The sequence below is a fragment of the Rhinoraja longicauda genome, chromosome 7, assembly GCF_053455715.1.
Source record: "Rhinoraja longicauda isolate Sanriku21f chromosome 7, sRhiLon1.1, whole genome shotgun sequence".
In the NCBI taxonomy this organism is placed as follows: domain Eukaryota; kingdom Metazoa; phylum Chordata; class Chondrichthyes; order Rajiformes; family Arhynchobatidae; genus Rhinoraja; species Rhinoraja longicauda.
The window spans coordinates 13,536,242-13,824,599 of NC_135959.1; the positions used below are offsets into that span (position 1 = coordinate 13,536,242).

A 288,358-nucleotide genomic window follows, 5' to 3' on the forward strand; every position below is an offset into this window, starting at 1 on the left:
TGCTGGCTCGAAGGGCCAAATGGCCTACTCCTGCACCTATTTTCTATGTTTCTATTTTTCTAGGTGTGAATTGTAAAGCCAGAGGTTTGTGGGTGGAAAGGGAGTGGGGGGGGGGGGGGGGGGCGGGGGGAATAGGAGCAAAAGGAAGAGGAAATAGGGATGGACTGTGTGGTAGCATGTTGGAGAACATGGATGGGTGATGTTTCATGTCGGGACCCTTCTTCAGACCTTCAAGAGGATTAAGTTTAGGTTTATTATTATCACGTGTACTGAGTGAAAGGTTTTGCTTTGCATGCTATCCAAACAGATCAGATATACGGTACATAAACTTAATCAAGTCAGACTTGAGTACAATAGATAGACCAAAGGGGAAGATACAGAGTGCAGAATATAGTTCTCAGCATTGTGCTGCATCAGTTCCATAGACTGTCCCATTTGCCCGCATTAGGCTTGTATCCCTCCACTCTGTTCCTAGCCAAGTCCTTGCAGAAACACCTTTTAAACATTGGCATGCTGTCTGCCTCTGCCACGTCCTCTGGTAGCCTGTTCCTAATAATCAGCACTGTCTGTCTGACGTACATGTTAGATCTCCTTTAAGCCTCTCTTGTCTCACCTTAAACCTGTGTCCTTTAGTTTCCTGTCTACCCTGCCCTGGGGAAAAAATGGAATGTGGGAGGAAACCAGAGCACACAGAGAATACCCATACGGTCACAGGTAGAAGATACAAACTCCGTACAGACAAGCACCCATAGTCAGGATCGAACCCGGGTCTCTGGCACTGTAAGGCAGCAACTCTACCGCTGCGCGACAATAGACAATAGGTGCAGGAGGAGGCCATTCAGAGCTACCCCAGCTCTATGACTCAATCAAGTACATTCTTCCTTTGTTGATGGTCAGCCTTTATTAAACTATATAGCATGCTATTTAATTTATCACGTAAGTACTCTGTACCGGTTATACATACACAAATTAACAATCAACTCAGAGAGGGAAATGTGTACTGAGACTTAAGGAAGCACTCACATTAATCTGCAAATTAATCAAATATGTTATTTGGTATTGAGCCGGGCTAACATTATTCAAATGGTTAAACATATTTGCAGCAATGGGGCTCTCTGCAAACCTTAACCTATCTTCGTTTTGATATCAGGTAGCATCTGAGGGAGCAAACTGAAAAGATACAGAATATCCAAGTCGCTTGTGTTTCATGTTTTTTCCATAGGGTGTCTACTGCAATGGTGCTAGAAAACTGAACTATCTTCCCATCTGAAGCAAAAAAAGCAGTCAAGATGCTGGAATGACATTAAGATGGCACATTTTGATATGAACTATGTTTTACTTCAGTATTAAATCGGTGCAAACAAAAAAATGCCTGACGACATATTTCAATTGATACAAAAATTGACAGCAGGTTGTAAGACCTATTTTAATGTTATGTTTACCACAAGATGTATAATTAAAAAAATTTAAAACTAAAATCACATCTTAAACCACAAAAAAATACCAACAGTCTTTGGATAATAAATAAATTAAAAATATTTAATTTCACAAATATATATAAAGGGTGAGAGAAAGCCTTTTGGTCTACCATTGCTAAAGTTGTGGTTAAATAATTGTTTGGTGAACCGTTTGTCGAGATAGTTGTTCCTTCAGCTACCTCCTTGAATATCTTCAATGCACTGGGCACCTTTCTTGGAAGATCAGTCCCATTGCTGAGGCAGTAATTAAGAGGCTTTTTCAGCCATATTTTGTTGACTTATTTACTGTGATATTGCTAAAAGGTATATTTCAACAAAGAGAGGTAGCAACTATGTTACAATTGTACAAGATGTTGGCGAGGCTGCATTTGGAGCATTGTATGCAGGTTTGGTCCCCCTGCTATAGGAAGGATGACATTAAGCTGTAAAGAGTGTAGAGAAGATTTACAAGGGTATAAGAAGATAACTGTAGATGCTGGTACAAATCAAAGGTATTTATTCACAAAATGCTGGAGTAACTCAGCAGGTCAGGCAGCATCTCGGGAGAGAAGGAATTGGTGACGTTTCGGGTCGAGATCCTTCTTCAGACTGATGTCAGGGGGGCGGGACAAAGGAAGGATATAGGTGGAGACAGGAAGATAGAGGGAGATCTGGGAAGGGGGGGGGGGGGACGGGAGGGACAGAGGAACTATCTAAAGTTGGAGAAGTCGATGTTCATACCGCTGGGCTGCAAACTGCCCAGGTGAAATACGAGGGGCTGTTCCTCCAATTTCCGGTGGGCCTCACTATGGCACTGGAGGAGGCCCATGACAGAAAGGTCAGACTGGGAATGGGAGGGGGAGTTGAAGTGCTCGGCCACCGGGAGATCAGTTTGGTTAATGCGGACCGAGCGCAGGTGTTCAGCGAAGCGATCGCCGAGCCTGCGCTTGGTTTCACCGATGTAAATAAGTTGACATCTAGAGCAGCTGATGCAATAGATGAGGTACACACAGGTGTTGCCAGGACTCGAGGACCCGAGTTATAGGGAAATGTTGGGTGGTCTTGGGCTTTAATCCTTGGAGTGCTGAAGGCTAAGGGGTGACTTTATAAAGTGCATAAAATTCCATATGAGAGGAATAAATAGGATGAATCCGCAGTCTTCACCCAGGGTAAGGGAATCAAGAATCAGAAGACATAGATGTAAGGTGAGAGGGGCAAGGTTTAATAGGAACCTGAGAGGCAACTTTTTCACTCATATTTAACGAGCTGCCACAGGTGATATTATAGTAGTATTTAAAAGACCGTTGGACAGATAATAGACAATAGGTTCAGGAGGCGGCCGTTCGGCCTTCAAGCCAGCACCACCATTCAATGTGATCATGGCTGATCATTCTCAATCAGTACCCCGTTCCTGCCTTCTCCCCATACCCCCTGACTCCGCTATCCTTAAGAGCTTTATCTAGCTCTCTCTTGAATGCATTCAGAGGATTGGCCTCCACTGCCTTCTGAGGCAGAGAATTCCACAGATTCACAACTCTTTGACTGAAAAAGTTTTTCCTCATCTCAGTTCTAAATAGCCTACCCCTTATTCTTAAACTGTGGCCCCTTGTTCTGGACTCCCCCAACATTGGGAACATGTTTCCTGCCTCTAACGTGCCACACCCCTTAATAATCATACGTTTCGATAAGATCTCCTCTCATCCTTCTAAATTCCAGTGTATACAAGCCTAGTCGCTCCAGTCTTTCAACATATGCTGCTCCCACCCTATGGAACTCACTACCCCAAACCGTTAGAGACTCCTCCACACTCACCACATTCAAAACATCGCTGAAGTCTCACCTGTTCAGTAATGCCTTCAACCACTGAAGGTCACCTCACCTTCTGTCTCCTTTCTCTGTTCGTTTATTTATTTACTTATTTATCTATTTATTCATTTCCCTATGTTCTCTAAATCTCTGTAAAGCGTCTTTGAGTATATGAAAAGCGCTATATAAATAAAATACATTATTATTATTATTATTATTATATGACAGTCCCATCATTCCGGGAATTAACCTAGTAAACCTACGCTGCACGCCCTCAATAGCAAGAATATCCTTCCTCAAATTTGGAGACCAAAACTGCACACAGTACTCCAGGTGCGGATATATGGATAGGGAAAATATAGAGGTATATGGGCCAAACTCAGGCAAATGGACAAGCTTGGAGGGGGCATCTTGGTCACCATGGACAATATGGACCAAAGGGCATGTTTCCATGATGTATGTCTTCACAACTGACTCCAATAAATCCACATCGCCGTGACTTTGTTTAATTATGGATAGAAACATAGAAACATAGAAAATAGGTGCAGGAGTAGGCCATTTGGCCCTTCGAGCCTGCACCGCCATTCAATATGATCATGGCTGATCATCCAACTCAGTATCCCGTACCAGCCTTCTCTCCATGCAGGCAGAAAGCAAAGAGTGGGGATAAATGGGTCCCTTTCGGAATGGCAGGCAGTGACCAGTGGGGTACCGCAAGGTTCGGTGCTGGGGGATGTTCAACGAGATCTGGGTGTCCTAGTGCATCAGTCACTGAAAGGAAGCATGCAGGTACAGCAGGCAGTGAAGAAAGCCAATGGAATGTTGGCCTTCATAACAAGAGGAGTTGAGTATAGGAGCAAAGAGGTCCTTCTACAGTTGTACCGGGCCCTGGTGAGACCGCACCTGGAGTACTGTGTGCAGTTTTGGTCTCCAAATTTGAGGAAGGATATTCTTGCTATTGAGGGCGTGCAGCGTAGGTTCACTAGGTTAATTCCCGGAATGGCGGGACTGTCGTATGTTGAAAGGCTGGAGCAATTAGGCTTGTATACACTGGAATTTACAAGGATGAGGGGGGATCTTATTGAAACATATAAGATAATTAGGGGATTGGACACATTAGAGGCAGGAAACATGTTCCCAATGTTGGGGGAGTCCAGAACAAGGGGCCACAGTTTAAGAATAAGGGGTAGGCCATTTAGAACGGAGATGAGGAAGAACTTTTTCAGTCAGAGAGTAGTGAAGGTGTGGAATTCTCTGCCTCAGAAGGCAGTGGAGGCCAGTTCGTTGGATGCTTTCAAGAGAGAGCTGGATAGAGCTCTTAAGGATAGCGGAGTGAGGGGGTATGGGGAGAAGGCAGGAACGGGGTACTGATTGAGAGTGATCAGCCATGATCGCATTGAATGGCGGTGCTGGCTCGAAGGGCTGAATGGCCTACTCCTGCACCTATTGTCTATTGTCCATACCCCCTGATCCCTTCAGCCACAAGGGCCACATCTAACTCCCTCTTAAATATAGCCAATGAACTGGCCTCAACTACCTTCTGTGGCAGAGAATTCCACAGATTCACCACTCTCTGTGTGAAAAAAAAACTTTCTCACCTCGGTATTAAATTCTAACTGAGATTTTTAGTACTAACTATCTCTAACTAGTCCCGTACAAAAATAATTTATTTTCTCAACAATAAATCCTAGTATCAAAATGGTAAGAAAAGAAGCAAAAGAAGCCGTTGTGACCGTCACCATCATGGTTCCCCCATTTCTGTGTCAGTGGCACTGTCAAAGCCATCGGATAGATATCCGCTGCCAAAGTTCTTCACTCTGTCTTCCACCTTTGTGAGCCTTTGCTTCAGTCTGAGCTGCGTGGATTTGTACTCGGCCATCAGTCTGGCGAACTTGGTCTGCAAGCCGTCCAGAGACGACTCCATTCTCTCCACTTTCTCTTCCAGGTCCTTTGGGTCCTCTCCCTCTTTCGCTGCCTCCATATCTAACAAGTTGTCCTTCATCAGAATCTGACGCCCCTTCTCCTCCAGAATCTTTTTGGCGTCTGGGTATTCAGTCAGGGCTTCCATCAGGTCAACTTTGGAGAGGCAGAAGAGGTCGGAGTAGCCGATACTCCGGATGTTGGCCGTCCGCCTGTTGCCGGCTTTGCTGCCCTTTATGTTCAGGATGCTGATCTCCCCAAAGTAGCTGCCGTCGCTGAGGACCACAAACTGCGTCACTCCGTCATCGGCCACTACTGCCAGCTTGCCCTCTTTGATGATGTACATTTCCCTGCCGATGTCCCCCTTGCGGCAGATGTAATCCCCAGGGCTGTACACCTGAGGCTGCAGCTTTAGCACCAACTCAATTAAGAGGCCGGCTTCGCAATCAGCAAAGATCCGGACTTTCTTTAGTGTGTCCAAGTGGACGTTGATGGCGATCTCAGCCTTTAGTTTGTCGGGTAGGTTCTTGAGGACTTCCTTCTCGTTTATGCTCTTCTTGTTGATCCACAGGTAGTCAAACCATTTGATGATCCTGGCCTCCAGATCTTTGCTGACTTTGCGGAACTGCATGTACTGTTTAATGGCGTCAACTTTGGATTGGAACTCAGCCCTGGAGGCGTTCATGTTTGAGATCATGGAGCCCACATTGCCAACAATGGTAGCGAAGATAAGGACTCCCACCAAGAAGTCAATGACCACAAACAGAAACTCCTCGTCCCTTATCGGAGGAGGGGTTTCGCCGATGGTGGTCAAGGTCAGGGTGGACCAGTAAAGGCAATAGATGTATTTTCTGCTGAGACGTCCATATTCAGGATGGGATATGTTTGGATAGACCCAAGTGTCAGTACCAAACCCAATTGATTTGGAGATTGCGTAATAAATGCAGCCATTCCAGTGGATAATGATGAGGATGTACAGAACAAGATTCCCAATTCGAAACACGTTGGGGTAGTTTGTTCTGGTTTCGGTACGATCAAAGAATTCAAACATCCGGCTAAAGCGGAGGAGACGATTAAATCGTACCTCCGGGTACTTAAATCCCAAGCTAAAGTATGCTAAGTCTGTCGGTAGAAGGGAGAGCACATCCAATTTAAACTGAGGCATCTTTGTGTAATTATCCCTCAATTTCTTTCCATCTTTGACCAGCAATCCTTGTTCGAGAAAACCTAAGTGACGAAATACAGTATAATGTTACTGAGCTGTACCCGAATTCAAAGAGTTAACCTAAATTAATAGGTGCAACAAACACATTTTCCGATGTTCTGAAAATTTCAATTTATATTTGGTCTTGAATCTCTATAAAGTTTAGTTCAGTTTAGAGATACAGTGCGGAAACAGGCTCTTCGGCCCACCAAGTCTGTGCCAACCAGCGATTCTCCCACAGGTATGTAGGTTAATTGGCTGAGTAAATGTAAAAAAAAATTTTTTTTTAAATAAAAAAATTAAAAAAAATTGTCCCTAGTGGGTGTAGGATAGTGTTAATGTGTACGGGGATCACTGGGCGGCACGGACTTGGTGGGTCGAGAAGGCCTGTTTCCGGCTGTATATATATGATATGATGATATGATACACACTAGGGACAATTTACATTCATACCAAGCCAATTAACCTACAAACCTGTACGTCTTTGGAGTGTGGGAGGAAATCGAAAATCTCGGAGAAAACCCACGAGGTCACGGGAAGAACTTACAAACTCCGTACAGACAGCACCCGTAGTCAGGATCGAACCCGGGTCTCTGGTGCTGAAAGCGCTGTAAGGCAGCAACTCTACCGCTGCGCCAACCTGCCGCCCACAGAGCCATGCAATGTTTTTTTTGTATTTCTTGTATATATTCTATAAAGTTTATTTTTGAAATATATAAACAAAAGGTAGGCCCTCCTTCTATTGGGCCCTAGGGCATGCACAGCACTAGTCTCCCACTCAATCTTCATACAGATCTAACATTTACCCTGCCATGGAGAGGGAGAAGATATTTAGGGTAGACACAAAATGCTGGAGTAACTCAGCGGGACAGGCAACATCTCTGGAGAGAAGGAATGGGCGACATTTCAAGTCAAGTCCCCATAAGGTATTTAGCACTGGAAGAAATAGTCACTTAACCAGATGACTAGGTAAAGGCTAAGAGTAGAATGGACAGAGGACACAAGTCATGGATTCGTAGAGCACAGAAACAGGGCCTTCAGCCCATCGAGTCATGCACATCGAGTCATGCATGCAGGTGCAGCAGGCAGTGAAGAAAGCGAATGGTATGTTAGCATTCATAGCAAGAGGATTTGAGTATAGGAGCAGGGAGGTTCTGCTGCAGTTGTACAGGGCCTTGGTGAGACCGCACCTGGAGTATTGTGTACAGTTGGTCTCCTAATCTGAGGAAAGGCATTCTAGCCTTACAGGGAGTACAGAGAAGGTTCACCAGATTGATCCCTGGGATGGCAGGACTTTCATATGAAGAAAGACTGGATAGACTAGGCTTGTACTCGCTGGAATTTAGAAGACTGAGGGGGGATCTTATTGAAACATATAAAATTCTTAAGGGGTTGGAGAGGCTAGATGCAGGAAGATTGTTCCCGATGTTGGGGAAGTCCAGAACCAGGGGTCACAGCTTAAGGATAAGGGGGAAGTCTTTTAGGACCGAGATGAGAAAACATTTCTTCACACAGAGAGTGGTGAGTCTGTGGAATTCTCTGCCACAGAAGGTAGTTGAGGCCAGTTCATTGGCTATATTTAAGAGGGAGTTAGATGTGGCCCTTGTGGCTAAAGGGATCAGGGGGTATGGAGAGAAGGCAGGTACAGGTTACTGAGCTGGATGATCAGCCATGATCATATTGAATGGCGGTGCAGGCTCGAAGGGCCGAATGGCCTATTCCTGCACCTATTTTCTATGTTTCTATGTTTCTGCACCATCAAACATTCACACTAATCCCGCACAAACACCACTTTATTTTCCCCATGTTCTTATCATCTCCCCAAAGATTCTACTATCCTCATAGACAGGAGGGAATTTACGATCAGCATAAACAGGATAGATCGTCAAGAGGGTGGAAATGTTAGATACCAGAGGCATAGATTTAAGGTGAGGGAGAAAGGTTTACAGGAGATTTGCAAGCAACTTTGTTATACTGAGTGGTCAATGCCTAGAACAAGCTACCAAGGGAAATGGTGAAAGTAGATATATTTGAAAGTCATTTAAATAGGCGCATGAACTGGCAGGGGGTGGAGGGACATAGGACATTTTCAGATAGATGGGATTAATTTAAATTGGCATTATGGTCTGCACAGTTGCAATGGGCTTAAAGGCCTGTTCCTGTGCTGTACTGTGCAATAGGTATACACAAAATGCTAGAGTAACTCAGCGGGACAGGCAGCATCTCTGAAGAGAAGGAATGGGTGACATTTCGGGTTGAGACCCTTCTTCATACTGTAGAAGGATCTCAACCGTAAACGTCACCCATTCCTTCTCTCCAGAGATGCTGCCTGTCCCGCTAAGTTACTCCAGCATTTTGTGTCCATCTTCAGTGTCAACCAGCATCTGCAGTTCCTTCCTACACATTTTTTCTATGTTCTATGTAATTCACCTCTCAACATACACATCTTAAGGATGAAGAAGAAAATGAGTGTGCCTGCAGAACACAGATATCACCAGTGATTAGGTTTGAACCATGGTTGCTTCAGCTGCAAGGCAGTGTTTCTATCAGTTGCATGGTGTGTTGGCCAAAAGCTACAAACTAGCCTTCTATCTTCAACAGAACCATTGCATCGGGAGAAGATGGAGATCATCTTTTCTCAGACAGGAGCGGTTTAATTAAACAAAAATAGGTGTCTTTACCTGTTCGAACCCTCACCAATGAATCCATAATGTAGATTGCATCTGATACATAATCCAGCGCCAACCAAAGAGCAAGATGTTCCGTCTGAAGTTCTTCAAAACACGATCTAGAATACAGGACGTAAAGTTCAAAATGGCAATGAAGACTCGTTATTTATGCTCTAATCGTGACTGTAATGCACAATAGTAAGGTATCAGCCAGAACCAGGATGTTTTATATTATGGATACAATGTTAATATAGAGAACAAGAAAGCAACTGCTAAAGCAAAACCCTGAGACAAGACATTAAAGACTCAAGGGCTTCAGCTATAGGGAGAGGTTAAGTAGGCCAGGACTCTATTCCTTGGAGCGCAGGAGGATGAGTGGTGATCTTATAGAGGTCTACAAAATCATGAGAGGAATAGATCGGGTAGAGGAACGCTTGCCCAGAGTAGGGGAATCAAGAACCAGAGGACATAGGTTCAAAGTGAGGGGGGGGGGGAAAGTTTAATAGGAACCTGAGGGGTAACTTTTTCAAACAGAGGGTGGTGGGTGTTTGGAATGAGCTTCTGGAGGAGGTAGTTGAGTCAGGTAGTATCCCAACGTTTAAGAACCATTTGGACAAGTACATGGATAGGACAGGTTTAAGGGCCTGTCCCAGTATGGCGGTTTTTAAGGCGACTGCCAGCGACTCTCAAAGTCGTAGCAGATCGCCGTAAAACGTAGAATTTTTTAACCCTCTGACAATGTCTACGGCTCGCCCTACGACAATGCCTACGACAAGCTACGACCACCTACCACCTAGGCGACGGCAAGCTGCCGACAACCGGCGACCCAGTCGTCGCGACCTAGGACGTCCACCTACGACAGGGACTACGACAACCGACGTCAAGCTGACCTCCACCCTCGACAAGCTACGACCCTGTCAGGTCACAACTGTTACAGGTCACCATCTCTGCACTTGCTACAACTCCGAACTAGGCAGCGTACCATGGCAGAATGACATGATCTGAAGACCAGCTGCAAACAGCCCACTCTTAGGGCCACCCACACCCTCCCAAAGGAGTTTCTTTTTTGATGCAGTGCATAGGTTGTGTTGGTTTCGTTTCAATGATCGAAAGAAATGATAAGAGTTCGCCTTTCAATGCAGTGAGATGCTTGTGTTTGTTTTAAATGATAAGAGTTTGCCTTTCAATGCATTGCAATGCTTGTGTCTGTGTTTGTTTCAATGATAGAAGTAAATGATAAGAGTTTGCCTTTCATTGCATTGCAATGGTTGTGTTTGTTTTGTTTCATTGATAGAAATTATAAGAGTTTGCCTTTCAATGCAGTGAATTGCTTGTGTTTGTTTTGTTTCATTGATAGAAACGATAAGAGTTCGCCTTTCAATGCAGTGAATTGCTTGTGTTTGCTTCATTGATCTAAATAAATGAAAAGAGTTCGCTTTTAAATGCAGTGCAATGCCTGTGTCTGTGTTTATTTCATTGGTCAAAATAAATGAAACTAAGATATTTGAAAGAGATGCCACGAGAAAGTGCTTAGAAATGCAATAACTTCAGACATCAATTTTTTGTCAAAATGTCCAAAATCAACTTTATTCAAACAAGCTAAATTCCTATAAAAGGTGGATAACTACATGCAAAAATCCATGGAAAAATATAAACTTCAAACAATTGCAAAAACTACCAAAAAAGAGATTTTTAACATTAAACAGATTCGTCTATGTAATAATTTTTAATGTGGCCGGTTATACAACGCAACTTGTCTTCTCCTGATCCCGGTACCTGTCGCTGGTTGACGTAGGTAGTCGCTAATGAAATTCATCTGTCGTCAGAACCGCCGACAACCTACCTCACCTGGAGACGACCTGCGACAGCGCCCACGACAAGCTACGATCGTTGGCGTCAAGCCAGCTGTCGCCGAAGATTTTCGTACTGAGAGAAATTTCCGCGATGACCTGAACTGCTACGACTCATTGAAGACAATTCATGACCACGCCCGCGACTCCCCGCGACACACCGGCAATCGTGCGGCGACAGCCTAGTCGCCGGCAGTCGCCTTAAAAATCACCAAACTGGGACAGGCCCTTTAGTGGGATACTAGATCAAGTGGACCCGTTGGGCCCAAACCTTTTCTGCAGCACCCTCTCCTCCTCCCCTCCCCTCTCCCCCCCCCCTTCCTCTCCCCGTCCCCTCCCCCCTCCTCCCCCCCTCCCCCTCCTTCCCCTTCCCTTCCCCCCTCCTCTCCCCTCCCCTCCCCCCTCCCCCCCACTCCATCCCTTTCAACCCCCTTATGCTCCCTACTCCCCCCCTCCCTCCCCCCCATACCTCCCTCCCTCCTCCCTCCATAGGATATAGATTTAAACTTTAAAATGTGAATAACTTTAAAAATATAACACCGATTTCAATGAAACTTCTTCGATTAGCACCAAAGGGACGACGGTGAGTAAGGTGGGCCTAAAACTGTTGCACTATCATGTACCGTTTTGGCTGTAGTTCAGGAACAAACAAACAAGAGTTTTAGTATATAGATGGGCCAAACGCAGGCAGCTGGGTCTAGTGTAGATTAGACATGTTGGTCGGTGTGGGCAAGTTGGGCCGAAGGGCCTGTTTGCACACTCTATGACTCTATGAACATACAGGTGCTTTTAATCCAAGTATCCAAATTCTATTAGGGTTAGTGCACATTTCATTTAGTCCCAGGTCTTTGACCCACTTTCACTATAGAGTGGCGGTCAGGAAGGTTCCTTCGGCTGCTGCTAAGGTGATTAAGAGTTTGCCTAGGTTCAGAAGAAAATAATGCAGATGTTGGAAATCTGAAATGTAAATAGAAAATGCTGGAAATACATGGCAGGTTGGCAGTGAATGGGATGCAATGGACAGATTTAGCATTTCAGGCCGCTGAGAACGAAGGGGGACCTGGTGGGGGGGGGGGGGGGGGGGGGGAGGGGGGGGGGGGGGGGGGGGGGGGTGCTGTGGCCATGTACGGCGGCAGGCAGTAGGTAGGACTGTTGGGTGAACCTTTGTAACTTTGTCGGTGCCAAAACGTGGCGACTCTTGTGTACTGCCTAGATGAGGTTTCCTACATGATTTTACGGGGTTGTATGCAAAATAAAGCATTTCACTGTACCTAGGTGCATGTGACAATAAAGTATCATTGAATTCATCAGAACTGTTCCTGAAACATTAACTCTACAAGTGCTCCTCAACTTCTGGTGGGGATCCGTTCCGAGAAACCCATCGGAAACCAAAAGTATTGTAAGTCGAAATGCATTGTAATACACGCGATCACGTGGCCGAACTATCGCAAGTTGAAACATCGTAAGCCGGGGAGCATCTGTATTTTTCTCTCTCTGCTAATGGTGGCTATTCTTGGCAGTTCCCAGTTGACGTGAATACAAAGAACAATGGAAAGTCCATTAAAATAATTTATAAGAGGAGAAGAAAATTTATTGTTTATAATCAGAATTTGAAGTCAAGAGACGAGTTCCCCAAGAGCCGCACTTAACAAAACTTTGTATGGTGCTGTATATTTGTTCCTGATTAATATACATAAAGTGCTGAGTAACTCAGTGGGTCAGGGGCAGTATCTCTGGAGAACATAGATAATCTGAAGATAGGCGGCACGTTGCAGTACGGTAGAGTTGCTGCCTTACAGCGCTTAAAGCGACAGAGAACCGGGTTTGTTCCCGACTACGGCTGCTGTCTGTATGGAGTTTGTTCGTTCTCCCCGTGACCACATGAGTTTTCTCCAAGATCTTTTTCCCACACTCCAAAGCTGTACCGGTTTGCAGGTTAATTGGCTTGGCATAAATGTAAATTGTCCCTTGTGTGTGTGTGTAGGATAGTGTTAGTGTGCAGGGATTGCTGGTCGGCATAGACTCGTTGGGCCAAAGGGCCTGTTTTCGCACTGTATCTCTAAATTAAATTAAACTGAACCAAAAAAATAGGGTCCCTACCAGAAACATCCTCTATCCATGTTTTCCAGAGATACTGCCTGGCCCACTGAGTTACTAAAGCACTTTGTGTCTTTTTTTTAATAATGTCCTATGATGTTTTTCAGGCAGCAGTGTCTTGGGAATTCCCATCTGTGGAACTGATGCACTAGAATTCTGAGACTCTAATCTGCACCTTTCCCTTTGCTCTATCTATTGTACTCGAGTTTGACTTGAATGTATTTATGTATGGTATACAGGTACTTGATCTGTTTGGGTAGCATGCAAAACAAAGCTTTGTACTGTAGTTTGTACTTTGCACTGTAGCTCGGTACATAGACAATAATAAACTTAAACCTAAACCTTAACCTCAACATAATGAAGGCGGACACAAAATGGTGGAGTAACTCAACGGGTCAGGCAGCATCTCGGGAGAGAAGGAATGGGTGACGTTTCGGGTCAAGACCCTTCTTCAGACTGAATGTGTTATTATGTTGAGGAGACCCTCCTCCTCAACATAATGATCCAAATTTTATAACCCGTGACAGGTGGACCCTGCTTGCCATTAGCCCAAAAGAAAGCTGGGCAGAGATTGCAGGTCCTGCGTGTAGGAAAATAACTGCAGATGCTGGTTCAAATCGAAGGTAGACACAAAATGCTGGAGTAACTCAGCGGGTCAGGCAGCATCTCAGGAGAGAAGGAATGGGTGACGTTTCGGGTCGAGACCCTTCTTCAGACTGATGTCAGGGGAGGGGGCGTGACAAAGATAGGATGTAGTAGGAGACAGGAAGACAGTGGGAGAACTGGGAAGGGAGGGACAGAGGAACTATCTGAAGTTCGAGAAGTCAATGTTCATACCGCTGGGGTGTAAGCTGCCCAAGCGAAATATGAGATGCTGTTCCTCCAATTTGCACTGGGCCTCACTATAACAATGGAGGTCATGAGCCACCGGGAGATCGGGTTGGTTAAAACAGACTGAGCGAAGGTGTTGAGCGAAACGATCGCCGAGCCTGCGTTTGGTCTCGCCGATGTAGAGTGGTTGACATCTGGAACAGCAGATACAATAGATGAGGTTGGAGGGGGTGCAGGTGGACTAGGTTGGAAGAGGTGCTTACTAGGGCACATTCTCTCTTTTCCCAAAGATATGCTCCGGTTTCAAATAAAGGGAATCTCCTGTATATGGAGATGTCAGCAATTTAGCTGAATATCTATTTGCACTAAATAACCCACACTGAAAATAAATCAGGAAGTAAAATACTTACATTTCAACTGGTGTTTTCACCATTTTATGATAGCAAGCTAAAGACTGAAATGTACACCGATGAAAGATAAAAATTCACAAACAAGTCAAGTCAAGTCTACTTTATTTGTCACATACACATACAAGATGTGCAGTGAAATGAAAGTGGCAATGCCTGCGGATTGTGCTAAAACTACAAACAGAATAGAATTTTTTTTTTAAAGACACAACACAAAAAATAAATGAATACAGTAAATTAGTCCCTGGTGATATAAGAGTTAACAGTCCTGATGGCCTGTGGGAAGAAACTCCGTCTCATCCTCTCTGTTTTCACAGCGTGACAGCGGAGGTTTTTGCCTGACCGTAGCAGCTGGAACAGTCCGTTGCTGGGGTGGTAGGGGTCCCTCATAATGTTGCTGGCTCTGGATCTGCACCTCCTGATGTATAGGTCCTGCAGGGGGGTGAGTGTAGTTCCCATGGTGCGTTCAGCCGAACGCACTACTCTCCGCAGAGCCTTCCTATCCTGGGCAGAGCTGTTCCCAAACCAGATTGAGATGTTGCCGGACAAGATGCTTTCTACAGCCCCAGAGAAGAAGCACTGAAGGATCCTCAAAGAGGCTCTGAATTTCCTCAGCTGTCTGAGGTGGTAAAGGTGCTGCCTTGCCTTACTCACCAGTGCGGCAATGTGTGTTGTCCATGTCAGATCCTCTGTGATGTGGACTCCCAGGTATTTAAAGCTGCTCACCCTGTCCACAGTAATCCCATTTATCTCCAGTGGCATGTATGTCCTCGGATGTTGAGCCCTTCTAAAGTCCACAATCAGCTCCTTAGTTTTTGTGACATTCAAGAGGAGGCTGCTGTCCTGACACCAGAGTGCCAGATCAGCCACCTCCTCCCGGTAGGCTTTCTCATCTTTATCGGAGATCAGGCCCACCACCACAGTGTCATCAGCAAACTTGATGATGGAGTTTGAGCTGAACCTGGCCACACAGTCATGTGTGTACAGGGAGTACAGTAGGGGGCTAAGGACGCAACCCTGGGGGGCTCCTGTGTTCAGGGTGAGGGGGTTAGATGTATGTCTCCCCATCTTGACCACTTGCAGCCTGGCGGTGAGAAAGTCCAAGACCCAGGCACACAGGTTTCAGCATGTCTGGTGGGAACTATTGTATTGAAAGCTGAACTAAAATCAATGAACAGCATCCTCACATAGCCCCCCTTCTGGCTGTCAAGATGAGAGAGAGCGGTGTGCAGAACCGGTGTGCAAACATGAAGTGCATTTTAAAATAATTATGCTGAGAAAATTAAACTCCACACATGTTAAATTAGTTTTTCAGGGACGACAGCAATTACATCTTGGTACGCCATTAAAAACTTGTGGAGTTTTCTTCAACAACATTTCTTATGGATTTTAGAAGAATGGTGTGCAAGTAATTGAAATTATTATCAATCAGTATTTGCAAATTCTTCGGGAAAGAACCTTGTGGAAAATCAAAGGATCACTGACAGGTCTACAACAACATATAAGACATTTGGACAGGTATGTGGATATTTGGAAAGGCTTTGAGGGATCTAGGCCAAATGCTGCAAATAGCACTAGCATAGATGGGGCACCTTGGTCAACATGGACGAGTTGGACCAAAGGGCTCCTTCTGTGCTGCATGACTTTATGACTGGATTTTTGCAAATTCCAGAAGTTCGTGCCAAGTCTCCTCCTAGAAGCACTATTAGTCTCCTTGTTATTCCCATTATAAATACCACTCCATCATATATTGGCTTGGTGAGAGGGAAGAGATTTAGAGTGACTTCAGAGCAGCTTTTTCACTCCGAGGGTAGTCCACGTCTGGAACGAGCTTCCACAGGAAGCTATAGAATAGGACATGATTACAACTTCCATATGAACATTACATATGGATAACATAGAAACATAGAAAATAGGTGCAGGAGTAGGCCATTCGGCCCTTCGAGCCTGCACCGCCATTCAATATGATCATGGCTGATCATCCAACTCAGTATCCCGTACCTGCCTTCTCTCCATACCCCCTGATCACTTTAGCCACAAGGGCCACATCTAACTTCCTCTTAAATATAGCCAATGAACTGGCCTCAACTACCTTCTGTGGCAGAGAATTCCACAGATTCACCACTCTGTGTGAAATAAATCTTTCTCATCTCGGTCCTAAAAGACTTCCCCCTTATCCTTAAACTGTGACCCCTTGTTCTGGACTTCCCCAACATCGGGAACAATCTTCCTGCATCTAGCCTGTCCAACCCCTTAAGAATTTTGTAAGTTTCTATAAGATCCCCCCTCAATCTTCTAAATTCCAGCAAGTACAAGCCGAGTCTATCCAGTCTTTCTTCATATGAAAGTCCTGCCATCCCAGGAATCAATCTGGTGAACCTTCTCTGTACTCCCTCTATGGCAAGAATGTCAAGGAAGGGTTTACCTGGATCGGGGGTGCTACTTCCAACATGTGGACTGAATTTTTTGTCTTTGGACTGTTTTGTTTTGCAAATGGTGCCAAAATATGGTGACTGCACATTTGTGGTTGTGCATAAGTATTTCACTGTGCTGTGCAGACGTGACAATAAAGAACCATTGAACCATTGAGAGAGAAATGGGCTAAATCGGACCAGCCCAGAATGACACCTTGGTCGGCATGGAGAAGTTGGGCCGAAGGGCCCGTTTCCATGCAGTGCAGCTCTATGACTCTCTAGGACTCAATTGTAAGATGAATAAATACACAACCAACAATTATTACTTACTGGTTAATTTTAAACTTACCTGCACACAAGCATGCACCAGTTGTACATTACAGGCATTGTAATAACGGCTAGCCAGCGATAGTAATGGTTTTCTGCAGGATCAATAATGAACACATCTTTCTTCCTGGGAATGCAAACAGAGTTTGTTACAAAAGGTACTTCCAGTGAAAAGGCTGAAGTGAAGAGATTCTACACAATAATAAGATTTTTGTCATTTCCGTAGCATTACACAGTTCCTCTGTCTATTTTTTAAATTTCCAAAATTTCACAAAGGTGAGAAATATTAATGAGCTGTATGTACCTAATATTCTTCATTTTTATATTCAATGCCAAAATTGGGAGAAAGATATTTTCTGGTATAAAGATAAAATTAAACTGACAATAAACTATTTGCTTGATTAATTACAATACTCTGTTTATTTCATATCAACTCAATTGGCTATGGTCTATGAGCACAGAAATTATTAGTCACCACCATTTCAAACAGCTGTCTCCTGATAATTCATCAACTCTAAACTTTATGCACCATAACCCATTCAAAACTGGAAGAACTAGAAGAAACAGCTTTAAACCAAAGAATGTCAAACAATTTAACAGTAGATGAACTGACTGTATACTAATATGTGCATACCACCTGCAAATGTAAAAGCCTCTATTAAAAAAATGTCATCCCACTAAACAAACAATGAATCACCAACGGTAAACAGTAAATTAGAAAAGTTGAAGTATGTTACCATGTCTGCGATAAATAGACCAAACCAATCCAGGCCCAATTGGAAACCAGGTAAAAAATTGCATTCACAATTCTGATCAATATGAAGCGCATTTAATATTTCAAAATATTTATTTTTTAAGTATTCATTCACGAACAGAGATCTCCACTGAGCCTGGCACAGTAACTCCCATCCAAGTCCCTCCCAACAATGTACATTCCGTTCATTCATTGCCAACAGTCCTGTATAGCTCTCAGACTGTTATTTGTACAGTGAGTGATAAGCCCCTGAAGAGTTTATTTAAGAAATATTTGGTGTGCTACATTACAACCCTCAACAGAGAACACCTCACTGAAACCAGTAGTGTCTGTTTCAGCTCAGGATTACACCAAGAAACCCCAACAAGACTGTTGTGTCACCCTCACATTTGTTCTTTACACGGCGTTCATTTTCAGGCTGGCCTAAAATGCCAAAGAAAATAAATGGTTCGGAGCCTGAGGTCTGTTGTCTCGAGAAGGAAAACAGACCAAGAGGAAAATATCAGTGGCGTGAGGAGATCTCAGTGCAGGGACTCACCAGGCGAGGAAAGAAGGAATGGTTGTAGCAAAATCAATGGTAAAGAAGGCAGTCATTGCCTGCTTCTCTGATGCAGGAGTAGGCCATTCGGCCAAAGTGATCATGGCTGATCATCCACAATCAGTACCCCGTTCCTGCCTTCTCCCCATATCCCTTGATTCCGCTAGCACCAAGAGCTCCATCTAACACTCTTTGGAATGCATCCAGTGAATTGGCCTCCACTGCCTCCCGAGGCAGAGAATTCCACAAATTCACAACTCTCTGGGTAGAAAAGTTTTTCCTCATCTCAGTTCTAAATGGCCGACACCTTATTCTTAAACTGTGGCCCCTGGTTCTGGATTCCCCCAACATCGGGATCATTTTCCTGCATCTAGAGTGTCCAATCCCTTAATCCCTTAATAATTTTATATGTTTCTATAAGATCCCCTCTCATCTTTCTAAATTCCAGTGAATACAAGCCCAGTCGCTCCATTCTTTCATATCATATCATATCATATCATATATATACAACCGGAAACAGGCCTTTTCGGCCCACCAAGTCCGTGCCGCCCAGTGATCCCCGCACATTAACACTATCCTACACCCACTAGGGACAATTTTTACATTTACCCAGCCAATTAACCTACATACCTGTACGTCTTTGAAGATCTCGGAGAAAACCCACGCAGGTCACGGGGAGAATGTACAAACTCCTTACAGTGCAGCACCCGTAGTCAGGATCGAACCTGAGTCTCCGGCGCTGCATTCGCTGTAAAGCAGCAACTCTACCGCTGCGCTACCGTGCTTCCACCACCTGCTGGGTCAGAGGATGCCAGCCTTCCTTAGTGGGGAGATTTAGACTTTAGACTCTTGAGATACAGCGTGGAAATAGCCCCCTTTGGTCGACCAGCGATCACCCCATACACTAGCACTATCCTACACGCACCAGGGACAATTTACAATTTTGCCAAGCCAATTAACCTACAAACCAGTACGTCTTCAGAGTGTGGGAGGAAACCAGCGCACCCAGTGAAAATCCACGCAGGTCACGGGGAGAACGTACAAACTCCATACAGATAGCACCCGTGGTCAGGATTGAACCCGGGTCTCTGGCGCTGTAAGGTACAACTCTACCACTGCATCACAGTGATACTCAAAGTCTTGAAAGGCAAAGAATGCACAAGAATGGAGAATAATACCTGAAATTATATATTCTTTTTCCGCACGTATCCTAACAACAAAATGGCGGCTGCCTCAGCAGTGGTTTCTGGAACTGAATTCCAGAGTCATCCATTGCCTAAAGTCACATTACAGTTGTGAAGATAGATACTTCTTCAATGTATTGGGACGTGCACAAGCAGCACTATGCAGCAGTAAGGCGTTTCAGTCTTGCCCATTGTGTTAGATAGCGTTTATGTCACCCAACTACATCTTCGTGGCCATTGACAAATTGCCCAATGGTAAGCAAAGTCAAAGGATCAAAAGGAATCTTCTGATATTTTAATTGGCCACAGTAATCATTTTTTTAATTACACTGCTTGCAGGCATTTGGACAGAGATAGTGAAAAGTTGGCTCTGGAGTAATATTTCCTATCAGATAGCCTGCGGAGATCATTTTAAATGGTTAAGTATTTCATGGTGCTTTTTGGTTAATGATCGTGCTGATAAGAAAACCTGAAATTGCACCTAATTGTATGGCCACTTGTAAAATCAGAGACTTACATTTGCATTATCACAGACCTTATCAATGATAGGACTGAGAGATTGCATATGGAAACATAGGGCGGGGATTGCAAGGAAATATTATCTTCTACTCACAGAGTGCAGATGTAACTCACTACGTTGATTCTTTCTGGATTCCTACAGTGCATTTGCCACAAACAGCATTCTACAAAAGTCAAGCTTATTGTTGCACGGAACTAGTCTACAACAAAATAATACGTAACATAAAAACAGCTGCAGGACAGTCTTTTTATTCCATTCTATTTTATTTTGGACGACACATGTAAATTATTTTGATTTATTCCATTGATTTCTAACAAGAAATCAGAAAGATCCAAAAGTTTATTTTAATTTTGGATGGTTTTGCTTTCTGCTCTTCCTTGTATTTTCTTGTGGTGACTTCTATCTTGCAATGCACGCTCCCCAATGGAGAAATTTTCTAGCTGGTTAAACCCCCTCAATCTTGTCAGGAGGATATTCTTTCAGTCGATGGTTGTATGGTAAATGGCAAATTATTTACACGACACCATTAATCTTCAATACCGCCTGTTAAGATGTTAATTAAGATGATTGACGGGTCCTTGCACTAGAAATTAACTATTGTATAGTTTGACAGGGATTTCAGTACCTCATCCTTGTTCATTGCTTACTGCATTGTCAATTACGCCAAGCTTTCTGTCTCTTCGGCTTCTGGATGAATAGAGGTTCAACCAAAACCAGTTCATTTACGTTTAAGATAAATACAAAATGCTAGACTCAAAGTGCTAGATAAAGGATGGGTGCACTTCGGGTTGGGACCCTTCTTCAGACTTCTTCAGCAGTCTGAAGAAGGGTCCCGACCAAAAACGCCACCCATCCTTTTTCTCCAGAGATGCTGCCTGACCCATTGAGTTACCCCAGCACTTTGTGTTTATCTTCTGTATAAACCAGCATTGGCAGTTCCTTTCTACTCATTTACATTTAAACTCAGTTAGCTTCCACTCAGAATGGTGTAATAAATGATATCTTTATATTGTAGTTTGATTTTCAAAATATCCGCATCAACACCATCAAATATATAACAACTTATTTGATTAACACATAAATATGAACCAGCTGATGAAATAATCGATTCATCTTATGTCCTGCAGTTTCAATACTAGAGGGCACAATCTAGCTTTGCCAATGCACATTTGGAATCCAAATGTATCATTTGACAGGAGCATTTTAATTCATTGCTTCACTACATTTACATTACTCGGGACCTTGGCATATTCATTGTGCATTTGCCAAGGTCGGCTCTACTGCGACAAGCTATTGCATATCATTAGGAGAGCTTGGAGCCCCCTAATGGGAGGAGAATGAAATGGAGTTTGGCTGCTCACCCTTCATCCTTGTTGTTGCTGTTGTTTACATTGCCAAGGAGCAAACGCTGTCACATTGCAAAGTACAATTGTCTCACAAAGCATGAACATGGCCTTGACACCCATAAAATGCCACTGATGCTGTAACAGATATTTCATTTAAATAGCCGAAGTTCACTTTCCACTCTTTAGCTCGGAACGGGGGGGGGGGGTATGAGCAGATTTGAAATCAAAGGAATGCACAGGGGTAGAAAGTCATTGACACCGATAGTGACATTTAATCTAAAAAAACCTCCACAAAAGCAACAGAGGGAATATTAAAAATGATAGCAGCTATCTTTGAAATAATCACTGTCTGATAACAATACACATTCCCTGAAATCTAATCTCACTTTGGTAACACTTTGAATAAAAATCCAGATTTAAAAAAAAGCTGAATAGCAATATTAGATACGGGAGTACAAAGCTATGTTTTCTATATTTTACAACACTTAACAGTTTAAAATAGAAAATTATACGTCCATTAAAAATTATACGTCCATTAAAAGACACAAGTATGCCAACAAAGCATGCCAACATTAGATAATTGTACAAAAGATATCATTGCAAACAAGACAACTCGGACAACTGAAACCATCCTATCAACAACTAGAGAGAGATCCTGAGCTCCCATCTAGCTCATTGGAGAACCTCAGACGATCTCTAATCGGACTTTACTTGACTTTATCTTGCACTAAACGTTATTCCCTTTATCCTGTATCTGTACACTGTGGACAGCTCGATTGTAATCATGTATTGTCTTTCCACTGAGTGGTTAGCATGCAACAAAAAGCTTTTCACTGTACCTCGGTACACGTGATAATAAACTAAACCAAACTAAACTTAGCTAGACGGATAAGCACAGGAATAATCCAATCAGTTCTTTATTCAGTAATTCAGTTATGATACCTGTATCGTGACTCCAACTTCCTATCTTAAACCTGTAGAATTTTCAAAGTGCCCTTGCATTAGCTTTGAGGGACAGAGCTCTATAACCCACCTACGTTTCACGTGATGAAGAACCTCCTGATATTACTCACAGGCAGCCTGACGCAATTTATAAAGTTGAAATCTTCTTACCGACAAGTCGATCAGACATCATTTTTTTCTCTATGTGCAAACTCCTTTAATCTCAAGCACCACCATTAGATCACCACAAACCATCTGAAAAGCAAGCCTATTGTGTGTACCCTACCCTCCTACCATAGCACCAGCAATGCTTTGGTCAATGTGCACTGAGTATCCCCCAGGAAAATTAGTCTGACCAAGCCTGTGGAAGAATATTCTTGCTATTGAGGGCGTGCAGTGTAGGTTTACTAGGTTAATTCCCGGAATGGCGGGACTGTCGTATGTTGAAAGACTGGAGCGATTAGGCTTGTATACACTGGAATTTAGAAGGATGAGAGGGGATCTTACTGAAACATATAAGATTATTAAGGGTTTGGACACGTTAGGGGCAGGAAACATGTTCCCAATATTGGGGGAGTCCAGAACCAGGGGCCACAGTTTAAGAATAAGGGGTAGGCCATTTAGAACAGAGATGAGGAAAAACGTTTTCAGTCAGAGAGTTGTAAATCTGTGGAATTCTCTGCCTCAGAAGGCAGTGGAGGTCAGTTCTCTGAATGCTTTCAAGAGAGAGTTAGATAGAGCTCTTAAGGATAGCGGAGTCAGGGGGTATGGGGAGAAGGCAGGAACGGGGTACTGATTGAGAATAATCAGCCATGATCACATTGAATGGTGGTGCTGGCTCGAAGGGGCGAATGGCCTACTCCTGCACCTATTGTCTATTGTCTAATGTGGCATCTGAGGGATAAATGTGTTCACACAGAGAATAATTGATACCGGGCACACTCTGCCAGAGGAGGTAGTGGAATCAGATATATTTGAAGAGGCTTTTATTCACAAAATGCTGGAGTAACTCAGCAGGTCAGGCAGCATCTCGGGAGAGAAGGAATGGGTGACGTTTCAGGTCGAGACCCCTCTTCATACTTGAAGAGGCATTTGGACAGACACTTAAATGAGCAAGGCATAGAAGGATATGGTCCTTGACATTAGCAATAGCACGACACAAGCCATGCCAACTAAACTTCCAACCAAGAACTGTCTTGGTCGAGTTAGAGACTTCGGGCTTTTATTTTGTTTTGCACTACATTAGGTTTTTTGAAATTTACCTATTGAGTACTGTGTTTACATACCTGTGTTGCTACTTCTACAGGTGTACTGTGGAAAGCATGTTGACTGGTTGCATCATGGCCTGGTTCGGCAACTTGAACGCCCAGGAGCGAAGGAGACTGCAAATAGTTGTGACCACTGCCCAGTCCATCACCGGTTCTGACCCCCCCCCACCATCGAAAGGATTTACCAGAGTCGCTGCCTCAAAAAGGCAGCCAGCATCATCAGAGACCCACACCACCCTGGCCACCCACTCATTTCACCCCTGCTGTCAGGAAAAAGGTACAGGAGCCTGAAAACTGTAACGTCCAGGTTCACGAACAGCTTCTTCCCTACGGCCATTAGCTTATTAAAAAATACAACCTCAAATAAGTTCTGAACTACATAGTTATTATTGCACTATTATTGTTTGTTTTTATGTGTGTGTGTGTGTGTGTGTGTGTGTGTGTGTGTGTGTGTGTGTGTGTGTGTGTGTGTGTGTGTGTGTATATACACACACTGAACTTTTTTTCTCAATTATTATATTGCTTACAGTGTACTATGTTTACATATTCTGCTGTGCTGCTGCAAGTAAGAATTTCATTGTTCTATCTGGGTCACATGACAATAAAACACTCTTCACTCTTGACTAATGAAAGCAAGAATTTTGTTGCTCTGTTTTGGCACCTATTAGAACGAAACACTGTGACCCTTGAGATTCCTCGGGCAGTCTGTGCCTGAAGCTTGTGCATCTCAGAGTCATCAGCAGGAGATGCTCAAGTCCTTTCGGAGGAAGGCAGGAGTAGGGGTGTTACTTCCCAAAAAGAATCTCAGTCTCTTTCACTCAATCCCTTATTATTTTTTCTCTTTCTTTACTTTGGAGATGATCCCAGTTTCCACTGGAAGCATGAAGCAGCCGATTCAAGCCTGGATACCGTCAGACCTCCAGAAGGTGCGCAGGGATTGCGGTCCAAGACATCACGTCTGAACCTCATAAACGTGCACCCGATCCAAACGCAATTCTCCCTCAGTGCGACATAAATAAATGTTTTTCATTCACCTGCTAAATAGACCTTCTGATGCAAAAGCAATCTTGCTCCAAAAATCACTGTGACTTGGCGATTTAGCAATGCTTTTCTTTTGGGGAGAGCGGCCAAGGACTGAGCCACATTAATCAAGAGCTAGTGAGGATCGGTTAACAACTCTACTGGGAATGCAAGAGGCATTGGGAACGATGAGTGCTGATGTGACGAAACAGAAGGTTACTCACTTAGATAGAGCTCTTAAGGATAGCGGAGTCAGGGGTATGGGGAGAAGGCAGGAATGGGGTACTGATCGAGAATGATCAGCCATGATCACATTGAATGGCGGTGCTGGCTCAAAGGGCCGAATGGCCTCCTCCTGCACCTATTGTCTATTGTCTATTATCTTCCTGGTTGCAATTGAAGTTTGCCAGAATCCTGGAATTGCAGCATCAGGGGGTATGGGGAGAGGGCAGGAACGGGGTACTGATTGTGGATGATCAGCCATGATCACATTGAATGGCGGTGCTGGCTCAAAGGGCCAAATGGCCTACTCCTGCATCTATTGGCTATTGTCTATTGTCTATTGTTTTAGAATATTAGGGACACAAGTAAAATGCACCCAGTGAAAATTGTGGCTAAAATGGTGACTATTCGGAGTTTAGGGTAGGTGGTTGTTGATTTTGCACGACTATACTGGAGGCAAACAGCAAGAAAAGTACACACCTACTTTCTAAATCATTATGGTACCAGAGTGCGGCGATTCTTAGCCTGCTGGTCACGGAGAAAGATCTACTATCATCCAATACAATTTCCCCGCTCTTTTAAACCTCTTTTACCTATTGTTCGAGTTTCTCGAGGTATTTATGTACAGTATTATGTGATCTGATTGCACAGAATGCAAAACAAAGCTTTTCACTGTACACATGACAATAATAAACCTAAACCTAGTTTGAATTATGGGCATGAAGTAATTTGTCTATGCAAATTGAGCGACAGGTAGGAAAATTTAGGAAAAGATCAATTGAATCAGAGCATCGAGTATAGAAGTTGGGATGTAATGTTAAAATTGTACAGGGCATTGATGAGGCCGAATCTGGAGTATGGTGTGCAGTTCTGGTTGCCAAATTATAGGAAGGATGTCGACAAAACGGAGAGGGTACAGAGGAGATTTACTAGAATGTTGCCTGGGTTTCAGCACTTAGGCTACAGAGAGAGGTTGAACAGGTTGGGTCTTTATTCTTTGGAGCGTAGAAGGTTGAGGGGGGACTTGATAGAGGTTTTTAAAATTTTGAGAGGGACGGACAGAGTTGACGTGGGTAGGCTTTTCCCTTTGAGAGTGGGGAAGATTCCAACAAGGGGACATAGTTTCAGAATTGAGGGACAAAGGTTTAGGGGTAACATGAGGGGGAACTTCTTTACTCAGAGGGTGGTGGCTGTATGGAATGGGCTTCCGGTGGAAGTGGTGGAGGCTGGCTCGATTTTATTATTTAAGAGTAAATTGGATAGGTATATGGATAGGAGGGGATTAGAGGGTTATGGTCTGAGTGCAGGTAGATGAGACTAGGTCAGGGAAAATGGTCGGCGTGGACTGGTAGGGCCGGACAGGCCTGTTGCCATGCTGTAGTTGTTATATGGTTATATGGTTATATGAATCAACCAATGTATTTCCTTTTGTTAAAGAGATTTCAAATCCGCCTGCAGGAATCTAACAACTTCTGTCTAGAAATGTAACCATTTTTTATTTTAATTCTTATGTATACCATGGAGGATGAGGGGTGATCTTATAAAGGTGTACAAAATCATGAGGGGAATAGATCGGGTAGACGTACAGTGTTTCTTGCCCAGAGTAGGGGAATTGAGAACCTGAGGACTTGCATTTAAGGTGAGGGGGGAAGGATTTAATGGGAATATAAGGGGTAACTATTTCACACAAAGGGTGGGTGGGCGTATGGAGTAAGCTGCACCGCACGAGATGCAACACCTGCCCCTTTACCTCCCCCCCTCAACTCCATCCAAGGAACCAAACAGTCTTTCCAGGTGAGACAAAGGTTCACCTGCACCTCCTCCAACCTCATCTATTGCATCCGCTGCTCTAGAGGTCAACTTCTTTACATCGGCGAAACCAAGCGCAGGCTCGGCGATCGCTTCGCTCAACACCTGCGCTCGGTCCGCATTGACCAAACTGATCTCCCGGTGGCCGAGCACTTCAATTCCCCCTCCCATTCCCAGTCTGACCTTTCTGTCATGGGCCTCCTCCAGTGCCATAGTGAGGCCCACCGGAAATTGGAGGAACAGCACCTCATATTTCACCTGGGCAGCTTGCAGCCCAGTGGTATGAACATTGACTTCTCCAACTTTAGGTAGTTCCTCTGTCCCTCTCTTCCCCTCCTCCTTCCCAGATCTCCCTCTATCTTCCTGTCTCCACCTATATCCATCCTTTGTGCCGCCCCCCTGACATCAGTCTGAAGAAGGGTCTCAACCCGAAACGTCACCCATTCCTTCTCTCCCGAGATGCTGACTGACCTGCTGAGTTACTCCAGCATTTTGTGAATAAATACCTTCGATTTGTACCAGCATCTGCAGTTATTTTCTTAAGCTGCTGGAAGAGGTAGTTGAGGCTGGGACTATTGCAACGTTTAAGAAACATTTAGACAGGCACATGGATAGGACAGGTTTAGATGGATAGGGGCCAAACACAGGCAGGTGGGACTAGTGTTGATGGAACATGTTGGTCGGTGTGGGCAAATTGGGCCGAAGGGCCTGTTTGCAGGCTATATAACACTGTGACTCTAACACTGTGACTTCATTAGTCTTCCCTGCTAGCTTTTTCTATTTATTTATTTGCTTTCTTTCATGCACCATAATTCTAATCTAACCCTCTGATAAGCCCCTTTGCCAGGTTGTAAAATTGTGGGGTTGTAAACTTGTCCTGGTCGACCCATCTCCTTTGTACGCCTTTGGCAAAACAAAGCACCACTCAAGAGGAAGGAGGTCTTTATGTTTTATTGATTTATGGGTGTGCAGATTAGGAATTATGCTCAGTTATTAAGAAAAAATAGTTTTGTAGCTCCTAGGTTCCATATTCCTTGATTCTAATCGTGTGATCTGTGCCAAAAATAAGTGTCAGTAGGGTTACGAGATGAATACCAGTACATGTGGATGACAAGTTGCTTTCCACATCGATAGCAAGGCTCGAAGGGCCGAATGGCCTACTCCTGCACCTACTTTCTATGTTTCTATGTACAAATGCAATGAGCCTTTGGCTCCGAATGACAAAATAGCTCTCCATTTTGATCTTACTGCTTGGAATCATAAGTGGCAATTGAGCCCGCTTTTCCCACTGGCACTTCGTGGTTTCAGTCAACTAACCCGACTGTGAAAAAAAAAATCACCCGTTTCAGCATTCAACGCCCAAGATTTTAATCTAATGTTTATTTCTCAAAAACAAGGGCTGGCATCGAGGGATAGGATAAATAACACAAAAAGAGACATGAAAAAATGCAACCAGAATGAAATAAGTAGAAAATGTTGGAATGACTCCAGAAGCTGTAAAGGAACCATCAATAAACATGGATGGCAAATGACTTATGTCCACCTCAGGTTAAACATTCCATATTGGTGCCAACATGAACCCATGTAAATGTGTTGCTAATACATTGGCATCAAAATCCATCAGCCAGCTCTCTCTAGAGATAGTCAATGCTTGAATACAATTAAGGTCATCTATGGGAATCAGATGGACTTTGAAATTCTGATTTAGTTTGAAAGCGACATGAGGTTTTTGGGGAACAACTCAAGTCATCTTAGCTCCCGTGCAGTGGACTGCAGTGGACTGTAAAAAGATTTACGAGGACGTTGCCGGGACTAGAGGGTGTGAGCTATAGGGAGAGGTTGAGTAGGCTGGGTCTCTATTCCATGGAGCGCAGGAGGATGAGGGGAGATCTTATAGAGGTGTACAAAACCATGAGAGGAATAGATCGAGTAGATGCACAGAGTCTTTTACCCCAGAGTAAGGGAATCGAGGACCCAGAGGACATAGGTTCAAGGTGAAGGGGAAATGATTTAATAGGAATCCGAGGGGTAACGTTTTCACACAGAGGGTGGTGGGTGTATAGAACAAGCTGGCAGAGGAGGTAGTTGAGGCTGGGACTATCCCATCGTTTAAGAAACAGTTGGACAGGTATATGGATAGGACAGGTTTGGAGGGTTATGGACCAAGCGCAGGCAAGTGGGACTAGGGTAGCAAGGACATTGTTGACCGGTGTGGGCAAGTTGGGCTGAAGGGCCTGTTTCCACACTGTATCACTATGATTGCAACTTACTTTTTGCTCCTGCCTTGGTGCTCTGGGTTGCCCGCACCTGACTGCGTGTTGCTCTCCCGGCTTGATACGTCCTTGATATCTGGTCCCCGAAAGCGCTCTAAGAAAGAATCTGGCCTCTGTTCTTCGTTGTGGATTTGCTGAGTCGCCCAGTTCCTCAATACGACGATTAAATTACTTAACCTGGAAAAAGAGGTTGTATAGAGCAAGCTGCCAGAGGAGGTAGTTGAGGCAGGGACGATCCCACATTTAAGAAGCAGTTAGACGTTGACAGGTTTGGAGGGATATGGTCCAAACGCTGGCAGGTGGGACTAGTGTAGCTGGGACATGTTGGCTGGTGTGGGCAAGTTGGGCCGAAGGGCCTTTTTCCACACTGTATCACTCTATGACTCCAAGAGGTTGCAAGTGCATTCTTGGTCATCAGTGGACACCACCCAACTCTGCACTATCCCTGCACTTCAACGCATTCCCTCATACCAAATGCGATCTGGATTTTACTTTGATCAATACGATCTTACGAAGTAGGAGCAGAAGCAAGCAATATGGCTCCTTGAACTTGCTCTGTCATTTAATAAGCACATGACCGAGCTGACTGCAACCTAAACTTGTGCGAACTGCGATCCTAATTTTACTCATATCACTTATAATATTAGATTCTTGATTGGTACGGGTATCGGATGTTATGGGGAGAAGACAGGAGAATGGGGTTAGGAGGACGGGATAGACTTGATTGGCCGAATGGCCTTATTCTACTATCACATGACCTTATGATCTTATGATCTAACCTTTCTGGTGAATCTGTGGAATTCATTGTCACAGATGGCAGTGGAGGACTAGTCATTGGGTATTTTCAAAGTGATAGGTTCTCGATTTGTAAGGGCATCAAGGAATATGCGGAGAACGGGGGTGAGAAAGAAAAATAGATCAGCCATGATCAAATGGCAGAGCAGGCTTGATGGGCTGAGTGAATGGATTCTGCTCCTCTGCCTAATGATCTTAAGACCCCTTATAGAACTTTTCAAGATTACCTCCATCTGCCTTAAAACTATTCAAAGAAGATGCTTCCACTGCTCTTTGCGATTTTTTTTTCTCACTCAGATGGAAAATAGCACCTCATCCTTTATATCCACATTCCCATATTTTTAAACAGTGACTCTTAGTTCCAGATTCTCACACCAGTGGAAACATTCTCCCCCCATCCACATTCACAGGAGTCCCCAGGATCTTATGTTTCATTCAAGTCCCCTCTCACTCTTTGGTTACTTCAATAGAGGATAAGAGATTAAATGCCAAGGACAAAATAGAGAGTCTAGGACTAGAGGTCATAGCCTCAGAATTAAAGGACATTCTTTTAGGAAGGGGATGAGGAGGAATTTCTTTCGTCAGAGGGTTGTGAGTCTGTGGAATTCGTTGCCACAGAAGGCTGTGGAGGCCGTCAGTGGATATATTTAAGGCAGAGATAGATAGGGTCTTGACCCAAAACGTCCCCATTCCTTCTCTCCAGAGATGCTGCCTGTCCCGCTGAGTTACTCCAGCTTTTTGTGTCTATCTTCGGTTTAAACCAGCATCTGCAGTTCCTTCCTACATGGATAGATTCGTGATTAGTACAGGTGTCAGAGGTTAGTGGGAGAAGGCAGGAGAATGGGCATAGGAAGGAGAGATAGATCAGCCATGATTGAATGGCGGAGTGGACTTGATCGGCTGCATGGCCTAATTCTGCTCCTCTCTTATCATCTCAAGATAGAGAACATTGGACGTTAGGTATTTCATTCAGATGCTCTTCCTAATTGTTCATGGCAAGATCTGTCAACTGCACTCAAAATACCAAATACTTTTAGATGACTACGACTACGATACTTATTTTGGTGAACCCGCAGAGACGTGTGTAGAGATATTAACAATACCTGGCCAAGGCTCCTCTGCCAGTGAAGGAACTCCGTCGGGATTCTTGCTGACCTTTAGGTTCCGCAGAGATCACTCTTTGAAGCTCAGAAGATGAGTCCTCACACAGTGAGTGAGTCCTTACCAAAAAACAATGAGAAAGAAATAAAGGTCATGGAAGGTCTTCAAAATTGACATACCGATGCCAGATTTTATTAAAGGCCACATCACCATACTTCAAGTAAATCTTTTTTTTTTTAAATTGTATAGTGTCATTGAAACTTACCGAATAGTGAAAGGGCCTGGATAGAGTGGATGTGGAGAGGATGTTTCCACTAGCGGGGGAGTCTAGGACTGGAGGTCACAACCTCAGAATTAAAGGACATTCCTTCAGGAAGGAGATGGGGAGGAATTTCTTTCATCCGAGGGTGGCGAATCTGTGGAATTCTTTGCCACAGAAGGCTGTGGAGGCCAGATCAATGGATGTTTTTAAGGCAAAGACACAGAAAGTAGATGCAGGAGTAGGCCATACGGCCCTTCGAGCCAGCACCGCCATTCAATATGATCATGTGATTGATAGATTCTTGATTAGTACGGGTGTCACGGGTTGTGGGGAGATGGCAGGAGAATGGGGTCAGGAGGGAGGGATAGATCAGCCATGATTGAATGGCGGAGTAGACTTGATGGGCCGAATGGCCTAATTCCGCTCCTATCACTAATGAACTTAAGGCTAGATGAAAGATGAAATGCTCTAGAGAAATGTTGGGCACATTCAGAGCAATATAAAAGGCTGTGGACAGAGAGAATCAGAGTGTGAATGAGGTGGAAAATTATGACCTTATGACATTATAAGCATCGTGACGGGTTAAAACAGTTAGTGAAGTGAAAACAGGTCAATGGCAGCCTCACATACTTTTGACAGGAACTGTCACTTCATGAAAAAAATAGGATGGAATAACATTTCCCTCTTATTGACTTACATTTTACGTGTAAGAGGATAACTGGAGATGCTGGTACAAATCGAAGGTATTTATTCACAAAATGCTGGAGTAACTCAGCTGGTCGGGCAGCGTCTCAGGAGAGAAGGAATGGGTGACGTTTCGGGTCGAGACCCTTCTTCAGACTCGACCCGAAACGTCACCCATTCCTTCTCTCCTGAGATGCTGCCTGACCTGCTGAGTTACTCCAGCATTTTGTGAATAAACACCTTCGATTTACATTTGACGGTACATATTGAGAAAGATTATGCAAATATAGAAGTGGGTTAGATAACACCTTGGAATTTATGTTCTATGGAAAGTGGGAAAGATTTGGAAAAGTTTTACAAGGAAAATTCACAATGGAAGAATACACTGTGGTTATTTTTTTCTGTTTTATGGAAGGAAAAATTGAGTGGGTTGCAGGTACTTTCATTACTAGGATTGGATACATTGATCTAGTAAAAATGTTCGCTGTGACAGAGCTCAAATAGCAAAGAACTTAAGCTGCAAACACAGCAAGTCAAACAGTTGTTTTTACACCCACATATTGATATATTAATGGAGTGAGATAACAGTTAGAGCTGCTGAAAGTGATGGCACAAATGGAGCCATGTTAGAGAGATGCAGTGCGGAAACAGGCCCTTCAGCCCACCTAGTCCACGCCGACCAATCAATTGTATACTAGTTCTATCTGACACACTAGGGAGAATTCACAGAAGCCGATTAACCTACAAACCTGCACGTCTTTGGGGTGTGGGACGAAACCAGAGAACCCTGGGGAAACCCACGCGGTCACCATGTCAGACGGCAATAAACACAGGCACCAGAATCTATGCTTCCATAGATTTTCAAGAAACACGCAGCGGTAGAGTTGCTGCTTCACAGCGCCGGAGAATCGGGTTTGATCCTCACTGCGCGGAGTTTGTACCTTCTCCCCGTGACCGGTGTGGGTTTTCTCTGGGATTTCCGGTTTCCTCCCACACTCCAAAGACGTGCGGGTTTCTAGGTTGATTGGCTTGGTATAAATGTGAAATTGTCCCTAGTGTGTGTAGGGCAGTGTTAATGTGTGGGGGTCGCTGGTCAGCATGGACTCGGTGGGCTGAAGGGCCGGTTTCCTCGCTGCATTGCTAAACTAAACTAAAGTAAACTAAAGTAAACTACAGCTGGGCAGAATAGGAATTCAGAGTTGACTGTGTGTTTGAGGGAACTTTCCCACTCTGAACCCTGGTTGAAATCCAAGATGAAATTATCACAATAATGGCAGATTAAATTCAGTCAGAGTCAGTACAAGTGCACAGAGTTCCATTTATAGTCACATGATAGTAGAAAACATCATGTGTCTTTCCTAGAAGAGCTGAAAATAGCTACCGTATGTTTCCTAAACCAACTGTAAACATTCCTATGGCTTCCGAAGTTACTTTCATTCCATGTTTAGGAATATGGCAATAATTTACGTAGGAAAGAAAACTGCAGATGCTGGTTTACACCGAAGCTAGACACAAAATGCTGGAGTAACTCAGCGGGTCAGGCAGCATCTCTGCAGAAAAGGAATAGGTGGCGTTTCAGGTCGAAACCCTTTCTCAGACTGGAGTCACTGGAGAGGGAACCGAGAGATATGAAAAGGTACATAGACCAATTAATGAAAGATATGCAAAAAGACGGATCAAAGCCAGCAACGATGATCAAGGAAAGGTGGAGCCCACAATGGTCCATTGTTGGATGTGGCGACGGTGATAACGAGTTGTACAGGCAGTGAAACTCAGCAGGACGTACTGTTCTGATTAAAGAAATTTCAAACAAATGTTACTGAATGTTGTCCCAGGTCATGATATTGACTAAATACTGGTTATTGATTGTCAAGAGAAGGGAATCACCTTGACAGGATAAAGAGAGTGAAGTCAGGATAAACTGTGAGCAAGTGTTTTCCTACGAACCGTGACAGGAATAAACTGAACAACAAAGATCCAAAGGGAACCAAAGGGGCAGCACAGTGGTGCAGCAGTAGAGTTGCTGCCTTACAGCACCAGAGACCCGGATACGATCCTGACTACGGGTACTGTCTGTATGGAGTTTGCACGTTCTCCGTGTGATCGCATGGGTTTTCTCCGGGTGCTCCGGTTTCCTCCCACACTCTAAAGACGTACAGGTTGGTAGGTTTAGATTTAGAATTTTTATAGATTTAGAGATACAGCGCAGAAACAGGCCCTTCAGCCCACCGGGTCCGTGCCGCCCAGCGATCCCCGCACATTAACACTATCCTACACTCACTAGGGACAATTTTTACATTTACCCAGCCAATTAACCTACAAACCTGTACGTCTTTGGAGTGTGGGAGGAAACCCGAAGATCTCGGAGAAACCCCACGCAGGTCACGGGGAGGACGTACAAACTCCGTACAGTACAACACCCGTAGTCAGGATCGAACCTGAGTCTCCGGCGCTGCATTCGCTGTAAGGCAGCAACTCTACCGCTGCGCCACCATGCCGCAGGTTAATTGGCTTCGGTAAATATTGTGAACTGTCCCCAGTGTATAGGATAGTGCTGGTGTTTGGGATGGTTGCTGGTTGGTGCAGACGCAGGTGGCTAAAGGGCCTGTTTCAGCGCTGCATCTCTGAAGTTTAACGTTTCAAGGATTCCCATACCTGCTGCTGCCATTTTCTATCCTTTCCAGATCTTCGTCATTATTTCTGACTGAAAGTCGTTGAAGAGGTGGATATGACTGTTGGGTGCTGACTGTAGCCATGTCTTATGGATCCTATTGCACAGGTTCAATCTGTACCTGGTAAAGAGAAGATAAATTAATTACAAAAAAAACCTTAATGTAAGCAATTTCAAGTTTTCATTAGGCATCAAATGGACCCTCTGCCTAGAGGGCAGTGGAATCAGAGAGCAGCAATGATTTTGGAGGTATTTGTTCACAAAATGCCGGAGTAACTCAGCAGGTCAGGCAACATCTCAGGAGAGAAGGAATGGGTGACGTTTCGGGTCAAGACCCTTCTTCAGACTGATGTCAGGGGGGCGGGACAAAGGAAGGATATAGGTGGAGACAGAAAGACAGTGCTCTGGGAAGGGGGAGGGGAAGAGAGGGACAGAGGAACTATCTAAAGTTGGAGAAGTCGACGTTCATACCAATGGACTGCAAACTGCCCAGGCGAAATATGAGGTGCTGTTCCTCCAATTTCCGGTGGGCCTCACTATGGCACTGGAGGAGCCCCATGACAGAAAGGTCAAACTGGGAGTGGGAGGGGGAGTTGAAGTGCTCAGCCACCGGGAGATCAGGTTGGTTAAGGCGGACTGAGCGCTGAACAGGGTAGGAACTGAGGGACTATGGACTAAAGCAGGAGCAGGGGACTATTTCCCAGCAGGAATTGACATGTTCCCAATGAACCAAAAGGCCTTCTTCAGTGTCCAAATGTCTTTAAAGTTTCGTCAAAATAATATCTAATAACATAAAAGCATAAAACTTAACATATCATTTCAATATCTCTGGTGAAAGGAGCTATCCATATTTTTTTGACATTTAGTTTTTAAGTCACAAAATTGGATTTGTAATCAGCATAGGTTTCAAGTGACACATTTAGTATAAGTCACATGTAATGGTCCAACAGAAACATGAAAAGTATATTGAGGCATTTCTTCCAATTGTTCATCAACATTGACTCCTGTGAGCTTTTCTTACTTGAAGCTAAGCAAACGGATCTGGCGCTATTTGCCCATCTTTCACTTGGCCTTTTGTTCTTTCGCTCTCGATAAAGCTCAATGTCCCAATGGTCATCTTGCAGTGGTGGCACGGTGGTGCAGCGGTACAGTTGCTGCCTTACAGCGCCAGAGACCCGGGTTCCAATGAGCCAGGGGACCAATGAGCACAAGCGCAGCGTAGTCCATACTTACAAACATGCAATAATGGACTCTACAAATGTCCCCGAGCATGCAGGGAGTTGATGAGAAAGTGGAGTAACATAGAACTTGTTTGCCCTTCTGCCCTCAGAAAAGTGCTACAGGTCCATCAAAAAGCACACAAGACTAATAAATAGTTTCTACCCTAAGGCCATCACCAGACTGAACACTGCACTGAAAGCACACTCCTCCCATAGACAATATTCACACTGTACAATACCTACCTCGGTGCAATACTGATATATTCATTTATAATATTTATTTTATAATACTATTCTGAGCAATATCTTATATTCTGACAAGGTGGAATATCTTATATTCTGATATGGGTGCATATGTAGGCATAATGTGTATGCGTGTGTGAATCTGTGTGTGTGTGTGTTGTGAGTGTATGAATAAATAAAAATTCTCACTCTTTTACTGTTATTTTATTGTTATTTTTTATCTTGTACATTTGAGCTCCACTCAGGCAGTGCGCCTGAATTTTGTTGTATGCACCACTACAATGACAATAAAGAATTCTATGTTCGATGTTCTAACTAGTGTGAACAGGTGATCGATGGTCAGTGTGGACTCGGAAGGCTGAAAGGCCTGTTTCCATGCTGTATCTCTAAACTTTAAAAACAATACATTGGCAACTTCTCTTCAATTTAGCCACTAATAAATTGTCCTCAATTGTTAAATGGGAGCTTTGTTGCTGAAGAACAATTTAAACTAAACTAAACTAAAATGCTGAATGGATAGCAAATTGGCTTCATGGATGGAAGCAGAGGGTGATGGTGGAAGGTTGCTTCTCGGACTGGAGTGTCTTTCAGAGGCAGAAAAAATGATTCCAGTCTATTCATATTTCTATTAATGTCAATCTCTGATGCATTCTACAAAGATAGTGTAGTTGTTGCTTAATATACAGATAATTACCTTTACACCTTATTAATCTGGAAAGATTCAGAACTTAATTTATGAGTGGAATTAATGATACAAATAACATTCCTCCACTTGGTGGCTTTCAATGAAAACATCCTCATGACCCATAAATTCTACCAGGCTGTCATGGGGTGTGTTAATCCATCAATGTATGTAGTAGCATGGCAATGACTATTTTGGATCCACCACTTTAAAATGTACTAGACCAAGTGGACCTGTTGGGCCCAAATCTCTCCTGCATTGATACAGCACCCTCTCCTCCCCATCCCCTCTCCCCATCCCTCCCCCTCACTCCTCCCCTCTCCCTCCCCCTCTCCCCTCTGCCCCTCCTCCCCCACTCCATCCCCCTCAACCCCCCTTATCCTCCCTCCTCCCCCTCCCTCCCCCCCCTCCCTCCACCCCCCTCCCTCCCCCCTCCCTCTCTAGGATATAAATTTAAACTTTAAAATGTGAATAACTTTAAAAATATAACACCGATTTCAATGAAACGTCTTCCATTAGCACCAAAGGGATGGCGGTGAGTAAGGTGGGCCTAAAATTGTCGCGTTATCGTGTACCGTTTTGGCTATAGTTCAGGAACAAACAAACAAACAAATGAGAGTTTTAGTATACAGATGAGTGCCTGAGTTAGAGATTAGGGGCCAGGGGTCAGAACATCAAGGGCGTTGGAATAAGTGGGTCTCAACCCGAAATGTCACCTAGTCCCAAAGATACTAGAGGAACAAGATAGACCACTCCGTTGAAATCGCCTATACTGAAATGTAGTACGCAAAGGAGCGTAACGTTTGCCATTTTAGTAGGTAATTTAATAGCCAATTTTGTTCGCTATGCCTCTTGCAGTGTAATCAGTGTTTTGGGGGAACAGTATGTGTGATGATACCATTAAAATGCAGTATATATCTCATCTATTAATTCACAGATTTTTGTTATTTTTCTTTTAAAATGTTTCTGCAAGTTTCTGCCTACTAAAATGGCGCCATGACGTACTACGGTTTTTAGCGTCGAGTGGTCTATCTTGTTCCTCTAGTATCTTTGCCCAGTCCTTCTCTCCAGAGATGCTGCCTGTCCCGCTGAGTTACTCCCGCACCAGGTGTCTATCTTTGGAATAAGTGGACTGGGTTGGCTTGAGGAGTAGAACTTCAGAGGATGATCACATTGGATCATGCGAGCAGTTGAATCCTAGATTGGATCCCTTACATGCAAGTTAATATCAAGATGAAAAGGAACTTACCTGAGTCATGTTCTCAATGATGGGTGATTAAAAGCTGGTTGCTTTGACTGTGCTCAGTAGCAGACACACCTGAGAATCAGGTAACCTTAGTGATCGTTGCTCTGGGAATGACTTCATAAGGCGTGCACCTAAAGCAGGAAAAATATATCATTAGTGTAAGCATGATTTGCAAATGGAATAGGCTGGTCAAATTTCTAGTGTACTGCAATTCAACCCAGAAATTATCATAACTGGGTTCCACTCATGAAAAAAATAGTTATAAGGTCATAAGGAACAGGCCATTCGGCCCATCATGTCTACTCCACCATTCAATCATGGCTAATCTATCTCCTAACCCCATTTTCCTGCCTTCTCCCTATAACCCCTGACACCTGTACTAATCAAGAATCTATCTATGCAGGAAGGAACTGCAGATGCTGGTTTAAACCGAAGATAGACACAAAAAGCTGGAGTAACTCAGCGGGACAGGCAGCATCTCTGGAGAGAAGGAATGGGGGCGTTTCGGATTGAGACCCGATCTATCTCTGCCTTAAATATACCCACTGACGGCCTCCACATGATTCCCATAGAGGAATCATAAGCTCCTGAATCTCTGAAATGCTCTTGGTCAGCGAGAAATGGATGATAATTAAAAAAATATATATATATTTAAAATTGAGGTCGATTTATGGACAATCGGGGAAATCAAAGGTTGAAGGAATCAAGCAGGAATGTCCTTATTGATGGTAGGGCTGGTACAAAGGGCAATTTCCTTATGATTCTTGATCGATTTTTCCTTAATTTCCAGAATCTGGCCATTGCTTGGCCGGCCAGTAATAATTGTCCATCCAAAGGTGGTGTTGAGCTGTTTTCCTGAACTGCTGCAGTCTCTCTAACGAAGATATTCACAGAGGTCTTTGGGAAAGAGTTCCAGGATTTGGACAGAGAAGTACGAGCAATTTGTTTCCACGGCAGGAGTAGTGAGCACCTGGTATGCAGTCTTTGTCCTCTCTGGTGTGGCGCAGGTTGCATGTTTGGGAGGCACTGTTGGAATGGACCTGGGTGAGTGACTGCAGTGTATTTTGTGGATGGTATATGCTGCAATCATTGTGCATAGAGTTTAGGGTGCTTGAAGGGTGCTAATCAAGCAGTCCTGATAGTTCAAAGGAAAGATACAGTTCAATAAGACCTTGTTAACTGTCATCAGATGTGCATATTTAGTTTACTTTGGGGAAACAGCAGCGCAGAAACAGGTCCGTCGGCTCACCGAGTCCACGCCAACCTGCGATCACCCCGTACAATAGCACTAACCTACACACAAGGGACAATTTGCAATTTGTACCGAAGCCAATCAACCTACAACCTGGACGTCTTTGGAGTGTGGGAGGAAACCGGAGCACCCAGAGAAACCCCATGCAGGGAGAACGTATAAACTCCGTACGAACAGCACCCATGGTCAGGATCAAATTGTGTCTCTGGTGGTGTAAGGCAGCAACTCTACTGCTGTGCCACGTTCCAACTTGTAAAGCATGCCACGTTCCAACTTGTAAAGTTGTAAAGTTGAGGAGCACTTACATTGCGATGAATTGTATTTTTAGTGGCACTCTCTTACATACGTAGAACTGGTAGGCTTTGTTTTAACAATGATTGCTGGTGTGTTTGCCTGGTACTTGGAAAATGTCAAACATTTCTTGCAGAGAGCTCGCAGTAACTTGGACACGAATACCTGCAACTTAGAACCTTGGATGGGTGTGCGGTTGGATCGACTAAAGATAGATTATCATTCGCAATGTCGCTTTGGTAAAGAAGATATATAGGATATTGATATGTTAATATTCATTCGAATGAATCAGTCTGAAGAAGAGTCCTAACCCAAAATACCACCTGGTTTAGTTTAGTTTATTATTGTCACTGTGCCAAGGTACAGTGAAAAGCTATTGTTTGTATGAAAGAAGACAATACATGAACACAATCAAGTCATTAACAGTGCACAGATAAAGGATAAAGGGTACAGCATTTAGTAAAATATATAACATTGAGGTCCAATAAAGTCAGATCTCCATTGAGGGAGATGGGAGGTCAGGACCACACTCTAGCTGATGAGAGGACCGTTCAGATGCCTGATAAATCATGTTCTCCAGAGATGCTGCCTGATTTGCGAAGGTACTCCAGCAGTTTGTGCCTTTTTCTTAAACCAGCATCTGCAGTTCCTCGTGTCTTCTTCTTAATATTCATTGGTGTTACTTTAATGAATGAACTAATCTTGTTCAAGTTTCCTGTCGTCCCCTGTCTCCATCAGTGGTGTGGATGTGCAGTTTACCAAAGAGTGCAAATACCTTGGAGTGTACCTGGACAGTAAATTGGACTGGTCCAGGAATGCTGAGGCCCTGTACAAGAAGGGACAGAGCTGGCTGTACTTTTTGAGAAGGCTCCGCTCCTTCAACGTCTGCAGCAAGATCTACCAATCGGTCGTAGCCAGTGCCATCTTCTTCGCTGTCGTGTGCTGGGGCAGCAGGGAGAAGGCCACAGATGCCAACAGGATTAACAAACTCATCAGGAAGGCTGGCTCCGTCCTGGGGGTGGTCTTGGAGGGGAGGATGCTCCTCAAACTGTGGAGCATCTTGGATAATACAGTTACCCCCACCATGACACAATAGTCAACCTGAGGAGTACATTCAGCAACAGACTGGCTCCACCAAGATGCAGTGCAGAACATCACAGGAGATCCTATGGCCATCCATAGGTACAACCCTTCCCCCTTCTGTCATGGGGTAGACTGTCTCCCCCTCTCCCACCCCCCTCCCCATCCCAAATCTTTGCACATCCCTAATCCTTTCCACTCGTCACTTTAATTTAATGTTTCATGTATCTTGTGTTTTATGATTGTTGGCAGATCAATTTCCCTCCTGGGATAAATAAATTTCTATCGTATCGTATCGTATCGTTTCAAGAAATCTTGAGTTCAGCCTTGTAAAAGGACTATTTTCACAGCCCTGTTTTTTTAAGGGGGCTGTTTGTACTCGGTCAGGAATAAATCCACTTGGTTCTTTCCAATGAGTTCAAAACATGTTTAAAATATTATTTCACTCATAATTATTTCACCCAGCATTTATTTTCTTTCAACCCTCAATGTGAGTGCCTTTTAGGGTAACGTTTGAATGAAGGGTCAATCAATTACTATGATGCAGAAGACTAGGCCAAGTAAGGATTATATCCCTTAAATTGTCTAGATTTTGTGACCATTTTAAATGAATTCAATGTTTGGAGATTTTTAAATGTCACTAATTTTTTTTGTAATTCAAAACAGTTTAAAAGCATATAATTTTTTTTAAAAACTAAATATTCATTTTTTAAAGTAATGGATTTTTTTTTGTTAGATTCAATTTATAAATTGTCAACATTGTTTATACTGACCTTTTCTTATCATTTAGTTAAATGTAAATTCCTCAGATGGTATTTGACCTTCAGATTATCAGTGGAGGCTTTTGTGTTATTGCTGCAGTAACAGCCAGCCAAAAGGCTATCTTGTAACTAATAGTTCAATCATTCCTCAATCCGTTCAATTTGCTCCCTCTTACATGGTTGAAGTTTTGTACGCATACATTTTCCATATCGAGAAACATTTAAGCATTATCAAAATTGCTGTAATTCGAACCAAAATACCAAAACATTAAAAAGTGAAATTGACTAAAATGCATCAAAACACAAATGAATAAATAAAAGTAACTTTTTTTTTAAAATCCTGTAAATTCATCCATTCTTATGTGAATAGGGAGCAGTAATTCAGAATACCTCATCATTTGTAGTACTGGTGTTTGATTTTTCATATAATTTGAATAGAGTATTATTTGTTTGAATCGAAATTCAATTAACAAGTGTTTTGGGTAATACTTGGGTGAATCACAGAAAAGCACTTCAATTGCAAATAGGAACCAAAGCAATTACCTTCTGCTGTGATGTTGTTTTGCTTGAAGCACCAAGTCTTTCCACAAATACAAATCAAGAAAACTAGGTAAATCTGACCAACAATCTCAAGGAAATGAGCGGCTCCGATGACAATCTGAATATCAGCGTTGTTTGTGTCTTTCACTGATGAACATGGATTAAGCACCATAGCACTTCATCAAGGCTCCCTGTTAATTGAACCAACACTGCAAGATTTACAGCTCTCTTGTGAGCAATTTATTGTTGATTATGTGTGCCACAGGTATTTTTGTTGCCAAGTCTGATTGTTTGACTTACATGGCATGAACAATAGCGATTGCTTATGATGTTTGATGATTCAAAAAGCAATTTTCAATAATATGTGATAATCTAATGGAGACACATGAAACTGCAGATGATGGTTTACAAAAAAGACATAAAGTGCAGGACCAGATTTAGTTTACTGTCACGTGTACCGAGGTACAGTGAGAAGCTTTTTGTTGCGTGCTAACCAGTCAGCAGAAACACAATAGATGATTACAATCGATCCGTTTACAGTGTACAAGTGCCACAAACTTGATAGACAATAGACAATAGACAATAGTTGCAGGAGGAGACCATTCGGCCCTTCGAGCCAGCACCGCCATTCAATGTGATCATGGCTGATCATTCTCAATCAGTACCCCGTTCCTGCCTTCTCCCCATACCCCCTGACTCCGCTATCTTTAAGAGCTCTATCCAGCTCTCTCTTGAATGCATTCAGAGAATTGGCATCCACTGCCTTCTGAGGCAGAGAATTCCACAGATTCACAACTCTCTGACTGAAAAAGTTTTTCCTCATCTCAGTTCTAAATGGCCTACTCCTTATTCTTAAACTGTGGCCCCTTGTTCTGGACTCCCCCAACATTAGGAACATGTTTCCTGCCTCTAACGTGTCCAACCCCTTAATGATCTGAAACGTTTCGATAAGAAACATGCAGGAAGGAATTGCAGATGCTGGTTTACACTGTAGATAGTCACAAAAAACTGGAGTAACTCAGCAGGACAGGCAGCATCTCTGGAGAGAAGGAATACCCGAAACGTCACCAATTTGCCTGTCTGCCTGTCCCGCTGAGTTACTCCAGCTTTTTGTGTCCACAAACCGGACGATTGCTGGGCCTGTTTCCGCTGTGTATCTCGATACTTAATGTGTACTAAAAAGTACCAAAATCTCTAAACCATTTCCATCCACGATAAAGCAGAGCTCTCGCCATGGTTACAACATCCAGTAACCATGGCGATACAAATAGATGAATGGAGGCTATAATTCCTAGCCTGATCTACTATGCGAATATATTACAACCAAATATATTGACCTTGATTACAACTGCACACTGATATCAGCTTGGGAGAACAGGTAATCGGATGGCGTGTCCCCAAAAGTCGAACCCCTTGCCGCCAAGCCCTCGGCAGCGAGGGAACTCGTTTAATTTCTGATACATAAAAATGATTTCATACATAAAAATGTATGTGTGTGTGTGTGTGTGTGTGTGTGTGTGTGTGTATGTGTGTGTGTGTGTGTGTGTGTGTGTGTGTGTGTGTGTGTGTGTGTGTGTGTGTGTGTGTGTGTGTGTGTGTTTATGTCTGTGTAGGAAGGAACTGCAGATGCTGGTTAAAACCGAAGATAGACACAAAAATCTGGAGTAACTCAGCGGGACAGACACCTTCTCTGGAGAGAAGGAATGGGTGGCGTTTTGGGTCGAGACCCTTCTTCGCCCATTCCTTCCCTCCAGAGATGCTGCCTGTCCCGCTGAGTTACTCCAATAAATGTGAGGTTATCCACTTTGGTGGCAAGAACAGGAAAGCAGACTATTACCTGAATGGTGGCCGATTAGGAGAAGGGGAGATGCAACGAGACCTGGGTGTCGTGGTACACCAGTCATTGAAAGTAGGCATGCAGGTGCAGCAGGCAGTGAAGAAAGCGAATGGTATGTTGGCATTCATAGCGAGGGGATTTGAGTATAGGAGCAGGGAGGTTCTGCTGCAGTTGTACAGGGCATTGGTGAGACCACACCTGGAGTATTGCGTACAGTTTTGGTCTCCTAATCTGAGGAAAGACATTCTTGCCATAGAGGGAGTACAGCGAAGGTTCACCAGATTGATTCCTGGGATGGCAGGACTTTCATATGAAGAAAGACTGGATAGACTTGGCTTGTACTCGCTGGAATTTAGAAGATTGAGGGGGGATCTTATAGAAACTTATAAAATTCTTAAGGGGTTGGACAGGCAAGATGCAGGAAGATTGTTCCCGATGTTGGGGAAGTCCAGAACAAGGGGTCACAGTTTAAGGATAAGGGGGAAGTCTTTTAGGACCAAAATGAGAATGTTTTTTTTCACACAGAGTGGTGAATCTGTGGAATTCTCTGTCACAGAAGGTAGTTGAGGCCAATTCATTGGCTATATTTAAGAGGGAGTTAGATGTGGCCCTTGTGGCTAAAGGGATCAGGGGGTATGGAGAGAAGGCAGGTACGGGATACTGAGTTGGATGATCAGCCATGATCATATTGAATGGTGGTGCAGGCTCGAAGGGCCGAATGGCCTACTCCTGCACCTATTTTCTATGTTTTCTATGTTTCCAGCTTTTTATGTCTATCTTCGGTTTAAACCAGCGTCTGCAGTTCCTTCCCTACACATCTCTCAGGATTAGGTTTGTGCAGTTACACGTGCCTTGGGGATTAGGGAAAGTCGCCTCAAATCCACCGCTATCCAGTTAAGGGATCAATTCAATTCAATTCAATACAATTCAATTCAAAGCAAGGATGATCAGCGAATCTCCGAAGCCCCGCAAAAACTTGGAGGTTTGATGTTTCTACCACAGATGCTTTTACCACAGCCTTGAACACAAAATGTAGGAGAATTTAGGTATAGTTTAGTTTAGAGATTTAGCGCGGAAACAGGCCCTTCGGCCCACCGACCAGCGATCCACGTACACTAACACTATCCAACACACACTGGGGACAATTTGCATTTATACCAAGCCAATTAACCTACCAACCTGTACGTCTTTGGAATGTGGAAGGAAACCGGAGATCCCGGAGAAAACCCACGCGGGTCACAAACTCCGTACAGACAGCGCCCGCAGTCAGGATCGAACCCGCGTCTCTGGCTTTGTAAGGCAGCAACTCTACCGCTGCGCCACCAATATTGCCAGTCTAGCACTGATGCAGAGAGCTGCAATGTTGGAGGTGAATGCAAGGCCAACCCCTCTCTTCCCTCGGCCAAGGCGGTAGCGTCCCTGGCCAACATCTAACCGCTGATGGGATCTTGCCGGGTGCGAATCGCCGTGACTCCTCCTCCCTGCACAACTTCTTTTTCATTTCATAGAAACATGGAAAAATAGGTGCAGGAGGAGGCCGTTCAGCCCTTCGAGCCAGCACCACCATTCAATATGATCATGGCTGATCATCTAAAATCATCTTGCTTTTTCCCCATATTCCTTGATTCCCTTAGCCCCTAAGAGCTAAATCTAACAACTCTCTCTTGAAAAGATATATCATTAAAAAACATAGAGGCAGGTCTCGATCATTCAGCCTGTCAAGCCTGCCTTGGCATTCAATAAAACTATGTCTAATATTAGCTTGGAAAGGGTACCAAAATGATACTGTCTAATAAAGTTATAACAAAATATACTTCAAGAGAGAGCTGGATAGAGCTCTTAAGGATAGCGGAGTCAGGGGGTATGGGGAGAAGGCAGGAACGGGGTACTGATTGAGAATGATCAGCCATGATCACATTGAATGGCGGTGCTGGCTCGAAGGGCCGAATGGCCTACTCCTGCACCTATTATCTATTTTCTATTATCTATACTATGGATTGGAATTTCACTCCTTTAACCATTAAACATTAAAATGGTGCTCTTATTAAGATAATTGAAAGATTTTAGATTTTTTTAAAGTACATACAGTATTTCAGCAGCTGATTCCAGCCAGAATGAAGGATATAAACTTTGGTATAAGAAAATAACTGCAGATGCTGGTACAAATCGAAGGTATTTATTCACAAAATGCTGGAGTAACTCAGCAGGTCAGGCAGCATCTCAGGAGAGAAGGAATGGGTGACGTTTCGGGTCGAGACCCTTCTTCAGACTGAAGGATATAAACTTTGGTAATTTTCAAAATATACTTTATTCGAGAAATAAATAAATACAATCCATGATCCTTACAAAACTCCACCCGACGTTCTCGGCGGCTTTATTCCGACTCTATATTCAGTATATTCAATACTGCTTACACGATTTTACCCGCCCACCTTGGCCACTCAAGTGGAATCCCTTCGGGGGACGCCCTGGAATGGGAATGTCGACTGAAGAAACATAGAAACATAGAAAATAGGTGCAGGAGTAGGCCATTCGGCCCTTCGAGCCTGCACCGCCATTCAATATGATCATGGCTGATCATCCAACTCGGTATCCCGTACCTGCCTTCTCTCCATACCCCCTGATCCCTTTAGCCACAAGGGCCACATCTAACTCCCTTTTAAATATAGACAATGAACTGGCCTCAACTACCTTCTGTGGCAGAGAATTCCACAGATTCACCACTCTCTGTGTGAAAACAAAACGTTCTCATCTCGGTCCTAAAAGACTTCCCCCTTATCCTTAAACTGCGACCCCTGGTTCTGGACTTCCCCAACATCGGGAACAATCTTCCTGCATCCAGCCTGTCCAACCCCTTAAGAATTTTGTAAGTTTCTATAAGATCCCCCCTCAATCTTCTAAATTCCAGCGAGTACAAGCCGTCTGTACTTATATACAATGCAAGTCTTCCTCGACAAAGCCCTTCTCACCCAGGTTGAGCCCCCCGCCTCCAGTTGTCGCAAATAAACACATTTGATGAACATGTTCAGAGTTGGAAACTTTTTTCTCCTGCCTCAAACCCCTTGACATTTTTACCTTGGCCCCACTTACCTTGGCCAAGCCTTTAGTCCTGGTGCCCAGCGCTCCTTTCCCCCCACACTCTCAGTCTGCAGAAGGGTCTCGACACGAAAAAGGTCGCCTATTCCTTTTACTCCAGAGATGCTGCCTGAGCCGCTGAGTTACTCCAGGTTTTTGTGTCTAGTCCCCGTTTTACCAGCCTGTTGTTGTTGTGATTCTCGCAGTCTGCTCTGTTGTTGTTGTTGTTGCGATTCTCACTCTGTTCCCGGGAGAACCTTTTCTCTGACCGACCGCCTTGTGTCCAAGTGCAAATGCAAATGCAAATGCAATCCCCCAGTTCGTGGTGAAAGGCGCATTGTCCCTTACTTTGCTCTCAGTATCAATCACACACCTTCATGAGCCGTTACTTTCTGAGCGGTGTAAGACAGGGTCGGCGAGGGGTTTGGATGAGCCGGAGCATGTCCGAAACTCAGGGAGGTGGCCGGAGTGAAGGCATAATCCGCCAGCCCATCTCGTCTCTAGACCGCCACACACACACACACACACACACACACACACACATTGATCATTCCCACTGCAACACCCAGAGCGTCACGTAGATTACCTGTTCAATATGCATTAGCATTGGGGGCCAGCGTGAGATCAGAGGAGGACACACAGGACCAGTGCTGGGATGTGCAGCGCCACTTGATGCTTCATTAACCCGGGGCAGATTACATTCCTCGTCTCGTTGCAAAATCCCTGCTGCCCCTTTGACACCGTCCCAATCTCGTCTCTTCCACTATCCCTTTGTCCCATGTCCCCGGTGCTAAACCTCCCTGACGGTTTAGGTTCATTCGTTGTCACGCGTGGCGAGGTACAGTGAGATGTTTTGTCTTGCATGCCAAACAATCAAATCAAGTAATACTGTTTTATTCACAAAATGCTGGAGTAACTCAGCAGGTCAGGCAGCATCTCGGGAGAGAAGGAATGGGTGACGTTTCGGGTCGAGACCCTTCTTCAGACTGAATACTGTGCTCTACATAAAAACAAGCGAAATTAAAGTACGACAAGGAGAGCAAAGTGAAAGATGCAAAGTGCAGATTACAATTCTCGGTATTCTAGCTCAACAGTTGCAGCGACAACGTCGGATGTTTAGGTTTAGTCCTCATATTGACAGGTTTTGTTCAGTTTAGTTTAAGGATACAGCACAGAAACAGGCCCTTCGGCCCACTGGGTCTGCACAGACCAGCGATCCCCGCACACTACACACAATAGACAATAGACAATAGGTGCAGGAGGAGGCCATTCGGCCCTTCGAGCCAGCACCGCCATACAATGTGATCATGGCTGATCATTCTCAATCAGTACCCCGTTCCTGCCTTCTCCCCATACCCCCTCTCCTTAAGAGCTCTATCCAGCTCTCTCTTGAATGCGTTCAGAGAATTGGCCTCCACTGCCTTCTGAGGCAGAGAATTCCACAGATTCACAACTCTCTGACTGAAAAAGTTTTTCCTCATCTCAGTTCTTAATGGTCTACCCCTTATTCTTAAACTGTGGCCCCTTGTTCTGGACTCCCCCAACATTGGGAACATGTTTCCTGCCTCTAACGTGTCCAACCCCTTAATAATCTTAATAATCTTATACGTTTCGATAAGATCTCCTCTCATCCTTCTAAATTCCAGTGTATACAAGCCCAGACTTTCAACATATGACAGTCCCGCCATTCCGGGAATTAACCTAGTAAACCTACGCTGCACGCCCTCAATAGGGCCCTGTACAACTGCAGAAGGACCTCTTTGCTCCTATACTCAACACACTAGGAACAATTTATATATATACCATGCCAATTAACCTACAAACCAGTGCGTCTTTGGAGTGTACTTTGAGTAAACTCAAGTACAATAGAAAATAGAGGGGAAGATACGGAGTGCTGCAAAATAGAGCCCTCAGCATTGAGATGGTATCACAAAACCGCTGGAGTAACTCAGTGGGTCAGGCAGCATCTCTGGAGAGATGGAATGGGTGACGTTTCGGGTCGAGACCTTTCTTCAGACTGAGATGCATTGAGATGCATCAGTTCAATAGACAAAGTCTAATTACCACAAGGGGGTAGAGGTGAATTGGACTGTACCCAGGCTTATGGAAGGACCATTCTTATGTCAAGCTTGAAAGGGTTCAGAAACGATTTATGAGGATGCCAGGACTAGAGGGTGTGAGCTATAGGGAGAGGTTGAGTAGGCTGGGTCTCTTCCATGGAGTGTAGGAGGAGGAGGGGAGATCTTATAGAGGTATATAAAATCATGAGAGGAATAGATCAGGTGGATGCACAGAGTCTTTTACCCAGAGTACGGGAATCGAGGAGCAGAGGATAGAGGTTCAAGGTGAAGGGGAAAAGATTCAATAGGAATCCGAGGGGTAACCTTTTCACACAGAGGGTGGTGGGTGTATGGAACAAGCTTCCAGAAGAGGTAGTTGAGGCTGGGACTATCCCATTGTTTAAGAAACAGCTGGACAGGTACATGGATAGGACAGGTTTGGAGGGTTACAGACCAAGCGCAGACAAGTGGGACTAGGATAGCTGGGACATTGTTGGCTGAAGAGCCTGTTTCTACACTGTATCACCCTATGACTCTATGACACTGCATTCTCTGAGCCTGGATGTTTACTTTGGAACTTCTTATCTTGAGCTGCATCATTCACTTCCTTTGCAGAAGTTGAGAGTTGCAAGACATGTAACAGAGGAACCAAGTTGCCATTCAGATTGGAGCAGTTTGCTGAAACTAATTTTGGCGAGGGAATCACAGCCCCATTGGATCCTTTCTCTGTTGCACTACTTTGTTTGCCTATTCACTCAATTTGTAAGTTTATGCCTCGCCCTAACCTTGTCACGAACCTAACGTTATTTAACCTTATGCCTCGCTGAGGATCTTCTACATCATTCAACTGTTTTACTTCCATTCATCTGAGTTAAGGCAAAAATAAATGTTCATAAATCATAGGAGCAGAATTAGGCCATTCGGCCCATCAGGTCTGCTCCACCATTCAATCATGGCTGATCTATCTGTCCCTCCTAACCGCATTCTCCTGCCTTCTCCCCGGCACCTGACTCCCCATAATCCCTGACACTATCGAGCCCATTGAATCTACCATTCAGTCATGGCTGATCTTTCTTTCCATCTCAACCCCATTAAGGGCATAAGGTCATAAGGAATACGAGTAGAATTAGGTCATTCGGCCCATCAGGTCTGCTCCGCCATTCAATCATGGCTGATCTATCTCTCCTTCCTAACCCCATTCTCCTGCCTTCTCCCCATAACCTCTGACACCTGTACTAATCAAGAATCTATCAATCTCTGCTTTAAAAATATCCACTGACGTCCTCCACAGCCTTCCGTGGCAAAGAATTCCACAGATTCACCACCCTCTGATTGAAGAAAATTTCTCCTCATCTCCTTCCTAAAAGAACGTCCTTCTGAGACTATGACCTCTAGTCCTCTAGATGGAAACATCTTCTCCACATCCACTCTATCCAAGCCTTTCACCATTCTATATGTTTCAATGAGGGTCCCCCCTATTCTCTGCCACAGAAGGTAGTTGAGGCCAGTTCATTGGCTATATTTAAGAGGGAGTTAGATGTGGCCCTTGTGGCTAAAGGGATCAGGGGGTATGGAGAGAAGGCAGGTACGGGATACTGAGTTGGTTGATCAGCCATGATCATATTGAATGGCGGTGCAGGCTCGAAGGGCCGAATGGCCTACTCCTGCACCTATTTTCTATGTTTCTATGTTTCTTCTAAACTCCAGCGAGTACTGACGCAATGTCGACAAACGCTCATCATAAGGTAATCTACTAATTTCTGGGATCATTCTTGTAAACCTCCTCTGGACATTCTGCAGAGCCAGCATATTCTTCCTCAGAAATGGTGCCCAAAATTGCTCATGATATTCCAAAAATCGGCCTTCCCAGCACCTTTTATAGAGCCTCAACATTTTACTTCTTCTCTACAGTTTTCCCAGAACTATAATATTCCCATAAGAATATTTGCATATTCTATGGTGCAGGTGCAAGTAAGAATTTCATTGTTGTATCTGGGACATGAAACTCTCTTGGCTCTCTTGATTCTTGACTCTGTTGTAAACTATCTATTGTTATTGCTCATCCATTGTTATTCCCTTCCATTGATTCGAAGACTCCAAAAAGACTTACCAAAATCAGCCTTTGCTTTTGTAGTCACATATTGAACTACTATGTAATTTCACCATTTTCTGATTTTTATTGTTAAGATTCTGTTGCTGATGAAGCAATACTTATAAACACATTTTCGATTCAATGGTTATCAACCTGCTTTTGACTTTAGACTTGAGATACAGGGTGGAAACAGGCCCTTCGGCTCACCGAGTTCATGCCGACCAGTGATCACCCATATACTAGTTCTATCCTGCACATTAGCGACAATTTACAGAGGCCAATTAACCTACAAACCTCTACGTCTCTGGATTGTGGGAGAAAACAAGAGCACCCAGCGAGAACCCATGCAGTCACAGAGATAATGTACATGCTCCATACAGACAGCACCCGTAGTTAGGATCGAACCTGGGTCTCCACAATAGTCCCACCAGCCTGCATTTGGTCCATACCCCTCTAAACCTATCCTATACATGCGCCTGTCCAAATGATTTTTAAACATTGAAATAGTACCTGCCTCAACTACCTCTTCCGGCAGCTCGTTCCATATACCTATCACCCTTTTGTGTAGAAAAATTGGCCCTCAGGTTCCTATTAAATTTTTTCCCCTTCACAATGAGCTGTATCCCACCCTAGCTATAGATAAGCCCCAGAAGAAGGGTATGGACTGAAAACGTCACCTATTCCTTCTATCCAGAGATGCTGCCTGAGTTACTCCAGGATTTTGTGTCGAACCCTAGAAGATACATACAGTAGATGGGGATGATTAAGTTCAGCAATGACACAGTCACCCACAGAAGGGCCTCTTGATAACTAAATTCCCAAAGAAAACCATTTGCTTGGTGAATTTGATAGTGTTTCCCATCACCAACATGCCATCATTATGTTGGAATAAAAAGAAAGAACGTCAATAGACCAGCCCCTGAATTGTATCCCACGTCTAGGGAATGTCCAGTAACTTGTCATTGTATGAACCAAACAATCAGCGAGGCTGTCATTGAGAAGAAGGTTTCCTTCAGACTGAAATTTCAAATGATCAGTTTGGTTTCAAAGACGTCACTGTATTTCAGAAGATCTTCGAAAATGGTCTTGCACGTGTTGATTTACTTCAGTGAAGAAAGACAAAAATATCTTTACTTATTGAAATGTCTATACATATTTTGCAAGTACATGATTAATGGAAACGTGGTGGAACAATTTTCAGATTAATTTATATTTGATGACTTCTGCGCCTTTGGATTTTGAACATATAAAATAGAACAATATAGCACAGAAACAAGTCCTTTGGCCCACACTGTCTGTGCCAAACATGATGCCAAGTCAAAGTTATCCCTTCTGTCCGTCCTTTTCACGGTACCTCAGTACACGTGACAATAAACTAAACTGGAACTGAAACTAAACCGACACTTAAACTGTTTATGATTCATAACCCTCCATGCTTTGCATATCCACATGCCTATCTAAAGCCTCTTAAATGCCCCTATCATACCTGGCTCCACTACCATCCCTGGCTGCACATTCCAGCCACCCACCTCCCTCTGTGTAAAGAAATGGCCCACACATCTCACTTAAACATTGCCCCTCTCGCCTTAAAGCTGTACCTTCTAGTCTTTGGCATTCGTGCCCTTGGACAAAGATTGTGATATGCTATCTACGCCTCTTATAATTTTATATATTTCTATCAGGTTTCCTCTCAGTCTCCAATGATTGAGAAAACAATCCAGGTTTATCCAATTTCTCCTTATAGCTAATACCCTCGAAACCTGGCAACATTCTGGTAATCCTCGTCTGCATCCTCTCCAAAGTCTCCAGTTTATCAGTTTAGTTTATTGTCACGTGTACCGAGGTACAGTGAAAAGCTTTTCATGCGTGCTAACCAGTCAGCGGAAAGACAACACATGATTGCAATCGAGCCATTTACAGGGTAAAGATACATGATAAGGGAATAACGTTTAGTGCAAGGTAAAGCCAGTAAAGTTTGATCAGAGATAGTCCTGTGGTCAATGAGGTAGATAGTCCACATCTTTCCTCAAACCAGAACTGCACATAGTACACCAAAAATGTAGCCTAACCAAAGTCCTATTAAGCTGCAACATGAATTCTTTACTCTTATACTCAATGCCCTGACCTATGAAGGCAAACATATGATATGCCTTCTTTACCACTCTATCCATTTGCGTTGCCACTTTCAGGAAGCAATGGACTTGGACCCCAAAATCCTTCTGCACTCAATGCTGTATGGGTCTTGCCATTAATTACACTCTTTTCCCTTGCATTTAACCTCCCAAATTGCAAAACCTCATAGTTTTGCTAAAAACCTACAGACATTACAGAATACTGTAGTTCTTGGACATCTATATACTAAAACTCTCGTTTGTTATCTTGTTTGTGACTGAACATCAGCCAAAACGGTACACGATAGCGCAACAATTTTAGGCCCACCGTACTCACCATTGTCACTTTAGTGATAATGCAAGTAGTTTTATTGAAATCGGTGTTATATTTTTAAAGTTATTCACATTTTAAAGTTTAAAAGGAGGGGAGGAGGAGGGGGGAGGGAGGGAGGGGGAAGGGGGGAGTGGGGGAGAAGGGAGGGGGGGTTGAGGAGAGAGGGGAGGGGGAGAGGACAGGATGCTGCACACGATAGAGAGACAATTTTTGACCCACCTTACTCACCGTCATCCCTTTGGTGTTAATGGAAGGTTTCATTGAAATCGGTGTTATATTTTTTAAGTTATTCACATTTCAAACTTTAATATCTCCTAGGGAGGAGGGGGGAAGGGAGGGAGGGAGGAGGGAGAATAAGGGGAGTTGAGGGGGATGGAGTTGGGGGGAGGGGAAGGGGGGAGGGGAAGGGGAGGGGAAGGGGGGAGGGGGAAGGGAGGAGGGGAAGAGGGGAGGGGGAGAGGGGAGGGGGAGAGGGGAGGGGGGGTGAAGAGGGAGGGATGGGCGGGGAGGAGGGAGGTGGGGAGGGAGAGAGGGAGGGGGAGGGAAGGGAGGAGGAGGGAGGGAGGGAGGAGGAGGGGGGAGGGGGGGAATTGGGGAGGAGAAGGTGCTGCGCCAATACAGGGGAAGTTTGGGCCCAACGGGTCCACTTGGTCTAGTTTAAAATAAAAAGGAAATGATGGATATATTCAGCAGGTCAGTTCTCACTTGTGACGAGAATAACTGGAGGTTACTGTTTGTAGACAACAAGCTTTCATCAGAACACTTCATCAGTTTTGAAGAGAGGTCAAAAGTTTTTGACCGAATATATTAAATCTAATTATTTCTCCACCGTGGCAGCTTGAGTAGCTGAATATTCCATAATTTTGTTTATTGTCATTGCTTCTGGAATAGATGCTTGTCCTTAGCTTTGCCGTTCCAGGCATGTCTATGGCAGCACAGACATCTAACCTATCACAAATTCCAACGTGCAGTCTTTCTAAATTTTATATCTGTGAAAATGGATAGTTGGTTAAACACAGGAAGAAAAATGCCTGCAAAACCCTTCGGATGTGCAATGTTAAAATCAAAAACTTGATCCTGCATAACATAGCTTAATTAAGACATCGAGAATGTATTTAAAACCATTTAAACAATCACCTAGAATAATTTGCACCAGTATTGCATTTTCCCCCTGCTTTGACATGTATATATAGTAATATATAAATATTATATATCTCTGATATATGGTGCAAAAAAATCACTGTATCTAGGTACATGTGACAATAGAAACATAGAAAGCAAAGAAAAAATAGATGCAGGAGTAGGCCATTTGGCCCTTTGAGCCAGCACCGCCATTCAGTAAGATCATGGCTGATCATCGAAAATCAGTACCCTGTTCCTGCTTTTTCCCCATAATCCCTTGATTCCTTTAGCCCTAAGAGCTATATCTAACTCTCTCTTGAAAACATTCAGTGAATTGGCCTTCACTGCCTTCTTTGGCAGCGAATTCCACAGATTCATTCACAACTCCCTGGGTGAAAAAGTTTTTCCTCATCTCAATCCAAAATGGCCTCCCCCTTATTCTTATATGACATGAATTATATCATTGAATCATATATTATAGATCATGAATATATACTTTGGATATGAATATGTAATAGTGACAGTACCTGTTCAATGTTTCCAATAAATATATAAGATGATAACCAAAATGTCTTAAAAAGTTTCCATGCCCCAAATTTGTTGTTTTGGAATTTTGGTGGTAAGTGCCAGAAGCCTGAGGCCTCCTGTAGTACATTACATATTATTTTGCAGCTTTGTAATGTGAATTCTGCTGTTTAGAAATATCTTACACCATCACTTTCCGTTCAAGTGACAGAATGCCATTAAAATAATATATATTTTAATATACGCAGCATTTGAAAAAGCATGGATGGAAATCACAACGAAGAATTGACTCAGTTATTAAGCCTATAATTCAATTCAAACGTAAGGTCCCTCTGGCTTAAATGGGACAGTTTATTTTCATCTATCCATTCATGTCATTTTTCTTTAGAAGAAACATGATGGACGTTAAGCCATTCTTCATTTATATTTTGCATTAAAATTGTTGAAAATAAATGTTGCAATTTAGTTATTTTCTTCCAGCAGCAAAATGGATAATAATCATGTTGGGTTGTTTCAAATGGCAGTGTGCTGCAGAAATGGACTGCTTTGTGCTCTGTCTAAATGTAGGCCACTTCAACGATCTTAAAAGTTCATGTAAATAATAAGGAGCTGAAATCCCTCTTTGCGCACGGTGAATTTGTTAAAGCACCAACTATTCTTTTGCTTATTCTATTCTTATTCAGTGCACAGTGTTTTCAAAAGTGTGAATTATGCAAAAATAGATATTGCTCACATGCACAGATACCTGTGAGCTCATCAGAATGCTTCTGTTGAGATCCCTGTACAATATCCAACTAGCGACTGGAACAGTGATGACTGTGGCACACCTCTGGTCACAGGTCATAGAGTCACAGAGTGATGCAATGCGGAAACAGGCCCTTCGGCCTAACTTGCCCACAACGGCCAACATGTCCCAGCTACACTAGTAGCTCCAAACTTGTCCTATCCATGTACCTGTCTAACTCTTTCTGAAATGTTGGGATAGTCCCTGCCTCACCTACCTCCTCTGGCAGCATGTTCAATATACCCACCACCTTTTGTGTGAAAAAGTTACCCCTCAGATTCCTTTTAAATCTTTTCCCCTTCACCTTAAACCAATGTGCTCTGGTCCTTGATTCACCTACTCTGGGCAAGAGACGCTGTGCATCTACCCGATCTATTCCCTCGTGATTTTATAAACCCTTATAAGATCACCTCTCATCCTCCTGCGTTCCAAGGAATAGAGGCCCAGCTTACTCAACCTCTCCCTTTTGCTCAGACCCTCTAGTCCTGGCAACATCCTCGTAAATCTTCTCTGTACCCTTTCCAGCTTGACAACATCTTTCCTATAACATGTTGCCCAGAGTTGAACACAATATTCTAAATGCAGCCTCACCTTTAGTCTAGGACTAGTCATAGCCTCAGAATTAAAGGACGTTCTTTTAGGAAGAAGATGAGGAGGAATTTCATTAGTCAGAGGGTGTAAATCTGTGGAATTCTTTGCCACAGAAGGCTGTGGAGGCCAAGTCAGTGGATATTTTTAAGGCAGAGATAGATAGATTCTTGATTAGTATGGGTGTCAGAGATTATGGGGAGAAGGCAGGAGAATGGGGTTAGGAGGGAGAGATAGATCAGCCATGATTGAATGGCGGAGTAGACTTGCTGGGCCCAATGGCCTAATTCTGATCCTATCACTTGTGATCTTTTGATCTTATAACCAACGTCTTATACAACTGCAACATGACCTCCGAACTCAATACTCTGATGAAGCCCAATGAGCCAAAAGCTTTTTTGACCACTCGATCTACCTGCAAGTCCACCTTCAAGGAACCATGCACCTGCACTCCTAGACCCCTCTGCTCTACAATACTTCCCAGAGCCCTACCATTCTCTGTGTAGGTCCTGCCCATGTTAGTCTTTCCAAAATGCAGCACCTCATTTTGAAATTTTTGAAAAACAACCCTCTACTACCACCCTCTGTCCTTCCGCCAAACCAATATTGCACCTGGTTTGCTATCTCACCCAGATTCCCATGCAATCTATCCTTCCAGACCAGTCCAGCATGTGGGAGGCCTTGCTAAAGTCCAGGTAGACAACATCTACAGCCATCCTCCTGTCAATCCCCTTGGTCACAAATGGCTTTGAATGCAACAATGAGCATGAGAGAATGCAAATGACAACTGAATCTCCATCAAAGGTCCTGAAAGCTTTGGAGTCCATGGTAACATTACTAGTTAGTCAAAGGGATCAAAGAGGGTGGAAGGAAATTATAGAGATATTTTAACTCGGTGCTAAGACAGAGGGGATAAAATCAATTGATCTCAAGAAAAGATGCAAAACTAAGCAATAAATATTGTTGGAATTATTATATATCAATTACAGAATATACGTCAGACCGGTGAAAACAGTGAATGCTGAAAATAGCCAGCAGGTCAGACAGTATCTGTGGACAGAGGAACAGTTATTATTTCGGGTTGATGACCTTTCATCAGAATGAGAGCCAGACCAGCAAACCAATTTCATTAGTTCTGAATAGATGAGGAAAATCAAACATATTGGACATGTCAAATGGGCAATAACAGTTAGGAAAAGGTTGAGCATTAAAAAAATCCAACTTTATCTGACTGAAGTAAAAATAGCCAGTATCTGCGTGTCGGACTGCCTTTTGGCAATAATGTAACGGAGAAATGGTTGTGTCCAAATCAGTGAAAAAGTTCCATATATTCTGAATATCTCTTATCCTCAGCAGGCAATCCGTTCCAATTGCGGAGAAAAAGATTTGCATCTTCCAACGTAACATATTTAACTTCAAAATGTGAAGTGAATTTGTAATTCCAAGTTCTTTATTTGTCCTTTCAAAAATCTATGCATGTTCTGAAACCTGTTATTAGTTTTGTTTAGTAATGATTTTAATTGACAATTTGTTTCCTTCAATATAACATAGATGGAAGCCATTCTACTTATCAAACTTGTTCTGCTAATTAATCAGATCACGAGTTATTTGTATTTTAAATCCAACTACCTTCAATGATTTTGTAATACTTAGTATTACAGGCATCCCTGTGTGGTACCTCAGCTGCACGGAGGCAGAAAGGAAAGCTCTACAGCGGGTAGTCCATAGAGCTCACAGGGCCATCGGAACACAGCTACCAGACTTGGAGGGCATCTACAACACACGATGCCTCAGAAAAGCCACCAGCATCCACAAAGACTCTTCACACCCCTGCAACAGTCTGTTCGAACTCCTTCCATCGGGCAGACGATACAAGGCCTTCTACGCCCGCACCTCCAGACTCAGGAACAGCTTCATCCCCAGGGCCATAGCTGCTATGAACCGGTCCTGCTGAACCGGATGGCCACAACGCATAGATCAACTTGCACTTTACCCTGTCTAAAACTGTTACAATTGTTTCGTTTCGTTGGGTTGCTGTTGTCTAAATTATGGGAGGCGTCGTATGGGAGGCGCATTCCCAATCTCGTTGTACCCCTGGGTACAATGACAATAAAGATATATTGTATTGTATTGTATTGTATTGTATCTTTGGCAATGAAAACCCAAAATTGTAGTTGTGAAATTTTTAATTGACCTCTAGCCTAAACAGGTTTTGGGGAGGAGTGGGTGTGGGACGGAGAGAGGATTCCAAATATGTAGGAAGGAACTGCAGATGCTAGTTTAAACCGAACATAGACACAAAATGCTGGAGTAACTCAGTAGGACAGGCAACATCTCTGGAGAGAAGGAATCAGTGACGTTTTGGGTCGAGACCCTTCTTCAGTCTGAAGTCTGAAGAAGGGTCTCGACCCGAAACATCGCCCATTCCTTCTCTCCAAAGATGCTGCCTGTCCCGCCGAGTTACTCCACCAATTTGTGTCTATCTTCCTTTCCAAATATGTAATTGACTTTGTGAAAAATAATGCTTTTTTTAAAATATCTAATCGGCCTGCCTCTAAACTTAAGATTATGTCTTTTACACAGAACAACACTGAAGAGAATAGTTTGCCACTATCTACCCTGGCAACTGCTTCAGTCAATTTAAGCTGCCAAGTAGGTCACTCCTTAATCTTCTCTACTCTAGGCATTACAAGATTTGGCCTCACACAAATGGAACTGAAACTATACAAGGATAGAAATCCAACCTCATTTGCTTGTACTAAGTGTGCAATGTACTGGCTGTGTCATGCACACCATTTAGAAATTAGATCCATTGACTTTAAAGCACAGATTTTACCACATTACTATGAAGCTTGTGCATGAAATATTCCTGATAATATCATATCCACCAACGGTCCACCCCACAACTTGGCCAACTGTCTACACTCTCCAATGACAGAAGTGGGATTTTACATAACTTCCTCTAAATAGAGAAACATCCCATATGCTTCTGAGGGGTAAATATTAATAAAGAATTGACACTGAAGCATATAAAGCAATTAGGCCAGTCTTAGGTTATGAACACCCATCTTAGGGCGGCACTGTGGCGCAGGGGTAGAGTTGCTGCCTTACAGCGAATGCAACGCCAGAGACCCGGGTTCGATCTCGACTACGGGTGCTGTCTGTACAGAGTTGGTACGTTCTCCCCGTGATCTGTGTGGGTTTTCTTCAAGATTTTTGGTTACCTCCCACACTTCAAAGACGTACAGGTTTGTAGGTTAATTGGCTTGGTAAATGTAAAAAATATCCCCAGTGGGTATAGGATAATGTTAATGTGTAGGAATCGCTGGTCAGCGTGGACCCGGCGGGCCGAAAGGGCCTGTTTCCGCGCTGTATCTCTAAACTAAACTTATGAACACCTGTACGTATGATCAAGCTACTATAATAAAATTAAATTCAAAACTCCATTGTATGCATCAACATTCATTCCTACAAAAGGCAGAACTAGTTTCCTTCCTTCCTTCCTCTCTCTCTCTCTCTCTCTCTCTCTCTCTCTCTCTCTCTCTCTCTCTCTCTCTCTCTCTCTCTCTCTCTCTCTCTCTCTCTCTCTCTCTCTCTCTCTCTCTCTCTCTCTCTCTCTCTCTCTCTCCTCTCTCTCTCTCTCTCTCTCTCTCTCTCTCTCTCTCTCTCTCTCTCTCTCTCTCTCTCTCTCTCTCTCTCTCTCTCTCTCTGTCACTCTCAATCACTACACTTCTCCAGTTTTAGTTATTGTGCGTTTTTTTATCAGTCTTGATTGAAATGCACTTGAATGTGTTGAGGTTGGTTTGTGTGATGGCCTGGGCTGTGTCCACAATTCACTGCAATTTTCCTGGGGTCTTGGATGGACCCGTTCCCAAACCATGCCATGATGCGTCCCGATAAAATGCTTTCTACGGCGCCTCTGTAGAAGTTGGTGAGAGTTGTTGGGGGACATGCTGAACTTCCTACGCCTTCTAAAGGAAGCCCTGGCATTGGCGTGCTTTCTTGGCCAATGCTTCAACTATGGGTACAATCAGCAAACGCATGGTCAGAATGAAACACAAGTACTGTACGGCTGCAATGGAGACGCAACAAGCAACGGATGTTACCATAGCCACAGGACGCAACAAATGATCAGCTGAACGGCACGTACAGTAAAATATGGCACAAGCACAGGGAGTACTGCAGTATTATCTACCGTACTGATTCTCTTTTGAAAGGATTCTCTCACGTATATTACAATTACGATATAAAAGGCTCAGTTAACTCCATGTTTGTCACCGGATCTCCATGCAAACCCACGCAGGTCAGAAAGTACTAACACGTGCCTAATTCATAACTGATACTGGTCGTCCCCTCCACTTTTTCTACTTTTTTAAAAACCAAAAATAAATGTAATCAATTATTTACAAACATTATAAGCACAATACAAAGCAATACAAACAAACCCACGGTGGCGTAGCGGTAGAGTAGATGCCTTAAAGCTCTCGCAGTGCTGGAGACCGGGGTTCGATCCCGACTACGGACGCTGTCTGTACGGAGTTTGTACATTCTCCCCCTGGGTTTTCTCCAAGATCCTCGGTTTCCTCCCACACTCTAAAGACGTACAGGTTTGTAGGTTAATTGGCTTGGTGTATGTGTACATCGTCCCTAGTGTGTGCAGGATAGTGTTAATGTGTGGGGATCGCTGGTGTAAACAAAGTAAAACAAATATTCCGAAATGCTGATTATTAAATAACTGTTTTACAATCCTTGTTAAGGATACATTCCACCCCCCTCGTGCCCAGCGGTCCTGGAGATACCCCTGTGTGCCTGTGGACAGCGGAGTCAGGGGGTATGGGGAGAAGGCAGGAACGGGGGACTGATTGAGAATGATCAGCCATGATCAGATTGAATGGCGGTGCTGGCTCGAAGGGCCGAATGGCCTACTCCTGCACCTATTATCTATGTTTCTATGTTTCTATACCAGAGAGTAATCATATCTATTTTAATGGAACAATGAAACAGGAGATGGCATCAAAGACCAAATATATGATTAGAAACACAAGGGTTCAAGTCATTAAAGAGTTTGAGAGCACATTTAGAAAACAAAATGTTCTATAGTAAGATGAAGATTTTTTTTTTAAACTGCTGATAATGGAAATCTGACGTAAAAGCAGAAAATGCTGTGTCTCTAAACTCTAAATCGGATTGATAGTCAGAACCTTTAGGCATTTTCTTCCGGAATTACCACAAACAAATAACCGTAGATTTAAGGTGAGAGGAAAAGGGGTTGCAAAGGGGATTTGAACAGTAATTTTTTGCACAGAAAGAGGATAGAAACTGGAACTTGCTGCCAGAAGAGATGGAGCAATCACATGCATTCACCAAGATATTTTGGAGATATTTATTAGACAGGATCCTGAATAGGCAAAATGTAGAAGGATATGGCCCTAACGCGGGCAAATAGACTCGTGTAGATTGGCAAAAGGGTGGGCATGGACATGGTGGGCCAAATGGCCTGCTTCTGTGTTTACAATGCTATGATTATATGAACAGAGATTACTATTGCTAGGTCGAAATTTAACCAAGGTTCGGCCCTGGTTTCTAAAGCAGTTTTAAAACTCACTGTAGAAAGGGTCTGGTGTTGAGACCAGGCCTTGTAATTAGGCCAAGCACCCACAAAGTGTCAGTGCAGGACATATATGTATGAGTGATATGTACTGATACATGTAGTTGGTAACAAGCTTTGTGCCAATTCACGAGTGGTTGAAAGCTGCAGTAATTGATTTCCATGAGCCAGATCAGCATGCCATCTCTGTTCCTTCCTTTAAAGATGTTGCCAGGACTCGAGGGTCTGAGTTACAGGGAGAGGTTGAGCAGGCTAGGACTCTATTCCTTGGAGCGCAGGAGGGTGAGGGGCGATCTTATAGAGGTGCATAAAATCATGAGAGGGATAGATCGGGTAGACGCACAGAGGCTCTTGCCCAGACTAGGTGAATCGAAAACCAAAGGACATAGGTTTAATGTGAGAGGGAAAAGAATTAAGAAGAACCCGAGGGGCAATTTCTTTACTCAGAGGGTAGTTGGTATATGGAACGAGGTGCCAGAGGGGGAAGTTGAGGCAGGTGCTCTAGCAACATTTAAGAAATATTGTGACAGGTACATGGATAGGACAGGTTTAGAGGAACATGGGCCAAACACAGGCAGGTGGGACTAGTGTAGATGGGACATGTTGGCAGGTTGTGGCCAAGTCGGGTCGAAGGGCCTGTTTCCAAGCTGTAAGACTCTATGACTCTTTGTCTGAGAAGTGGTGTGTTGACACATTCAGAAATGAATTGAACGAACATGATCCAAAAAAAAGTTCAAATAATAACTGAAAAAAAGGAAAAATAAATCAGCACAGTGATCCATGTGGAGGGTCCAAACAGAATACAGTAAACCCTGGCACTAATGAGTTTATGGAAAGCAATAATTTCAAAGAATCCAGCAAGACAGAATGTAAGCCATTATAATGAAATTGCAATCCAGTAATCAGACATCATGCTTTTAAAACCTCTGGTGAATTATCTTTATCTCAACACAAAAAGACAACCCGACATTTAAGTCCCTCAGAACTTTTCAGATAATCACAGTGCTTGAAATCCGTCATTGCACTCTGCATTGCATTGCAAAGTGGTTGAAGTAAATTGGCAATGGAGGTAATTAAGTATTCTAGTGGCGTCTGGATCAGAGAATCATTGTGTCCCATGAGTTGTGGCAGCTGGTAAGAGACTACACTACTCATTACATCAGGCACCTCATTAAAGTTTGATTTGACTGATCGTATCTTGCTCTGTTATAATGGTGAAAGCAATCACAGTGAAAGTGCAATCAAGTAATCAGGCAATTGACTTAGAATCATGTACCTAACTCGTAGTATAAGAAAATAACTGCAGATGCTGGTGCAAATCGAAGGTATTTATTCACAAAATGCTGGAGTAACTCAGCAAGTCAGGCAGCATCTCGGGAGAGAAGGAATGGGTGAAGTTTCGGGTCGAGACCCTCAGTCTGAAGAAGGGTCTCGACCCGAAACGTCACCCATTCCTTCTCTCCCGAGATGCTGCCTGACCTGCTGAGTTACTCCAGCATTTTGTGAATGAACATGTACCTAACTCTCTCTTCAAAGGCCAAAGATTTGTGCATTTTGCAAAGACAGATAGAAATATTCAGAGATTTTTTAAAAATCCCATTTACGTAAGAAATAGTTAGGGCGTCGGAGTTAAGGGTAGAGTTAGGACGGCACGGTGGCGCAGCGGTACAGTTGCTGCCTTACGGCGCCAGAGACCCAGGTTCGATCCCAACTTCAGGTGCTGTCTGTACGGAGTTTGTCCCCGTTCTCCACGTGAGCTGTATGGGTTTTCTCCGAGATCTTTGGTTTCTTCCCACACTCCAAAAACGTACAGGTTTGTATCTTAATTCACTTGGCATAAATGTAAATTGTCCCCAGCGTGTGTAAGATAGTGTTCGTGCGTGGGGTGGGGGGTCGGTGAGCCGAATGGCCTTTTCCGAGCTGTATCTCCAAACTAAAATTGTTAAATATGGGAAAGTGTAAATGTGGATGGAACAGTGAGTCCCAGAAGATAGAAAATGGGAGCACAGGAATAAAACAGGCTAACAGGAAAGGGTTCCGTGGACGTGAGGTGGTTCCAATTATCCATCGGCGAGTGTGTGCTTTCCCCCTGTGGGTACCTACTCCCCTCCTATAGACAATAGACAATAGGTGCAGGAGGAGGCCCTTCGAGCCAGCACCGCCATTCAATGTGATCATGGCTGATCATTCTCAATCAGTACCCCGTTCCTGCCTTCTCCCCATACCCCCTGTCTCCGCTATCCTTAAGAGCTCCATCTAGCTCTCTCTTGAATGCATTCAGAGAACTGGCCTCCACTGCCTTCTGAGGCAGAGAATTCCACAGATTCACAACTCTCTGACTGAAAGAGTTTTTTCTCATCTCCGTTCTAAATGGCCTACCCCTTATTCTTAAACTGTTGCCCCTGGTTCTGGACTCCCCCAACATTGGGAACATGTTTCCTACCTCGAAGGTGTCCAACCCCTTAATAATCTTATACGTTTCGATAAGATCCCCTCTCATCCTTCTAAATTCCAGTGTATACAAGCCTAGTCGCTCCAGTCTTTCAACATATGACAGTCCCGCCATTCCGGGAATTAACCTAGTAAACCTACGCTGCACGTCCTCAATAGCAAGAATATCCTTCCTCAAATTTGGAGACCAAAACTACACACAGTACTCTAGGTGCAGTCTCACTAGGGCCCTGTACAACTGCAGAAGGACCTCTTTGCTCCTATACTCAACTCCTCTTGTTATGAAGGCCAACATTCCATTGGCTTTCTCCACTGCCTGCTCTACCTGCATGCTTCCTTTCAGTGACTGATCCACTAGGACACCCAGATCTCGTTGTACGTCCCCTTTTCCTAACTTCCCTCCTCTCCTTTCAGTGTGATTCTGTGTATGACTGAACTGAATATTGGGTTGCATGCAATCAACATGGAACATTGAACAGTATAGCACAAGAACGGGTTCTTTGGTGCACAATAACTAGTCCATTATTTATAGTTAAAACTATTAATTAATTCATTCCTAGACCTTCCCACGACCGGAAACGGACTCTCTACACCCACTCTATCTGGGCCTCTCTTTATTAGGTACGATTCAATGAGATTCTCCCTCATCCTTCTAAACCTCAGTGAGTACAGGCCCAGGGACATCAGATGCTCCTCATACGTGAACTCAATCATCCCCGGCATCATTTTCATAATTGAAAGCAGTGCTCCAGTAATGGTCTAACCAATGTTTTACGCAGGTTCAACAAATCCTCCTTGTTTTTGTACCATATTCTTCAGTTTGTGATGTTGAGCATTCCATATCTATTTTAAATTGATTTGTTCACATGAGCCTCATAGTTCCAACGACCTGGTTTTAATCCTGATTTCTGGACTGTCTGTGGAAAGTTTAATGGAATATTGACACTTGTTTCAATGGGAATGAAGTATAAAGTAAGGAAGTCTTATTGTATCTGTACATACATGTCTCGAGAAGCATGGTGGTGCAGGGGTAGAGTTGCTGCCTTAGGGTTAGATCCTGACCACAGGTGCTCTCCGTGTGGAGTTTGTACATCGTCCCCATGATCTGCGTGGGTTTTCTCCGAGATCTTCTGTTTCCCCCCACATTCCAAAGACTTGCAGGTTTGTAGGTTAATGGGCTTGGTATAAATATAAAATTGTCCCTAGGGTGTAGGATAGTGTTAATGTGCGGGGTTCGCTGGTCAGTGTGGACTCGGTGGGCCGAAGGGCCTGTAATCTGCGTCAAAGATACTGGGGGAGCAAGATGAGCCACTCCGTTGAAATCGCCTATACTGAAGTGTAGTATGCAAAGGAGCGTAACGTTTGCCATTTTAGTAAGCAAAACCCACCGTTCGTAATGCCTCTCGCAATGTAATCAGTGTTTTGGGGGAACAGTATGTGTGATGATACCATAATAATGCAGAATATATCTCATCTATCAATTCACAGATTTTTGTTATTTTTCTTTTTAAATGTTTCTGCAAGTTTCTGCCTACTAAAACGGCGTCATGATATACTGCGGTTTTTAGTGTCGAGTGGTCTATCTTGCTCTGCTCTATTATCTTTGATCTGCGCTGTATCTCTAAACTAAACTAAACAATGTCTGAAGAAGGGTCTTGACCCAAAATGTCACTCATGCCTTCTCTCCAGAGATGCTGCCTGCCCCGTGGAGTTACTCCAGCATTTTGTGTCTATCTTCGGTGTAAACCAGCATCTGCAGTTCCTTCCTACACTAAACAGTGTGAACAGTTTGGTCTGTCCGTGTGGAATTCCCACATTCTCTCTGTTATAATGTGGTTTCTTCTGGATGTTGCTACATGCAAAAATATGCATGTTGGTAAGTTAAGAAGGATGTAGAGTCTGGGGTGAGGGAGAAGTTGTTGGCAATGTGGGGAGAATAAAATGTGCCAGGGTAAGATTAGTGAGGGAAAAATAGGTGTTTAATGTTTCGTATGGATTCAGTGGGTCAAAAGATCCTCTTTCCATCTATCTCTCTGTGACTCCAATTGCTCTTCAACTCGGAAGGCGGTTCAAAGTTAATAATCTTTTAGATATTAAGGAAATTAACGCTAATAGGGTAGTGCGGTGTTGAAGTTAAAGATCAGCCATTATCTTATTGACAAAGGGCTAAGTGATTTACTCCTGTTCGTACTCCTCGTGTTCTTACATTAAGTCAACCGTATAAGTTTGCGTTATATTTACCCAGATAATTAGATGTATTACAGTGCCACTGTCTTGACATTGCTACCAGGTGACTGGCTTTCCATCTCAAGCCCACCAACGGTCGAGAGGTGCACGAATCCTCGGCTGACAGATTCCATTTTGCCTTCAGAACAAAATCTCCACTGCTAATGCGCCCAATCACTTACAGCGAGGATTAAAGTAAGTCCGCACATCCACAGTGCCTGTCACATCTTCGTGCTACACACGCCTTGCGGCAGGTTGGGTAACTCGTCCCAGAGCTCATTGTTAGATCGGGACAGGGGAGGATTGTGACTGGGAAAGTGATATTCGGAAAAACAATCACATCTAAAAAGGTAGAAACAAAGAAATGCAGATGCTGGTTTATACCAAAGAAAGACACAAAGTGCCGGAGTATCTCAGCGGGTCAGGCAGCATCTCTGGAGAAAAAGGACAGGTGACATTTCGGATCAGGACCCTTAGTCTGGAAAAGGGTCCCGACCCGGAATGTCAGCCATTCTTTTTCTCCAGAGGTACTGCCTGACCCACTGAGTTACTCCAGCACTTTGTGCCTATTATAGTTACAAAAGGTATTGATATTCAATTGGTTAATCTCTGGAGATGTCATATACCTCTGAACAAGATGTGACAAGGTATAGCTTGGTGGTGTTTTCAATCTGCAAATGGCAACTCAGAACAAACTGTCTGAGTTACTCCAGCTTTTTGTGTCTATCTTCGGTTTAAACCAGCATCTGCAGTTCCTTCCTACACAAAATGTCCCTCCTAGTTTGATCAATCCCTTTCTCATCACATAAATAGGCAAACCCTCATACCGATATGTTCTTGTCTCTTCAACTCTGACCTCAACTTAGGCATAAAACACACATGGTGAATACCAATAGACGATGTACAGTTCTGCATGCAGAGCTTCCAAATACTGCCCGCAACAGGAACTTACTTTACAAACTGCTGGCTTTTGCATCTGATGTGGGCTTCAGAAGCTTATCAAGCAAACCTTGCTAATTTTTGATTGAGCAATAATTAAGGAATGTAACTTTGCCCATCTGAGATAATTTTGCTCCTCTTTCACACTAGTCTATGTGTTGTGCATGGGTTCCAAAATGAACCCATTTGCAAAATCCGCCGTGAGGTTCCACATCAAAATGGCTTGTGAGAAATGCTGGCAGGATGGAACCTCACAAACCAAGGCCCATCTGTTAACTTGCACCAATTTGCTACCAATAATGGAAGTAAATCAGAAGGCAGTGGAGGCCAATTCTCTGAATGCATTCAAGAGAGAGCTCTTAAGGATAGCGGAGTCAGGGGGTATGGGGAGAAGGCAGGAACGGGGTACTGATTGAGAATGATCAGCCATGATCACATTGAATGGGGGTGCTGGCTCGAAGGGCCGAATGGCCTCCTCCTGCACCTATTGTCTATTGTCTATTGTCTAAAGTTTTGACCACAGCCGCAGTAGTGCTTCTATATATGTGCAAGGATCCATTCTGAGTCGATCAGGATTCTATTCTATAGCCTATTTTATTCTATAGTCCATCAGGTTCTATAATATTTAAAAGGCATTTGGGCAGGTACATGGATACGAAAGGTTTAGCTGGATATGGGCCCAACAAGGCCAGTTGGGACTAGTGTAGATGGGGCTAGATGGGGCATCTTGGTCAGCATGGGCAGGTTGGGACAAAGGGACTGTTTTGTGCTGTATGACTCTCTGACATAACTACGATACGATACGATAGAACTCTATTTATCCCAATTGATCAAACTCTAGAATTGACATCAGGGGACGAGGGATCTATCTCTTGGTGCTATTGTGAATGATTCTACTGTAGGCTGACCTTGTGTGTCAAATTTGTAATTTGCATATTAAATGCAATCTTTACATTTGTGCTTTGGCTCAACAAGCTTGCATATGCACAAAGGCAAATTAAATTCTCACATACAGGTCCTCCCCAGGTTAAGGCAGGTTCCATTCTTATGCATTTTACCTAACCTGAACTCTTTGCAAGTCAAAACTACGAGTGGAAACTAAGTCCCATAAGGCAGAACATAGAACATAGAACGTAGAATGTAGAACGTAGAACGTAGAACATAGAACGTAGAACATAGAACATGGAACATGGAACATGGAACATGGACCATGGACCATGGACCATGGACCATGGACCATGGACATGGAACATGGACCATGGACCATGGACCATGGACCATGGAACATGGAACATGGAACATAGAACATGTAACACAGAACACGGAACAGCACAGGTATAGGCCCTTCGGTCCATAATGTCTATGCCAAACATGATGCCAAGAGGATCAACTATTATCTCTCTGCACATAATCCATATCCCTCCATTCCCTGCACATCCATATCCAGGACTGCAGAAGATGCCTGCAGCCCCGCAGTAGTCAGCAAATCCATCCCGCCGGTCTCCCAAAGGCTGTGTTTGTAAGTAGGGTGTGTACATAAATCAGGTATTTGTAAGCTGGGGAAGGATCTGTACAAGGAGCAACACAATCCTAAATTCTTGATCAAAATGCTTCTGAATGGGTAGCGATTTTTGCAATTTGCTGAGTTGAGGCACAAACAGAGAATCAACAAAAGCACAAGAGGAAATCTATAGGAACGAGAGGCTGAAACTCCACCTAATTAGCATTAGCCCTTGGGGACCAGGCTTAACAATTGTCAGTAATTGATCCCAGTGCATCAACAATCACGCATATTCCAAGGACATGTTCTTGCCGATTGATAATTTGCCCATATCTCGGATTCTTCATCAACCGGAGCACAATTTAATTCCTGTATTATTAAGAGAAAAAACACTTCACTCCATGAATTTCTGTTGATATCAAACTATAAATCTTGTGTGAGGGAGTGAGGCAAGGGAGTGGGAGACTCATTCCAAGGAATATTTCTCAACTTGGGCCAAAATCTACTCTGAATTCAAATGTCACTTTGGTATCTTAAAGAGCATCTATGATGCACTCAAAGCTGATAAATTGTTGTTTAATAAATATCTATTTTAATACTGACTTCGGTGTTAATTGAATTTCGACCTTCCTTCGGTGACATAGATTTGACCTGACCAACTTTGAGATGAGACAATGTATGGTGCAAATGAATAAAATAACACAAGAGGAAACAAAAGGCTATGCTTGGTTAAGAGAGACACCAACAAATATTATTCTGATTATTAACCTGCATTTTCAGTTAAACTTACTGTCAGCTTTAATTTGGCGTTAATTATGAATCTTGCCAGAATTGCCTCTTTTAATCAAAACATTGTTCAAATGACTTCTTTTTTTAACTACTCATTCCAAGCATTTGACAGAGTACTTACAATTTAAAAAAACAATGTATGATTTTCAGAATAATTGCTTTCACAACTTTTCAATGAAATGGAACTGAATTTGAATTGGAAGATTCAGCATAGAAACAGGTCCTTCGGCCTGCCGAGATCATGCTGATCATCGATCATTTGTTCACATCAGTCCTACATTATCCAACTTTCACATCCTCTCCCTATACACTCGGGGCAATTTACAGAGGTCAATTAATCCACAAGCCTACATGTCTTTAGGATGTTGGATGAAATCGGAGCACCCGGAGAAAATCCACAGTCACAAGAAGAACGTGCAAACTCCACACAGGCAGCCCAAGCTCAGGATCGAACCTGGGTCCCTGGCACTGAGAGGCAAGGGCACTGAGAGGCGGTTTCCATCATTGCACCAAAAAAAAAGTAAAAATGGTGAAACTTAGTAGAAGTGAGGGTTTTTAATCAGACCATTAACTCTCATTTCAATTCTTTCATTCTCTATCCTATTCCCACTCTAACCTGCTTACGGCCTCCTGCACTGTGGGACTGAAGCACAAGGTAAGCTTGAGGAACAGCATCTCATCTTTCACCAGGGTCGATGCAGCCTTCACAACTCAATAGCAAATACAAGGACTTCTTGTCTTTCCTGAAACCGCCTATCCATGTCCTCCAGAGATGCTGCCTGACCCACTCAGCTACTGCTGTACTTTGGGTTTTGCTCACGACTCAAGCATCTGTAGTTCATTGTGTCAGCGTGAACACACTGTTCTCTCTACATCAGTGTGCGTGTTCACGTTGTGGTTGTGTATGATGGCAGGCTGATGTGGTGTGCCTTAATGCAGCAGTGTTACTTGGTAACAGCCAAGCTGGAACTTTCAGTCAGCCAGCTTAAAGCCTCAACATGCAGATACTTCCAGCCTTCTGCCAGGCAAACAGACATTTTGAGTTGAAAAATGCTTGAGTTATTCTTCCAAGCAAAGGCACCCAGAGAAAGAGTCCAGTCATGCAGTCGACACAGCCTTCCCAACTCAATAGCAAATACATGGACTTCAGGGACCATGACTTTTCTGGTTGTATTAGAACAACTCAGTTCTGCTGTAGGTTACACATCCGTAATACTGACCCTCCACTATCAGTAGGCAAACCTACTGAGCATTTTCTACAATTCTGCATTTCACAGCTTTTCTGTTTCTTTCTTTATATCTTTGAACAACACTGCACTCTTATTGCACCTCTCTCTTTTTACTCCTTCCTCATCCCCCTCCCTTGCTTTTCTCCCCTTTATCTTTCCATCTATTATCTCATGCTCTCTCTCTCTCTCTCTCTCTCTCTCTCTCTCTCTCTCTCTCTCTCTCTCTCTCTCTCTCTCTCTCTCTCTCTCTCTCTCTCTCTCACACTCTCTCTCTCTCTCTCTCTCTCTCTCTCACACTCTCTCTCTCACACTCTCCCTCACTCTCTCTCCCTCTCTCTCTCTCCCACACACACACTCCCCTTTTCCCTACACATTAAAAATGTTGTAAAACAGAGAGATACAGAAACAAAATTCCTTACAATTCTTTGGGAAGATTTAAGAAGCCTCTTGTGTAACTCCACCGTAAGAAAATGCCATCGGAACAGGAAACTTCACTGGCAATATTCCTCTGTCAAAGTGAGGGCTTTGCATCTCCATCTGCTCCAGCAGGTATGTGAATCCCAGCAAAGGTGAACACCTTTAATGCTGCTTGGCCTGAAGAAGGGTCTCGACCCGATTCCTTATCTCCAGAGATGCTGCCTGTCCAGCTTTTTATGTCTATCTTCGGTTTAAACTAGCGTCTGCAGTTCCTTCCTACCCTCTGCTTCCTCTTAAATAGATCACGTATATGACAATTCCCACTGGTAAACCAATTAACCGCACAAATGGAACTGCAGCAGGATAAACAGTGACGAACTCACACAAGCTTAAGATGCAGCAGAAAACCGATAAATAGGGAGTAAATGGCAATTCAGAAAATAATATCGAAGCTGCCAATTGATTATTATAGCACTTACTATGATCTACAGCAAGTCCAAAATATGTTGCCAGAGGTGACAAGAATTTCCTAATTGGATCCTGCACATTCAAATATCAGAAAAAAAATGACACATCTCTCATCTGAGTTTAAGTTAAGGCAGGGTAAAGCAAAAGCATTAAAAAAACAGGAGCAAGTCCTTTAAAATTACTCTACCATTCAATAAGATCATGACTGATCTATTCCTGGAGAACTAAGGTCCAGAACTGTTTCCATATCCTTAAATAACATAATTCTGCATTACACAGCAACCATTAGATGTTGAACAGTACACAAATCTAACCTCAGCATCAATGAACTTTGTCTTTGTCTTTGTCAAGGGCGTTGCACGGTGGCGCAATGGTAGTGTTGCTGACTTACAGCCGGAGACCCAGATTTGATCCCGACTACGGGTGCTGTCTGTACGGAGTTTGTACGTTCTCCCCGTGACCACGTTGGGTTTTCTCCAAGATCTTCCGTTTCCTCCCATACTCCAAAGACGTAGAGGTTTGTAGGTTAATTGGCTGGGTGTATGTGTAAATACAGACACAAATGCTGGAGTAACTCAGTGGGTCAGGCAGCATCTCTTGAAAAAACGAATAGGTGACTTTTCGGGTCGAGATCCTTCTTCGCACAGTTATTTATGTTCTCCAGAGATGTTGCCGGATCTGCTGAGTTACTCCGGCACTTTGTGTCTTTTTTTTGGAAACCAGCATTTGCAGTTCCTTATTCCTCCTTGCAGTTATTTAGAATCTTGGCAGCCATTTGTATTTACCTCCAGAATTAATTTCCATTGGTCGGTACGTACAAAGCTGAGTATTACATTAGTAATAGAATGCTGGAGGATAGCTGATAAATTAAATTAATGAGTTGTTTTATTAAACAATACAACTCACAGAGAGGGATAGAGCATCATCCACAGCATGTAAGTTGGTCATTTAATTCTACAGGATACACACCTCATAGTATATAAGCCATCTATGTAACAAATATAACTGCTGGTCAAAACTATCCAAAGTAGACACAAAATGCTGGAGTAACTCAGCAGGACAGGCAGCATCTCTGGAGAGAAGGAATGGGTGACGTTTCGGGTCGAGACCCTGCTTCAGACTATCCCATGTCTTTGCATCAGTTTCACCTGCAACAGGTATTGAATATTGTTTTATAGCACCTTTCTGAAAGGGTTAGACTAAGTTTCCTTGAAAATGGTGTCACAGGTAGGTAGGGTGGTCAAAAAGGCATTTGGCACATTGTCCTTCATCAGGGTATATTGAGTATATTGAGTATATTGAGTATAGAAGTTTGGAGGTCATGTTGCAGTTACATAAGACATTGGTGAAGCCACTTTGGGAGTATTGTGTTCAGTTTTTGGCCCCATGTTATAGGAATGATGTTGTCAAGCTGGAAAGGGTGCAGAGAAGATTTACGAGGATGTTGCCAGGACGTGAGGCCCTGAGTTACAGGGAGAGGTTGAGTAGGCAAGGACTCTATCACTTGGAGCGCAGGAGGATGAGGGACGATCTTATAAAGGTGTTCAAAATCATGAGGAATAGATCGGGTAAATGCACAGAGCATCTTGCCCAGATTAGGGGAATCGAGAACCAGGGGACATAGGTTTAAGGTGAAGGTGGGGGGGGGGGGGGGAGATTTAATAGGAATCTGAGGGGTAACTATTTTACACAAAGGGTGGTGGGTGTATGGAACAAGCTGCCGGAGGAGGAAGTTGAGGCAAGTACTATTGCAACATTTAAGAAGCATTTAGACAGGTACATGGATAGTATAGGTGTAGAGGGATATATGCCAAATGTAGGCAGGTGGGACTAGTGTAGATGGGACTTGTTGGTCGGTGTGGGCAAGTTGGGTTGACGAGCCTGTTTCCACGCTGTTTAACTCTATGAGTCTAATATTAGATGATGAAACCATGCTATCATGTAAGCAAGTTGCCACTGATTGATACAGAATGAAACAGTTGTAACCCATAAGTATAATTTCTAAATGACATAGAATCTAATTCGTCATTGCACACCTAAGACGTACAGGTATGTAGGTTAATTGGCTGGGTAAATGTAAAAATTGTCCCTAGTGGGTGTAGGATAGTGTTAATGTACGGGGATCGCTGGGCGGCACGGACTTGGTGGGCCGAAAAGGCCTGTTTCCGGCTGTATATATATGATATGATATGATAAACACTTTCACACAGTACATCCTCCTATATTTGAACATTAGCCCCTTAGATAAATGTTTCACATTGAAAGTCAGGACAGAGAGCGGTAGAGATTTCTTCAATCAGAGGAAGGTGAGTCTTTGGAGATTTCTGCCCATGAGGACTGTGGAGGCTCTGCCGATGAGTGAGCAGAGCCAGGAATGAGCGGGTTAGCATATGGTGAGCGTTTGACAGCACTGGGCCTCGACTCGCTGGAGTTTAGAAGGCTGAGGGGGGACCTAATTGAAACTTACAGAATAATGAAAGGCATAGATAGAGTGGATGTGGAAAGGATGTTTCCACAGGTGGGAGAGTCAAGGACCAGAGGTCATAGCCTCAGAATTAAAGGGCGCTATTATAGAAAAGAGGTGAGGAGGATCTTGTGTAAGAAGGAACTGCAGATGCTGGTTTAAACCGAAGATGGACACAAAAAGCTGGAGTAACTCAGGGAACAGGGAACATCTCTGGAGAGAAGGAATGGGTGACATTTCAGGTCGAGACCTTTCTTCAGGCTTCATTAGTCAGAGGGTGGTTAGTCTGTGGAACTCATTGCCACAGAGGGCTGTGGAGGCCAAGTCAGTGGATATTTTTAAGGCAGAGACAGACAAATTCTTGATTAGAACGGGTGCCAAGTGTTATGGGGAGTAGGCAGGAAAATGTGATTAGGAGGCAGAGATCAGCCATGATTGAATGGTGGAGTAGACTCCATGGGCCGAATGGCCTAATTCTATTCCTTTAACTTGTGATTGTGTTGAAGAAAGAGATTTTTCAGATGCTTGGGAAACGTGGTCAGTGGAGAAAAGTGGAGCTGAGATTCTTCAACCATGAGTTTATTAAACGATGGAGTTGTCACCGTGTGCTGGGTGACCTTCTCTTCCTTCTATTCGTTATGTCCTGGTGTGCCTACTCCTTTAAATTTTAATAGTTTTGAATGACGTAACCAAAAGGTAATTGTTTAAACTAAATCATTTCATAAATGACACTAGAGAATGTTGCATTTTTTAACTGGTCGACTTTGCAATCAGCAAAAGCTTCCGAATCTGCTTTTTTGCTACATTATTTAGTTTATTTATTTCTCCTGATCTCTGCGATGTCTGTCCTCATTGAATTTAATACCCATCAAAGTGCATTGATGTTGGCAAAGGGAAAGGGGCATTCTATTTCAGGCAGCCAGTGTCAGCATCAATAGCTTCCCGGTTTGATCAAAACCTAACTTTATGCCCATGATGAATGGAGTGGAATACATCCAAGAAAAATTCAAGTAGGATCATTTCATCTCATCATTCAGGCCTAAATTCCAGGTTAATTCTTGGGATGGCGGGACTGACATGTGATGAAAGAATGGATCGACTGGGCTTATATTCACTGGAATTTAGAAGGATGAGAGGGGATCTTGTAGAAACATATAAAATTCTTAAGGGATTGGACAGGCTAGATGCAGAAAAAAATGTTCCCCATGTTGGGGGAGTCCAGAACCAGGGGTCACAGTTTAAGAATAAGGGGTAGGCCATTGTGGACTGAGCTGAGGAAAAACATTTTCACCCAGAGAGTCGGGAATCTGTAGAATTCTCTGCCACGGAAGGCAGTGGAGGCCAATTCGCTGGGTGTTTTCAGGAGAGAGTTAGATTTAGCTCTTAGGACTAACAGAATCAAGGGATATGGGGAGAAAGCAGGTACAGGCTATTGATTTAGGATGATCAGCCATGAAACTACCGGGTGGGGCCACCAGCACTGTCTGTCCTTTCTACTGTTTTTGTCATTTTAAGTATGTGTTAATAGTATGTTTTAGTGTTTCTTGGTTTGTTTTATGTGGGGGGTGGGGGGGGGGGGGAATTGGGGGAAACTTTTTTTCAATCTCTTACCTCGACGGAGATACGATTTTTCTCCGTATCGTATCTCCGTCCCCACTGCGGCCTAACATCGAGGAGTTGGTGGCCTTTCCAGGTGACCGGCCCGGCGCTTCAAGCTGTGGGCATGGCGCGGACTTTAACATCGTGGAGCTTGCAATACTTTGCTGAGGATCGACTGTGGAGAGCTCCAACCGTGGGGCCTGTGGACTTTAACATCATGAAGCCCGCGGTCTCTGGTAAGAAGAGGCCGACTCGGGAGCTCCATGCCGCGGAGAGTGTTTCAACCGTCCCGACGCGGGGAGTTTCGATCATGCCGACACGAGGTCCTCGGACAGTCGGCAGCGGCGACTGCGGATAGTTCAACAGCCCCGACCGCGGGAGAACAAAGAGGAAGTTGATTGAACTTTATTACCTTCCATCGCAGTGAGGAATGTGGAATCTGCTGTGGTGGATGTTTATGTTAAATTTTATTTTATGTGGCTGTGTGTCTTGTTGCTTTTCACTTAATATGGCTGTATGGTAACTCAAATTTCACTGTACCTTAATTGGTACATGTGACAATAAATTGATCTTGAAATCTTGAATCTTGATCATATTGAATGGCAGTGCTGGCTCGCAGGGCCGAATGGCCTACTCCTGCACCTATTTTCTATGTTGCTATTCAAATGGTAGGTCTCAGAGATACAAAGGCTATTGTGTAACTCACTACCCCATCCAGTTTAGTCAGTTTAGTTAGTTCAGTTTATTGTCACGTGTACAGTGAAAAGTATTTGTTGCATGCTAACCATTCACAGTGTACAGATACATGATAAGGGATTAACATTTAGTGCAAGGTAAAACCAGTAAAGTCTGATCAAAGACAATTCGAGGGTTCACCAATGGGGTAGATGGTAATTCTGGACTGCTCTCTAGTTGTGGTAGTATAGTTTAATTGCCTGATAACAACTGTCATCTATGTCCCTCTTTCACATATCAAAGTGTGGCCTTGAACAGTGACTGATATTGGCAACTGGTAATATAAGACAATAACTGCAGATGCTGGTACAAATCGAAGGTATTTATTCACAAAATGCTGGAGTAACTCAGCAGGTCAGGCAGCATCTCAAGAGAGAAGGAATGGGTGACGTTTCGGGTCGAGACCCTTCTTCAGTCTGAGATAGTCCGAGGTTCACCAATGAGGTAGATAGTAGTTCAGGACTGGAAGGCATTTATTCACAAAATGCTGGAGTAACTCAGCAGGCCAGGCAGCATCTCAGGAGAGAAGGAATGGGTGACGTTTCGGGTCGAGGCCCTTCTTCAGACTGATGTCAGGGGGGCGGGACAAAGGAAGGATATATCATATCATATATATACAGCCGGAAACAGGCCTTTTCGGCCCACCAAGTCCGTGCCGCCCAGCGATCCCCGTACATTAACACTATCCTACACCCACTAGGGACAATTTTTACATTTTACCCAGCCAATTAACCTACATACCTGTACTTCTTTGGAGTGTGGGAGGAAACCGAAGATCTCGGAGAAAACCCACGCAGGTCGTATGGAGACAAGAAGATAGAGGGAGATCTGGGAAGGGGGAGGGGAAGAGAGGGACAGAGGAACTATCTAAAGTTGGAGAAGTCGATGTTCATACCACTGGGCTGCAAGCTGCCCAGGCGAAATATGAGGTGCTGTTCCTCCAATTTCCGGTGGGCCTCACTATGGCACTGGAGGAGGCAGGGTCACTTTGGTCTAAGGCCAGAATGAATAAGTTATTACTTTAACCATCAGGTGAAACAAAAGTGCTTAGAAAAGACATTTGGCTCATTCTAAATAGGCATTCTTCAGATAAGCATTACAAAATAATTAGTGAGTGCAGTAAAACATCTTGTCTTCTCTCTATACAGGACGCCAACTCCTCAGGTAGTGTAAGAAAAAGGAAACCAGAAATGGTGAAAGGTGTTGAAAGGAACTGCAGATGCTGGTTTAAACTGATGATAGACACAAAATCCTGGAGTAACTCAGCGGGTCAGACAGCATCTCTGGAGAAAAGGAACAGCTGAAGAAGGATTTTGACCCAAACATTTGTGCCTTTCTTCAGAAATAGTGAAAGGATATGGAGAAGTAATCTAATGTTCAAAAAGTAAAAAGGGGGTAAGAGAATAGCGGAGATTGGAAACTCGCTTTAAATAATTAAAAATTGTAATATTTTCAATGTTAATGCACAACAAATGTATCTTGTATTTAAAATCAGCACGATTATTTTCACTTTCGAATTGCAATATTGTAATCTTGCAGTTTTTCCGTCTCTGCGGCTCTCGAGATGAAGCTCTCCACTCTTGGACGTCTTTCTTCACCAATGTGGATTCCTCCTCTCCTTCCACTGCTTTGGATGTCTCCTCCATTTCATGCATCTCTGCTCTTGCAACCCCCTCCCCCTAGACACAACCAGATTAGAGTTCCTATGGTCCTTACCGTTCACCCCACCAGCCTCCACACCCAACATATCATTTTCCGATATTGGTGGGGTGGCACGGTGGCACAGCGGTAGAGTTGCTGCCTTACAGCGCCAGAGACCCGGGCTCGATCCTGACTACGGGTGGTGTCCGTACGGAGTTTGTACCTTCTCCCCATGATCTGTGTGCGTTTTCTCCGAGATTTTCGGTTTCCCCCCACGCTCCAAAGTACATAGGTTTGTATGTTAATTGGCTTCAGTAAATTATAAATTGTCCCTTGTGTGTGTAGGATAGTGTCAATGTGCGGGGATCGGTGGTCGGTGCGGACTCGGTGGGCCGAAGGACCTGTTTCTGTACTATATCTCCAAAACTAAAACTAAAAACGAAAGATACTTCCTCCAGCTGACATCTTCCCGATTCCACCTCCTTCTGCAGAAACTATTTTGTCCACAACTCCTTGGACTGCTCATCCCCACCTCTCCCTCCCCCCCTCCCTGGCATTTTCCCTTGCAACTGCAGGAGACACCGCACCTATCTGTACACTTCCTCCCTCAACTCCATTCAGGGACCCCAACAGTCCTTTAAGGTGTGACAGAGATTTACCTGCAACACATCTTGCCACCTCTTTAGAACAACTACTTAATTGTTCTAGCCTTGGCCTGTCTCTTGCATTTGGTGCTCTCAATTTACCCTCAGCTACATAAGTGAGACCAAGCATAGACGAGGTGACTGCATCGACGAACACTTGCACTCTGTTCACCAGGGCTAGCTGGAGCTCCCAGTTGCCAACCATTTTATATAGCTCTTCCCATTCTCCGACTGACCCATCTATCGTTGTCCTTCCCCCACTGCCAGTGAGAGGCACCCGGAGGAGAACCACACAGTCACAGGGAGAACGTACATATTCCACACAGACAGTACCCGAGCTCAGGATTGAACCTGGGTCTCTGGAGCTCTACCAGCTGTGCCACCCAATTGTTGTTGCTTTGATGAACCAAGAGACTGATAAATGTGATAATCAAAAAAAAAAACCCAACAGGTTCTGGAAATCTAAAGTAAAAATTATAAATTGTTAGAAATAGCTAAATACATTCATTCCATTTTATCTCCCCTACAGAATCGTCACCTCTTCCCCCAGATTTTACCTCTCACCAAACATTAAGGGCAATTTGCGGAGGCCAATTTACCCACCAACCCATACATCTTTGGGAAGTGGGAGAAAACTAGAGGACCCAGAGAAAACCTATGAGATCACTGAGAGAACATGCAAACTCCACATGGACAGCACCAAAGGTTAGGATTCAACCTTCTCAGGCAGCTTGGAACAAGAGGGCACAAAACATGAAGAGATTTATGTTTTTACGAGAAATTTCACATGAGATCAAGTGGGCCATCGGAACACAGCTACCAGACTTGGAGAGCATCTACAACACACGATGCCTCAGAAAAGCCACCAGCATCCACAAAGACTCTTCACACCCCTGCAACAGTCTGTTCGAACTCCTTCCATCGGGCAGACGATACAAGGCCTTCTATGCCCGCACCTCCAGACTCAGGAACAGCTTCATCCCCAGGGCCATAGCTGCTATGAACCGGTCCTGCTGAGCCGGATGGCCACAACGCATAGATCAACTTGCACTTTACCCTGTCCAAAACTGTTACAACTGTTCGTTTCGTTGGGTTGCTGCTGTCTAAATTACCTAAATTATTGCATCGTATGGGAGGCGCATTCCCAATCTCGTTGTACCCCTGGGTACAATGACAATAAAGATATATTGTATTGTATTGTATTGTATTGTAACATGGATGCAGCCCAGACCATCACACAAACTAACCTCCCTTCCATTGACTCCATTTATACCTCGCGCTGCCTCGGCAAGGCCAGCAGCATAATCAAGGATGAGTCGCAGCCTGGCCACTCCCTCTTCTCCCCTCTCCCATCAGTCAAAAGTACAGAAGTGTGAAAACCCACGCCTCCAGTTTCAGGGACAGTTTCTTCCCAGCTGTTATCAGGCAGGTGAATCATCCTACCACAACCAGAGAACAATACTGAACTACTATCTATCTCTTTGATGACCCATGGACTATCCTTGATCAGACTTTGCTGGCTTTATGTTGCACTAAAAGTTATTCCCTTATCATGTATCTATACACTCTAAATGGATCGATTGTAATCATGTATTGTCTTTCTGCTGACTGGTTAGCACGCAACAAAAAGCATTTCACTGTTTCTCGGTGCACGTGACAATCAACTGGACTGAACACGTCTGTTAATATTCAGGCATCTACGATCAGAATGAAGCACAACTTGTTTCAACTCGCACAACTTGAAAACCAAGAACAGATGGGAATCTCTGGCTGATGTCCATAAAATGATGTGTGGCTGAGATTCAGCTGACAAGATGTCAACAGCAATGAGGATAAGACCTCTCTACTTAAAAGGAAAAAAGCAAATGCAACTAACTTTCTACAGAATTTTACTACTGCTTCCATAGAACGCAAGAAAATAAGAACAGGAATAGGCCACTGTGCCCCTCAAGCCTGTACTTTTTAGTTTAATTTTGTTTCGAGATACAGCGCTGAAACAGGCCCTTCGGCCCACCGAATCCGCACCGACCAGCGATCCCCGCACACTAACACTATCCTACACACACTAGGGACAATTTTGCAAATATACCACGGCAACCAACCTACAAATCTGTACATCTAAGGAGTGTGGAAGGATTATTTTTTAGATTTAGATTTAGAGATACAGCGCTGAAACAGGCCCTTCGGCCCACCGGGTCCGCGCCGCCCAGCGATCCCCGCACACTAACAGTATCTTACGCCCACTAGGGACAATTTATTTATTTATTTTTACATTTGCCCAGCCAATTAACCTACATACCTGTACGTCTTTGGAGTGTGGGAGGAAACCGAAGATCTCGGAGAAAACCCACGCAGGTTACGGGGAGAACGTACAAACTCCGTACAGACGGCGCCCGTAGTCAGGATCGAACCTGAGTCTCCGGCGTTGCATTCGCTGTAAGGCAGCAACTCTACCGCTGCGCCACCGTGACCGCCCTAGGAAACCAGAGATCCTGGAGAAAACCTACACAGGTCACGGGGAGAATGTACAAAGTCTGTTATTATTATTCCAACTTTTCCGATTAGAATATAGAACAAACAATGCTTGTGCTGAACATGATGCCAACAAGATCTCATCAACCTGCCCATGATACATATGCTTCCATTCCATGCACATCCACCTGCCTACCTGAAAACCTCTTAAATGACACTATTGTATCCATGAAAGGAAATTCCAGAGTATGAAGATGCAAGAAAATGCAGATGCTGGAATATTTTGGAGAATGACACAATAGGGTAGATAACACTGAAGATAAACCCTTGCTTTCCCTCTCTCTCCATCCCTCCACCATCCTAGTTCTCCGATTAGTTCCACTGATTAAATATTACCGATTGTATGCCTCGTTGTCATCTTCCGCTCAGCGAACAATGCACCATGGTACATTTCCTTGAACATTGTCCCCTTTGATCTGTGTTTTCACACCTTACCCTTTCATATGTCCGTCTCCATCTTCCCTGACTCAGTCTAAAGAACGGTCTCGACCCAAAACATCACCCATTCCTTCTCTCCAGAGATGCCGCCTGACCTACTGAGTTACTCCAGCATTTCGTGTCTATATTCGGTGTAAACCAGCATCTGCAGTTGCTTCCTACACAAGGTAGATAACATAATTTCTTGTGTTCGATGAAAGCAGCAGTAAAATCCTGTAGATGGAAATACATGTAGGCTTCAACCAAGGAGCCTAATCCCAGAATATCCAAATCTTTTTCAAAACACCACAGGTAACTTAATCATAATTGCTTAATAATAATTGCAGATATAAAGGCAGAACTCATATCAGTTCATCTGTAAGTATATTTATTGTCGCTTAAAATCATTCCAATCTGAGCAAATGTTAAACAGATACCTATTTACACATATATTTGATTGCTATAACATAAGAACAGACATATAATTATGTAACATGTAGGAAGGAACTGCAGATGCTAGTTTACACCAAAGATAAACACGAAATTTTGGAGTAACTCAGCAGGTCAGGCATCTCTGGAGAAAAGGAATGGTCATGTTTTGGGTCGAGACCCTTCTTCAGACTGAGAGTCAGGGGAGAGGGAGTCCAGAGATATACAGTGCCTTCCATAATGTTTGGGACAAAGACCCATCATTTATTTATTTGCCTCTGTACTCCATAATTTGAGATTTGTAATTGAAAAAAATCACATGTGGTTAAAGTGCACTTTGTCAGATTTTATTAAAGGGCAGTTTTATACATTTTGGTTCACCATGTAGAAATTACAGCAATTACACAGTCCCCCCATTTCAGGGCACCATAATGTTTGGGACACATGGCTTCACGGGTGTTCGTAATTTCTCAGGTGTGTTTAAATGCCTCCTTAATGCAGGGATAAGAGAGCTCTCAGCACCTAGTCTTTCATCCCAGTCTTTCCATCATCTTTGGAAACTTTTATTGCAGTTTATCAACATGAGGACCAAAGTTGTGCCAATGAAAGTCAAAGAAGCCATTGTGAAACTGACACAAGAATAAAACTGTCATTAAGAAGAAAGAGAGCATTGGTGAGCTTACTAATCGCAAAGGGACTGGCAGGCCAAGGAAGACCTCCACAGCTGATGACAGAAGAATTCTCTCTATAATAAAGCAAAATCCCCAAACACCTGTCCGACAGATCAGAAACACTCTTCAGGAGTCAGGTGTGGATTTGTCAATGACCACTGTCCGCAGAAGACTTCATGAACAGAAATAGAGACGCTATTATGCAAAATGCAACCACTGGTTAACCGCAAAAAATAGGATGGCCAGGTTAGGAGCAAAGAGGTCCTTCTGCAGTTGTACAGGGCCCTAGTGAGACCGCACCTGGAGTACTGTGTGCAGTTTTGGTCTACAAATTTGAGGAAGGATATTCGTCCTTTGAGGGCGTGCAGCGTAGGTTTACTAGGTTAATTCCCGGAATGGTGGGACTGTCATATGTTGAAAGACTGGAGCAGCTAGGCTTGTATACACTGGAATTTAGAAGGATAAGAGGGGATCTTATCGAAACGTATAAGATTATTAAGGAGTTAAGACACTTTAGAGGCAGGAAACATGTTCCCAATGTTGGGGGAGTCCAGAACAAGGGGCCACAGTTTAAGAATAAGGGGTAGGCCATTTAGAACGGAGATGAGGAAAAACATTTTCAGTCAGAGAGTTGTAAATCTGTGGAATTCACTGCCTCAGAAGGCAGTGGAGGCCAATTCTCTGAATGCATTCAAGAGAGAGTTAGATAGAGCTCTTAAGGATAGCGGAGACAGGGGGTATGGGGAGAAGGCAGGAACGGGGTACTGATCGAGAATGATCAGCCATGATCACATTGAATGGCGGTGCTGGCTCGAAGGGCCGAATGGCCTCCTCCTGCACCTATTGTCTATTGTCTATTGTTACAGTTTGCCAAGAAGTACTTAAAAGAAGAGCACCCACAGTTCTGGAAAAAGGTCCTGTGGACAAATGAGATGAAGATTATTTTATATCAGAGTGATGGCAAGAGCAAAGTATGGAGGAGAGAAGGAACCACCCAAGATCCAAAGCGTACAACCTCATCTGTGAAACATGGTGGTGGGGGTGTTATGGCCTGGGCATGTATGGCTGTCGAAAGTACTGGCTCACTTATCTTCATTGATGATACAACTGCTGATGGTAGTAGCATAATGAATTCTGAAGCGTATAGACACATCCTATCTGCTCGAGTTCAAAGAAATGGCTCAAAACTCATTGGCCGGTGGTTCATTCTACAGCAAGACAATGATCCCAAACATACTGCTAAAGCAACAAAGGAGTTTTTCAAAGCTAAAAAATGGTCAATTCTTGAGTGGCCAAATCAACCACCCGATCTGAACCCAATTGAGCATGCCTTTTATCTGCTGAAGAGAAAACTGAAGGGGACTAGCACCCAAAACAAGCATAAGCTAAAGATGGCTGCAATACAGGCCTGGCAGAGCATCACAGGAGAAGACACCCAGCAACTGGTGATGTCCATGAATCACAGACTTCAAGCAGTCATTGCATGCAAAGGATATGCAACAAAATACTAAACATGACTACTTTCATTTACATGACATTGCTGTGTCCCAAACATTATGGTGCCCTGAAATGGGGGGACTATGTATAAACACTGCTGTAATTTCTACATGGTGAAACCAAAATGTATAAAAATGGCCTTTATTAAAATCTTACAATGTGCACATTAACCACATGTGATTTTATTCTATTACAAATCTCAAATTGTGGAGTACAGAGATAAATAAATAAATGATGGGTCTTTGTTCCAAAGATTATGGAGGGCACTGTAGAAGGATAAGGTGTTGAAATGACAGATCAAAGCCGATGATATGGAAATGTAGAATGGTTCATTGTTAGCTGAGGGGAAGGTGCAACGATGAATCATTCTCCATCTCCTACTCTCCAGAGGAACTGCAGATGCTGGTTCCACACTGTATCACTCTATGACTCTAAGGGTCTCGACCCGAAACGTCACCTCTATAATTATGTAAATGAACTAGAGATCTCCTCCATATTCCAGATGTGGTGAAATCATGTGGACAATTTATTAAGAATTTACATACAATTTCATGATGTTTTGCTTACAATCGTCGCAATTTCTGCACCAAAGTATCACGTGAAATTTCAACCTAGATCAGATACAAGTTTGCAATAATTCTTTTGATTCTCTTGCATTTCCTTTCATTTTGATTACTTGTCCCCATTGTTGCTGTTTATTCCATTTCTTCATTGGACTCTCAGTTTATACATCCTCTCATACACCCCCATAAGGAAAGTCATAGCCGCCAAGCTAATGGCTATGACCACCCAAGTGGTCATAGATGGAGTGCTTTTGTTGTGCAAGAATGTCACAGGAGTTGTGTACCACTGGGTTTGAACATCTTGAGAAAGGGGTTTAAGGTGAGTAACGGTTGAATCCTCGGAACGGCGTTTGCCATCAAAATGTGAGATCAATTATACAGATTCAGAACCGGAGCTGATTGAATCTTCCTGATTATCCCCATCAGTTGAGCAACTCAACTGTTTCAGTGTTGGCTCTGATCCAGAGATCGATCGGGATTCACTTTCCTCAGCTACTGACAAATCTTTGTGCTTCTTCCGGTACTTCCTGACTTTCAGGCTTTCCTTTTGCTTTTTCCCACACCCTTCGTCAGAAGATAAAAAGCTTTCTTGCAGCTCCTGTGACCGAACTGCTTTAGAGATTGGCTTGCCAAATTGCACACTAGGTTCGGAAAACAAAAGAAAAGAACGAAGCTTCAGAAAAAGTAGATACGTTCTAAAAAGTAGAAAAACCTGCAAGTTCAATAGTTCAATTGTTAAGTAGGACTGCCCAGTGTGAGATTAAACCCTGAACAATAACAAGATCTTGGGTTAACACACATCCACTGTGAGATGGATGGACTACCATGGATTGTAAGAAGCTCAGGTTGGTGAATCTATATCAGATTTTTATTCAAATAATTTCTGATATTGTTGAAAATTGAACACATTATCAAACTCAGCTCAACATTCCCAAGCAGTCTGGAAGTACCTCAATTCCCACAAAGAGTATCCATTAGGGCAAAGTGCTTGGTGTTGGTAAATGGGGAACATTACCTCAGTATTAGGCATAATCTTCTGGAGAAGAAAGAAGCGAGTTAAAGACAAAAATAACAAGCACATTCTTTAACTGCAATTAGAAGTTTTCTGAAGGACAATAGTGAAATGACTAAACACGAGAAAGTATAAATGCAGAATTTTGCTTCAGGAAAAATAAACACTTTCATTCTCAATTCATACTCCGATAAAGGTTTAAATTATAGTACTCAACTTAATTTTAATTTCAAAGTACTCACCAGGAGCTTAAGGCTCTTTGATAGAATATTTATTGTTGCTCTTTCATTTTTAAGGTCTTGTCATTTTTTGCTCATGAATTTTAGGCTGAGTTGGGTAGAATCAAGATCCTATAATTTGTATTTATTTCTACTTACTGTGCGGGCAATGCCGCCAAGGGCAACATTTCCCTTCACCCCTAACTGTTCTCAGGAGGTGTGGGTGGCCCTCGATTTGAACTGTTTCTTGTGCAAAATTTATTTCTGTAATTTTAGTTTAGTTTAGTTATACAGCACGGAAACAGGCTCTTCGGCCCACTGAGTTCATACCGACCAGCGATCCCTGCACATTAACACCATCCTACACACACTAGGGCCAATTTTACATTTACATCAAGCCAATTAACCTGCAGACCTGTACTTCTTTGGAGTGTGGGAGGAAACCAGTGCACCCGGGGGAAACCTACGCAGGTCACGGGAAGAACGTACAAACTCCGTACAGACAGCACTCTGTAAAGTCAGGATCGAACCCGGGACTCTGGCGCTGTAAGGCAGTAGCTCTACCGCTACGCCACCGTGCCCAATGGTATTAGGTTAGAAAGCAAAAGGTTTTGATCTGATGGAACTTGAAGTGGCACTTGAAGAGAGTGGAAAAGAAAGTACCAGTTTTATTGCACCGGTACCTCTACATACTTGTGCACATCACAATAAAGCTTGACATGACTAATCCACAATTTTGTTTTCATGCACATCTTGGTGATGGAGATCGTATTGAAGGAATGTTCAAAATAACAGATCCATTGCAGTTGTTTTTATTTTAAAGTTGCCTTCGTTCAAATCCGGATTTCTATGCACGAGCACTTATTTGACATCAGCACTGATTTTTTAAGGTTAATACTTAAGGTTATGCCAACCCCCTTTCTTAAACATGCTGGACTGAACGTGTAGAAAGGAACTGCAGATGCTGGTTTACACCAAAGATAAACACAAAATGTTGGAGCAACTCAGTGGGTCAGGCAGCATCTCTGGAGAGAAGGAATGGATGACATTTTGGGAACATGCTTTAATTTACGGAAAAGCTCCTTTCACCAATTCAGTAGCACAGCGGTAGAGTTACTGCCTTACAGATCCAGAGACCTAGGTTCGATCTTGACCACAGGTGCTGTCCGTACGGAGTTTGTACATTCCCCCCCCCCCCGCATGAATTTTCCCCGGGTGCTCCGGTTTCCTCCCACACTCCAAAGATGCACAGGTTTGTAGGTTAATCGGCCTGATCAAATTGTAAAATTGTCCCTAGTGTGTGTAGGATAGTGCTAATGTGCAGGGATCGCTGGTCGGTGCGGACTCGGTGGGACGAAGGGCCTGTTTCTGCGCTGTATCTCTAAACTAAACTAAACTTGAAGGGATGATTGATAACTTTCAGGTTAGTTATTGACTGATTTCAATCGGTTGTCATTACTATTATACTAGTGTTTAATAATGAAGATCTCCTGTGTTGCTGAAGACTCCAAGATGTGGTGGGCATGAGGCCAAGGACCTTCCCTTGATTCCAATATCGCCTGGATTAAAGGGGACACGCTACAAAGAGAGGATGACAAACTTGTATTGTTTTCTCTCGAACGCTGGGGATTGAAGGAGGACCTCATAGAAATAAATAAAATGATGAGAGGCATAGATAGGGTAGACAATCAGAACTTTTTTCCCAGGGTAGAAATGTCAAAGACTTTACCCCTCAAAGTAAGAGTGGTAAAGTTTAAAGTATTTGAGCAGGGCTAGTTTTTTTTAGAGTGGTGGGTGCCTGGAACTCACTGCCTGGTGTAGAGGTGGAGACAGATTATGATAGTGGCATTTGAAAGGTTTTTAGATAGGCTCATAAGATCAAATGTGACAGGAGCAGAATTAGGCCATTCAGCCCATCAAGTCTACTCCACCAATCAATCATGGCCGATCTATCTCTTCCTCATAACCCCATTCTCCTGCCTTCTCCCCATGGCCTCAGACACATGCATTAGCAGGGAATGGGGGGGATATGGATGACCTGCAGGCAATATTAATTTGCTTTGTGAAATAATATACAACTTGTACATTATTGCTTGTACAATTTCATTGTAACCTACTGTAAAATCGGCATTAATTAATCACACCTTTTTCATGGAAAGGATTTGTCCACTGTGAGAAAGCAGAACGTGCTCTGTGCTGAGTATTCAGAACCTATTTCTCTTTCAGCAAGACACCAAACAAACACTGGTTGACCTGGCAACCACGACACCTCAGAATGGAGGAGGTCTAATCCAAGCACTTAACTAGTCCCTACAGTAACACATGACAATAGCGTCTTCCAAACAAGCTGAAAACTATCCTATTCCATACATGGTAATGGATTCATTATTCCAGTGGTAGATAGAGCTCTTAAGGATAGCGGAGTCTAGATAGAGCTCTTAAGGATAGCAGAGTCAGGGGGTATGGGGAGAAGGCAGGAACGGGGTACTGATTGAGAATGATCAGCCATGATCACATTGAATGGTGGTGCTGGCTCGAAGGCCCGAATGGCCTACTCCTGCGCCTATTGTCTATTGTATATTGTCCTCATTTTGCAAGTCTATTCTGAGCTGTTAAATGGATTTACCTGTAAAAGAATATTGAGGCATATCTTCCAATTATCCATCAACAGTGACTCCTTTAAGCTTTTCTTACTTGAAGCTGAGCAAAGTGATTTTTCTTTCAATTGGCCATTTATTAATCCACAGGGGGTTTCACTCTCCATAAAATTCAGTACCCCAACGCACCCTTGCAATGGCGACACAGTGGCGCAGCGGTAGAGTTGCTGCCTTACATCGCCAGAGACCCAGGTTCGATCCTGGTGCTGTCTGTGCGGAGTTTGTACATTCTCCCTGTGACCACGTGGGTTTTCTCCAGGCGTTTCAGTTGTCTCCCACATTCCAAAGACGTACAGGTTTGGAGGTCGATTGGCTTCTGTAAATTGTCCCCAGTGTGTAGCATAGAATTAGTGTACGGGTGATCAATGGTCAGCGTGGACTCAGTGGACCAAAGGGTCTGCTTCCATGCTGTATCACTAAACTAAACTAAACCATCACGAATGCAATATTAAGTTGGCCAATTTCAGCATACACTTGGGTCGTTGCTGCTGTTTGATCATGTCAAGTAGGTCCCCAATTGCTCTGTGCAAAAAAACTGGGTGGGAGCGTGTAGCAGCTGTGAAATAACCCAAGGCCCTCAATCTAGATCAGACTCCAAAGGCATGACTAGGCAGTTGTGCTTTTCAAGATCAAACGCAGGTTGCTGGGGCTCTGAGCCATCAGTACTTGCTGCTACTCCATCATGCCACCCCGACTAGCGCCTGCATCCCTACGTAAAATTGAACTGTGTAGGAAGGAACTGCAGATGTTGGTTTAAACCGAAGATAGGCACAAAATGCTGAACTAGCTCAGCCCGATTCTGGCCTCTCTCCACTGGCTCCCTGTACGGTACAGAATCAACTTCAAGCTCCTCCTATTCACGTATAAAGCCCTAAATGGACATTCCCCCCCCTACATCAAAAATCTTCTAACCCCCCTCTCTAACTCCAGGTCCCTCAGGTCGGCCGACTTGGGGCTACTCACTATCCCGCGGTCTAGGTTTAAGCTCAGGGGTGACCGCGCTTTTGCGGTTGCAGCTCCTAGACTGTGGAATAGCATCCCTCTCCCCATCAGAACTGCCCCCTCCATCGACTCCTTTAAGTCCAGGCTCAAAACCTATTTCTACTCCCTAGCGTTTGAGGCTCATTGAGGAGGCGCTGTGAACTGTTTGCGTGCTACTGTATGTTTCATTTTTTTTCCTTAGTACCTAATCAGATGTACAGCACTTTGGTCAACGTGGGTTGTTTTTAAATGTGCTATACAAATAAAATTGACTTGACTTGACTTGAGAGCTATGAAGGGATAATTAGTTTAGTTTAGTTTAGCTGAGTTTATTCTCACGTATACTGAGGTACAGTGAAAAGATTTTTTGTTGCGTACTATCCAGTCAGTGGAAAGACTTTCCATTAATTCAATCAAGTCATTCACAGTGAATAGATATAGGATAAAGGGAATAACGTTTAGTGCAAGATAAAGTCCATAAAGTCCGATTAAAGATTGTCCGAGGGTCTCCAATGAGGTTGATGGTAGGTCAAGACTGCTCTCTAGTTGGCTCAGCTGCCTGATAACAGCTAGCAACAAACTGTCCCTGAATCTGGAGGTATGCATTTTCACATTCTGTACATCTTGCCTGATGGGAGAGGGGAGGTGAGACCATCTCTACTTTGGCACCGACAATGGATACCAGGGTATGCGTACTGTTTCGCTTACTGAAGTCGATCACAATCTTCTTTGTCTTGATGACATTGAGGGAAAGGTTCTTGTCCTGGCACCAGGTTACGAGGTTATCAATCTACTTCCTGTCCGTTTGCCTGTCCAATTCCTTCCCGTCATTAAAACATTCCATGCACAAAAATTATTTTAAGAAACCAAGTAACTGAAATCTGAGCCAGGGTTTCTCCGATTCCGTTCCAGTCACAGATGCTGCTTGAGCCGTCTCTAATGGTGCTTCAGAAGGTGGTGAGCTATTGCCTTCAACCACAGGGGTCATTGTAATAGCAGTGCTTCCAGGGAGGGTTTCCATGATTTTGACTCACTGTGGATCAAGTTTCAAGTCAGGATGTTGATTTGGAAAGGAGTTTGCAGTTCACGACCTTCCCATTCATCCGTTGCCATTGACGTTCTATGTGGTAGAAATCGTGAACTTGTAAGGAGCCATCAGAGAAGTCTTGATCAGGTGTTGCTGTAAATGTTGTGGATGAGCAAGTAATAGTGGAATGACCATTTTGTGTGGCAAAGATAGGGTGGCAATTAAGTTTCCACCATTCCAGTTGTCCTCTAGACTTTAGTCTTTAGAGTTACAGCTTGGAAATAGGACCTTCGGCCCAGCAAGTCCGTGCTGGCTAGCGATCATCCCATACACTAGCACTACCCTACACACTGGGGACAATTTACACATTTACCAAAGCTAATTAAACTACAAACCTGGACGTCTTTGGAGTATGGGAGGAAACTGGAGCACACGGAGTAAACCCATGGGAGAATGTACATACTCTGTACAGACAGCACCAGTAGTCAGGATCAAACCCAGGTCCCTGGCACTGTAAGGCAGCAACTCTGTCGTTGGGCTCTCTCAATTTGTATTTCATTAAATATTCATAATGCAGCATATTAAATCTGATGCTTTTCAGAATACAATTTGTAATATTAAGAAATTAAAAATAAAACAAAGATTCAGTGATTCTAATGAAAAGTTATCAACTTGAAATGTTAATGGTTCACGTTTGCCGTAGTGCTGCCCGACCTGCTGAGTACTTCCAGCATCTCCTGTAGACTTTTCAGAAGTCTACCGTTCACTTTTGCTTTAGAGTGAATGCCCTTTTTATCACCAGAGTAGAACATAGAACAGTAACGCCCTTCGGCCTGGGTAGAGTGGATGTGGACAGGATGTTTCCACTGGTGGGAGAGTCTAGGACCAGAGGCTAGAGCCTCAGAATAAAAGGACGTCCCTTTCGAAAGGTGATGAGGAGGAATGTCTTTAGTCAGAGGGTATGCAAGTAATTGGAAAAGCTAACCCATACATTATTGCCCATTGAATATAAAATTGGAAAGCTTATACTTCAAACATTTGTGAGGCCACTTTTGGTTTCCTTCTTTGCAGGAGGATGTTAATACGTTGTAAGAAACTCCGAGGAGGTTTAGAAGATTAATCCTTGGCTTTGTCTGGTTGCCAGATGAGACAATTTGGACAGACTACGTTTATCCCGGCTGGAGTTTAGCAGAGTGAAAGGAACTTGATTGAAGTGTATTACCCGAAGGGTTCTTGTCGAGGTGAGTCTTAGGTGTGTTCCTCTTGTGGGAGGGATTTGGGTTGAGAATTAAGCAACACTATTTAAAAGTAACAGTCGCCCATTTCAGATAAAGGTGCAGAAAAAAAAAAGTTTCTCTATATGCTCTTAACCAAAGATAATAGAGCAGAGCAAGATAGACCACTCGATCCTAAAAACCGTAGTATGGCCTAAAAACCGTAGTATTATTTTCCTTTTCCATAGTAAAAGAAAAATAACAAAACTCTGTGAATTGATAGATGAGATATATTCTGCATTTTAATGGTATCATCACACATACTGTTCCCCCACTGATTACACTGCGAGAGGCATAGCGAACGGCGGGTGTTGCCTACTAAAATGGCGGACGTTACGCTCCTTTGCGTACTACACTTCAGTATAAGCGATTTCGACGGAGTGGTTCATCTTGCTCCTCTAGTATCTTTGCTCTTAACTATCAATTGCCTCCACCACCACCACCCCTGGCAGTGTGTTCCAGACACTTACCATTCTCTGTGTAAAAAAACTTGCCCTGCACATCTCCTTTCAGCTTTGCGCCTCTCACCTTAAAGCAATGCCCTCTAGTCTTTGACATTTGCAAACTTTGCCCAAACAGCTTCCCTCCGTCTTTTCCCATGAGTTTAGTTTAGCTTTGAGATACAGCGTGGAAACAGGCCCTTTCGGCCCACCGAGTCCACACCGACCAGCGATCCCCGCACATTAACACTATCCTACACACACACTAGGGATAATTTACACATACGCCAAGCCAAATTAACCTACAAGCCTGTACATCTTTGGAATGTGGGAGGAAACCAGAGCACCCGGTGAAAACCCACGTGGTCACCGGGAGAACGTACAAACTCCGGACAGCCAGCACCCGTAGTCAGGATGGAACCTGAGTATACGGTGCTGTAAGGCAGCAACTCTACCGCTGCGCCACCGTGCTGCCCTAAATATCTGAATCACCCACCGGTTTACAGCACAGATTGAGGCCATTCAGCCCATCATGCTACTCACATCGTGCGATCTGTCATCTGAGCCTCTCTTATGTAGCAACTGATGAAGGAATATTGTGTCGAGTTGATTTTGATTAGCCCATTGCGGAATGAATCAACCTACCAAAACAAACCACAACTGTTAGATTCAATCCCACAGATATGTAACTACACAACGAACAATACTGAACTTGGAGAGGAATTAAAATGTGCCATATTTTAAAGATAAGCTTTCTATGCAAACAAGATCTAAATAGGTTACAGAGATGGCTTTTATACCATTATTTCTCATCTGTGATTGCTCAGTTTAATGCCTAAAAATTCACCTTCAATATGTTTAGAAAAATCAGCTCACATAATCAAATACAGGCATAAATGTAGTAACAGTCTGATATACATGCCGGCAATGTCTCATTATGGTTGGCACAGGGGTAGAGTTGCTGCCTTACAGCAACAGAGACCCAGGTTCAATCCTAACTATGTGAGGCATCTGTATGGAATTTGTACGTTCTCCCTGTGACCACTTGAGTTTTCTCCAGGTGTTCTGGTTTCCTCCCACACTCCAAAATCGTACAGGTTTGTAGGTTAGTTGGCTTCTGTAAAATTGCCAATTGTCCTTTGTGTGTTGTAAATTGTGTGTTGTAAATTGTCCTGATAGTGTTAGCGTACGCAGTGATCGGCACGGACTCGGTGAGCCGAAGGGCCTGTTTCCGCGGTGTATCTCTAAAGTCTAAAGTAAAGAAAGCAGGTAATGGATGGGGCATGCTTTCTTCAAAAATATAATTACATTATAAATAATGATTGTTAAGTTTTTCATTAATTTTCTCACTCTCTACTGTTGCTGTGCTAGCCACTCTGAAGTCAAATTCCAAAACAGATATAGGCCATTCGGCCCATGCCTCTCCCAACAGAGTAATTCCGTTTCCTTTAATTCCCTGTTACTTACTTTCTCTCTCACTTTCTCTCTCTATCACTTTCTCTTTCTCTCACTTTCTCTCATTTTCTCTCTCTCTCTCTCTCTCTCTCTCTCTCTCTCTCTCTCTCTCTCTCTCTCTCACTTTCTCTCTCAATTTCTCTCTTTCTCTCACTTTCTCTCCATCCTCTCTTCGTTCTTTTTTGCCATCCACCTACACTGAGAGGTAATTTACAGTTGATAGACACAAAATGCTGGAGTAACTCAGCGGGTCAGGCAGCATCTCTGGAGAGAAGGAATGGGTGACGTTTCGGGTCGAGACCCTTCTTCAGACTGATCAGGTTTCATTAATTTACAGTTAATCTGCAAAACTACCATCATATCGTTTGGATATGGACGGAAACCCACGTGGTCACAGAGACAACATACAAACTCCATACAGGTGACACCATAGAACAGCATCGGACCCAGGACACTGAAGAGGTAAAGTATTGGTACTAACTTCTGTGCCACGTCATTCAGGTTGGGTTAATTGTCATATGCACAAGTATGATGAAGTACAGATACAATGGAAATTCTGGTTGCAGCAGCATCAAGGCACATATATTGAGACAACACATAAAAGTATAAATTATACATAAATTACACATAAATTCTACAAGGCAGTGAACAAAAGACCGTAAAAAAACAAGACATTTGTCAAAAACAGAAAACCGGTTCACGGTAGTGGATAAGATGGTCCATAGTCTTCTGTAATGAGGTAGCAGTAAGGTTGTACACAAGTTCGTTTTTAGTTTAGTTTAGTTTAGAAATACAGCGCAGAAACAGACCATTTGGCCCTCCGAGCCCGCACCAACCAGCGCTGCCCACACATTAGCACTATCCTACACACATTAGGGACAATTTACACATACACCAAGCCGATTAACCTGCAAATCTGTACGTCTTTGGAGTGTGGCAGGAAACTGAAGATCTAGGAGAAAATCCACTGGGGGAACGTACAAACTCCATACAGACAGCACCCGTAGTCAGGATCGAACCTGGGTCTCTGGCGCTGCAAGCGCTGTTTGGCAGCAACTCTACCGCAGAGCCACCGTGACCGCCATCATCGATCGCCTTAGTTTAAGAACCTGCCGGTTGTAGAAAAGTAGCTGTCCCTGAACCTGGAAAAATGTGTCCTCTCACTCTGATAAGAAATGAAGAAATAGCTTCCTTGCAAATGTAAAAGTAAAATGTTATCCGAATGAATTTGACAATCGCACTGTGTTTTATTGTGTGTCATTGAAGCAGGTCTAAAAACAGCAACCTCACTGCAATTTGATAAATGTGAAAGGCATTTGGTGTCATTTCTCAGTAAGGAGAGTCTTTTACCCGGGTACTCACATATGAGTATAAGAAAATAACTGCAGATGCTGGTACAAATCGATTTGCTGGAGTAACTCAGCAGGTCAGGCAGCATCTCGGGAGAGAAGGAATGGGTGACGTTTCGGGTCGAGACCTTTCTTCAGACAAGGTCTCGACCCGAAACGTCACCCATTCCTTCTCTCCCGAGATGCTGCCTGACCTGCTGAGTTACTCCAGCATTTTGTGAATAAACACTTACATATGAAATGTGTATAATTAGCAGGCTTTGATGATGAGGTTTGCTGCACAATTAAACAAAATGCTCTGAAAAGCACAGTGTGTTTATCAATCACCCAACTGACACGTGCAGTTGGTCGGAGGCTACGTGCTCTAATTAGAAGACTTTGGCCTGTTCGCTTTGAACATAACAAATGTTTAGCTGGGATTAGTTTTGTGGTATTCCACCTGTGGGAATGGGATTCAAGTCATCTCTCACCATTAGCCATTTGGGAACAGGTTATATCAGTTCCTGAAGGCAATCAGTATCTAAAGAAGAGGGGTGAGATATTAGTCACAGAGGAATATAATCTTATAATGCACCTTCATGTAGGACCCAGCAGCGAAAGAAAAGCACATTGCAATTTTTTCTAATACTTTATCTCTTTTTTTTTCCAAAACCTGTGTGGTCAACTGCAGAAAAATGTCATTGTATCCTGAACAGTAATTCCAACTTAAAGTATTGCAAAGTATTTTCCTCTAATGGGTTAATGTATGATGAGCGTATGGTGGCACTGGGCCTGTACTCGCTGGAGTTTAGAAGGATGAGGGGGGGGACCTCATTGAAACTTACCGAATAGTGAAAGGCCTGGATAGAGTGGGTGTGGAGAGGATGCTTCCACTAGTGGGAGAGTGTAGGACTAGAGGTCATCGCCTCGGAATTAAAGGATGTTCTTTTCGGAAGGAGATGAGGAGAAATTTCTTTAGTCAGAGGGTGGTGAATCTGTGGAGGTCTTTGCCACAGAAGGCTGTGGAGGCCAAGTCAGTGGATATTTTTAAAGGCAGAGATAGATAGATTCTTGATTGGTACGGGTGTCAATGTGTTATAGGGAGAATGCAAGAGGATGGGGTTAGGACGGAGAGATAGATCAGCCATGATTGAATGGCAGAGTAGACTTGATGGGCCGAGTGGCCTAATTCTACTCCTATCGCTTATGACCTATAACCTTATAATAAAAGTAAACATGCACCATTTATTTCACTGTAACACTATTGAAAATGATATTTCTTGCCACAAAAGGTGGTATCCATTATCTCTGATAGACACAAAATGCTGGAGTAACTTAGTGGGGTCAGTCTGCATCTCTGGAGAAATGGCAGTCCAGTCTGAAGAAGGGTTTTTCATTTACAGGATAGCCCGTATCTGAATGAGCTGCCAGACAAAGCTATAGAAGTGTTTACAATTACGACTTTTAAAAGACATTTGGATAAATATATAATATAAGAAAATAACTGCAGATGCTGGTACAAATCGATTTATTCACAAAATGCTGGAGTAACTCAGCAGATCAGGCAGCATCTCGGGAGAGAAGGAATGGGTGACGTTTCGGGTCGAGACCCTTCTTCAGACTGATGTCAGGGGGGCGGGACAAAGGAAGGATATAGGTGGAGACAGGAAGATAGAGGGAGATCTGGGAAGGAGGAGGGGAAGGGAGGGACAGAGCAACTATCTAAAGTTGGAGAAGTCGATGTTCATACCACTGGGCTGCAAACTGCCCAGGCGAAATATGAGGTGCTGTTCCTCCAATTTCCGGTGGGCCTCACTATGGCACTGGAGGAGGCCCATGACAGAAAGGTCAGACTGGGAATGGGAGGGGGAGTTGAAGTGCTCGGCCACCGGGAGATCAGTTTGGTTAATGCGGACCAAGCGCAGGTGTTCAGCGAAGCGATCGCCGAGCCTGCGCTTGGTTTCGACGATGCAAATAATGTAAGTGGATAAATATATGGATAGAAAGTGTTTAGTGGGCTATGGGCTAAATGCAGGCATATGGGACGAGCCTAATATGGCTCCTTGGTCAATGTGGACAAGGTGGGCTGAAGGGCCTGTTTCCATTCTGTACAACTCTTTGGGCTAGTCCCTTTTGACCTAGAGCTCTCCAAACTATTCATACCCATATAATCTGTCCAAATATCATAATTGTATCTGCTTCTGTAGCTTTTAAAGGCAACTCTTACCAAGTATCAAATGCCGGGTCCATACCACCGGACTCAGAAACAGCTTCTTCCCCTCTGTTATCAGGCTCCTGAACAGAGTCTTCTTCAGACTGATTGTTGGGGGGAGGGTGAAAGAAACCTGAGGGGCAGGACAAAGTGTGGCAGGTAACAGGCAAAGGGAGGTTTTGATAGGCAAACGGTCAGAACGAAGGTCAATGATTAGAGCTGATGGTGTGAGACAGGCAGATTGAAGAGTTGCAAATTGTTTAGTTTAGTTTAGAGATACAGCACGGAAACAGGCCCTTCGGCCCACGCCAACCAGTGATCCCCACACACTAACACTATCCTACACGCACAGGGCCAATTAACCTACAAACCTGTACGTCTTTGGAGTGTGGGAGGAAACCGAAGATCTCAGTGAATACCCACGCGGTCCCTGGGGCAAAGTCCATACAGACAGCACCCATTGTCAGGATCGAACCTGGGTCTCTGGCATTGCAACTGGTGTAAGGCAGCTACTCTACCGCTGCGCCACTGTGCCATCTTAGCCAGAGCCAATTATGAAGCCAGACAAAGGAATGTAGGAGGAGGGGAAGAGAGAGGAGAGAAATAGGTGCAAGGTCTCTCTTGAATGCATTCAGAGAATTGGCCTCCACTGCCTTCTGAGGCAGAGAATTCCACAGATTCACAACTCTCTGACTGAAAAAGTTTTTCCTCATCTCCATTCTAAATGGCCTACCCCTTATTCTTAAACTGTGGCCCCTGGTTCTGGACTCCCCCAACATTGGGAACATGTTTCCTGCCTCTAACGTGTCCAACCCCTTAATAATCTTATATGTTTCGATAAGATCCCCTCTCATCCTTCTAAATTCCAGTGTATGCAAGCCTAGTCGCTCCAGTCTTTCAACATATGACAGTCCCGCCATTCCGGGAATTAACCTAGTAAACCTACGGTGCACACCCTCAATAGCAAGAATATTCTTCCTCAAATTTGGAGACCAAAACTGCACACAGTGCTCCAGGTGCGGTCTCACTAGGGCCCTGTACAACTGCAGAATTACCTCTTTGCTCCTATACTCCTCTTTTATGAAGGCCAACATTCCATTGGCTTTCTTCACTGCCTGCTGCACCTGCATGCTTCCTTTCAGCGACTGATGCACTAGGACACCCAGATATCGCTGTACGTCCCCTTTTCCTAACTTGACACCATTCAGATAATAATCTGCCTTCCTATTCTTACCACCAAAGTGGATAACCTCACACTTATCCACATTAAACTGCATCTGCCATGCATCTGCCCACTCACACAACCTGTCCAAGTCACCCTGCAACCTCATAGCATCTTCCTCACAGTTCACACTACCACCCAGCTTTGTATCATCTGCAAATGAAAAATTAAACAGTCTCTGAAACAGGCCCTTCGGCCCACCGAGTCCGCACCGACCAACGATCCCCGCACATTAACACACACTGGGGCTAATTTACACTTATGCCAAGCCAATTAACCTACAAACCTGTACGTCTTTCGAGGAAACCAAAGATCTCGCAGAAAACCCACGCAGGTCACGGGGAGAACGTACAAACTCCGTACAGACAGTACCCATAGTCGGGATCGAACCCGGGTCTCTGGCGCTGCAAACCCTGTAAGGCCGCAACTCTACCGCGGCACCACCATACCAACTCTTGCTTGCAGCAGTATCAGTAGTTCAGGACTGTTCTCTAGTTGTTGGTAGGATGGTTCAGCTGCCTGACAACATCTGTTGGAAAATAACTGCAGATGCTGGTACAAATCAATTTCACAAAATGCTGGAGTAACTCAGCAGGTCAGGCAGCATCTAGGATAGAGGGAAAGGGCCTGATAACATCTGATCCTTTGAATTTCCCAGGGCTTACCCGACCCTTCCCAAATCCTGCAACTGCTGATTCCCCAAACTCATCTGGCTTTGTTGAAGGCGCGTGACCGCGTGAGTTTCCTCCCACACTCCAAAGACGTACAGGTATGTAAGCTAACTGGCTTGGTGAATGTGTAAACTGTCCCTAGTGTGTGTAGGATGGTGTTAATGTGCTGGTCGGCACAAACGCAGTGGGCCAAAGAGCCTGTTTCCACGCTGCATCTCTAAACTAAACTAAATAAGTGAATATTTGACAAGAGTTCCCTGGACTGAGGAAGGATATTCTTGCTATTGAGGGCGTGCAGCGTAGGTTCACTAGGTTAATTCCCGGAATGGCGGGACTGTCGTATGTTGAAAGGCTGGAGCGATTGGGCTTGTACACACTGGAATTTAGAAGGATGAGGGGGGATCTTATTGAAACATATAAGATAATTAGGGGATTGGACACATTAGAGGCAGGAAACATGTTCCCAATGTTGGGGGAGTCCAGAACAAGGGGCCACAGTTTAAGAATAAGGGGTAGGCCATTTAGAACGGAGATGAGGAAGAACTTTTTCAGTCAGAGAGTGGTGAAGGTGTGGAATTCTCTGCCTCAGAAGGCAGTGGAGGCCAGTTCGTTGGATGCTTTCAAGAGAGAGCTGGATAGAGCTCTTAAGGATAGCGGAGTGAGGGGGTATGGGGACAAGGCAGGAACGGGGTACTGATTGAGAGTGATCAGCCATGATCGCATTGAATGGCGGTGCTGGCTCGAAGGGCTGAATGGCCTACTCCTGCACCTATTGTCTATTGTCTATTGTCTATTGACTCACTCTTCACCGTTGATTATCCAATTTGCAGAATATAACAATGAAGAATCTTAACAAGTTATTTCTCTATTTAAACACCGCCATGAGTCTCACCATCCAGGAGCCAAAGGACAAAGATTTAGTTTATTTGAATCCTTGTCCAATGCACCATCCTTTTAATCATTATGTATTTATACTGGGAATACCATCGTGGCCAAATGTACCATTAGCTGGGAATATGCATCAACGTCATTTGGCACTCTTGGATGTCATTCTGTGTGTGTACTACACGTGAAGTGATGAGACCCAGACTCTAACCTTTGCTGATTTGACTGCACTGCTGAAGACATTAATTTTCCAAAAATGTTTCCTAAAAAAACAGCAATGATGTAAAAGGAAGAGTGATATATAATGAGTGGAATTAATACACAGATATTTTTGCTGACGGCATCTGAAGTGAACAGACAGGAGCACAAATCTCCACAGGGTCAAAATAAACATGCAACCCCCGAGATCAAAGCTATCGATGCTATTTAAGTTTTGGTTCATATCTGACAGAGTCTGTTCCGTCAGCTTAATCCATGATTTATTTTGTTTATTCCACATCTGCTTGGGTGATCTAATTTTAAACCTTAATGCGACAATGCTCTACTGATGGAGCTGAATAACTTTTTTAATATTACCATGATGAATGATCAAAACAAGTCTGTGCTTTGATAAGAAATGCTTCATCAGCTCAGATTTTTTTATCACAGCAACAAACACTGCAATAGACTCCAAAAGTTCCGTGCAATTTATCCAGCGGCAAGCAATTAAATTTTCTGAAAATGTATTTTTGAGTATGAAACGCAGGTATAAATTCACACTTGTCAAGAAACAAAATCTGTATGGAAACTGTATGTATCAATATTGGAATGGTTCCTGTTCTTAGTGCCATTCCAAGTACCTATGATACTGCTGCAAGCAAGATTTTCACTTACCTTGTACCTCATCATACTTGTGCAAATGACACAAAATTCAACTTGTAATAACAAAGAACTGCAGACGCTGGTTTATACCAAAGTTAGACACAAAATGGCAGAGTAACACAGCGGGTCAGGTAGCATCTCTGGAGCAAAAGGAGAGGTGACATTTTGGGTCGGGACCCTTCGTCAGACTGATTGCAGAAGGGGGAGTGGGGGAACAAAAAGGAAGCAAAAAAGAGGCAGGACAAATCACGGTCGGTAACAGATGACCTCAGCTGAAGGGTATCCCCTTTTTATCCCCTCACCTGTGATAAGCTCAATTTGATTTGAAAAAGACCATACCTTGAAAGAAAGATTTATTTTTTTATCTTCCACACTTCGCTGTAAGCCAAGCAGAAGATCTTAGTCTCCATTTACATCTCTTGATTGATGGGATTCCAACAACTGTTACCTATGTTGATTTAATTTCTTGGAAAATCTCATGTTTGGCAATAATATGTAGGCATATTTAAGAAAAACAGGGATGGCACAGTGGCTCAGTGGTAGAGTTGCTGCTTTACAGGGCCGGAGACCTGGGGTTGATCCTGATCATGGGTGCTGGCTGTATGGAGTTTGTATGTTCTCCCTGTGACCGCATGGGTTTCCTCCGGGTGCTCAGGTTTCCTTCCACACTCCAAAGACGTACAGGTTTGCAGGTTGATTGGCTTCTGTAAATTGTAAATTGTCCCAGGTGTGTAGGATAGTGCTAATGTACAGGATGATCGCTGGTCAGTGCGAACTTGGTGTATGGAAGGGTCTGTTTCCACGCTGTATCTCTATAGTCTAAAGTCTAAAGATGGATTATATAATTTCTTGCTTCTTCAAGTTATCACTGAGCAAATGAGGACAAAAATTCAGCCAAGGCATGTGACACAATAGATTGAAATGTCATTAATAAAATCCTTTAACTTCCAAATATTTGAACTAAATATTTATATGTAAAATATTATTCCCTCAATTTCAATGATAATTTATCTGTTATGATAGTATTTCTATAGTTACATAAAACAGTTATATTTGTTAACCTGCTATTGATAAAACTATCTATTTCCAGCTCATAAGATGTATTTTAAATAATGTCTAAGCAGATATCAGATAGATTGGTCTCCCATCAAACAGCCCAATCTTCTCCCAATTTCTAAACAAAGGATGGGTTACTTGCCTCGTCCAACACCATAATGTTTATATCTGAGCTATGATGAAAAATTATGGCCATCTTTTCAAATGTTATCTCTAACAATCATTCAGTTAAAAAAAAATTGGTTACTTTGGTACATGTATAAATCTCTCCTGAGATGCTGCCTGACCTGCTGAGTTACTCCAGCATTTTGTATGTAGAAATTGATATGCATTCCCTCTCCACCTCTCACTTGCTTTATTTCTTCATCATTCTGAAATGGTCTTCCCTCTCCTTAACTATTTTTTCAACTTTCTGCCTGCTTTGAGAAGTACCATTTCTCTCTCTGGTGTTTTTCATATTCCCATTCAATCATTCTCAATTCCTTACTATACGTTTTATGTTCCTAGTGCCTAATTTTAGTATAGTTGCCTCTATTGTGTGACTCCCTTTTGTTTAGTTTAGTTTAGAGATACAGCACGGAAACTGGACCTTCGGCCCACCACATCCGTGCCGACCAGCGATCCCCATACATGAACCACTTTCCTACACACACTAGGGTCAGTTAACAATTTTACCAAGCCAATTAACCTACAAACCTGTATGTCTTCGGAGTGTGGGAGGAAACCTGAGCTCGCAGGGAAAACCCACGCAGGTCACAGGGAGAACGTACAAACTCCGTACAGACAGCACCTGTAGTCAGGATTGAACCCGAGTCACTGATGCTGCAAGGCAGCAACTCTACCGCTGCACCACTGTGCCATCCTTTTCTTCTCCATCCATTTAAAATGTAACTAGAATAGGGTGGACCCGTTGGGTCCAAACCTCTCCTTAGGGAGCCACTCAACCCGACCCTGGCCCCGGGCGGCCATCACGGTAGATCCCGCCTCTTCCGCTCCACCCCCCCACCCCTCATTGGCCGCCGGTCCCGTCACTGGTGAGGGTCCCGGCCCCTCCCTCCTTCCAGTCCCGCCTCTTCCGCTCTCCTCACCCCCCCTCCCCTCATTGGCCGCCACTCCCATCACTCGGGCAGGTCCCGCCCCGGGCAGCCATCTTGGGCACAGCAAGTGGAAAAGGGATTTATTAAAGTTTAAAATGTCAATAACTTTTAAAATATAACACCAATTTGAACGAACCTTGCTACTGCACACTGCAGGGCAGTGGTGAGTAAGGTGCGCCTAAAATTGTTGCGCTATCATGTACCATTTTGCCTGTATTTCGGGAACAAACAAATGTGGCGTGGCTGAGGGAGCACGGCAAGTGGAAAAGTGAATTTTTAAAGTTTAAAATGTCAATAACTTAAAAAATATAACACCAATTTGAACGAAACCTGCTACTGCACACCGCCGGACAATGGTGAATAAGGTGGGCCTAAAATTCTTGCGCTACTGTGTACCGTTTTGGAACAAACAAACAAACATACAAGATGAAAGTTTTAGTAATATATAGATGATTCTTGCCAATAATATTCTAATCCAGTTACGGACAATTTACCATGGACTTATTTTTTGAATTATGTTTTTTGCACTGATATCTTGTTTTTGCAGTCATTTTCTTTTCACTGCCTTGTCTAATTCATGTCTCGTGTGTTGTCTGAGTCTGTGGGCCTGTGATGCTGCTGCAAGCAAGATTTTCATTGTATCTGGACCTCATGGACCTGTATGAATATGATGATAATCTCAACTTGATTTGTACAACTCACAAAGTTCCGACTGAATTGTAATCAAAGTGATATCTGTTTAAAACTCTACTGTTACATGTGTTCTTTTTAAATATCTTTGAGGTTATGTTTTTATTCATTTGGAGAGTTTGTATAAGGCAATGCGTCATTTTAACATGATGTGCGATTTAGTTAGTTGGAGGCTTCAGTAGCTTAACATTGGGGGATGGGGTCGAAACAGTTGATTTTAACAAAAATTAAAATCATCATAGTGCGAACGAGCATCTATATGAATGGAGACTCAATTTAGAATCAGACGTTACACAGGGTTATTGAAAGCCTGGGACTGCAAACAGGGATGGGTATAAAGTTAGTAAAGAAGCAAAGTGTGTGTGATGCTCCACAAAGTCAGCAGCCTTCCCTGTAGATAGACTCAAAAGGTTGGAGTAACTCAGCGGGTCAGGCAACATCTCTAGAAAAAAGGAATAGATGATGTTTCGGGTCGAATCCCTTCTTCAGACTGAAGTTGAGTCTGAAGAAGGATTTCGACCCAAAACGTCACCAAAGAGTCCTTTCCTCCAGAGATGCTGCCTGACCCGCTGAGTTACTCCAGCATTTTGTGTCTATCTCAGGTGTAAACCAGCAGTTCCTTCCTAAGCAACCTTTCCTGTATTTAATTCATTGACTTAATGCCCTAATCTATATACTAAAACTCTCATCTTGTATGTATGTGCGTATGTATATCTGTATCGTCCCGAAATACAACCAAAACGGTACATGATAGCACAATAACTTTAGGCCCACCTTACTCACCATTCGCCTTCGGTGTGTAGTATCAAGTCTCATTCAAATTGCTGCGCACTCGTGTGACGTTTTGGATGTTTTTCAGACACATCCCCCATAAAATAAACATCGCCATTTGCGGCAGAGAGGTCAATAGACAATAGGTGCAGGAGTAGGCCATTCGGCCCTTTGAGCCAGCACCACCATTCAATAGACAATAGGTGCAGGAGTAGGCCATTCGGCCCTTCGAGCCAGCACCGCCATTCAATGTGATCATGGCTGATCATTCTCAATCAGTACCCCGTTCCTGCTTTCTCCCCATACCCCCTGACTCCGCTATCCTTAAGAGCTCTATCTAGCTCTCTCTTGAATGTATTCAGAGAATTAGCCTCCACTGCCCTCTGAGGCAGAGAATTCCACAGATTCACAACTCTGACTGAAAAAGTTTTTCCTCATCTCTGTTCTAAATGGCCTACCCCTTATTCTTAAACTGTGGCCCCTGGTTCTGGACTCCCCCAACATTGGGAACATGTTTCCTGCCTCTAACGTGTCCAACCCCTTAATGATCTTATATGTTTCGATAAGATCCCCTCTCATCCTTCTAAATTCCAGTCTATACAAGCCTAGTCGCTCCAGTCTTTCAACATATGACAGGTCAAAGAAGATGGCCACTGGATCCGCGCATGCGCAGTTGGGAGAGGGTTGCCGGGCCCGGCGGTGGAGTGGCTGCGCAGCAGCGCCGGGAGGACCGGCGCCCGTCTCCGCGTGCCCCACGCCTGACCTTCCTGCCGTGGTGCAGCGTGGCGGCAGAGAGAAGGTCAAAGAAGATGGCCGCCGGCAGGAGGAACATGGCGCAGCGCCTTGCAGGCTCTCTGCAGCTGCTGGCCGCCGCGATGGCCGACCGGGGCCGGGATGAGTGGCTCCCTCTCCCCTTTCCTCTCCCCCCTCACCCACCCCCGGCCCCGGGGGAGACTCCCCGGCCGCCACAGCCTCGGATATACCCTTGGATCTTGCTGTGCGCTTTTGAAGTGGGGGAGGGGAGGGTGCTGGACCAATGCAGGAGAGGTTTGGGCCTAATGGGTCCACTGGTCGTCTAGTTCTTAATAAAATTCTTAATTAAAAAGTAACTGAAATCACATCAATACAAATTAACTTGTACTCATTATCTTGTAAAATAATGAAATTATAAGGGAAGATATCAAGTTTAAAAGCATGTCAACAACTCACCTTTCTATTGTTGTATTTCAAAACTGTATAAAACTTGTCATCAGCTCTGTGTTTGTTTGGTGTTGCTACGATCACACCGGGCTTATAACAACCATTTTCTGATTGTGCATTGCTACGAACCAAAACAAAGTCTCCCACCTGCAAATATATCACAGGCAACCATGAACCTTAACAAGAAGATCTTAATATGGATAGACATAGAATGAAATATAAAGGAAAAACCAATGGGAAACATGTGTACAGTGTGATATGGTCCTTTTTATATGTTCTTTCAAAACAACTTTCAAATACAAACAAGAAGCATCATTCCATCCTTTAACGGACAACACTATTTAAAGTTCATAAAAGTCCCATGATCGACAAATTAATTGTGTAGCAAAATTAGTTGACAAATGGGTGACACAGTGGCAATGCAATAGAGTTGCTGCCTTACAACGCTTACATCGCCAGAGACCAGGGTTCGATCCTGACAATGGGTGCTTGTCTGTACAGAGTTTGTACGTTCTGCCCGTGACTGCGTGGGTTTTCTCCGAGATCTTCGGTTTCCTCCCACACTCCAAAGATGTACAGGTTTGTAGGATAATTGGTTTGGTGTCAATGTAAATTGCCCCATGTGTGTTAGTGTGCGGGGAATCACATGCCAGTGCGGATTCGGTGGGCCGAAGGGCCAGTTTCAACGCTGTATCTCTAAAGTAAAACTAAATTGTAAATAAACAAACTCAAACAATGTAAAATGATCATATCACAAATCGGTTCAGAACAACTAGAAACTTTGCAAAAGCTCCATTTCTTTAGGATTAAGCTACACTTAGTTTTAATTTTCATTCATGAGATCTGCGGACAGACATTTGGTGAGGCTAACATGCATTGTCCATTACGTCTTGCCCCTGGTTCACAAGGGAAGTGCTAGCCAACCATTTTAAACAAAGGTAGACACAAAATGCTGGAGTAACTCAGCGAGACAGGCAGCATCTCTGGAGAGTAGGAATGGGTGACGTTTCGGGTCGAGACCCTTCTTCAGACATTTAAACAAATGTCCCACTGGTGCATATTTGATGAATCATAATCTCTCCCCTATAAACATTTGAAGATGTCCTGGAGTCCCCCTTTTAAACAACTGGCACTGACCAGGGGATTCGCATTGAATTCCAGCTATTTACAACTGTGAAGGCTCCATAGCAGAAGCGCCCACGTCGTGGGGCTGGAAACTGGAAGTGTCCTGAGCTAATTCTGCCACCACCATCATCTATCGTACAAGTGATGGCTCCCACTGATTGTTGCCGGAAGCTTGCGCCCTTTTCAGGACGGAAAATGACAGTGATGTAACATTTGAAACATGGCTGATGGACACGAAAGAAGAAGACAACAGTGAATATTTCAATAGACAATAGACAATAGGTGCAGGAGTAGGCTATTCAGTCCTTCGAGCCAGCACCACCATTCAATGTGATCATGGCTGATCATTCTCAATCAGTACCCCGTTCCTGCCTTCTCCCCATACCCCCGGACTCCGTTATCCTTAAGAGCTCTATCTAGCTCTCTCTTGAATGCATTCAGAGAATTGGCCTCCACTGCCTTCTGAGGCAGTGAATTCCACCGATTTACAACTCTCTGACTGAAAATGTTTTTCCTCATCTCCGTTCTAAATGGCCTACCCCTGATTCTTAAACTGTGGCCCCTCTCTATTTTTCTCTCTATTTAATTTTTTTAATTTTAAGTGTTTGCTAACTAAATTACCTCTATGTCATTAAAACCTCACCGACTCCTTGTAATCTTTGCAATCCCTTCCTGATCCATTTACTATTCTCCACTTCTGAGAGGGTCCCACATCTTGGTTGGGAACCACTGAGTGAGGCTATTTCAGGGCCGTGGTTTTGGAGTCCCTTCTCACCCAGACTGGATCACGATGGCAACTTGGCAAGAGGATCCCTCTTGCATTGCAGGGAGCTCCAAATCCATGGATCATCCTCCATAATTTTCACCCGCTTCCTTTGCATCCTCCCTTCCCCTCCACTTCAGCTTTCCAAAGCGATAATGTCCTCTGCAATTCCCCAGATCTATTTGTCCTTGTCTAATAAGCTGTGAAGCTGTTGGGCCTGAGCTATAGGGATAGGTTGAGCAGGCTAGGATATTATTCCTTGGAGCACAGGAGGATCAGGGGATGATCTTATAGAGGTGTACAAAATCACGAGAGGGTAAACACACAAAGTCTGTTGTCCAGAGTAGGGGAATCGAGAACCACAGGACATACTGTAGGTTTAAGGTGATAGGAACTTGAGGGGTAAATTGTTTTACACAAAGGATGGTGGGTGTATGGAACGAGCTGCCAGAGGAGGTAGATGAGACAGGTGCTATCGCAACGTTTAAGAAGCATTTAGACAGGTACATGGATAGGATAGGTTTGGCAGGATATGGGCAAGTGGGACTATCTTACATGGGCATAGTGGTCGGCCTGGGCAAGTTGGGCCGAAGGACCTGTTTCCACACTGTGTGACTCAATGACAATAAAATATTAAGCAACCCCTCTCCTCCTCAATCGTACGAGATGCAACTCCTGCCCTTTTGACCCTTCCATTCCCATCATGCACGGACTTAAACAGCCCTTCTAAATATGACAGTAATTCATTTGTACTTCTTCCAATTTACTGCACTGGATTCAGTACTCACGATATTGTCCTACTCCTACTTTAGAGAACCCAAATGCAAATTGAATAATGGCTTTGCAGGACACCTCTGTTCAGTCCACAAGGGTGTTGTCATGTTGGACATTTCCACGCTGGGATACAGGTTCTGACCATCTACCCTACTTATACCTCTCATAATTTTATACACCTCTATCAGGTCTCCCCGCAACCTCCAACACTCCAGAGAAAACAATCCAAGTTTATCCAACCACTCCTTGTAGCTGAAACCCTCTATTCCAGGCAGCATGCTGGTATGTGAGGCACTGCATGTTTGACACACAGCAGAGTCTAGTACCCCAGTGACTCTGGCCATGGGTTTGATTTGGATTCCGGGCACATTGCCGTCAGGCCCAGAATTCTGCTTCTCGCTTTTCCAGTTCCATTGAAGCGTCCTTAAGCCGATGTCAACTTGATTCTCTCCCCACTGCTGCTCGACCAGCTGAGTCATAGAGTCACAGAGTCGTACTGTGCGGAAACAGGCCCATCGGCCCAACTTGCCCACACCGGCCAACATGTCCCATCTACACGAGTCCCACCTGCCTGCATTTGGCCCATATCCCTCTAAACCTGTCCTATCCATGTTCCTGTCTAGATGTTTCTTAAACATTGCGATAGTCCCTGCCTCAATTACCTCCTCTGGCAGCTTGCTCCATACACCCACCGCCCTTTGTGTGAAAAGGTTACCCCTCAGGCTCCTATTAAATCTTTCCCCACTCACGTTACACCTATGTCCCCTGGTTCATGATTCCCCTACTCTGGGCAAGGGACTTTGTGCGTCTACCCGATCTATTCCTCTCATGATTTTGTGCACCTCCATAAGATCACCCCTCATCCTCCTGTGCTCCAAGTAATAGAATCCTAGCCTGCTCAACCTCTCCCTATAGCTCAGGGCCTTGAGTCCTGGTAACCTCCTTGTAAATCTTCTCTGCACCCTTTCAAGTCTTTCAGCATTCCGTGATTTTGTTTTGTGAAAGGATGGCAGGTTTTCTCCTCCGAGAAATTTAGTGAGGCAGATGGATTGGTGCAACACCCAAGTAGTTTTTGTGTTCGCCATGAGCCTTTCAATCCCAGATTTATTTAATTAACTAAATTGAAATACCCAGCCGCTGTGACCTAAAATCCCCTCTCGCACTAATGTTTGCTACGCGACAGAGAAGGAACACAGAACTCGGACTTGGCTTGCCGCGTAATTGAAAGCTGCAGCGATTGTTAAACAAGACAATGTTTGCTTCACCGAGTTTATGAGGCATTGACTGCCGGGAATAGATCTCCGAGGAGCCGTCTCCACAGGAATGGCATTGCCTGCGGCTGGCTGTCAGCAGCCTTGAATCTCTGCAGCGTTTCCAGCTGCCACAGGGATGGGCAGCTTACTCAGCCATTCTGCATCTCACACGTGTATCCTGCAGGTGCCAATTTCATCATTCTGCCATCAGGGAATACGCTTGTCAGCAGGATCTGAAGGCACTGCACTCAACGGCAGAGGGTGCTTCGGCGGCAGCAGTGGGGCCTCACGATCGACCCGCAACCGGCGGTCGATGAGCGTGAGCGGGGGAGCGGAAGAGTACTGTGTGCAGTTTTGGTCTCCAAATGTGAGGGAAGGATATTCTTGCTATTGAGGGCGTGCAGCGTAGGTTTACTAGGTTAATTCCCGGAATGGCGGGACTGCCATATGTTGAAAGACTGGAGCGACCAGGCTTGTATACACTGGAATTTAGAAGGATGAGAGGAGATCTTATCGAAACGTATAAGATTATTAAGGGGTTGGACACTTTAGAGGCAGGAAACATGTTCCCAATGTCGGGGGAGTCCAGAACAAGGGGCCACAGTTTAAGAATAAGGGGTAGGCCATTTAGAACTGAGATGAGGAAAAACTTTTTCAGTCAGAGAGTTGTGAATCTGTGGAATTCTCTGCCTCAGAAGGCAGTGGAGGCCAATTCTCTGAATGCATTCAAGAGAGAGCTAGATAGAGCTCTTCAGGATAGCGGAGTCAGGGGTATGGGGAGAAGGCAGGAACGGGGTACTGATTGAGAATGATCAGCCATGATCACATTGAATGGCGGTGCTGGCTCGAAGGGCCGAATGGCCTCCTCCTGCACCTATTGTCTATTGTCTATTGTCTATTGAACCCGGCATGGGGGGACCACCGTGAGGGTCGTTGGGAGAACAAACGGGGACCTGGTGTAGGGGAAGGGGGGGCACTCCAGTTTTAGAATCCTCTGCCCAGGGGATAAGTCTGTGTTTGTTTGTTTGTTTGTTCGTTCGTTCGTTCTGGTTAAGACGCTGTGCACACAGCAGCCAGCCAACAGCCACTTGTCTTTCTTTCTTCACTTTTCATTTATTTTTTATTTCAAGTTTTTGTGTACCTGTTGTGTGTTGTGACTGTTGGTAGACGAATTTCCCTCCTGGAACGAATAAAGTTCAATCGTATCATATCGTTTTACACACTGCAGAGTCTAATGAACCAGTAACCATGCCCACGGGGGTAATTTCTGTTGGGCTCAGTATTCGGTCAGTCAGCCAGCAACATGCATGAAGCGACTCTGAAGAAGGTTTGACCCTAACATGTTAACTCTGTACTCCACAGACGCTGCCTGGTCTGCTGTGTATTGCCAATGCTTTCTGATTTCATTTTGCCTGTGCTGCAGGGATACCATAGCTATACGGAGAGGTTGAGCAGGCTCGGACTTTATTCCTTGGAGCACAGGAGGATGAGGGGTGATCTTAAAGAGGTATACAAAAATCATGGGAAGAATAAATAGGGTAAACGCACAGACTCTTTTGCCCAGAGTAAAGGAATCATAAACAGAGGTCATAAGTTTAAGGTGAGGGGGAAAGATTTCATTGGAATGAGTTACTGATGAGTAACTTTTGAGTTACTGATGAGTAACTTTTTTTTTTACACAAAGGGTGGTGGATGTATAGAACGAACTGCTGGCTGAGGTAGTTTGAGGCAGGTACTATCGCAATGTTTAAGAAGCATCTAGATGGGTACATGGATAGGATCGGTTTAGATGGTTATGGGCCAAACGTAGGCAGATAGGACGTTAGATGGGGCATGTTGGTCTGAAGGGCCTGTTTCCAAAGACACACAGGTTTATAGGTTAATTGGTAAGATAGCAAATTGTCTCCAGTGTGTGGGATAGTGCTAGTATAGGTGGTGATTGCAGGTCGGCACGGACTCGGTGGGCCGAAGGGTCTGTTACCGCGCTGCATTTCTGAAGTCTAAAGTGAAGTCTAAAGTCAACGCTTTATTTGTCGACATAAATGTGCCAGAACACAGGATTAATAAACATATGCGTCACGCGGACAGAAAACGGAATAATGACCTTACATTTTTTAAAGCGGTGCCAATACTTTGTGCCAGTGAATACCGTCGCAATAAAAAGACTGATTTTATCCCTCTACCTTAACACTTTTGAGAGAACCAGAGGTGACACTGAGAATCTATGCTATTAGTTGATATAGTTAATTAGAGATATTGATATTTTGTTGTAGTTGAGACGGTTTATTTTGTTGTTTTACCTAATAAATGAGATTATTCCCAGGTATGGAATTCCAAACCGATTAAGTTCAGACAACGGCTCTTATTTCATGGGTCAAATAAACAAGGAATTCGGTACCCAGATGGGCATCCAGTAATAGTTGCATTGTACCTACAGACCTCAGGCTGCCGGACTAGTTGAAAGGGTTAATCAGACCTTAAAAGTAAATTGGCCAACTACAGGCTGAAATGGGAATTACATGGGTCAAATTACTTCCCGTAGCCCTGTTCCAGGTACGTACTACCCCGGCTGGGGAAGCACGGCTGAATCCTGCTGAAATTATTTAAGGGATCTCGCTGGGACCATCTCCAACAACTGAGTGATTTTTGATTTCTCTGTAACCATGGGAATTGTATTAGATTTGTAATTGGTCCTTAATTTTATCTGTTACGCCCCTTTTTCCTTTCTGTATAAAAAAAGTAAACAATTGTGGAAAAAGTTGTTCTTCCCCTCCCCTGAGTTGAGATCTTTTCAGACACTAGTATTGTGTCTGGAGCTCCTCACAGGAAGAACCCCATGGTGGAATAAATCTGATGTGCTCATCCAGTATCACGTGTGATTATTCAGACTGAAGGTAAAGAACTTGATTTATCAACACATGGAGAACTGTGATCCAGACTGGTGCCACCATCATGTGTAGCTCCAGGGCATTGCACAGTTAGCATCCTGGTGCTGATTAGCGCCACTCTTCACCGCCAAGTTGCCTCCACAAATACTCCACAAAAGCTTCATTACATCATGTGTTCTCCTAGTCCCCTCACTCCATCCATTTAAAAAGTCTCGAAATCTTTCATGGCTACAAATTCCAGTTTATAAATCTGCCCTCTTGTTTAAATGCTGCACCACTTTACACTGCCAGTAGAGTTTCCCCCCAAAAAATAATTAACTCACAATAGCGGCTGTTTTTGCTGGTAGGCAATCTGCAGTGACATGTAATAAAGTGATCCTAGAAATTTATCAATCCGCATTGTTAATTTAAAAAAAACCAAAAAATAAAATATCCCATAGCCAACACTACCAGTTAAAAGTAACAGGAATATCGTAGTAGTTTATGTCCCTTACTTTCAATGGGGGGCATGGTACAGCTCCTCCAATCTGGATTAAGAACTGAGTTGGTATCATCTGAGTATCTCCTTTGGTGAAATCAATCAATGCTTTTCTGACGCCAACACACCTGGTGACAATGCCTAAAGAGGAGCAGAGATAAAGCAAAGAGATGATAAGTACTCAGATATTGGACAATACAGCTCACCCCCTCCATGACACACTGGCCAACCTGAGGAGCACCTTCAGCAGCAGACTGGTTCCACCAAGATTCAGCACAGAACGCCACAAGAGATCTTTCTTCCCTGTGGCTATTAAGCTTTACAACTCCTCCCCCTTCTGTCGTGGGGTAGACTGAGACTGAGACTGACTCCCTTCCCCTCCCACCACCCCCCCCCCCCCCCCGCCCCAATCTTTGCACATTCCCCCAGTCTTTCCACATGTCTATTTTCATCTATTTTGTGTTTTTATGGCTGTTGGCAGATCAATTTCCCTTCTGGGATAAATAAAGTTCTATTGTATCGTATTATAGTAAATTTGCTGCATGGATGGATATTCCTTTGAGTATATAAGTATGTATACTATATATTGAGTATGTAAATGACAGCTTGTAAGGGGTGCCCCAACCTGGCACCAGAAACCCAGGTTCAATTCTAACCTCGGGTGCTGCCTGTGTTGAGTTTGCATGTGGGAAGGAACTGCAGATGCTGGTTTAAACCGAAAATAGACACAAAATGCTGGAGTAACTCAGCGGGACAGGCAGCATCTCTGGAGAGAAGGAATGGGTAACGCTTTTGGTCAAGACCCTTCTTCAGACTGAAAGTCACGGGAAAGTGAATCAACAGATATAGACGATGATGTAGAGAGATATAGAACAAATGAATGAAAGATATGCAGAAAAGTAACAAGGATATGGGAAACAGGCCATTTGTTAGCTGTTTGCCTGGTGAGAACGAAAACCTAGTGTGACTTGGGTGGGGGAGGGATGGAGAGAGAGGAATTGCAGGGGTTACTTGAAGTTAGAGAAATCATATTCAAACTCGTTTTCCCGTGACTTTCATTCTGAAGAAGGGTCTTGACCCAAAACATGTCTACAGAGATGCTGTCTGTTTCGTTGAGTTACTCCAGCATTTTGTGTCTATCTTCGGTTTAAACCAGCATCTACAGTTCCTTCCTACATGCAAACTGAGTTCCCTGTTCTCCCTTTGACCGCATGGGTTTCCTCCGTGTGCTCAGATTCCTGTCCCACATCCTAAAGACATACGGGTCTGTAGGTTAATTAGCCCAAGTAAAATTGCTCAAAGTGTGTAGGGAGTGGATGAGAAAGTGGGATAACAGAGAACTAGTGTGAACAGGTGATCGATGGTCGGCATGGACTCGGCGGGCTGATGTGCCAGTTTCCTGTCACTGAAAGGAAGCATGCAGGTACAGCAGGCAATGAAGAAAGCCAATGGAATGTTGGCCTTCATAACAAGAGGAGTTGAGTATAGGAGCAAAGAGGTCCTTCTGCAGTTGTACAGGGCCCTAGTGAGACCGCACCTGGAGTACTGTGTGCAGTTTTGGTCTCCAAATTTGAGGAAGGATATTCTTGCTATTGAGGGCGTGCAGCGTAGGTTTACTAGGTTAATTCCCGGAATGGCGGGACTATCATATGTTGAAAGACTGGAGCGACTAGGCTTGTATACACTGGAATTTAGAAGGATGAGAGGAGATCTTATCGAAACGTATAAGATTATTAAGGGGTTGGACACGTTAGAGGCAGGAAACATGTTCCCAATGTTGGGGGAGTCCAGAACAAGGGGCCACAGTTTAAGAATAAGGGGTAGGCCATTTAGAACTGAGATGAGGAAAAACTTTTTCAGTCAGAGAGTTGTGAATCTGTGGAATTCTCTGTCACAGAAGGCAGTGGAGGTCAATTCTCTGAATGCATTCAAGAGAGAGCTAGATAGAGCTCTTAAGGATAGCGGAGTCGGGGGGTATGGGGAGAAGGCAGGAACAGGGTACTGATTGAGAATGATAAGTCATGATCACATGGAATGGCGGTGCTGGCTCGAAGGGCCGAATGGCCTCCTCGTGCACCTATTGTCTATTGTCTATTGTCCATGCTATATCTCTAAAGTTCATAAGGTATAGGTGCAGAATTAGGCCATTCAGTCCATCAAGTCTACTCTGCCATTCAATCATGGCTGATCTATCTTTCCCTCTCAACCCCATTCTCCTGCCTTCTCCCCATACAAATCAAGAATCGATCAATCACTGCTTTAAAAATATTAATTGACTTGGCCTCCACAGCCTTCTGCGGCAATGAATTCCACAGATTCACCACCCTCTGACTAAATAAATTCCTTCTTATATTAAACCAAAAACTAAACAAAGACATTAACATTAAAATGCCTGTTCATGACTCTGTGCGGTACATATTTTTCTTGATGAATACAATAGGGGTTGCTTTTTTCATTGACTGTTTGATATTATTGTGCAGGTTTGTAATGAATGGGGAAAAGTAATCACTTTGATTTATCTCATGCAAGCAGCTTCATCCAAAAGCAGATGCAGCCTGTTGGAGGGAGTAAAGCAGAGGCACCCAGTAATAGTTCCACAGCTATATAATTTGGTTCTTATCTGCATCATTACAAGGTAATTTTTACTCCTTCAAAACATATTTCTGTCAGGAAGAACAGAAAAATAACATGTGCAGGAAGGAACTGCAGATGCTGGTTTACACCGAAGATAGACACAGAATGCTGGAGTAATTCAGCGGGACAGGCAGCATCCCTGGAGAGAAGGAATGGGTGACGTTTCGGGTCAAGACCCTACTTCGGACTGAGGGTCAGGGGAGAGGGACACATAGAGATATGGAAGGGTAAGATGTGAAAACGAGAGATCAAAGATCAAGGAAAATGTAGAATGGATCATTATTCGCTGAGGTGAAGGTGACAACGAGGCGTACAACCAATAACATTTAATCAGGAGGACAGAAAAACTGGTCGGAGAACTAGGATGGGGGAGGGATTGAGAGAGAGGGAAAGCAAGGGTTACTTGAAGTTAGAGAAGTCAACATTCATACCACTGGGTTGTAAGCTGCCCAAGCGCAATATGAGATGCTGTTAACATGAGCAAGCCAGTCTCTCAACATAGTAGAAATGATGCAAAAGTATTAACCCGAAGCCTGATACTGATACTTCAAAGTCAGAGCATTAAAAAAAAACATTTGGAACTTCAAAAACGAGAATGCCTATCACCATATGAATGCCCAGCAGATACATTCTATGAAGTTACTGTTTAATAAATAATATGCACCTTGATGGTATTGCATAGTTTTAGGTGCAGGAAACGTTGTAATGAATAATTTGGTGATTAACCCCTCTATCTCGTAGTGAATATGTGCAGTTAAATGTCTTTAAAAGCAGATGCAATTAGGTGAAATAATAGAAAGGAGAACATTCAATCTAGCTTGTGGGCTTATCAAATAAAAGTGAATTATTCAAGGAATTAAACTTCATCATAACAGCACAGGAGGCCGCAGACTGATGAGACAGAATGCGAGTGGGATGGAGAATTAAACTGGCAGGCACCATAATGCTCAAAGTCACTCCTGTGGGAAGAATACAGGCGATCCGCAAAGCAGTCATTCAATCTGCATTAGGTTCTCCAATGAAGAGAAGACCACATTGTGGGGGGACCTCACCCCGATGTGGAATGGAGATGTTAATGGGATCATACTCAACGGTCTCGACCCGAAACGTCACCCATTCCTTCTCTCCTGAAATGCTGCCTGACCTGCTGAGTTACTCACTCCAGCATTTTGTGATACCCTCATGATAACGTGAGCCTCTCAAGATTTAACAGCAAGAACATTCTATTTTTGATACACATTAATGGCTGTAATTGGTGGCACAGGACCCAAATAATAAATATGCAATTGAATCTAATTTTCCATAAACCATAGGGATAGTATAATAACTCTAATAAATATCGGGAATATCCAAACATTCACATATGTTTGAAAAAACTCATTGCTAAAATGTGTAGGATGTACGTATATCCTGGCTATCCAAACCAAGCCCAATAGGATCCAAATTTGTGCACTGTGATCAATGATCTAGATCCAGGTTACGTCAGCCGAACAACCCAGCTATTCTTTATCCAATTCACAATAATATTCTTGATATTATCTTGTATGTCCTCTACTTTTAGTAAATATCTTGCTCTGTCACCTTCAAATAAACCAATGTCACATCAGAAATTACGGTGATTATTAGGATAAGTCAAGTGTAGGGAAAATGTGAAGCCTTTTGCTTTGGATCAGGTTTGGACTGAATGCATAAGTGGCCTGAATAAGTGACCAGCACTGATTACAACAATCAGAATTTCAAGTGGAAATCAGAATTAAATAATGATGTAATTATTTCAGGCTGCTACTGATAAAGAGTAAATGCGTGTTTTATGCTTTACATCTCATTATTACAAACATGTTCATCGTCATTTAATTTAGTTTAGTTTAGAGATGCAGCGCGGAAACAGGCCCTTCAGCCACTGTGTCCGCGCCAACCAGCAATCCCCGTACATTAACACTACCCTACACACACTAGGGACAATGTTTACATTTATACAAAGCCAATTAACGTACAAACTTGTACATCTTTGGAGGAAATCAAAGATTCAGTGGGGGTGATACAGTGTGGAATCAGCCCAACCTGCCCACACCGGCCAATACGTCCCAGCTACACTAGTCCCACCTGCCAGCATTTGGTCCATATCCATCCAAACCTGTCATAGCCATATGCCTGTCTAACTGTCTGTTAAATATTGAGATAGACCCTGCATCAACTACCTCCTCTGACAGCTTGTCCATACATCCACCACCCTTTGTGTGAAAAAGTGACCCTTCAGATTCCAACAAAAAACTTTTCCCCTTCACCTTAAACCTATGTCCTCTGGTCCTTGATTCACCTACTCTGGGCAAGAGACTCTGTACCGGATCGATTCCTCTCATGATCTTATACACCTCTATTAGATCACCCCTCATCTTCCTGCGCTCCAAGGAATAGTGTCCCAGCCTACTCAACCTCTACCTATCGTTCAGATCCTCTAATCCTGGCAACATCTTCGTAAGTCTTCTCTGTACCCTTTTCAGCTTGACAACATCTTTCCTATGACACCGTGCCCAGAACAGAAGACAAAACTCTAAATGTGACCTCACCAACGTCTTATACATCTGCAACATGACCTCCCAACTTCTATACTCATGGAAGATCTTGGAGAAAACCCCCCGTGCAGGTCACGGGGAGAACGTACAAACTCCCGACAGACAGCACTTGGATCGAACTCGGGTCACTGGTGCTGTAAGGCAGTAGCTCTACCGCTACGCTACCGTGCCGCCCGCGGTTATTCATTTATTGATGAAAACATAATGTTGAGCAATCTTGCACCTCTTGGTGATTAGAGGGTCTAAGCCTCTGAATAGATTTCTTAGATGCACAGAGGAAATATTGAGATTCTCTTACCTGGATAATAAAAGCCATCAACGTCTGACCTTGCAATTACCCTCTGCCCTCTAAGGATATCCAAAATTCTCCTGGTCGGTTTTGTGACTTTTTTGGCAGAGGGACGATGGTTTCTGCAAACATCAGTCCTGGCTCCCACCTCCTGTCAAAGATGGATACAAAATAAAATGTTCTAGACAGAGATTTTATTTCTTTTTTTTTTTAATTGGTTTGACATGTTTATGATCTTGTGAATGAGAAAAACTCCAGCACAGGAAAAAATACAGTCATTGTTAGAAGCTATTATCCTCAAGTGGACAAGCTTCAGTGATAAGAGCGGATGTCTAAATCAGAGTCAACCATAGGTGGCGCAGTGGTAGAGTTACTGCCTTACAGCGCTTACAGTGCCAGAGACCCGGGTTCGATGCTGACTGCAGGTGCTGTCTGTACGGTGTTTGTACGTTCTCCCCGTGATCACGTGGGTTTTCCCCGGGTGCTCCAATTTCCTGCCACACTCCAAAGACGTACAGGTTTGTAGGTTAATTGGCTTGGTGTAAATGTACATTGTCCCTAGTGTGTGTAGAGTAGTGTTAATGTGTGGGGATCGTTGGTCGGTGTAGATTCGGAGGCCGAAGGGCCAGTTTCCACGCTGTATCTCTAAACTAAATTATATTCACAGAAGTACGGATTGAAGACTTTGCTTCCAGTGTATGTATTGAATTAATTCCATTCATATTTCAACATTTTTATTAGGTATTGAAAATTATATTTATTCCATAACCAGTTCCTAGATCAGGTTTAAAGCCCATCAGTAAGATGCATTCTGAGTCTAATATAATTTATAAAGAACTCCATTAACAAAATTGTAGATTTACTGCAGGTCTACGGAAACACTTCAGAGAATTATTGGAGCATAGGAGGCAGCCTTTCTGCTCATTAAGCCTGTACTAATATCAGCTTAGAAAAATAAAAATAGGGACACCAATTTACCCAAATGATGAAACCATCCCTAACGATGCACAGTTGGATAAGGCAAGAGTGAGTGGACCTGGTTTGCATGATCATATTGAGAATAACGTGAATAGATCTCCGAGATCTTCGGTTTCCTCCCACACTCCAAAGGCGTACAGGTTTGTAGGTTCATTGGCTGGGTAAATGTAAAAAATTGTCCCTAGTGGGTGTAGGATAGTGTTAATGTGCGGGGATCACTGGGCGGCGCGGACTTGGTGGGCCGAAAAGGCCTGTTTCCACGCTGTATATATATGATATGATATGATATGATAGATAGTGACAGTTTTACAAGGAACTGCAGATGCAGGAATCTTGAGCAAAACACGTGGGCACGGTGGCACAGCGGTAGAGTTCCTGCATTACAGCGGCAGAGACCTAGGTTCGATCCTGACCACGGCTGCTCTCTGTACGAAGTTTGTGCATTCTGCCTGTGACCGGGGTGCACCGATTTCCTCCCACGCTCCAAAGACGTGAAGGTTTGTAGGTTACAAGGCTTCAGTAAATATTGCAAATTGTCCCTAGTGTGTAGGATAGTCCTATTGTATGGGGATCGCTGGTTGGTGTGGACTCGGTAGGCCGAAAGGCCTGTTTCCATGCTCTAAACTAAACTAAACAAAGTGCTGGAGCAACCCAGTGAGCCAGGCGGCATCTGTTGAGGGAATGGATGGGTGCCATTTCATGACAGGATTAACAGTGTTTAGGTTACAGAATAAATATGGAAAATATAGCTTGGTAAATATTGTAAAGGTACGTGCAGTTCACCAACACTAAGATGAATGCCAGGTCTTGCCAACAAAAATCATGTGACCCCCGTTTAGTTGGCGGGACTAATAATTGCTGACGAAAAGCAGGTGTGTTTCGAGGAAGGTGCAAAACAGAACTAAAAATCTCAGTTGGTGAGCTCCAATGAGTCACTGGGTGTTTCGTGTTGAACTTACATGCATTACTCATTGATTGCTTAGCACAATCTGACTCCTAAGTTTCAGATCTTTATTCACAATGTGTGGATCTCCACCATAACCAGTGCTTTTCGTGTGACGGTATGCGCCAATGCGGCCTATCCCAGCACCTCTAAAAATGTAAAGATCAGTATTTCAAGTGCTACACAGTGAATGGTAGGGCTATGAGGAGTGTTGTAGAGCAGAGGGATCTAGGAGTGCAGGTGCATGGTTCCATGAAAGTCGAGTCGCAGGTGGATAAGGTGGTCAAAAAGGCTTTTGGCACATTGGGCTTCATCAGTCCGAGTATTGAGTATAGATGTTGGGAGGTCATGTTGCAGTTGTATAAGACGTTGGTGAGACTGCATTTAAAGTATTGTGTTCAGTTCTGGGCACCATGTTATAGGAAAGATGTTGTCAAGCTGGAAAGGGTACAGGGTAGATTTATGAGGATGTTGACAGGACTGGAGGGGGAGGTTGCGTAGGCTGGGATTCTATTCCTTGGAGCGCAGGAGGATGAGGGGTGATCTTATAAAGGTGTATAAAATCTTGAGAGGAATAGATCGGGTTGATGCACAGAGTCTCTTGCCCAGAGTAGGTGAGTCGAGGACCAGAGGACATAGGGTTTAAGATGAAGGGGAAAAGATTTAATAGGAATCTGATGGGTACCTTTTTCACACAAAGGGTGGTAGGTGTATGGAACAAGCTGCCAGAGGAGGTAGTTGAGGCAGAGACTACCCCAACATTTAAGAAACAGTTAGACAGGTAGATAGATAAGACAGGTTTGGAAGGATATGGACCAAACGCGGGCAGGTGGGACTAGTGTAGCTGGGACATGTTGGCCAGTGTGGGCAAATTGGGCCGAAGGTCCTGTTTCCACGCTGTATCACTCTATAACTATGTTTAAAATCAAGGAAGAGATGCTTACATGATACTTTTGACCAATATTCAGACAGATGAGTTTCAGGCAAGTTACGTTCTTTTCAAGCTTTGTTAACGGATGAAAAGATGCCAAGGAATTCCTTCCCAATTAATCGAACTGTATTTCAGAAGCCGAATACAAATCTGATTCATTTATATATCATCTCACATAAGTCCACAAAGTGAAATTTGTTTGACAAATGGTCATTGCTATCGTAGAGGAAAATGTCGCAGCAAATCTTCACAAGGCCGTGTTGTACAAACAAAAATGATATAAATGAGCAGATGATTTGTTCTGTTGATACTGGTGAAACCTAAACATTTACTTGGACTGCCCTGTTCTTCCTCAAATTGGAGCAACCATGGTTGGGAGGTGGTTATGGGGAGGGGGTAGATTTTGAAATCACTATAGCAGGTGGGTTCGACTGGGATGTGAAAACATGGAAAAGATCAACAGTTCATGTCCTACCTGCCTCCAAACTGATTGTCTCCTTCTCTTATTGCTATGTCCCCTTTTGAAATTCTCCCACTCAGGAGAACATCTATCCTGCCTTGCCTTCTTCGGATATTAACGGTTTCAATAAGGTCACACAACTGGGAGAAAAACAATTTAACTGCACCAAAGAAACTACTAAATTTCAATTTCATTCCATCTTTATACCCTGTCAATTAAATAAGACAATCAACGGGGACAGTGTGGAGAGAGTGTCCAGCTTCAAGTTTCTGGGCACTCACATTTCGGAGGACCTAACATGGTCCAATAACACTGCTGCGCTGGTCAAGAAGGCACAGCAGCGACTGTTCTACCTAAGAACACTGAAAAAGTCTGGTCTACCCCAACTGCTGCTGGCAACCTTCTACCGCTACACCATAGAGAGCATCCTAACACATGGCATCCCTGTGTGGTACCTCAGCTGCACGGAGGCAGAGAGGAAAGCTCTTCAGCGGGTAGTCCAGAGAGCTCAGAGGACCATCGGAGCACAGCTACCAGCCTTGGAGGGCATCTACAACACACGATGCCTCAGAAAAGCCACCAGCATCCACAAAGACTCTTCACACCCCTGCAACAGTCTGTTCGAACTTCTACCTTCGGGCAGACGATACAAGGCCTTCTACGCCCGCACCTCCAGACTCAGGAACAGCTTCATCCCCAGGGCCATAGCTGCTATGAACCGGTCCTGCTGAGCCGGATGGTCACATCGCACAGTGAACCGGCACAGATCTACTTTCACTTTATTCTGTTTTAAAACTGTTCCAATTTGTTTCATTGGGTTGTTTAAATTAATACTGACTAGCTAATTAATTTATTGCATCGTATGGGAGGCGCATTCCCAATCTCGTTGTACCCCTGTACAATGACAATAAAGATATATTGTATTGTATTGTATTGTATTGTATTGTATCTGCAGTGCTATTTTAATCTTCACGTTGTCATTATTGATACCACATATTTTGGTGAGTATAGAAGTGAAACGGGGTTTCTTTCTTGTAAATGTTAAGTTCTTTAAAACGATTCACTGTCTCCCAATCTTTGTTGCTGGAGACAGACTATGTTCAAGAGAGGAGTGACGCTGGTAACAGTCAGAGTAACACTTCAATCAGTCCCCTTTGTCCTACTTGAAGTGAAGTGTCCACATAATTATCATTAAGACACTTACTATCTCTCACAAAGCAGCTCAATCAATGGAGGAGGTGATTGAAAAGAGTCTTTCACAATGCAGACAGGTGGCAACCTGCCTAAAATAAAGGTCACAGAGTTACTTTTACTCCAGCACTTTTTGTTCATTTTTGTGATGCAACGAGAGCCTCGGTCCGTTATAACCAAACTCCGCTATAAGGAAGTCCGATATGGCGAGGGTTTACTGTAGTTTAGTTTAGTTTAGTTTAGTTTAGAGACACAGCGCGTAAACAGCTCTTTGGCCTACCGAGTCCGCACCGACCAGCGATCCCCACACATTAGGACTGAGATGTGGAAAAACTTTTTCACCCAGAGAGTTGTGAATCTGTGGAATTGTCTGCCACAGAAGGCAGTGGAGGACAATTCACTGGATGTTTTCAAGAGAGAGTTGGATATAGCTCTTAGGGCTAACGGAATCAAGGGATATGGGAAGAAAGCAGGCATGGGGTACTGATTCTGGATGATCAGCCATGATCATATTGCTGGCTTGAAGGGCCAAATGGCCTACGCGTTCACCTATTTTCTATGTTTCTCTGTTAACACAATCTTTTGGATATGTACGGGAATTACGGAAGAATTGAAACTAATAGAAATTCTCTGAAAGCTGCCATAGACTCAGTAGACTGAATGACCATCCGATATTGCTAAAGGACAAGAACATGATTATGAATTAAGAGGCTGAGTCCATGATTATCTCTTGCAACATTATTAGTGCTATACTTGCTGTTTAGTAGAAGACCAATTGCCACAATAGAGGCTTTGTGTGTTAATACACAAATGATGTGTGTTAATTCACAAAACCTCCTCTCATGCTTTGTGTGTTCGTACATAAATGGCAGCTGTGATACCCAGCTCTGCAGACCAGGTCAAGACCACCCCATACTCCATGTCTGAAGAAGGGTCCCGACCCAAAACATGGCCTATCCATTCCCTCCATCGATGCTGCCTGAAACACTGATTTACTCCGACATTTTGTGTTTTGTTGCACCACAGACTTTAAGATCAATCCTTTACTTTGGACTTTACTTTAGAGATACTGTGCGGAAACAGGCCCTTCGGCCCACCGAGTCCGTGCCGACCAACGATCCCCGTACACTAACGCTATCCAACACATTAGGAGCAATTTACAATAATTTTTTTCCTGAAGCCAATTAACCTACAAACCTGCACCTCTTTGGCGGATGGGAGGAAACCAGAGCACCCGAAGAAAACCCACACGGGTCACAGGGAGAAGGTACAGACAGCACCCATAGTCAGCATGGAACCTGGGTCTCTGATGCTGTAAGGCAGCAGCTCTACTGCTATGTACTCTACTGTACCTCTACTGTAATAAGTTCTAGTGCACATTTCCACTTCAGAAAGACGATCCTTACTCAGTAGCCTCCACAGCAACTGTACAGACCTTCACTTTAACAGCTTCCTCGAGGTCTGAAGCTTGCTGTTCATACGAATAGCCAGCGCCAATTTCATCCTCTATCAGAGTAACATCCTCCTGACGAATTGGCCATCCCATCCTGTCCAAAGCCTGGAGTAATGCCTCCTTGTGCTCACAAAATGAAATTGGCTTATCACTGTCGAACCTGACATGAAAGACAGAGAAACAGGCAAAAAATAAATATCAGAATGTAATTGCATTTGCAACCAAAGTCTTTATGCAGCTTGTTGTAAAAAAAAATCTTGTTGCTTACCTATCTCGTTCTTCTTGTGATATTGCTCTCCACACAATTAAATTCAAACGCCTTGCAAAAGAGAAAGAAACGATGTGAGCAATTTTTAATAGTTAATCTGCAATGGCAGTATGGTATTAGTTCAGAGATTAGTATAAACTCAACAAAAGGAGTACGTTCATTTTGAACTGGGTTAAAACCCCGTAACCTTTCTTGAAAAGAATAGTGGATGTTGAAAATCTGAAATAAGAGCAACGATTTGCTGGAAGTACTCAGCATGCTGCCTGACCTGCTGAGCATTTTCTCTTTTGACCCTGCAACAGTAGATTATTTCAATTAAGTGCAATGCAAGCGTGCAGACGCCCAATCTGTAACATAAATGAGGCACAGCACAAAGTCCGCTCATGCAATCACTAACTTACAAGATGAATGCATGAATTCTACCATAGTAAACATAGAAAACATAGAAAATAGGTGCAGGAGGAGGCCATTTGGCCCTTCGAGCCAGTACCGCCATTCATTGTGATCATGGCTGATCATCCACAATTAGTAACCTGTGCCTGCCTTCTCCCCATATCCCTTGATTCCACTAGCCCCCAAAGCTCTATCTAACTCTTTTAAATTCATCCAGTGAATTGGCCTCCACTGCCCTCTGTGGCAGAGAATTCCACAAATTCACAACTCTCTGGGTGAAAAAGTTTCTTCTCACCTCCGTTTTAAATGGCCTCCCCTTTATTCTTAGACTGTGGCCCCTGATTCTGGACTCCCCCAACATTGGAAACATTTTTCCTGCATCTAACTTGTCCAGTCCTTTCATAATTTTATTCCCTCTCATCCTTCTAAACTCCAGTGAATACAAGCCCAGTCTTTCCAATCTTTCCTCGTGTGACAGTCATGTTTGAAAGATTCAGCACATAAAGTCAGTATATTTATTGCACTTAAATTTCCAGAAATATTTGATGAAGTGCCATTTAGAATACACAGGCAGGAGCGCAAAGGATTGAGAGCAATACGTTAGCATAGATAGGGGAGTGGTTTAGTTTAGTTTAGTTTATAATTTATAGTGTAGTTTAGTTTAGTGTAGAAACAGGCCCTTTGGCCCACCAGATCCATGCCAACCAACAATCACTCCTACACCAGTTCTATGTTATCCCAGTTTGGCATCCTACATGTGAGGGGGAATTTACAGGAGCCAATAAACCTAAAAACCTGCACATTTTCAGAATGTGGAAGGAAACCAGAGCACCCAAAGAAAATCCACACGTTTGCAGGGAGAACGTACAAACACAGAAAGCACAGACACCCAGATTCAGGATTGAACCCAGGTCTCTGGCAATGTGAGGAAGCAACTCTTCCACAGCACCACTGTGCCACCCACTGGAACGTACAAACTCCACACAAGCAACACCCATAGTCAGGATCAAATCTGGGTCTCTGGAAATGTGAGATAGCAACTCTACCACTGTGCCACAGTGCTGCCCTGTTAGCCAGCAGAACCTTTAGAACAGGGCTTATTGTTAATTAACACAAAACAAAGAGTCAGGATAAATAAGAAGTTTTAGAATTGATAATTTAGTAACTAATGGGATATAGACAATAGACAATAGGTGCAGGAGGAGGCCTTTCGGCCCTTCGAGCCAGCGCCACCATTCAATGTGATCATGGCTGATTATTCTCAATCAGTACCCCGTTCCTGCCTTCTCCCCATACCCCTGACTCCGCTATCCTTAAGAGCTCTATCTAGCTCTCTCTTGAATGCATTCAGAGAATTGGCCTCCACTGCCTTCTGTGCCAGAGAATTCCAAAGATTTACAACTCTCTGACTGAAAAAGTGTTTCCTCATCTCCGTTCTAAATGGCCTAACCCTTATTCTTAAACTGTGGCCCCTGGTTCTGGACTCCCCCAACATTGGGAACATGTTTCCTGCCTCTAACGTGTCCAACCCCTTAATAATCTTATATGTTTCGATAAGATCCCCTCTCATCCTTCTAAATTCCAGTGTATACAAGCCTAGTCGCTCCAGTCTTTCAACATATGACAGTCCCGCCATTCCGGGAATAAACTTAGTAAACATACGCTGCATGCTCTCAATAGCAAGAATATCCTTCCTCAAATTTGGATCTCAGCTACTAGTCATCTGGATTGATGACTTGGATAATGGGACAAAGTTCCTTGAATCAACTGATAGTACAAAGATAGGAGGGTGGGTAGGTTTTTAACGAGGAAACAGAGAGCCTGTGAAGGGATAAAAGTCGGTTAAATGAGAGGGCAACATGTTAATAGATTGTGTATCAAATGGAGAAAATGTGAAATGTTACTTGAAGGAAATGAGACAGCAAAATATTACTATACAAAAGTATCTGTGATCTGCATGTGTGAATCACAAAAAGTTAGCATGTAGATATATCATGTAATTTGGAAGGCTAATTGAATATTGGTCTTTATTGTTAGGCTGATGGAGTAGAGAGACATGGAAGGTTTGATGCAACTTCACAGAGCACTAGTGGAACAATGGTTTTGGTCTTCATATTTTAAGAAGGATGTCCTTCCACCCAAAAGGTTTCACTAGCTTGATTCCTAGGATGCCACAGAAGGTAGTTGAGGCCAGTTCATTGGCTATATTTAAGAGGGAGTTAGATGTGGCCCTTGTGGCTAAAGGGATCAGGGGGTATGGAGAGAAGGCAGGTACAGGTTACTGAGCTGGATGATCAGCCATGATCATATTGAATGGCGGTGCAGGCTCGAAGGGCCGAATGGCCTACTCCTGCCCCTATTTTCTATGTTTCTATGAAGCAGCAACAAGGATCTGCAGATGCTGGTTTACCAGGCAAAGATATAAAATGCTGGAGTAACTCAGCGGGTCAGGCAGCATCTTTGGAAAATATGGATAGGTGACGCTTCTTCAGACTGAAAAAGGATCCTGACCTAGACCTTCACTTATCCAAGATCTCCAGAGCTGCTGCCCGACCCGCTGAGTTACTCCAGCACTTTGTGTCTTTCCTGGGATGAAGTGTTTGACATATGATGACCAAGTTGAGACAATACACATTGACAATGAAATAATGAAATATTATTGAAACATATACAATCGTGAGGTGGATTGACAGGGTGGATATTGAGATAACATTTTCCCTAGAAGGTATCAAGAAAAGATAACCCATAATCAAGGGCAGGGTGGGTTTGAGGGGCCAAGTGGCCTCATCTTGCCTCTATGATGTACTTTATTGCACCTTTTTCAGCAGTAAAGGGTTTCTAAATCATTTGTTACATCTATCTGTTTTGAGTGAGCGCATGAAGATTAATCTGGCTAAAAAGGAGGAACAGTAGTTATTCAAGTGTTCAGCACACAACCTTGAGAGAGAATGCTTAAAGGCACTGAAGTCAGCATGTACTCATTATTTACAGCCTGTGAGGTACTTAGCCAGCAGGTAATGACAATGGTTGTTACTGTATCATGGAATGGCTACTATAAGATGCATAAGAAAATATTGAAAAGAATTTGGAGAAAGCGCACGGTGGCGCAGCAGTAGAGTTGCTGCCTTACAGTGCTGGAGACTCGGGTTCAATCTTGACTATGGGTGCTTGTCTGTACAGAGTTTTTACATTCACTCCGTGACCTGCTTGGGTTTTCTCTGTCCTAGGTCTCCTCCATTGTCAGAGTGAGGCTAAATGCAAATTGGAGGAACAGCATCTCATATTTTGCTTGGGCAGCTTACAGCCCAATGGTATGAACATTGATTTCTCTCACTTCAGGTAGCCCCGGCATTCCCTCTCTCTCTATCCCTCCCCCACCCAAGTCGCACTAACTTCTCATTTTCACCCAACAGCTTACAATGGCCTGTTTCCTTTATCATCATTACATTTTTGCACATCTTTCATTCATTGTTCTTTATCTCTCCACATCACCTTCTAGATCTCTCATTTCCCTTATCCCTAACTAGTCTGAAGAAGGATCTCGACCCGAAACGTCACCCATTCCTTCTCTCCAGAGATGCTGCCTGTCCCGCTGAGTTACTCCAGCTTTTTGTGTCTATATTGGATTTGCTCTGAGATCTTCAGTTTCCTCCCACACAGGTTTGTAGGATAATTGGCTTGGTATAAATGTAAATTGTCCCCAGTGTGCGTAGGATAGTGCTAATGTGCGAGGATCACTGGTCGGTGCTGACTCGGTGGGTCGAAGAGCCTGTTTCCGCGCTGTATCTCTAAATGAAACTAAACTAAAATTCCACATTTTAGACAATAGACAATAGACGATAGGTGCAGGAGTAGGCCATTCGGCCCTTCGAGCCAGCACCGCCATTCAATGTGATCATGGCTGATCATTCTCAATCAGTACCCCGTTCCTGCCTTCTCCCCATACCCTCTGACTCCGCTATCCTTAAGAGCTCTATCTAGCTCTCTCTTGAATGTATTCAGGATGTATTTTGAAACCATCAGGCTGTAAAGCAGGATACGGAACCAAAATCTACATTCACAACACTCTTCCATGGAAGAATTGGGAATGTGTGGACATACATTTATTTTGAGTAAATAAAATAAGTACAGAAACTGGAAACAAGAACATAAACTGACAAGTCATTGGGATAAACACAAAGAGCTGGAGGAACTTTGCAGGTCAGGCAGCATCAGGAAGGGAACGGGCAGGAGATGTTTCAGGTCAGGACTCTTCTTCAAACTGATGAAGGTCTCAATCTAAAACATCACCCGTGAGTCTGAAGACAGGTCCCACCCGAAACGTCGCCTGTCGGTCTGAGGAAGGGTCCCAACCCGAAACGTCACCTGTCCATTCGCTGCCTGACCCGCTAAGTTCCTCCAGTACTGCAGTTTCTTGTGCCTCCAATTCTTTGGGCTAAACACATCTCCTGGTTTTAAACAGTGCATTCCCACTAAGTATTGCAGATGGCTGCTGGTGTTGAAAGATGGAGCAAGGATCGATCGCTGATTCAGTATCAAAAAAAGATGAATCGATGTAATAGAGTGCACCCGAGCTGTCCTTGAGAATAATGAACTGCAATGGGCATGGAACATGTTTCTTCAGTTGCTAATTAAAGGAATTGTGAACACTTCAGTATACAAGCAAGTGCATCTGACTCAGTGCCTACCTACTTTTCATAAGTCTGGATGGCTTGGCGAAGCCTTACTTTGTAGTCTCCCAGGTTCACAGCCAATGGATTGATGAGTGTGATTTGCTTCTTGTAGTTGCTGACGTGAGCTAAAGGTAACACCTGGAATAAAATGGAAATAATATACCCAAAGTACAATCATCATTTTTAAAGAAATATCAACAGTAAAAATGCCAGTTCAAAGTCACTCACAAATTATTTTCATTTCGATTCTTTTTGTTTTAATATAAAAACAGGAATTGCAAAACGAGTGAACTCCAGTCAAGAGTATTATATTGTCATAAGTCACCAAACAGAACAATGAAATTCTTACTTGCAGCAGCATAACAAAGTATAGTCCTCTGTAAACAGTATAATAAATGAAAAATAAGCTTTATATATTTTTGTGTGTATATATATATATATATATGTGTGTACAGAATGTGTAGGAAAGAACTGTGGTTTAAATCGAAGGTAGACACAAAATGCTATAGTAACTCAGCGGGACAGGCAGCATCTCTGGAGAGAAGGAATGGGTGACGTTTCGGGTTGAGACCCTTCTATGTATAAAAAGATAGACACTAAATGCTGGCGTAACTCAGCGGGACAGGCAGCATCTCTGGAGAGAAGGAATGAGTGACATTTATATACACGTCAGGTATATATTTTGAAGCAGCAACTCCTGTAAATAAATACCTTCGGTGGTGGGGTGGTCAGAACCCGTGATGGACTGGGCAGTGCTCCCCACATTTTGCAGTCTTCCTTGCTCCTGGGCATTCAAGGAGATGAACCAGGTCTGTAACTAATATATTGTCAAGCTCTCATGGACTTGAACAATGCTACCGTTGACTTTATGTCATTCCAATACTCAATCTTGTAATGTTGTAATGCAGAGGCACCTTATAATCTCTTCCTCATTCATGCAAATATAAAACACTCCCCTACGACTCCGTCGACAATGTGCGTTTCTTTCTTTGGGCATGTTCTCAACTCTGTACCTGCAGCAATGCATCAGGATCATTCACTGCTCCAGCCTCCAGACAAACTAAGAAGTGTTGGGGGAGTTGACAATAGACAATAGGTGCAGGAGGAGGCCATTTGGCCCTTCGAGTCAGCACCGCCATTTAATGTGATCATGGCTGATCATTCTCAATCAGTACCCCGTTCCTGCCTTCTCCCCATACCCCCTGACTCCGCTATCCTTAAGAGCTCTATCCAGCTCTCTCTTGAATGCATTCAGAGAATTGGCCTCCACTGCCTTCTGAGGCAGAGAATTCCACAGATTCACAACTCTCTGACTGAAAATGTTTTTCCTCATCTCAGTTCTAAATGGCCTACCCCTTATTCTTAAACTGTGGACTCCCCTAACATTGGGAACATGTTTCCTGCCTCTAACGTGTCCAACCCCTTAATAATCTTATACGTTTCGATAAGATCTCCTCTCATCCTTCTAAATTCCAGTGAATTCCAATTGGAGTGAAAGTTACTCAGCAAGGCTGGCTGTGATGGAGTTGCAATGGCCTTCAGTGGGATATGCGCAGCTGAGTTTTGGATAAACTGAAGCATAATAGACCAGCTCAGACAGCATGTTAACGGTCAAGGAAAGACGCAAAATGCTGGAGTAACTCAGTGGGACAGGCAGCATCACTGGAGAGAAGGAATGGGTGATGTTTCATAGAAACACAGAAAGTGGGTGCAGGAGTAGGCCAATCGGCCCTTTGGGCCAGCACCGCCATTCAATATGATCATGGCTGATTATCCAGAATCAATACCCTGTTTCCCCCATATCCATTGATTCCGTTAGCCCTTAGAGCTAAATCTAACCCTCTCTAGAAAACATCCAGTGAATTGACCTCCACTGCCTTCTGTGGCAGAGAATTCCAAAGATTCACAACTCTCTGGGTGAAAATGTTTCTCCTCATCTCAGTCCTAAATGGCCTACCCCTAATTCCTAAACTGTGACCCCTGGTTCTGGACTTCCCCGAGGCCTGAAAAGTCACCCATTCCTTCCCTCCAGAGATAATCAGCCTGGATAATCAGCCTGTCACGCTGAGTTACTCCAGCATTTTGTGTCGGTCTATGGATAAATAACATTTCAGATCAAGACCCTGCTTCAGACTGATATTGGGAGGGGGTGTGGGGGGGAGGGGGGGGGGGAACGAAGGAGGGGTGACAGCTGGACAAGAGAAGGGGCAGAACAAAGGGGCGGATAATAGGGAGATGCAGGTGGGAGGAGTTTTTGATAGGCAGATGGTTGGACAAAGGTCAGAGATGCACAGAAGGTGCGAGACAAAAGGACTGAAGAGATGTGAATAGTCAAGCTTTTAGATACCTAAAGCTAGAGTGAAGGTCCCAGCATCATTTGCATTGAGGCAGATACAGAGATGGGTGTTATCAGAGATTGAGATAATTTCATTGTGATGGAGATATCACTGCACTAAACACCTTTGATGCAATACACCTGTCCATGCCAGAAACAGGTACATAGAAACATAGAAAATAGGTGCAGGAGGAGGCCATTCGGCCCTTTGAGCCAGCACCGCCATTCATTGTGATCATGGCTGATCGTCCCCAATCAATAACCCATGCCTGCCTTCTCCCCTTATCCCTTGATTCCACTAGCCCCCAGAGCTCTATCTAACTCTCTCTTAAATCCATCCAGTAATTTGGATTCCACTGCCCTCTGTGGCAGAGAATTCCACAAATTCACAACTCTCTGGGTGAAAAAGTTTTTTCTCACCTTAGTTTTAAATGGCCTCCCCTTTATTCTAAGACTGTGGCCCCTTGGTTCTGGACTCCACCAACATTGGGAACATTTTTCCTGCATCTCGCTTGTCCTGTCCTTTTATAATTTTATATGTTTCTATAAGATCCCCTCTCATCCTTCTAAACTCCAGAGAATACAAGCCTAGTCTTTTCAATCTTTCCTCATGTCAGTCCCGCCATCCCAGGGATCAATCTCGTGAACTGAGGCTGCACTGCCTCAATTACAAGGATGCCCTTCCTCAAAATAGGAGACCAAAACTGTACACAATACTCCAGATGTGGTTTTACCAGGGCCCTATACAACTGCAGAAGAACCTCTTTACTCCTATACTGAAATCCTCTTGTTATGAAGGCCAACATTCCATTAGCTTTCTTCACTGCCTGCTGTACCTGCACGCCAACATTCAGTGACTGGTGTACAAGGATACCCAGGTCTCGCTGCACCTCCCCCTTACCTAACATAACTCCATTGAGATAATAATCTGCCTCCTTGTTTCTGCTGCCAAAGTGGATAACCTCACATTTATCTATATTATACTGCATCTGCCACGCATCTGCCCACTCACTCAACCTGCCCAGGTCACCATGCAACCTCCTAACATCCTCTTCACAGTTTACACTGCCACCCAGCTTTGTGTCATCTGCAAACTTGCTAGTGTTGCTTCTAATTCCCTCTTCCAAATCATTAATATATATGGTAAACAGTTGCGGCCCAAAACCGAGCCTTACGGCACTCCACTCACCACTGCCTGCCATTCTGAAAAGGACCCGTTTACTCCTACTCTTTGCTTCCTGTCTGCCAACCAATTTTCTATCCATGTCAACACCCTACCCCCAATACCATGTGCTCTAATTTTAGTCACCAATCTCCCGTGCGGGACCTTATCAAAGGCTTTCTGAAAGTCTAGATACTAGGTACCTGTGAATCCAAGAGACATTCTCTAAAACTGCATCAGTACAGCTATTTTAACTACTTCCCCACATCCTGTTTAAGCACCTGGCTGAAACGTTAGGGTAGTACGGTGGTGCAGCGGTAGAGCTGCCTTACAGCGCCAGAGACCCAGTTTTGATTATGACTGAGGGTGCCGTCCGTACGGAGTTTGTACCTTCTCCCTGTGACCTGCGTGCGTTGTCTCCGTGATTTCCGTTTTCCTCCTACACTCCAAACACGTACAGGTTGGTAGGCTTATTGGCTTGGTATTCATGTAAATTGTCCCTAATGTGTGTAGGATGGCGTTAATGTGTGAGGATCACTGGTTGGGTGCGGACTCGGTGGGCCGAAGGGCCTGTTTCTGCGCAGGGTCTCTAAACTAAACTAATTAGGTCAGGTTAAACACTACTCCATTTTAGCAATCAAGTGACACGTGCTGGAATGAGGAATGAGAATGAAAAACATCACAAGAAAACATCTCCCAGACTTTCCTCAGCATCCCATGGATATGGGAGAGTTGGGCTCTCACCTCATCAAACACTTTAGATACAATATACTTGTCCAAGACTGGGACGTACTTGGCGGATTGAGGCACAGCGGTTGGGGCAAGAGCATCCATTATTGTCAGTCTCTTGGCAATCAGGCTATTTGTCTTCAGCCACTGAGCTGAAGACACATCCGGAGAGCTATAATCAACAAAGAATGTTGCATGAAATTACAACTTCAAATCACATATCCTGTATTGTAATAAATTAAACTACAGCTAGAATATAGTGTAAGTGTAATAGTGAACACACCCTCGCATTTGCTAACAACTTAAGGGCCCGTCCCACTTAGGCGATTTTAAGGCGACTGCCGGGGTCTAGGCTGTCGCTGAATGTTTGCCGGGGTGTCGCGGGCATGATCGTCAGGAGTCTTCAATGAATCGTAGCGAATCTCAACGCGTCACGGAAAAAATTTCCAGCTAGAAATTTCTCGGCGACAGCTGGCTTGTCGCCAGGTATCGTAACTTATTGCGGGCGCTGTCGCATGCTGTCCCCAGGTTTGCTAGGTTGTCGCAGATGCATTCAGAAGCACGTAATATTAAATTAAGAAAAGGCATTTGAAGATACCAGAAGGTAGTATTGTTTAACCAATTTATTTACCGTCAGGACATTTGACAGATAGATTGGAGGCGACAGTTTGACGGTGTGGTAAGCGTGGGAATTTCGCGATGTTTCCGAAGACGGTGTAATCTCTCAGCCAGGTGCTAGTTTCACAAAAAAAGTAACTTGTATCGACCTGACTCGGCATTGTCGTGGTCATTGTCGAAAGTTTCGGCGATCTGCTACGACTTTGACAGTCGACGGCAGTCGCCTTAAAAATCGCGTAACTGGGATAGGCCCTTTATTCTTCGTGTGGTGGGACTTGTTCTTTGCCAGAGGTACAAATAAGTAAACTAGGAAGTTGCTCTGAAGTATGTTAGCTACACTTAATAAACTCCCAGGTCCATATCGAAGATGCTGGAGTAACGTTTAGATATCATTGATATTAAAATAACTGTTGCAATGAAATAACGAACATTCGAAGAATTAAGCTGTGACATTTTGTTGGCCATGCGATTATTTTGCACTTACTTTTCAACTTGTCTTCCTGTTATTTTGGGTGAAACTGCCGACAAATTAAGGCCTGTGAGGAAAAGTGTGAAAAGTGAAGATGAAGATTTTACTGAGGATTTTCAATTACATTCAGTCTCACATTTAGTTTGTAAAATCTACTGTGTAGAACCGTGCAAATGTTATTAAATAAAATACAACATTATTTTCCCAATAACATGTTTTATTGTATAAGCTGCACCTACATAAGGTAGATGTAATCAAACTTCAGAAATCAAAGTAGAACACACAGCCACAGATGTGTTTAGCCATAGTGTGTTTAGCACTATCAATCATGAATTAATGTACAGGCATCAGTTATTGTTGCAGTATTGAACACTCAGGTTTTGAGCATTTTGTTTAGCTCCATGAAAGTTGCAACACGGGTGGATAAGGTGGTAAAGAATGCGTATGGCATGCTTGCCTTTATCAGGCAGGGCATCCAGACTCTAATGTTAGCAAGTCATTTTGGAGCTGTGTAAAACTTTGATGAGGTCATATTTGGAGTATTATGTGCAGTCACACTACAGCAAGGATGTGGAGGCTTTGGGGCAGGTGGAGAAGAGATTCACCATGATGTTGCCTGGAATGTTTTCGTTTTTAGTTTTAGAGATACAGCACAGAAACAGGGCCCTTCAACCCACCGGGTCCGTGCCGACCAGCGATCCTTGCACACCAACACAAGCTTACACACACTATGGCCAATTTACACTTACACTTTACCAAGTATACAAACCCAAGCCAATTAACCTACAATCCTGTACATCTTTGGAGTGTGGGAGGAAATCGAAGATCTCTGAGAAAACCCATGCGGTCACGGGGAAACTGTACAAACTCCGAAGAGACAGCACCCGTAGTCAGGATCGAACCTGGGCCTCTGGCGCTGCAAGATAGCAACTCTACCACTGCGCCACCATGCTGCCCACTTGTGAAGTATGAACTATGAGAAGAGGCTAGACAAACTTGAATTGCTTTCTCTAAAGTGCTAGAGGGCTGACCTGATGGAAGTAAATAAATTATGTGGCGTTGATAGAATAGATAGACAGAGAATTCTTTTCCCCAGGTGTTAAATATTAGAAGGCATAGCTTTAAGTTGAGATGGGGAAAGTCTGCCAGGCCTCTATTGCAGCCATCTTTAGTTTATGCTTGTTTTGGGGGCTAGTCCCCTTCAGTTTCCTCTTCAGCCTATAAAAGGCATGCTCAATTGGGTTCAGATCGAGTGATTGACTTGGCCACTCAGGAATTTATCTTTTTTTTGCTTTGAAAAACTTGTTGCTTTAGCAGTATGTTTGGGATCATTGTCTTGCTGTAGAATGAACCACCGGCCAATAGGTTTTGAGGCATTTGTTGAACTTGAGCAGATAGGATGTCCCTATACACTTCAGAATTCATTATGCTACTATCATCAGCAGTTGTATCATCAATGAAGATAAGTGAGCCAGTACCTTCACCATAATGTTTGGGACACATGGCTTCACAGGACATAACACCCCCACCACCATGTTTCACAGATGAGGTGGTATGCTTTGGATCTTGGGCAGTTCCTTCTCTCCTCCATACTTTGCTCTTGCCATCACTCTGATATAAGTCAATCTTCGTCTCATCTGTCCACAAGAACTTTTTCCAGAACTCTGGTTGCTCTTTTAAGTACTTTTTGGCAAACTGTAACCTGGCCATCCTATTTTCCACACCTGACTTCTGAAGAATGTTTCTGATCTGTCGGACAGGTGTTTAGGGGTTTTTCTTTATTATAGAGAGAATTCTTCTGTCATCAGCTGTGGAAGTCTTCCTTGGCCTGCCAGTCCCTTTGCGATTGATAAGCTCACCAATACTCTCTTTCTTCTTAATGATGTTCCAAACGGTTGATTTTGGTAAGCCTAAGGTTTGGCTGACGTCTCTAACAGTTTTATTCTTGTTTCTCAGTCTCAAAATGGCTTTTTTGACTTTCATTGGCACAACTTTGGTTCGCATGTTGATAAACAGCAATAAAAGTTTCCAAAGATGATGGAAAGACTGGAGGAAAGATGGTGCTGAGAGCTCTCTTATGCCTGCATTAAGGAGGCATTTGAACACACCTGAGCAATTACAAACACCTGTGAAGCCATGTATCCTAAACATTATGGTGCCCTGAAATGGGGGGACTATGTATAAACACAGCTGTAATTTCTACATGGTGAAACCAAAATGTATAAAAAAACTTTTAAATAAAATCTGACAATGTGCACTTTAACCACATTTGATTTTTTAAATTACAAATCTCAAATTGCAGAGTGTAGAGGCAAATCAATAAATAATGGGTATTTGTCCCAAACATTATGGAGGGCACTGTACCTGAACAAGTAGGGAATAGAGGAACAGAGACCATGTGCAGGCAGATAGGATTAGTTTAACTTGGCACATTGGCCAGTGCAGACATGGTGGGGCAAAGGGCCTGTTCCCTTGCTGTTCTAAACTATGTGTTTGTTTTTGAAGAAATTGACTGAAATCTGCCTCATAAACAGTGGCTTTGTGAGTCCATTTAAGAGTTCATTACTCAAACAGCAGGTCACAAGTCAGAGGAAACTCTAATAAAGCAGTACAATGATCAAGTCAGACCTCAACTTGAATACAGTGTTCAGATTTCGCTGCCAAGAAACAAAGGAGAGATTCAACTGCCAGAGGCAACATGGAAAAGAATTCCAACAATAATCCCTTCCAGATAGTTCTCACTGCTGACATTTGGTGAAACAAATTTGATTTGGTTTGCTTTATTATTATTGTCATGTGTACTGTTTTAGTTTGCTTGCAATCCAATTAAACCAGATTAAACTATACCTGAATACAATCAAGCCATGCACAACATGGTAGACCAAAGGGAAAAATCCCAGTGTGTAGAAGAGAGCTTTTAGCATTGTAGCATTACAGTTCCAGAAAAAAGTCCAATGTCTGCATTGAGGTTGTTCGGAGGATCAGGCTTGGGTTGACTATATCCTAGCTTATTGGAGAACTGTTCAGAAGTCTGATAACGGAGGGAAAGAAGCTGAAACTTAAATTAATTTTATGCTTTTCACATTTTCTGAAATGGATATTCCTGAGAGAAAGGGTCACTCATCAAGAACATACAGCTGAAAGCTTGGTTTATTAACACCACTGGTGTGTGAGCACTATTTTAGCATTACATTAGATTTATGTATGGAATTACCCCTTTTCATTCAATCTCTAGTGTTTCTCACTACCTGAACACATCGTATGGCAGCTCCTCAACCACTCGAATGTGTTCCTGAGTTGTACCGAGGACAAAAATGTTTGCAATCAAGCAATAGAAGGGCGGCACAGTGGCGCAGTGGTAGAGTTGCTGCCTTACAGCGCTTGCAGCACCGGAGGCCTGGGTTTGATCCCAACTACGGGTGCTGTATGTATGGAGTTTGTACATTTGGGTTTTTCCCCAAGATCTTCGGTTTCCTCCCACACTCCGAAGATATGTAGGTAAATTGGCCTGGTAATTGTAGGTAAATTGGCTTGGTAATTGTAAAAATTGGACCCAGTGTGTGTAGGATAGTGTTAATATGTGGGGGTCGCTGGTCGGCGCGGACCCGGTGGGCCAAAAGGCCTGTTTCTGGGCTGTATCTCTAAATTAAACTAAACTAAACTAACCAATTTCCATCTAGCTGCAAAATCAAATTCTTTAACTTACCAATCAAGACCTCCAGTTCCTTGTTGTAATTATTCACAAACAGTTCCTTGTTTTCCGGAAGCATCCATTCATCCAATAAATTCTCATCAATTTTACCTCCATTGGTCAAACTCCGAAGCAGGCTAGAATTTGTGTGTGCTGTGAAGAAGAAGAAGAAACAGTAATAGCACTGTATTACCATTGCAAGTGCCACTCAGCTATGTTAAATAACCACATTCAGGAGGAAGGAATGAAGGGTTATGCTCCTCGGGTTAGGTTAAGACGTGTGGGAGTTGGCTTGTGTGGAGGATAAGTACTGGTATTGATCAAATTGAACAGTACTAAATCTAAACCTAAACCCAAATCTGTTTCTATTCAATGAATTGTATGTAATTGGTTATCCTATTTTTTTAAGCGTAATAAATATAAATGAATTTGGTTCAAGACACCAGGGATCAAATGTGTAGAAAGGAACTGCAGATACTGGTTTATACTTAAAATAGACACAAAGCGATGGAGTAACTCAGTGGGTCAGGCAGCAACTCTGGAGAAAATGGATGGTTGACGTTTCGGGTCGGACCAGAAACATCATCCATCCTTTTTCTCTAGAGATGCTGCCTGACCCGCCGAGTTACTCCAGCACTTTACATCTGCCTTACCACGGATCTACAAAGCTCGGAACATTTAATTAACATTGCTTTTCCTTTGCGTGGAGATGCTAACAGCAAATTTGGGCTAATATATTTTCTGCTATTAATTATACAATGATAGTTGAAATTCAAATGTACGAAAAAAAAAAATTAATGAAAATTATTTCAATATCTCATATTTCTGAAGGCTCCATAGCAGAAGCATCCACGTCGCGGGGCTGGAAACTGGAAGTGTCCTGAGCTAATTCTGCTACCACCATCATTTACTGTACAAGTGATGGCTCCCACTGATTGTCGCCGGAAGCTTGCGCCCTTTTCAGGACGGTCGATGACAGTGATGTAACATTTGAATGATGGACATGAAAGAAGAAGAGAAGATACTTCTGAAAGCAGAATAGTGCTACCTTCCATTAATGGGCACTGTTACAACAATGTGGACAGACGCAAAAGTACTATCCTGACCTAACACTTTGTAAGGGAAATGAATGCTGGAATTTTTCCAGAGGTCATAGCCTCCGAATTAAAGGATGTTGCTTTAGGAAGGAGACGAGGAGGAGTTTCTTTAGTCAGAGGGTGGTGAATCTGTGGAATTCATCGTCACAGAAGGACGTCAATGGATATTTTTAAGGCAGTGACAGATAGATTCTTGATTAGTAGAGGTGTCAGGGGTTGTGGGGAGAAGGCGGGAGAATGGGATTCGGAGGGAGAGATAGATCAGCCATGATTGAATGGTGGAGTAGACTTGATGGGCCGAACGGCCTTATTCTACTCCTATCATTTATGAGCTTATGAACTTACTGAAGTAGATTCTTACCTGCATGGAGGACTTTCTTCTTCTGGAGTTCCTTTGATTTATTGGCAGTGTTTAAACTGTAGGTGTAGTATCCGTCCCTGTGTTTTCTGTGTGTGGCAGGAATCCAATCCAAAACTGAACTGGGTCTCACAGGACTCTTGGTATCTAAGGAATGGACTTGAGCTGTGTTGTTGTTCCAGGCTGGCCTCTTTATGTCAAGAGCAACACTGGAGAAAAGCAAATAGAGCCGTCTGTCAAATCCTTTTAAGTACCGGAAAACTTTAGATCTTATTCTGAACAGAATACTGATGTCAAATTCTCTACATCGGCGAGACCAAGCGCAGGCTCGGCGATCGTTCCGCTCAACACCTCCGCTCAGTCCACCTTAACCAACCTGATCTCCCAGTGGCTCAGCACTTCAACTCCCCCTCCCATTCCCAATCTGACCTTTCTGTCCTGGGCCTCCTACATTGTCGGAGTGAGGCCCAGCGCAAATTGGAGTAATTTGCACCTCATATTTTGCTTGGGTAGTTTACACCCTAGTGGTATGAACATTGACCTCTAAATTCAGGTAGTCCCTGCTTTCCCTCTCTTTCCCCTCCCCCTTCCCAGTTCCCCCACCAGTCTTCCTGTCCCCTACTACATCCTATCTTTGTCCCGCCCCCTCTCCTGACATCAGTCTGAAGAAGGGTCTCGACCCAAAACGTCACCCATTCCTTATCTCCGAGATGCTGCCTGACCTGCTGAGTTACTCCAGCATTTTGTGTCTACCTTTGATTTAAACCAGCATCTGCAGTTTTTTTTCCTACAATACTGATGATCAGCTTGGCTAAAACTAGAAAATGTAAGAAGGATTAACTTGATACCCAAGCAAGTTAATTTGATACTCATTACATCAGCAATATGTCTGTGTGAAGACTGTACAATGCCATGCAAAGGGTTTTGAAATCATTTCCATTAGAACTTGGATTCTGATGGTGTCTCTGAATCATTTAAAATGCAATTATTCAATCACTCAGCGGAATAAGGCACAGCGGTAGATTTGCTGCCTTACAGTGCCAGAGACCCGGGGTCGATCCTGACCACGGGTGCTGTCTGTACGGACTTTGTACGTTCTCCTTGTGACCGTGTGGGTTTTCTCCGGGTACTCCGGTTTCCTCTGACACTCCAAAGTTTGTAGGTTTAGTGGCTTTGGTAAAATTGTAAATTGTCCCTAATGTGTAGGATAGTGTCAGTGTGCAAAGCGATCACTGGTCGGTGTAAACTCGTGGGCCAAAGGGCCTGTTTCCACAATCTTATCTGTAAAAGTCTAAACATTGAGGTTAAACAAAGGCTTACATGAGAGGGTGCCCAAGAAGAGATTGTGTATATAATGTCCTTCACAACTTCAAGATATTCCAAAATGTATTAGTGATCCTGAACTGTCTTAAGAATATAAAAACATAACATGTAGGTGCGGGAGTAGGTCATGGGTCACATGTGATCTTTACCTCCAGGGTATTTATTCACAAAATGCTGGAGTAACTCAGCAGGTCAGGCAGCATCTCAGGAGAGAAGGAATGGGTGACGTTTCGGGTCGAGACCCTTCTTCAGACTCTTAGAAGGAATGGGTGACATTTCGGGTCGAGACCCTTCTTCAGACATTTGCCTGTACTATTTCCCTATCCCATGATTACCTTAACACTCAGAAAACTATCACTCTCCATGTCAAATGAACTCAATGACTGAGGTGGAGAATTTCAAGGAAGACATTTCTCCCTTTTTCAGTCCTAAATTCTTACTGCTTATTCTGAGATCGTGACCTCTGGCTCTAGGTTTCTCAGCCAATGGAAGTATCATTCGTGCATCCAGTCTGTTAAGCCATAGAACCATTTTGTAAGTTTCAATGAGATCTTCTGCTATTCTTGACTGACGTAGAGAATACAGCTACACTACTCTAGCTCCCCATACTGCAAACTCGTTATCCATGGAACCAGTCTCCTAAATCTCCGCTATACTTGATCTTTGTCAAACACGTCTTTTCATAGGTGAGGAGACCAAAACCGTATACCATTCACGGTTTTAGCAGACAATTAATAGCAGGGCAATTTGATAGCCAAGGGATAGTTATCATTCCTCCAACACTCCAAAGTCGTTCAGGTTTGTCGGTTAATTGGCTTAGTATAAATGTAGATTGTCTCTATTGTACGTAGGATAGTGTTAATGTGTGAGGATCACTGGTCGGTGTGGATCCGGTGGTCCCAAGGGCCAGTTTCCGCGCTGTGTCTCTAAACTAAACCACTGTTATGTTGCTGCACAGATGCATGCCCAGCCAAATGAACGTACTTGATGGTTGGTCTACGTTCTTCACAGTTATGATACCAGTCCAGCATTATACATTCTGCATGTAGCTTCTCCACCTTCTCCAAACCTTCCTTTCCCATCTCAATTTCCTTCTTCAGCAGGCAGATGTCTTCACTCTGAAGATTTCAAATTAATACATTTGCATGAACAATAACTTCTGCTGGCTGAAACAAAATTCAAATTCATCATTTAGTTTAATTTACTGGCGTGTGTACAAAGGTACAGTGAAAGGCATTTTTCAAATGAACACAATAATATTCTATAAAGGCAAGAGAATGGGGTTGAGAGGGAAAGATAGATCAGCCATGATTAAATGGCATAGACTTGATGGGCTGAATGGCCTGATTCTGCTCCTATCACATGAACTTATATACAGGAAATGAGTAGGGCCAGCATTTATTGCCCATGTCTCAATGCCCCTGAACTGAGTGATTTGCTGGTCCATTTCCCAATGCATTTAAGAGGCAACCTCTTATGTCATACTGTCATATGTTGAAAGACTGGAGCGACTAGGCTTGTATACAATGAAATTTAGAAGGATGAGAGGGGATCTTATCGAAACGTATAAGATAATTAAGGGGTTGGACACGTTAGAGGCAGAAAACATGTTCCCAATGTTGGGGGAGTCCAGAACAAGGGGCCACAGTTTAAGAATAAGGGGTAGGCCATTTAGAACGGAGATGAGGAAAACCTTTTTCAGTCAGAGAGTTGTGAATCTGTGGAATTCTCTGCCTCAGAAAGCAGTGGAGGCCAATTCTCGGAATGCATTCAAGAGAGAGCTAGATAGAGCTCTTAAGGATAGCGGAGTCAGGGGGTATGGGGAGAAGGCAGGGACGGGGTACTGATTGAGAATGATCAGCCTTGATCACATTGAATGGCGGTGCTGGCTCGAAGGGCCGAATGGCCTACTCCTGCACCTATTGTCTATTGTCTATTGTCAACCACATATCTGTGGATCTGGAATTGCATGTGGTTAAACCAGCTGAGGGAAAAGATTTCCTTCCTCAAAGGGCATTAGGTGAACTAGATAACGCAAATTGGAGGAACAGCATCTCATATTTCGCTTGAGCAACTTACAGCCCAGTGGTATGAATATTGATTTCTGTCACTTCAGGTAGCCCCAGTATTCCCTCTCTCTCTATCCCTCCCCCACCCAAGTCGCACTAGCTTCTCGTTTTCGCCCAACAAACAGTTAACAATGGCCTGTTTCCTTTATCGTCGTTACTTTTTTGCATACCTTTCATTCATTGTTCTTTATCTCTCTACATCATCATCTACATCTCTTGTTTCCCTTATCCCTAACCAATCTGAAGAAGGGTCTCGACCCGAAACGTCACCCGTTCCTTCTCTCCAGAGATGCTGCCTGCCCCGCTGAGTTACTCCAGCTTTTTGTGTCTAGCTTCTGTAATTCAATGGTTTCGTGGTCACTCCTGCTGATTGAAGTTTTATTTAACACTGGACTTTAAATTCCCCATCTGCCTTGATGGGATTTGATCTCCGACCTCATTTTAATAGCCCAGGACTCTGGATACTCTTCCAATAATTTAAGAGCTGTGCTGCTGTGCTCTGTGTGACTCAATTCCTTATTCGATCTGATTACTTTCCTGTGAAGCACCATGGAGATTTCATTGAAACCCACCAAATAATGAAAGGCCTAGATAGAGTGGACGTGGAGGCCCCATAGCAGAAGCGTCCACGTCTCAGGGGTGGAAACTGGAAGTGTCCTGAGCTTATTCTGCTACCACCTTCATTTACCGTACAAGTGAGGCTCCCACTGATTGTCGCCAGAAGTTTACGCCCTTTTCAGGACAGACGATGACAGTGATGTAACATATGAAACATGGATAATGGACACGAAAGAGGAAGAAGAAGTGGACGTGGAGAGGAATGTTTCCAGTTGTGGGAGAGTCTAGGACCAGAGGACACAGCCTCAAGATAAAAGGACATACCCTTAGAATGGATATGAGAAGGAACTTCTTTAGCCTGAGGGTGGTGAATCTGTGGAATTCATTGCCAAAGACGACTGCGGAGGCCTAGTCATTGGGTATTTTTATTGCAAAGGTTCTTGATTAGTAAGGGTTTCAAACGTTGTGGGGAAAAGGCAGGAAAATAGGGTTGAGAGAGAAAAATAGACCAGCCATGATCAAATGGCAGAACAAACTCGATGGGCCGAATGGTCTATTTCTGCTCCTTTATCCTACCATCGTATGAACCTCACATATATTAATCACACAATATGAATGCAAGTTATTCTAAATGAAATGCTGTGTGGTAACAACCTATTTGGAATGTTTCTTAAATATTAATCTCCCTTTCCATGAGATGAAATTCCTTACCACAAACGGTGGGGGATTATTGTCCTCGCTCATATCACAGTTGTAGGAGTGGAACCGTCCGCCCGTCTTCTCTGAAAGATCGTATAGAAATTTGTTGGCTTCGACATCGTCGCAGTTAAATGCAATGGAGTGAATGGGAACAGGGTGGGCAAGCAGCACCTGTGCAAATATGCTTTGTGGATGCTGTTTTGGAAAATTTAAAAAAATATCGACAATTAGCTTTAATGTAAAAATATCACATCAAGTTTACTATGGAACCCGTCTCCAAGGTTGAAGCTAGTACATACGGGGTCGATGCAACAGGGGAAAGGTTCTGACCGACTACCCTATCTATGCCTCTCACAATTTAAGAGTGAGGCCCGTCGCAAATTGGAGGGACAGCACCTCATATTTCGCTTGGGTGGCTTACACCCCAGCGGTATGAACATTGACTTCTCTAACTTCAAGTAGCCCTTGCTTTCCCTCTCTCTCCACCCCGGTCCCCCTTCCCAGTTCTCCTACAATACACTGGAATTTAGAAGGATGAGAGGAGATCTTATCGAAACGTATAAGATTATTAAGGGGTTGGACACGTTAGAGGCAGGAAACATGTTCCCAATGTTGGGGGAGTCCAGAACAAGGGGCCACAGTTTAAGAATAAGGGGTAGGCCATTTAGAACTGAGATGAGGAAAAACTTTTTCAGTCAGAGAGTTGTGAATCTGTGGAATTCTCTGCCTCAGAAGGCAGTGGAGGCCAATTCTCTGAATGCATTCAAAAGAGAGCTGGATAGAGTTCTTAAGGATAGTGGAGTCAGGGGGTATGGGGAGAAGGCAGGAACAGGGTACTGATTGAGAATGATCAGCCATGATCACATTGAATGGCGGTGATGGCTCGAAGGGCCGAATGGCCTCCTCCTGCACCTATTGTCTATTGTCTTACTATCTCCGACTACATTTTATCTCTGTACCGCCCACTCCCCTGACATCAGTCTGAAGAAAGGTCTCGACCCGAAACGTCACCCATTCCTTCTCTCCAGAGATGCTGCTTATCCCGCTGAGTTACTCCGGCATTTTGTGTCTACCTTTGATTTAAACCAGCATCTGCAGTTATTTCCTGCACCTCTCATTATTTATGTAGTTATCAAGTCTGCCGCTTAATCACGCTCCAGAACAGGACCTGGTGAAAAGGGGGGAGGGAGGGGAGACATCCATAAGCTGCCTTTTTCTAATCAACCCCCTCTAACCAGCCAGGAGTTCAGGCAGAAAGAAACCGGGGCAGATTCAAGAACAAAAATCTCACCTTCGATTCCCAGAACACAGGCTCCCAATTTCTCATTTACACTTTCAGCATTTGGATTTTCATTACGTGAGCAAGTAGTGAACAGTTTTTTATTGCACCGTAAATGTAATACACATTGTAAATGTACACATTTAAGTTTTCTCTTGGGAAGGAACTACTCACATTTATATGAGCCCTTAGAAAGCATAAAAAGATTTTTGCAGTTCATAATAAAAATGTGGTTATGAGCTAACAAAGGAAGGCAAACTAAAAGCTTAGTCCAAGCAGTGAAATCAATGGAGAGTTTTAGGGAGGAGGAAGGCAACAGAAGACCTTACAATATAGGAGCAGAATTAAGCCATTTGGCCCATCGAGTCTGCTTCTCTATTTGATCATGGCTGATCTATCTTTCCCTCTCATCCCCATCTCCTGCCTTCTGCCCGTAACTTTTGAGGCCCTTGCTAATCAAGAACCTGTCAATCTCTGCTTTAAAAATACCCATTAAATTGGCCTCCACAGCAGTCTGTGGCAATGAATTCCACAGATTGCTCTGGCTAAAGAAATTCCCCTTCATCTCCATTCTAAAAGTACGTCCTTGTATTCTGAGGTTGTGCTCTCTGGTCCTGGACTCTCCCACTACTGGAAATGTCAGAGAATGGCAGGGTATAATTTAGGCAGAGATAAGGTCGAGCTGTCAATAGAGGGGTGGAAATACACAAAACATTAAAGGTATATCCTGCCGAGCTGGGCAGTTTGGGTCTGCATTCCTTGAAATTTAGCAGAATGAGAGGTAACTTTATTCAAACATGGGGCTTGACAGGGGAATTGGTTTCATGAGCGGGAGAATCATTCATTTTACTGGGATTAGTTAATCTCCACTGACTATGAAGGGACTTCTGCTGCGAAGTTGAGTAAAGTCACGGGAAATTTGGAAACACATGTAACAATTAAGAGGCACTGATACCTGAAGGTTATATTTGACTAACAATGTGACATTTTCATGTGACCTTTTCTCCGAAGGTGGAGCAAAGACTAGAGGGCATAGTTTAAGGTGAGAGGGACAAAGTTTAAAGGAGAAGTGCAGGGTCAGTGTTTCTTTACGTAGTGATTGGTGGATTTAGTTCAGTTTAGTTTAATTTATTGTCATGTGTGTAAAGGAGAAAAGGGGATTTAAGGGTTAAGGTGTATGTGACCAAATGCTACATGAAGATGAACTGTCACTAAATTAAAATGCATACCTCAGATGCCGGCAAGTTTACCTCTGTGTAGATGCTGGCTTGAGATTGCAGAAGGGGTGTTGTAATCTTACAAAGGACAGCATACGGATACAGAAGAGCACCGAGTAGACTTGAGCCTCTTAAACAATTACCACAAGGTTGAGCCCCAGGAAGATGTGTTTATGTTAATAGACTGAGCCTCGTTACAATCACTCTAAAGTTGAGCACCAGGAAGATGTGTTTATGTTAATATACTCAATTGTTAACCTCGGACAATGGCCAGTGATAGTGGGTGATGATTCATTGAACTCCCATCCTCTTGCAAGACCACCGGTGTGGGGTGTCTGGTTCTGTTATCACTTCTAAAAACCCATTGTATTTGGTGCATAAAAAGGTTGCTGAAACACTCTGTAGGTGAGTGGGGTCTTCGAGTGGCTGCTAGTATGCGAGCATACTAGTTGCAGCTCTCCCACTCCCACTGGCGTAATAAAGACTAATGTTTTACCACTTTATGGTATTGTTGTCTGTCTATTAGAATCGAACTTTAACATGTGTACCAAGGTACAGTGAAAAGCTTTTAGTTGAGGGCTAACCAATCAGCGGTAAAACTATATACGACTAGATTAAGTGGACCCGTTGTGCCCAAACCTCTCCTTCATTGGTGCAGCACTCTCTCCTACCCCACTCCCCTCTCCCCCTCCCCCTCTCTTCCCCTTCCCCCCTCCCCCTCTCCCTTCCCCTCCCCCTTTCCTCTCCCCCCACTCCATCCACCTCAACCCCCCTTATCCTCCCCCCTTTCCCTCCCTCCCTAGGAGATAGATTTAAACTTTAAAATGTGAATAGCTTTAATAATATAACACTGATTTCAATGAAACTTCTTCCTAGCACCAAAGGGACGACGGTGAGCAAGGTGGGCCTAAAATTGTCGCGCTATCGTGAACCGTTTTGGCTGTAGTTCAGGAACAAACAAACAAACAAACAAACGAGAGTTTTAGTATATAGATTACAATCGAGCCATCCACAGTGTACAGATACAGGATATAGGGTGTAATGTTTTGTGCAAGATAAAGTCCAGTAAAGTCCAAGTAAAGATAGTCCGAGGGTCTTCAATGAGATGGATAATAGCTCAGGACTGCTCTCTAGTTGTTAGAAGGATGGTTGTCTGATAACAACTGAAGCATCCTATCTGAAATAAGAAGGCAGATACGATAGTGACATGTTTTTAGATAGGCACGTGGATGGATATGCAGGCAGAAGAGATTAGTTTAAGTTGGCATCATGTTCGGCATGGACATTGTGGGCCGAAGGGCCTGCTCCAGTGCTGTACTGTTCTATGTTCTATGCTCAGCCTATGGCACTCTACCTGATCAGGCCTTCCATCGGACAGGAGGTAGATGGCTTGAGTTCCAGCATCAGCAAAGGCAAGTCTGATAGCTCCCAGTGTGTTTGTGGAACTTCCAACCTGCAGAGAAATACAACACAAAACTAAAAAAAAATGTTGACTGAACCTCACACTGAATGAAAATGGCATGAGCGCTTTTAGAGGATGAACGGCAAGATATGCTTTCTGATAGTCCTTCATTAATGGTTTGATTAATTCTAAAAAATGCAGGATGATCATCTGCATAACCACACAAAAGATCAAATAATCAGTACATTTTCAGCATATCAGGCAGACCTTATTTTTGTGAATAGTTCAAAGCCAATAGCATGATCTCATTGCAATTACTGTTGGCGTAACATCCAATAAATCGCTATAAAAATAAAACATCAATGAAATGCCATCATTTTCAAATATAGTTCAGGCAATTGAAAATTATATTACATTCATCAGGGAATAAGCTTTTGGTCATCGGATTCAATTGGTATCTTTATACTTTGTTCATTACATTGAGGATTATACGTTAATCCTCAATTGTCTGTAATGGATGTCTCTTGATAAATAATGCATGTCCAATGCAATCAGGAATAAGTGCAGTCAATTATCTATGAATTAATTATGAAAATTTAGCAGAATTTAAATTTGCAAATCAATCTTATCATTCAAAACGGTACACTATATTTAATTGAGATGAGGAACAAACAGAAAATTCAGGTGCAATTGATACAGACTAAATACAAATGTGGGGAATAAGGATTAACTGCCCTCTCCGTGTAGCCCATGAGAAAATCTTAAAATCTGAATTCAAGACGCCAATTGTATTATGAAAAGATATGCCAGTGTCTCCACTTAAGGAGATTTGGCTATTTTATTGACTAACACACCTCTTCAGATACACTGTGGAAAGGATTCTGACTGCTGCATTATGCCTGACAAGGCAATCCCATTGCATGGGAATACAAGAGACTTCAGAGAGTGCACTCAGCCCAGTCCATCACGGCCACAGTCCTCCCCACCATCAAAAGCATCTACATGAGGTGCTGCCTCAAGAAGGCGGCATCGATCATCAAGGATTCCCACCATTAGGGGCATGCCCTCTTCACGCTGCTACTGTTGGGCATGAGGTATCGATGCATTAAGTCCAACACCACCAAGTTCAATAACAACTGCTTTTTTACAGTTATGAAAGAAATGGCCAGACCATCTGTGATATTGGCTCAGTTTTATTCACATTCTTTCCCCAGTCACTGGGAATGTCCTACGGCTCTGCATTTCACAACCTTTATATTCTTCTGTTTGTGTGTTCTCTCTCTTTAATTGCCCTCGATTCTTAGCTGCTATTTTCCGCTGTTCAGGTTCTCTCCCTCTCTAACTGTCCCCATTCTGCCAACAGCCAATTGTTTTTTAGATTTAGAGATACAGCGCGGAAACAGGCCCTTCGGCCCACCGGGTCCGCGCCGCCCAGCGATCCCCGCACTATCCTACACACACTAGGGACAATTTTTACATTTGCCCAGCCAATTAACCTACATACCTGTACGTCTTTGGAGTGTGGGAGGAAACCGAAGTTCTCGGAGAAAACCCACGCAGGTCACGGGGAGAACGTACAAACTCCGTACAGACGGCGCCTGTAGTCAGGATCGAACCCGAGTCTCCGGCGCTGCATTCGCTGTAAGGCAGCAACTCGCTGGAATTTAGAAGACTGAGGGGGGATCTTATAGAAACATATAAAATTCTTAAGGGGTTGGAGAGGCTAGATGCGGGAAGATTGTTCCCGATGTTGGGGGAGTCCAGAACCAGGGGTCACAGCTTAAGGATAAGGGGGAAGTCTTTTAGGACCGAGATGAGAAAACATTTCTTCGCACAGAGAGTGGTGAGTCTGTGGAATTCTCTGCCACAGAAGGTAGTTGAGGCCAGTTCATTGGCTATATTTAAGAGGGAGTTAGATGTAGCCCTTTTTGCTAAAGGGATCAGGGGGTATGGAGAGAAGGCAGGTACAGGTTACTGAGCTGGATGATCAGCCATGATCATATTGAATGGCGGTGCAGGCTCGAAGGGCCAAATGGCCTACTCCTGCACCTATTTTCTATGTTTCTATGTTTCTAACTCTACCGCTGCACCACGTACTGTTCCACACAGCAAACCTGGCCTCATATTATCAGAGATATTCCCTCTGTGCAATCTTCCCCTCTTCTACCCTCCCTACAATTTAGAAAGAACTTGCTTTCTCACTTTTCCATTTTGACCATCTTTGATCTGAAATTCTCGCACCACAAATGTTGTCTGATCTTCTGAGTATTTCCAGTATTTTCCACATTATAGTCAGACTTCCAGCACCTGCAGTGCTTTGCTTTGGAATAACTTCTAAAATGAGTGTTTATCTAACAGTTAACACACCAGTAGCTTTATTTTAACAGATTTTTATCAGTTTGCATTACCACAGTGGAGACAAAAGGAACTGCAGAAGCTGGTTTACAAAAAAAGACACAAAATGCTGAAGTCAGTCAACGGGTCAGGCAGCATCTCTGGAGAACATGGATAGGTGACGTTTCAGGTTAGGATCCTTCAGTCTGACACAAAAAGACACAAAGTGCTGGAGTAAGTCAGTGGGTCAGGTAGGATCTCTGGAGAACATGGATAGGTGATGTTTCAGGTCCAGACCCTTTGTCACTCATCATCTACCTATGTTCTTCGGTGGCACTGCCTGACCAGTTCTCTATTATCCCAGTTAAAGAGAATATATAACTGAGTTCATAAGTTCATAATTTATAGAAGCAGAATTAGGCCATTCGGCCCATAAAGTCTACTCTGTAGTGAGTCCAGACGAGTGGTATTATCTAAATCCTTTATTAGTATAAAACCCGTAACAAACGCGACAGACTTCTTTCTGGACAAACACTAACTTCACTCACTAATCTAATCTCTAATCTAACGTTTCGCGCCAAGCATTTAAATACCCCGCGCTTCCTCACCCCGTGACCGTAACCCAATCCGAGGGTTCTATTACCTGGCCAATCCCTATGTCCCTACATGACCCCCCCCAGAACCCTCGAAACCATACCTCACGGGCGGCCGAACCTCCCGCCCAGAACGTGTACGGATGGGGGAAACCGATACCCCCAGCGTGACAGGAGGCGGGGGGGACGCCGCCGCTGGAGGCGATGGGGGGTCCACTGGAGCGGAGGGTGCAGGTGACGTGGGGCACTTGATGAACAACGGCAGCCCGGGACCAACCATAGGCGGCGGAGGCCCAAGAGGTGGTAAACTGGGCGCCGCTGACGGGACCAGTCGAGCAGCCACAGGCCGGCCCCGGCGCGGCGGCTGAGCCACCGACACGGGGAGGTCCTGGTCTAAATGGGCCGGCTTGAGACGGGATACTGAAACCAGCTCCTGACGATTTCCTACCTGCAAGGTGAAGGTTACAGTCCCTCTTTTGAGCACCTGGAACGGGCCCTGGTAAACCGGCTGAAGAGGGGGACGGTGGCAATCTTTCCGAAGAAACACGAAATCACAGCTCCGCAATTCCGAAGGAACGTGAACTGCTGTGCTTCCGTGACTAGAGGTGGGGACTGGAGCCAGAGAACCCACCCGTTCCCGGAGGGAGCCCAAGACTGACGTGACGGATGGCGGCAAGGCGGGAGTGGAAGGGAGAATATCGCCCGGCACCCGCAGGGGCGAACCGTAGACGAGCTCGGCCGAAGATGTGCCCAGCTCAGCCCGCGGGGCCGTACGGATGCCGAGGAGGACCCAAGGCAGCTGGTCAGCCCAATCGTAGCCAGTCAGGCGAGCACAGAGGGACGCCTTTAGCTGCCGATGGAAACGCTCAACCATCCCGTTGGCTTGGGGATGATAGGCGGTGGTCTGCTGTAATCGAGCACCATAAAGCTGCGCCAGCGCGGCCCAGAGAGACGAGGTGAACTGGGCTCCCCGATCTGTAGTGATGATAGCCGGGACCCCGAAACGAGCCACCCAATGCAACGCCAGGGCCCGTGCACAGGAGGCCGCCGAGGTGTCCGACAACGGGAGCGCCTCCGGCCAACGAGTGAACCGATCAACCACCGTCAGTAGATGAGTGTAACCCCTAGAATAGGGCAATGGACCCACCAAATCCACATGGATGTGGAAAAAACGGGCGGGGGGAACCTCGAATGTCTGGTGCGGGGGCTGGACATGACGATGGACTTTGGAGGTCTGGCACGGAATGCAGGCGCGTGCCCAGGCTGCCACCTGCTTTCGCAGGCCTTGCCAGACAAACCGGTCGGCCACCATGGCTGAAGTCGCCCTGATGGACGGATGTGCCAGGCCATGAATGGCCTCAAAAACCTTACGCCGCAGAGCGGCAGGCACCACCGGGCGAGGGCGTGGGAGAGTAACGTCGCACCACAACTTGGTACCTGTGGGGCCACACGCCACCTGCTCTAAACGCAGTCCCGAGGTTGTGGAGGCGTACACCGCGGCAGTTCCTTCCAGGCGCTGAGCCTCCGCTAGCTCCTGGAAATCCACATGTTTACCAACCACGGCTACGGAGGGAATGGCCGGCCGGGACAGGGCATCAGCAACGGCATTCAGCCTACCCGCAATATGACGGACATCGGTCATAAACTCCGAAATGAGTGTTAGGTGCCGCTGCTGGCGAGCCGACCACGGATCAGAAACCTTAGCAAAAGCGAATGTCAAAGGTTTGTGATCCGTGTAGGCCACGCAAGAACGGCCTTCTAAAAAGTAACGGAAGTGCCGGACTGCTAAATAAAGGGCCAGGAGCTCCCTATCGAACGCACTGTACTTGAGCTCCGCTCGAGAGAGCTGCCTGCTGAAAAACGCAAGAGGCTGCCATTCACCGTCAACCTGCTGCTCCAAAACCCCACCCACCGCCACGTCTGAGGCGTCCACCGTCAGAGCTGTGGGGGCGGAGGAGCGCGGGTGCACCAGCATGGTGGCATTGGCGAGGGCCTGTTTGACCGCAACAAAAGCCGTCTCCGCAGCTACGGACCATACCAACTCCGTGGGGTTACCTGCGAGACATTGAAAAAGGGGACGCATAACCCGAGCTGCTGCAGGCACGAACCGATGATAAAAATTGACCATGCCCACAAATTCCTGCAAGCCCTTGATGGTAGTCGGGCGGGGGAAAGAGCGGACCGCGTCCACCTTAGCTGGTAAGGGAGTGGCACCGGCCGGAGTAACCCGGTGACCCAAAAAATCCACCGCGGACAGGCCGAATTGGCACTTGTCCGGATGGAGAATCAGGCCATGGTCTTGCAGCCTCTGGAACACCGTGCGGAGGTGGACCAAGTGCTCCTGGACCGAACGGCTGGCAATCAAAATATCGTCTAGATAAATAAAGACAAACGGCAACCCTCGACCCACCCGGTCCATCAGACGCTGGAATGCCTGAGCTGCATTTTTAAGGCCGAAAGGCATACGCAACCACTCAAACAGTCCGAACGGGGTGATGGTCGCTGTTTTCGGAATATCCGGCGGGTGGACCGGGATCTGATGGTATCCCCGCACCAAATCAATTTTTGAAAATATTGTCGCCCCCTCCAGGCTAGCTGAAAAGTCCATTACCACGGCTCCCGGTCAGTTCGATGCGGTCCTGGCCGACTTCCCGCAGCTCCTCGTCCAGCGTTTTGATTCACCTTCGGAGAAGCACGGGGTCGTCCATTTCATTCCAACCGAAGGGCCGCCGGTTTTTGCCCGGGCACGGCGCCTCCCACCCGACAAGCATCAAGGGCTTGCAGGAATTTGTGGGCATGGTCAATTTTTATCATCGGTTCGTGCCTGCAGCAGCTCGGGTTTAAGGTGCTGCATTTGGATGTGACATTTAAAAGCAACCCTGTATGTCTGTTCCTCTGAATGGAGAGATTCCCTTGCAATTATCCATGCAAGATCTGGGTGTTTTCGTCGGTGCGCTAGCTATGGGGTTATAATTCAATGGATATCTCTGTTTCAAACTCAATATCTAAAGACTGGAGTTTGTTTGTTCTCCTCGTGACCTGCTGGGTTTTCTTCGGGATCTCTGGTTTCCTCCCACACTCTAAAGGCACACTGGTTTGTAAGCTAATTGACTTGGTAAAATTGTCCCTAGTGTGCATAGGATAGTGTTAGTGTGTGGGTTCGCTGGTTGGCACAAATTCAGTAGGCCAAAGAGCCTGTTTCCATATGTATTTCTAAACCAAACTAAACTAAAACTGTATTTTTGATAAAGTTTTCAATAATACATTACGTGACTGGCATGATCCTTGCAAAATACTGCAGAGACTATTACTATTGAAATTATTATAAGAAACATGTGTTAGGATGTCCGCAATTAGGTTTACCTGAAGTCCTTTGATCCAAGACCAAGCATTTGCAAGATTTTGTTCATTTACTTCTGCCAGCTTCTCTTGCCAAGGTACAACTCTGGAATCAAACTTCACAAAATTGAATTTGGACTTGTGTCTAAGCTGTTCCTGAAAAAAATATATATTCTAGTAAATAAGTGTTTCAAGTCGAGCAACCTTACAACGCCAGAGACCCGAGTTCGATCCTGACTATGGGTGCTGTCTGTACGGAGTTTGTGCGTTCTCCCCATGACCTGCATGGGTTTTCTCCGAGATCTTCGGTTTCACCCCACACTCCAAAGACGCACAGGCTTGTAGGTTAATTGGCTTGGTATAAATGTACAATTGCCCCTAGTGTGTGTAGGGTAGTGTGAATGGATCGCTGGTTGGTGCGGACTGGGAGGGCCGAAGGGCCTGTTTCCATGCTGTGTCTCTAAACTAAACTAATCCATATAATGGTGCATTATATGCTTGGCAGCGTGGTCCTTAAACTGACTGCTGCAATTAGCATTCTTCTAGCTTAAGGAGTCTGAAGTCTGCATTGATTTTTACGGTATGAAGGTCTTATATGGAAAGATTGTCTAAATCGATCTTATATTCTCTGGAGTGCAGAAGAATGAGGTGATCTTTTTGAAATGTGTGAGACGTTAGGGAAGGTAAGGGGCCACCTGATAGAAGTATATACAATTATGGGAGACATTGATTGAGTAGACAGTCAGAACCTTTTTTCCCTGGATGGATATGTCGAAGACTAGACGGTATAGTTTTAAGGTGAGAGTGCAAAATTTAAAGGAGATGTGTTGGGTGTACTTAGAGAATGGCCTAGAAAGTGCTGCCAGGGGTGGTGGTGGGTGTAGATATGATAATGGCATTTAAAAAGTTTTTAGACCGGCAAATGTATATGCAGTTAAAAGACAGCATGGAGGCAGAGATTAGTTTAGTTTGGCATCATGTTCGACATGGACATCGTGGGCTGAAGGGCCTCTGCCTGTGCTGTATCTATGTTAAGGGCACTCAGAAACATGGCGGTCGCAGAGTTACATACTGCCATGGCTTCCTTTGGACCAATGCCAATGGCTACAAAAGAGGAATTTTTATAGCACTGAAGTGTCTATTTATTCGTGAGTGCTTGCTTTAAGGCCAGTGTCAAGCACTGTTACTTCACTGACGACTGAAAGCACTATTTCTCGCAACTTAGTAAGTACTCAAAAATGTGGAAGTGGAACAATCAGTCAGAAAGGGTCATCTTTCCCAGAATCAACACCAATTTTAAAAATATGAAATTGATCTTATTCAAACTTTAAAAGTTCTTAATCCTCTTGAAGCTCAACTGTACATGCAGTGTTGATGTTTCCACGCACTGGCTGGGGAGTCTAGAACCAGTCTCAAAATAAGAAATGAGCCATCATTCGATAGACAAATGTTGGAGTAACTTAGCGAAGCAGCCAGCATCGCTGGAGAAAAGGAATGAGTGACATTTCGGGTCGAGACCCTTCTTCAGACTGAGCTGAAGAAGGGTCTTGACCCAAAACTTCACCCATTCCTTCTCTCCAGAAATGCTGCCTGTCCCGCTGAGTTACTCCAACATGATGGAGATAAAGATTAATTTCTTTACCCGTAGGGTAGTGAATTTTGGAATTGTTTACCCAGGAGTCCAACGGAGGCTCAATTGTTGAGCCAGAGAGAGAGAACTTTTTAGCTGTGACAGGAATCAAGGGATATGGGGTTAATGCAGGAAAATGCCCATATGTTGAAAAATTAGTCATGATTTTACAGAATGGTGGAGCAGGCCAAAAGTCCAAGTGCTCTCTGCCTGTTTATGCATCTATGGTTTTTCATGAAGAGCCCTAGAGCATTGGTAAACTATAATGTTGTGGGATACACGCTGTGTATCTGACTGCAAAACATGTTCGTCCAACTGAAGCTTGTATTAATCAACCTTAAAGGATAGTCACTGAATATTTTGTAGCTTCCAGGGCTCAAATTCGTCACCCTCAAAGACAGATGTAACAAAACTAGCTGAGGACATCTAATTTTCTTTTCTAGTCGTCCAGTATGCAAACACTCCCCCATGGCCAAATATATCTGCCAGGGCACCAGCAATTTCTCCCTAGCTTCCTAAATCTCTGACTTAACACTTGGCTTTCCTGCTGGAGCGACCGCAGGCAGTGAGAATGGGCCCGTACCTGTCCTCCACTATCACCCTGAGTACCGGTACACCACAGGGCTGTGTTTTGAGCCACATGCTCTACTCCCTATTCGCACACGACTGTGTTCCTGCATTCGACACCAACACCATTGTCAAGTTTGCAGATGAAACAACGGTGATCAGGCTGATCACCAATGGTGATGAAACAAAGTACAGAGCGGAGGTGCAGAACCTGGTGGACTGGTGCTCAGATAACAACCTGTCCCTAAACCAAGGAGCTGATCATCAACTTCCGTAGGTCACACAACGGGGATACGCCCCGATCTTTATCAAAGGGGACAGTGTGGAGAGAGTGTCCAGCTTCAAGTTTCTGAGCACTCACATTTCGGACGACCTAACATAGTCCAATAACACTGCTGTGCTGGTCAAGAAGGCACAGCAACGACTGTTCTACCTAAGAACACTGAAAAAGTCTGGTCTACCCCAACAGCTGCTGACGACCTTCTACCGCTGCACCATAGAGAGCATCCTAACGCATGGCATCCCTGTGTGGTATCTCAGCTGCACGGAGGCAGAGAGGAAAGCTCTTCAGCGGGTAGTCCATAGAGTTCAGAGGACCATCGGAATACAGCTACCAGCCTTGGAGGGCATCTACAACACACGATGCCTCAGAAAAGCCACCAGCATCCACAAAGACTCTTCACACCCCTGCAACAGTCTGTTCCAACTTCTACCATCTGGCAGACGATACAAGGCCTTCTACGCCCGCACCTCCAGACTCAGGAACAGCTTCATCCCCAGGGCCATAGCTGCTATGAACCGGTCCTGCTGAGCCGGATGGTCACATCGCACAGATCTACTTGCACTTTATTCTGTTTTAAAACTGTTCTAATTTGTTTCATTGGGTTGTTTAAATTAATATTGACTAGCTAATTAATTTATTGCATCATATGGGAGGCGCATTCCCAATCTCGTTGTACCCCTGTACAATGACAATAAAGATATATTGTATTGTACCCAACTCAAAACTGCAGATCAAAACTGCACATCCACTACAGAAGCAAAACATCGAGGATTTGTCAAAATTTGGTGCCAAATCATTGACCTAATTATTAGCAGTTCATTAGAAACAAGGAATTGCAGATGCTGATTAATGAACAAAAGTACACAGAGTGCTGGAGTAACTCACCAGGATAGGCAGCATCTCCGGGCAACATGAATAGGTGACGTCTCACGATGAAACACTTCACCTGAAGAAGTGTCCCGACACGAGACGTCACCTATCTGATGCTGCCAGACCTGCTGCGTTACTCCAGCACTTTGTGTCCTTTAGTTCATTAGAAGTGCCCTTTAACATTTGGATAAGTATATACTGAAAGTAAGAACTGCCATAGTATTAAACCTGCATGAGCTGAAAGATCTTCTTTTGAACCAACTCGAGTTTATCTTTCATGGATTGAGACGTATCGACCAGGACATATATCTGATCCTCAATTATTGTCCCAAACAGCTCTCGGCTCCCCTGCTGAAGCCAGACGATTCTGTGGAGAAAAGGCGACAGCAAGTGATTTGCAAATGGCCAACTTACAAATAGACAATAGATTCTAAACTTTCAGTGTAATACTAAAGCTATTTGCTAGTTGTCCAAAGGAGGGCCTGGCGTGGGGGTGCTGCCTTGAGGTGGGGAGGGGGGAAGAATAAAGGCGGGCCTGGTGTGGGGGGGTACCGCCTTGAGGGGGGGGGGGGGCGGGGGATGGGGGGGGAACAAAGGAGGGCCTGGCGTGGGGGGTACCGCCTTGAGGGGGGGGGCGGGGGATGGGGGGAGGGAATAAAGGAAGGCCTGGGTGGGGGGTGCTGCCTTGAGGTGGGGAGGGTGGGAAGAATAAAGGAGGGCCTGGCGTGGGGGTACCGCCTTGAGGGGGGGCGGGGGGGAAGAATAAAGGAGGGCCTGGTGTGGGGGTGCTGCCGTGAGGGGGGGCGGGGGATGGGGGGGGGAACAAAGGAGGGCCTGGCGTGGGGGGTGCTGCCTTGAGGTGGGGAGGGGGGGAAGAATAAAGGAAGGCCTGGCATGGGGGGTACCGCCTTGAGGGGGGGCGGGGGATGGGGGGGGAGAACAAATGAGGGCCTGGGTGGGGGGTGCCGCCTTGAGAGGGCGGAGAACAGAGGAGGGCCTGGGTGGGGGTGCTGCCTTGGGGGGAGAGAACAGAGGAGGGCCTGGTTGGGGGTGCCACCTTGAGGGGGTCGGGGGGGGTAGGGGAGAACAAAGGAGGGCCTGGCGTGGGTGACCGCTGTGAGGGGGGGCAGTGGGGGGGGAGAAAAAAGGAGGGCCTGGCATGCTGGCGTGGGGGACCAGTGGGGGGGGGACAAAGGAGGACCTGGGTGGGGGACCGCCGTGAGGGGGGGCAGTGGGGGGGGGGAAGGACAAAGGAGGGGCTGGCGTGGGGGGTACTGCCTTGAAAGGTGGTAGTGGGGGGGAGAACAAAGGAGGACCTGGTTGGGGGTACTGCCTTGAGCAGGGGTATTGGAGGGGGGGAAGAACAAAGGAGGGCCTGGCGTGGGGGACCGCCGTGAGGGGGGGGGGCAATTGGGGGGGGGAAGAACAAAGGAGGACCTGGGTGGGGGTACTGCCTTGAGGGGGGTGTGGGGGGGGGAGTACAAAGGAGGACCCGGCATGGCAATGCCACCTCGAGGGGGGCTGGGGGAGGGAGAACAAGGGTGCACCTGGCGCGGGATACTTTGTAACTTTGTCGGCGCCCTTTATGTGGCGACTATTGCATACCTTAAGTATGCAAGCAAATAAATTTTACTGACGTCACATGTGACAGTAAAGTATTCAATTCAATGCCTTACGTTTATGAAGAGTTATGTACAATTCACTGACCTCTTTATAACGGATTGCAATAACTGACCTCTTTATAACGGATATTGGTTATACGGGACCAAATCTTTTATACACCGTTCAATGTTTCACGGAATGACCACTAGGTAGATGGAGCGATTCTTGGTTTAGTTTAGTTTTACATTGATGTTGCTCCATTCCTACTACTGTCCTTACAACTGTACTAATAAAAGTTCTTTGAATACTTTGGAGAAACATACATTTGAAGACAGTTATTGAACCATTTTCAAGTCATTTTTGAACAACTAATAGTTTGATGTAGAGATACGGTGTGGAAACACCAGGTCCATGCCACGCGTACAACTAGTTCTATCCTGCACACTAGAGACAATTCACGGTGTGTAGAATAGAACAATCACAGTCACAATGATCATGATCAATTTGAACATTGCCAATGCCCATTGAACTTAAATACAGCCAGTCTGTCCAGACATGGACGGTCAAAAGGCCTATTGTAGTGTTGTGTGGTTCCATAAGTGGAATTCTCTGCCCCAGAAGGCAGTAGAGGCCAATTCACTGGATGTTTTGAAGAGAGAGTTAGATATAGCTCTTAGGGTTAACGGAATCAAGGGATATGGGGAGAAAGCAGGAACGAGGTACTGATTTAGGATAAGAAAATAACTGCAGATGCTGGTACAAATCGAAGGTATTTATTCACAAAATGCTGGAGTAACTCAGCAGGTCAGGCAGCATCTCAGGAGAGGAATGGGTGACGTTTCGGGTCGAGACCCTTCTTCAGACGAAGAAGGGTCTCGACCCGAAACGTCACCCATTCCTTCTCTCCTGAGATGCTGCCTGACCTGCTGAGTTACTCCAGCATTTTGTGAATAAATACTGATTTAGGATGATCAGCCATGATCATATTGAATGGCGGTGCTGGCTCGAAGGGCCGAATGGCAGACTCCTGCACCTTTTTTTCCATGTTTCCATAACTCTAACTTAAAGGTGTTTCCACTGAGGTTCCACAGGGCTAAACAGGGAGTCCTGCATATTGTGCATCAGTGATTGCGACATACATGTGAGGGTTATAACACGGAGACTACATATAGCTCTGGGCTTCAGATTATGAGAGAAGGTGCAAGGGGGCAGCACAGTGGCTCAGCGGTAGAGTTGCTGCACCAGAGACCCGGTACCCTGACAACTGGTACTGTCTGTACAAAGTTGGTACATTGTCCCTGTCACTGCATGGGTTTTCTCCCCGTTCTCCTGTTTCCTCCCACACTACAAAGACGTCCAAGTTTGTACGTTAATTGGCTTTGGTACAAAGAAAGTTGTAAATCGTCCCTGGTGTATAAGATAATGCTGGTGCCCTGGGTGATCGCTGATCCGTGCAAACTCAAAAGGCTGAACGGCCCGTTTATGAGCTGCATCTCTAGTTTAGTTTAAAGATACAGCGCGGAAAAAGGCCCTTCAGCCCACCGAGTCCGCACCGACCAGCGATCCCCGCACATTAACACTATCCTGCACACACTAGGGACAATTTACACATCCACCAAGCCAATTAATCTACATACCTGTACGTCTTTGGAGTGTGGGAAGAAACCGAAAATCTTGGAGAAAACGCACGCAGTCACGGGGAGAACGTACAAACTCCATACAGACGGCACCCGTAGTCGGGATCGATCCCGGGTCTCCGGCGCTGCCATCGCTGTAAAGGTCCTGTCCCACTTAGGCGAATTTTTAGGCGACTGTCGGCGACTGTTAAAATCATAGCAGATCGCCAACATTTTTTTTAACCCTACGACAATGACCACGACAATGACCACGACAATGACCACGACAATGACCACGACAATGACTACGACAGTGACCACGACAATGACCACGACAATGACCACGACAATGACCACGACAATGACCACGACAATGACCACGACAATGACCACGACAATGACCACGACAATGACCACGACAATGACCACGACAATGACTACGACAATGACCACGACAATGACCACGACAATGACCACGACAATGACCACGACAATGACCACGACAATGACCACGACAATGACCACGACAATGACCACGACAATGACCACGACAATGACCACGACAATGCTGAATCAGGTCAATACAAGATACTTTTTTTGTGAAACTAGCACCTGGCTGAGAGATTACACCATCTTCGGAAACATCGCAAAATTCCCACGCTTACCTGTCCGTCAAACTGTCGCCTCCAATCTACCTGTCAAATGTCCTGACGGTAAATAAATTGGTTAAACAAAACTATCTTCTGGTATCTTCAAATGCCTTTTCTTAATTTAATATTACGTGCTTCCAAATGCATCTGCGACAACCTAGCAAACCTGGGGACAGCATGCGACAGCGCCCGCAATGAGCTACGATACCTGGCGACAAGCCAGCTGTCGCCAAAAATTTCTATCTGGAAATTTTTTCCGCGACGCGCCGAGATCCGCTACGATTCATTGAAGACTCCTCACGATCATGCCCGCGACACCCCGGCGAACAATCAGCCTAGTCACCGGCAGTCGCCTTAAAATCATGGGACAGGCCCTTAAGGCAGCAACTCTACCGCTGCTCCACCGTGGCCATCCTAAGTACATTTACTTCCCTGCTGATGTAATAAAAGGATTTACAAGGATGTTGCCAGGTGTGGACTATTGTTGCTTCAGGTTGGGGTGGGAGATTTTTCTGTGGAGCAGAAGATGCCGAGTGGAGACATTGAGGTGCATAAAATTACCAATGGGCCGGTGGAGAAAATAGGATGGACCTACAGATAGCAAGCTTAAAAACCAACGATTATTGATGTAAAGTAATTAATTACAGGGGAAACAATGGCGGCACGGTAGCGCAGCGGTAGAGTTGCTGCTTTACAGCGAATGCAGCGCCAGAGACTCAGGTTCGATCCTGACTACGGGTGCTGTACTGTAAGGAGTTTGTACGTTCTCCCCGTGACCTGCGTGGGTTTTCTCCGAGAACTTCGGTTTCCTCCCACACTCCAAAGACATACAGGTATGTAGGTTAATTGGCTGGGTAAATGTAAAAAAAATTGTCCCTAGTGGGTGTAGGATAGTGTTAATGTACGGGGATCGCTGGGCGGCACGGACTTGGAGGGCCGAAAAGGCCTGTTTCCGGCTGTATATATATGATATGATATGATGATAAGGAAAGAAAATTTATTGAAAGGATGAAAGGGAACTGTGAAAGGATCACTCCTTGAAAGAGTAAAAAACGTCCATGTCTTTAAGTATTTTAATGCGTATACAGGGCAAGTACGTGGATCCTGGTCTGTGGGATTGGGCTGGGTTGATCTTTTTCCAATGGTACTGACCTAATGGGCTGAATGGCCTCACTCTTCTCAACAACATCTCTTGCTTCTTTGATTCAATGGATCGTACTGTTATCAAAAGGCTTTTAGCCAAGGGATCCAAACTCACCTCCGTTGCATCTGCTCCAGTGCAGCCTTCATTCTCTGCTGGTATTGCTTGCACTTCTCAGCAGTGATGTAAACATGCATCACAGAACCGTCTTTCCACTGGGTGTGTGCGAAGTGGCCACAGTACTTGGCATTCACCAGTTTCATTCTAGATTTCTGTTGAAGTAGAAACTATTACATTTATCTGCAATCAACACCATGCTAATAGAAATTCATAGAGTAGAATTAGGCCATTTGGCCCATCAACTCTACTCCACCATTCAATCATGGCTGATCTATCTTTCCCTCTCAACCCCATTCTCCTGCCTTCTACCCATAACACCTGACACCCGTACTAATCAGGAATATGTCAATCTCTTCCTTAAAAATATCCATTGACTCGGCCTCCACAGCCTCCTGTGCCAATGAATCCCACAGATTCACCACCCGCTGACTAAAGACATTCCTCAGCTGCTTTCTCTAGGTACGTTTTTTATTCTGAGACTTTGGCCTCTGGTCCTATTTGTCCTATTGTCCTATTTGTCCTCTCCACATTCACACTATCCAGGCCTTTCACGATTCAATACAATAAAGATACAATCCCAATAGTCTTAGCTTAGTAAGTCTTATTTTAGTTTGTTGTCACGTGTACCGAGATACAATGAAAAGCTTCTTCGTGCATGCTAATCAGTCAGCGGAAAGACTATATATGATTATAATCGAGCTGTCCACAGAAGAGGTTGTAGATTCGGTTTTATTGAAGCAATGAGATTCCATGGTAATAGTAATTCAATCAGTCCACAAAGCCTTGAGTGCATTGGGCATCATCGGAATGGAGAGGAGAAGAGCCATCAAGAATACCACAGAGGCAGCGGAGAAAGCCTCGAGATGGCTCTGGATCAGGAGGGGAGATCTATGGGGAGGAGCTAATGCCACCTGAACACGTTGTGGTCTGAACAACCACAGCTGGGTCGCTCGGGTGGGGGTGTCTGATGTCGAAAGACCCGAAACACCCAATGACATCACTGATGATGTGTTCAGGAGCATCAAGAGATGTATTTCTCTGAATGCATTCAAGAGAGAGCTAGATAGAGCTCTTAAGGATAGCGGAGTCAGGGGGTACAGGGAGAAGGCAGGAACGGGGTACTGATTGAGAATGATCAGCCATGATCACATTGAATGGTGGTGCTGGCTCGAAGGGCCGAATGGCCTCCTCCTGCACCTATTGTCTATTTTATCAACCTTGGATCTCAGCACAGCGTACGTCTGTTTGCAAATTCTCATTCAACTCCCAGGTGAATCACCATTTTAGCCCAGTTGTTGAGGCACTCCAGCTGTTTGCAGAGAAATCCCTTCAGTCCCATTCCCCTGCTCTTTCCCCATAGCTCTGCAAATTATTTTCACACAAGCTTATCCAATTCCCTTCTCTCTAGATTCTGATTAACCATGTCTTCACTCTGCAGGCACCAAGTTCCAGGTCGCATCTGAGCGATATTTCTTTTGTCCTGGCATCCCGTTTCAATTTGTTTGGGGCGGCACGGTGGCGCAGCGGGAGAGTTGCTGCCTTACAGCGCCAGAGACCCAGGTTCGATCCTGACTGTTGTCTGTACGGAGTTTGTACATCCTCCCTGTGACTGTGTGGGTCTCCTCCAGGTGCTACGGTTTCCTCCCACATTCCAAAGACGTGCACGTTTGTCGGTTAATTGACTTCCATAAATTGGCCCCAGTGTGTAGGATTGGACTGGAGGACTGGTGATCGCTGCTTGACACAGATTCCGTGGGCCGAAGGGCCCATTTCCGTGCTGTATTTCTAAAGTCTAAAGTAAAGTTTAAAGATTCTTTTCCTCATCATTTTAAATCGGTGAAAGAACCATCAGCCAATACATTCTGCTACTTAAATAAAATCAGGAAATGCTGGAAAATCTCAGCAGTCAGGCAGCATTTGTGGAAAGAGAAAATAGTTAACCACAGAACCCTTACCCACACCACACCCAGCGCATAAAACCCAGACTAAGAGCCACCCCCACCACCCCAGTGTGACCCCAGTTAAAACTTGTCTTCTGCATAGCACATTGGTACAGTGGCGTAGGTGGTAGAGCTGCTGCCTCACAGCGCCAGAGTCCCGGGTTCGATTCTGATCTCAGGTGCTGTCTATGTGGAGTTTTCACATTCTCCCTGTGTGGAGTTTGCACGTTTTACCTGTGGCCATGTGGGTTTCTTCCGGGTGCTCCGGTTTCCTCCCACGTTCCAAAGACATGCAGTTTTTTATAGGTTAATTGGCCTCTGTAAACTGCGCCTAGTTTGGAGGGAGTGGATGTGAAAATAGGATAACACGGAACCAGTGTTAATGGGTGATTGATGGTCATCATTGACATGGTGGGCTGAAGGGCCTGTTTCCATGCTGTATCTTTCAATCAATCAATCAATCACATTTTAGGGTGCAGTCCAATTTCGAGCCATTTAAGTCCAGATGTAAACAAGGTTGTCCATTGGCATCATCACTAGAGGGCACTGCAACTCCGATTACATCCAGCCTCTTCACTTCTGGTTATTGTTTTGATGCAATTGTGCGGAAGTCATTGAATCACAAACATTCAGCAATCCATGTCCTCTCCCAGACTGACATCCACAGCATTAAGGGCTCAGTTACCCTCAGAGGTTATCCACTTTGGCGGCAAAAACAAGGAGGCAGATTATTATCTAAATGGTGTTAGGTTAGGTAAGGGGGAGGTGCAGCGAGATTTGGGTGTCCTTGTACACCAGTCACTGATATTTGGCGTGCAGGTACAGCAGGCAGTGAAGAAAGCTAATGGAATGTTGGCCTTCATAACACGAGGGTTTCAGTATAGGAGTAAAGAGGTTCTTCTGCAGTTGTATAGGGCCCTGGTAAGACCACATCTGGAGTATTGTGTACAGTTTTGGTCTCCTAATTTGAGGAAGGACATCTTTGTAATTGAGGCAGTGCAGCGTTGGTTCACGAGATTGATCCCTGGGATGGCGGGACTGTCATATGAGGAAAGATTGAAAAGACTAGGCTTGTATTCACTGGAGTTTAGAAGGATGAGAGGGGATTTTATAGAAACATATAAAATTATAAAAGGACAAGTTAGATGCAGGAAAAGTATTCCCAATGTTGGGCGAGTCCAGAACCAGGGGCCACAGTCTTAGAATAAAGGGGAGGCCATTTAAAACTGAGGTGAGAAAAAACTTTTTCACCCAGAGAGTTGTGAATTTGTGGAATTCTCTGCCACAGAGGGCAGTGGAAGCCAACTCACTGGATGGATTTAAGAGAGAGTTGGATAGAGCTCTAGGGGCTAGTGGAATCAAGGGATATGGGGAGAAGGCAGGCACGGGTTATTGATTGGGGACGATCAGCCATGATCACAACGAATGGCGGTACTGGCTCGAAGGGCCGAATGGCTTCCTCCTGCACCTATTTTCTATGTTTCTATGTTTCATCCATGTTGGCCTGGTTGTTCACAAATGGTTCTAAAACAACACCCGACCATGTGAAGAGGTTACCAGATGGACAGAAGAAATGTTTCAAAGATTGCTCAAAGCCTGCATGAAGAAATGCAATACTGCGCTGCCTCAGGATCATTGACCAATTAGACCAGAAGACATAGGAGCAGAATTAGGCCATTTGACCTTTCAAGTCTGCTCCATCATTCGATCATGGCTGATCTATTTTTCCCTCTCAACCCATTTCTCCTGCCTTCTCCCCGTAACATTTGATGCCCTTACTAATCAAGAACCTACTAATCTCTGCTTTAAAAATACCCAAATGGCGGCCCCCTAGCATCCAAAATAGAGAAGGGTGTCATTGAGAATCTTAGATCCATGCACTGGAAGCTTACAATAGCATTGAGTAAGCTGCTGAAGGAGCAAAGCAGTTACGCACCCATCCAAACTGTCAAGCACCTCTTGCCCATCCTTGAACGATCCACCAGTTTCCGTATTGGCCTCATTAGCCACCTCAGAACCCATGTCATCTTTAATCTTGAGTCACTGCTCAAGAAAAAGAAGCATTAACTGGAGCTGGTGCAAGGCTGGGTATCCTGTGGCGAGTGAATTAGCTGCTGCCACACCAAAGCATTTCCATCATCTACGAGGTGTGCAATTCTCCTGGATAAGCCCAGTTCTAACAACCTTCAAGGACCTTGCTTTCCCTCTATCTCCGTCCCTCCCCCACCCTAGTTCTCCAACTAGTTTCAATGTCCACCGGATTAATTTGCTTGTATGCCTCGTTGTCATCTTTCCCTCAGCCAACAATGAACCATTCTACCTTTCCTTGATCATCGTCTGCTTTGATCTGTCCTTTTCAGACTGTACATTCTCTTTGTACCCTTCAATATCTCTAGTTTCCCTCTCCCTTGACTTTCAGTCTGAAGGGTCTCGACCCGAAACATCACGCATTCCTTCTCTCCCGAGATGCTGCCTGGCCCGCTGAGTTACCCCTGCATTTTGTGTCAACCTTCAAGGACTACCTTCCTAAGCAAATCAACCTGCTTTACCAGCACCCCATCCACCACCTTAAACATCCACCTCTCCACGACTACTGCACTGTGTGTACCATGTATGATGTACTCTCCAGCAAGTGGACAAAACGTCTTCAACAACCTTCTACGTTTATGAGTGAGAACCCCCAAAAACTGAAAATGCTGGAGATTTGAAATAGAAAATCAGCGAAAATCTTCTGGTAAAACTTAACAGGTCAGGCAGGGTGGCGAATCTGTGGAATTCATTGCCACAGGTGGCTGTGGAGGCCAGGTAATAGATATTTTTAAGGTGGAGATTGACAGATTCTTGATTGGAAAGGGTGTCAGGGGTTATGGAGAGAAGACAGAAGAATGGGGTTGAGAGGGAAAGATAGATCAGCCATGAATGAATGGTGGAGCACAATTGATGGACTGAGTGGCTCCTAGGACTTATGAACTCATTAACCTATGAAGGCAGCATCTGTGGAGAAAAAACACAGAGTTTATGTTTATTCCACTCCTTCAACGTCTGCAGTAAGATGCTGCAGATATTCTGCCAATCGGTGGCGGCCAGTGCCACCTTCTTTGCTGTCGTGTGCTGGGGCAGCAGGGCGAAGGCCGTGGATGCCAGCAGAATTAACAAGCTCATCAGCAAAGCTGGCTCCATCCCTGGAGATAGTCTTGGAGGGGCGGATGCATCTCGGACAATACAGCTCACCCCCTCCATGACACACTGGTCAACCTGAGGAGCACCTTCAGAAACAGACTGGTTCCACCAAGATGCAGCACAGAACGCCACAGGAGATCTTCCTTCCCTGTGGCTATCACACTGTACAACTCCTCCCCCTTCTGTCGTGGGGTGGACTGACTCCCCTTCCTCTTCTCCCCCCCCTCCAACCCCCTCCCCCCAATCTTTACACATCCCACATCCTGGACTTTCATGTTTCATGTATGTTGGTGTGTTTTATGACTGCTGGCAGCTCAATTTCCCTCCTGGGATAAATAAAGTGCTATCAATAGACAATAGACAATAGGTGCAGGAGGAGGCCATTCGGTCCTTCGAGCCAGCACCGCCATTCAATGTGATCATGGCTGATCATTCTCAATCAGTACCCCGTTCTTGCCTTCTCCCCATACCCCCTGACTCCGCTATCCTTAAGAGCTCTATCTAGCTCTCTCTTGAATGCATTCAGAGAATTGGCCTCCACTGCCTTCTGAGGCAGAGAATTCCACAGATTTACAACTAACTCTCTGACTGAAGAAGTTTTTCCTCATCTCAGTTCTAAATGGCCTACCCCTTACTCTTAAACTGTGGTCCCTTGTTCTGGACTCCCCCAACATTGGGAACATGTTTCCTGCCTCTAACGTGTCCAACCCCTTAATAATCTTATACGTTTCGATAAGATCTCCTCTCATCCTTCTAAATTCTAAATATCGTATCATATCGTATCGTATTCCGTGTTTTAAACCTCACTTACTGCATCAGTCTGAATGCTCTCATTCTCAGGCTTCTCCTTTATGTCCACGACGCCATCGGAATGCCGAAAGGCACAGTCGACAAGTGTGTCGTAGAAGGTCAACTTACGAGCCTTTAATCCGTACTTCACGAGCCACTGCTTTGAAGTGATGTAGTCTTCTGTTCTTGAGGGTGACACTGGCTGGTGGACAGTCACAGCTTCCTCGTCGAAGCAAAGACATAGCAAGGGAAAGGATGACAGAGGGACAAATAATTTATTAATATAAGCAGGTATGTGTACACATTTCAATAAAAGCAACAATTCCCAGTCATATTTTACTTTGCAGATAACAATAATTTATTACAGGAATTAGGTTTCCCGTCGGGAAAACATCTTTACTATGCAGCCTTGTTCTATTGTTTTACTTTACGAGATACAGCGCGGAAACAGCCCCTTCGGCCCACCGAGTCCGCACAGGCCAGCAATCCCCGCACATTAACACTATCTTACACACACTAGGGACAATTGACACTTATACCAAGCCAAATAACCTACAAACTTGTACGTCTTTGGAGCGTGGGAGAAAACTGAAGATCTCGGAGAAAACCCACGCGGTCACGGGGAGAACTTACAAAGTCCGTACAGGCAGCACCCGGAGTCGGGATCGAACCCGGGCCTCCAGCGCCGCAAGGCAGCAACTCTACCACAGCACCACCGTGCCTGCCCCATAGTTAAGCCCTTCATGCAATATTTGTGTCCCCGAGTTTATTGATGCATCATCTCTTCCACTCTCACTCAGATCTTTGGATTCGAGAAAGCAAACAGCTTACTTTCTATTTAATTTAACAACTTACACAGCGGTCCTGCCAATGAATACAGAGCGGTTTGTTGATGTTAATGTAGCCATGACAACCAAAAGCCACCCTCACAGATGTAAAATATTTGCAAGTGAACAAAAGCTCAGGATTCAGTTCCGAGGCAAGTCTATCAGCTACATGCTTAACTAGACTTTGGGTCATAAGGTCATGTGATTGGAGCAGAATTAGGCCATTCGGCCCGTCTACTACGCCATTCAATCATGGCTTACCTGTCTCTCCCTCCTGACCCCATTCTCCTGCCTTCTCCCTATAACCCCTGACTCCCGTACTAATCACGAATCTATCTATCTCTGCTTTAAAAATATACATTTTGAGATTAGGTTACTGGTCAAACAACCAGGGGCCCCGAGTATCTGGAGACATGAGTTTCAATTCCCACTGGAGAATTTAAATTGAGTGACTTAAATAAATTTTGAATTAAGCATCAATAATTATGACTACAAAACCACTGGAATGTCATTAGTTCACTAATGCCCACCGGGAAATGAAATTTGCCATTATTTTCAAGATGGAGATAGATTTTTGGTCATTGGATTTGTCAAGGGTTGTTGGGAACGGGCAAGAAATTGAAGTTGAGACCATGATTGCATTAAATTGTAGAGCAGACTACAGGGAGCGCTTGGTATTTATTCTCCATCTGTTTCTCATAACCTTTTATTAATCAGTCTGGCCGAGATATTGCCTCTCAAACGCCCTCTAAAATAGCCTTCCAAAATGTTCATTTCAGGATACAATCACTCAGATGGAGTAGAACTGTGAGAAATATAGTGAAAATATGTTACAATTAAATGTTTCTGCAATTTTTAAATTGTGTGCGGTCCTCATCACTTAACTGTTCGGTATTTCTGTATTCCCCTTAAAATATTGATTACTAGCAGCCAAAGATAATTTAGCTGGTAGTTTATTAGCAGATGAAAATATAGTCAAAGTGACAATCAGTTAACTATTCGTGGAGGGACACAACACATTTCAGTCATTGGTTGTGATTTATTTAATCTCACCATGACACCCAACCTTGGAAAAAGAGAGCAGAGAGGCAACTCATTCCCAACACTCTACACAACCATACTTTAATCTGTTGTTGGTGGAAGCAGCAAGATCAAAGTGCAATCATAGTTTCTCTTTCTTTTGAGACTTGGGTAAAACTCTGCCATCACAGATATCCCAGTGGAGACCATCAGTCCATGAGCATGATGAAACAAGGAACTGCAAATGCTGGTTTACGGGGGAAAAGAAGGCACAAAGTGCTGGAGTAACTCAGCGGGTCAAACAGCATCTCTGGATAATAAATGGGTGACGTTTCAAATGGGAACCCTTCTTCAGAATCAAAATCTGATCACTGGTCACTGAAAGGAAGCATGCAGGTACAGCAGGCAGCGAAGAAAGCCAATGGAATGTTGGCCTTCATAACAAGAGGAGTTGAGTATAGGAGCAAAGAGGTCCTTCTACAGTTGTACAGGGCCCTAGTGAGACCGCACCTGGAGTACTGTGTGCAGATTTGGTCTCCAAATTTCAGGAAGGATATTCTTGCTGTTGAGGGCGTGCAGCATAGGTTTACTAGGTTAATTCCCGGAATGGCAGGACTGTCATATGTTGAAAGACTGGAGCGACTAGGCTTGTAGACACTGGAATTTAGAAGGATGAGAGTGGATCTTATCGAAACGTATAAGATTATTAAGGGGTTGGACACGTTAGAGGCAGGAAACATGTTCCCAATGTTGGGGGAGTCCAGAACAAGGGGCCACAGTTTAAGAATAGGGGGTAGGCCATTTAGAACTTAGAACTGAGATTGAAAGCAAGCGTGCAGGTGCAGCAGGCAGTGAAGAAAGCGAATGGTATGTTGGCATTCATAGCAAGAGGATTTGAGTTTAGGAGCAGGGAGGTTCTATTGCAGTTGTACAGGGCCTTGGTGAGACCGCACCTGGAGTATTGTGTGCAGTTTTGGGCTCCTAATCTGAGGAAAGACGTTCTTGCCTTAGAGGGAGTACAGAGAAGGTTCACTAGATTGATCCCTGGGATGGCGGGACTTTCATATGAAGAAAGACTGGATAGACTAGGCTTGTACTCGCTGGAATTTAGAAGACTGAGGGGGGATCTTATAGAAACATATAAAATTCTTAAGGGGTTGGAGAGGCTAGATGCGGGAAGATTGTTCCCGATGTTGGGGGAGTCCAGAACCAGGGGTCACAGCTTAAGGATAAGGGGGAAGTCTTTTAGGACCGAGATGAGAAAACATTTCTTCACACAGAGAGTGGTGAGTCTGTGGAATTCTCTGCCACAGAAGGTAGTTGAGGCCAGTTCATTGGCTATATTTAAGAGGGAGTTAGATTTGGCCCTTTTTGCTAAAGGGATCAGGGGGTATGGAGAGAAGGCAGGTACAGGTTACTGAGCTGGATGATCAGCCATGATCATATTGAATGGCGGTGCAGGCTCGAAGGGCCGCATGGCCTACTCCTGCACCTATTTTCTATGTTTCTATGAGGAAAAACGTTTTCAGTCAGAGAGTTGTGAATCTGTGGAATTCTCTGCCTCAGAAGGCAGTGGAGACCAATTCTCTGAATGCATTCAAGAGAGAGCTAGATAGAGCTCTTAAGGATAGCGGAGTCAGGGGGTATGGGAAGGCAGGAATGGGGTACTGATTGAGAATGATCAGCCATCATCACATTGAATGGCGGTTTTGGCTCGAAGGGCCGAATGGCCTACTCCTGCACCTATTGTCTATTGTCTATTGACCTGAAACATCACCTATCTATGTCCTCCAGAGATGCTGCCTGACCCGTTGAGTTACTTCAGCACTTTGTGCCTTGCTTTCAGTCTATGAAAATGCATCACTCAAATGTACACAATTCTTACATATTGAGCTATGCAGATGCTTCACGTGATTCATTCTATGAAGGCCAATCACTAAAATATAGCACCTGCAATAGACGTGGTCTGCGGGGCGCCCGTGACAATGGTTTGAACTTCTGCCAATGTGTTTCTGGCTTCTTCTATCTCGCACCAGATGAGAAAAACATCTTCTCTGACTCCGGCTCCTGAAAGAAAGGGGACCAATTACGCTGGTTGATTCGTATCGCAATCTTTATCGATCAGATCTTTAACCACCACCTGAGAAGTTTAAAATCTGAAGAATTGGACGCAACTGAAAACCATGCAAAACATACAACTGATGAGATAAGCTGTAAGCTTTGGCACAAATCTTAAGCAATGCGCAACTCAGTGTGAGCTGCATGCTTCAATTGGTCATTCTGTTGCTAAGCATGGTAAGTATCTGGAAGATTGAACTTATACTCAAATAAATCTTTTGTTGCAGTAAGTCCTGTCATAATGGTTCTTATTTATTATCTGACATTGTTCACATGCACCCGTTATGTTGGTTAAAAAAGGGCAGCGTATAAATATTCAACAACTGTTGACGGGACATTTGTACAAAGAAGTCTTACTAAATAAATTACAATATAGCCATTTTATTTTTAATAACAGTATATTAAGCAGAAATAGTTTGCAAACTAGATTTTTTGAAATGCTAAAGAATTAAACAAAGCTCCTGATTCAATTTCTCTTCCTTTTTGTGATGGAAATCGTTCCTGTGACAAACATTTGTGTTCTCATTTTGCAATGCTCTGCTCATAAGGTCATGTGATAAGAGCAGAATTAGGCCATTCGGCCCATCAAGTCTACTCTGCCATTCAATCGTGGCTGATCTTTCTCTCCCGCCTAACCCCTTTCTCCTGCCTTCTCCCCATAACCCCTGACACCCGTACTAAACAAGAATCTATCTATCTCTGCCTTCAAAATATCCATTGACTTGGCCTCCACAGCCTTCTGTGACAGAATGCCACATATTCACCACCCTCTGAGTAAAGAAGTTTCTCTTCATCTCCTTCCTAAAGGAAAGTCATTTAATTCTGAGGCTACGGCTTCGAGTCAAATAACGATTTTTGAATTACATGACGTCGTGTCAAATAACGACTTTGAATTGTATGTCTCCTGCGCAGCAACTTTGAATTTACAGCTTAAATGAAAATGAAAGTTTCGGAGAAAGGCTTCCTTTTCCTGGAAGATTGCTCCACTTAAAAGAATAGTTAAAACAAAACAGGAAATATAATGTTTGACCTCCCACTGCATAATCATTCAGCCAATAAGACTGCATACATTCAGTAGTCACGCGCCTAACCGGATGTTCAATTTCACCACTCGGTTTCTTCAAGGCTTTCAGAGAAGCAAATGTTCAAAATATTTGTGCTCAGTCTATATAAGCTTCATTCATTTTGCACGGTGCTAATTTCCAGTGGTTTCTGAAGGCATATAATTCAAAATCGTTATTTGGATGTTCCTCTTTGACCAATGCTTTCTTTTACAAACTTAACCTCATTGTGCATGTCTTTCAGTCGTCTTTGTATTGTGCGTCTCCCCATCCCCACCCTCCAGAATCTACAGGGTAACCTTCAGCCATCTTCATCTTATTCGTTGTCGCCATCTCGCTGACTTACTTCATCTTGCTTCATCACCCTCCATCTTCATGCGCTTCCTCAGAAAACCTCAGTACAGTAAAACTCTGGTAACCTGCTATCCGGCTAATCGGATCTCCTGATAGCCCACCAGTTGATATTGGAGATGATTCCTTTCATCTCACCAGGTCCACACATCCCACTCGCCCTCCAGTCTCTGTGATCCTTTTCCGCTCACTCGAGTCCTATTTCTGACACAGCCCCTAAGGAATAGGAATAGAATTAGGCCACCCGGCCCATCAAATCTACTCCGCCATTCAATCATGGCTGATCTATCTCCCCCTCCTAACCCCATTCTCCTGCCTTCTCCCCATAACCTCCGACACCCGAACTAATCAAGAATCTATCTATCTCTGCCTTAAAAATATCCTTCCCCTCCCCCCCACTCCATCCCCCTCAACCCCCCTTATCCTCCCTCCTCCTCCCTCCCATCACCCCCCTCTCTCCCTCCCTCCCTCCCTCCTCCCTCCCTAGGAAATAGATTTAAACTTTAAAATGTGAATAACTTTAACAATATAACACCGATTTCAATGAAACCTCTTCCATTAGCACCAAAGGGACGACGGTGAGTAAGGTGGGCCTAAAATTGTCGCGCTATCGTGTACCGTTTTGGCTGTAGTTCAGGAACAAACAACCAAACAAACGAGAGTTTTAGTATATAGATGGGTCAAATGCAGGCAGGAGGGCCAAGCGTAGGTGGAACACATTGGTCAATGCGGGCAAGTTGGGCTGAAGGGCCAATTTCCACACGGTAAGACGATAACTAATGCTCTGTAACATCTTAAAAAGAGTGAATGGAAACAGTGTTTTACCATTAGTTTAGTTTAGTTTAGTTTAGAAAGACAGCATGGAAACAGGCCCTTCGGCCTACTGAGTCTGTGCTGACCAGTGATCACTCCGTATATTAGCACTATCCCACACATTAGGGACAATTTACAATTTTTACGGAAGCCAATTAACCTACAAACCGGCACGTGTTTGGAGTGTGGGAGGAAACCAGAGCACCCGGAGGAAGCCCACGTGGTCACAGGGAGAATGTGTAAATTCCGTAAGGACAGCATCCGTAATCAGGAATGCACGCGGGTCTCTGACGCTGTAAGATAGCAACTCTACCGTTGCCCAACTGTGCTGCCCTATTAAAAGGAATAATATCCAACCATCTGGAAAATCAGTCTAGCACCAAAGTCACCATGGAACAGTACAGAGGACAGGCCCTTCAGCCCACAATGCCAACAGCAAACATATTGGAGTTTGACATCCTCTACATTAACCAGCAAATGAATGTCATGGTGGAGCATTGACCTCTCGTCGGAGAGAGGAGGAGAACTTCTTCAAAGTAGAGATGCTGCCGCTCCCACTGAGTTACTCCAGCACTTTGTGTCTACCAAATGAATATCATGTTTGCTGGTGACACTGTGAGAGATAGATCAGTCATGATTGAATGGTGTGAACATTGACTTCTCCAACTTTAGATAGTTCCTCTGTCCCTCTCTTCCCCTCCCCCTTCCCAGATCTCCCACTGTCTTCCTGTCTCCACCTATATCCTTCCTTTGTCCCGCCCCCCCTGACATCAGTCAGAAGAAGGGTCTCGACCCGAAACGTCACCCATTCCTTCTCTCCTGAGATGCTGCCTGACCTGCTGAGTTACTCCAGCATTTTGTGAATAAATAGCCATGATTGAATGGTGGATTAGACTTGATGGGCCGAACGGCCTAATTCTGCTCCCTTATGTTCACTTATGAACAGGATAAGTTCAATTCTGTTCACTTCTGAACAGGATAATGATACTAGACAAACTGCCTCATCTTTCCTGAGAATACACTTCACTGAGTTTATCACGAACATTTACATTTACCATTAACAAGTCTGTCACTCCATTGGGCCTGGGAAATACACCAAAGTTTAAAAAATCTACAAAATTTGGTTTGTGTTCTCTTGTAAACTTCCAGTTGTTCACTGACAGCTGCACGAGACTCCAGGGGCGAATGCTGACAGAAATCTGTGAAGCGCTGTGTATGTGCCTTTCCCTGTGGTGCTCTCAGATCTCCTCTAAAGCTTCCATCTGCAACCTGCCAGCCTATTGTTTCTCCTGAAGCGGCCCCCCAGGGCTTCGAGGATGATTTGCCTCCTACTCCTTCCAGGGATCTGCAGACATTGCCACTGGTCAGGCAGGTGATGCTCGACAAGATCGGTGCACAGATTGTTTTAATAACCCTATGCTTCTTCTGCTCTTTGCCATGAGGCTTCGTGTTAGAGAAACCCAAAGTGCACACTGCCTTCCTGGATGCTTCACCAGCAGGGTAATCGACTTGATGCCCGGACCTCCCACAAGTCAAGTAAATAAAAGATGCTTTCAGGATACCCTTGAAGCGTTTTCTCATCCTTCCAGGGAATCAATTGGCAAGATGGAGCTCAAAGTGTTGTGCTCGTTTTACCATCTTTGTCAGTTGAGCGTGATCGAAAATTCAGTGCTCGTGATATTGAACAGGAAAAGAGCACTGATATAGGCACATTTATTCTGCTGACATCTATATACTAAAACTCTTGTTTGTTTGTTTGTTTGTTTGTTCCTGAACTACAGCCAAAACGGTACACGATAGCGCGACAATTTTAGGCCCACCTTACTCACCATCATCCCTTTGGTGTTAATGGACGACGTTTCATTGAAATCGGTGTTATATTTTAAAAGTTATTCACATTTTAAAGTTTAAATCTATCTCCTAGGGAGGGAGGGGGAAGGGAGGGAGGGGATGGAGGGAGGGAGGATAAGGGTGGGTTGAGGGGGATGGAGTGGGGGGGAGGTACAGTGAAAAGCCTTTTTGTCCTTTCACAAATTCATGTGGACTGCTCAATCCTATTTTGATTTTAATGCCTTGTTACCACTTTCTTATTGCATTTTACCTGCTTTCTCTCTCCTTTTCTTAAATAGTGGTGTCACATTTGCTACCTTCTGATCTATGGAACCAATGTAGAATATTATAGAAGTTTGGAAATATCAACCAATGCATTCACTAACTCCATTGTTATCTCCCACAGGTGCTGTTGCCTCCCAGCTCCAGCGCTCTGGGTTCAATCCTGACCTCCGCTGCTGTGGAGTATGTGATGAAGTGTGAGGTTCCCCTTTGGTTCCGGTGTACACCATGAGACCAAGGAACCGATTTAGGCCATTTGGTCCATCGAGTCCGCTCTGCCATTCGATCATGGTTGATCTATTTTTCCCTCTCATAAGTTCATAAGTTGTACGAACAGAATTAGGCCATTCGGCCCATCAAGTCTACCCCGCACATTCAGTCACGGTTGTTCTATCTTTCCCACTCAAACCTATTCTCCTGCTTTCTCCCCAGAACCCCTGATGCCTGTACTAATCAAGAATCTATCAATCTCCACCTTAAAAAGATCCAATGACACAGCCTTCACAGCCTCCTGTGGCAATGAATTCAATAGATTCACCACCCTCTGCCTAAAGAAATTCCTCCTCACCTCCTTTCTAAAGGTAGGTTCTTTTATTCTGAGGATATGGCCTCTGGTCTTCATATATCTGGTTCTCATATATCGATACACACTTCTTTTTTTTTTCTTTTTTTTAAATTATTTTTGAAAAGCATATGTACAAATAGAAATAAGAAAAAACACATTTGTTACAAAGTTCTTACATAGCTTCAATTTTTAAATTTTTGAAGAGAGAAAGTAAAAATAAAAATAAAAAACTATAAACTTGGGGAGAGAGAATAAGAGGGTTAATAAAAAATAAAAAAGGATCTAACAATAAAAATTAAAGGGAGTAGATCCGGGAGACAATAACCACAGTTGTACATCCAACCCCTAACTCAAGTTTCAACTTTTTATTTAAATTTTTTTTATTTTAGTCCTGTGCCAAACCCATTTACTTTTCTACAAATTCAATAAATGGAGACCATATTTTTAAAAATAACTCAGGTTTGTCGATTAAGGCAAACCTTATTTTTTCCAAATGCAGGGTCTCTGTCATTTCCGTAGTCCACATTTTAATTGTGGGGGTTATTGGTTTTTTCCAAAATTTAAGTATTAATTTTTTCGCAGTTATTAGACTATAATCAAGAAAATGTGCCTGACTTACTGTAAAATTTGTAGTATGTTCTGATAATCCTAATATAATAAATTTTGGGTCCATATCTAATTTTTTATTAATAACTTTAGAAACTATTTTAAAAATCTCCAACCAGAAGTTTTGCATTTTTATACAAGTTACGAAAATATGAGTTAAATTAGCTTCTTGAAATTGACATTTATCACAAATAGGAGAGATACTAGGAAAAATCCTATTTAATTTTGTCTTCGAATAATGTAATCTATGTATTATTTTAAATTGTATTAAGGAATGTCTAGTATTCAATGAACATTGATGTATATGTTGTAAGCTTTCATCCCATATATCTTGCATTATAAATTGATTCAATTCGTCCTCCCATGCTCGTCTATAAGATTCTGATGACGGAATGTCAGTGTCAAGGAGAGTATTGTAAATAAAGGATATTAATTTATTTGAATTATAATATCGATTCAGGCATACATCAAGTGCTTCTGGACCTCTAAACTTATATTCTTGCATGTGTGATTTTACATAATCTCTAAGTTGTAAATATCTAAAATAATTATTAACATGTAATCCGTACTTCTGCTGTAACTCCTGAAACGAAAGAAAAGTTCCCTTATGATAAAGATCTCCCACCCTTTTGATTCCATAACTTTTCCATTGAGCAAAGCCTCTATCTAAGACAGACGGTTTAAAAGAAGGATTATTCGCAATAGGAAGGAAAACAGATAATTTACTCAATTTTAACGTAAGCTTTAATTGTTTCCAGGTACGGATAACACTATGTATAATGGGATTACCTCCATATGTTTTTTTATTTAAATTTATTGGAGCTAAGAGGATCGCACCAATATCGAATGGTAAACATTCCTCTTTCTCCATCTTTAACCAATCCGGTTGTTGATCAGAATCATCCAACCAGCAGGTTATATTTTTAATATTAACCGCCCAATAATAAAATAAAAAGTTAGGTAAAGCAATTCCTCCATTAATTTTAGACTTACATAAGTGTCTTTTATTTATTCTATGAGTCTTGTAGTCCCAAATAAAATTAGTGACAATTGAATCAATTTTTTTTAAAAACTTTTTTGGAAGATAGATCGGAATTGCTTGAAATAAATATGGTAGCTGTGGAAGAAAGATCAACTTTATAGCATTACTACGACCAACTAATGATATAGGAAGTGTTTTCCAAAATTGGATATTTCTGTGTAATTTAGCAAGTAAAGGAGGAAAATTTGATTTAAATAAAGAAGTATATTTCCTAGTCACGTAAATTCCAAGATATTTAAACTTTTCATAGGCAATTTTAAAAGGAAATTGTTGAAGTATGGCCGGATTATGCTCCATTATTGGCATAATTTCACTTTTATACCAGTTAATTCTATAACCTGAAAATGAACCAAATTGAGTTATGAGATTTAATAAATTCGGAATGCTAATTTCTGGCTTTGTAATATATATTAATACATCATCCGCATATAAAGAAATTTTATTGGTTGTATGTTTAGTGTTGTAGCCATGAATATCTGAATTTGATCTAATACTCTCAGCAAGTGGTTCTATAATAAGGGCAAATAAAAGTGGTGATAGTGGACATCCTTGTCTACAACCCCTAGCTAAATGAAATTTAGATGACAGCATTTGATTAGTTAATATTCTAGCTGTTGGGGATGTATATAAAAGTTTCACCCATGCACAAAAATTTTCACCTAGTTGAAATTTTTCCATCACTGAGAAAAGATAGGGCCATTCTACTTGATCAAATGCTTTTTCAGCATCTAGCGAGATGATTGCTAAATCTTCATTTAATAGTCTATTTGAATAAATTATATTAAACAAGCGTCTCAAGTTGAAAAATGAATATCGTTTAGCTATAAAGCCTGATTAATCGGGGTGTATCAATTTGTCTATAACTAGACTTAATCTCTGAGCTAAAATTTTCGCTAATATCTTCTGATCAGTATTTAAAAGAGCTATCGCCCTATACGAACCAGGGTCTTCAGAATCCTTATCTTTTTTAGGAATGAGGATTATTGTTGATTCAGTCAGAGTTTGTGGCAATCTCTGTTGTTTAAAGGCGTGACTATATACAGTTTGCAAACGTGGAGAGATCAAACCACTAAATTTTTTATAAAATTCATTATTTAAGCCATCAGGGCCAGGAGTCTTCCCATTTTTCATGGATTTAATAGTCTCTTCAACGTCTTTCATAGTTATTTCTGCGCCCAGTAAATTTCTATCACTCACATTCAAACCAGGAAGATTACATTCCTGCAAAAACTTTTGCATCTACGCAGAAGTATCTGTTATTTTTGATGAATATAATGACTGATAAAATTGCAAAAATCTCTGATTAATATCCTTAGGTAGTTTAAGCAAATCTCCATTTTCTGATCTAATTTTATGAATTGTAGAATCATCTTCTAATTTACGGAGTTGACGTGCTAGCAATTTCTGTGGTTTATCTCCAAATTCAAAATGTTTTTGTTTAGTATATTGAAAAAGCCTTAAAATATGAGCTGAAAGGATATAATTTAACTTATATTTGAGAACTGCAATTTTATTATGTATTTCAATAGAGGGAGCGATGGCATTTGTTATGTCTAACTGTCTTATCTGACTTTCCAAGTCATTCTGTTCAGCTCGGTTCTTCTTGTTTTGAGACGCTTGAAAAGCAATAATACATCCTCTCACAAACGCTTTAAATGTTTCCCAAAGCAGGGACGCAGATGTTTCAGGAAGGTCATTTGCGTTAAAAAAAATCTCAAATTGCGATTTAAGATAGTCATAACATGCTTTTTCATTTAAGATTTGCGGATTAAATCTCCAATTAGTCTGTTTCCCCGTTACTCCTTGGAGTTTTACCCTAAATATTAAAGGGACATGATCGGATATAATAATATTATGATATTTCGAATTATACGTATAAGGAATAAGTTTGGAGTCCACCAAGAAATAATCAATTCTTGAATAAGTTTTATGCACAGGTGAATAAAATGAATACTCTCGGCCTGAAGGATTATCAATCCTCCAAACATCTTTTATATTTGCATTATTTATATAAGAGTTTAATAATTCACACGACTTGGATTTTGTTTTCCTTTGAGTTGAAGATCTATCCAAATAAGGATCTAATGTACAATTTAAATCTCCTCCAATTATCAAGTTATATTGTCCAAATTCTGGAATGGTATTAAATATATATTTTTTAAATAACGGATTATCAAAATTTGGTGCGTAGACATTCACCAATATCAATTTTGTAGAATATAGTTCTCCCACTAATATAACATATCTACCTTCAGTGTCGACTATAGAGGAAGTATTTATAAATGGTATACCCTTACGAATTAAAATAGCAACACCTCTTGATTTAAAGGGAAACGATGAGTGAAATACTTTATCAATCCATTTGCCTTTCAGTCTATTATGTGCTACATTTTTTAGATGAGTTTCCTGAAGGAACATTATGTCTGCATCAATAGATTTTAAATGTGAAAGTACTTTACCTCTTTTAATTGGTTCATTAACACCCTTGACATTCCAACTACAAAATGTAATACCTTTAACCCCTGTTTTCCTAATAGAATCTTGCATCTTAACCGATAAATGGTCTATAATAAAGCAAATGGTCTGGCACCCGGACTACAACATTTTTCTTGAATGAGGGGTGGATGATCTTTTGTACAGCGTAGAGTGCCTCCCGGAAATATCTCCCAAAAGTATATAATTTCTGAAAAATGACATGATAATAAAAGTTAAATCTAAAAAAAAAATCAATATATAAAAGGTTAAAAAAGTGCAGGAAAAAAGAAGAGACAACTAAAACTACAACTACAATTAGTGCAGTTAGTGTTAGCCACCCTAAGGTGGCAAAAAATCTAAGGACTTCCGTGAGATGTAAAAAAAAATTAATACTAGCTCCGTTTGTTAACACAGTTATTATTTGTTTTTTGTTTTTTTTAAAAAGAGAGATAAACGGGGCGGGCCCGAAACTAATTAGTCTATAATAAATCGATTTTTCTATCTAAAGTGTATTAATTAAGTATTCAAAGTAAGGTTTACATAAATCAAATATTACTTATACTTCTTATTAGTGATGATTAATAAAAATATATATGTTTTTTAATTAATAATTATTAGTTACGGTTAATATACGTATAGTATATACACTAAACTTAAATCTTTGAATTTTAATATTTTTAAAGTCCAATCAGATGTCTGCCAATTAAGATAGCCGTGAAATCATAATCAAGCCTTCAGCGACCTTTCGATCTCCCGAGCAAATTCCAGTGCTTTATTATAGTCAGTAAAAAAGGATTCATTTTGATTGTAGGTCACTCGGAGTTTTGCTGGATACAACATACCAAATCTGAGCGCTGGGATCTTCTTGAGAATAGATCTTGTCTCATTAAACAGTGCTCTTTTCTTAACCACCTCAAAGGGGTAATCTCTGAAGATGCGAATCTCATCGCCTCGGAATGATAAAGCTCTGTTACTAGCAATTCTTGACAGCATATCTTCTAAAACGTGAGCATTATGCACCCTCAGAATCAAATGTCTTGGGGGCGCATTAGCACCTGGCCGTGCTCTCAGTGCTCTATGGGCTCGATCCAGCAAGGGCTTTGAATCCATTTTCAAAACTTCCTGTAATAACTCAGCAGTAAAATCACGAACGTTTTTATCTTTTTCTTTGCTTTCTTTAACTCCAAGGATTCTTAAATTTTGTCGTTTTGAATGACCCTCTAAGTCAGTACATTTTTCGGTTAATCTCATCAATAAATCAGAAAGACGCTGAGTCTCCGACAATACTACTTTTGTAGTTTCAGCACTCGTCTCAGCTAAAGTTTCCAACTCACCTAAAGCCTCATCATGTTGTTCTATTGACGCGGTGATGTGGTTCAGCTTACCAGAAAAATCAGAGTCCAACTTTTGTAACTTGGAGGTTACTTCCTCCATGTGTTCATTCATAATTACACACATTTCAGCCTTTGATTTATCCAACTGCTCCTTAATAGTAGATAGTATTTCCCCCTTCATTCCTTTAAGGGACACTAATTCAGCTTTCATCTCTTGTAATTCAACTGTCATATTTACCACTTGAGACTTCATATCTGAAAGCTCCTCACCCACAACGCTGCGAAATTCTTCCAATCCAATTATTATTATTATTTTATTTTTTTTTCTATGGGCTATTTTTATATTTTTCCATGAGATTATTTTAATATTTTATTTGCCCCGTCTTTAACAGTACCTCGGTAGTTCACTGCTGAATCCTGAAATTTTCCACTCCTCGGGCTTACTATTCTTTTTGGCAACATTATTCTTTCCCTTTGATCTAGCGTTATCTTTAACTTCTCTTTCAGATATAGCCGCACCATTTTTCCATTTGGTTTTCATTTTGTGCCTTGAGGGGAAGTATATTCACATTACTTTTTTTTAAAGTAACCAGTAGCTTGTTTATTGCAAGACCACTTAATGTAACTTCACAATCTACTGCAGCCATCATGCCTTACACTTTCATAGTTTGCTTTGCTGAAGATTCAGTCCTCATATAAAATTCTATCCTATTATGATTAATTTTCCCTAAATGTCCCTTAACCATCAGATTATTAATTACTCTTTCTTACTGCCGAAATCTAGATCTAAAGTAGTCTTTTTTTCTTGTTGGTTATTTAAAGTACTGATCGCAAAAACAGTCCATTGTACACTCCATGAAAATGTCCTCTGGGGTATCGCATTTGGTTTGCACAGGTCTACAGAGCCCCCACAAAGCTAGTAAAATCCCCTTGAGCTTTTGCTTCAGCATTCTCTGCGGATCTAAGCAAATGAAAGCAACAGCAGAAACGACACGAGACCACAAGATTTGCAATAATAGGCAATGGAAACCAACCTGAAAGCAAAGCTAAAAGTAGTCGATGGTTTCTTTAAACAGCACCAGTGGGAGGATGAACCCTTCACATTGCTGTGCACATGGTCAGCTATCCAGGCTTAAGAAACAGCATTAGCTGTGGCATGGACCTTCAATATGACATTGTTGGTGTCAACGATACATTGCACTCTAGGTGATGCATGATCTACAGCTAGTTCTGCTACAACGCGAGTTTGTAGATTAACTGTCCTCTGTAAATTGGACCGGGTTTGATCCTTCCCTTGGCTGCTGCCTGTGTGGAATTTGCAGATTCTCCCGGGTGGAACAGTGGTGCAGCGGTAGAGTTGCTGCCTTACAGCGCCAGAGACCCGGGTTCGATCCTGACTACGGGTGTTGTCTGTGTGGGGTGTGTAGGTTTTCCTTATGACCGTGTGGGTTTTTCTCCAGGTGCTCCGGTTTCCTCCCACAATCCAAAGATAACCAGCTTTGTAGGTTAATTGGCTTTGTGAAATTGTAAATTATCCCTAGTGTGTATGACAGTGCGAGATACAGCAAGGATTTCAAAAATAAAGGTCTTTTTAATAGTTTTTTTTTGATATGCAGGTTGTATGTTAAATCGTTCAATAGAGAATCATTGCACATGTGTCAATGGCTTGATTGCTTGTCACCTGCAGTGAGGCAGACTGTGTGTGTAGGAAGGAACTGCAGATGCTGGTTTAAACCGAAGATAGACACAAAATGCAGGAGTAACTCAGTGGGACAGGCAGCATCTCTGGAGAGAAGGAACGGGTGACATTTCGGGTCTAAATCCTTCTTCAGTCTGAAGGTGTACCAAAAGGGAAAGTACAGAGAGCAGAATCTAGTTCTCAGCATTGTCGTGCATCAGTTCCATAAACAAAGTCCAAAGTCTGCAATGGGCTAGCGGTGAATCGAAGGACCTGAGGGGAAGAACCTGTTCCTGAGTCAGGTTGTGAACACTTGCAAGCTCCTATGCCTTTGCCCGACGGGAGCAGGGAGAAGGAATGACCAGGGTGGGACAAGTCTTTGATTACATTGGTTGCTCTCTTTATATAGTTGTCAACATTTTACATATATATATGTTATTGTTATTGTTGACTCGTCTGCTGGGAACAGTGCTGGTTGTGCAGTCTCGCAGCAGCGGGAAGGAAGGACCTCCTATATGTAAAATGTTGACAGCTATATAAAGAGAGCAACCAACGTAATCAAAGACTTGTCCCACCCTGGTCATATATATATTATATATATAATATATATATTATATATATAATATATATAATAGAAGATGGTTCGGTCAAATATATGTCTCTAAATTGATGGTGAATCCCTCTGAGAACCACTCACCTGGTGGCACACCGCCAATAGGTTTCCTGTGGGTCTTTGGAGTTTGTGTATCAGTGTCGTTCATTCCATTGGTGGGAGATATTTCCTCCTCTTCATATTCATTCATTAGAGCAAATGCATGAAATCTGCCGGGACATAAGCACGTGCACATTAAGAAATATTTAGTAATGACCATCAGGGCCACCGCGTCACTGAGTATTTCAGGAACCACTAGTCTCAATGGCTTTCACACTATGTAGAGTCATAGTCATACAGCATGGAAACAGCCCCTTTGCCCCAACTATGGTGGCTCGAAGGGCCAAATGGCCTTCCGTTGCACCCATTTTCTATGTTTCAATGTTTCTATGTAACTAGCCCACGCTGACCAAGATGCCCAAACTACACTAGTCCTACCTGTCTGCATTTAGCCCATATATTCTTCTAAACCTTTCCTAAACATGTACTTATCAAAATGTCTTCCAACCCTTGCGATAGTCCCGGCCTCACTACCTCCTCCGGCAGCTTGTTCCATACACCCACCCACCCTTTGTGTGAAGAAGTTGCCCCTCAGATTCCTATTAAATCTTTTCCCCTTCTCCTTAAACCTATGTCCTCTGGAGCTTCCACAGTCCTCTAGAGCGCTGGAACTTCTTACAGTTTTATTTCATCTCTATGATTATCTCCTGAAATGAGTAGTTTGGAAGGCTATTTTAGAGGGCATTTGTGCGGAAACTACTTTGATGCATTTGGCTGCATATCTGCGCCAGACTGATAAATAAAAGGTTATGAGAAACAGGAGATGGAGAAGACCAACTACTCTCGATAGTCTGCTCTACAATTTAATGCAATCATAGTCTCAACTTCAATTTCTTGGCAGTTCCCCAACAGCCCTTGACAAATCTAATGACCAAAAATTGATCTCATCTTGAATCTATTGTCCTCTGGTTGTTGATTCCCCTACTCTGAGTAAAAAAAACATGGTACATCTACCCTACCTATTCTGCCTGATGATCTTATATACCTCTATGAGATCACCTCCTCATCCTCTTGTGCTCCAAGGAATAAAGTCCTAGCCCGCTTAACTTTCCCCTATAGCTCAGGCCCTCGAGTCCCAGCAACATCCTTGTAAATCTTCGCTGCACCCTTTCCAGTTTAATGACTTTGACATGTGCTGGGCTAAAAAATGAGCACCGCAGTTTCACAATAGTAACAATTCCATGCAGACTTTAAAACCTTTTTGAGGGAAACATTGATTCAGCAAGAAAAGCTACCGAGAAAGACAAATGAAATAGACAAATGAAAGTATCTGGAGGCCAGAATAAAATCCGGGATCTAGGATATAACTTGTTTCTAGGAAAGCTTGATATTGTATTGTCAATATATTGGAGAGTATTCCTGGAGGTTTAGGATGCAGGTAGACACTTAATTTAGAAGGTGCATTTTTGGGCTCTGAGTTCCAGTCAGTGTCATTATTACAATGCAGGCACAGTGTAAAAAATGCACAACATGCTTAGCAGGTCAGGCAGCAGCTGTGGTACAGAGTCAATATTGCCGTTCGAGGGCCCTCTATCAGAACTTGGAACTCCCACGCAGGTCACAGGAAAAACGTACCAACTCCGTACAGACGGCACCCCTTCGAACCCGAGTCTCTGGCCCTGCAAGGCAGCAACTCTACCGCTGTGCCACCGTGTCGCCTGGTGGTTGTGACTAGTTGGCTTTATTTGGACAGAATTGGTCACTTTTGATATAGAGATGATAAAATGAAGGAAAATACTGTCTGCTCATTTGGCTACGTACAAATAGCAAACCCCCTCCGATGATGGTCATGGAAAAGCTCATAACCCAGAGGACTCCACCATGCCAAGGAACCACGTTTAATGTGGCTTCAAAGTGGGAAAGGAGAATCAGTGATAAAGGCAAGGCAGTTTTTGTCAGTTTTGCCCACCATTTCTCTACAAACTCCTGGCCATGAGAAGATTAAAACAGCTTGTTACTGTAAAGGTTGATAGGCCATTGTTACCAAACAGAAATTACTTAATCAACAGGATACAGTAGAAAACAGAATACATTGGGTGCTGGAAATAAAATCAGAATAACAGAAATAATAAATAGGGGTGGCATGGTGGTGTGGCAGGTTCGATCCTGACTACAGGTGCTGTGGGTACAGAGATTGTATCTTCTCACCGTGACTGCGTGGCTCTTCCCTGGGTGCTCCAGTTTCATCCCAAGTTTCAGACGTACAGATTTATAGGTTAATTGGCTTCGGTACAGAAATCGCAGTACTCGGAAGAAACCCATGGAGTCATGGGGAGGAAAGTGCACCACACACAGTTAACATCCGAAGTCAGTATTGAACCTGGGTCTCTGGCGCTGTGAGGCAGCAACTCTACTCGATACACCACTGTGCCACCCATAACATAGCAGAAACCGGGATTTAGAACCACTATTTTCTGTCACTAAACAATTATGCCTGGAAAAGGGATCATGTGCTTTTGTGATTTTCTGTGTTACACCGTGCAATTTTAGTGGAAAATATTGTATTGGAAATTGGGGACACTGCATGGATCATTCCAGGACGTCTTTGCTGCTGAAAACTGATAACACTATGACCTTCAGGAGCTCATTCACAACATGCTGGAGTAACTCAGCAGGTCAGGCAGCATCTCAGGAGAGAAGGAATGGGTGACGTTTCGGGTCGAGACCCTTCTTCAGACTGATGTCAGGGGGCCGGTCCTCACTCACCCACACCTGCAACGGGCCCCAACTATACTTTATTCTTCGCCGGATCCGCGCCCTCAACACACGGTTTGACCTTCAGGAGCTGGCCTTTACCCCAACTCATCTAACCCACTGATCACTGCCACCCCATTTCTTGACTCGCTACACATTTGCCCCCCTCTTCCTGGCACGGTGGCGCAGCGGTAGAGTTACTGCCTTACAGCGAATGCAGCGCCGGAGACTCAGGTTCGATCCTGACTACGGGCGCCGTCTGCACGGAGTTTGTACGTTCTCCCCGTGACCTGCGTGGGTTTTCTCCGAGACCTTCGGTTTCCTCCCACACTCCAAAGATGTACACGTATGTAGGTTAATTGACTGGGTAAATGTAAAAATTGTCCCTAGTGTGTGTAGGACAGTGTTAGTGTGCGGGGATCGCTGGGCGGTGCGGGCTCTGTGGGCCGAAGGGCCTGTTTCCACGCTGTATCTCTAAATCTAAATCTAAATTCTTAAACACCCTGGGCATTTGGAAAAGCAGAGAATTATTTGAGCTGGTCATCATGGCCTTATGTGGGGGAGATCATGTCTCACTGACCTGATGACGTTTTACAAGAGGTGATCAAGATGATTGATGCATGTAGTTAGCTGAATGGCGTACACATTGATTTTTGTAAGGGTTTTGACAAGGTCCTTCACGGTAGGCTGATTCAGAATATTAAGGCATTAATCATTTCAGGCCAGGGCCCTTCTTCTGAAGAAGGGTCCAGACCCAAAATATCATCCATCCGTGTTCTCCAGAGATGCTGCCTGACCCACCGAGTTACTCGAGCACTTTTTATTTTAATGGGGAAGTGGGACTAGCTTAGATGGGCGTGGATGAGTTGGGCCAAAGGGCCTATTTCAGTGCGGTAAGACTCTGAAAGTGGCAGCATAAGCACATTAAGTGATAAAGAAGACATACGGCGTTGGAGTAGTAAAATTGTGACACAAGGGACGGCAAATGATGGAACACGGAGCAACAAATTGCCTTGAGGAACTCAGCCGACCGATCAGGCAGCGTCTGTGTAGGGAAATGGACAGTCAACATTTCATGCGTGATTACATGGGTCAGTTTAAATGTCGGGAAATCGTGTTGCAGCTGTAAAAAAAAAATTGGTTTAGCCGCAGTTGGAGTACTGCGTACTATTCTGGTCGACGCATTACAGGAAGGATGTGGAGGCTTTGGGGAAGTGGCGGAAGATGTTCACCAGGATGTTGCCTGGATTAGAAAGTATTAGCTGTGCAGACACACTTGGATCATTTTCTCAAGAGCATCGGAGGCTGAGAGGAGACTTGATAGAAGTTGAGAAGAATTATTCAAGGCGTAAATTGGGTAGATAGTTAGTCTCCTCTTCAGGGTGGAAATGTCAAGAGTTTAAGGTGAAAGGCGGAAGTTTAAAGGAGATTTATGAGTCAGAGTTTTTTTTAAATGTAGAGAGTGGTGGGTGCCGGGAACACCCTACATGGGGGGAAGTGGTGGAAGCAGATGCGATGCCAATGTTTCAGAGGCTGTTAGGCAGACACATAAACAGGCCGGGAGTTGAGGGAGATAGATCATGCGCAGGCAGATGTGCGGATTAAATTAGCATTGTGGTCGACAAGGACATGATGGGCTGAATTATTAGAGTGCAGCAACATAACACAACACCAGACAGCATAGAAAATAGATCCTTCGGCCCACTATAACTCTGCTACATTCCTCCACGCCTTGCTTGTTTAGATATTTATCCTGTTGCCTCTTAAATGCTGAAACAAGGAGCTGCAGATGCTGGTTAATACACAAAAGGGCACAAAGTGGTGGAGCAACGCAGCAGGTCAGGCAGCATCTTTAGAGAACGTGGATAGGTGACGTTTTGGGTCAAGACCTTTGTTCAGACTGACTGTGCGGCGGGGGGGGGGAAGAAAACTGGAAAAGGGTAGAGGCAGGACAAAGCGTGGCAGGGAACTGGCCTTAAGGGGGTCTGATGAAGGGTCTCAACCCAAAATGTCATCTATCCAAGTTCTCCAGAGATGCTACCTCACCCGCTGAGTTACTCCAGCACTTTCGCCTTTTCAATGTAGTTATTGTTCCTGATGGTGTGAGAGATCCCCTTTAACCTTCTTCCCTCTCAACTTAAATCTATGCCCTCTCGTTTTAGTCACCCCGACAATCAGACTCTGCCTATTTACCATATCTATACCTCTCATGATTTTATATACCTCCATCATGTCACCTCTTCACGCCAGAGAAACCGAGCCCATCCAGTCTCTCATAATAACTCAAGCCCTCCAACACAGGCAACATGCTTGTGAATCTTTCCACACACTCCCAAGGTTAACCACAATTTTTCTGTCATGTAATGACGAGAATGGCTCACGAAACTCCAAGGGCGGCCTGACCATTGTTTTGTACAACAGTAACATGACATCCCAAGTCTTGCAATCGATGCCTGGGCCAATAAAAGCAAGTTTGCCCTACCTCTTCTTCACCGCCCTGTCTACCTGTATTGCCCCTTATAGGGAACTTCCTAAAATGCATCATTGTGCTCCTGTTTGAATTAAATTTCACCTTCCTTTCCTTTGTCCACTATCCCAGCTGATCAATGTCCTGTTGCAACCTTAAACGACCATCTTCACGGTCTACTATACCACCAGTTTTGGTGTGATCTCTTGGTGTTGTTAGGGCGGCACTGTGGTAGAGTTGCTGCCTTACAGTGTCACAGACCCAGGTTCGATCCTGAATCTGGATGCTCTCTGTACAGAGTTGGTACGTTCTCCCTCTTTTCTCCTGATGCTCTGGTTTCCTTCCACATCCCCATTGTAGGTTAATTGGCTTCTGTAAATTGTAAATTGTCCCTCGCGTGTAGGATAGTGTTATGGTATGGGGTGGTCGCTGGTTGGCGCGGACTCGGTGGGCCGAAGAGCCTGTTTCTATGCTCTATCTCTAAAGTCAAAGGTGAAGTGCAAACTTGGGCATTTCAGAAGTAAAACAAATTCTGCAAAACCCCAATGATCCCATGCTCGTGAAATTCAGGCAGTGTCAGAAGGAGTTAACGATTGTCTCTTGCCATTTTATTGTCCTACCTTCCTGCAGTGCTTTGAGCCAATTCTTTCATAAACCGGATTGTTGCTTCCTCCTTCGCATTGAACGAGATGGTGTGAACTGGGCGAGGGCTGTTTGCCAACTTCTGCCGCAAAAGCTCCCTCATTCCTTGAGGAGCATCTCCCGCAGCAAAAAAATAGATGGCTTCAATCTGCATTTTTAAAAAAAATTATAATTATTCCATTGGTTTCATTCTTTAAATGGACAAACACAGCAAGAGCGAATGAACCGATCCATTCCAGTAGGAAGGTTGCATTCCCAAATCATCTGTCTCAGCGAGTTACAAGGGGTGTAAGAAAATAACTGCAGATGCTGGTACAAATCGAAGGTATTTATTCACAAAATGCTGGAGTAACTCAGCGGGTCAGGCAGCATCTCAGGAGAGAAGGAATGGGTGACGTTTCGGATCGAGACCCTTCTTCAGACCTGCTGAGTTACTCCAGCATTTTGTGAATAAATACCTTCGAGTTACAAGGGATGTTATTTGCATAGGAAGGAACTGCAGATGCTGGTTTACACCGAAGATAGACACAAAATGCTGGAGTAACTCAGCGGGACAGGCAGCATCTCTGGAGAGGAGGAAAGGGTGACGTTTTTGGGTCGAGACCCTTCCTCCAACTGGGCAGGGAAGATATTTCAGTTGTATTTTTTTTGCGGTTTCTCTTCTAGTTATCTGACTTTATCTGATCATATATGCTTGTCTTAGTGCCACAGTTATGCAGGCACTGCAGAACTTCACAGGAATCCACATCTGAAATTAATGAATAAACAATTGAAACAGGGTTCACGATTCTAATGCCTAAGTTTCCATCCAGGCTTCCAAGGTACAAGGCCAGGTGCCAAAACCACTCATTTGAAAAATATGCTTCACGGTATGCAAGACCACAGTGTAAATTGTTTATGCAATTTTCCAATCATGATTATAAAAGTTACGCCCAACAAAGACCTGAATCATGGGTTATGAGCAACATAACTCGTCTCTCTCTCTCTCTCTCTCCCTCCCTCCCTCCCTCCCTCCCTCCCTCCCTCCCTCCCTCCCTCTCTCTCTCTCTCTCTCTCTCTCTCTCTCTCTCTCTCTCTCTCTCTCTCTCTCTCTCTCTCTCTCTCTCTCTCTCTCTCTCTCTCTCTCTCTCTCTCTCTCTCTCTCTCTCTCTCTCTCTCTCTCTCTCTCTCTCTCTCTCTCTCTCTCTCTCTCTCTCTCTCTCTCTCTCTCTCCCTTCAATAATTGTTCTTTCTCACTCACTCTCCTGTGCTTTTGATGCCATCTCAATGATGTAAAGATGGAGGGCTCAGTGCGTGGGTTGCCGAGAATGAAGGGGGACATGGCCGGGGGGGGGGGGTGGGGGCGGGGGTGGGGGTGGGGGTGGGGGTGGGGGTGGGGGTGGGGGTGGGGGTGGGGGGGTGGGGTGGGCGGGGAGGGGAACGCCTGCTGCCACACGCAGTGGCAGGCAGTAGATAGGACTGTTCGGTGAACTTTTATAACTTTGTCGGCACCGAAACATGGCAACACTTGTGTACGGCCTAGGCGAGGTCTGCTATATGATTTCAGACAATTGACAATAGACCATAGGTTCAGGAGTAGGCCATTCGGCCCTACAAGCCAGCACCGCCATTCAATGTGATCATGGCTGATCATTCTCAATCAGTACCCCGTTCCTGCCTTCTCCCCATATCCCCCATACTCCGCTATCCTTAAGAGCTCTATCTAGCTCTCTCTTGAATGCATTCCGAGAATTGGCCTCCAGTGCCTTCTGAGGCAGTGAATTCTACAGATTTACAACTCTCTGACTGAAAAAGTGTTTCCTCATCTCCGTTTTAATTGGCCTACCCCTTATTCTTAAACTGTGGCCCCTGGTTCTGGACTCCCCCAACATTGGGAACATGTTTCCTGCCTCTAACGTGTCCAACCCCTTAATAATCTTATACGTTTCGATAAGATCCAGTGTGTACGCAGAACAAAGCATTTAACTGTACCCGGGTACAAAGTGTCATTGGATCATTCATTACAATGCTGTAGTTATGATAGATTTGCCGTATGTGTATTTACCAGCTTATGAACCAAAATCGACTTAGAGATGTCTGTAAAAGGGGAACCTGGTTGTTATCCATGGGTGGCCTGTACTATACTTTTACATCCAATCGTGTATTGTATTAACTTTATTATACTAGAGTCTCTGGAGCAGAAATTAAGTTAAAACCTAAAATAGTCCAGATTTAATTTGTTTTAGTTTTAGAGATACAGCGCGTAAATGGGCCCTTTGGCCCAGTGAGTCTGCACTGACCAGTGATCTCCACACACCAACACTATCCTACACACGCTAGGGACAATTTACACATTCACCAAGCCAATTAACCTACAAACCTGTACGTCTTTGGAGTGTGGGAGGGAACGTGGTCATGGGGAGAACGTACAAAGTCCATACAGACAGCACCCACGGTCGGAATCGAACCCGCTGTAAGGCAGCAACCTTCTCTCTGCGCCACGGCCAACATTTATTTTATAGATATCGGATACGTGGTAAGAATGATGCTTGGCGGACAATTAAGTAGAAGAGTCATATTTAATTTTATGTCTACAAAAACTTTAAGGCATTTTGGAAATTGGCACCTGCTTGTGTCTATAAAGCAAACGCAATGTCTCACAGTTTCATCACTTGCTGCTTGCAACACAGCCTCCAACGCACTTGTCTTGCTGGTAGATGCCACATGACAAAGATTCCCAATCCAATGGACTGCTGATGCTATTGCCTGTGCATTAACGGGAACAGCTTTGTCTTGCCACATGTCCAGCTCCTCAGCGGCCCTGTACAACATTCAAAACACGAGAGCAAAGATTAGCTATTTGACCACTGAATTAACTTCACAGTTAATCCTCTTAGGGGATCAAAAATATATTCTGGTTATACGATCTGTGGCTACGTTTTAAAATTCTATTCGTTCATTTGCCTGAACAAGTTAAAATTTTGAAAACATGTCCTCAATTTTAAACTTCCCATGTTTGTTGGGAGCAGTGTGGGAGAAGGATTAATATCAGAGAGCCCTCTGCAACTTTCTGAGACCCAGGTTTCATGAGCACTTCACTGAAAACTGGAGAGAGCCACAAACAGGTGTGTGAAGGATGGTAGATACAAAATGTAAGAAGGAACTGCAGGTGCTGGTTTAAACTGAAGATAGACACAAAAAGCTGGAGTAACACAGCGGGACAGGCAGCATCTCTGGAGAGAAAGAATGGGTGATGTTTTGGGTCAAGGCCCTTCTTCAGACGGTGTTCATTGGATTTCCCCTCCATTGCTATCTTAAGGATAACCATTGATCGGGTCTCATGTGGACCAGCCACATAGGTGCCATGGCAAGAGAGCAGTCTGCAGGATGTACCTGGCACAGTGGTGGAGTGGGAAGCCTGGTTGCGCAACGGTGGGGTTGCTGCCTTACAGTGCCAGAGACCCAGGTTCGATCCTGACTACAGGTGCTGTCTGTATAAAGTTTGTTCGTTCTCCCTGTGACCTGCATGTTTTCTCCGGGTGCTCCAGTTCCCCCCACACTCCTAACACGTACAGGTTTGTAGGTTAATCGGCTTGGTAACATTGTAAATTGCCCTAGTGCGTGTAGGATAGTGTTAGTGTGCGGGGATCGCTGGTCAGCGTGGACTCTGGCGACCAAAGGGCCTGTTTCCGCGATGTATCTTTAAGCTAAACTAAACGACTCACTTCTTGACACTCCAAGACCTTTCCACTATCTACGGGGCACAAGTCAGGATCATGAGAAAATACTCTCTACTCACCTGGATGAGTGCAACGGCAACATCTCTGAAGAACTTCAACGCTATCCGGGATAAAGTGGTCCACTTGCCCCACACTCTATCCCCTATGCTAAGTATACATTCACTCCATCACTCTCATGCAATGGCTACAATACAGACAATCTACACAATACATTCACCTGGAATGCACCTCCCAAACCAACACATCGATCAAGGAACTGCAGATGCTGGTTTACACCAGAGGCACAAAATCCAGGAGTAACTCAGTGGGACACGTAGCATCACTGGAGAGAACAGAATCGGTGATGTTTCGGGTCGAGACCCCTTTTCAGTCTGAAGAAGGGTCTCAACCCGAAAAGTCACCCATTCGTTCTCTATGGAGATGCTGCCTGTCCCATTGAGTTTCTCCAACATTTAGTGTCTATCTTCCCAAACCAATACCTTCTACCATCAAGAAGGACAAGGGTAACAGGCACATCAGAACACCACCAACCACCCATTGGGGAGGAGTTGGCTGCGCCTAACGGCTGCGGCTCTCTGGCAGTCTGTTTGTCTTTTTTTTCTTTTTTTTTGTTTCGTGTCGGTGCTGGGATGGTTTTTGTTTCTGTTTTTGGCTGTGTATGTGTGGAGGGGGGTGGGTGTGTTGGGGGGGGGGGGTGGGGCGGGGGAAACCTTTCTTTTATTAGGTCTCTTCCCCGGGGCGCAGCTCGCCCGTGGGGCCTTCCATCGCCCGGCGCGGCTTGGCCGCTGGACTTAACATCGCCGGTGCGGCTCGGCTGCGGGACGTTTCAGTGCCCGGTGCGGCTCGGCTGCAGGACGTTTCAGTGCCCGGTGCGGCTCGGCTGCGGGACTTAACATCGCCGGCGCGGCTCGGCTGCGGGACATTTCAGTGCCCGGCGCGGCTCGGCTGCGGGACGTTTCAGTGCCCGGCGCGGCTCGGCTGCGGGACTTAACATCGCCGGCGCGGCTCAGCCGCAGGACGTTTCAGTGCCCGGTGCGGCTCGGCCGCGGGACTTAACATCGCCAGCGCGGCTCGGCTGCGGGACGTTTCGGTGCCCGGTGCGGCTCGGCCGCTGGACTTAACATCGCCCGGTGCGGCCGCGGGACGTTTCGGTGCCCGGGGCGGCTCGGCCGGGGGGCCTTCCATCCCCTTGCGGGGGCTGTGTGTGTCGGTTGCCTCGGTAGGGGTCGAGCTGCCTGTCCGTGGGTGCGGGGGGAGGAGAGGGGAAGTTTTGTTGCCTCCATCACAGTGAGGGGGTGTTTGGAGTCACTGTGATGGATGTTTGTGTTGGGGTCATATCATATCATATCATATATATACAGCCGGAAACAGGCCTTTTCGGCCCTCCAAGTCCGTGCCGCCCAGCGATCCCCGTACATTAACACTATCCTACACCCACTAGGGACAATTTTTTACATTTACCCGGCCAATTAACCTACATACCTGTACGTCTTTGGAGTGTGGGAGGAAACCGAAGATCTCGGAGAAAACCCACGCAGGTCACGGGGAGAACGTACAAACTCTTTACAGTGCAGCACCCGTAGTCAGGATCGAACCTGAGTCTCCGGCGCTGCATTCGCTGTAAAGCAGCAACTCTACCGCTGCGCTACCGTGCCGGGTCGTGTGTCCTGTGTTCTTTTCTTTTTTTGCTGTGACTGCTGAAATTTCGTTCGGTGTTGTGCCGAGTGACAATAAAGTGTTGTTATGTTATGTTATGTTAAAGTTACGCATCACCTAGGCCTCTAAATATATCTCCTGTCCTTTGCTGTCAAATCTTTGAACCCCCCCAACCCAGCAGCACAATATTGAATTGCCACAGGCAATGATGGTCCAATTCTATACTGCTATCATTGAGTCCGTCCTCACCTTCTCCATCATGGTCTGGTTTGGCTCAGCCACCAAGCACAACATCCGGAGGCTGCAACGGATCGTTCGATCAGCTGAGAAAGTTGTTGGCTGCAACCTTCCCCCCATTGACGAACTGTACACTGCAAGGGCCAGGAAGCGAGCGGGCAAGATCATCTTGGACCCCTCTCACCCTGGCCACAAAATCTTTGAAACACTTCCCTCTGGAAGGCGACTCCGGACTGTCAAAGCAGCCACAGCCAGGCATAAAAACAGCTTTTTTTCCACGAGTAGTAGTTCTACTCAATAACCAAAGTCTGTAGCCTCATTTTTGCTCTGGTTTATTTTCACCCACATGATTAGACCGTAATGTTGTATCCTTATTGTTTTGATGTGGTTATGCTTTATTCTTAATTGTTAACTGTATGTTTGCGTTGTCATTTGTGAGCGGAGCACCAAGGCAAATTCCTTGTATATGCACAATACTTGTCCAATAAACTTCTTCATTCATTCAATTGATTGGATTGAATACTTTCTTGTCACAAGGTATGCAAATAGTCGCCCATAAAGGGTGTTTTGCAAAGTTATAAAGTACCCCCCGCACCAGGTCCCCCTTTGTTCTCCCCCCCTCCCCTTCCCTCACGGCAGTCCCCTCACGCCAGGTCCCCCTTTGTTCCTTCCCCTGGCAGGAGAGAGTGCCGACACCAGAAGGACTTCAGCAGCTCAAGAAGAATTCTCACCGCCACCTTCAAGGGCAGTTCAGGGATGAGCAATAAATGTTGGCCTTGGCACAATTGCCCACTTCACAAACATGAATTTTGAAAAACCTTTGCTCTGTACAGTAAGATTTATATATTTGCATTACCACATTTCAAACTAGATGCATAATATGCAGCCATTTGAAACGTTTCCAAGAAACCCAATGATTCACAATATAAACAAATACAAAACCTCTGTTTACCATAGAGAACACAAGTCAATACATCGCATTATGACTCAAGGTCTATGTAGAATCAATGTCCTTTTCATGTTAAAGATGTTTTAATAACACAAATTGAGATGATTCCTCAAATCAGAAAGTTCATGACACACAAAATGCAAACAAGGAGGCAGAGGGGAAAAAAGTAAGCGACGGCTTAAACAAACTAAGGCAAAATAACTTAAAACAGACAACCATGAACAAGCTTACCATAAACTCTCCAACACAAACAATATGAAGAGGGTGTTACATGCACTGGGATTAACTCATGTTGGTTGATCTGATAACTTATGTTGATGATGCTTTGCCATCAAGACTAATACTTTCAACAGGACGGGAGTTATTGTAGAATATTGGGCTTGGCCATTCTTTGTACCATTTAAAGGATGTTGCTGATTGATTGATTGATTGATTGATTGATTGATTGATACTTTATTGTCACGTGTACTTGGTCCAGTGAGATTCTGTGTTTGCATACAGTGCAAATATGCAGGTGTCACCATGTAAAGGGCGCCCACAAAGTTGCAATGTAGTCCCTCCCCCCCCCCCTCCTCCTCTCCCCCCCCCCCCCCCCCCCTCCCCCACCCCAGTCCCTCTTTATTCTCAGAGGCCTCCCAAACCGGGTCCCTCTTTGTTCTCAGAGGCCCCCCAAACTGTGTCCCTCTTTTTTCCTGGCGGCTCCCCAGGCTTTGTTCTTCGATGAGTTGTTGCGCAACTCGCCAAGGGAAATACTGTAGGGCTGGGACTAGGCCAGTCCCAGGAGGGTCAGTGGGAGAAGGATGGATGGCAAGGCTCCCCATTAGAAACTGGTATTGGCGATACTGGAGATGAGGGCCTGGGGTGGTGTGGAGCAAAGAGGTGGGTGCCTTAGAGAAGAGGGTTGGGGGGAGGTCAAGGGTTACCTGTGATGCGGAGGAGGTTGTGTGTGGATGAGATGGGGACCCTGTGGTGGGGAGGAACCACGGGATCAATGCCTGAGACAGGGAAAGGTTGTGAGGGGGATGAGCAACCAAGCCTACCAGTTAGGGTGCAGTCAGAGGGATCCCAGTGGCAACGGCATGGAAATGGGACTTTCCAGAAATCTGATGATAAGTGGCAGGAGTGAGGAGGATTTTGCCGAAGGTCTGGATCTGTGGGTGGAGTATCAGGAAACCACCAAAGTTAAAAACTTAAATAGGGATTGACCAAAATAAGGACACCAAATGCTGGGCTGGGACCTCATCTTGAAGACTTCACTATCATCTCTACAAATCCATGGTTAATCTGGGTGTGACCAAGACGCTGGCTCTCAGAACAATTATCTGAATGGTGTCAAGTTAGGAAAAGGGGACGTACAACGAGATCTGGGTGTCCTAGTGCATCAGTCGCAGAAAGGAAGCATGCAGGTACAGCAGGCAGTGAAGAAAGCCAATGGAATGTTGGCCTTCATAACAAGAGGAGTTGATTATAGGAGCAAAGTGGTCCTTCTGCAGTTGTACAGGGCCCTAGTGAGATCGCACCTGGAGTACTGTGTGCAGTTTTGGTCTCCAAATTTGAAGAAGGATATTCTTGCTATTGAGGGCGTGCAGTGTAGGTTTATTAGGTTAATTCCCGGAATGGCGGGACTGTCATATGTTGAAAGACTGGAGTAACTAGGCTTGTATACACTGGAATTTAGAAGGATGAGAGGAGATCTTATCGAAACGTATAAGATTATTAAGGGGTTGGACACGTTAGAGGCAGGAAACATGTTCCCAATGTTGGGGGAGTCCAGAACAAGGGGCCACAGTTTAAGAATAAGGGGTAGGCCATTTAGAACTGAGATGAGGAAAAACTTTTTCAGTCAGAGAGTTGTGAATCAGTGGAATTCTCTGCCTCAGAAGGCAGTGGAGGCCAATCCTCTGAATGCATTCAAGAGAGAGCCAGTTAGAGCTCTTAAGGAAAGCGGAGTCAGGGGGTATGGGGAGAAGGCAGGAACGGGGTACTGATTGAGAATGATCAGCCATGATCACAGTGAATGGCGGTGCTGGCTCGAAGGGCCGAATGGCCTCCTCCTGCACCTATTGTCTATTGTCTATAACAATGTAGTCTCATTTCTCAGGAGTAACATAATTTCACATGGGAATCATCCAACCTCAGCTTCCTTCATACTTCATAAACTGCTCTGCATCTGTGGAGGAAATGGGCAGAAGATCACGACCCTTCCTGAGACAGAAAGGAAATACCATCTCATCCATCATAAACTGCCGACCCTATATTTTAAACTGTGAACCTTGTGCTAGATTTTCCCACGAAAGGAAACATCCTCTCGACGTCCACTATTAAAACCCGTCAAGTTTGTGAATATTTTCAGTCTTCTGAACGCCAGTGGATACACGCCTAGCCTGGCCAATCTTTCCTCACTTTCCGACAATCCCAGACATTAATGTTTCAACTGCTTCAAGTGCATTTATGTCCTTCTTTAAATAAGGAGACCAACGCTGTGCACGGTACTCACCAGCCGGCTCGACTCGCTGAGAACAAAGGGGGATCTGGCGTGGGGGGGGGACCGTCGAGAACAAAGGGGGAGCTGACTCGGGGGGGGGGGGGGGAGTGGGGGGTCAAGAGGGGGGAGGGCTGCTGCCACGTATAGCGGCAAGCAGTAGATAAGACTGTTCGGTACTTTTGTAACTTTACTTTAGTTTGGTTTAGAGATACAGCGCGAAAACAGGCCCCTTGGCCCACCGACTCTGCACCGACCAGCAATCCCTGCACATTAACACTATCCTACACACACTTAGGGACAATTTTACACTCATACCAAGCCAATTAACCTACAAAGCTGCACGTCTTTGGAGTGTGGGAGGAAACCGAAGATTGCGGAGAAAAACCCACACAGGTCACGGGGAGAACGTACAAACGCCATAGAGACAAGCACCCGTATACAGGATAAGAAAATAACTGCAGATGCTGGTACAAATCGAAGGTATTTATTCACAAAATGCTGGTGTAACTCAGCGGGTCAGGCAGCATCTCAGGAGAGAAGGAATGGGTGACATTTCGGGTCGAGACCCTTCTTCAGACTGATCGTAGACAGGATCGAACCCAGGTCTCTGGCGCTGAAAAGCAGTATCACTACCGCTATGCCACTGTGCCGCCCGAAATCTCAGAGTCAATGACCCTAGCAATGAGTTTTCCATTAAAACACCTTGGAAAATGTATTCACCCATAGCTCCCTGCTCTTTCACCCTCCAGCCACTTTCAGATCCGTGTATATACTTATGTTTTGACTTAAGGGAAGTGAAGAATTATGTTGAGTCATCTGTCCATCATTGCTTCTCAATGGAGAGGACAATCGGAGGTGATACACAAATCGCTACACTCATCAACTTCCAGGGTTCCTTGATGGGAAATAAGAGATGCTTGGGCAATGAGATGACAGTAAAACGTCCTTTCACTTTCACAAGCAAGTACTGGCGGATCACTAAAAATAAAAGAAGCAGTAAATGGAGAAAAAAAAAACAAGGGTTTCTGAGAAATGTTCAAAGCTCCAAGACTGAATAAGTTTAACAAGTCAAATTGTATGAAAGTTGAGTAATGTAGGGGACAAGGGGGGAGGAGAGGGTGCTGCACCAATGCAGGAGAGGTTTGGGCCCAACGGGTCCACTTGGCCTAGTGATAACTAACAATGGACATTGGATCATTCCAGATGAAGGTTCCTGGGCTTTGCATAAGCAAAACTAGTCAAATTTCTTGCTAAGAAATGAAGGCTCCAACTGGCAGATTCAGTTTATATTTTGGCTCCATAATGCTCAACAATGTAACCGATGCTCAATAATGTAACAGATTCCGTATATATTTTGGCTCAATAATGTAACCGATAATGCTCTTGGTTGACGTTGGGAAGTGGCAAAAGCAGCAGGCGGTACTGCCACCTTTACTTTCCTTAGACTTGTCAAACCTTGAAGACCACATCCACTCCACCTCTGGATGGATGATATCCACACTGTGATTCTATGGGGAGCATTTTAGCCATGGTGGTATTTTTGTGATGACATTCCCAGTGGCAAGCAGCAAGGAGATTACTGAGTAATTGCTGCAACCAGGGTTTATCTCCTTTCAAATTCAAATTCAAATTCAAATTGCTTTTATTGTCATTCAAAAATAGATTTGAATGAAATTGTCATTACCATGCAGTCATAAACAATAAAGAGCACAAGACACACAATTACATAAGTTTAACACAGACAACCATCACAGTGATTCCTCCAGGCGCACCTTCACTGTGATGGAAGGCAAAGAAAAGTCTTATCTCCTCCTCTGTTCTTCTCCTGCGGTCAGGCAGTCAGACTGCTGCTTCGAGCCGATCGAGGCTCCCGACGTTTGAAAGCCCCGCCGGGCGATGGAAGGTCCCAGGGCGGAGCCGAGCAGGCCGATGAAGGTCCTGAGCCCCCACCGGGCGATGGAAGGTGCCGCGGCCGAGCCACGATGAAGGTCCTGCGAACGGGTCGATCGAACCTCGCGATTCGGGGCGGTCGAAGCTGCTACGGCTAGAGCTCCCGAAAGCCGGTCGCCTGCCAGGGACCTGCGAGCTCCCGATGTCGCGGTCCACAGAGCCCCGTGGCCGAAGCCTCCGAAGATGGGGGTCGCAGCCACAGTCACAGCTCCACCACAACCTCCGAAAGTCGGCCAGCCCGGAGATGGTAAGTCCAGGCCCTGCGACCGGAGCCTTCAAGGTCGATCCCAGCTGGAGGTCGCCAACTTCACGGTGTTAGGCCGTAGCGTGAACGGAGATACGACATGGAAAAAGGTCGCATCTCCATTGAAGAAGAGATTTAGGAAAAAGGTTTTCCCCCCAACCCCCTTCCCCCACCCCCCACATATACACAGCTACAAATAGGTCATTACATACATCTAAACGCTAACAATAGACAAAGAAAGAAAAAAAAGACAGACAGACTGCCGGCGAGCCACAGCCGCAATCTTGAAGATGGTCATGACTGCAGTATCCCTGAGTTTCCTTGAGAATGGTTTAGTCTTCCATGATGAGGTTGAGGAGGTCATAAATTTGAGCCAGAAGCACTTCTCCATCATATTTCAAGGATTTTTTTTTTTTTTTTGCCTGCTTCACAGGCATGTGGATTTCAGCTGTTGGATGGCCTTTGCCGTCTCTTGTTGCCCTGGCTGGTGCAAAGGTTGCAGGGCATTGAGGTGCAGTGGAATAGAGGTAGGCACATTCATGTCAAACAGAATCTCAACTGAAAATATCTTCAAAGTTCTCCTTTCAAGCAGGTGCTAACTGCCTCTCGGTCCTTGATACGACTTCCTCCATTCTCTCAGCCAGAATGGGTTTTGGGGCTGGGGGGGTTTGGACCACAGATAATCTTGACAAAGCCAAAGATTACGCTCACACGGCAAGAATCAGTTAAGTGCTGCACCACCTGCGCTCATTCCACTTACCAACAGATCACGTCTTTGGTTTGCTCTCGGTCCTCGGATATGTGCAGAGTTGTTCTTTTCTCGTAATACTTGACTTTGGTATCCCTTTTAAAACTCAATGGCGGAGAATACAATTTTCAAAGTATGTGCGATGGGATTTTAGTTTGCTTGCAGTAAGGTCGGGTTCCATGATTTCCTTTGAATGCACTGGAGAAGACTGCAAACAGCTGAGTTTTGAAGGGTTGTGTACAAAAAAATATTTTGACGGTTTCCATTTTAAATTATGCTTGTGTGGAAATCCCAAATTTGCTGTTAACTGCAAGCGAGATGATGGCAATCAGGGATAATTACATCGTCGTCACTACCACTGCACCAGCAACAGTCCTGCTGTTCAACTCAGAACTGCACTTTTTTAAATGTCATTCAACTATGTTTTTACCCAGAGGAGGGGGAATCTAAAACCAGGTGCAGGTGCAGGAAACAGAGAAAACAGGTGCAGGAGTAGGCCATTCGGCCCTTTGAGACAGCACCGCCATTCAATCTGATCATGGCTGATCATCCAAAATCAGTACCCCAGGTTTAAGGTGGGAGGGGAACAATTTAATAGGAATCTGAGGGGCAACCTTTTTCACACTAAGGGCAATGGGTATGTGGAATAAGCTGCCAGAGGAGGTGATTGAGGCAGGTACTAAAACAAAGTTTAAAAGACATTTGAACAGGTACACGGACAGGAAAGGTTTAGAGAGAGATATGCACTAAATGTGGGCGGGTGGCACTAGCGTAAAAGGGGCATCTTGGGTGGCATGGACAAGTTGGGCCAAAGGGCCTGTATCTATGCTGTATGTCTCTATAACTTTAGTTTCGTTTAGTTTAGAGGTACAGTGCAGAAACAAGCCCTTTGGCCCACCGAGTCCATACTGACCAATGACCCACCGTACACTAACACTATCCTACAGATCCTACAAGGGACAATTTACAATTATATCCAGCCAATTAACCTACAAACCTGTACGTCTTTGGACTGTGGATGGAAACTGGAGATCCTGGAGAAAACCCACGCAGCCACGGGGAGAACGTACAAACTCCATACAGACCCGTAACCAGGATCAAACCCGGGTCTCTGGCACTGTAAGGCAGTAGATCTACCGCTGCCCCAATGTGCCACCCACGCATTTAACCTACGCATTTAACCTGTAACAAGTCCGATAACATTTTCATTTTCAAACATACTAGATACATAGACAGAAAACATTAGCAATTTATTAGTTCGACAGTTTGCAGATTGCCCCTGAATGTATGGCCAGCAACAAAGCAAAGATGCTTGTCATTATTCATCTGCTAATTTTCAGAAAGAGCCATTTTAAGATGCAAAGCTTTATATCCAGTTTTTTTATTTTGCACTGATAATAACTAATTATGGATCTTAAGGTAACTGGCAGACCATTTCATTACTGCCATTCAGATTAATGGATGCAGGTCATTTGAACGAGTTAAATTCAATACGATACATCTAGGGTTTATATGTAAGAAAATTTTCAGTATATTCCTATATTAATCAACCCTGTCTTTAATGTGCCCCAAAGCAATTTTTAAAAATCAGTATATAAGCTTAATGGGAATTTAACAATTGGGTCCAAGGCAAATATTAATCTTCCTGAGAGTGAATTGAGCTGTTTTATTTGAAAGCAAGCTGGAATCAATAGAAGAAAAAAATGACTTATTTAAGACATTACTAGCTCTGGTTTCCACATTTATTTACTAAACACTGGGCAAAATTGGATGCACTGTTTTTAACAAGTTGGTTAATAAGTTTAGATAATATTTATTGGTTCATTACTCTGTTTTGATCTTTCACCTAGTGAACATTGCCACGGTCACAGGCAAAGAACTCAGGTTTAAAGGTCTGTCATGTGCCCTACATCGATTTTTGCTCTTGCACGCTCTCTAGAAAGCTCATAACTCTCATATTGTTAATGCCATGAACTTTGCTCATTACAGTGAAGCTATATGCAGAGGAGTGGGCCCCAGAAGCCCAAATGCCTTTTCAACCACTTCATGAAATCATGGTTGATTTATGACCTAACTCCACCCTGCTCACCTTTATCCCATTCCTCTTGTTATCCTTGATTAACAAAAATAGTCAATCTCAGATTAAAAATGAACAACTGGCAGAGCAGTGGCAGAATAGGGTGGCATTGCAGCGCAGCGGTAGATTTGCAGTTTACAGCACCAGAGACCCGGGTTTGATCCTGACTACGGGTGCTGTCTGTACGGGTTTTGCACGTTCTCCCTGTGACTGCACGGGAGTTTTTCAGGTGCTCTAGCTTCCTCCCGCACTCCAAGGACATGCAGGATTGTGGGTAATTGGCTTCTGTAAATATTTCCTAGTGTGTGGGATAGAACGAGAGTATGGGTGATTGTTGGTCGGCACGAACTCGGTGGGCCGCAGTGCCAGTTTCCTCGCTGAATTTCTAATCTAAACTAAACTAAACATCAACTGCTGTCTGTGGAAGAGAATTCAAAATTTCTTCCGCCCTTTGGGTATATCTGCTCCCCATTTTGATTCCTGAAATGGCCGGCTCCGAATGTCAAACCACGTCACTTTATCCTGGCATTCCCTACAAGTGAATCGGGATTCCATCCATCCCATCAGTTTCCCGTGAAAAAATCAATTATATTCCAGCAAATACCTTTTTATCATGTATCTGTACACAGTGAATGGCTCAATTGTAATCATGCATTGTCTTTCCGCTGACTGGTTAACACGCAACAAAGGCTCTTCACTGCACGTGACAATAAACTAAAGTAAACTTTTTGGTCGCATAATCCCTCTCTTTATTTTAACTCTTCGAGTCCGACATTAATACTATGTTGCCTCCAAATGTCGAACACATTTCCTAGGAGCAAAGTGGAGCAAAGAGCTGAACTTTGTGCTGCAGGTCCTATCTAACCAAATATATGGTAGTGTATTACCTTTCCACTTATGCTGTATAAATAACAATTGTATAACTCAGGAAAATACATTTCTGCTTACCATGCTTCTGCCAGCTCTCTGAAAGTGCTACCCAATTACTCAATTGGGTACCCAAGCTCTCTGAAAGTGCTACCCAATTACTCAATTGGGTACCCAAGCTCTCTGAAAGTGCTACCCAATTTTCCCCATTGTCTTACATTCTCCTCTAATTAATTTGTTGTATATCAATGTCTTATGGTAACAGCTTCCCTTTACTAATTTCATCAAAACCCCTCATTAACAGAGTCATGGAATCATGGAATCACACATCATGGAAACAGGCCCTCTGGCCCAACCTGCCCACACCGACCAACATATACCATCTACACGAGTCCCACCTGTCTGCATTTCATCCATATCCCTCTAAACCTTTGCGGTTGCAGCTCCTAGACTGTGGAACAGCATCCCTCTCCCCATCAGAACTGCCCCCTCCATTGACTCCTTTAAGTCCAGGCTCAAAACCTATTTCTACTCCCTAGCGTTTGAGGCCATCTGAGGGGGCGCTGTGAACTGTTTATGTATGTGCTGTTATGTTTGTGTGCCATTGTATGTTCGTTCTTAGTACCTGAACTGATGTACAGCACTTTGGTCAACGTGGGTTGTTTTTAAATGTGCTATACAAATAAAATTGACTTGACTTGACTTGACTATCCATGCACCTGTCTAAATGGTTCTTAAACATTGCGATAGTACCTGCCTCAACTACCTCCTTCATACACCCACCGCCTTTTGTGTAAAAAAGTTACCCCTCAGGTTCCTTTTAAATCTTTCAGTCAGAGAGTTGTGAATCTGTGGAATTCTCTGCCTCAGACGGCAGTGGAGGCCAATTCTCTGAATGCATTCAAGGGAGAGCTAGATAGAGCTCTTAAGGATAGCGGAGTCAGGGGGTATGGGGAGAAGGCAGGAACGGGGTACTGATTGAGAATGATCAGCCATGATCACATTGAATGGCGGTGCTGGCTCGAAGGGCCAAATGGCCTCCTCCTGCACCTATTGTCTATTGTCTATTGTCTATTTCCCCACTCACCTTAAATCTTCCACACCTTTATCCACATCCTCTATTGTTCTATTATAATCTTTAAAGGCACCTCTTTTGGTTTATGCCAGTGCTGAATCTGTAGATGGTAGTTTATTTTAGCATATGCGGATTTGGTGTTTTGTTCCAGCCATCTTAAGCTAATGTCATCAGTGGGTGTCGAAGATTAGAACACCACCAAAAAATATAAATATTACAGGGATAGAAACACAGAACCATAGAAAATAGGTGCAGAAGTAGGCCATTCGGCCCTTCGAGCCTGCACCGCCATTCAATATGATCATGGCTGATCATCCAGCTCAGTAACCTGTACCTGCCTTCTCTCCATACCCCCTGATCCCTTTAGCCACAAGGGCCACATCTACTGATATCTCAGTAGCAATATAAAACAAAATTATGAATGCAGAATCTCAAAGTTAAAGTAAAAGCACTATTCAATATGCCGATCCATACCCACCTCAGTTAAGCACCATTTTGAGCCCAGTAGCTACGGCCTGGCATCCTATGTTTCGGTCACATACCAGATGTATCATGAAGATTACAGGCATCTAGTATCACGCACCAACTAATCTCTTATCACTTTTAGTTCAGTTTAGTTTAGAGATGCAGGGTGGAAACAGGCCCTTCGGCCCACCGAGTCCGCATCCACCAGCGATCCCCGCACATTAACACTATCCTACACAAACTAGGGACAATTTACACATACTCCAAGCCAATTAACTTACATACCTGTACGTCTTTGGAGTGTGGGAGGAAACCGAAGATCTCGGAGAAAACCCACGTGGTCACGGGGAGAATGTACAAACTCCGTACAGACGGCACCCGTAGTCGGGATCGAACCCAGGTCTCTGGCGCTGCAAGCACTGTAAGGCAGCAACTCTACCGCTGTGCTACCGTGGCCACCCACGGTAGCTAAACTGTCTAGGTTCAGCTGGTTGTGCATTGGGCAAGACAGTCGATCACAGCACAGTTGGGGGTTTCCAAGGTAACCCAGCAGGAGCTAAACCAAACCATATGTAGGAAGAAACTGCTGATGCTGCTTTACACTGAAGATAGACGCAAAATACTGGAGTAACTCAGCGGGACAGGCAGCATCTATGGAGAGAAGGAATGGATGACGTTTCTGGTTGAGACCCTTCTTCAGACGGCTGAAGAAGGATTTCGAGCTGAAACCTGATATTTGAAGGGAACAAGATGATGCCTGGAACGTGGAAACTCGTGTACAGACTCAACATGGTCCATCATCTTACCGTCAGGGGGACAAACATTCTGGCAGGCAGGTTTGCTAGTGTGACACCTGTGGCTTTAAACTAAGTAGTGGGGGGGAGGGGTTAACAAATTGTGAATATGAAGATGAGGTAAAAGGGAATACAGGAGATATTGCAAAAGACTCTAGGAAGAATGGGAACAGAAGTTCCAGAGCGGAAAAGAAATTAAGGGCAGGGCCAATTGTGAACGATGTGAGAGGGGAGGTAAATACAGAAGTTAAAGTGTTGTACTTAAATGCGCGTAGTATAAAAAATAAAGTGGATGAGCTTGAGGCTCAGTTAGTCATGGGCAAGTATGATGTTGTAGGGATCACTGAGACATGGCTACAAGAGGACCAGGGCTGGGAACTGAATATTCAGGGGTACACAACGTATAGAAAAGACAGACAGGTGGGCAGAGGGGGTGGGGTTGCTCTGATGGTAAGGAATGATATTCATTCCCTTGCAAGGGGTGACATAGAATCAGGAGATGTTGAATCAGTATGGATAGAAATGAGAAATTGTAAGGGTAAAAAGACCCTAATGGGAGTTATCTATAGGCCCCCAAACAGTAGCCTCGACTTAGGGTGCAAGTTAAATCAGGAGATAAAATTGGCGTGTCAAAAATGTAATGCTACGGTGGTTATGGGAGATTTCAACATGCAGGTAGACTGGGAAAATCAGGTTGGAAATGGACCCCAGGAAAGAGAGTTTGTAGAGTGCCTTCGAGATGGATTCTTAGAACAGCTTGTACTGGAGCCTACCAGGGAGAAGGCAATTCTGGATTTAGTGTTGTGTAATGATCCTGATCTGGTAAGGGGACTAGAGGTAAAAGAGCCATTAGGAGGCAGTGATCACAACATGATAAGTTTTACTCTGCAAATGGAAAGGCAGAAGGGAAAATCGGAAGTGTCGGTATTGCAGTATAGCAAAGGGGATTACAGAGGCATGAGGCGGGAGCTGGCCAAAATTGATTGGAAGGAGGCCCTAGCAGGGAAGACGGTAGAACAGCAATGGCAGGTATTCCTGGGAATAATGCAGAGGTTGCAGGATCAATTTATTCCAAAGAGGTGGAAAGACTCTAAGGGGAGTAAGAGACACCTGTGGCTGACAAGGGAAGTCAGGGACAGCATAAAAATTAAGGAGAGGAAGTATAACATAGCAAAGAAGAGTGGGAAGACAGAGGATTGGGACTCTTTTAAAGAGCAACAAAAGTTAACTAAAAAGGCAATACGGGGAGAAAAGATGAGGTACGAGGGTAAACTAGCCAATAATATAAAGGAGGATAGCAAAAGTTTTTTTAGGTACGTGAAGAGGAAAAAAATAGTCAAGGCAAATGTGGGTCCCTTGAAGACAGAAGCAGGGGAATTTATTATGGGGAACAAAGAAATGGCAGACGAGTTAAACCGTTACTTTGGATCTGTCTTCACTGAGGAAGATACACACAATCTCCCAAATGTTCTAGGGGCTGGAGAACCTAGGGTGATGGAGGAACTGAAGGAAATCCACATTAGGCAGGAAATGGTTTTGGGTAGACTGATGGGACTGAAGGCTGATAAATCCCCAGGGCCTGATGGTCTGCATCCCAGAGTACTTAAGGAGGTGGCTCTAGAAATAGTGGAAGCATTGGAGATCATTTTTCAATGTTCTATAGATTCAGGATCAGTTCCTGTGGATTGGAGAATAGCAAATGTTATCCCACTTTTTAAGAAAGGAGGGAGAGAGAAAACGGGTAATTATAGACCAGTTAGTCTGACATCAGTGGTGGGGAAAATGCTGGAGTCAATTATAAAAGACGAAATTGCTGAGCATTTGGATAGCAGTAACGGGATCGTTCCGAGTCAGCATGGATTTACGAAGGGGAAATCATGCTTGACAAATCTACTGGAATTTTTTGAGGATGTAACTAGGAAAATTGACAAGGGAGAGTCAGTGGATGTGGTGTACCTCGACTTTCAGAAAGCCTTCGACAAGGTCCCACATAGGAGATTAGTGGGCAAAATTAGGGCACATGGTATTGGGGGTAGGGTACTGACATGGATAGAAAATTGGTTAACAGACAGAAAGCAAAGAGTGGGGATAAATGGGTCCCTTTCGGAATGGCAGGCAGTGACCAGTGGGGTACCGCAAGGTTCGGTGCTGGGACCCCAGCTATTTACGATATACATTAATGACTTAGACGAAGGGATTAAAAGTACCATTAGCAAATTTGCAGATGATACTAAGTTGGGGGGTAGTGTGAATTGTGAGGAAGATGCAATAAGGCTGCAGGGTGACCTGGACAGGTTGTGTGAGTGGGCGGATACATGGCAGATGCAGTTTAATGTAGATAAGTGTGAGGTTATTCACTTTGGAAGTAAGAATAGAAAGGCAGATTATTATCTGAATGGTGTCAAGTTAGGAGGAGGGGGAGTTCAACGAGATCTGGGTGTCCTAGTGCATCAGTCAATGAAAGGAAGCATGCAGGTTCAGCAGGCAGTGAAGAAAGCCAATGGAATGTTGGCCTTCGTAACAAGAGGAGTTGAGTATAGGAGCAAAGAGGTCCTTCTACAGTTGTACCGGGCCCTGGTGAGACCGCACCTGGAGTACTGTGTGCAGTTTTGGTCTCCAAATTTGAGGAAGGATATTCTTGCTATGGAGGGCGTGCAGCGTAGGTTCACTAGATTAATTCCCGGAATGGCGGGACTGTCGTATGTTGAAAGGCTGGAGCGATTGGGCTTGTATACACTGGAATTTAGAAGGATGAGGGGGGATCTTATTGAAACATATAAGATAATTAGGGGATTGGACACATTAGAGGCAGATAACATGTTCCCAATGTTGGGGGAGTCCAGAACAAGGGGCCACAGTTTGAGAATAAGGGGTAGGCCATTTAGAACGGAGATGAGGAAGAACTTTTTCAGTCAGAGGGTGGTGAAGGTGTGGAATTCTCTGCCTCAGAAGGCAGTGGAGGCCAGTTCGTTGGATGCTTTCAAGAGAGAGCTGGATAGAGCTCTTAAGGATAGCGGAGTGAGGGGGTATGGGGAGAAAGCAGGAACGGGGTACTGATTGATAGTGATCAGCCATGATCGCATTGAATGGCGGTGCTGGCTCGAAGGGCTGAATGGCCTACTCCTGCACCTATTGTCTATTGTCTATTGTCTATTGTCTATTGTCTTGAACTTAGTATGATTGTTTTTAATGTACGTCTAATGTAGGTTGTCACTAAACTGTGTGCAGAGAAGAATCTCACTGTACTTAGGTACATGCGACCATACTGTACCATTGAATAGTGAAAAGCTTGGATAGAATGGATGTGGAGAGGATGTTTCCACTAGTGCGAGAGTCTAGGTCTAGAGGTCCTAGCCTCAGAATTTAAGGACGTTCTTTTAGGAAGGAGATGAGGAGAAATTTATTTAGTCAGAGGGTGGTGAATCTATGGAATTATTTGCCACCGAAGACAGGTCAGTGGGTGTACGGTATTTAAGGCAGAGATAGATAAATTCTTGATTAGTACGGGTGATAGGGGTTATGGGGAGAAGGCAGGAGAATGGGTTTAGGAGGGAGAGATAGATCAGCCATGGTTGAATGGTGGAGTAGACTTGATGGGCCGAATGCCCTAATTCTGCTCCTTTCACTTATGACCTATTGGACAACTATTGAACAAGCTTTTCCTCACCTGATAAGGTTGATCTTTCCAATCAGTGCCACCTGTTCCTGGAGAATCAAACGAAGGACGTGGCAACAAAGGTGAAAGAGACTCGGAGACGTAGGTGCAAAGTCTAAGACAATAGTGATGCAGCGTTCCTGGATGACACCAAAGAGTTGGCGGCTTCCGCTGTTCAGCCATTCCAGCCGTTGCTGGTAGAATTTTGTTGCCTTTATCAGGGATACAACAAATTGTTGAAGCTGTTCTTTATTGGCTGTTATCTGCAAAGGAGAACACAAGAACATAGGAAATAGATACGTTATAAACATAGAAAATAGGTGCAGGAGTAGGCCATTCGGCCCTTCGAGCCAGCACCACCATTCAATACGATCATGGCTGATCATCCCAAATCAGTACCCGGTTCCTGCTTTTTCCCCATATCCCTTGATTCCGTTAGCCCCAAGAGCTAAATTTAACTCTCTCTTGAAAACATCTGGTGAATTGGCGTCCACTGCCTTCTGTGGCAGAGAATTCCACAAATTCACAACTCTCTGGGTGAAAAAGATTTTCCTCATCTCAGTCCCAAATGACCTACCCCTTATCCTTAAACTGTGACCCCTGGTTCTGGACTCCCCCAACATGGGGAACATTTTTCCTGCATCTAGCCTGTGCAATCCCTTAAGAAATGTATATGTTTCTATAAGATTCCCTCTCATCCTTCGAAGTGTGTAGGAAGGAACTGCAGATGCTGGTTTACACCGAGGAGAGACACAAAATGCTGGAGCAACTCAGCGGGACAGGCAACATCTCTGGAGAGAAGGAATGGGTGATGTCTTGGGTCGAGACCCTTCTTCTATCTACACGGCACGGTAGCGCAGCGGTAGAGTTGCTGCTTTACAGCGAATGCAGCGCCGGAGACTCAGGTTCGATCCTGACTACGGGTGCTGCACTGTAAGGAGTTTGTACGTTCTCCCCGTGACCTGCGTGGGTTTTCTCCGAGATCTTCGGTTTCCTCCCACACTCCAAAGACGTACAGGTATGCACGTTAATTAGTGTAGGTTAATTGTTAATTAGTTAATTAATGTAGGTTAATTGGCTGGGTAAATGTAAAAAATTGTCCCTAGTGGGTGTAGGATAGTGTTAATGTGCGGGGATCACTGGGCGGCACGGACTTGGTGGACCGAAAAGGCCTGTTTCCGGCTGTATATATATGATATGATATGATATGATAAGATCAGTACAGTACCAGGGCAACAAAAGCTTCCCACTGTACCTCGATACACGTGACAATAAACTAAACTGAGACTGATATGAAATGGAAACTCCCAAAGCACAGTTGTCTATTTAATGAGATCAAGGCTCACCTCCAAAAGCAATTCCATCTCCCCACTTGAACAGAATATCCCCTTATTCCCCTGTCAAGTGTCTGTTCAGATAGATCCCTGGTGCCTAGCAACATTAAGCAGGCTCGCCGCTAATCACATTTTCAAATTCTCAGAGGCTGCCAACCAGCAGGTGAAAAACAGTCTTTAAAGATATTAAATATTTATGCAGACCGCAAAGTAAAGACTGGAACATACAAGCAAAATTAAGACAGGAGCCAAAATATTGCAAGCATTTTTTAAATAAGCCAAAAATTCTAAAGTGCATTATGTTATGAAATAGTTCAAACCACACAAAAAATAATATTTTTCCTTACCTAAGAGATTGCTAAACATTAGATTTTGGATCAGATCTTGGCACTCAATTAAAAGAAAATCATTTACACTCTGGGTATCAAAGGATAACATAATAAATCATTTCTAACTATTTCTGCAAAATTAGTGATTGATTAGCAGAAATGCATTTATATGTTTAACTATAGTACATTATGGAAATATTTATTCTGCATTTTTAAGTTGCCCAATCCTTCCCATCTGTGGGCAGCATGGCGGGACAGAGGTAGAGTTGCTGCCTTATAGCGCCAGAGACCAGGGTTCGATCCCGACTACGGGTGCTGTTTGTACGGAGTTTGTACGTTCACCCCGTAACCACTTGGGCTTTCTCCAGTTTCCTCACACACTCCAAAGACGCACAGGTTTGTAGGTTAATTAGCTTCAGTAAAAATTGTAAACTGTCCATACGTGTGTGTTGGGTAGTACTGGTGTATGGTGATTGCTGGTCGGCGTGGACCCGGTGGGCCGAATGGCCTGTTTCTGCTCTGTATCTCTAAACAAAAACCAAACTAAATAGACAATAGACAATAGACAATAGGTGCAGGAGTAGGCCATTTGGCCCTTTGAGCCAGCACCGCCATTCAATGTGATCATGGCTGATCATTCTCAATCAGTACCCCGTTCCTGTCTTCTCCCCATACCCCCTGACTCCGCTATCCTTAAGAGCTCTATCTAGCTCTCTCTTGAATGCATTCAGAGAATTGGCCTCCACTGCCTTCTGAGGCAGAGAATTCCACACCTTCACCACTCACCACTGAGGTTTTTCCTCATCTCCGAACTAAATGGCCTACCCCTTATTCTTAAACTGTGGCCCCTGGTTCTGGACTCCCCCAACATTGGGAACATGTTTCCTGCCTCTAACGTGTCCAACCCCTTAACAATCTTATACGTTTCGATAAGATCTCCTCTCATCCTTCTAAATTCCAGTGTATACAAGCCTAGTCGCTCCAGTCTTTCAACATATGACAGTCCCGCCATTCCGGGAATTAACCTAGTAAACCTACGCGGCACGCCCTCAATAGCAAGAATATCCTTCCTCAAAAGTGGAGACCAAAACTGCACACAGTACTCCAGGTGCGGTCTCACTAGGGCCCTGTACAACTGCAGAAGGACCTCTTTGCTCCTATACTTAACTCCTCTTGTTATGGCGGCCAACATTCCATTGGCTTTCTTCACTGCCTGCTGTACCTGCATGCTTACTTTCAGTGACTGATGACAGTGAATGTGGATTCTCCAGGAACTGCTGTCACTCTCAGCACTGACAGCAGCTGTAAAATCCTGGCCCATGATCATAAGGTAGGCAGAAGAAAAAAAACTCATTTATGTTCCCGTCTTGATTAAGAGTCCAATATTCAACTACAACGAGTACATTAAAAATGCAGTTGACGGCCACATGGTGCAATATTCCTTCCAAGAAAATAAATGTTGCTTTTGATTTGCAGCCCGGATTTATGAAAGAAAAGCTGCAGCAAAAGCCAAGAAAAACAAGAATACCTTGACAGATGGGAAGGATCGGGCAACTTGAAAACGCAGGATGAATATTTCTACAAAGTACTGACATAAAAAGCTCCTAAAAGTTTGCCAAAGCACAAACACGAGAGTAGCTCTTCAGGATTCCCTGATAGGAGGTCACATCTGTTTTCAATATTGTCCTTCCTTCATGGCAGGCACCATATTGCATGGCCCAACTCAGCTTGTAGTGCAAAATTGGCATTTACAATGGTTTACTTCAGTTCCTTCAAGTTTAAATCATTATAAGTATAATAACATATTACCATATAACCTTAATAACTTTTGGGCTGAAGGGTGGCACAGCGGTAGAGTTGCTGTCTTACAGCGCCGGAGACCCGGGTTCGATCCTGACTATGATTTGTTTTTAGATTTAGAGATACAGCGCAGAAACAGGCCCTTCGGCCCACCGGGTCCGCGCCGCCCAGCGATCCCCGCACACTAACACTATCCCACACCCACTAGGGACAATTTTTTTAAATTTTTTTTTTACATTGATACCAAACCAATTAACCTACACACCTGTACGTCTTTGGAGTGTGGGAGGAAACCGAAGATCTCAGAGAAAACCCACGCAGGTCACGGGGAGAACATACAAACTCCGTACAGACGGCACCCGTAATCAGGATCAAACCTGAGTCTCTGAACCTAACCCCAGCTAATCAAGTTTTAGTCCACTTATTTCTGCTAATTCAACTTCCAGAACAACTGCTTTTGATGACAAATTGCACTCTTTTGCAGTTTGCCACAAGATCTTTAGACAAGGGTTTGCCCACTTCAGCAGCCAATATAAACACTTCCTTTAGGATCACTATACACCTGCCATAAGGAAGGAAGTGACAGCATCTTAGAAGAGGAAACTGAAGTACTACACTTCTAATGGTATTGATTTATTAATGTCACATGTACCGAGAGACGGTGAAAAATGTTGTTCTGCGTGCTATAACATACATGATGAGTACAATCATTCCATACATGACAACTGCTAGTGCAAAAAGAGAAAGGAAAGGGAGTGCAGAATGTAGGTATTACTACAGAGAGAGGGCAGATTTAAAAAAGTGCAAGAGCTACAACGGGGTAGATTGGGAGACTGGGAATTCATCCACATTGTTGCAACCAAAGTCAAGCAAGTAGAGGATTCAATTTTTAGGGGCTGCAAGAAGATGTGGAGGCTGGAAATCAGAAATAGAAATCTGAAATGCTCTGCTGCATCCACAGAGCCAGAAGCAAATGTAATGGGTCAGATAGTATGTGGAGGTTCACTGTAGTTTAGTTTAGTGATACGCCATCGAAGCGGGCCCTTCGACCCACCGATTCTTTACCGACCAGCGATCCCCCCACATCAACATTCCACGACACAGACTAGTGACAATTTTACATTTTAATACCAAGCCAATTAACCTACAAACCTGTCCATCTTTGGAGTGTGCGAGGAAAACGATACCACTGAGAATACACACAATGGTCACGGGGAGAACGTACAAACTCCATGCAGACAAGCATCCGTAGTCAGGATCGAACCCGGGTCTCTGGCGCTGTAAACGCTCTACCACTTAAATCATTATTGGCCACAGATGACATATCAGACAACAATGAGCAACAGCCTGATAAATAACATATGTGGTATTTTCATTCGAGAAGGGCAATGGGAAAGGCCAGGGCCCGATGAATCTAAGAGGAGTTGAACAAGAGGAGTTGAGTATAGGAGCAAAGAGGTCCTTCTACAGTTGTACCGGGCCCTGGTGAGACCGCACCTGGAGTACTGTGTGCAGTTTTGGTCTCCAAATTTGAGGAAGGATATTCTTGCTATTGAGGGCGTGCAGCGTAGGTTCACTAGGTTGATTCCCGGAATGGCGGGACTGTCGTATGTTGAAAGGCTGGAGCAATTAGGCTTGTGTACACTGGAATTTAGAAGGATGAGGGGAGATCTTATTGAAACGTATAAGATAATTAGGGGATTGGACACATTAGAGGCAGGAAACATGTTCCCAATGTTGGGGGAGTCCAGAACAAGGGGCCACAGTTTAAGAATAAGGGGTAGGCAATTTAGAACGGAGATGAGGAAGAACTTTTTCAGTCAGAGAGTGGTGAAGGTGTGGAATTCTCTGCCTCAGAAGGCAGTGGAGGCCAGTTCGTTGGATGCTTTCAAGAGAGAGCTGAATAGAGCTCTTAAGGATAGCGGAGTGAGGGGGTATGGGGAGAAGGCAGGAACGGGGTACTGATTGAGAGTGATCAGCCATGATCGCATTGAATGGCGGTGCTGGCTCGAAGGGCTGAATGGCCTACTCCTGCACCTATTGTCTATTGTCTATTGTCTATAAGATCATGTTGGAGAAAATATTGGGAAAAAAAACCTGAAGGATTTGTCCCAGTAACCAGGTTTGGCAGCCATAACACAATCCTATCCCTTTCCACCCCCACCCCCCCCCCCCTTCCCCCCACCACAGTGCATTGAAATGAAATATCCTTTGCCTTGCATCAGATGCTAGTCCTGCTAATTTTGCTTTCTATTTATTGTACAGGATAATATAAAAAGTTTTGCATATAAAAATTGCTTATTGGTAAGTCATTAATGTACTTACATTGTAAATTCTACCATCTTTTCGCAAGTATTGATAGAACAGGCCTTCACCGTAACACGAAGACACAGACTTTTGCAACCTCCAGTCAAAATCTGTAACACAAATTTAAAATGTTTACCAAGAGAAATCGCTGTGCGGAAACATTAAAGATCCTAAGCTGGGGTTACTAGCACAGACAGAAGATGGCAGAGTGGCACGCCACTGGTGCTCCTGCCTCACAGCACAAAATATCCCAATTCATTCCTGACCTCGTGTTGCCGGTGTGACATTTTGTGGCCCTATGGATTTTCCAAGGTGCTCTGTTTTCATCAAACATCCCAAAACCACGCTGCCAGGTTATTAAACATCTGCAAATTGCCCTTTAATGGAGTTGGCAAGGGAATCAAGAGATGTGATGAGTGTGTCATAGGATCATAAGAGATGGGAGCAGAATTAGGCCATTCAGCCCATCAAGTCTACTCTGCCATTCAATCATGGCTCATCTATCTCTCCCTCCTAACCCCATTCTCCTGCCTTCTCCCCATAGCCTCTGACACTCGTACTAATCAAGAATCTATCTATCTCTGCCTTAAATATATCCACTGACTTTGCCTCCACGGCCTTCTGTGGCAAAGAATTCCACAGATTCACCACCCTCTGACTAAAGAAATTCCTCCTCATCTCCTTCCTAAAAGAACATCCTTTAATTCTGAGGCTATGACCTCGAGTCCTAGACTCTCCCACTAGTGGAAACATCCTCTCCACATCCATTCTACCCAAGCTTTTCACTATTCAATGGTACATTTGGGGGAGTCCAGAACCAGGGCTCACAGTTTAAGAATAAGGGGTAGGCCATTTAGGACAGAGATGAGGAAAAACTTTTTCACCCAGAGAGTTGTGAATCCGTGGAATTCTCTGCCCTAGAAGGTAGTGGAGGCCAATTCACTGGATGTTTTCAAGAGAGAGTTAAAAATAGCTCTCAAGGCTAACGGAATCAAGGACATGGGAAGAAAGGAGGAATGAAATACTGATTTTAGATGATCAGCCATGATCATTTTGAATGGCAGTGCTGGCTCGTAGGGCCGAATGGCTTACTCCTGCGCCTAATTTCTATATTTCTTTGTTTCTGAAAGTAACAGTAATTATAGGTCAGTGAATATAACGTCAGTGTTAGGGGGATTATTGGGAAAAATCCTGAGGGCTCAAATTAATGCACACATGGAAAGGCAGAGATTGATCAGGGATTATCAGCATGGATTTGCTGGTCGGAGATCATGTCTGGCTAATTTAATTGTTTTTTTTGAAGAGGTAATTAAATTATTGCTGAGGGCAGTTGTTTACATGGGTTTCCATAAGACCTTTGGACCTTTGACAAGGTCCCACATCGAAGGCTGGTCCAAAAGATTAGCCCCCTTGGGATACAAGACAAGTTGGCAATTGGATCCAAAATTGACTTGGTAATAGGAGGCAGAATGTGATGTCGGTGTTTTCTTTCGTGACTGGAAGCCTTTGACCAGTGATGTACCATAGGGATTCAGTGCTGGGACCCTCATTGTTTCTTATGTACATAAATAATTAAGATTTCAAGAGAGAGTTAGATTTAGCTCTTAGGGCTAAAGGAATTAAGGGATGTGGGGAAAAAGCAGGAGTGGGGTACTGGTTTTGGATGATCAGCCGTGATCATATTGAATGGTGGTGCTGTCTCGAAGGGCCGAATGGCCTACTCCTGTACCTATTTTTCTATGTTTCTATGTTTCCGAGATGTGAATGTGGGAAGTATAATTAATAAGTTTACGAATGACATGAGATTGGTGGTAGTCTTGATAACGAGGAAAGTAATCATAGGCTATTAGGCCATTTAGAACGGAGATGAGGAAAAACTTTTTCAGTCAGAGAGTTGTAAATCTGTGGAATTCTCTGCCTCAGAAGGCAGTGGAGGCCAGTTCTCTGAATGCATTCAAGAGAGAGCTAGATGGAGCTCTTAAGGATAGCAGAGTCAGGGGGTATGGGGAGAAGGCAGGAATGGGGTACTGACTGAGAATGATCAGCCATGATCACATTGAATGGTGGTGCTGGCTCGAAGGGCCAAATGGCCTACTCCTGCACCTATTGTCTATTGTCTATGGAATGAAATTGATCATATCGTAAATTGGGCAGGGCAATGGCAGATGGTATTTAATACTGATGCATTTGGGGTGATATATGTTGGAAGGGTCTAATAAGGGTAAGACAAATACCAAAAATGGAAGGACTCCAGGGAGTATTGAGGAACAAAGAGACCTTGAGTTACAGATTCAAACACGCCTGAAGGTGGCAGTACAGGTAGAAAGAGTGGTGAAGTAGACATGTGGGATTGAGACATAAGGAATTGCAGATGCAGATTTACAAAAAAAAAGATATAGTGCTGGAGTAACTCAGAGAGTCTGGCAGCTTCTCTGGTGATCGTGGATAGGCAATGATTCAGGTCACGGCCCTTCTTCCGACATGTGGCATATGTGTGATGTGGCATATGGGATGCTTGCCTTCATTAGCCAGACCAGAGCGTATAAGAGCAGAGAGGTTGAGATGCAACTTTACAAAAGATTAGTTAGGTTAAAGCTAGGGTAATGAATGCTGTTCTGGTGGCCGCATTACAGGAAGGACATCATTGCACTCGAAGGAGCGCAGGTGAGAATTGCCAGAATATTGCCTGGAATGGAGTGTCTCATTTATGAGAAGACTCTATATGGATTGGGTTTGTTTTCTTTGGAGTGGAGAAGGCCAGGAGGGAGACTGACAAAGAAGTACAAAATTAAATATGGCATAGACAGGATGGATGATAGGAAATATTTCCCCATGGACAGCTGTCCAAAACAAAAAAAATGTAAGATTTAAGAAAGATTTATTTCCACCCAAAGGTTGGGAGCAATTGGGAACGTACTTAGAAACATAGAAGCAGAACATCGAGTCAGCACTGCCATTCAATATGGTCATGGCTGATCATCCAAGATGAGTACCCCATTCCTGCTTTCTCCCCATATCCCTTGATTCGGTTGGCACCGAGAGCTATATCGTCCTTATCGCTATATCGAGCTCTTAAGGATAGCGGAGTCAGGGGGTATGGGGAGAAAGCAGGAACGGGGTACTGATTGAGAATGATCAGCCATGATCACATTGAATGGCGGTGCTAGCTCAAAGGGCCCAATGGCCTACTCCTGCACCTATTGTCTATTGTCTATTATCCTGAAAAGGTGGAGGAGGCAAAGACTCCACATGATTTAAGAAGTCTTTAGACAAGCACCTGACTATCTCAGGCACAGAAGGCTATGGAGCAAGTGCTGGTAAATGGAATTACTAATAGATGGGTTCCTGATGGTCAGCGTGGACTTGATGGGCTGAAGAGTCTGTTTCTGTGCATTTCTATGACTAAGGCTGTTAAAACTCAGGTGAAAACATAGAAAAAAACTCCAAGTGCTGGAAATCTAAAATAAAAGCAGAAAATGCTGAAAACACTCTGCAGGTCAGGCCAGATGTGTGGGAAGAAGCAAAGGATTAACATTTTAAGTAGGCGCAGTTGGTAGATCAGCTGTCTCACAGCGTCAGAGATCCGGAGTTCAATCCTGACCTCGGGTGCTGTCCGTGTGGAGTTTGCACATTCTCCTTGTGACCTGCGGGTTTCTTCTGGGTGCAGGGTTTCCTCCCACATCGCACAAAAACGTGCGGGTTTGTAGGTTAATTGGTCTCTGTAAATTGCCCCAAGTGTGTGGGGAGTGGATGCAAAAGTGGAATAAGGTAGAACTAGTGTGAATGAGAGTTTGCTGGTAGGTGGGCTGTATCTTTTAATCAATGAAATCGAAAACCCTTTGTCAGAACTGGGAAGGAGGGCTCCAGATTAAGAAGCTTCTTTTGTCCCCTTCACCGGTCTAACAAAGGCTCTTCTACCTGTGGTGTTAGCAGTTTTTCCTCTTCCCACAGTTCCTGTAATTTTTTTGTTTTTATTTTTAAAACTCGGGCACATATTTTCAGAGTGTGGTGAATTTACTGCTCCTCTCCTTTCTGCTGCTTTCCACAAAGTCCTAAATCCAGGTTCTACCCTCTCACACCCGAGTAATAGATTCATACGTTCTCGGAGCAGAATAAGGCCGTTCAGCCCAGCAGTCTACTCCACCATTCATGGCTGATCTATCTTTCCCTCTCAACGCCATTCTCCTGCCTTCGCCCCATAACCCCCAACAACCCTGATAAATTATATTCTAGTTTCTTTGATTCCTGAAATAAAGATTAGGCACCAGTTAAAAATATTAGATTATAGTCATAGTCATACAGGGCAGAAACAGGCCCCTTCGGCCCAACTTTCCCATGCTAACCAAGGTGCCCCATCTATTCTAGTCCCACCTGCCCACATTTGGCCCTCCAAACCTTTCCTATCCATGTGCGTGTCCAATTTTAAATGTTTGTACAGTTTCTGCCTCAACTACCTCTTTTGGCAGCTCATTCCTTTTACATATCACCTTCAGTGTGAAAGAGTAGTCTCTGAGATTCCTATTACATTTTTCCCCTCTTAAGGGCCTGTCCCATTTAGGCGATTTTTTTGGCGACTGCCGGCGACTGTCAAAGTCGTAGCAGATCGCCAAAGTTTTCTTTTACCCGACGACAATGACCACGACAATACCGAGTCAGGTCGAGATTACACCGTCTTGGGAAACATCGCGAAAATTCCCACGCTGTCAATGCTTCTCCGGCGTCCTAATTTTCGCTGAAATCACTGACAAGTCAATAAGTACTTGAGAGCTTTCAACTATAACTCCTTTTATGGGTTACTTAAAAACTAAGCTTCACTGTAACAAGGCATAAACTGGATTTACTTCCAGTTTACTAATAGCTGTATTAAAAACAATAATTTTAAAAGTGGTTAAGTGGATTTTTGTGTGGGCATTCTTTGAAAATGTAAGGGAGATGCATATCTGGTTTCTGGGTTGCATATCTGGGTTTGGAGCCCACTTTAAATGTGATCGCTGATGGCCATAAACATCGCGAAAATTCCCACGCTTACCTGACCGTTAAACTGTCCACCTCCAATCTACTTGTCAAATGTCCTGACGGTAAATAAATTGGTTAAACACAAGCATTATATGGTATTTTGAAATGACTTTACTTATTTTAATATTATGTGCTTCCAAATGCATCTAAGAGAACCTATCAAAGCTGGGGACAGCACGCGACAGCGCCCGCAATAAGCAACGATACCTGCCGACAAGCCAGCTGTCGCCGAGAAATTTCAAACCGGATGATTTCTCAGCGACGCGCCGAGATCCACTACGATTTTTGGAAGACTCCTCATGATCGTGCCCGCGACACCCCGGCGAACTGTCGGCGACAGCCTAGTCGCCGGTAGTCGCCTTAAAATCGCCTAAGTGGGACAGGCCCTTTACTTTAAACCCCTACATATTTGGTTCTTGGTTCCCCTACTCTGGTTAAAAGACTGCATTTATCCTTTTGATTCCACTCATGATCTTATACACCTCTATAACATCATTTCTCAGCCTCCTGCGCTCCAAGGAATACAATCCGAGCCTGTCCTGTAGTTCAGGCATTCCCCTGGCAACATCCTCTTAAATCTTTTCTGCTTTAGAAATATTTTCAATGCAGAAAGCATACCATAAGATAATTACATACAACAAACGCCTGACTTAGTTCCTCCAAACATCTACACCTTTCAAGTTAACTGGCAGATCACCAATTATGCAAATGCTTCGCAATGTGGTGATGTCACTTCACATGCAACGAAGTAAACATTACCTTGCACGTGTTGAAATCCAATCTGTGACAGAATTTGAGACAGAGTCAATCGGCTTCTCTTGAGCCCGTGAAGCTGAAGCCATTTTGATGAAGGGAGGAGCGTTTGTACATCATGCTCACAGTGTGATGTTTTCTCGTGGATTTTGTGCATTTTCAATAGCCTGTGATGGGAATTTTAAAATCATGCAAATCAGTCCTTCACTAAAATTTTATAAACTAAGACAAAAATAAAGTCAGGCATCAAGGAATTCTCTCAGAAGCAGCGAATTCCTCGACTTCCATTTTATAGAACATCATAATTTGAAGAAAGTACATGGGACATGCACAAATTGATTGCAAAATCTTTTTTTCCAAATTTATGGTAAACACAGCTGCCAATGTGGCTCTTGTAATGCCATCTTTAAGTTGCTATGGCCAAGAATGCACATGAATGTCTCTACTACCTTAGAAGGCTTGGGGAGTATGGCATGTCCCCAACAACCCTCACTAATTCTGCAGATGCGTCGCAGAAGGTATCGTATCGGGATGCATCACAGCCTGGTTTGGAAACGGTTCCATCCAAGACCCCAAGAAATTGCGGAGTTGTAGATGTAGCCCAGACCATCACCCAAACCAGCCCCCCTTCCATCGACTCCATCTACACTACACGCTGCGTCGGCAAGGCCGCCAGCATAACCAAACTCTCACCTGCCTCACCTCTCTTCGCCCGCCTCCCGTCCGGCAAGAGGTACAGAAGTTTGAAAACGCACACCTCCAAATTCAGGAACAGTTTCTTCCCAGCAGTTATCAAGCAACCGGATGGTCCTGTCATCAGCTCGATTGCAGTCCTGGCCTCACATCCACCTCATTGGAAACCTTTCTGTAATCTGACTTTATCGGACATCTATGTCATATCTTGCACTAAATGTTGTACCCTTTACCCTTTGTCTGCACACTGTGTATGGCTTGATTGGATTCATGTAGTCGTTTCTTTGACTGGACGGCTTGCAAACAAAAGCTTTTCACTGTACCTCAGTACACGCGACAATAATAATGAACTAAACTAAAAATACTACCATTGTTGGACAAACACTGGGCAATGATGAGTCAGAATACAGGAGGGAGATTGAAAATCTAATTGAATGGTGCCAGAACATCAGTCTTCCTCCAATCAACTCCTTGGTCTTGCTAATGTTGAGAGATTTACAAGAGCAGAGCGATTGTATTGGATGGTAGAAGAGCCTTCTCTGGGAAGGGCATGCGAAGAGTTACCTTGCTATGGTGCTATCTTGCAGTATTAATTCTAAAGCCCCAACTATCGCCCGAGCTAAGAGTTTATAGCATTAACCGTCTATTTATTATGCAAAACAAATGTAATCACCACACGTCTGTCTGCTGGAGACTGAAATTTATCTTAAAAATAAAAGGTCGAGGTGCGTAATGCAAATATCCAAACTACAACGATGTCAGGTGAATTTCATGTCGGGGTTTCATATTTTATCAATTATTTCACTTATTGCAGCCAGCTGCCTTTAATAGTCAGATTTGAAAAGAGAACTGAACTTGACACAGTTAATGTGCTTTATCTGTATAATACTCTATGTGTCGTATATGTTCAACGTGACTAAATCACCCTGAAGCATCTTTCCGTCCTCTCCTGCAATTCACAAATGACACCCAGTTATTTGCTGCTGGCAAACTTGGGAGTATTACATTGAGCTGCCTTAACTAATGACATGGGTGCACACTGCAAACAGCTGGTGGCCAAGCACTGATCCCTGCTGCATCTACTAGTCAGATGGAGCAAAGGATGGGCAATAAATACTAGATTTACCATTAAATGCATCAATTGAAAATGTTGTATTTGGAAATCGAACCTCACCTTGCATCGCGTCAAGAGAGTTTCATTGTCGTATCTACCAACAATGGAACAATGACAGTCCTACTTGCTGCAGCTACTTGAACGCAATAAAACACAGATAAATATATAACAATCAAAATACAATAAATGAATAACTTCAATACTAGGTAAGCATGAAAGTGCAAAGCCAAAGTCCATAGTGCAACCAAACACACAGTCCTTAGAAGATTGTGCAGGTTAGTTTGTATTGTGTTCAAGAGTCTGATGATGAGCTGGAAGCTGTTCTTGAATCTGGTGGTCACCGTTTTCACTTCCTTCTCTCCAATTGTTGTAGCAAAATGAGGGCAGTTATAGTCATAGAGTGATATAGTGTGGAAACAGGCCCTTTGGCCCAACTTACTCAAACTGGCCAACATGGCCCAGCTACACTAGTCCCACCTGTCTGAATTTCACCCATATCTCTCCAAACCTGTCCTATCCATGTGCCTGCCTAACTGCTTCTTAAACATTGCGATAGTAGCTGCCTCAACTACCTCCTCTGGCAGCTTGTTCCATACCCCCACCAACCTTTGTGTGAAAAAGTCACCCCTCAGATCCCTATTAAATCTTTTCCCCCTTAAACCTATGACCTCTGGTCCTTGATTCCCCTACTCTGGGCAAGATAGCATGCAAAACAAAGCTTTTTACTGTACCTCAGTGCACGTGACATTAATAAAACTGAATCTCAATCTTAAATTATGCTATTTAGCAGGAAAACAGAAAGGCAGTGTATTAATTAAAAGGGGTGAAATGTGGAAGTGTTGATGTACAAATGGACCTTGGTATCATGAACATCAATCTCCGAAAGCAAGTATCCAGGTGCAGCAAGCAGTTAAGAAAGCAAGGACTAATTCAGATAGACACAAAATGATGGAGTAACTCAGTGGGACAGGCAGCATCTCTGGAGGAATTGAATGGGTGATGTTTTGGGTCGAGACCCTTCTTCAGACTCAGGGGAGAGGGAATCTAGAGATATGGAGGGGTAAGGTGAAAACGAAAGATCAAAGCGGATGTTGATAAGGAAATATAGAATGGTTCATTGTTAGCTGAGGGGAAGATGACAAGGAAGCAGATAATCAGAAGGAGAGTGAAACTAGTCGGAGAACGAGGGTGGGGGAGGGACAGAGAGAGAGAGGGAAAGTTTGGGTTACTTGAAGTTATAAAAAAATCAATATTCATACCACTGGGTTGTAAGCTGCCCAAGTGAAATATGAGGTGCTGTTCCTCCAATTTGTGTTGGGCCTCACTCTGATAGTGGAGGAAGCCCATGACTGAAAGGGCAGTGTGGGAATGGGAGGAGGAGTAAAAGTGTTTAGCAACCAGGAGATCATGTAGGGGTCTCGACCCGAAACGTCACCCATTCCTTCTATCCAGAGATGCTGCCTGTCCCACTGAGTTACTCCAGCATTTTGTGTCGACCGCATAGGCCTAGGCGGACTGAGTGGAGGTGTTCAGGGAAACGATCGTCAAGCCTGCGCTTGGTCTCGGCCAATATATAGGAGTCAATAGGCAATAGACAATAGGTGCAGGAGGAGGGCCATTCGGCCCTTCGAGTCCACACCTGGAACAGTGGATAGATTAGATGAGATAGGAGGAGGTGCAAGTGAATCTCTGCCTCGCCTAAAAGGGCTGTTGAGGTCCTTGGACGAAGTCTAGGGAGGGAGGGGTATAGGGGACTGGTGTTGCATCTCCTGCAGTTGCAGTTCCTTGTTTTTACTAAGTCGTAGGTGAATACAGGTGAAGGGAGGGGAGGGGAGGGGAGGGGGAGAGTGGTGATAGGCAGATAGTTGGACAAAGGCCAGAGATGGAAAATACAAAAGGTGTGAGATAAAGTTATAGCGTGAGTCCACAGCAGAACTTGAAATGACCCTCATTATTGTCTGACTCGGTCTGACTGCGTCAAGGCCTTAAAGCCCTGTGCAAGTGGCCCTGGGGAACCAGGGCCATTCACCTGTGTCTAGTACACTCCTCCAGCACAGGTATCACCCCACCCAACCGACAGATGGGGTGGAAACTCGTTTCTCAACAATAATTGCCACTGAATAACAACAGTCCATGAATACACCCATAAAGTGATCGCAGCTTACTAAGCACTTTCCACTTCAACACTGGGTCTAGTCTCCAATTCATTCATTTAGAACATTGCGTCTGTGGAACACGCCTTTGAACACTGTGGCAAAGGCAGGATTAAGCCTGTGGGCATTTGGTCTTTCCATCCAATTCCCACGAGAAAGGAAAAGCAAAGATCTTCCCGTCCAATTCCGACGCAAAAAAGGGGAAAAAAATAAAAAGTTTTGAAAGTCTGCTCTTGAAGGGAAGGGTCTCCCTGTGTGTGTGTGTGTGTGTGTTGTGTGTTAACGCTACAAGCTGTGTTCTTACCGCGCCGCCGCTGCTTGGACCCCCGGCCGCTACTCCGGGCTCCACTCGCTGCGGTGTTTACCCTGGCGACCGCCGTTACCAGGCGAGGCAGCCCCCAGCTACAGCGCTCCTGTTCGCCCCTCAACAAGTGTGTCAGGCAACAAACGTTTGCCTGGCTTTGCCCAGCGACGTGCAAGTGTGTGTTGTGTTGTGCCTTCCTTCCTTCCCCCCCTCCCTTCCCCCCTCCCTTCCCCCCTCCCTTCCCCCCCTCCCTTCCCCCCCTCCTTCCCCCTCCCATTTTCCCCTCTTCCCCTTTCCCCTCTTCCCCTTTTCCCCTTTTCCCCCTTCCCGTTTTTCCCCTTCCCCTTCCCCCTTTCCCCCCTTCCCCTTCCCCTTCCCCCTTCTTCCCTTCCCCCTTCTCCCCTTCCCCCATCCCCCCTTCCCCCTTCCCCTTCTTCCCTTCCCCTTCCCCCCTTCCCCTTCCCCCTTCCCCCTTCCCCATCCCCCCCTTCCCCTTCCCCTTCCTCCCTTCCCCTTCTCTCCTTCCCCTTCTTCCCTTCCCCTTCCCCCCTTCCCCTTCCCTTCCCCCCTTCCCCTTCCCCTTCCCCTCCCTTTCCCCTTCCCCTTCCCCCTTCCCCCCTTCCCCTTCCCCTTCCCCCCTTCCCCTTCCCCCCCTTCCCCCCATTCCCCCCTTCTCCCCTTCCCCTTCTTCCCTTCCCCTTCTTCCCTTCCCCTTTCCCCTTCCCCTTCCCCCATGCCCCTTCCCCCATCCCCCCATCCCCCTTTCCTTCCCCCCTTCCCCTTCCCGCCTTCCCCTTCCCCCCTTCCCCTTCCTCCTTCCTCCTTCCCCTTCCCCTTCCCCTTCCCTTCCCCTTCTCCCTTCCCCTTCCCTTCCCCTTCCCCTTCCCCCTTCCCCTTCCCCTTCCCTTCCCCTTCCCCTTCCCCTTCCCCTTCCCCTTCCCCCCTTCCCCTCTTCCCCCCCTTTCCCTTCCCCTTCCCCTTCTCCCTTCCCCTTCCCGCCTTCCCCTTCCCCCCTTCCCCTCCCTCCTTCCCCTTCCTCCCTTTTCCCTTCCCCTTCCCCTTCCCCTTCCCCTTCCCCTCTTCCCCCCCTTCCCCTTCCCCTTCCCCTTCCCCTCTTCCCCCCCTTTCCCTTCCCCTTCCCTTCTCCTTCCCCTTCCCCCCTTCCCCCTTCCCCCCCTTCCCCCTTCCCCCTTCCCCCTTCCCCTTCCCCTCTTCCCCTTCCCCCCTTTCCCTTCCCCTTCCCCTCCTTCCCCTTCCCCCCTTCCCCTTCCCCCTTCCCCTTCCCCCCTTCCCCCTCTTCCCTTCCCCTCCCCCCTTTCCCTTCCCCCCTTTCCTTCCCCTTCCCTTCCCTCCTTCCCCTTCCCCTTCCCCTTCCCCCCTGCCCTTCCCCTCCTTCCCCTTCCCTCCCCCTTCCCCCTTCCCCCCTGCCCCTTCCCTTCCCTCCCCTTCCCCTTCCCCCCTGCCCCTTCCCCCTTCCCCCCTCCCCCCCTTCCCCCCCAAATCTTGATGGCCTACTTCATTTCCTCGACATCAACAAACCTGCCCATGATGTCACTGAAATGACTGTGTAGAAATGAACTGCAGATGCTGGTTTAAACTAGACAGAGGAAGAAAAAAAAATCGCTGGAGTAAATCAACCGGTCGGACAGCAACTCTGGAGAAAAGGAATAGGTGACGTTTCGAGTCGAGCCCCTTTGTGAAATACATGCGACAGGGAAAAGTACAAACGCGAAGAACTGCTGGGATTTGGAGTAAAACACAAAGTGCTGGACGAACCTTCCACAGATGCTGCCTGACCTGCTGAGTTCCACAGAATCTGTAAAAGTAATGAATAAGCCTCGCAATTCCCTCCACAGATACTACCTGACCTGCAGAGTTCAAGAGTGTTTTATTCTCATATGTCCCGAAACAGAACAATGAAATTGTTACTTGCAGCAGCACAACATATATGTAAACGTGTCCAACCCCTTAATAATCCCCTCTCATCCTTCTAAATTGCAGTGTATACAAGCCTAGCCGCTCCAGTCTTTCAACATACGACAGTCCAGCCATTCCGGGAATTAACCTAGTAAACCTAAGCTGCACGCCCTCAATAGCAAGAAGTATAAGAAAATAACTGCAGATGCTGGTACAAATCGATTTATTCACAAAATGCTGGAGTAACTCAGCAGGTCGGGCAGCATCTCGGGAGAGAAGGAATGGGTGACGTTTCGGGTCGAGACCCTTCTTCAGACTGATGTCAGGGGGGCGGGACAAAGGAAGGATATAGGTGGAGACAGGAAGATAGAGGGAGATCTGGGAAGGAGGAGGGGAAGGGAGGGACAGAGGAGCTATCTAAAGTTGGAGAAGTCGACGTTCATACCACCGGGCTGCAAACTGCCCAGGCGAAATATGAGGTGCTGTTCCTCCAATTTCCGGTGGGCCTCACTATGGCACTGGAGGAGGCCCATGACAGAAAGGTCAGACTGGGAATGGGAGAGGGAGTTGAAGTGCTCGGCCACCGGGAGATCAGTTTTGTTAATGCGGACCGAGCGCAGGTGTTCAGCGAAGCGATCGCCGAGCCTGCGCTTGGTTTCACCGATGTAAATGAGTTGACATCTAGAGCAGCGGATGCAATAGATGAGGTTGGAGGAAGTGCAGGTGAACCTTTGTCTCACCTGGAAAGACTGTTTGGGTCCTTGGATGGAGTTGAGGGGGGAGGTAAAGGGACAGGTGTTGCATCTCGTGCGGTTGCAGGGGAAAGTGCCCGGGGTTGGGGTGGTTTGGGTAGGAAGGGACGAGTGGACCAGGGAGTTACGGAGGGAACGGTCTCTGCGGAACGCAGAGAGGGGAGGGGATGGGAAGATATGGCCAGTGGTGGGGTCCCGTTGTAGGTGACGGAAATGTTGGTGGATGATATGTTGGATCCGCTGGCTGGTGGGGTGGAAGGTGAGAACGAGGGGGATTCTGTCCTTGTTGCGAGTGGGGGGAGGGGGAGCAAGAGCGGAATTGCGGGATGTAGAAGAGACCCTAGTGAGAGCCTCATCTATAATGGAGGAGGGGAAGCCCCGTTTTCTGAAGAACGAGGACATCTCGGAAGCCCTAGTGTGAAACACCTCATCCCGGGCGCAGATGCGGCGTAGACGGAGGAATTGGGAGTAGGGGATAGACTTTTTGCAGGGGACCGGGTGGGAAGAAGTGTAGTCCAGATAGCTGTGCGAGTCAGTGGGTTTATAGTAAATGTCCGTCACTAGTCTGTCTCCTGTGATGGAGATGGCGAGGTCTAGAAACGGGAGGGAGATGTCAGAGATAGTCCAGGTATATTTAAGGGCAGGATGGAAATTGGAGGTGAAGTGTATGAAGTCAGTGAGTTCTGCATGGGTGCAAGAGGTAGCACCAATGCAGTCGTCGATGTAGCGGAGGTAGAGTTCGGGGATGGGGCCAGTGTACGTCTGGAACAGGGATTGTTCGACGTACCCGACAAAGAGGCAGGCGTAGCTAGGGCCCATGCGAATGCCCATAGCTACGCCTCTGGTTTGGAGGAAGTGGGAGGAGTCAAAGGAGAAGTTGTTGAGGGTAAGAACCAGCTCTGCTAGGCGGAGGAGAGTGTTGGTCGATGGGGATTGGCTGGTTCTACGGTCGAGGCAGAAACGGAGGGCTTCGAGACCATCCTTGTGGGGGATGGAAGTGTAGAGTGACTGGACATCCATGGTGAAGATGAGGGAGTGGGGGCCTGGGAACTGGAAGTTATCAAGGAGATGGAGAGCGTGTGAGGTGTCTTGGACGTAGGTGGGGAGGGATTTAACCAGGGGGGATAGGATGGAAGAATAGCAAGAATATCCTTCCTCAAATTTGGAGACCAAAACTGCACACAGTACTCCAGATGCGGTCTCACTAGGGCCCTATACAACTGCAGAAGGACCTCTTTGCTCCTATACTCAACTCCTCTTGTTATGAAGGCCAACATTCCATTGGCTTTCTTCACTGCCTGCTGTACCTGCATGCTTCCTTTCTGTGACTGATGCACTAGGACACCCAGATCTCGTTGTACGTCCCCTTTTCCTAACGTGACACCATTCAGATAATAATCTGCCTTCTTATTCTTACCACCAATGTGGATAACCTCACACTTATCCACATTAAACTGCATCTGCCATGCATCCGCCCACTCACACAACCTGTCCAAGTCACCCTGCAACCTCATAGCATCTTCCTCACACCTCACACTACCACCCAGCTTTGTATCATCTGCAAATTTGCTAATATTACTTTTAATCCCTTCATCCAAGTCATTAATGTATATTGGAAATAGCTGCGGTCCCATCAGCGAGCCTTGCGGTACCCCACTCGTCACTGCCTGCCATTCTGAAAGGGACTTCAGAATTATACAGTTGCAGTGAGTCCAGAGAGGCCTGGATGTCAATGCTGAGGACATGACCACCATTGTTTACCTGTGAAGAGACCCTTGGCTTTTGTACCATAGAATAGTGAGATCTGTTCAAGGCCCTTTGAATTGCGTGCCCCTTCAGGCAGAGAGGTAGCATGTGTTAAGTAGAACAAGACTATTTTGATGAGAATGACGGGAGGTCCAAAATGAAGGTTAAATGCAAGGCCTTCTTGGGTTGGAGCAACCATTATGACTCCAATAAAAGCAAAAGATCTCTTACAGGATATGATTCACATAAAAACACATGATCTGACAAACAGATCATGGTCAGGAGATCCTGCAATACAGTACTCACTGATAATGAGGTGAGGTGTGGATTCTTAGCCCTGTTGAGATCATTAGTGACACAAACCACCGCCTCCCCTCTCCCCTCCCTGGCTGAGCACCAAGAACTTGGTAGATCTTATCAAAGATAGAGTGCCCGGTCAAAGCTCGGTGGAAAGACCACTTCACAAAATTTCCTGAAACCAAGACTCGGCTTTTGAAGTAAGCGTCCTTGATCCCAATCTTAATCCACTTACTTTAGTGAGTGAAAATGCCCTCACTCACCTCAGGCACTTTTCCAAGTGCCACACCCTCTCCACTTCAATACTGTCAAGCAGGACTCATACCTGACATTCACAGAATCCACCGCACCCTCGAACAATTAGCTTTGATGCAGGTTTCACATTCGCCTCTCTCTCACTGTTTGCAGGCAACGCTAACAATTTAACCATTGCAGTCACCTTGCCATTTCCTCACGGAGCCACCGACGCCTTGCACATTGTTCTGCTTGGAGATTTGTAAGACCTCCTTGTGAGAGATATTTTTCTCACACTTCTCCTCCTGGCAACTTGCCCTCCTCTGTGGCCCTCTGCCCATTATGAATGAATGATTGAATACGTTTATTGGCCGAGTATGTGCATATACAAGGAATGTGCCTTGGTGCACCGCTCACAAATGACAACACAAACATACAGTTAACAATTAAGAATAAAACATAAACACATCAAAACAACAAGTATACAACATTATGGCCTAAACATGTGGGTGAAAATAAACCAGAGCAAAAAAGAGGCCACAGACTTTGGTTATTGAGTAGAACTACTACTCATGGGAAAAAAAGCTGCTTGTATGTCTGGCTGTGGCTGCTTTGACAGTCATGAGTCGCCTTCCAGAGGGAAGTGCTTCAAAGATTTTGTGGCCAGGATGAGAGGGGACAGAGATGATCTTGCCTGTTGGCTTCCTGGCCCTTGCAGTGTACAGTTCGTCAATGGGGAGGGAAGGTTGCAGCCAACAACCTTCTCAGCTGATCGAACGATCCATTGCAGCCTCCGGATGTCCCAGAAACACTGCATTTTAAAGGGTTATTTGTTCACCAATTTCTCAGAGCAACTGCTTTATGTCAAAACCCGAGCTCAGCAATATGCAACCTGAATGAAACCAGGTAGAGATTATTTTTAGTTTAGTATAGAGATACAGCACGGAAACTGGCCCTTCGCCCACCGACCAGCGATTCCCGCACACTAACACTATCCTACACACACACACACACACACATACACACACACACACACACACTAGGGACAATTTACATACATGCCAAGCCAATTAACCTACAAACCTGTACCTCTTTGGAGCGTGGGAGGAAAGAGAAGATCTCGGAGAAAATCCGGGTCATGGGGGGAACGTATAAACTCCGTACAGACAGCGGCCGTAGTCGGGATCGAACTCGGGGCTCTGGCGCTGTAAGGCAGCAACTCTACCGCTGCGCCCCCGTGCCTCCCTAAAGCGACAGCAATATCCAGCCCCGGCTTGGGGGGGGATGAAGAACAGATGAGTACTTGTTGTAACTTTGTCGGCACCTTTGTGGTGACTCTTTTGTGGATCTTGTATGCAAAAAAAAACATTCACTCTACCTTGGTACAAGTGATCATAAAGTATCATCATCATCATCATCAACCACTCAAACAGCATGGAAACAGGCCCTTCAGCCCACTATACCCATACTAATCATCAAGCATCCAACCGTGCTATTTGTGGTTTTCTTCCATGAAACTCCCCCCCCCCCAGATTCATCTTCCACCTGCCCTTATAGGAAGGACAACTTACATTTACTAATTAACCACCCATTTGAACATGTGGGAGGAAGTTGAAACACCCTTGGAAAACCACACGATGACAGGGAGAACGTGCAAACATACACCACACAAGTTCAATATTGAACCCAGGTATGCACAACATTGAATAAATAAAATAATTGCAGTTATTTACCAATCATCCTAACATGAGTGCTCCTGATTTGGACTTTAGAGATGCAATGTGGAAACAATAGACAGTAGACAATAGGTGTAGGAGGAGGCCATTCGGCCCTTCGAGCCAGCACCGCCATTCAATGTGATCATGGCTGAAACAGGACGCTTGTTCCAGCCGACCAGCGATCGACCTATACACAAGGACTATTCTACACACGAGGGACAATTTACAATTTACTGATGCCAATTAACCTACATTCCTGCACATCTTTGGAGTGTGGAAGGAAACCGAAGCACCTGGAGAAAACCCATCCGGCACACAGAGAATGTACAAATTCCGTACAGACTGCACCCGTGGTTAATAGACAATAGACAATAGGTGCAGGAGTAGGCCATTCAGCCCTTCGAGCCAGCACCGCCATTCAATGGGTCACTGACACTGTAAGGCAGCAACTGCCTGATGGACACAATTTTGTGATCTTTTTGGACACAATATGAAAGAAAACTATTAATAATTTCTCTTTCAAAGATGAAGCAAGCAGAATATTGTTTAAGCTGTGCCTCTTCACTTGTATAGCATCAGTTGCGTCATTTATTGTGGCACAGGCTTCTATAGTGACAATAAGCCAGTGCACTAAAGAACAGCCAGTGCCCCCGGATTATGTCCATGTGCAGGCTCACACGATGAAGGGGAAAATTGGATGAAAGAATGGGTCGACTGGGCGTGTATTTGCTGGAATTTAGAAGGATGAGAGGGGATCTTATAGAAACATATAAAATTCTTAGAGGATTGGCCAGGTAGCTGCAGGATAAATGTTCCCCATGTTGGGGTCACAGTTTAAGAATAAGGGGCAGGGCATTTAGGACTGAGACGAATAAAAACTTTTTCACCCAGAGAGTTGCGAATCTGTGGAATTCTCTGCCACAGAAGGCAGTGGAGGCCAATTCACTGGATGTTTTCAAGAGAAGGTTAGATTTAGCTCTTAGGGCTAAGGGAATCAAGGGATATGGGGGAAAAGCCGGAACGGGGTACTGATTGTGAATGGTCAGCCATGATCATGTTGAATGGCGGTGCTGGTCGAATGGCCTGCTCCTGCACGTTTTTCTATGGAGTGAAATGCAATGGTTTCAGCAACCAGTAATTCAGAACAATTACAGAGAGTAAAATTGTAATGTTTGCTATTTATAAAGCACTGATTAAGGAGTGTTAAAATAATAGAGATAAGGAGTTTCTTATTCTACCACATACATAGAAATTCGCTATAACACTAAAAAAACTGCTTAGTGAAATATCAAATCCACGGTCTGTCAGAATTATATTAGGGCAGCAGAGTGGGTGGGGCAGCACGGTGGCTGGTAGATCTGCTGCCTCACAACGCCAGAGAGACAGGTTCGATTCTGACCCCGGGTGCTATCTGTGTGAAGTTTGCACGTTGTTGCTGTGACTGCCTGGTTTTTCTCTGGATGTTCCGCTTCCCTCCCACATCCCAAAGATGTGCAGAGATGTAGGTTAATACGTAGGTTAATCGCCTCTGGTGTATAGGAAGTGGATGCAAAAGTTGGATAAAGTAGAACTCACGTGAACAGGTGATTGTTGAGTGTGGACTCGGTGGGCCAAGGAGTTGGTTTCCATGCTGTATAAGTAAACTAAACTAAACTAGACTAAATGAAATATAAGAAGATAACTGCAGATACTGGTACAAATCGAAGGTATTTATTCACAAAATGCTGGAGTAACTCAGCAGGTCAGGCAGCATCTCGGGAGAGAAGGAATGGGTGACGTTTCGGGGCGAGACCCTTCTTCAGACTGCCAGCATTTTGTATCTAATTAAAAACAATTGCTTCAGCCATTATGACCACTATCCATATTCAATCCAGCATTTCTGGACAAAATAGATAAACCAAACCAAAGGTCAGCGTAAATCCTCTATTATGGTTGACAATAAACAATAGACAATTATTATTAATGCAATATTAAGAACAAATCTTTCAATTAACATAAACGTGCTTTTATGGTCTGTTTACATCTGTCTCATATTTGGGCGGCACGGTGGCGCGGGCGGCACGGTGGCGCGGTGGCGCAGTGGTAGAGTAGAGTTGCTGCCTTACAGCGCCAGCGACCCAGGTTCGATCCTGACCACGGGTGCTTGTCTGTACGGAGTATGTACGTCCTCCCCGTGACCTGCGTGGGTTTTCTCTGGGATCTCCAGTTTCCTCCCACACTCCAAAGGTGTACAGGTATGTAGATTAATTGGCAAGGTATAATTGTAAATTATCCGTAGTGTTTGTAGGATCGCGTTAGTGTGTGGGAATCGCTGGTGAGAGCAGACTCGGTGGGCCGAAGAACCTGTTTCTGCATTGTATTTCTCAACCAAGCCAAAATACTACTGCACAGATGCTTATCATCTCCCTCTGATCTGATTGAGTTGATCGTAATCGAAAATGCAAATGTTAGAGTAAATAAACAGAAACTTAGTTATCAGTGGCAAAACAATATTGGCTAGAGTTCATCGAACCAAGGTGATTGCCAAACAATCAGAGCCCACACAAAGAATAATTTGCTACATAGTGGGTTGTGTTGGGATGGGAAATACATTGCCTGAGGCAATATCAATTCAATTATAGTATTAAAAAGATTAGCTGGATAAATACTTAAATACTGCTAGTGGAAAGTATCTGCAGGTCTAAGGGAAAAGTGCAGGGAGTTGGATTTAATTGGGGAGTTTTATCAAAGAATTAGCATAAATGATATGGATGAATGATCTCTTCCTAGTCTGGGAGATTCCATGAAAATATCTTTCTGTTCTTTCTTCATAAAACTCATGTAAAACTTTTCCTAACTCACCTAAACCTACGCCAACTAGTATTTGTCATTTCCACTCTCAGAAAAAAGATTGTCTCTCGTTATTTTGTAAACTTCTATCAAGTTACTGGTCAGCTCCTGATGCACCAGAGGAAACATGCATAGTTTGCCCAACCACAAATACACTCCAAACCATAGAAACATAGAAACATAGAAAATAGGTGCAGGAGTAGGCCATTCGGCCCTTCGAGCCTGCACCGCCATTCAATATGATCATGGCTGATCATCCAGCTCAGTAGCCTGTACCTGCCTTCTCTCCATACCCCCTGATCCCTTTAGCAAAAAGGGCCACATCTAACTCCCTCTTAAATATAGCCAATGAACTGGCCTCAACTACCTTCTGTGGCAGAGAATTCCACAGACTCACCACTCTCTGTGTGAAGAAATGTTTTCTCATCTCGGTCCTAAAAGACTTCCCCCTTATCCTTAAGCTGTGACCCCTGGTTCTGGACTCCCCCAACATCGGGAACAATCTTCCCGCATCTAGCCTCTCCAACCCCTTAAGAATTTTATATGTTTCTATAAGATCCCCCCTCAGTCTTCTAAATTCCAGCGAGTACAAGCCCAGTCTATCCAGTCGTTCCTCATATGAAAGTCCTGCCATCCCAGGGATCAATCTGGTGAACCTTGTCTGTACTTCCTCTAAGGCAAGAACGTCTTTCCTCAGGTTAGGAGACCAAAACTGCACACAATACTCCAGGTGCGGTCTCACCAAGGCCCTGTACAACTGCAGCAGAACCTCCCTGCTCCTAAACTCAAATCCTCAGCCTCCTGGGCCTTCTCCTGCACCCTCTCTCAGGCCTCATATCATTCCTGTAATGTTGCACCAGAACTGTACACAGCACTCCAAATGTGGCCTAACCAAAGTTTTGTAAAGTTGCCACATGACTTTGTGACTTTTATACCCCCAACCAATGAAGGCAAGTATGCCGTACACCTTCTTTATCGCTCTGTTCATTTGCAATGCCACCTTCAGGGAGCTATTGACTTGCATCCCAAGATCCGTCTGCAAACCAATGTTCCTAAGGGTCCCGCCATTTACTGTGCACTTTCTTCTCATCTCCCAAAATGCAACACCTCATAAGGTCATAAGGAATAGGAGCAGAATTAGGCCATTCAGCCCATCAAGTCTACTCCGCCATTCAATCATGGCTGAACTATCTCTCCTTCCTAACCCAATTTTCCTGCCTTCTCCCCATAACCTCTGGCACCCATACTAATCAAGAATCTATCTATCTCTGACTTAAAAATATCTACTGACTTTGCCTCCACAGCCTTCTGTGGCAAAGATTATGATAAAGACGTGTTCCCGATCGAAGGAAAGGTGGAGCCCACAAGGGTCTATTGTTCGCTGTGGGGTAGGTGATAACAAGCTGTATAACAATAGATGATGTTTTGACCCTCAATGTTACCCATTCCTTTTCTCCAGAGATGCTGCCTGATCCACTGAGTTACTCCAGCCTTTTGTGCCCATCTTCAGTGTAAACCAGCATCTGCAGTTCCTTCCTACACATGGAACACTACAGCACAGGAACAGTAGCTTCGGTCCACAATGTCTGTGCGGAACACAATGCTAAATTAAATTAATCTCATCTGCATGAACGTTATCCATATTGCTCCATTCCCTGCACATCCATGTGCCTACCTTTCTTGATTAGTGCGGGTGTCAGGGGTTATGGGAAGAAGGCAGGAGAATGGGGTTAGGAGGGAGAGATAGATCAGCCATGATTGAATGGCAGAGTAGACCTGATGGGCCGAATAGCCTAATTCTGCTCCTATCACTTATGACTTTATAATCTATCTAAAAGCCCCTTAATTTCCTTAACCTCACCATCATCCATGTCCTTCTCCTTGGTGAAAGGGACCTCACCGACTTCCTCTGAAAAAACGTTTCACTCCCTTCCTTTCTCTGAGTGGAACCTACCACTTCCTGAGCTCCCTTCTTACCCGCCCCTCAATCCTGTTTGACAAAGTCATTTCACAACCTCGAACACAACCTCGAACACAACCTTATGAGGTGTTCTACATTTCACAACCTCTATACATCCTCTATACAACCTCTGTACATCCTTCATAGATAACTTTCATCTATGAAGATGGCCTAGAGAAGATGAGGTGTTCTCCTTCGAGCAAGGGAAATTGAGAGGAGACTTAACAGATCTTGGACAAGATCTTAATGTATTTAGATATGGTAAGCAAAAGGAAGCTATTTAATTTCAAGGACACAGAATCAAATGAGTCAGCTAAAGCTTCAGAGGGAAGTGAGGAATAGCTTTCTTTGCACAGTGGGAGGGTTATGAGATGGAAAATTACCTGAAAGATTGGTGGAACTAGAGTTGTGTAGGAAAATAACGGCAGATGCTGGTACAAATCGAAGGTATCACAAAATTCTGGAGTAACTCAGCGTGTCAGGCAGCATCTCAGGAGAGAAGGAATGGGTGACGTTTCGGGTCGAGACCCTTCTTCAGACGGAAGAAGGGTCTCGACCCGAAACGTCACCCATTCCTTCTCTCCAGAGATGCTGCCTGACCTGCTGAGTTACTCCTGCATTTTGTGATACTCTGGGACTAGAGTTGATCAGATTTTTCAAAAAAACTGGACAGAAACTTGTGGGAGATGGAGAAACTACAGAAATCGGAAATGAAATGATTGCCTTTCAAAAGCTGGCATGGATTTGTTCGGCTAAATGGCCTCATTGAACATAGATCAGTACGGGACAGAAACGAGCCCTTCGGCCCATAATGCCTGTGCCGAACATGATGCCAAGAGCATCCCTAATCTAGCTGCTCCCCTCCCTCCATTCCCTGCATATCCATGTGCTCATCCAAAGGGCTCTAAAATGCATATCTGCCTCCGCCAACACCCAGTGCATTCCAGTCGCTCAGCACCCTCTGTGTAAAAAAAGTCTCCCAGCACATATCTTTTAAGCTTTGCCCCCCACACCTTAAAGCTCTGCCCTCCATTATTTGATTTTTCTATTCTGGGAATTCAGTTCTGACTGTTTACCCTGTCCATGCCTCTCATAATTGTATCCACATCTATCAGGTCTCCCTGCCACCTTCAGCATTCCAGAGAAAGCAATCCAAGTCTGCCCAACCTCACCCTGGATCTAATAGATCCAGAAAGACTGGAGCGACTAGGCTTGTATACACTGGAATTTAGAAGGATGAGAGGGGATCTTATCGAAACATATAAGATTATTAAGGGGTTGGACACGTTAGAGGCCCAATGTTGGGGGAGTCCAGAACCAGGGGCCACAGTTTAAGAATAAGGGGTAGGCCATTTAGAATGGAGATGAGGGAAAACCTTTTCAGTCAGAGAGTTGGAATTCTCTGCCTCTGAAGGCAGTGGAGGCCAATTCTCTGAAAATGCATTCAAGAGAGAGCTAGATAGAGCTCTTAAGGATAGTGGAGTCAGGGGGTATGGGGAGAAGGCAGGAACGGGGTACTGATTGAGAATGATCATCCATGATCACATTGAATGGTGGTGCTGGCTCAAAGGGCCAAATGGCCTACTCCTGCACCTATTGTCTATTGTCTATTGTCTAATACCCACTAACCCTGTAATGGTTCTATGATTCTGTGTTGCACGTTGTCATATCTCAAAATACCAAAAGCTTTTTACAGACAATAAATTACTTCTGAAACCCAACACCTTTTGCTATGTGGTCAACAGAGGTGCATCCCACGGTTATCAAGGAATGATCAGATAATTTACTTCTGGAAATGTTTCCAACATGCCATGAGATAGTCTATGAGAAAACAAAGGTACAAAATAAACATAATTTCAATAAATAGGCTTTCAAAACAGCGTGTTTAAAATGCTTCTAATTCTTCTGGTTGCGCTCCAAAAGAAATACCAGAAAATCCTGATCGGCCAATCTTTGTTCATTCCTAACCACCGCAGGTTCTCATTGCATTCTTTTTTGAAATGCAGGCATGGCTGACAAGCCCATCCCTAAATGTCCTTGAGGATGATAGCAATGAGCTTCCTCCTTGAACCACATCAAGGAGTTCCAAGATTTAGACCTAGCAACGGTGGCACAGCAGTAAAGTTGCTGCCTAACAGCGCTCACAGTGCCAGAGACCCAGGTTCGATCCCAACCGCGGGTGCTTTCTGTACGGAGTTTGCACGTTCTTCCCGTGACCGTGTGGGTTTTCTCCGGGATCTTTGGTTTCCTCACACACTCCAAAGACATACTGGTTTGCAATTCAATTGGCTTGGTATCAATGTAAAACTGTCCCTGGGCAGTGTAGGATAGTGTTAATGTGTGGGGATCGCTGATCAGTGCGGACTCGGTGGGCTGAAGGGCCTGTTTCCACGCTGTACCTCTCAACTAAACTAAAACAACGATGGATGGCCCGTGATACATTTCCAATTTGTGGGACTTGAGGGGAAACTACAGGTGGTGCAGCTCTTATAAACCTACTGCTTTTGTTCCAGCGGTAACAAAGGTCAACGTTTTGGTGGTGCTGTCGGTATTCTGGGTGGGTAACTGCAGTTCATTTTGTAGATGGCACCTATTGCTGCCAAAATGCATCGCAAACACCACAATGCTGGAAAGGGTGCAGGGAAGTTTTAGTCGGATGTTGCCAGGACTAGAGGGCCTGAGCTGTAGGGAATGCTCTGAGGTTCTCTGAACCGCTGGTCAGGCCACATTTGGAATATGGTGAGCAATTTTGGGCACCATATCTGAGGAAGGATGTATTGGCTCTGGAGACGGTCCAGTGGAGGTTTAAAATAATGATGCCAGGAATGAGTGGGTTAACATATGATGAGCGTTTGTCGGCACTGGGCCTGTACTCGCTGGAGATTAGAAGGACGAGGAGGGACCTCATTGAAACTTACTGAATAGTGAAAGGCTTGAATAGAGTGGGTGTGGAGAGGATGTTTCCACCCATGGGAGAGTCTAGAGGACATAGCCTCAGTCTAGAGGACATAGCCTCAGTCTAGAGGACATAGCCTCAGTCTAGAGGACATAACCTCAGAATTAAATTCTGATTCCTAATTCCTTTAGGAAGGAGATGAGGAGGAATTTCTTTAGTCATAGGGTGGTGAATCTGTGGTGGTGAATTTGCCACAGAAGGCTGTGGAGGCCGTTAATGGATATTTTTAAGGCAGAGCTAGATTCTTGATTAGTACGGGTGTCAGGGGTTATGGGGAGATGGCAGGAGATTGGGGTTATAGACAATAGACGATAGAAAATAGGTGCAGGAGAAGGCCATTCGGCCCTTCGAGCCAGCACCGCCATTCAATGTGATCATGGCTGATCATTCTCAATCAGTTCCTGCCTTCTCCCCATACCCCCTGACTCCGCTATCCTTAAGAGCTCTATCTAGCTCTCTCTTGAATGTATTCAGAGAATTGGCCTCCACTGCCCTCTGAGGCAGAGAATTCCACAGATTCACAACTCTCTGACTAAAAAAGTTTTTCCTCATCTCTGTTCTAAATGGCCTACCCCTTATTCTTAAACTGTGGCCCCTGGTTCTGGACTCCCCCAACATTGGGAACATGTTTCCTGCCTCTTACGTGTCCAACCCCTTAATAATTTTATACGTTTCAATAAGATCCCCTCTCATCCTTCTAAATTCCAGTGTATACAAACCTAGTCGCTCCAGTCTTTCAACATATGACAGTCCCGCCATTCCGGGAATTAACCTAGTGAACCTACGCTGCACGCCCTCAATAGCAACCTCAATATCAGCCATGATTGAATGGCGGAGTAGACCTGATGGGCCGAATGGCCTTCTCCTATCACTTATGACCTTATGACCTTATGAAAGGTTGAGCCTTTCTATTCCTTGGAACATATGAGGGTGAGGGGTGATCTTATCGAGGTGTACAAAATCATGAGAGGAATAGATTGGGTAGATGCACAGAGTCTCTTGCCCAGAGTAGGGGAATCGAGAACCAGAGGACATGGGTTTAAGGTGAGGAGGGAAATGATTTAATAGGAACCTGAGGGGTAACTTTTTTACACAAAGGTGGTGGGTGTATGGAACGAGCTGCCAGAGGAAATAATTGAGGCAGGTACTATCGCAATGTTTAAGAAATATTTAGGCAGGTACATAGACAGGACAGCTTTAGAGGGATATGGGCCAAACGCAAGCAGGTGGGACTAGTGTAGCTGGGACATGTTGGTTGGTGTGGACAAGTTGAGCCTAAGGGCCATTTTCCATGCTGTAAGACTCTATGACTCTAAGTGGAGAGGATGAACGTGTAGGATAGTTGTTATGTTGTCAAACAAGCTGAGGTTGCTGTGTCCTGGATAATGTTGAGCTCCTTGAGACTTAGAGTCATAGAGTGATACAGTGTGGTAACAGGCACTTTGGGCCCAACTTGTCCCAGCTACACTAGGCCCACTTGTGTGCATTTGGTCCATATCCCTCCAAACTTGTCCTATCCATGTACCTGTCTAACTGTTTCTTAAACATTGCGATAGTCCCTGCCTCAAATACCTCCTCTGGCAGCTTGTTCCATACACCCATCATCCTTTGCGTGAAAAAGTTACCCCTCTGATTTATTTTAAATCTTTTCCCCTTCACTTTGAACCTATGTCCTCTGGTCCTCGATTCCCTTACTCTGGGCAAGAGATTCTGTGCATCTACCCGATCGATTCCTCCCATGATCTATACACCTCTACAAGATCACCCCTCATCCTCCTGTGCTCCAAGGAATAGAGACCCAGTCTACTCAACCTCTTCCTGTAACTCAGACCCTCAAGTCCTGGCAATGTTGGCCTCTATGACTCTAAGTGGAGAGGATGAAAGTGTAGGATGGTTGTTGGTAATGTCAAACAAGCTGAGGTTGCTGTGTTCTGGGTGATGTTGAGCTTCTTGAGGCTTAGAGTCATAGAGTCATAGGCAAACTCGTTGGCTTGAAGTCCTCCAGACGAAATACTGCTGATTGGTGTCTTGTAGATTGTGTAAAGCCTTGGAATGTCAGGAGGTGGGACACTCACTTCAGACTTGCCAGCATCTGACCTACTTTCATAGCCCTGGTTGTTAAGTGGCTGGAATTTCAGCGATCAATCACAGGAGAAAATTACGATTTTCACCTAAATCTGTCTAGAAAAGTGTCTAGAAATGCAGCTAGCACTGGTGAATTGGCAATTTTGACACGCCGAGCCAATGAACTTATGAGAGGCAGTATCTCAAGGCATGATGTGTAGGAAGGAACTGTAGATGCTGCTTTACACCGAAGATAGACACAAAATGCTGGAGTAACTCAGCAGGACAGGCAGCATCAATGGATCGAAGGAATGGGTGACGTTTCAGGTCGAGACCTTCAGACTGAGGAAGGTTCTCAATCCGAAACGTCACCCATTCCTTCTATCCAAAAATGCTGCTTGTCCCGCTGAGTTACTCCAGCATTTTGTGTCTATCCAGGCATGATGATCCTAGACTGTGGAACAGCATCCCTCTCCCCCATCAGAACTGCCCCCTCCATCGACTCCTTTAAGTCCAGACTCAAAACCTATTTCTACTCCCTAGCGTTTGAAGCCCTCTGAGGGGGCGCTGTGAACTGTTTATGTATGTGCTGTTATGTTTGTGTGCCATTGTATGTTCGTTTCTTAGTACCTGAACTGATGTACAGCACTTTGGTCAACATGGGTTGTTTTTAAATGTGCTATACAAATAAAATTGACTTGACTTGACGGTCCTATCAATGTAAAAGAAGAAAGGTGTCATTTGCAAACATCTGACATCGTTCAGTCACATAACGAAACCTCAGCTGCCCATTATTGGATTTGAGTGGTGGTGTTTGAAACGATTAATAGTTACTTCACTGCAAATATAAACCTAGAAATTAAAGTAGGTGGCATAATCATGATAATTTAATGTGGTTTAATATATTCATCTCAAATTCCCCTCTCTCAGCTATTTTAGTGGGGGGAAAAAAACTGACCCATTTAAAGAGGAAATGTGAAATGTGTTGTAAATATTTTTGCAGTAACATTCTTCAGATTATTTGCGGGCTCACTCACTAAATTAATTTTACGGAGCTCACAGACTCAAACTGCCAATAAAAGCAAGTTTTGTTTATACTCTACCTTAAATGCAGAGAATCAAGTCACAGCAGGAAAATTAGATGGTGGTAGAGGGAACTGCAGATGCTGGTTTAAACCAAAGATAGACACAAAAAGCTGGAGTAACTCAGCAGGACAGGCAGCATCTCTGGAGAGAAGGAATGGGTGATGTTTCGGGTCGAGACCCTTCTTCGGTTACTCCAGCTTTTTTTGTGTCTATCTTCGCTGCAGATGGTGGAGCAGCCAGGTTCAGTCCTGACATCCAGTGCTCTCTCTGTGGAGTTTGCATGTTCTCCCTTTGACTGCTTGGGTTTCCTTCAGGCACTCCCATGTCCCAAAGGCGCAGGCATTGGTAGTTTAATTGGCCACTGTCAATTGTCCCTTGTTTAGGTGGTGGGAGAAACTTGAGGGTGGGGGGGAGGGAGTTGACTGGAATATGGGGAATACAGGCCACAAGGAAAAGTGTGGGAATGGCTAGAGGGGAATGAATGTCCTCCTTCTATGTTGTAAAGATCAATGGAAATGCCATATAAATTTCAAACCAACACAAACAATTGTATATTAACATCAGATGGTCCAAAGGTTGATTTTAAGGAGCATTTTAAAGGAGCAAATAGATTTGGAGACATTCGGGTTGGCATGGAAGGATAGGCGAATTGTATTGCAGAGTTTCATGTTTGGTTGAAGAAGGTATGCCTCATCGTGATTAAATTAACGCATGTTCAAGAGGTTAGCATTCAAGTTGGTGCATATATCATGGGGGGTTATATTAAAGGTTTTACAGAGTGCAGGTACTATGATCACATATCTGTTGTGCTGCTGCAAGTTAGAATTTCATTGTTCCGTTTCGGGACATATGGCAATAAAACACTCTAGACTATTGACTCTTGACAACCCGCCAATGATGGATCTTTCATCTCCTCATTCAGAATTGATCTTCAATTGAACTGGTATGAGACAGTTACAACATAGAACGCAAAGCAGTGCTGCACAGGAACAGGATAAGGGTCTCGACCCAAAACATCGGCAAAACAAAATGCATCGTCTGAAGAAGGGCCTCGACCCAAAACGTCACTTATTCCTTTCCTCCAGAGATGTTGCCTCGCCCGCTGAGTTGAACTTTGTTGTGTCTACCTTTGGTTTAAACCAGCATCTGCAGTTCCTTCCTATACAGGAAAAGGCCCTTCGGCCCACAATGTCTGTGCCGAACATGATGCCAGGATAAACTAATCTAATCTGCCTGCACATGATCCATGTCCCACCATTCCCTGCATGTCCATGTGCCTGTCCAAGGGCTCCCTAAATGCCACTGTAATGTCTGCCTCCACCACCACCCTTGGCAGCACTTTCCAGTCATTCTCTGTGCAAAAATATTGCCCCGCACGTCTTCTTTAACCTTTGTCCCTTTCACCTCCCTTTCACAGATATGGCATCTAGTCTTTGACATTTCCACCCTTGGAAAAAGGGGTTTGACTGTCTTCCCTATGTTGAAACTTAAATACTTTCTTAAGGAGATTACATTTGCCACAACTAAATGCCCTGTTGACCAAAAGATCCCCCCTGTCAGAGGTTACTTTCTGATGCAGCAGATGGCACTCTTATGCTTCAGGGAAGTAGGTTGCTGAACATAATGTAGAGTTTTCCATTGACGATTTCCGTTTTGCTTTCATTTTGATGTCAGCAAAGTTACATGGAAAATCTTTTAAAAAGTCCATGCCCTAGTGTGGCCTTATTTCGGGCCCTTGCGGTACGAACACCGAACCCAGAGAACAGTGGGCAGGATTCTGGCTGTTGCATATTTTGGAGACTAATAGAGTATTTTTTTTAATCAGTTCAATAAATCTCATAATACAAAATAATTATTGATTTTTCTTTTGTTGCCGCACCTTATGATTTAGAATGTTTAAAGAGAGAAAAGGAATCACAGTCGATCAATAGTTATTGTTCATGACGTCAACAAGTAGGAAGTGAGGGATCGACATCAATAGGAAACGAGGCCTGCTCACAGGAAGTCAACTCGTCACCCATCCAACTGTGCTCATTAGAAACTGCAGAGGCAAAGGACACAAAGAAAAACATGTTTTAGCAGCACTGGTGATATCCCAAGAGATGGCAATTAGAAGATGCGTAGACTGTGCGGGTAGACGCACAGATTCTCTTACCCAGAGTAGGGGAATCGAGAAACAGAGGACATAGGTTTGAGGTGAAAGGGGGAAAGTTTTAATAGGAATTTGAGGGGTAACTTCTTCATACAAAGGGTGGTGGGTGTATGGAACGAGCTGCTGGAGGAGGTAGTTGAGGCAGGGACTATTGCAACATTTAAGAAACAATTAGGCGGGTACATGGTTGGGACAGATTTGGAGCGATATGGGCCAAACACAGGCAGGTGGGACTAGTGTAGATGGGACATGTCCAGATTGATAGGTTCTTGATTAGTACGGGTGTTAGGGGTTATGGGGAGAAGGCAGGAGTATGGGGTTGAGACGGAAAGATAGATCAACCATGATTAAATAGAGCAGTAGACATGATGAGCCAATCTGCTCCTTCAACTTACGAACATATAATATTATATATAAAATATATTCAAGGAGATCATATAGCAGGCATTTTCTAACACTAAAGGTTCTTATTTACTTGTGAAAAGGATGTGGACACATCTGGATTCTCAATTAGCTATACAGATATAGTTCACACGCTTCCGACACAGCCAAAATCCATCTCCAGATTTCCCCACTAACTCAACTGCAGCATTTGAAGAGTCGGCCGCAGAGCCTTTAACTGCAACGTTTCCAGGGCTTGGATGATGCAATATGTAAGGTGCAGCCCGAGCTCCACGCTGTGCGGCTTTCGAAATGCATCCTCTGACTCAGGCTACTGCTTTGGCAACAGAGCTCAGGATTCTGTTTACCGAGACAATTGCTGCCCCGCAGTCATTCTGCATGGCCAGTTGCACGGTGCTCTTTGACTGGTGCCTTTCCTAACTAATTCAGCGCTGCACTGTTCCATTTACTGTGTGTGTGTGTGTGTATGTGTGTGTGTGTATGTATACATTCATCGTACCACTGAACCAAGACCTTGCTCAGTCAGATGCATGTAGTAGCTGGCCGTGTTCCCATGTTAAAAGAATTCATGATCGGACATATTCCACAACCAGACTTGAACTAGAAGCAGGTCACCCTCCACCCTGGAGGAGTGCCTCAAGAGAGGATGATTTGTATTGAATTCATCTGCTTTATATTATTTAATTTGCAAGTATATTCCAGGTTGCACGTATTCCCCAGGTTACAAACACTCGAATTACGTACAGTCTCGTAAATAAAAAACAAGTGTTTGAGGTGCCAGCGGGATGGATTTTCCGGTTGTTTTGGTGCGGCAGACATCTTCGGAAGTGTGGAAGATTGGTTCACGGCAACAACTGAATGGTTGACGTTTCCATGGTCGAGGCTCTGAAGAAGGGTCTGGGTCTGAAACCTCACCCGTTCTTTCTCTCCAGAGATGATGCTTGTCCCGCTGAGCCACTCCAGCATTTTGTGTCTATCTCTAACTGAACGGTTGAGTTAAACGCCCTGGTTTAACTACACGTTGGCCTTGGTTGGCCTGTAAATATATTGTCGGGCGGCTGAATCTTCGACTTGCAAACTGTTCAGATTACGAACACGACTCGGAAACTAAAACCTAAAGTAAACTTGGGGGGGGGGGGGGTGGATTTTGTCATTTCTTGGGTTTTTCTTGCAGACACTCCGCCCTTGCCATCAGGTTAATGTTTCTAGGTTCACGTTCAAGTCATACAGATCAGGAACAATGTGGGATTCATCTTTTTCACTGGTGCATCTCCACAGTCCATTATCAGTCTCCTCACCAATATCTGCAATGGCCTCACCTCCAGTCAATTTTCTTCCCACCCCTGGGTTTTATCTAGGATGATTTTTTCACAGTCAATCCTTTTTCATAATGCTACCATCAAATGTTTACTAATCGGAAGTAGAGTGTATCAGAACCTCACAGGGGTTACTTGGGTCGGCATTTCCTCAGAAACATGAAGGGGGTTAGTCAGATATAATCTGCTCTGTTTAACTCAGTGGGAAAGGCAGCATCTCTGGAGAGAAGCAATTGGTGACGTTTCGGGTCGAGACCCTTCTTGGTATCGACCCGAAACGTCGCCCGTTCCTTCTATCCAGAAATGCTGCCTGTCCCGCTGAGTTGCTCCAGCATTTTGTGTCCATCTTTGGAGTAAACCAGCATCGGCAGTTCCTTCCTACACTGCTCTGTTTAAACTCAGGTTAAATCCTTCCTAGTTGCTAGTTTAGGTGTTCAATTCAATTATCAAACAACAGTTGCAGAGCCACATAAAATATTACAACCACTGACCAGAATCTTGCACAGAGACATAGGTTTTAAGGAACGTCTTAAAGGGGAAGAGAAATAGAGGATTTGGTAAGTTTAGGGAGGAAGTTCCATTGAATAGGGATTTGGTATCGGAAGATACAAGGGCCAGTGTTGTAAAACATGAAAAATCATAATGCTGACAGTCCAGAATCTCAGCAGCACGTGTTACTCAGGCTTGTGATTTTTTTGTGTAGTTTAGTTTAGTTTAGAGATACAGCACAGAAACAGGCCCTTCAGCCCACCAATCCACGCTGACCAGCGATCCCCGCACACTAACACTATCTCACACACACCAGGGACAATTTACAATTTTACCAAAGCCAATTAGCCTACAAACCTGTATGGCTTTGGAGTGTGGGAGGAAGCCGGAGCACCCGGTGAAACCCTCGCAGGTCACGGGGAGAACATACAAACTCCATAGACAGCACCGTAGTCAGGATCGAACCCGGGTCTCTGGCGCTGTAAGGCAGCAACTCTACCGCTGCGCCACCGTGCCAGCATAATTTGTGGGGATGAGTATTTGGTTTTACATATTACCATTACTCCCTTGCTGTTAATACTAAATGCTAAACATCAATGCATTGTAACGTTTTTATTATTAGATGCAGCACATTCCACTTGACAATTACATTTCTGCTTTGCATTATTAAAAAGGGTTCTGGAATGGCCTAACAGCCAGACTGCCTGAATCTGAAGAAGGGTCTAGACCCGAAACGTCACCCATTCCTTCTCCAGAGATGCTGCCTGTCCCGTTGAGTTAGCCTAGCCATTTGTTGCTTACTCTATTATCCTTTCTATTACAGACAGGAGTTCACAGACATATTAGAAAAACCTTTATAAACAATTATCTGCCACACATTCTACACAAAAAAAGTTATACCTTCTGTTTTATTTACGCAGCCTGAGTAGTAACTCTAGTTAAATGTCTTATCCTGATGCTTTTCCCCCGAACGTGTACACACAAAACACAATGATGTGAGCATTGTGAACTGGCTCAGGATAATTTGCATTGCAAATATATCTCATTGTTTTCCATTACATTATCAGCACATGATTTTGCCTAGTTTAGTTTTCCTCTTGAAACCATAACAGTGTTGAGACTAAAAGTAATAACAAGGAAATGCAGATGCTGGTTTATACTAAAGATAGACACAAAATGTTGGAGAAACTCAGCGGGTCAGGCAACATCTCTGGAGAACATGGGTAGGTGACGTTTCGGGTTTGATTAGTAAGGACATCAGCGGTTATGGGGAGAAGGCAAGAGAATGGGGTTGAGAGGGAAAGACAGATCAGCCATGATTGAATGGCAGAGTAGACTTCATGGGCCAAATGGCCTCATTCTGTTCCTAGAACTTATGAACCTATGAGAAGGGTTCCTACGACCCGAAATGTCACCCATCCATGTTCTCCAGGGATGCTACCTGACACACTGACATTTTATGTCTGTCTATAGTGTGGAGGCTAATAATGCTATAATTATCAAAGCAGATCTTACAGTTTTCACCTTTTATACTTTTTCTGATTCTCTTATACATTCATTCTATTTTGGCAGTCAGATGGATAAATTGGGTAGTCTAAAAATGTATATCTGTCAAAGTGAACTTGAAGATGGGCACAAAATGCTGGAATAACAGTGGGACAGGCAGCATCACTGGATGTTTCGGGTCGAGACCCTTCTTCAGAAGTCACCCATTCTTCATCACCCATTCCTTTTATCCAGAGATGTTACCTCTCCCACTGAGTTCCTCCAGCATCTGGTGTCTACCTTCGGCGTAGAACAGCATCTGTGGTTCCTTCCTACAAAAAGTGAACTTGAGCTGGCTTGTAAGTCAAGGTGAGCTCTTGCTTTTTCCCCTCTCTTCCTGCAGGGCAATGGCTTGCTGCCTGTCAGAACCATCCCCTGATACATCATTGCTGCAACAATGCTTTCAATTGACTTTCCATGGTTGATAGGTGCCCTATATTGATAGCATCCCCACAGTATTAAATCAAAGGGAGAAGGTCAAGTTGGAGGAACAATTCTTTGAGGCAGTTGTATTTATAGCAATGCAGTTTTATTGAAATGGGAGGTGAATGATTGTATCATGTGGAATTAGGAATTAAATATGATGCAGATAGAGAATAACCATCATCATCAGGGTGCCACAGTGGTGCAGAGGTGAAGTTGCTGCCTTACAGCGCCAGAGACCCAGGGTCGATCCTGACTATGGGTGCTGTTTGTATGGAGTTTGTACGGAGTTTGTACATTCTCCCCGTGATCTGCGTGGGTTTTCTTCGAGATCTTTGGTTTCTTCTCACACTCCAAAGACGTGTAGATTTGTAGGCTAATCGGCTTGGTATAAATGTAAATTGTCCCTCGTGCGTAGGATAATGTTAGTGTGTGGGGATAGCTGGTCAGTGCGGACTCAGTGGACCTGAAGGGCCTATTTCCGTGCTGTATCTTTAAACTAAACTAAACTAAACTAAAATTAACTCAGGATCACAAAATCGGGATGTCCTATTTTATTTTTGAAAAACTGAGTCTCAAAGTGGTAGTTAAACTGAATAAAGGAAATTAATGTCTAGTTGGTCTCCTGACAGCTAATTACAAGAGACACCAGTGTTCAATGATCAGGAAGCCAAGTCAAGTCAATTTTATTTGTATAGCACATTTGAAAACAACCCACGTTGACCAAAGTGATGTACATCAGTTCAGGTACTAAGAACGAACATACAATGGCACACAAACATAACAGCACATACATAAACAGTTCACAGCGCCCCCTCAGAGGGCCTCAAACGCTAGGGAGTAGAAATAGGTTTTGAGCCTGGACTTAAAGGAGTCGATGGAAGGGGCAGTTCTGATGGGGAGAGGGATGCTGTTCCACAGTCTAGGAGCTGCAACCGCAAAAGCTTAAGCCTAGACCGCGGGATAGTGAGTAGCCCCAAGTCGGCCGACCAGAGGGACCTGGAGATAGAGTGGTGGGTTAGAAGATTTTTGATGGGGGGAGGGTGGGGCAAGCCTGTTTAGGGCTTTGTATGTGAATAGGAGGAGCTTGAAGTTGATTCTGTACCGAACTGGGAGCCAGTGGAGAGAGGCCAGAATCGGGGTGATGTGGTCCCTTTTACGGGTACCCGTCAGGAGTCTCGCTGCGGCATTTTGGACCAATTGCAGGCAGGACAGGGATGATTGGCTGGTCCCAGTGTATAGGGAGTTGCAGTAGTCCAGGCGGGAGGAAATTAATGCGTGGATGATTTTTTCAATGTCGTCAAATTGGAGATGCCTTGAGTAGGTTACACAAGTTCTGCTTTCAATATGAGGTGTCAAATCGCCTCTTTTGTTTTTGGCTCATTGAATTACTGGGAAATTCCTGTGGTTGAGGAGCTCAACACACAAGGGAGACCTTCAAGTGCTGGAAGAAGTCCAGCAAAGAGCCACAGATTAGTCCACAGGGGTGAATCATGCTGTAAGGTTGTGTGGATTTTAGTGGGAAGGGCAGTTGAGGGTGTATGGTAAATACATTCCATGGAGGCAGCTTAATGATTTAAATGAGACAGGGAGACTTGATCAGGTTTTCATACATGGGAGAAAATCTGGCCTTTTGGGTGTCAGGTAACTTAACTGCTCAACAGAGACAATTAAGGTGAAGCTAACCTCTGTACAGCTCTAGTGATATTGTAGAGGCATCTTTGTTGAATTTCAACGCGAGGAGCTACGTGACAAAAGATTCTGTCCTCAATGGGTCGTTCCCACTGTCACACACCGAGGCAAACATCAACTGCTGGTGGACGATTATCGAAGGTGAAAGATGCCCTCTATTCATCCCAAGGCTTGGTGGTCTTCCAGAACAAGAAGCTGACCAGCTCTGAATGTTGCTGACCATTACTTTCTCGGGTCCTGGGCTCAAGAACCCACGTCACAAAAGATGATGTCCATAATCATTGCATCTGGAGAAAAGCCAACATGTAATGGCCTTCCATTGTTGCATGCTGATGGTGTGAAACCAATCTAATGCATCTACTTTGTCTTAGAGTCATAGCATCATACAGCGTGGAAACAGACCCTTTGGTCCAACTTGCCCACATCGGGCAACATGTCCCAGCTACACTAGTCCCACCACCTGCCTTTGGCCCATATCCCTCCAAACCTGTCCTATCCATGTACCTGTCTAAATGTTTCTTAAACGTTGGGATAGTCCCTGCCTCAACTACCTCCTCTGGCAGCTTGTTCCATACACCCACCACCATTTGTGTGGAAAAAGTTACCCCTCAGATTCCTACTATATCTTTTCTCCTTTACCTTAAACCTATGTCCTCTGAAGTCTTGTAATGCATCTGGCAAGATAGGACAGGTTTGGAGGGATATGGACCAAGCGCAGGCAAGTGGGACTCATGTAGCTGCGACATTGTTGGCCGGTGTGGGTGATTTGGGCCGAAGGGCCTGTTTGCACACTGTATCACTCTACTTTGCCTTATGGCACCAAATGGCGCCAAAACAAGATGGTGCCTTCATGTGTAATATATGCAAAAAAAATGCCACTGTGCTGTTGCACAAATGACAAACAATGAAACATTGAACCATATTGGCCACAGAGTACAGGTGAAAAAATAATCAATGTCATGTTGCTCTAGTATAAATCATGTAAGCATGTGAAATGGCATGTCTTGTACTATGAATAGGGAAATATAAATATATTGTATATTTGTAAATGTTATGAATAAAGTATATTCATAAAGCATAACATTTATCCTTACTGCACTGCTCATTCAGTTTAGTTTATTGTCCTGTGTACCGACCAAGGTACAGTGAAAAGCTTTTGTTGTGTGCTAACCAGCCATATGTCAGAGAACAGGTGTCACCACATCAACCAACCTGCTCAATTCCATTCTCTCGTAAAATACATGTCACGCTCAGTATCAGGGCCACAAATGCGAATTTTGAAGGAAAATTTGTGAAATAAGACTTTTACTTGAGAAGTAACCGGGAATTCTGATACAAGTGGGAGAGTCTAGAACCAGAGGTCATTGCCTCAGAATAAAAGGACGAACTTTTAGAAAGGAGATGAGGAGGAATTTCTTCAGTTAGTGGGTGGTGAATCTGTGGAATTCATTGCCGCTGACCAAGTCAAAGGATATTTTTAAGGTGGAGATTGATAGACTCTTGATCAATACGGGTGTCAGGGGTTTTGGGGAGAAGGCAGGGGTTGAGAGGGAAAGATAGATCAGCCATGATTGTATGGTGGAGTAGACTTGATGGGCCAAATGGCCTAATTCTGCTATAAATAATGAATTTATGAATAATTGTGCAAAACACCCAACAGAACAGCCAGTTAAAAACATTACCTTAAATTTCAAGTGAGGCAGAAGATCAACAGTTCAATCGCAGAAGTGCATAAATGTACTGATATCAATCAGTATGCTTTTTCAATCTTTTAGAAGGGTTTTATACAATACTCTTCCAAATAATGAATACAGGTAGAAATCTTGTTAAATATATAACAATAACTATTTTTTAATAATAATTGAACATACAGTTAACAAGTTATAGCAAATCCATAAGAATTTGCAAAAGAATCCCCCAAAAATGGCATAGTCTGGAGTTCAAACATAAGAGTTAATTAAATTTTAAACAAATTCTTTGCCATTTCTTGCATCAGCATTTCTATGATGTGCCATTTTCAGTCCTTCCATGTTTTGAATGTTACCATTGAGATAACTATCTTCTATGGTCATGCAAATACCAGATTATCGCCCGTTTTCCATCACTCCAGCATGATTTATGAGATCTTTAAAATTCAGGTAAGCTCCATGCATGTCATTCCTTCACAGTTGTCTTTAGAGTAGTTCTACTTTGACATCCATCGAAGAGGCCAGTAAGGGGGCCAGTTTAAACTTTAATCTGAAAGAGAGCACCTCTTCCAGTGTGCACTCTCTCAGTAATCCACTAAAATTGGGAATACATATCAGGAAGATTATCACTTTAATCTGAGCAAAGTCTTTAGCATTAGGTACTTTAATTATCCTCAAAATCTCAGCGCCTCTTCACAGGCAATACAACGGAACACACAGATAGTAAATTTCTAAATTCTCTTGTTATTTTAGATCTTAAAGCAGGAGTGCTACAAGCTGACCCACAGCTGCCTTTGAGGGAAATGTCAATTGTGATCATGTTCCTGTTTTTGTTGTTGTTATTCTTGTCATTGAAGGTGTTGGGTGTGGTTGAAGCCTTGATCACTAATGCAGAGCATGCACATCTACCCTGGAGATGGAACTAGTCAATGGTTAAGATGAAGGTGCAAGATCCAGTTTCATTGCCTGTCCCTAATTGGCCTTGGAATGGTTTACTAGGTTAATTCCCGGAATGGCGGGACTGTCATATGTTGAAAGACTGGAGCGACTGGGCTTGTATACACTGGAATTTAGAAGGATGAGAGGAGATCTTATCGAAACGTATAAGATTATTAAGGGGTTGGACATGTTAGAGGCAGGAAACATGTTCCCAATGTTGGGGGAGTCCAGAACAAGGGGCCACAGTTTAAGAATAAGGGGTAGGCCATTTAGAACTGAGATGAGGAAAAACCTTTTCAGTCAGAGAGTTGTGAATCTGTGGAATTCTCTGCCTCAGAAGGCAGTGGAGGCCAATTCTCTGAATGCATTCAAGAGAGAGCTGGATAGAGCTCTTAAGGATAGCGGAGTCAGGGGGTATGGGGAGAAGGCAGGAACGGGGTACTGATTGAGAATGATCAGCCATGATCACATTGAATGGCGGTGCTGGCTCGAAGGGCCGAATGGCCTCCTCCTGCACCTATTGTCTATTGTCTATTGTCTATTGGTACCGATGAGCTGCCTTTTGCACCACCGCGCATGACTACTGCTGTTGACTGTATATTTGTAAGTCAAAATAATGCATGACGTGAAAAAAAATGACTCGCATTAATGTCTCACACTTCACGATCCCAGGATCACTCAAAGCAAGTTACGACGCTAAAGAATGCATTTTCACCTTTTATATATTGGAACTGAGGCAGCCAGTCTGTGCACAGTAATCTTCCAAAAATAGCAATGAATAAGTAATCTACTGTGATGACTTATCAATGAAAATATAATTCCCAGACGACCATAGAATAGTGTTTTGAGATCTTTTACATTCATCCAAGAAACCAGACAGGGCCTCAGTGATTTAAACTTTTATCTGCCGATGCAGCATTTTCTCAGTGAAACACTAGAGTGCCAACATAAACATTTGCATTCAGGCTCCAGAAAATGAGGCTGAATCCACAGCCTTCACATTCAGAAACAAGGGTGTTACCTTTTGAACCTTGGTCAACTTGCAGGGGAGCTTGATAGTGAATCTAAGCATCTGCTGGCCGTGTTTCTCTTGACGGAGCCAGCGCTGCCGTCGCAGCTGCGGCTTGCCTGCAGTCCGTCTGTCTTTTGTGTTTTTGTTGTTTTTGTATGAATTGTAGTTTTAATATGTTATGTTTTGGGGGGGGGGGGTGGGAGGGAACGGGAACTGTAAAATTCTCTCTCCCGAACGGAGACGTGACCTTTGTTTCTGTGTCGTGTCTCCGTTCCCGTTGCGGCCTACCACCGGCCATGCACCTGGGACCACCTGGGGCTCTGGTTTGCAGAGCCCGCGGCCCAGACTCACCACCTGCGGCGCTGGCTGCCTGCGGATGCTGCGGGAGCGGCTGCGACTCGTCTCCGGAGGCTCCGGCGCGGGCCGCGTGGACGTCGGAAGCCCGCAGACCCCTGGATGGGGGCCGACATCGGGAGCTCCGGCAGCGGCAGAGGCAACGTGTTCGCCCGCCCCGAATCGCGGGGCTTGGGTCGGCCCGCCACGGACCTTTCACCATCCGGCGCGGCCTGAAATAGGCCGTTGACCTTTCACCGCCCAGCGGCGGCTTCAATATCGGGAGCCCCGACCGCCCCGACGTGGCAACTCCAACAGCCTGACCGTGGGACAAGACAGCAGGGAAGAGAAAAATACATTGTGGCCTTCCATCACAGTGAGGAGGGACTGGAGGAGACTCACTGTGATGGATGTTTCTTTTTGTTTGGTGTTAGTTGTGATTGTATGTGTTATTGCATTTTTATTGATTATTCTTATTGGTCTTATTGTTTAACTGCGGGTAATGTTTCATTTCACTACACATTTATGTGTATGTGACAAATAAACGACTATTGACTATTGACTATTGATAGAGGTAGTAGAGTTTGAAGGCTCTGTCGAAGAACCTTGGTACATTGATGGTTGTAGATGGTGCAGTTGGCTGCAGCCAACATGCGTCAGTGTTAGGTACGACAACAATCAAACCAAATCCTGTTGGATTTCCAGCATGTTGTTGCAGCTCATTCATGCAAGTGTGGAGACTATGGTGCTGTCGAAAACCTTTGGTGAGTGTGGAGATAAATCACCTACTGCGGTTGTGTGGTGAAGGAAACCTTGTTATGAATAGACCATTACTACACCAACTTCAGTGATTCGACTAGAGTCCAGAAAATGCTTGAGTAACTCAGCAGGTCAGGCAGCATCTCTGGAGAAAAGGAATAGGAGATGTTTTGGGTCGAGACCTTTCTGAGGTTTTTGCTGAGTTACTCCACCATTTTGTATCTATCTTCAGTGTAAACCAGCATCTGCAGTGCCTTCCTCCAGCCTGCTCTGTCAACAAAGTATTGATGTGGCTGGCATCATTAATTAAGTTTCTGGTCAGTGCTGAGCTCCAGGGAATCAACGATGGTAATGCTTTTGATAGTAAAGGAGTGGTAGTCAATTACTTTATTTGGACACAGTCATTTACTGGCTCTCCAGTGACATTGGTGTTAGTTTCTACTGATAAGCCCTGCCTGAACATTATCTAGCTCTTTCACTTGATCTACAAGCAGAAGAGTTCCAACCAAAGATACTAGAGGAGCAAGATGAACCACTCCGTCAAAATCGCCTATACTGAAGTGTAGTACGCAAAGGAGCGTAATGTCCGCCATTTTAATTAGCAAAACCTGCCGTTCACTATGCCTCTCGCAGTGTAACCAGTGTTTTGGGGAACAGTATGTGTGATGATACCATAAAAATGCAGAATATATCTCATCTATCAACTCACAGAGTTTTGTTATTTTTCTTTTTAAATGTTTCTGCAAGTTTCTGCCTACTAAAATGGCGCCATGACATACTACGGTTTTTAGGGTCGAGTGGTCTATCTTGCTCCTCTAGTACCTTTGGTTCCAACTAGGACTGAATGCTGTCCAATCAACAGTGAGCATCTGGCCTAATGCAGGGAAGGTCATTCTGAAAGCATGCCATGTTTGGGCATTTTTGCCACTGTTGACATGGTTGGAAACCCTGGACATGGAACAAGTTCCTGCACTATGCACTATGTGCAAGAACTCATGGCAGACATTTTAAGATACACTGAGGATACAGTACAAATCATTGACTTGTTGGAATCATGATGACACTTTTTTCAGCATCACCAGTTGCAGCTCCCAGATCACCACCCTAAGCAACTCTTGCTACAATATACTGGGACTATGGACAGTGAAGACGGTTGTCAAAGGATACAGCCGGGGATAGATCAGATGGAAATTTTGGCAGAGAAATGGCAGGCGGAGATTAAACTGGACAAGTGTGAGGTGATGCATTTTTGCGAGGTCAACTGCACGAGGAAAATACAAAGTAAATGGCAGGACCCTGAAGAGCACCGATGTACAGACAGAATTTGCAATGCAAGCTTCAGCAAATGAATGGGATGGCAAAGAAGGCATAAGGCGTTCACTTGCCTCTCCTTGCCTTCATTTGTTGGGGCACCGAGAATAAAAGTTGGAAGGTCATGAAGTAGCTGAAGAAAAATGTGGTTAAGCCACATGTGGAGTATTGTTTGCATTTCTTTGAGGGGATCTTATAGAGACATATGAAATTATAAAAGGACTGGACAAGCTAGATGCAGGAAAAATGTTCCCAATGTTGGGGGAGTCCAGAACCAGGGGCCACAGTCTTAGAATAAAGGGGAGGCCATTTAAAACTGAGGTGAGAAGGAACTTTTTCACCCAGAGAGTAGTGAATTTGTGGAATTCTCTGCCGCAGAGGGCAGTGGAGGCCAAATCACTGTATGAATTTAAGAGAGAGTTAGATAGAACTCTGGGGGCTAGTGGAATCAAGGGATATGGGGAGAAGTTGGGCACAGGTTACTGATTGTGGATGATCAGCCATGATCACAATGAATGGCGGTGCTGGCTCGAAGGGCCGAATGGCCTCCTCCTGCACCTATTTTCTATGTTTCTATGTTTCTAGTCACTACACTGTAGGAACGCAATGGAGGCTTTGAAGAGGGTGCAGAAGAGATTCATCAGGAATGCTGTTTAGATTGGAGTTTATTAGCTACAAGGAGAAGTTGGAGGAACTTGGATTGTTTTCTCTGGAGCATCAGAGGCTGGGGCTCCATCTGATAGAAGTATATAACATGATGAGAGGCACAAATAGCGTAGACGGTCAGAGTTCTTTTCCAAAGATGTAAATGTCAAATACTAGAAGGCATTGGTTTAAGGTGTGAAAGGGAATGTTTGAAGGAGATGAGGTAGGCGAGTTTTGTGCATACAGAGGAATGTGCTGCCAGGAGGAGAGGTGGTTGAATGAGATACGATAGCAAAATTTAAGTCTCATTTAGACAGACAGGCAAGGAATAGAGGGATACTGATCATGTGCAGACAGATGGAATTAGTTTGGATTGGCATCATGTTCAGCACATACATGGTGAGCCAAAGAACCTGTTCCTGTACTGCACTATTCCATGTTCCACGTTTCCTTGCAAATTATGTTACAATTCTGTAGTCCAGGAAGCAAAGTACCAACATCTTAAACATGTAGATTCATGTTTAGGTATTTTTGGCTCTGTTTGCATGGATGGAACTGAACAAGAATTCTTGGCAAACATTTTGAAGGCAATTTCCTCAATGATATGCTCAGCCTAAACTACAAATGTCTTAATGATTGGAATCTTAATGACGCTTTAGTTTAAACATCGGGACAATTCCAGCTGGAATCTCTAACATTTTCTGTTCGTCCACTCTTACTAATAAGTAAAATATTTGCAAAAGACGTCAAACTAAACCAGAGGGAGCAATTACCGACCTTGTTTCACTGGGAGAAGAAGAGGAGATGTTTCTTCAGAGCTTCCCTCGAGCATCAAGATACACAGTGGCGGTGGTACAGCCAATGGACTACGTACGGCCTTCACCAGATATATCAGGTATTGCAAAAGGTACTTCAGAACAGGATCTCTGACCTTCAGTCAGTCTAGAGTGCCTGCATTTCCATTTAAAAAATGGACACATCCGATAATTTTCATAGGCAGTTTTCTGCAACAATTTTAGATGGAGGCAAAGAATCAAAGGGAGAAAAGTTGCAGGAAGTAAGGAACTAGTCTTACCCTCTCTCCCCCTCCACACAAGCAAAAGGCTACTGATGGAATTGGCCAGAACATTACAGGTGCTCAATTTTACCTTCTACTGCGGTGATAGGAAAGCAAGAAACAGACAGGGTGTAAAATAGGTAGTCAGTTTCCCGTCAAACAGCTCAGCTTAATATTACCTCCAAAGATCTATTGCCCTCTTTAAAAACAAGATTGAGGTAAAATTGTGTCTATATTTATTTATGCCGAATGAATGAGATAAATTGGCCTTGTTTGGATATAATTTGGAACCACTGGCACAAAATCTGTATATTTTTCTTCGCGTGTGGTTATAATTGCTATTTATAAGATGAGCACCTTTAGTATATATAGTGTATATTTTCACTGGAGTAAGCCATTACCCACTATTTATCCAATGGGAACAGTGAGTGCAGTTGGACCATGGAACCAGCTTTTACCAAGGGACAAGGAGAACATTCAACCTCCGGAAGGATGACAGCAAAGTGCCTGGGACTGATTCCCAGCATGAGAACACTGGCCTGTGAAAGACATCTAGAAAACCCTGAGTTAATTTCCAGAAGAAGGTGAAAGAGCATTCAACTTTCAGAAGTTTGCCCAATACTAACCACTGTGGAAAAGGCCCACCTGGAGAAATACATCCAGGCAAGTGAAAACAATGGGCAGAACTTTAAACTTAGACAATAGACAATAGGTGCAGGAGTAGGCCATTCGGCCCTTCGAGCCAGCACCACCATTCACTGTGATCATGGCTGATCATTCACAATCAATACCCCGTTCCTGCCTTCTCCCCATATCCCTTGACTCCGCTATCTTCGTTATCATTAAGAGCTCTATCTAACTCTTAAAGAAACAAGAACTGTTGAAAACAGGACAATGGGACTGAGTGGGAAAGATAGATCAGCCGTGATTGAGTGGCGAAGTAGACTTGATGAGCCAAATGGTCTAATTCTGCTCCTATGACTTATGAACATATGACTAAACAGCAGTAGAATAAAAAAATAATTATCTGTAAATTGGAAGTTATTCATGTTCTAGGAAGGCTTGCCACAAAATGCTAAATATTTTCTCTTTCTTTGTAGTTCTACCTGTTGTCCTGAGATTGATTGGTATCATAAGATCATAAAATCATAAGTGATGGGAACAGAATTAGGCCATTCAGCCCATCAAGTCTACTCCGCCATTCAATCATGGCTGATCTATCCTAACCCCATTCTCCTGCTTTCTCCCCCATAACCTCTGACACCTGTACTAATCAAGAATCTATCTATCTTTGCCTCTCATACATCCTGACTTGGCCTCCACAGCCTTCTATGGCAAAGAATTCCACAGATTCACCACCCTCTGACTAAATATATTTTCCTCCTCATCTCCTTCTTAAAAGAACATCCTTTAATTGTGAGGCTATGACCTCTAGTCCTGGACTCTCCCACTAGTGGAAACATCCACTCCTCATCCACTCTATCCAAGCCTTTCACTATTCTGTACATTTCAATGAGGTCCCCCCTCATTCTTCTAAACTCCAGCGAGTACAGTGCAAGAACTGGGCAGCATGTTTAAATCTGAACGGCTGAATTGCATGTCAAAACAAGTGCAATAGAGAAAGAAATAAAGAATGCGAAAGGATTAAAAAGAAAGGAATTGTTAAGTAAAAAGTTAAATATTTCATTTTTTTAAATCTCCAACATCAAGTAAAACCTGAAACATAATAATTTACTGTGTCTAATGGGTTAATTGTTTGGAGTTTATATTTATCATGTTAAATGGACTGAAGCATCAGCTGAGAATTTATTACATGCCGACCACACAAATGAAGCTGCTCCAGACCATTTAAATCTGCTTCAATGATGAAGCACAGAGTAAGCTCGCAGTTAAGTAAAGCAAGCCTAGATCCAGTGACTTCTGAATGTCTGGATTTATCACATATCTGGCCCTCATCTGAAGCTGCTGTGCTGTCTGTGAGCAGTCAACACCATTAACCTCATCATTTTCTTTTCATGGAAACATTTTTTTTGCTCATTGAGTACTTATGCACAAATGCATAAAAGTGTGCATAAAATAATCCACAATAAATACATTTTAGTTTGTTGTATTGTGTCAGATTAAATCCAACACTGAAACCAAACTTTCATCTTTGATTATCTTTCTGCGCATCATTGACCCTACAGTTTAAGAATAAGGGGTAGGCCATTTAGAACGGAGATGAGGAAAAACTTTTTCAGTCAGAGAGTTGTGAATCTGTGGAATTCTCTGCCTCAGAAGGCAGTGGAGGCCAATTCTCTGAATGCATTCAAGAGAGAGCTAGATAGAGCTCTTAAGGATAGCGGAGTCAGGGGGTATGGGGAGAAGGCAGGAACGGGGTACTGATTGAGAATGATCATCCATGATCAGATTGAATGGCGGTGCTGGCTCGAAGGGCCAAATGGCCTACTCCTGCACCTAGTGTCTATTGTCTACTGTTTCCCCATTTTCTTCACATTAAATATTGCAGTGCTTTACGTAAGGCTGTAAGTTGTGTACAATACCATTCTGTATGTTATTACTTATCTGCAAGATGTTGGTATCACTGGGGACCATAATTTATTGCCAGTCCCTAATTGCTCTGAACAAGGCGGTAGTCCTGACAATTGATTTTGGATTATAAATGAACACTTATGGTACAGTATGTCAATATTTCCAAACTGCATTCCAGTCGCAGTTTAAATTAGCACCCACCCAAATTAAATTCAACACTGTATACATTTGGGGAAGTCAAAAAGTTTAGAGTTTTGTGAAAGCATCCTAAATATAATTGATTATTAACACCGGCTGACAAGATAGGCAAGGAATGTAATTGCTTATACACAAAACATGCTCATACTTGTGCCAAACTACTGGAAAGTCTTGAAAAGACTTCAGTCTTTTGAGAGAGAGTCAAGTCAAGTCAAGTCAATTTTATTTGTATCGCACATTTAAAAACAACCCACGTTGACCAAAGTGCTTTACATCAGTTCAGGTACTAAGAACGAACATACAATGGCACACAAACATAACAGCACATACATAAACAGTTCACAGCGCCCCCTCAGAGGGCCTCAAATGCTAGGGAGTAGAAATAGGTTTTGAGCCTGGACTTAAAGGAGTCGATGGAGGGGGCAGTTCTGATGGGGAGAGGGATGCTGTTCCACAGTCTAGGAGCTGCAACCGCAAAAGCATGGTCACCCCTGAGCTTAAGCCTAGACCGCGGGATAGTGAGTAGCCCCAAGTCGGCCGACCTGAGAGACCTGGAGATAGGGTGGTGGGTTAGACGATTTTTGATATGGGGGGGGGGGGGGCAAGCCCGTTTAGGGCTTTGTATGTGAATAGGAGGAGCTTGAAGTTGATTCTGTACTGTACTGGGGGCCAGTGGAGAGAGGCGAGAATCGGGGTGATGTGGTCCCTTTTACAGGTACCCATCAGGAGACTCGCTGCGGCGTTTTGGACCAATTGCAGGCGGGACAGGGATGATTGGCTGATCCCAGTGCATAGGGAGTTGCAGTAGTCTAGGCGGGAGGAAATTAATGCGCGGATGATTTTTTCAATGTCGTCGAATTGGAGGAATGGTTTGATTTTAGCTATGGTACGAATCTGGAAGAAGCTGGCTTTTACCACAGCGTTGACTTGCTTGTCAAACTTTAATGCAGATTCAAATATCACGTCAAGGTTTTTGACAAGTGGTTTGACTAGGGAGGATAGGCTTCCTAGGCTGCCTGTTATCATTTTGATGGAGTCGGGGAGGCCGAATAGGATGACCTCAGACTTGCTCTCATTTAGTTGAAGGTAGTTCTGTGCCATCCAACATTTTATGTCCTCAAGGCAGTGCATGAAGCTGATTAAATTTGAGAGGAACAAGAACGCGGAAATCATTGCAAAACTAAACCGGCAACCACACCAAAGTTTGTCATTTTTTCTGTTCCTTCCTTTTCACCTTTGTTATCTTGATTCTTCCTCTGTGTATCTCTGAGATAGAATATTTTAGAGCCCACGGAATCCGTGGCAAATTGGCAAATTGGATCCAAAGTTGGCTTGGTAACAGGGAACAAGGGGATGGTGGAGAATTGCTTTTGTAGTTGGAAACCTGTGACCAGTGTAGAAGAAAGACACAAAATGCTGGAGTACCTCAGCGGGAAAGGCAGCTTCACTGGAGAGAAGGAATGGATGACGTTTCGGGTCGAGACCCTTCTTCAGTCGGAGAGTCAGGGGATACCAATAGAGTCTGTGCTGGGATCATCTTGATCCTTTTACACAAAACTCTGAGTGCTATTCCTCATAGCAGCAATGTCCATAATCAGAGGCTATAGATTTAAGGAAAAAAGAGTAAGAGGTTTAAAGGTGATCTGATGAAGCATGTTTTCACCCAGTGAGTAATTGGAATTTGTAACATATTCCCTTAGTGTGTGGTGGTCTCAGATGCCCTCTCAGTATTTAAGAAGCATCAACAATGAGCAGTTAAATTACAAAGCATAGAAGACTATGGGCAAGGGGTTGGTAAAAGGGAATGGGTACTTTGATGGTTGGCATGGGCATGATGGGCCGAAGGGCCTGTCTGTGTGGCATATGATTCCATGTTAATAGATAAGTAAATTAGTAAAAAGTGTGGCTGAATTCAGCTCCTTTCATTGTGTCCACCTACTTTAGGCTGAGAATAATCAGAGCCCAATTTTTTTCAGTGACACAACATTAGGATTATGGCATGTTGAAAGTGATTGTGCTCTAAATCCACCGATAAATCTAATAGTCAAAAATAAAACAAATAATCAGATAGGTACAGAATTGGAATAGTAGGGTAAAACCCTACTTCTTCATTCTGAAAATGTTGTCTTGCCATGTTGCTGAAATAATTAAGGCAAAGTTGGTGCCACAGTAGTGTAGCTTGTAGACTTGCTGCCTTATAGCGCCAGAAATCTGGGTTCCATCCTGACTTCGGGTGCTGTCTGTGTGGAGTTTGTACGTTCTGCATGTCACCATGTGGGCTTCATCCGAGCGCCCCAGTTTACTCCCACATCTCAAAGATGTGCAGTTTCTACTTAATTGGCCACTATAAATTGCGTGCATGTGTAGATACGTGGTAGAATCTGGCGAGTATTGATAACAACATGGAGTGCATAGAGGTGGATTAGATTAGTGGAGGATCAGTGTAATTATGTGGTTGGATGGTCAGTGTGGACTCGGTGGGCCAAAGGGCCTGTTTCTATGCTCTACTTATCTAAAGTTTTGTCATGTTAATAAAGCATGATTAATGTGTGCTAGAGTATCCTTAGTCAGGTGCCTTGCTAGCACAAACTGGGGTGCATCCTTCAGCATCCTGAAAACTTCGGTAATGGCCCTAGCATTTGCACCCGCAAATGGACTTTGTATGTATCACACTGTGCCCCTACATGAAGCAATGAGGATCATCTCAGGGTGCATCCGCTGCACCCAACTGAGTCATTTACCATTTCTTTCTGGGATTCAACCACCCCAAGCCTGTCGTGATATCATCTGTGGACGACCGCATCAGAAAGCTGCTCAGCCTGACCACCTTCTGCATGACATTCTTCATGAGAAGGAGGCCCCATGCCTGTTGCCCTCACGGAAGCCTCTGCACCCATACATGGAGAGTCTGGTTGCAGTGAGCAATGCAGCACTAGCTGTCCCAGAAGGACTCCGGCCGTACTTTGAGACCTGGTCACCACACCCTCCAGGCCACAACCTCCGCAGGAAGGCCTGGGTTCAACTGAACAGGCTACGAACTGGTGCTGGTTGCTTCGCAGCCAACATGAAAAGATGGGCCATTGCAGACACCGACCTCTGTCCTTGTGGTCAAGTACAGACCAACAAACATGTCCTAAGGGAATGTGCTGTGACAGGTCCTTCCTGCCCACTATCCCAACTTGATAACCCCCAATTGGTCTTACCTCACCAATTGCCACTTTTGATTGTTGTAGTTGACCTACGAAAGAAGAAGAAAGTGTACAGCTGTATATTTCTTCCTACTCTGTGACTGAAACCTATACTTGTGTGCGCAAATCCTAATTGGGTATACAAATTATGAATTACTCTATTTATCCTTATTTTCACCATTTGCTAGTCTCGGCTGCCAGCTGTAACATTACTATTCATTGTGTCATTTGTCCTGTGACTACACATATTATCGAACATGGTCATGAGTTTATCGTGCAGTATCTTATTGAAGCCCTTTAGTAAATCCAAATATCTTAATTCAGTAAGATTGCGCAAATATAATCCTGCCTTTTGAAATCTGCCCTAACATTTACTAATTATATTTTCAGTTTATAGCTGTTTCTCTGTTATATCTTTGAATAAATATTCCATGACCTTTTGGATCATGGACGTTAAGCTAATCAAATATATTAATGTTTTGGCTGTGTGTAGTTTAAATTAAAATATTTTATTGAGCAAAGACATTTTAGAAAAAGACTTGTTGTAACTTAAATGGTAAAAGGAATGCTAACCTTCTTTAATAATTTACAATTATTCACAAGTTCTTTTTATTTTGTCTGATAAGAAGCAATTTATTAGGAAACAAACAATGACTAAGTTCCAGTGTTATTTGGAGCATGAGTCAGTTACTCATACAAAGCCATAATCTTGCAGTGGTGTGATGACAGATAATGACAAATGACCTGGAAAGCCACACAATGTTATATATATATGACCATAAAAGTACTTCCACTGAAACCATTTTAATTATTTCCAGCCACAGATATTCCAAAAAGGACACAATGTGCTGGAATAACTCAACAGGTCAGCAGCGTCAAGTCTTAAGAAGGATCCCGACCCGAAAAGTCACCTCTCTATGTTCTCTAGAGATGCTGCCTGACCCACTGAGTTATTCCAGCACTTTGTGTCCTTTTGTGTAAACCAGCATCTGTAGTTCATTGTTTCTACAAATACTCCAATCCTGGAAGTGTTTCGTTTAACTCTTCTCACTTCAACAATGCCTGGCAGCTACAAATCAATGCCTTTCTACTTACAGAGTATTTTGAATTATCTTTCATCATCATTTTTGGACCGGTCTGGATGGATTAAGGTGGTAGAGTGGGAAGTCATAGTGCATTTCTGCTGGGTTCTTATCGCCCATTTTAAACATAGAAACATAGAAAAATGGAAGCAGGAGAACGCCATTGATTCGTCAAACAGCAATTGTCGCTGATCCTCCATTTCATATTCCTACTCTTTCTGCATAGACCTTGATGCTTTTGTATCAATCTATCTCCTTCTTAAATGTTTTCAGTGACTTATCCTCCACAGCCTACCTTGGTAAAAGAATTCCATAGGTTCATTGTCCCCTGAGTAAAGAAATGTCTCCTTACCGCTGTCTTAAATGTCTTAGCCCATCTGGTGAGCTGAATCATCATCTGAACCTATCTGATTACAAACTCGGAAAGGCCAACTATGTTCCTTCAGAGCGCAAGTCTCCTATTTCACAAATTCTTTTTATTTTACTTTAGGATTAGGGAAGTCTGAGCAGAGTTATTCCTGAAAGCTGAACCTTGCTGGGGATCTCAGATTCGAACTGAGCCTGTGGTGATTTAGAAGTGTACACTTCCCACGTTGTTCTGGTTGGATGGCGTGGAGACAAATACTCCCCATGTTCTGCAAGTTGACCAAAAGCAAAATACTGCCAATGCTGAAGACTTGAAATAAAAGCAGGACTGTGACCTGTTTTGGGACCTTGCCAGCCCCAGTTGTTCCCTGTTATTAAGATATTAATCTTTTTTCGTGAACTTTTTTTCCGCCTTCCATCACAGTGAGGAATGCGGAGGAGTCATTGTGGTGGATGTTCATGTTAAAATGTATTTTGTGTGTCCTGTTGTTTTTTATTGTTATGACTGTATGGCAAATGAATTTCCTCATATGTTGTAAAACATACTTGGCTAATAAAGTATGATTGTGATATGGACTGAAAACCTGCAGCTTTATGTTGGAAATAATTTCCTCAACCACTGATGTCTAATGTAGTTTAGCTTAGTTCACTTTAGTTTAGTTTAGTTTAGTTTAGAGATACAGCATGGAAATTGGCCCTTCAGCCCACCAAGTTCACGTCGACCATCAATCATCCATTCACATTAGTTCTATGTTATCGCACTTTCCCCATCATACACACTAGGGGCAATTTACAGAGACCAATCAACCTACAAACCCACGGGTTTTTGGGATGTTTGAGGTATGGGGGGAAGGCAGGAACAGGGTACTGATTGAGAATGATCAGCCATGATCACATTGAATGGCGGTGCTGGCTCAAAGGGCCGAATGGCCTCCTCCTGCACCTATTGTCTATTGTCTATTGAGGAATCCGGAGCACCCGGAGGAAACCCACGTGGTCACAGGGAGAAGGTGCAACTTTGAACAGGCAGCTCCACTCGGGTCTCTGGCACTGAGAAGCAGCAGCTCTACAGGCCACACCACGGTGCCCCCCTTCCAGCTCTGGGAGGGAGTTCTGTTCTTTCTGACTAATCCAGACATAACTCCTCTTGGCTTTGGGTAGGATATTCCATTGATTTATTTAATGAGGAAAGAGAGTTCAAATGGCCCTGATCTCACACTGATCCGCTCCAGGATTTACCTCCAACACTGAACCCTCATTCAACACAATTGCAATTGAGCCCCGTGCCAATGCTGCTGGACAACGCTAATGAGACCATTTAGTCCATCAGGCCCATGCTGGTTCTATAGGAAGCAATCCCATTTGCCCCATTCCCATTAGTCCCAATCCCCCTTTCCTTATTTCCCTGTACCCCTGCAATTTATTCTCCCACACAGGCCATGCCACGAACTTATACCAAAGAGAATTTTACAGTGTGGCTCATTAAATGGGTATGCAGGCTTTCATCAGTCAAGGAACTAAGTATAGAAATGTGATGGTATGTTACAGTTGTACAAGAGGGTAGTAAGGATACACATGAAGTATTGCATTTGGTCACCCTGCTATGTGATTCTATAAGGAGCAACATGTCTTTGGGATGTGGGAGGAAACCACAGCACACAGGGGAAATCCATGTGGCCACCCAGAGAAGTGCAAACTCCCAACAGAACGCTCGACCTCGATCAAATTTGGGTCCCTGAAGCTATTGGGAAGCAGCACTAACCGCTGCTTAGCACGTCACCCAATGTTTTCCCACTGCAATACAATTTTTAATAAGTAACAATGTATTCTACACACTCAAAGAATAATCACAAGAAAGATGGTAAATTTGAGTAATTCAAAACTCCAATATGTAATACAAACTGTTATGTTTTTGTCCAGTAAAAGCAGAAGTTAGCACACAGTTAAGTAACTAAGTAAATATCCAACCAAGCTCACAAAATAACCAATTATTATATGCAAAGGAAATGTCACAAAATATCAAAAAACAGTTTTTTGAAATGATTGCTGATGTCAATAAGAACATCTGATCCTGTTCCATAACATTAATAGCAGCGATGGAGATTAAAAACATTTTCCCTGAAGGATCTTTATATTAGGCTTTGGTTGCTACCACGCTGAAATACATGTCTTTGAAAGTACGTGTTAAATTATTTGGCGTTTGACGACTTTGTTGCTTTTGAATGGTATCACAAGACCGTAATAATGAATCAATTGTTTGTTTTATACACTCATTTACTTTTCAAAGACCATTTTATTTTCATAATATTCATAAGTGGCACAGAGCAGGAGGTGAGATGAAAGGAAAGTTGAAATGAAGCTTGAGATTCACAGCTTGGCGAAGAGTGAAAGAATTTAGAAGTTTGAAAAATTGTTAATGTAAACTAGCAGATCAGAGCACAAAACTGCAGTTGGCAAGGATGTTAGCAAGGAACCGCACTAAATGATGGTCAGGGATGGTGCGGAGAGCTTCAAGATCAGGCCCTGGTGCCACACTGGGAAAGCATGAGGTCATGCACAATGGTAAGAGGAGTCTAAAACTAGGTGATGTTCTAAATGGTGAAAGGTTGCAAATGAGAGAAGTATACCAATCACAAATTTGGTAGCAGGCAGCCTCAGCAAGAGGTTCACAAGGCAATGGATATTTTCATTTACTGCAAGAGAGTTGGAGTTTACAACTGAGAAAGTATAGTTAAGAGTCAAGACAAAAGAGTCAAGGCTATTTAGTTGTCATACGTACGAGCTATGGAACAATGAAATTCTTGCTTGTTGCAGTTTTACAGTCCCATTATGTAAGAACGCACAAATAAAGGGCCTGTCCCACTTAGGCGATTTTAAGGCGACTGCCGGCGACTAGGCTGTCGCTGACAGTTCGCCGGGGTGTCGCGGGCATGATCGTGAGAAGTCTTCCAAAGATCGTAGTGGATCGAGGTGGATCTCGGCGCGTCGCTGAGAAATCAAGCGATTTGAAATTTCTCGGCGACAGCTGGCTTGTCGCCAGGTATCGTAGCTTATTGCGGGCGCTGTCGCATGCTGTCCCCAGGTTTGATAGGTTCTCTTAAGATGCATTTAGAAGCACATAATATTAAAATAAGTAAAGACATTTCAAAATACCATAAAATGCTTGTGTTTAACCAATTTATTTACCGTCAGGACATTTGGCAGGTAGATTGGAGGCGACAGTTTGACGGTCAGGTAAGCGTGGGAATTTTCGCGATGTTTTTGGCCTCAGCCATTACATTTAGAGTGGGCTCCCAACCCAGATATGCAACCCAGAAACCAGATATGCATCTCCCTTACATTTTCAAAGAATGTCCACACACTTTTCACAAAAATCCACTGAAGCACTTTTTAATTAAAAAAAAATAATACAGCCATGAGTAAATCCAGTTTATTCCTTGTTACAGTGAAGCTTGGTTTTTAAGTAACCCATACAAGATGTTATAGTTCAAAACTCTCAAGTACTTACCGACTTGTCAATGATTTCAGCGAAAATTTGGACACCGGAGAAGCATTGACAGCGTGGGAATTTTCGCGATGTTTCAGAAGACGGTGTAATCTCGACCTGACTCGGCATTGTCGTGGTCATTGTCATCAGGTAAAAGAAAAGTTCGGCGGTCTGCTATGACTTTGGCAGTCGCCGTCAGTCGCCTAAAAAATCGCCAAATCGGGACAGGCCCTTAAATATGCAATAATCAGTAATGCAATGGATCAATAGACAATAGACAATAGACAATAGGTGCAGGAGTAGGCCATTCAGCCCTTCGAGCCAGCACCGCCATTCAATGCGATTATGGCTGATCACTCTCAATCAGTACCCCGTTCCTGCCTTCTCCCCATACCCCCTCACTCCGCTATCCTTAAGAGCTCTATCCAGCTCTCTCTTGAAAGCATCCAACGAACTGGCCTCCACTGCCTTCTGAGGCAGAGAATTCCACACCTTCACCACTCTCTGACTGAAAAAGTTCTTCCTCATCTCCGTTCTCAATGGCCTACCCCTTATTCTTAAACTGTGGCCCCTTGTTCTGGACTCCCCCAACATTGGGAACATGTTTCCTGCCTCTAATGTGTCCAATCCCCTAATTATCTTATATGTTTCAATAAGATCCCCCCTCATCCTTCTAAATTCCAGTGTATACAAGCCTAATTGCTCCAGCCTTTCAACATACGACAGTCCCGCCATTCCGGGAATTAACCTAGTGAACCTACGCTGCACGCCCTCAATAGCAAGAATATCCTTCCTCAAATTTGGAGACCAAAACTGCACACAGTACTCCAGGTGCGGTCTCACCAGGGCCCGATACAACTGTAGGACTCTTTGCTCCTATACTCAACTCCTCTTGTTATGAAGGCCAACATTCCATTGGCTTTCTTCACTGCCTGCTGTACCTGCATGCTTCCTTTCAGTGACTGATGCACTAGGACACCCAGATCTCGTTGAACATCCCCTCTTCCTAACTTGACACCATTCAGATACAAGGTAGCCAGATAATAATACTGCAAAACCAAAGAAATTAGTGCAGCCAAAACAAAGTCCGTAGAAGATAAGAGTTGCTGAGGTATGCATGTTCAAGAGCCTGATGGTTGCTGGGAAGAACCTGTTCTTGAACCTGAAAGTCACAATATGATAGATGCCCTTTCGATGCAGGTGTGTACCTCAGACAGCCGAAGCGAGAGGATTTTGCAAATATATTACTTGATGGCAAGTTGGAGGAGCCAAGTGCCCTTATTCTGCTCCTACTTTTTTAATGTTCATATTTAAAATCACATCTATCTCTGTCTTGAGTATATTCCACAACTCGACCGCCACAGCCCTTTTGAGCAATAAACCCCAAAGGTTCATAACATTCAGGGTAAAGACATTTCTTCTCATCCATTCTCTCTTATTAAGATTATAACCTTTGATTCCTTGACTTTCTAGCCAGAGAAACTTTATGTCTGTAGCTTTATAGTCAAAACTTCTAAGACGCTGTATTAATGAGAATCATCATGAATCTAAATTAAATCATCCTTTTTATATGTAGAAACAAGGAACTGCAGTTGCAGGTTTTCTAAAAAAGACACAGTGCAGAAGTAACTCAGCGGTTCAGGCAGCTTCCCTGGAGAACATGGATAGGTGATATGTCAGGCCAAGACCCTTCTTTAGAGTTTTTATACCTTGATAAGGAGTGTAGGTTATTTCTATAGTTCTGCAGACGCGTGGTAATATTCTCCTTCAGCTCCTGAGTTACGCTCAGTTCTTGAATGAACCATTAAATAACCTCTTGGTGCTTGTGGAAGCAAGGAACTGTTGATGCTGGATTACCAAGGAAAAACACAAAGTGCTGGAGCAACTCAATGGGTTAAGCATTCAGCTTGTGATCCATCTTCAGACTACTTTGGGTCAGGCCCCTACTTTAGAAGAAGGGTCCCAACCCAAAATGTCACCTATCCATGCTCTGCAGAGATGCTGCCTGACCCGTTGACTTACTCCAGGACTTTGTGTCTTCTCTTGGTTTTTGTTACAAATTGAGTGGATTTTATATCCAAATGGTTAGAGAGGCTTATGCACCGAATAGAACTGAAATGAGCGAAATGCAGTTAATTTTTCCAAATATTTCATTTAATGAATCCATCTTACTTTTCCAAGCATAATGATACTGCAAATCCCATCCTTTAGATCTGGATAAATCTCTCCAACATGAAGTGTAATCTGTATTTCATTTAAATTAAAGAGTGTTACAAAGCACTTTGACATAAGTCTGAAGAAGGGTCTCGACCCGAAACGTCACCCATTCCTTCTCTCCTGAGATGCTGCCTGACCCGCTGAGTTACTCCAGCATTTTGTGATAACTTTGAGATAACACATAGATATCACTAGAGGAAATAGATTTAAGGTAAGGGAAATAAATAAATTTTGAAGGAATCTGAGGGGGACCTTTATCACCAAGAGGGTGTTGAGTATCTGGAATGCACAGCCTGGGAAAGTGGTGGAAGCAGAGATGTTGACAGCATTTATGAGGTGTTAAGATGAGCACTTGAATTGCCTTTACATTGACCAGGTACTGGGAGATAGGAGTAATACAATTGAGCACCAAAAGCTGGAGTAACTCAGTGGGACGGGCAGCATTTCTGGAGAGAAGGAATGGGTGACGTTATGGGTCGAGGCCCATCTTCAAGCAGTCTGAAGAAGGGTCCCTCAAGCCGAAACGTCATCCATTCTTTCCCTCCAGAGATGTTGCCTGCCACACTGAGTTACTCCAGCTTTTTGTGTCTATCTTCGGTTTAAACCAGCATCTACGGTTCCTTGCTACACATTAATACAAATGTGTGTCCACTGATCAGCCTGGCCGTGGTGGACTAAATGGAGACACAGCAGACTACAGATGCTGGGAATTTGAGTAAAAAGCTAAGCGCTGAATAAATTCAATGGGCCAGGCGGCATCTAGGGAGGGAAATGGACAGATGAAGTTTTTGGTCAGGACCCTCTTCAGACAGATGGTGTGGGGTGGTGAAACCTGACAAAGTGAGGCAGGGGTAGGGCAAAACCTAGCAATTGATAGGTGGATATGGGTGAGGATGGGCGATTGGTACACGAGAGGGGATAATAACAAAGGCGAGAAGTGAAATATGGACCAGCTAAAGATGCCAGGTAAGGAAGGAAGAGGAGAAATAAAATCTAAAGCCAAAGGGAGGGATTTGAATGGAGGGGGATAGGGTAGGAGAAGAAAGAGGAGGATAAAAGAAAAATAGGGGCCAAATGGCATGTTTTTCATGCTGAATAAATCTATAACTCTATGACTCTCAAGAGAGAGCTAGATAGAGCTCTTAAGGATAGCAGAGTCAGGCAGGTATGAGGAGAAGGCAGGAACGGGGTACCGATTGAGAATGATCAGCCATGATCACATTGAATGGTAGTGCTGGCTCGAAGGGCCGAATGGCCTACTCCTGCACCTATTGTCTATTGACTCTTTGAATACAGAATGGGATAAATGTATCGCAAAGTTATGTCAGGAAATCAATACCATTGTGTACAACTCTAGTTTTATATTCCATCAGATTTTACTCTAAATGGAAAGAGGATAAAAGTGATGTTCCATTGATCCCCTAGATTTGTCCCCTGGCAGATTAAATTAAAGTGACCTGGAAATTGTGAAGGTACTTAGATAGGCACTGAAAATGTTTCAACACATTAATAGATTTTACCAATGCTGAGGGTACCAAAGTTAATAAATAACAAAAAAATATGGAAGAACAGAAAGCCCCGGTTTGGACCAGATCGATAGTTTCTAATCAATAATCTCAATTGGAAATTGTTCTCTATGGTAACGCAGGAAGAGAACGAAAGGTCGCTACCTGTATTTGAGGTTGTAACCAGCAGCATTGAAAAGGACAAAGTGGTTGATGAAGTGCATTTGGACCATTAAGCAACTTTTAATAAGGTGTCATACAAGAGGTTATTGACCAAAATCAGAGCAAATTGTACAGAGAGTATCATATGGGCAAAATAATGAATTTAAATAGAATTGGGTTAGGAATAGGATTAGGAATAGGAGTATAAATAAGAATTGTTTAGTTTAGTTTAGTTTATTGTCATGTGCAGGTACAGGTATTGTCTGGTACAGTGAAAAGCTTTTGTTGCATGCTAACCAGTGAGCGGAAAGACAATGTATGATTACAATCAAGCCATTCAGTGTCCAATACATGATAAGGTGATAAGGGAATCATAGTTAAAGTAAGAAATATTGCTGTAGGAGTAGAGATTTAGAAGTGTGGAGCGATTGCAATGTGTGATTGCAGATCCACTTCCTGTGACCGGTACACAAATCGTCACCTGGTTTGGGAATAGCAATAGCAACAGGAAGAGCAATAGGAATAGGAACTGTTTAAGGTTCTAATGGCTGTGACGAATAGAGAGTGCTGATATTGTTGTTGTATTATTGGAGGAGATCACTGCGCAAGGAGGACAACACAACTGAGATATCTGAGACCACGTGAGAAATTTAAATTGAGATATTGTCAACATAGATCAAATAGTAAGTATAGAGGAGACAGATGAACAGAACCCTGGTGCAAGTAAGGACGTGTGGGACAGAGTTTTGGATGACAAATTTACAGACAGTTGAACAAGGGAGGCCAGATAGGAGTGTTTTGGAATAATCAATTGTAGTGGCAACAAATTAATTGGAGAGGGTTTCAACTGAAGCTGAGCTGAGGCTGATGTGAGCTCAGTCAGTTTAAAAGAGTTGTAAATTGAGGGCCTGCGTGATGGCACTGTCATGTGACCCAAAGAACCATTTGGAGCCAAATGTGACACCAGGATGGAAACCAATAGCGTCCAATTCCAAGGCAGTTGTAAGAGACACGGATAGGGATTGTGACTTTGGTCTTCCTCATAGTTAGCTGAAGGAATTTTCGATGTATCTATTGCTGGACATCAGCGAAACTGACAATTCATGTTCCAAATAAGATGGTGATGAGTGTAGAGCTGGGTCTTGTCAGTACAAATCAATGCTACATTTTTGGCTGATATTGGTGGCAAGAAAAACATAGATGAAAAATATACAATGACCAGTGATATGTCCTGTGAGTGCAGATAAAGAAGATAATTTTTGTTTAGGATTGTAAGGACGGAAGACAGACACAAAAAGCTGGAGTAACTCAGGCAGCATCTCTGGAGAACAGGAATAGGTGACGTTTCGGGTCGAGACCTTTCTTCAGGCTGATCTTAGACAGCATCTGCAGTTCCTCCCTACATAATGTAAGAATGGAACCTGGTGAACATAGTCCTGTCCATTCAACAACTGTGTCCTTCAAAGTAGACAATTCAAAAAATTCATCACTCTCCACTTGAAGAAATTTATCCTTATCTCAGACCTAAAACATGCAAAACACGTATTCGAAAAAAACATATTCCTATGACCAAATCTATCTCACTGACCAAACCTGAGTCACCTGTTCTAGTATGGCTATTGATGATTCATTGTCACGTTTTGTTTGTCAAGGAAACATACACGATAATGCCAGGTTGTTATTCATTAAAATAACATTTCCCTATTTGCTACTTTAATGATGTAATTTTTTTAAGTAACACCCAATTGATTCACACTGGCAGGCCTTAAGTCTATCTTACAGTTTATCACCGTGGGTGATGCAGATAACTTAACTGGAAAGCTATTCTCCTTGTGCAACAGTAAAAGCTGACACATAGTTCAAAATGTTAACAATCATTTGAAAACACCTATTGGTTGTTTGCACCTTGCACATAACAGGTAAAAGTCAAATTCTTATCAAGGACTGTGCTTTCAAACAAACTTGATTACTGGGCTGGCTGAATGGAGGAGTGGTAGGGGAGGGAGTGAGCGGTGAGTTGGAATACTGAGGAACTCACATTTATGGTGCATTCTTGTCTTTTACCTCAATACCTATATGTGCAAATTTAGTTTAGCTTAGTTTAGGGATTCAACATGGAGAAAGGGCACTTTGGCCCACACCAACCAGCGATCCCCGCACACTAACACTATCCTACACACACAAGGGGGAATTTACAATTTTACCAAGCCAAGTAGAGTACAAACCTGTACAGCTTTGGAGTGTGGGAGGAAACTGGAGCTCCCGGAGAAAACCCAAGCAGGTCACAGGAAGAAGGTACAAATTCCGTACAGACAGCACCCGTAATCAGGATCGAACCCGGGTCTCTGGTGCTGTAAGGCAACAACTCTACTGCTGTGCCACTGTGCCGCCTTGAGTTCTTAATATCCTTAGGCTTTTGCATACCTTTTTTACTGAATTCAGTAATATGTAGACTGGGCTAGACAAAGCTACATTTGTTAACATCAACTAGAGAAGCCGAGTATCTCATTTGCCTGACTTAGTCTGGGTCACACAAATTCACAAGTTGTCAGAGTAGAATTAGGCCATTCGGCCTATCGAGTCTACTCCGCCATTCAATCATGGCTGATCTCTGCCCCTTAATCCCGTTTTCCTGCTTTCTCCTCATAACCCTTGACACCTGTTGTGTCCTTGAGAAGAAAAAACGGTTAGTGCCCTGCTCTTGAGCTCCTTTGCAAATGTAGGCAGTGAATGGAAATTTGATCAGGCTGGGGACACAAGGAACCTACAGATGCTGGAATTTTCAGTAAAACACAAAGAGCTGAAGTAACTCTGTGGGTCAGGCAGCATAAGTGGAGGGAAGGGATAGGCGACGTTTTAGGTCAGGACCCTTCTTCAGACCTTATCATCAGGCTGGGAACAGGTACACTCCGTGGCCAAGCAAGCTCACTATCGTCAAAGGTAGACACAAAATGCTGGAGTAACTCAGCAGGACAGGCAGCATCTCTGGAGAGAAGGAATGGGTGACGTTTCGGGTCGAGACTCATTTTCTTTAATGCCATTATCATCAATGCTGCTTCTATCTAATAAATGAGCAGTGTTAGATACCTCCTTGTTTCCCGAGAGCAAAGTGCCTATTTATCAGTCCCTCATGAAGAATCAGTTACCCTGGGAACATAAAGGATTAAATTAGAAGAAATGGGTGAGTTCCATTTGTGACATTATCATCAGGCCTTTGTTATAGAAATACCAGTCCAAGTGTCTTTTAAACATTGCAATTGTATTTATAATCCTTAAATCATTACCAAAAGATGTATAGTTTTGTTTTGGTTTTAAGGTGGGGTGATTGTGTGGAGAAATCTTTTGAAAAGTATACCTCCTTCTTACTTATTCAGTTGACAGGTAAACCTATAACAATGGCTTTGCTCAATGTTGTGTTGAGTCATGTTTTATTGGCATGTGCCTGCTTGTCTTAGTTCTAAGCTCTAATACTCTTAGTTCTAAGTTCTAACTAATAGTTCTAAGCAAAGCTTTTCTGTGATTGTTTTCAACCACAACATTTATGCTTTCATTTTTCCTGACCTCACGGTGGATTTTTGGCCTTTGTTTAAAATGTTATTATTTATATTTACTTATCTATTCTGTCTCCCACCCAACGGGAAAAAAATCTTAAATGATTTAATAATAATTATGTACCAGGGGAAGAAATTGAACTTTGATCTGATTGGATAGCATTCAAAATAAAGCTTTTCACTCCACATCGGTACACGTGACAGTAAGAAACTTCAACCTAAAACTGAGCTGAAGATTTCCAGGAGCTGTGCCTACTGGTTGTACTCACCACTGTTCCCTCAGATTTATTGACAAAACAAGGGGCAATAAATGTAGAAAGAAGGAACTGCAGATGCTAGTTTATACCAATGATAGACACAAAGTGCTGGAGTAACTCAGCGGGTCAGGCTTCATCTCTGGAGAAAAAAGATGGATGACGTTTCGGGTCAGGTCCCAACCCAAAAGGGCACATATCCTTTTTCTCCAGGGCTCCTGCCCAACCCGTTGAGTTTCTCCAGCACTTCGTGTCTATCTTAAAGAGGCAATAAATGCAAGCAAGGCCCACATCCTGAAAACATTCAATGTAAAAATAAGTAGAATACCAGAAAATTAGTACAGTTGACCAATGATTCTCTTGAAAATGTTTAGTTTCAGTGAGCAATAATAGTTTTCTCCCCAATTTTTCCAAGATGTGTGCATCCACATTCAAAGTAGTAAGATTTAAAAAAAAAGTCAAACTATGGGCTTAGCTGGTGGTAGGCATGTGGTGGCCACGTTTGATCAGAAAAAAAAAGTGGGTGCAAATTTCAAATCAATACTGTACATTTTTTTTGTGCAAGATGGATGATGTTTTGATTCCGAATGACATCTGCCATGTGTGCATAATTCTGAGACATTACTTAATGCACTTCTTGGCATTTTGGACCATGGCACACCCTTTCCTAACCCCAAGGCTGAATAGACTATTGATGATATAAAGGAGTTCCCATCACGACTGTTTAAAGCGATCATCAATCATATGCAGGTTTGTTCTGTTTTATTTCTTCCAGCAGTTGCCACGATTGTAAAGTCTACAGGGAGGGGTTTGGCAGTTGTCGGTGAATTTTATCTTGACTTCTGTTTCTACACAAACTAGTTGTTCCCATGGGTGTACTGTTGGGCAGGGAATACAACATGACTGAAAGAATGAGCAGAAGAGACAGAAGTGTTTAATGTCCAAAGTCTACAATTTAAAAGTGGAAGAGGAGGATAGAGGCATGGGAGAAAGGGTTGGAGCCTGATGCAGATGATACTAAGTTGGGGGGTAGTGTGAATTGTGAGGAAGATGCAATAAGGCTGCAGGGTGACTTGGACAGGTTGTGTGAGTGGGCGGATACATGGCAGATGCAGTTTAATGTAGATAAGTGTGAGGTTATTCACTTTGGAAGTAAGAATAGAAAGGCAGATTATTATCTGAATGGTGTCAAGTTAGGAGGAGGGGGAGTTCAACGAGATCTGGGTGTCCTAGTGCATCAGTCAATGAAAGGAAGCATGTAGGTACAGCAGGCAGTGAAGAAAGCCAATGGAATGTTGGCCTTCGTAACAAGAGGAGTTGAGTATAGGAGCAAAGAGGTCCTTCTACAGTTGTACCGGGCCCTGGTGAGACCGCACCTCGAGTACTGTGTGCAGTTTTGGTCTCCAAATTTGAGGAAGGATATTCTTGCTATGGAGGGCGTGCAGCGTAGGTTCACTAGGTTAATTCCCGGAATGGCGGGACTGTCGTATGTTGAAAGGCTGGAGCGATTGGGCTTGTATACACTGGAATTTAGAAGGATGAGGGGGGATCTTATTGAAACATATAAGATAATTAGGGGATTGGACACATTAGAGGCAGATAACATGTTCCCAATGTTGGGGGAGTCCAGAACAAGGGGCCACAGTTTAAGAATAAGGGGTAGGCCATTTAGAACGGAGATGAGGAAGAACTTTTTCAGTCAGAGGGTGGTGAAGTTGTGGAATTCTCTGCCTCAGAAGGCAGTGGAGGCCAGTTCGTTGGATGCTTTCAAGAGAGAGCTGGATAGAGCTCTTAAGGATAGCGGAGTGAGGGGATATGGGGAGAAGGCAGGAACGGGGTACTGATTGAGAGTGATCAGCCATGATCGCATTGAATGGCGGTGCTGGCTCGAAGGGCTGAATGGCCTACTCCTGCACCTATTGTCTATTGTCTATTGTCTATTGTCTATAATGATCGTATTTCCAATTACTTTCATGTTAGACATTTTTGCGATCCTCATTGTTTGACAGTTACTGTTTTATGAGGGAGATGTCATAATGCGAAGAGAGCTGAGTACGTTGTTACTTGTTGCCAGAGATCAACAGGTGAGACAACGTCTACAGGCTTGGAATCCAGGTGCTGCATGGTAACATTGACCACACAAGACAACTCTGCCTATACTAGAAATGAAAATAATTCTATTCGTTCAGTGTCCTATCAGTGTGATCACAGGCGATGAATAATACAAGTCAACGCCTAGTATTTGGGCAGCAGTCACAATATCTTCATTCCGTAGTTGAATTAAGTGACTTTCTGCATTTTAGTGATTTGGACCTCCCCACTATTGAAGAGATCTTTTGGAGGCAATGCTGGAAAATGGCAGCCAATATTATTAAAGACCCACATCACCCTTGCCATACCCTCACTTCTCTCCCACCATGGGGAAAATGGTACAGGAGTCTGAAAACCGTGACCACCAGGTTCAAGAACAGCTTCTTCCCAATGACCATCGGGGCCTTGAACACTAGACAATGAGTATAGAAGTTGGGAGGTCATGCTGCAGTTTTATAAGACGTTGGTGAGGCCACATGTAGAGTATTGTGTTCAGTTCTGGGCACCATGTTATAGGAAAAATGTTGTCAAGCTGGAGAGGATACAGAGAAGTTTTACGAGGATGCTACCAGGACCAGAGGGTCTGAGCTATAGGCAAAGGTTGAGAAGGCTAGGACTCTATTCCTTTTAGCAAAGGAGGATGAGTGTAGACCTTACAGAAGTGTATAAGATCACGACAGGAATAGATCGGGTAGATGCACAGAGTCTCTTGCCCAGTGTAGGTGAATCAAGGACCAGAGGAGATAGGTTTAACGTGAAGGGGAAAAGATTTAATAGGAATCTGAGAGGTAACTTTTTCACTCAAAGGGTGGAAGGTGTATGGAACAAGCTGCCAGAGGAGATAGTTGAGGTAGGGACTATCCCAATATTTAAGAAACACTTAGACAGGTACATGGATAAGACAGGTTTGGAGGGGTATGGACCAAATGCTGGCAGGTGGGGCTAGTGTTACTGGGACATGTTGGCCGGTGTTGGCAAGTTAGGCCAAAGGTTCCTGTTTCCACACTGACTCAATAACACCAACTTCAACTGTGAACTTCTGTGGATTCTCTTTGGTTGCACTATACAATTTCCATATTATTGTAGTTATTAATGTATTGAAGTTTTATCTACAATGTGTATTGTGTTTACAGCCCTGTTATGCTGCAGCAAGTAAGAATGTCATTGTTCTTTTGTCAGTACATATCACAATGAACCACTCTTGACTCTCTCTCTTCTTGACTGGGCAACTAGAGATCCGTCTTGGTCAAGAAACAACAGAGGAGGAAGGAAGATCAACAATATTCCTCTGTCCGTTGACCTCAGCCCTAAGAGACATATTCTACATGTATGAAATACATATAGATTGGTTTCTTCGGTGGTCTGTAGTCTTAACAGTGAACTCCCACTTCCAGCAGGGAACAGGCGGCATGGCTGATGCAATTGCTCCTGACTCTGGTATGGAAGCTGAGGGCAGCATGCATTAAACGGAAATCATACAGCTACATAAAATGAAACCCAACAGGCTATCACTGTGTTTATACAACTCTCTCTTGCTGATTAAAACATTTTAGAGGAGCGCTCTGTCTTGGCAGAGCAGGTCAAGTCATTATGGTAACCACAGGATGTTGCACATCAACATCTTGCAGGCATAGTGTTTCCTGCCAGATATATGGTGGACAGCCATAACATCCATGCATATGATGGACAAACAGGTGAGAAGGAAGAGGAAAATGCAAAGTGCTGGAGGAACTCAGAGGGTCAGGCAGCATCTGGAGAGGGTATGGACAGGCGACCTTTCAGATCGGGACCCTCCGTTAGACTCATTGTCTAATTTGACAATTCATTTGACTGCAATTTAAGTAAGGTCTTCACACCAGCAGAACCATAACTTACTTTCAGTCTGCTTTTACCCATCATAAACTCTGTTTGGCCTCAAGACAAATAAAAAAGCCAACACTAAATAAATATTGCAAATAAAATTTATCTATCAAAACTCATGCATGGAAATTTCTATTAACCACCCTGTGTGCTTAATTAATTTCTCTCTTCATTGAGCGTTTGCCTGGCCTATCCAATATGCAATGCTAATCTGTTGGCTAAAGGTGAAAAATGGAAGGCTGCTCGCTTTCATTGGAGAGATAGTTCAATGGTTCAATGGTACTTTATTGTCATGTGTACACACCTACAGTGAAATTCTTTTTTTTTGTTGCATACAATAGACAATAGACAATAGGTGCAGGAGTAGGCCATTCAGCCCTTCGAGCCAGCACCGCCATTCAATGCGATCATGGCTGATCACTCTCAATCAGTACCCCGTTCCTGCCTTCTCCCCATACCCCCTCACTCCGCTATCCTTAAGAGCTCTATCCAGCTCTCTCTTGAAAGCATCCAACGAACTGGCCTCCACTGCCTTCTGAGGCAGAGAATTCCACACCTTCACCACCCTCTGACTGAAAAAGTTCTTCCTCATCTCCGTTCTAAATGGCCTACCCCTTATTCTTAAACTGTGGCCCCTTGTTCTGGACTCCCCCAACATTGGGAACATGTTATCTGCCTCTAATGTGTCCAATCCCCTAATTATCTTATATGTTTCAATAAGATCCCCCCTCATCCTTCTAAATTCCAGTGTATACAAGCCCAATCGCTCCAGCCTTTCAACATACGACAGTCCCGCCATTCCGGGAATTAACCTAGTGAACCTACGCTGCACGCCCTCCATAGCAAGAATATCCTTCCTCAAATTTGGAGACCAAAACTGCACACAGTACTCCAGGTGCGGTCTCACCAGGGCCCGGTACAACTGTAGAAGGACCTCTTTGCTCCTATACTCAACTCCTCTTGTTACGAAGGCCAACATTCCATTGGCTTTCTTCACCGCCTGCTGTACCTGCATGCTTCCTTTCATTGACTGATGCACTAGGACACCCAGATCTCGTTGAACTCCCCCTCCTCCTAACTTGACACCATTCAGATAATAATCTGCCTTTCTATTCTTACTTCCAAAGTGAATAACCTCACACTTATCTACATTAAACTGAATCTGCCATGTATCCGCCCACTCACACAACCTGTCCAAGTCACCCTGCAGCCTTATTGCATCTTCCTCACAATTCACACTACCCCCCAACTTAGTATCATCTGCAAATTTGCTAATGGTACTTTTAATCCCTTCGTCTAATGACAGTTGTTAGCTTTGGAAGACAACTTGAGCCAATCTAGGCTTAAAAGGCACAGATTTGGACTGCATCATTTTTGGCACGGATGGAAGCATTTATGGCTGGTTGTCAGGCACATTAAAGGACTGGCTGATTTGTGAAGTTGGGAAGATGCTTGTTGGCATCCTGGAGATGTAGTAACGGGGCTGAGCTCTGGAGCCATCTCCATTCTCCAGGATCAGTACCTGAGTTAGCAAAATGAGTAAGCTAGTGGAGGACATATAGCAGGGCCATTGTAGGACCTAACATGCCTGCTTGAACACTAATATCTATGGCAGTGTGGCAGCAGCCTGAGGATATATAGGAAGCAACTGGCTTTGTCTGGTGCTGTGATGCAAACTGAGATATTGGCATTCAGATGCTGCATCACACCATTGGAGCTTTGCAGCACTTTCATGTTGCAATCGATGGGCTCCATCTCTGCACAAAGTACTGTGCCAAACTTCTCCATTCTCTTTGACACAACGACTGATTCTGGCAGGTCAACTGCAGTGAATAGAAAAGAGAGTCGTGGTCATACAATACAAAAACAGGCCCTTCGGTCCAAAATAATCTTTAATAAACTTAAACGTTTGCACAAAAATTGACAAAACCTCTTAAAATGAAACTCTTTCATAGTCCCAGAACTAACATCAGTGTTCACCAGCCTGCTATAAACTCTGATTAATTACATGTAAAAACGTGTGCGCACAACAGCAATGCGTACTAAGGCTTGTTAATTTCCAATCTGAAGAAGGGTCTCGATTCGAAACGTCACCCATTCCTTCTCGCCAGAGATGCTGCCTTTAAAATTCAAACTTATATTTATTTTGTTTGTACGAATTACTATATCATACAGTTTAAATAACCCCTCTGCTTTGACGATGATGAGAAGTTTGGGAATATTTCTTCAGTTAATATGATGTTGCTTGCTCTTTAGATTAATAAGTCTGTTTTACGTCTTGTCCCTGCTTGTCTGTGGGTTTGCTTTGCAATAGCAATGGTGCTTTGGTTTTAACTTTTTTTTTAAAGTTGAACAACATTATCTGGACCTTGAACACATTATCAGAGACTTGAACACATTATGTCATGTTTGTTCCCTTTTTTGCATATGTTAGCCTGATGATTTCCATCTCCACCACCAAAACTGCTCATATTACAGCAGTGATCAATATCCACAGGTTCTGGCCTGCAGGACAAACTATTTCATATTTAGTATTCATCCATACATGGAGCGTTTCCAGCATTCATTTCAGCAAAATGAGATGAACATTTAAAAAAAAAATGTATACTTGTTATCTAGTTAGCTCTTGTGAACCTTTAAAAGTTCATTAATTACAACTGAACAATTAATTGTACATGCACATTCTTGCAGTTCAGCGCTTGTGATAAAAACAGAGAATGCTGGAAACGCTCCATGTATCAAACAGCAACAATGGCGAGAGAAACAGAATGTTTCAGGTCAAAGCCCTTTCACTGTTACCTTTTTGGTAACTGCTCTCTGTCATTCTACCCACTGAAAACGTGGAATCACTGAATACTTTGCCATCGTGTTCTCGTGTTCCCATTGGTGATAGCATGCAACAAAAAGCTTTTCACTGTACCTCAGTACACTTGACAATAGACAATAAACTAAACTAACATATTCACAACCTATATTAACATTCATTTGAACAAAGTCTCAATTGTAAAATTTTCAAGGTTGTTTTCAAATCCTCTATGATATTGTCCCAACTTGATTCTAATTTTCTCCTGCCCAGCCATCCTCCTAGATCCATGTATTCTTCAATTTCTAATCAGTACTGAATTTAATCAATCCATCATCACCAGTTGTACCTTCAGGTGCCAAGGCCTATGTTTCTACACCAATCTCCCTATCTTTTTTACCTTTAATGTTCTTTTTATCCTAATGTGGTTTGACATAAAATATTTTGGCTAAATATAATGTAAAACATGGATGGGTCTCTTTAATATCTCACAGGAGCTATATAAAATATTTTGGCTCAATATAATGTAAAACATGGTTGGGTCTCTTTAATAACTCACAGGAGCTATATAAATACAAGTTACTGCTGTTGCATCTAGCATATTGCAGCTTTTCTTCCAACCTTACCATTGATGTGATGTGTCCAACCAGACAACTGCATAGTTATCATTAGCTCTACACT

The 288,358-nt window shown here is 44.1% G+C and overlaps 2 protein-coding genes across 2 annotated transcripts; both read right to left on the bottom strand.

The window, feature by feature from the left end:
- Nucleotides 1-4,956: 4,956 nt before the first annotated feature.
- cnga3a (cyclic nucleotide gated channel subunit alpha 3a) lies at nucleotides 4,957-47,305 on the bottom strand. The gene is made up of 8 exons (XM_078402974.1): nucleotides 47,185-47,305; nucleotides 37,766-37,893; nucleotides 34,356-34,492; nucleotides 30,757-30,873; nucleotides 28,856-29,035; nucleotides 17,005-17,109; nucleotides 9,069-9,175; nucleotides 4,957-6,410 (listed from the first exon to the last, which is right to left on the bottom strand). Exons 3-8 carry the CDS (start codon nucleotides 34,454-34,456, stop codon nucleotides 5,005-5,007), a joined length of 2,016 nt encoding a protein of 671 aa, XP_078259100.1. The 5' UTR covers nucleotides 34,457-34,492; nucleotides 37,766-37,893; nucleotides 47,185-47,305; the 3' UTR covers nucleotides 4,957-5,004.
- A 37,744-nt stretch (nucleotides 47,306-85,049) lies between these two features.
- On the bottom strand, nucleotides 85,050-229,098 carry LOC144595463 (von Willebrand factor A domain-containing protein 3B-like). Its single transcript, XM_078402975.1, has 27 exons — nucleotides 229,060-229,098; nucleotides 224,802-224,962; nucleotides 219,045-219,136; nucleotides 213,269-213,519; nucleotides 194,976-195,135; nucleotides 192,314-192,483; nucleotides 186,518-186,642; nucleotides 173,616-173,732; nucleotides 169,841-170,016; nucleotides 163,907-164,061; nucleotides 159,009-159,147; nucleotides 155,455-155,586; nucleotides 149,117-149,215; nucleotides 145,279-145,461; nucleotides 142,925-143,058; nucleotides 140,621-140,826; nucleotides 139,178-139,315; nucleotides 135,487-135,538; nucleotides 134,400-134,556; nucleotides 130,178-130,296; nucleotides 125,093-125,143; nucleotides 124,807-124,984; nucleotides 118,878-119,019; nucleotides 113,389-113,513; nucleotides 106,101-106,238; nucleotides 93,187-93,284; nucleotides 85,050-85,675 (listed from the first exon to the last, which is right to left on the bottom strand). Exons 2-27 carry the CDS (start codon nucleotides 224,950-224,952, stop codon nucleotides 85,408-85,410), a joined length of 3,756 nt encoding a protein of 1,251 aa, XP_078259101.1. The 5' UTR covers nucleotides 224,953-224,962; nucleotides 229,060-229,098; the 3' UTR covers nucleotides 85,050-85,407.
- Nucleotides 229,099-288,358: the final 59,260 nt, after the last annotated feature.

Bases quoted from the DNA above. Each gene is read 5' to 3' on its own strand.
- LOC144595463 (XM_078402975.1), bottom strand. From the start codon at position 224,952: ATGCACAAAATCCACGAGAAAACATCACACTGTGAGCATGATGTACAA. The intron at 186,643-192,313 runs GTAGGACAATAA...ATGTCCCGGCAG, and splicing joins GCTCAAAGCACTGCAGGAAG to ATTTCATGCATTTGCTCTAA. The intron at 140,827-142,924 runs GTACGTTCATTT...GCTTTTCTCCAG, and splicing joins GAACGTAGACCAACCATCAA to TGTTGCTCTTGACATAAAGA.
- cnga3a (XM_078402974.1), bottom strand. From the start codon at position 34,456: ATGGCTACAGTCAGCACCCAACAGTCATATCCACCTCTTCAACGACTT. The intron at 30,874-34,355 runs GTATGGGAATCC...TTTTTTGGTAAG, and splicing joins ATAGAAAATGGCAGCAGCAG to GACTCACTCACTGTGTGAGG. The intron at 29,036-30,756 runs GTATTGTTAATA...CTCTTTTTCCAG, and splicing joins GGCAGAGGAGCCTTGGCCAG to GTTAAGTAATTTAATCGTCG.